Raw genomic sequence first — 288,358 nt, 5'->3', positions numbered from 1 at the left:
TGCTTCAATCTGTTGTGTACTAATCTGTTTCAACAATCAACCTCCGTTTTTCACTAGTGCCAAATAGTTTTGAGGATATTTGTAGTATGGTTTGAGATATAATTCTGCTAGGAACCCTTTTTCTCCCATTATTTTCCTTGATTTATTGTTCCTCTAGATGAATTTGACTATCTTTTTTAGCTCTATAAAGTAATTTTTTGTTAGCTTGACAAAACAATGAATGTCAATTAATTTAGATAATTCTGTCATTTTATGGCCTAACTTAAGCTGTGTGACCTTGGGCAAGTCACTTAACCCTAATTGTCTCACATCCAGGTCCTCTCCAGTCAACCTATTCCATAACTGGCCACTTGGCCCAGCTGACTGGAGAAAAAAGTGAGTCTGAAGAATCAGCAGAGCACCTTCTTACTGAAATCCAATTGCTGTGCTTGTCATGGCATCACCTCCCTAAGGTCAGGGTCTTCTTCAAGAATGAAGGACAAACATCAGATTTAGATCAATATATTCTGTCCTATTAAATTTTAATATTACTTAGTATCCTTTTAGTGTTTGTAACTGAAATGTTTAGATGTGTGTACTTAAATAATAGAATGGTTTGACATCTTCTTCTCCAGCTCTTCTCCAGCAAATGAAGCAACTGAGGCAAACATGGTTAAGTGACTTACCCAGGGTCATATAAAAAGGTCTGAGATTGGATTTGAACTCAGGTCTCTTTGACTTTAGGCCCAGCATTCTCTCCTCTGTAACATTATACATCCTATTTTTTTAACTTTTAGCAAAGGAATTTATTTAGAACAGCAATTACAAAACATGTCCCTCCTTTCTCACCCCAAGACTTTGAGGCAAATTTTTCTACATGTTCACAAAGAGAACCAGAAAAGAAGACTTAAGGCTAATGTATAATGATAGTGAAGAGCATGTGTGGCCAAATGACAGACTCACCACCACTGTTTTCCTTTCATTTCTAACCAAATTGTTTTCTAGTTCATGAGATCACATATCTTGAAAATGCTTTCTTCCTCACATGGCTATCTTTCTGCATCACTTTTGTCTAGGGATACCCTTTCTTCATTAGCTTAGGTATCTCTCTATTCTTGGTTAGATGCATTGTCTCCTACACATCCAGTCTCTTGGATTACTTAGTGAATGAGGAGAGTGGAACATTCCCCTCTGGGCTCACTATACTTCTCTATTGTTATCTTCTAATGGAGTCCCTTCCAGTTTCCTAAGTTTTGCTTGCTTCATTGACAGTAGAGCAATTCTTTTGCTCTTTAAAGTCCCATATAATATGCTCACCTAGTTTGATTAAGATAAAGAACTAATCCTTTCCTGATTTAATCAATAAGATCAACACCTCAAAAGAGATAACACATATTTAAGTATTCATGGTACATCCCATAGTTTTACACATATATGCCAGAAACATATTCATAAATGTAAGACAATACTAAACATTTTCATTTGTCAGTTCTTTTTCTGAAGTTGGTTAGCATTTTCCTTCAAAAATCCAAATCTTTCCTTGCTTTTCTAAATCAGCCTGCTCATCATTGTCATAGTATTATTGCCTCACAATCATCTACCACAATTTGTTTAGCTATTCTATCATCTAAACTAATAGATGTAAGAAGGTATCTCAAAGTTGTTTTAATTTGTATTTCTCTAATCAACAAGTTAGAGCATTTTTCATACAAATAACATTTCGTCTTAATTTCTTCCTCTTTTAACCATTTAATCAATTGGAAAATGATTCATATTCTATATTTAACAAAGTTATATCTGAGACCATTATGTGAGAGATAGTCTATGAAAGTTTTACCCCACTTTTCTGCTTTCCTTCTAATCTTGGCTACATTGATTTTATTAGTACAAGAACTTTTTAATTTAATCAAACTTAACAATTTTATATCTCATAATGCTCTCTATCTTTTGTTTCTTCATATATTATTATCCTATCCCTGAGTCTGATAAGATGTTTTCCATGTTCTTCTAATTTTCTTGATTCCTCCTCTCTCTCTCTCTCTCTCTCTCTCTCTCTCTCTCTCTCTCTATATATATATATATATATATATATATATATATATATATATATATATATATATATGAAATCTCAAATATCCATTTTGACCTCATTTTGGTCTATGCTCAATTTCTGCCAGCCTCCTTTCCAGCTTTCCTCATAATTTTTACTAAATTATTTACATCCTTAAAACTACAAATCTTTACATTTGTAAAACTCAAGTTTACTATAGTCTTACTGACTGTGTTCTTATATTTCTTGTCTTGTGGAGTTGTTGGTTTTTATTTGGTCCATTCTAATTGATGTTTACATTCATTGGGTAGAAAAAATGATCCACTGTGGTTTCTTTTAAATTCATGATCATGGTTTTTGTGCTCTTCCTCAGTATTGATTAAAGTAGTTATAGGAGAAAGTTAGACTTTTTATTCCATTGCTGCTGATCTCCTAAGTTATTTCCTCATAGACATCATTCTTATAATGAAACTCACAGAAAACAAAATTATAACATTTACTATTTTTTTAAATTAGCAAAGGATTCCCAAATCTTTACTTCTAGGCCTAATTATTTTCCTCAGTTTTAGTCCACCTTACCAATTGTCTATTGGTGTACTACTGAATATCTCAGCAGTATTTCAAATTCAATGTGTCCCAATCAGAATTCATTATTTCCAAGTCAGCTAACATTTCTGTGCCTCAGATTCCTAATTTGTAAAAATGAGGGATTAGGCATGAGATCTTGTTCTATGATCCTATAAATTTCTAAATATACATTCTCCGAAATTCTCTATTTCCATGAAGAGAATTAACACCATCCTAGTGATTTAACTTCAAAACTGTAAAGTTATCCTAGATTTTCTTTTCCTTCCCTAACAACATCCAGTCAGTTACTAAATTCTGTGAACTCTGCCTCAAGTTCATCTTTTTTTTTTTGCACTTCAGGTCCAGGGTACATAACATCTTGACTAAACTTTCATAATAGCTTCTGAATTGATTTCCATGATTCCTTTTTCTCCTCTTCATTAATCTTTTCTCTAAGTTCAAAATAATTTTCTTCGGGTCCAGGCTTATCTCTTTGCCCTCTTTGCCTCCATCTAAGCTAAAAAAATTCAGGCTGGGTAGATTTTAACAAATCTAACTACTTTTATAGTTCTATTTTCTATTAATACTCTATATTGTTAGCAAACTAAATTACCACTTCTTCCCTAACTCTTAAAACATCAAATCTCTTATCTCTGTGCCTTCTTACAAGCCTCCTCCATGAGTGTAATGAATTTCTTCTAAAATCCCATCTTCAGCTTCCCTCCAGCTTCAGCCCAATTACCACTTTCTCCAGGAAACTTGCTCTGATTCCTCCACTTAAAAGTGTGTTTTTTTTAAATTTACCTTGTACTTATTTTTTTGAGTAGAAGCTAACACTGTTTCCTCTGACAGAATGTAAATGACTTAATCTTGGTGCTTTTCAGATAAGAGACAATTAATAAATATCCTTTAATTAAATTAATGTTAATATTATTTGAAACATTTCTTTGAAGTTTTGGACCACATGTCTTTCAATTATCCAAGGAATGGAATTCATTTGGGTGGATAAGTATGACCCTATCATTGCTAATTCCTCCTGGCCATCTAACCTTTCATTGGAGCAACTCCAATAGATTCTAATTTTAGTTTCTATTAATGGGAAATCAGACTCCATCTAAGTGTTCTCACATTAACCTTACTTTATGGAGAGTCAAGTAGTTCAGCCAGGAGTAAGTTTTGTTAAAACTTTAAGTGACCTGAATGGAAGTGTCATTTTAACAGTTCTCCACCTCCCTTTACTGTGACATTCCATAAAATATATCATTAGTTTTCAATAATAGGTGATGTTCTTTCCTGTGCTTGCCTCTGACACTCAAGAGAAAGAAATATGACTTGTCTGATACAGTGGATGAGTATAATGTCTGTCTTTTGGATAATGACTAAATCCATTGTTTACATGGCCCATTAGTGTTTACAGCTCTGCCCCTTTCCTTCATGGTCTACAAAACATTTTAGTTTAGATCAAGTTATTCTTTCCCAGCAACCAATTCTCCCTGAATGGATCCCTCCTTAACTTGTGTCATCTGAGATACGTCCTATTTATGTAGTAAATACCAGGACAGAGGTCAGGACACTATCCTGTGTCCACATTCTATTCCTTCTTTTTTTGTTCTAGGAGAAGTATATCCTCTTCAAGTTCAAATAGTAGGTAAGTGTTGCAAAAAATAAATCTGGATAAAAGCTCACATTTTATTACATTCATGCACAGGTTCAGAGGTAGAAAAATGATCAAAAAAATCAGTATTTTATGATTTAAAAGGGATAAAATCATATTCCAATGTTTCCTTTTCAGGGTCACAAAAATTGAATAAACTTAAAGTCACAATCTCATACATCCCCTAAGGAAACAAACTAGTTAAATAGTTCTATAGGCAAAGTAAATCAGGTTACAGATAGATTATACTATATTTAGAGGATACAGAGTGCGCTGATTGCTTAGAGTCAACTTCAGTGTAATCCCTTCAAGTCAAATAATTTAGTAGCTTGGACTCCCTTTTTAGTTTCTTATATAAAGATGTTTGAGGCCCTAAGTAAATGTTCACATACCATGGGATAGGTTTCAGTCAGTTCAATATTCTCCTACTTAAAAGGTAACAACCCCTCAATAAAAATTTATAAAAAGAAATTTAAAATTACAAATTCCCATACATCTTGTTCAATGCCTTCATTTTAATAAAGCTATTTCTTGCTTTGAATATCTCTACTATAGATGTCTTCCTTCTAAAATTCCTGATTGGAATTTGACAAACTCTTCTTCTTCTTCTTCCCTTATTAATTATGGAACAATGTTCTCCAGAGGAAATTAATAAGTAGCCTGTTAAATAAGAGTAAGGAACTTGGTTTATTACTGCCATCATCATGAAGGAAAAGCAATGCTCTATTGCTCTTGGGTCAGTAACAGCAGTCAAGGTATAATGGAAAGAAGCTGGAACTTCTAGTCCCATATATATAAAACATACAGTATGGTTTTAATATCTCTGGGAATTAGTTTGCTCATCTGCCAAATGGGGAGATTAATTAAATTCACCAAGCTTAGTGTATAGGTATACTGGAATGCTTTTTAAATGGTCTCTAAAACCTATTCACATGGAGTTTCTAGTGACCGACCTACTTAGCCCATGAAATTATTTTGAGCATCAAATGTAATAAAGAGATGCAATTTACAAATTAATAGATACATATGTATTTTAGTGCATTCATATAATATTGGATGTCTATATTTGAAAAAATATACAAGCATATAAATTTTAACAGACAAAATTTGACTCCAGATCTTCTAACTCCAAATCTTTCTTCTATGTCACACTGATTCTTCAGTTTGTTGTCTTAAATAAATGTAATCTTGGTTTCCTACTATTGGACTTTTTTTTTACATGAATGTTGTAAAAAGAATCTAATTATTCAAGTGCAATGACAGAACTCTCTTTATGCAAATTTAACCATTAATCAAAGAGCATAACAATCTTCAACTTGACTTGTTTTAATTTCCCTAAACACAATCATTATCTTCACGATCTTTAGTGAAGTATCTTTTGTCTGTTTTTTTTTAAGTATTGTGTGGAATCGTTACCATTAATCACTACTTCATAGAGAAACTCTACCCTCTTGTGGACATTTAGGTTATTGCGGCTGAAGATCACTAAATGTAGGTTGTATTTTTGCAACTATATGCATAAATGGAACTTTTATAGATCTTAGAGGATCTGGAAGGAACTTGCCAAAGTCATTTTGCATAAACACTATTTTAAAAATGAGTAAATGGATGCCCAGAGAAGTTAGATGATTTTCCCAAAGTCCTCTTCAACTATTTGTTTACTTCCAGTTTTGTGGTACTTGAGAGTATTAGTTTCTGGAGGCTAGGTAATCAAAGTATTAAGTAGTAACTGATTGTGTCTTTATTAGAATCAATATACTCGATAGTTTTATGTCTTGAAAAAGACCTTGTGCCTTCTTTCAGATTATATTGGAATTATAATTGAAATACAGTTTGTGCCTAAGTAACTCTTTCCCACAACCCCATTCCCTCAGATTGATATCTACCATCCCTAAAATTCTATCTTTCCTTAAAATGGTTATATAATAGTTTAGAAGAAAATATTATGTTTTATAAAAATGTCTTTATTATAATCAAATATATCTTTCCACCAAAATTTTATTTCTATAGTTAAGGTGTTTCTAGATTATTAAAAGCTATGCCAGAAATACATAAACTCTAACAAGTCCTAACAAGCTGGGATGACTGAGTATAGGTCCACTGATGCATATTAAATGTGTCTGAGAAGTTTGGAGAGTCTCTTTACCTGACTTCTGGTAAACAATTGAATTAATTGTGTTGGTCACAGAAAATAACCTACTAAAGTGCTAAGGGGGTGTGCTCAGTGTGGATAGAACTAGTACCACACCTGATGAAATTGTGGCTGTTTTGATGCAATTGTATTTTAATATTGAACTAAAATTATTAACTTAATAAACAAATTGAGTGCTAGTATACAATTTATGAACATGTTTATTACATGGGATTTTTATCTTTAACTAAATCCATCATATCCAAATCACAGCAATGGTTAGTGGGATGAGTGACTTAGAGGTAGAAAGGACCTTAAAAATCACCAATGTGCCCTGTTTTATAATTTAGGAAACTGAATTCCAAAGAATTAAATGATTTTTCAAGGCTACTTGGATAATTGTCATCTAGAAATGGATGTGTTATGTAGAACTGAAACTAATAACATTTTAAATAGGATTCTACTTGTTTACACTGTTTTGTGAAATAAATGGAGGATACCAAGCAATTTAATGTCATATAGACAGAAAGATTTATTCCTAATATTAATTGGAAATTGAATTAGAGGTCGAAGATAATTTTATGTGATTTCAAGTGTTTACCTACCTTTTCCCTTTTCTTATTTTCTTTCTTTTGAAGGTATCATTATCCTTCTAGTCACCTATGCTTGCAAACTCAGAAATGTCCTCCACTCTTCCTATTTCCCTTAACCAACAAATCTAATCAGTTTTAAAGACTTATTGACTTTGTTGATTCTACTTTCACAAGATTTCATTCTTTTCACTCAAATGGTCACTATTCTAGGACAGGTTCTTATCACCTCTCACTTCAGCTATTATAATATTCTCTTATTTGGTCTCCTTTCCTTATTTCTATGCCTTCCCACCCATCATTCACATGAATGGCAAAGTGATATTTCTAAAACATAAATCATGCTCATATTACTCTTCTGCTTGGTAATCTCCAGTGGCTCCATATTGCCTCAGGGATCAAATACAAATTCCTGTTTGGCAATTTAAAGACTTTCGCACCCTAGCTCCAACCCATCTATCCAGGTTTATTACACATTTAAACCATTTTGTTTTGCATATATGCACACACACACACACACACATACATACAGACACACTATCTCATTTCCCATCCTTATGCCTTAAACTTTTACTACAGTGAACTTTATCCTCCTCTCTGCTATAAGAATTCTTAGCTTTCTTCAGATCTCAGTTCTTTCCACCTATTTATTGATATAATATCCTATTTTATTTTAAGATCCTTGAAGGTAGACCATATTTTTCTTTGTATCTCCCTAATTAGCTAAATCTCCTGATTTAACCAGTTTCTGAAACACAGTACTAACTTAAGTATTTTTTCACATACATACACATACACACACACACACACACACACACACACACACACACACTGCATTGCTTTTTGTTTACTATAGATATTTTGTTTTTACTTTTGAATATGTTTGCCTCTATGAATCAGTTTCTTTGTTGGTTTTGTATCCCTACTACCTAGGGACAGTATTTTCCTATCAGAATTTCACTTCCTCTTATGCCCCAGAAACATTAGCTTTTCTGTCTACCCTCTCCTGAGTCATGTCTTTTTATCCCTGGAGGCTGGGTAGCTAAGCAATATTATCATACATCGATGCCATACAATTATTTTTAGTATTACCAAGTCCATAAAGGAGATATAGATGGACCAATCAATAGACATACATTTATTAATCATATCATTAAGAACAAGTCTGACCTCAGACAAAGAGATCAACTAGTTTATTGGTCTGCTTTTGACAAAACCAAAGGAACCCAACACTCTAATGCTAGACCCTGGGAAATATACTGTGTTCCAGAACTTTCCAGACCCATTCTTATTCATCAAAAGTTACCTGTCCTGTGTATCTTTCCCTCAGGGTCCTATTCCCTCTTTGGTAACAATTAATCCTATTAACTGGTTTGCTAATGTTTAATAGATGTTAATGACATAATATATTACTTTCTTCCAACTAACTCACCTGCATTTTTAAAAGTTCCTACTAGAGACAGTGATTTAAATCAAAGGAATGACTATGATAGATAATTCAAGTTCTTCTGCAGGCCAGTGAAGGAGAAATTTGGAGGCAAGTGGGGCCTAAGTTCCCTTCTAGTCATATCATTGCCTTATCTTTCTCTAACACAGCTGAGACAATGAACACTTGGCTCTCACACAGATATTGTTTTGAAGACAGGGTTAAAGAGGAGCCAAATACAATACTTTCTAGACGTAACATGAGCAATCTAGGTTGTATTTATTTATTTATGGTTTAATAAGGGATTCAAAGTGAGGATGCTACTGTTACAGTTAGTAATAGGAAAGGGAAAAATATAAAGGGGTAGGAAGAATTGGTTGGGAAACTGTGGAAGGTGGAAAGTAGAAAAGGTTGGAAGGAGGAGGCAATGTTGGGGGAAAAAGAGGTGGCATGGTACTGTCAAAAGTGTACTGGTTTGGGGTGAGAATCAGGTTTTCAATCCTTGATCTTCAACTTATTAATTTTGTGATCTTAGACAAGTCACTTAATCTTTATGTGCCTCAGTTTCCAAGATCATTTATAGTTCTAAATTTATATTCCTATGAAAGGAAAAGTCATGTAGTGTCATAGTTTTTCCTTCTCTTCTCCATACTTCAGAATTAATTTGTCTGGGGCACTTTCATTAAATCATTGTCTGCAAAATACACTTCAGAATGATTTTATTTAATCTTCAGAAGAGTATTCTAGATGAAAAAGACTTTTTATGAGGGAAGGAAAAGCCCCAGGTGAGTAGTGCTGTCTAGAATCCAAAGATATTATAGGCAGTATATAAGCTGGGGAGGGTAACCTGGAGAAATCAGAGCATCTGGATCTACACCTCACCATGGGATTAAGACAGTGCTCTATGGAAGTGACCTAAACTGTGAACCTAATCTCTAATGGTGGTGATAAAGATGATGATGATGATGATGATGATGATGATGATGATGATGATGATGATGATGTTTGTCCTTCATTTTTGAAGAACATGACATGAGGGGAGATGATGCCATGGCAAACACATGAATTGGATTTGAGTGAAGGGATGCTGTGCTAAATCATCAGCCTCTTTCTCTTGCAGAGCCATCTGGGTTTAGTGATCAGATATAAATCAAGACAACTGCAGATGGCCCTGGATGCAAAGCAATAAGGGTTAAATGACTTTGCCAAGGTCACACAACTAGTGAGTGGTAAGTATCTGAGGCTAGATTCAAACTCCTGTCTTCCTCACTCCATGGCTAGTGCTTTATCTACTGCACCATCTAGTTGCCTACTCCCAAAGACTGATATTGGTAAAAGGGGTAAGGGTGGGAAAGAGGATTATGGATTATGCCTGCCACTTATTGGAGGAATAAATTTGTATGTTTGTGATTATATTTTAAAGTAAATATTAATTTTTAGAGCTTATATTTTTGCAAACACTTATAAATATTAATTTACAAAAGCTAAAGTAAAAAAGAATAAAGAAATGAATGGAAAAGGCTTTCATTAATAGCTTATTATTTTCAATGCCAGGTGATAAACACTCAAAATACAAAATAGAAGAAAACACAATGACAAGCTGTTGGCAACCTGAAGATGCTTATCTCCTTTTGGTCAGAGGGGCCTGAGAACAACTCCTACAGTGGGTAGCAGCATTAGGCTGCCAGGAAGGAGATATTGAAGAGGCACTGAAAACAAACTGTCTACAGTATAACTTTGTCCAGTGCTTGTCTTGTGGATAGATTTCTTTGTGGTTTTGCTTCATAACAGGAGATTTGCTAAAATGATTTGTTAGTTGTTTTCCCAAACCACATTTTTCTCAGAAGTGACTGGAAGGTAATTCCAAGGAGAGGAGTAGGAAGTATATTTGTGTATCTTTAGAGGGGTGCTTTGGAAAATGCGAATACAGTCTTTATCATGTATAGGGAGATGCTGGAGTGGGGGTAATGGTGGAAAAGGACAATATCTCTCTCTACCCCACCTTCTCTTATTTCTCCCTTAACTCATAAGCTGCTGCCGATCTCTGCTCGCTCCCTAGCCCTTGGGTCCATTTGGGTCTGGACAGAACACTCTGGACCTGCTTTAGCTTAGATCTAGTAGTCTGGCAGCCAGGTGCTGTCTCACTCCTCTTCCATCCCGTCCGCGTCCTTCTGCTGCTGGGAGACCACCTCCTAGAGGTTACCTAAGTGCGGACTTTCTGCATTATAGGTGAGTGTGGGGCCACAAGGCTCGTTTTTCCTGTTCCTCAGCTACCTCTGGAGAAACCCACGCATAACCTCCCCCCTCCACAAAACACCCCCCCACACACACACCCCAGAAGGAAGAGGCAAGGCACCCTATGGCAGCGAGCTTTGTCCACTTTCTCCACAGTTCTCTAGCTGGACACTAGTCCCCATGCCTGCCAGGGAGAGGGCGGGGCTGGGGCTGAAGGAGGAAAGGCGAATTAAGGGCTAGGAGAAAGGACGGCTGTTGGAGAAATTGGAGACGAATTCCAGAGAAATAGAGCATAACAGTGGGACTTTCTCAAGCTGTTCCCCACCCCCACCCTCCACCTGCCTTCTCTGCATATGGCTGCAACCTGATCATCTGGTTTCCCCAGACTGGGATCAGACCACCCTGGATTTAGTGGGGATGTGCAAAGGCAGGGGGTAATATGGGAGAGCAGTTCAGGTGGAGTGTTCAGACCGTGGTACACTCCAGCCCGACAAGACTCCAGGTGAAAAGGAGACCTTCCAGGAACTTAAGAAAAAAAGCAAGGATCTCCTAAAAAAAAAGACCATGCTGGAAAAATCATGGAACAGAAAGACTAGATTTTCTAGCTTCTGTGCATTTGATAGTCTCGGAAGAAAAAACACAGCTGGCTCAGTGTCTGTCCACTGGGTCCAATTACTTTTACTTGCTTTGTTCTTGGGGTGGGAGTGGAGAAACAGAATGGGAATTACTGTGCTTTCAAGGGAGAAAAGGGACCTTGAGAGATCATTTTAGTTCAATCAGACTTTACTCAATCATCACTATCAAATATTACCTCAAGAAATGGCCCTTTACAACACCCAGACTCTCAAAACCTTTTTCCAGTTAGGAGATCCAGAGGGCTAACCCAAATCCTAATTCTATTTCTTTGTATACTTTGCTGAGAGCCAACTCAAAGAAAAGCTCTTTATTATTGTAAGGTAGTCCCTGCCATTTTTTCTCCCTTTCTCTCTCCCCATATTTATGATATGCATGTATATGTATGTATATGGACACATACTACATGTATATACAGATACATGGGTATACAGAAAATGTTAAATTTGAGTAAGAAACACTGAACACTGAAAAGAGACTTCTCCAGAAACAGTTCTGAGCGTGGTTGCAAAGAAAACAGCTTCTCAGATAAAAGGGATTTATTAAAAGTGATTTTGAAACAGTGGGTGGTATTTGGTATGAGTCTTAAAGACATGAATTTGAATCTGCCATGAATTAGCTGTATAACTATGGGTGAGTGGTTTCATTTTTGATGTGCCTCAGTTTCCTCATGCATAAAATGGGAATACCTAGTTGCCAAATTGTCATGAGGACCAAGTGAGATAACATTTTAAGGGTTTTAAAAACCTTTAAGTTCTAGCTATTATTGCTGTAATGATGATGATCAAGTGTCTTGTTTCCTGGAACCTTATTTACATACAGCTGTTGTGCTGTAAAACCCTGATTATGCAGACTTTTTGGTAACCAGGGGACAATTGCACATTGCCTATATGCAGTGTGTGTGGCAGACATGAGAATTTTGGCTTTGCACCATTAGGTAGAGATGAATCAATTCATACCAAGAGATCCTGCTTTGAGACAGGAATCAGTGATGAGAGTCAAAAGCAGAAGGCAAAAGAAGAGTATAGTAGAAACAAAGAATCAAAGCTGAGAAGAAACAGAACAAAGAATGAATACAAAAGTCGCTGCCTCTATTCAAAACTAGCCTCAACCAACCAAGCAGAGGAAGAAAGGCTTCCTATTACAGTTGCTGCTGGGATTTAGTCTGATTGGAGGAAAGCTCTGTTGTTCAAAAGAACTAATTGCAGAAAAGAATCCTCTACTATTTGAAGAGTTAGCAGGGAAAAGGAAACACTAGGTTGCCTTGCTCTTTACTACAACTTAGAGTTAAAAGGCTAGAACCCCCTAGAATGTTTGCATTGAGCACTGGTAAGGCAAAGACATGAAGAGTTCTATAGATTTCAGACTTAAGGGAAATGTTTTACTGAGAGAGCTCACAACTGATCTCACAGAGCCAAGGAAGCCAGCCCAAATTGCTCTTCAGACACAAAGCTTAGGGTCTTTTCTTAGAACTGCTTTGGTTGCTGAAAGTAGAAGCCAGCAGAAAAGTGGCTATGCTCAACAGGAGAACAGAAAGGCTCAGAAACGGAGTGTACTCCAGAAATGGAGTATACTCTTTCAGCAAGCAATGTGTGATGCAGTCTATTCCCTGTAGAGATCAAGAGTTTCAAAGCCAGTAGTCTAAAGTTTACAGTTGCCACAGAATATGGCTTTCTATACTCATGAACCTCCCTGCTAGGTTTCTGTGTTGTACTTCCTCTCTTCAGTGACACTATGTGTGTTTTTGAAAGTGTGGTCTAGATTTATGGGTGCATGTTATGATTATTCTTCCTTTCATATTTCATATTATTTTGAAGTTCTGTCCCTCATGATTTCTTATAGAACAAGTGTTCCATCACATTTATATACCACAATTTGTTTAGCCATCCCCCAATTGCTGGGTATCCCTTCAATTTTTTTTTAGGTTTTTACAAGGCAAATGAAGTTAAGTGGCTTGCCCAAGGCCACACAGCTAGGTAATTATTAAGTGTCTGAGACCGGATTTGAACCCAGGTACTCCTGACTCCAAGGCCAATGCTTTATCCACTACACCACTAGCCACCCCCCATCCCTTCAATTTTCAATTCTTTGCCACTACAAAAAGGCAGCATGCTCATTTTAAATAATGGTTTAGCAGACAGAAGTGGCTAAAGCAAAGGCATTTACTAGGATGGTGTAAGGAGAATAGTAGCTTCAAAATATTCCTTTTAAAAATCTGTTGCATGGTCCTTCCTTCAAAAATACAAAATGTTATAACTGAGAGGAATGGAAATAATTTAGAATACCCTGATACTGAGGTATACATGTTTCCAAGGCAACTGACACCTCTACTACTAAAGGGCATTGGGGTCCTTTCTCTTCTTGTAGTATATACTCTACTTTCATCTGGGTTGCTCATCTGGCCTCTCTGAATCTGCTCCCCTCCATAAATTATATATCTCCCTTCTTCCAATTGTTGCTCACTAGTAGAAGCACCAATAAAATAAAATAAAATCACACTTCATTCTTTCAGTCTCCTTTTGTCTTATCTTTAGGACCTGTAAGTTTAGATTTTTAAAGGCCACCAGCAGTATGGTCAGACTTGGATCAGTAATTGGTAAGCTGTCCTTTTCAGTTTCATCAAGGAAATTTCTTCACATAAGGGATAACAATGTAGATCTCTCTTTGCCTTTCATTTAATACACTACCTCTTACTTCTGTCTGCCTCTTTGATTAAATCAGCTTGGCTGAGTATGAAACTCATCTCCATCATAATGAGAAGATACTACAAGAAAAAGTTGCTGTGATACCAGACATGGAAGGCAGGGGAGTTTTACTGCTGTTCATATGTCAAGCCATGTCTTTTGGAATAATTGAATTTTAGGAACAGAATAAAACTAGCAAAAGTAACATTGATGTAATATAAGAAATTACATTGAATTTGAAGACATAAGACTTAGATTTTAGTCCTTACTGTGTCACTTTTATCAGTTTAACCAAGTCACTTAACTTTTCATAGTTTTAGTTTCTTCATCTGTAAAGTGATGTGGTTGGACTAGATGACTCCTGCATGTAATTTCTAGCTTGAAGTCTTTGATTCTATCTAGAGGCAGAGCTCTATTTTGTTTTTACAGTGTTTTTTTAAAATCTCATTTCTTTCCTCACTGGATCTACCCATGAGGGATTTATTCCACTTCTAGGAAAAGTTGTCATAGGGATCTTTATTTAGACCAGTCTGGACAGAAGATGAGGAAGGTTAATTGACCTGATTGCTTTTCATGTGGAAAGTGTGGGCAGTGATCTCACAATCCAGAGAGGTGGTATAGAATTCCCTGTAGTAGTCTTGCAGTCTGGCATTACTACTTGCAGCAACCTCCTAGAAAGCTTATTGGTTGGAAACAATGGTGTCAAAATGTTTTCCATCCAATTCTTTTAGGTAGTGAGGGTCAAAATTATCACCAGAACAACTTTCCTGATAACTTTAGTCATTTGTACTCTCTTCTTCAGATTAACTCTTACTTACATGCTTGTTAATATGGAGTTCTTTCTATCCCCAGTGGCGAGCACAGTGCTTCATACATAGTAGTTGTTTAGCTGAAGTTGAACTGAGAGATAAATGACTCACTGCCTGAGGTCACACTTTTAATATTTGTCACAGCTAGGACTCATACCTATGAAGTTTGATTCCAGTTCTTTTGCTTTGTCTCCTATACTATATATATATATATATATATATATATATATATAGTATATATATATATATATATATATATATATATATATATATATATATATATATATACACGGCTCTTCTACTATTGTGCTAGAAGTCAGAAAGTTCAATTTTTCCTTCAAATTCTGCCAGTAACAAACAGTACAACAGTATAGTCATGTAGCCTCTCTGAATTTCAACTATAAAATAGCCATAAAAGCAAAGTATCCCAAAAAGTCTTTTTAAGGTATAATAGCTTTAGTAAGTATTAATTATTAAAACTATAAACTATACTAAGACTAACCCACTACAAAGGCTTAAAACTACACCAAGATTTTTGGGACATCTTGTATTATCCCTGTTTTTAACAGTTGAGTTTCAGAGAAATTACATTAGTTACCTCAGATTGTATTCTTTGTATCTGCATTGTATCTCTTATGGAGGTGTTGTTATAAAAGCAAATCCATTGCTATGATTTATGACTTTAAATGAGAAAAGGATTATGCCACATTTTGCCATATTTAATTGATAAAAATATATTGAACTCTGTTGCCCAGTAGTAGGGGGGAAAACATTGTATTTTCTTATACTTTAGTCCTCAAAAGTTTTAGCTAAAATTCTACCTTCTACGAGAATATCACTCCTCCTAAATGTTAGTTTCTTCCTTTTGAGATGAGCTCTAATATTGTACATATATATGCATACATGCATGCATTTTATATATGTACATATGTACATATTATATATAATTTATACATAGTTGTCTGCATGTAGTCTATTAGATTGAGAACTCTGAGAATAGAAACTGCTTTTGCCTTTCTTTGTACCCTCCCTAGCACATAACATAGATGCTTAATAATTTCTCTCATTAACTTGACAGTCTGTATTAGCATTCTGGTATTCCCCTTACCATTTGCTATTCATATGACCTTAGATAAACCATTTAACATCTATAAATCTTACTTTTCTCATCTATAAAATTATGGGGCTGGATTAGATAAGACTATTGGAAAATGGCATAAGGACACAGACACAAAAGTCATGACTTCTGCCTTCAAAACATTAATGTACTAATTGAGTGATTTGCCTTCTTGAAACAGAAAGTAAAAATATACAATTTGGTACCACCCTGTAAAGGTTAAAGGACTCAGGAAATAAGAGTATAGACTGAAGTAGTTAAAGAAGAGTTCTTGGGTTATTTGCAATTTAAGCTGGACCTGGAGGAAAGGCTTATTATTTCTTTAACTGGAGAGAATGAGAGAGGGAATTTCGGAATGGATAACAACAGAAGCAAACCATTTCCCTGATTCCTATATGTTACTCTAGGGCCTCTAAATACCTTCATTTGCCTCAGGAGTCAACTTAGTAGACCTTAGGACTTTGATCCCTGATTCCTCAATCAGATAATGGTTCAAAGGCTTTAAAAGCAAGCATCGTGGATTCAACAAAAGAATTGGTTTAGAGATCTAGAAGCAATAGCAAAATCATGGTTAGGTCACTGCTGGCATGATTCCCTGTTTGGAACAATAAAGCCCTTCAGTCATTTATTAACTACTATTGTGGCAGATCTTTTTGATCACTACTTCATGATTATCCCTTGATATAAATAAAAACATTTAGCTAAGTATACATTCAAGTTTTACATTGTCTTTCAAGAACGGAAAACACCAATTGTATTTAGATAATGAAGAAAATCTTTACACCTGCAGCCAGAAGACTCTTGGCTGTTTGTGCTTTATCAAATGGAATCCTACCCCAGTAACAGCGTATATTTTCTGTGTTAACTTCACAATCCAAAATACTTTCATGAGATTCTTTTTTCCTAAAACTAAATATGCTTCAGGGCGGCTAGGTGGCACAGTGGATAGAGCACTGGCCCTGGAATCAGGAGTACCTGAGTTCAAATCTAGCCTCAGACAGTTAATAATTACCTAGCTGTGTGGTCTCTGGTAAGCCACTTAACCCATTGCCTTGCAAAGAAACCTAAAAAAACTAAATATGCATTCTAGAAATTCTCATATTGAAAGAATAACATTAAAAAATTTTCTCAATGCTTTCCTGTGCCCTTATTTAAGTTTCCTTCATTTGTGTACTTTTTCCCTGAAACTTAAGACATCTGAAATTTCTTTCAACTATGGAAATCTTGAGTACAGAAACAGTGATAAGAGATCTTTATAGAACTATGTTTACAGTTATTAAAGCTAAGAATTCTGGTACTGATGACCATTTTGTACTCTGAAGTATTTCCTTTTACGAAGAGATAGATGCTAGTATAAAAATGTTTGTATAAGATAGGCTAAACTAGGGGGCAGCTAGGTGGTGCAGTGGATAAAGCACTGGCCCTGGAGTCAGGAGTACCTGGGTTCAAATCTGGTCTCATACACTTAATAATTACCTAGCTGTGTGGCCTTGGGCAAGCTACTTAACCCCATTGCCTTGCAAAAAAAAAAAAAAGAGGCTAAACTGCACTAAGCCATTTGGGACACCCTTTCTCCTTTGCCTAAACCATAGCTAAAAGATACAACAAGGCAATAATGTATTACAAATATATATATATATATATATATATATATATATATATATATAATGGTATCTAGACAAAGAAATGTACAACCATTTAAAAATTATTTAGTTGAATAGTGAAAGGGAAGAATAATCAATAGTCAGCTTGTAGGCTATCAATGACTATATAATGTTAGAAAAAAAAGCAAGAAAGTCCTCTAGCATGTTGGTTGGATTCTATGTGTCAAATTTTAAGGGAGGTCATGATCTCACATCACATAAGATAGGAATCAGCAAGTAGATGAACTGCCTCATTAGTTGTTCACATTAATAAGATTATAACAGATCTGTTAAAATACATACTGTGTATATATTCTCTCTGTATATATCTCCTCTCTCTCTCTCTCTCTCTCTCTATATATATATATATATATATATATATATATATAATATGTGTGTAATTGTTTTTTTTATATTCTCTATTCATATATACATATATGATATTTTTATAGATAGGCAGTCAAGTGTTTTGTTACTATTTTTTAGTCATTTCTCAATCACATGAGACTGTGATTCCATTTGGCATTTTCTTGGCAGAGATTATAAACTGGCTTGCCATTTTCTTCTCCAGCTAAACTGAGGCAAATAGGAATAAGTGACTTACCCAGAGTCACATGGTTGAAGCCAGACTTGAACTTAGGAAGATGAGTCCTCCTGACTTCAGGTCAGGTACTCTATCCACTGTGCCACTTAGCTCCCCACTAAGTGCCCACTTTATTTCATATACTGTGACACAACTCTCATATCCTGTTAACCCCCCAAAAAACTTTCTTTGAAATCTGGTGTGGTCCTATACCAGGGGTCCCTTACCCTCTCTGATCATTGACAGGTTGTTTCTGATATCTGTCTCCCAAAAGAAGCTTTGTTTTTCCCTTGATCAGTACTGAAACCTTCATTAACTTTTGTGAAGTGGGCAACTGAATTTGTTAAGATCTATTCCTTAGGTGCTCCACAGATTTTTTACCCTGAGAACATTCCATCTTCTGTAGACATTCACTCTTATTTTAACTTTCTTAATTAGTCATCTGATCATATAATTTATTAGAATTTGACCAATCACAGGATCATAATTTGAAAGGTAAAATAGATAACATCAAACTGCTACAATGTAAATAATGATGGTAGAAATAGTGATTACATTGCATACAGCCAACAAGGCTTGATACAACAGTGACATGGATCATTCTACTTCATTCAACAGGTCTCCTAAAACAATGAACCAGATACAAATTTTCACTTCTCCAGAAAGGATCATTTGCTTGGTTGATATTATGAAAGGGCTAAGGACTTATAGAGAATTGTCATTACCAAAAATCACATGAACTTTAGTCTTCTGCTGTCAAGGACCCAATCTAGTTAGTTCTCTAAATTAGTGAAGTCATAGATTAGTAGTTCACAAATGAGTTGGCCCCTATATATGCCAGTTGTGGTCCCAAGAAAAACTGCTTGAATGAGATTTTTAACCCTACCTCATATCATCATTGTTCTCCCTCTTTCCAGGCCCACACTTTTTGTAATGCTGTGGTCACTCAAACTCTAGTCACTTTCTATTCTAGAAGAAAATATAAACTATTTTATCTTTAAAGTCCTTTCCCATCTTTTGCCACTCAATCTTAATATTTCCTTTCATGTTCCTTGCATGAGAGTAAGTTAAAATGGCCTTCTTGCCATTCTTTGTGTGTGGCAAACCCTCTTTTATATCTCCGCCTTTGCAGTAAATGTCTTCTGTGTATGAAATACATACTTTCCTCACATTTACCTTTTATAATAGTTTCCCTCAAGATTCAGTTCATTTGCTACTTTTAAATGACTTTATTTTACCTTCTGACTTCCTAATTCACGTGTATCTCTTTATATAATTATGTAATACCAGCTTCAATAGTGTCTCCCACTGAAAATATCAATATTGTTGCTGCATCTTTTAAGAGTGAATCAAATCCTGAGAAGTAGGCAGAGTTTTGTCATGACTGGAGACAGATTGCAATGTAGAAAGGAAGAAGAGAACTTTCCTAAGAGACTAAATTTAACTCTTGTTAAAACAAAACATTATGCCAAGTTTTTGCTGAATATTCTTGGGAGACTTTGGTTGCTATCCTTAAAGAATTGAATGATGAGATTGTGTTTCCAGAATTCAAGTCAGTAGTAATTAGCAATATTTAGAAGTACCTCTTCCTGTGATCTCTCACAGCCAATACCTTGTAAGTAATTATTTTTGTCTTTGTTTTATTATTTCTTACTCTGCTAATAAATTTTGTAACCAAAGCCTTAATATTTAGGTGTTCAGGGAATTTTATATATGGAGAGAAATGAGCCAAAAGCTTATGGGAAAAGAAGTTTCTCCAGAATATCTGATGCATAATATTTAATAAAGCAGATAGGTTCTCAGAGGTAATTGATTAGAGAGAAACTACAGTTTTATTAATTAATGAAATATCAAAACACAGCCCTTGATTGCCTTAGAACTCTGAATGAAAAATGAGGTAATAAGGAAAACAAAAAGTAGAGAGGCATAAAGTTTAGTATTATTGTTTATCAATGTAGAGCCCCATACAGCCCCACCCTTCTCTACAAAGAGCTATACAAGGATCATAGATTCTAAACATTGCCACTATTTTTATACACACTGTCTTCTGTCAAAAATAAAATATTTGAGGGCAGAAATTATTTCATTTTTGACCAACTCTTGGTGACCCCTTTCTGGGATTTTCTTAGTAAAATATAGTGGAGTGGTTTGCCATTTTCTGCTCCAGTTCATTTTGCAGATGGGAAAACTCAGATTAAACAAAGTTAAGTCATTTGCCCAGGGCAAAATAGCTTAACTATCTGAATCCACACTTGAATTTAGGAAGAAGAATCTTCCTAACTACAAAACAGGCATTCTATTCACCCATGCCACTTAGTTGCCCCAGTGATCCATTACTAAATGCAAAGAAAAACTCAAAAAGAAAATACTCAAAAGTTTATTTTAGGCACAAAAGTTATTAAGGCATAGTTTTCATTGGATAGGTAACATCTATATTATTCTTTAGTTAAAAATAACTGATGATATTTTTGTTAAAGCAAATAAGCAATGGGTAAATATTTCATATTACTGTGAGGATATGACATATATAGACTGGAGGTCACCTAGATAGTCTTGATGACATTCTGAGTAATCTGACTTGCTACAATAGGTTCTATGAATTTCCCCATCTTATAAGGGAATTTGCGTTCATAGAAAATTTTTGGTCCAACTGAGTGTATAATATAACTTTAGAAAGTTAATTAACTATAACTAAAAATTACAGTTTTAATTAATTAACTAGGCATGGGATCTTACCATTTAGGGCACCCTTACCCCAATATCTCATACTATATGTTATGTTATATGGTAAAGGCAAGAATTGGTTCAGTTCTTTTTCTGCCTATTACTGAATGAACTAGGATAATTTTGATCTCTGTATTCTCATTAGAATAAAGCTTTTGTAAGATTTTTAAAGATTTAAAAAAAAATTTCATTCAAGTAAACTTTTTTCTTCTTTTCACATGTAGGACAATACCAGTTGTGCCTGGACAAATGATTTGTCTCCCAAGTTGAACAAAAAATTAAACTGATTTGCCTCAAATTTGTTCTCTATTCCTATCTCTCCTTATGTTATAGTTCATCACTCTAGCCTCATTCCTAGTTGCACAATATTTTTGTTCCATCTAGAATTACTATTTTTCCATTCAGAAATAAATTCCCCTTTGACCATCCACATTTTTCACTTTTCCACATTGCTCAGAAATTATCTTCTCTATGAAACCTTCTCAGATATTTCACAGAACAATGTTCACTGTAATTACTCTAGTTATTTGTTAGTAAAAAAGTATAAACAAGTATAAACTTCTTTCTCTGGTAACAGTTTTATGTCTATGTTTATACATAAGTGTATGCTTATATTTAGAATACAAACATTAATACATTTGTGATTATGTTAATATGAAGAAATCTTTCCATAAATGTTAATCTTTGTAGGAAAATCTTAGGTAGCTGTCCTAGACACATGTAAGTTTGAATTTAAATTTAATATTTAATTTTATTATTTTTATACATCTAAAACAGGTATTTTCAAACATATGGTTAAAATCAGCCAAGATTCTGCCTTTGAATTTCCAGTACATACATATTATAGATGCTTAAAATGCTTATTTATTGACAGATATGATTATAACTTTATCAATAATCTGGTAAATATAAATATCAAGCAAATCATAAAATAGAAGACAGAAACTCACTAAGTTCAGAAAAGATGCCTTGAGGAAAGTTCAAACTGAAGAAGCATTTCATATTATTAGCAAGATTTTCTAAGTGTTTCTATTTTCTGATTATGTAATATAAATGACATTGAATTGTGGAACATTAAAAAAAAAGCAGCCTTGACGAGATCTGTAGTCATTTGAAAAAGATAGGACCAAACATTTATTTTTGGCAAAACAAAAGTAGATTACAAAAACACATTACCTAGATCAGAGGTCTCCACATTTTTTGAGCCTGTATTCCATTAGTGAAAAATTTCTGAGCATCTATTTCTATAAGTATTTTTGCTTATTCATAAATTATGTACTACTGTTCTAATAATTATATAATTACAGAAAAACAAACATTTTAAAAGAATGAGATAAATATGAAATAGAAATTGATCTTAGAATCAAATGGGGAGCTACTGGAATTTATTGAGGAGGGGAATGATGTGGCTAGATCTGTGCTTGAGGAAAAATTTGATTAGCTCAATAGAGTGGATGGTCATGTGGGCAGTTGTTTGTTCTTCATTCTTTTTTTTTTTGGCAAGGCAATGAGTTTAAGTGACTTGCCCAAGGTCACACAGCTAGGTAATCATTAAGAGTCAAAGGTCAGATTTGAACTCAGGTCCTCCTGACTCCAGGGTCAGTTCTATTCACTGCACCACCTAGCTGCCCCTTGTTCTGTATTCTTTTTTTTTTAAGTTTTTTGCAAGGCAAATGGGGTTAAGTGGCTTGCCCAAGGCCACACAGCTAGGTAACTATTAAGTGTCTGAGACCAGATTTGAGCCCAGGTACTCCTGACTCCAGGGCCGGTGCTTAGTATACCACCTAGCCGCCCCTGTTCTGTATTCTTGATAAGGATAATGTATGAGTAATAAGAAGAGGACATACATAAGATACGTCATTGAAGTAGAAATGAAAAAGATTTGTTAATTTATTGTTTTGTGGATAAAGGAGAATGTCAAGTCAAAAAAAAAATACTGAGATTGTGGGTAGTGCCCTCACCAAAAAAGGGTCAATTTTTTGAGGGGATGATAATAAAATGAAATTTGTGAGGTGGTCACATTTATTAGTTCTTGCTTAGCCTTACATGTAATGTAAAATGAAGAAGTGACCTGGATATTAGAGGATGAGTATGTTGTTCAGAGATTAGGGTGGGGATTTTCCCCTATCACAACTGCTCAGCTGCTTAGGTTATAATTACCTTGATGAGACTATGTGGAGCTCAAAAAAAGGGAGTTGTAAGCAGGCATAGTCAAATAGGGGGTAAATTGTTGAGTTCAATGATGAGAGTAAGTATGATTAAATTAGCTTTCACAGGGAGGGTTGGCTGTTATCTATCTTCCTACCCTCCTACTGGTTTATCACATACCCTTTGGGACAGTGGCCTGTAACATGATTGATTACTTAGTTAAGCAGTTCATTGTGATTATTGCCATTTTATAGCATTAATGATTTAGAATTAGAAGAAGCTTTAAAGGTCATGTAGTCTAACCCCCTTATTTTTCCAGTGAAGAACTGGTTGAATGGTTGAAGTGGTTGAATGTCTTGTTCATGGTCACACAGGTAGAGAATAGCAAAGCCAGGATCTGAATTAAAGTTCTTTAACTCTTCTGATTTCAAACCCAGTTTTCCTTCTATTCAGTTCATCTTGTACATCATTATACATGTATAGTAGACAGGGCCCAGAACAAAATAGGAAGAGAAAACGAACAGGGTTTCATTTGGAAAACTGTGCTGCACTTTTAATGATCACAAGCTAACTTCTAGTAGAAAAGTATATCTTTTCAACACCAATATTATGAGTGATTCTTTAGGAATACAACCCATAAAATATCATGATCCCGGAAAAATAAAAATTGCAGATAATACTAGGCATTGATGACCTTTAACTAAAAATATCCAGATTAGATATTATTTCTGACCTAGTCATTGAGTTTGTTTATACCATTTCTACTATTTATGTTGGAACTTTAATGACCAAATTTGTCCATACAGTTTCCCAAGTAACTAAAATTTAGGCAATCCATTTATGTATGCATGCTTTATTTATATTTTTGTATATATTCTGACCTTTTTATGTATCTCATCATTAGAAATATAAAACTAGCTAATCTGGTGACTTTTTTTTTCTGAACGTCTCACATCTGGAGTTTCCTTTTCCAAGTAAAAATGCATACTGTTGCAAGACCACTAAATAGCCATTTTGAACGTATCTATTCAAAAGCCTAGAGTAGTCCCCATTATCCATGGAATCAAGTTCTGACACTGTCTTTCAAGCTCTCCATGCTTATTTCTATACTTGGAATGTCATCAGAAATACAAATCAAAACCACAAAATTTCAGAGTTGAAGGGGCTAAAGCAATTCAAATAGTTTAACCCTACTTGGAAACAAAATCCCCACTAGAACAGATATAACCAAATAGGCTCTTTCACTTTTCTTTTTACATTTATGTTAATCTAACTTATTTTTCAGAGTCCATGTTGAGTTCTACTTTCATTGGTAAATCTAGACTACACTAGTTGTTCCTTTCTTGTTTCTTAAGCCTCTCTCAGTTATAGCTTTCCAAAGTTGGAAAAGACAAAGACCAGATCTGAATTTACTTAAATATTCAATTGATTCCTTACAGTTTCTTATAATAGCTACTGGGAACAAGTTTATGGAACAAATCCAACTTTAGTCCCCTTTCCCCATAGTATTCTTCACTTACATTACTAATAATGTTATAGCACTGGTTTGCTTTATAAAATACCAGATTACTGTGTTAATTCATTTCTCTGTGTTTTATGCAATATATATTCTACTAATTAACCAATTTCTTAACAAGTACCAAATTGTTTTGATGATTATTGCTTTGTAGAACAGTTTGAGACAAGATACTGCTAAGTTTCTTTCTTGCCTGTTTTCATTATTTCCTTTTTGTTTATCCATTTGAATTTATTATTTTTCCAGCTCCATAAAGCAATCATTTCTATGGCACTAAACAAGTAAAATGACTGTCTTAGACTGCTCTGAATAACTAATATTTTTTTCTAATTATTTGATTCTTTTTATTTGTGCATCAGCTTATCTTAAAACATTTTTCTTAAGATGGTTGTTTTATTGCTCTATATCAATTGTTCCTCTTTTTAAATTTTGCTCAAATTTCCTCCTCAGAGCTTGACAGAGCAACCATCTTGTAATTGTCATTTTCCTAGTACCACTACTATAAAGACTGATATATTTATCAAAAAAATAAAGCTTTCATTTTCCTTTATTCACTCCTGAAGGCACAATCTCCTTTCTCCCCAAAGATAAGGACTTACCACCCTACATATTACTTGTTTCAAGGTAGAGTATGATTCTTCACCCCGCCCCCACATGCCCCTTTACCTAAGGGGAATTATTGTAACTACTAAATATTTGAAGTATTTTATAGGCAGGAATATTGGCAACTCACCAAGTCTCCCCTATTCTTCCCAAATCCATTAAATAATGAATAAGTTCTAATTCTTTTTTGACCATTCCTATTGTCATTTGTAGTCAGGAATAACACAAAGGAAACCTGGACCTATATAAATACTTTGAGTTCTACAAAACTTTGAAAAGGAATGATAAGGAATAAGATTTCTGCATACATACTACTTGAAAGAGCCCTCTCCTTGATGCATTTCAAACATATGGCCTTCTAACCCCAATTCCTTTGTGTAGGCATAGTCTGAATCTAGCTTCCCCAGAGGATAAATCTTTGAGTTATTAAACATTATCCTCCTTTCCTGATATAGAAAAGACTCACTCTAACCTTTTAAGCACATGTTCTATTTTCTTATCCCTAACTAGGTCCTTGTGCCAATCAACATTATAATGTGTTATGATACTGTATTGTGAATTGTTTATCAAAGCTAGGCTGTTATTTTTATCAAAGCTAGAGCTCCACTGAAGGGTGCTCTACTTCAGATATGTAGAGGGAAGGATCATATAACCTTATATCCCCTTCACTACTTTAATTCTTACTAATTTTCTTTTATCTAAGTGCCCTCATTTTCCTCTTCTTGACATGTTCTGTTTTCATTCTTTGGACAAGCTCATAAAAATGTCTTTCTTCACTGCTTAGGGCAGATTGAATCATGTATGGAAAAAGTCAGTCTTTTGCAGAATCTCAGTGGTAAAGATCCCACTCTTGAATGAGTAGTATGACACTTAGTTTCAAGTGGAGTTCAAGATGGTTTCTATCGACATCCTAATAATGCCAAGGTCACAAAGTGTGTTATTGGAGAAGAGAGTGGTTAGCAAAGTAATTTGCCTTGTCTGATAGTCAAGGGGAAATGATTTCCTTAAATGCTAAAAGAACCATGTTTATTTACCCTGCAGTGGGATTTTAAGCTCATGCAGAGGTTTGGAGTAGTGGTGAGCAGTTGTCCTATTTGTACAGAACTCAAAATGATGAAAGTAATCTGAGCTTATTTTTCAGTTCTAAATTATTTTAGTCCTAAAAGGGTTTTGAAACATAATGTCCTAACAGAGATAACTGTTTCTGGCCTAATTGAAATGCAGTCCTAGAAGTAGTAGGCTGGACTGGTTTCTGAAAGCTTCTTTCTAAAGCAACCCAATGATTAATATGAAATCATTTTTCCCCTTTCCTCATTAAAAAAAATGGTTCCCTGTTACATTTCAGATTTTTTAAAAACAATTTGTTTTAGTTATAAATTTTTTACTTCTTAGTTTACTTAGTTTTGAGCAATGAATATCTGCTAAGAAAATATCAGAATATCTAGAATTTAAATGCCTTTAAATATCTAAGGTTACTAGGATAACCTGTAGCATATCATCTATTTAAGAATACCCTAATATCCAGCAACAGTTAATGTTCTCCTTAAAGTCCCTTAAATTGACAATTACTCATTTTTGATATTTGATCAAATAAATGAAATATCTTATTCTTATAATAGAGAATTTTTATGAATATATTTTAGGTTGTGTCCTTTCAGAATTATTCATTACAGTTGGATTAAGAATGAAAGAATATAGGGGGCAGCTAGGTGGTACAGTGGATAGAATATGGCCCTGAAGTCATGAGGACATGAGTTCAAATTTGACCTCAGAGATTTAATAATTACTTAGCTGTGACCTGGGGCAAGTAAATTAAGCCCATAGTCTTGCAAAAAACAAATAAAACAAACAAAAAAAGAATGAGAGATTATGAATGATACCACCTCTATCAAAAAATTGTTTTGATTCAGGTACACATCTTTGGGCCTATTTTCCATAATCTGTAAAACAAAAATAACAATATTTAAATAACTGAAACATATTACCCATTTATTTTATGTTAGGTTTCATAATTGTCTCTTCCATGGGCACTATCCTATATCATGAAAGTGATTCTGACCAGGGGAGCTGCCTACTTGTCTGGGATGTTGCAGTCAGGGTCTATTGGAGCCAGTTCAAAGTGGAGAACAGATTATTAAATTTTAATTTATGAGAATTTGTATCTCACAAATAACAAACACTACAAATTTGGATGAGTTATTATTTTGTTGATTGTCTAGACTTAAGAAACAATGTTAGATATATTTCAGGTATTCAATAATGCTTAAAAGATTTACAAAAAGTGGAAACATACAGAGGCTTAAGTGAGTTTCCTTAACAACACTAACCTAATCTCCTAAAAGTGATGAAAATAATTGCATTAAACTAAACAAAATGATTATTGGGTATTTCCCTTTAATTGTTTCCTAAGTCAAATGGATTGATCAGATTGTTATGGCTATGTACTATACACTATGGACTATAGATATAAAGATTAAAAAAAAACTTGTGAAGATCTAAGGACTTTTTTTTGCTAGGCAGGCATTTTTGTTTTGACTTGAAATTACAAAAAGAAAAAAATGGATAATTTTTTTATTCTAGAATTTCCCATTTTCCCCTGGCCTTCAAATCTCTAAATATAATAATACAATTGTTTTAAGACAGCTAACATATTAAGAATGCATTTTTATATTCCTAAAATATAAAAATGCATTAGAAACTCTAAAAGATGACCAAAAATTATTGGATGTGTTTAAATTCCTAAATTTTATTCCTAGAATTTTTTTTATTTTTGGTTCTTAGTAAGAGATATAAAGCAGAAAGGAAGACAATCCCTTAGTTATAGACTTCTGTTTTTATGAATGTTTTTTTCACATAAAGCAGAAAACTTGCTTCCTAAAAGGACATTAGGAACTTCCCCATTTTAGACCAGAACCCATGCTTAACTCATACTCACTTAAGTTACTGAAGATTAATTAATGATTACCCAGACCCTGGTGATGATTTTGCCTGGAGCCTTCTAAGAATATTCCTGAGGAGCTGGGGTATCTAATGCTATTGTTCATAAGCCTCTATCTGGTATATTTTCCTCAATATCATTCTTCAGTTAATCTCTTTTTAATACTATTTGATACTCCTTAACAGCAATTAGCTTTTTACAAGGGGATACTTACTGAAAAGGCATAGCAAGTAAGAATTTAAGTAATATGTCCAATATCTGAATTATACTCTCTTTTACCACCTTGCTCCCTGGGTAAGAGTGCCCTCAAACTTATATTGCTACAAAATATTCCCATCCCAAGTACAATTCTGAGTGTGGCATAGCTAGTGGACAAGTCACTTTTTTGTTTATAGGACACAGACTTGCCAGGGTTGATTTTCTTGTAAGTGGTACTCAAGAATATAATTCTCAGGATAAGTCCATCAACATCCTTGGCTACTGAAACTACCTGCATACTCTTGTTATGGATTCCAGGTGGTGGACCTCTGACAACCTCAATATTTAGAAAATCACAAACTGATAAAACTGATCCAATTTTTCTCAGAAACACTTAAATCACTTAAGATCAGGAGAAATGAAATACTATCACTTCCATCACAGCTCCTTTATAATGAACTTTAAAGTTTGCAAAACATTTGTCTCATTTAATCCTCCCAACAATTCTGGGAGTTATTATTACCTCCATTTTGCAGATAAAGAATCTGAAGCTAGAAGAGATTCAGTAACTTGCCCAGGGTCACATAGCTAGTATGAAGAAAAATTTGAACTAAGGTCTTACTGACTTCAAGTCTAGAGTTCGATACATTGTCATCTAGCCAACCCCACGAAGTTGGAAATAACAGTTGTGCAAGGTATGCATGGTTGGGTAGATAAAGCATTTGGTAATAGGCAGCAATCATTTTTATTTCCTCTGCTTTACCCCTTCCCAAACTCATAAGATTCTAACACATTTGCCTTACTTGCCATAATGAAAGAGACTTCACCTGTTCCAGGCATTTATTAACACACACTTCTAGATCAGAAAAAAGTTTAAAAGTTTCTATTACCATACAAAAAGCAGAAAGAAAAGTCAGAGAATTCCTTTCCATGGTGTTGATGGCTGCTCGAGCAAGTTTGGATTAGGTCAGTTATGACTAAAAAACCTAAGCTCTGGTGACCCTCGAACTGAAGGCTTTCCACAGAACTCTGATTTGATTACTGTGTTATTCGTGGCCTCACTTGTTAATAGTTCCCGACCTTCTTGACTGGGGTTACATCCTGCCCAAGTTAGAATTACATCAATTTATTTTATTCTGTATGCTAATTTTGTGATTTTTCTGTTATAAAGAACTGCTTGATACCACCAATAAACAGCTCTGCTAGTTGTCCTGCTAGCATTCCCACCTGAGTGTATGCGTTTCTTTTCTCTCCCCTGCTGAATGAATCCCCTGGTGGACAGGGGAACTTATATTTGGCGCCCAATGTGGGACAGGTGCAGGGGGCTTGAAGCTGTATGGAGGCTGAAATAGTTTTTCAGGAGAAGAAAACCCCCTGGTGCTGCTGTGAACAATTCTGGGATTAAGGTAGGGGAAGGCTTAAAAATAAGATGATCTGCAGGCTTTTTACTTTCTTTTTTCCAAACAAATGGGTATAATAGGGAAGGAATGTTTTATAGAATTAAAAAAAAAGCCAGAGCAGGACATAAATATTTTGAAGAAACTGGCTAAAGGGCATAGAAATTATCAAAAAAACAAACACAGCAAAACAAATACGTTTTACAGACTGTTTATGATGTTCTCCATGGTTCCCAAGAAAGGAGAATTGAGCTTAAAAGGTACTTTGAATATACATGATTGGGGAACAGTATGTGAACAGATAAATGAATATTAATATGATAAAATGCTGTTGACTTTGTCTCTTACCTACTTCTTCACTGTGATTCTGCCAGAATGTTTTCCCCTTCCTTTTCCCTCTCCACGGCTTGTCCATTTTACAATTCTGGCTCTTATCTTTTGACATTGAAGTTTAGCAGAAAGAATATTTTTAGAAAAAGGACTAGCCAGAGAGAGAGAATTACTTCATAAAGATTTGTATAAACAAGTATTAAAAAGGAAATTTTTTTGGTTTTAAAAGAATCAGGAAAGAGATGGTGTATATTCCAAATATGTTATATATAGAAATCATAAAAAGAAATGTTATTTTTAAAAGTTTTGCAGAAGTAAATTCTAAAATGACAAGAGAGTCAGGTTAATTCTAAAGTATATAATTTGGGTACTAAGTAATATCAAAAATAAATAAATAAAAGCAATAAAGGGAAACTAAATAATCATTTACCAGAATGATATTGTAACATTATAGCTTCAGGAATTTATCAATATAGATTCTGATAATGTCAGTTATTACAGAAAATTATGGATCAAGTGAGGGTTTGAAAACAGCAGATTCCACCCCCCCCCAAAAGATTTAGGACTATCCCCTTAAAAAAGAAGTTATTTGATTTACCCTATTTGAAGAAGGGAGACAGGGGTTATTCCAATTAGGCTGAGAGATTTTTGAGTGAATGTTTGCCTTCTCAAAAGTTATACTTGTTATAATCCAGACAGTTTCAGCCAGGTGTGGTGTCATGCACCTGTAGTCCTAGCTACTCAGGAGGCTGAGGCTGGAGGATCACTTGAGCCCAGGAGTTTTGGGCTGCTGTGTGTTATGCTGATTGGGTGTCCACACTTAGTTCAGCATCAATACAATGACCCCCTGGGAATGGGGTATTATAAGGTTGCCTAAGGAGGGGTGATTCCACGATCATGAAAGTGGCTGGTCCAATTGAAATGGTAATAATAATTAATTGATTACAGTCAGGTACAAGGTTTAGAGGCTACTCAATGTGTAAGTGATCATTTATTCTATTGCTTTACAGGGATACCAAAATACATAAAAACAGATAATGGCCCTGGATGTACTTCTATGGCATTTAAACAATTCTGTCTATATTACAATGTAAAACATATTACAGGCATTCCTTATAATCCCATGGGTCAAGCCTATAGCTGAGAGGAAGAATAGGTTGTTAAAAATATTCCCACATAAACAGAAATGGGGGACTGTGGGGGAGCAGATACTGAGCATGCCTAAATAAAACTTTGTATTCTCTAATTATTTGACTTTGGATGATAAGAATAAAACTGGCTGAAAAACACTTTGGTTACAAAACTACCATAGATAACACAATGTTATAATAGTACTGATAGAGTAATTTGGAAGGATAGAAAAGATGGACATTGGAAAGGACTTGATTTGTTACTAACCTGGGCTCGAGGGTACACTTTTGTTTTGTCCACAGATGGAGAAACTGTCTAGATGCCAGAAAGAAACATCAGACCAGATGATCAAGTAATACCAAAACTGAATAACTTATATTTAATAAATTGAAAAAGGAAAGCATAAGAGAAGGAAGGACAGACCAGCAAAAGGAAAGCATAAACATGGACTTAAAGGAAAACTTGTGATGCTTATATTATATTAATCATGAACAATTTGGGGACTGCTAAAGGAACTGAATATTGGACTTATATTCAAAACTATACTATGGAGAGAAAAGTATGACTGAAGTTGTTTTGATAGGGAAGCTGAAAATTATTTGGGATATAACAAAGTTACTACTGGAAATATAAAAGAAGAGATACTGAGAAGTTAGGTATAATTTTTCTGGCTTAAACAATATCACCCCCATATAGAGGAATTTATGATCATTACTGAGAAAAAAGGGGAAATAATATTAACTGTTTAAATTGCATTATTTGAGCATGTGTATGTAAATAAGTGATAAATAAGGAAAAGATAGAAGCAAAATATACTCAATAATTCTCAGAAAATGTTACTAGAGCATTAAGGCTCAGAAGAAGCTTTTATGAAAATCTTTATCATTTGATTAATGCATTACAAACCTGTGTAATGAACAATTTGTGTTAGGGAAGAAAATACAGATTTGAGCAAGAAATTGTGTGATTGGTTGTCTTCTCCACCTGTAACTGGTACACAGTTACATGCTATTATTTCTGTTTTCAGATTTGTTGTAATTATGATATTGATCATCTGTTGTTTGCCTTTCATTTTATAAACTATCTTTGCTCCAAGTAAGAGTGTGGGTTTCACGTTCAAGATGTTTAAAATCAAAGGATGGTATAAATCCAGTGCTGATCATGTTTTTGGTGAATTAATTCAATGACAGGTGAACCTCCCATCTGGAAGGTTTAAGAGCTATATTAGTTGTTTTGTGGTTGGAGTTATCATGCTTGTATCTTTCATAGCTTCTTCCGTATCACTTCCTATGTCTGTATCTAATGTACAAAATGTAAATTTGGGCTTCCAAAAACAATAAGATATTGATAAGCAGTTTGTGCAAATATTAGAGGTTTGAAGAAGACAATAGTTTCTATAGGAGATGAATTAGATATGGTACAGTTTAGACAGATACTTACTTAGTTGTGAATATGGCCACAAGTGAATTTGTATGACCAGCTGGGAATATAATGATACTCAATGGGAATGGAAAAAAGTTAGGAATCATCTTAATGGATTATTTGGGAATTCTACTGTGTCTTTTGGTATTGATGATTCATATAAATTGGCTAAAGACATCCAGGAAGCCTCCCAGGGAGACTTGATTCCTGAAAAGACAGCTGCTAAGATAATTAAATGGTTTCATCATCCCAACCTCTTTGGGCATTGGACACAGAGTATTATACAATTGTATCTCATATTGATTCTTTTGATGTATCTACTTTGCTGTTTTCCAAGTTTAATCAAAATATTTTTAAACCAAAGCTACTATTTATGCTACCTATAGAATTCAGTATCATATAACCCAGGTTGAGCATCAGGTTGGGCAATTGTGAGCCTCTTGTGTAAATAGAAAAGGGGGAAGTGTTGATGGCCATTTGATTGAGTTTATGTTAGAAGGTCAGTTATGACCAAAAAACCTAAGCTCTGGTGACCCTCAATTTGAAGGCTTTCCATAGAACTCTGATTTGATAACAAAGCTGCATCATCATTCATGGCCTCACTTGTTCATAGCCCTGTTTTTGAACTTCTTGACCTGGGTTACAACCTGCCAGGTTACATCCTGCCCAAGTTAGAGTTACATCATTGCTTTCATTCTGTATGCTAATTTTGTGGTTTTTATGATATAAAGAACTGTTTAATAATGGCAATAAATGGCTCTTCTAGTTGTCCTGTTAGCATCCCCACCCAAGTGTCTACATGTTTCTGAATCCTCTGGTGGATAGGGGAACTCGACACCGTGCTTTGATACAAGAAGGATAAGTGCCTCTCTGTCATGTTCTTCTGGAATTAGGTTCACCTGGAATTGTTAGAATCAGAGAACCTTGTTGTGGCTCCCAGGGCTTCATTTGTTAGTGGTATCACCAGACGTCCTTGACCTCCCAAGTAGAAAGACAAGCATAGACTCCAAGTCCTCTAGCAACCCGCTTTACCAATGCCCCCTTTTCCTCCCTCTGAGGCACAGCAATAAAGCTATACTATACTCTGAGCAAGTGTTTTACACTTCATCTTGTCTGTTTCCTTATCTGTAAAATGGTGATAATATTATAGCATGTTTCAAAGGATTGTTGTGAGGACCAACTAAGATACTTATAAAGTATTCAAACATAATTCCTGGCACATATAGTGGTTCCTTTACCCCCTTCATCCTCCTATGAAAAGGAATGAAGCCATCTCTGGGGAAATTTTTCTGGTGAAAATTTTCTTAGGCTGGAATAAGTTATCAGTGAGAGTGATAAGAAAATGTACAGAACTGATAAAACCTTGGAGTTGAGTGTAAATACTTTGAATTGTGCAGATTGAAATTAGGAATCCTGCTGTATTTTAATGTGGAGTTGGTAGCTAAGGGAGGGCATAAGCAACCAAAAAAACCCACCAAGAATGAAGATGCCATAAAAGTATGGCAATTAGGTGCTTTTCTAAGACATATTCCATAAAAAAGACATCTAGAATCTAAGGTGATAGTACATTTAATTTCTGCTTTACCTTGTTAATCCATTCAGTCTGCTGATAGTGGTGAATATTTTCATCAGTTTCATGAAAAGGAAAGGTACTTTGAATTTACTACAGAAACAGAGTAGGAAAAAAATGATCTCATTTCTAGTGCTACTGAAAGGTATTGATTGGGAAGTACTCTTACCTATATCTGATAGATGAGGTCTCTAACTCACAAATCATAAGGCAGTGCCATCTTTTTGCTATGATGCCACACTCCATCCTTTATCTCCAAAGGGGCACTCTAGCATCCTTCCTTAGAGTCCTGAACGCCTGATATGTGGGAGTTCATGATATCTAGGCTCCTTCAGACCCATCATGATGTACTTCACTTCTCTTTCTCCCTTTCAGTCCTGTGCAATTCTATTCTCTCCTCTAACTCTTCCAATGGGAGTAATAATATAATCAACCCTACCCTATGCTTGCATCTGTGGTTATACACAATCATTTTTTGTGATGACATAAACCCCAAAATGTCTCTTTATGACTACTACTCCATTATATGTTATCTTTCCTCATTACAATGAAAGCTCCTTGAGAACAGGATATAGCTTGTTTTTTATATTCAAACCCCTGGAGCTTAGCATAGTATTTGATAAATAAGAATTTAATATTTTTTAATCATTCCATTGGATTATGGACAGGTACAAGAGATTATCCCTTTAGCTAGATAGTAATTGAAAGTATGCCCAACATTGGGTAATGGCCAAACAATTTGTGGTATAAGAATGTAATGGAATACTATTATACTGTATGAAATGATAAGCAGGCAGATTTCAGAAAAGCCTGGAAAGATTTACATGAACTGATATAAAGTAAACTGAGTAGATCCAGAACCCTGGAGTACATCACAATAGCATCAATGCACCATGATCAACTTTGAATGTCTTAGTTATTCTCAGCAATATATTTATCCAAGGCAATTCCAAAGGATCCATGAGAAACAATGCTGTATATAGCATAGTCTGAATGAATATCAAAGCATACTATTTTCATTTTCTTTATTTTTGTGTGTTTTTTCCTTTTGTTTTGTTCTTTCACAACATTATTACTTTGGAAATATTTTTTACATGGTTACACATATTACCTATCAAATTGATTACAAATTGCTTACCATCTTAGGGAAGAGGAAAATTTAGAACTCAAAAAAAAACTTAAAAATAAATGTTAAAGTTGTAATTGGAAAAATAAAATGCTACTGAAATAAATATTAGCCATCAATTTCTTCACTATAATTTTTATTGTATGGAAAGTAACAAATTTGTTCTATTTTGGTTTCATAGGACAACACAAGAAGCAATGGATAGAACTTGTATCTAAGCAAATTTAGGCTTATTTTGAGAGAAAAAACTTCCTAAACTTGTAGGTCCTATTCAAGTGTGAAACAGAGGGGTTCCACTATACTTACATGGAGGAAGAAGACAATTTTTGGGTAGACCATAAAAAGAATTCTTGGACAAGCTAAGAATTGGGTTAAATGGTCTCTGAAGTGCATCATAAGTCTATTCTATTTCCAACAACCTCACATTTATATAGTAATAATTAGGATTTACAGTGTTTTCCTCTTTATAGAAAAGAACAGAAGAAAGAGGTGGTGTAAATACTAATTCCATACTTTAGTAAAGGGAAGTTTCTGAGACTAAGCAATTTGTCCACAGACACACAGGTAGGACTCATTATGAAGAATTTTCTTTGTTATTAAAGGCAAAGAGTTACAGTTAATTAGAAGCCAGAAGTTTGGAAACACTTTTGAGTATTAAGAAAATAAAGCATGACTCACCTTTGCATGCCACCCATACTTGCAACAAGACTTAGCTTACAATAAGCTTTGTGCGATAGACCAAATTATTTTTTCCACTGCTCCAGTTATTAGTTTAAAAATGATTATACAACTACTATGTATCATATTTGGGAAAATGAATCTAAATCCAACAGGGCCTTCAGGGCTTATCTAGTCTAATTCTCATTTAAAGAATTGAACTAGATAAACTGAGGTCCACGTTTAGTGACTTGCTCAAGGTCACATAGGAAGTAAGTGTTGACAGCAAATTTTTAAACCATGGTTTCCTGACTCCAGAATCGACACTTTTTCTAGTATTTTGGAAAGCAAATAGGATATAGTATCAGAGGACTTGGGTTCAAATGCTAATACAAATACTTGGGTTCAAGTAATAATTTGCAGCACTGATGAAATCTATGATATTGAGTGATGCTCTGAGATTCAATTTTCTCTTCTCTAAAATGAAGAGAATAATAACAACTAACATTTTTATAGCTTTTATATGTGTCAGGCAACTTACAATTATTTCATTTGATCCTCACAACAACCCTAAGAAGTAGTTACTGTATCCTCATTTTACAGATGAGTAAACTGAGGCGAACAGAGGTTACATGGTTTGTCTAGGGTCACAGCTAGCAAGTATCTGAGGCTGGTTTTGAACTCTAAATTTCTTTCCATATCTAAACCCTCTTTAATTATAAATACAGTATTCCTTCCTATTTGGGTAATTTCCCAGTTATTTCTAATCTCACCTTTCTAGTATTTTAAACCCTTGTTCATCGCATTAGCAAAAAAAAAAAAAAAACAGAGATGATTTTTCTTATTAAACTAACTTAAATTTAAGTAGTTCTCAAATCTTTTCCATTTGGTCTGTTTTAGGTTTCCCCCTTCTGTCTTCCAGGCATTTATGACAATTATTTCTTTGACTTCTCCTTATTTTAGCCAACAGTAAGACATATACTGTGCTTTTTCAACCAGGTGGGTCTCATATGATTTCCTAGGTTAACCCCTGCACTATGTGGGTCACCAGGTCAAAATACCCAAATCCATTGTTGCAATGACTTTATTGTACTTTACCCTGGGAATGAATTTACCTAAACTCTCCCCTCTCCCTCCTTTCCCATTTGCTTGTTTAGTTTATTTAGCATTGTGTGAACTTAGTTACTTATTTCTAGCCTGTTTGCTGTTTGTAAAGCAAAGTGTTCAACTTTCCTGATAACAGAAAACAGTAATTTAAGATTACTGAAGCAATTTATAACAAGAGAAAATTTTTCATGTTCTTTTTGCATTATATGTGTGTATAGAGTATGTATTTGAGTATACACACAGACACACATTTATTTTTGTGTACATTTATGTATATATGGAGAGAAAAGGGGAAAGAGAGACACAGACACAAAGTCAGAGACACAGACACAGAGAGAAGGGGTTAGAGGTAGGGTGAAGCAGAGGGGTAGAAGGAAAGGAGAAGAAGTAAGAGAGAGGGAAGAGAAAAAGAAAGAGATGATTTATCCTAATTTGGGGAAGGCTAGTCTTTTATTTATGGAGAAGGTGGTGATTATTATGCCATTGTGACATCATAGGATACAGATTTAAAACTGAGAAGCTGCCATGTGCTTTTCCAAAAAATTCCCACAGACACACTTTTCCTTTAGATTTTATTAATTTTGAGTTTTACAATTCTTGCTTCCCCATTCTTGCTTCCCTCCCCCCCACCCCCGACAGAAGGCATTCTGTTAGTCTTTACGTTGTTTCCATGGTATACATTTGATCTCAGTTGAATGTGATAAGAGAAAAATCATATTCTTAAGGAAGAAAAATAAAGTATAAGAGATCACTAAGTTACATAATAAGAAAACAGCTTTTTTTTTTGAAGGTAATAGTCTTTGTTCAAACTCCACAATTCTTTCTCTGGATACAAATATATTCTCCATTGCAGAGAGCCCCAAATTGTCCCTGGTTGTTGGACCGAAGGAATGAGCAAGTCCATTAAGGTTGATTATTGCCCCTATGTTGCTGTTGGGGTGTACAATGTTCTTCTGGTTCTGCTGATCTCACTCAGCATTAGTTCATGCAAATCTTTCCAGGCTTCCCTGAATTCCCATCCCTCCTGGTTTCTAATAAGACAATAGTGTTCCATGACACACATATCCCACAGCTTGTTAAGCCACTCCCCAAATGAAGGACATTTGCTTGATTTCCAATTCTTTGCCACCACAAACAGGGCTGCTATGAATATTTTTGTACAAGTGATGTTTTTACCCTTTAATCTCTTCAGGGTTTAGACCAGTAGTGGTATTGCTGGATCAAAGGGTATGCACATTTTTGCTGCCCTTTGGGCATAATTCCAGATTGCTCTCTGGAAAGGTTGGATGAGTTCACAGCTCCACCAATAATGTATTAGTGTTACAGATTTCCCACATCCCTTGCAACATTGATCATTGTCCTTTCTGGTTCTATTGGCCAGTCTGAGAGGTGTGAGGTAGTATCTCAGAGATGCTTTAACTTGCATTTCTCTAATAAGTAATGATTTAGAACAATTTTTCATATGACTGGATCATTTTTGATTTCCTCATCTGTAAATTGCCTTTGCATATCCTTTGACCATTTGTCAACTGGGGAATGTTTTTTTAAAAAAAATTTTGACTCAGTTCTCTGTATATTTTAGAAATGTGTCATTTGTCAGAAATACTAGTTGTAAAAATTTTTTCCCAATTTACTACATTTCTTTTGATCTTGGTTACAGTGGTTTTGTCTGTGCAAAAGCTTTTTAATTTAATGTAATCAAAATCATCTAGTTTGTTTTTAGTGATGTTCTCCATCTCTTCCTTGGTCATAAACTGCTTCCCTTCCCATAGACCTGGCAGGTAAACTACTCCTTGATCTTCTAGTTTGCCTATAATATTGCTTTTTATGTCTAAATCCTGTATCCATTTTGATCTTATCTTGGTATAGGGTGTGGGGTGTTGGTCTAATCTAAGTTTCTTCCATATTAACTTACAATTTTCCCAACAGTTTTTATTGAAGAGAGTGTGTTTATCCCAAAAGCTTGGACTCTGGGTTTATCAAACAACAGATTACTATAATCATTTCCTACTATTGCACCTAGTCTATTCCACTGAGCTACTACTCTGTTTCTTAGCCAATACCAGACAGTTTTGATGACTGATGCTTTTTCATTTAATTTTAGATCTGGTAAGACTAAACCACCTTCTTTTGCATACTTTTTCACTGAATCCTTGGAAATTCTTGACTTCTTATTTCTCCATATGAATTTACTTACAGCTTTTTCTAACTCATTAAAGTAATTTTTTGGAATTTTGATTGGTAGGGCACTAAACAGAATTTAATTTTGGTAGAATTGTCATTTTTATTATGCTAGCTCGGCCTATCCCTGAGCAGTTGATGTTTGCCCAGTTATTTAAACCCAGACATACTTTTAAGTTTAATTTTCTTTAACATTTTCTCCATCACCTTCTTAAATCTAGACAAACAGCAAAATAAATCCAGCCCTCAAATATCTGAAATGTAATTGCTCACACCAAAACTTTTACAAAAGCTTTAAAATTAGTTTTAGCTCCAAACAAATGACTTGCCCAATGTCATTACAGCTAATAAGTGGAAGGACCAGGATTTGATCTTCAGTCGCCATAACCAGAAATCTTCTCACTTAAATACTTCATAGTCTTGAAAAAAAGAACTTTGGGAGCCATAAAGTTCTCTGTTATTCTGTTGATGTAAGACTTTTTGCTTTACATTTTTATCTAGTGCCTATCCTAACTCCTTTGTGCCATAATGGATGATGTTTATGTGCTATGATTGAAAAAATAAAACCAGTCCCCCAGTGACTAACTTGGTGTTTTCTTTTCAAAACCAAGATCTATTACATCCACAAATCAATCTCAATCTCTCTCTCTCTCTCTCTCTCTCTCTCACACACACACACAAAGAGAGTTGCATAGCTTATAAACTGAAACCATTCTAGCTTGTTAAGACCTTCCAAAGTTTGTCTTCTCACCATCACTCTGGCTTTAAAGTCACTTTCTGTACTATCCAATCTTGACCTTCTGGTTAAATTCAACTGTTGCCTTATCTTCTACTCCTGTATCCCTTGACCCTTTGACTTATCATTGCTTCTGTCTAACTCTAACTCTAAATTACTCCTACTATCTGCCCTCCATGCTCCTACCCACTTACTATTGAGTGTGGCTGAAGAAATATCCCTATAGAGCCTGATTTATTTAACTACCAATTTATTTATTTCACTACCAATTAATTTCAAAGGGGCTCTTATTTCAGCATTTTCATCCTCCTTAACTGAAGACTCTAATTATGGGAAAGATTGAAGACAAAGTATAAGGGGATGGCAGAGAATGAGATGGATTGATAGTGTTATGGAAGCAACTAACATGAGTTTGGACAAATTTCATGAGCAATTGGAGTATAGAGGGATCTGGTGTGCTGTGGTATATGGGGGGTCATGAAGAGTTGGACACAAGAAGTCAACAATAAATTGATTGTCACACTTTGCATGAAACTTCTCTTTTTATACTTCTCCCCAACCTCTCAGGATAATACTTTAAATCATAATGAGAAAATAAAGGCCATTCTTATGAGTACCCTATTCTCTTTCATTTTCTATCTCAATACCCCTTGTGATACTATTCTCCCTTTTTCTCTTCATTTTAATTTTTATTGTAATGGTGACTCAACAAGGTCAATTTCTCAATATATTTCCTTTGAGTCTGTTCTTTCATAATTCCTCTAGTATAGTTTACCCATAATCTCTGTTTTCTTTGATCTTTTCTTACATGTTGACTGATTTTCCACTGTCTTACAATCCCCAAAGGTTTTCACCATTATGAAAATAATTCATATGATCCTGCCACCTTCCTCAAGCTCTTGTCCTTTATCTTACCTCCCATTTCACAGTCCAACTCCTAGAAAAAAATATTGTCCATATTTCTTGCTTCCATTTTCACCCCCTCATTTCTTAACCATTTGTAATCTGTCTTCTTACCTTGCTTAACTGAAACTGTTCTCTCAATATTTACTAGTCATCTCTTAAGTGACAAATTAAAAAGTTTTTTCTCAAACTGCTCAAATATCCTTCTTGAACTTTGCAGCATGACACTGGACCCCTATCTACTGATGGTTCACTTCAAATTATTTTGTATTTATTTTGAATATACTTACATGTATGGATGTTGCCTGTACACACATGCCTATATGTGTGTATGAAAAATCCTTTACTAGATTTGATGGCAGGTATTATTTCATTTTGGTCTTTATGTGTCTGTTTCTCAGGGAGAGAAATCTAGGATAAGGTAATAAACAGTGTTGAATACTAAAGAAAAGTCAAGAAGGACAAGAGTTAAGAAAAAATCACATTTGGCAATTAAAAGATCATTTATAACTTTGGATGATGAGGTTGGAATCCTAATTGCAGAAGATTTAGAAGAGTTTAAGAAAAGAAAAAATTGAAGGAACTAAAATACCTCAGTCAATTCAATCAATGTTTCAGAACAGAACTATGTGATAACACTAAGGACCTAATTTTCAACAGGTTTTTCAAGTATAAGACAGGAAGATAAAATTGAATATCATGCCTATTTATCCTACAACATATCATTTCAGTCAGTTCACTATTTCTAAACAAACCTTCTTGGGTTGTTGTGAGTAGGAGCCAAACGAAATTTCTATACAACATACTCTGTACCTAGAGATTAAACTTTATTTTAAAAATAATTAAACCTATCAATCTGAAGAGTGTTATTGCCATCCCTGAATCCTATCTATAAATAATAGGAACTTCATTGACTCTAGAACTGAAATTAGGAAGAAATTGGGGGGGGGGTCAAAATCAGTTTATTAAAACAAGTTAAACAGACATCTTTATTATGCTAAGAATTGTTGTTGGGTTTTTTTTTTTAATTTTTAACTGGCCAGTATAATTTCAGACGCAAGTTTACTTGGTTTATACACAGGCAACCTAATTTACATACTGATTGTTGAGTTTTGATGAGACAAGGTATTAAATTTTTATCATCATACAGCATGATTCATCTGTTATGCCTTGGTTAGTGAATTGCTTATTTTGTTTTGAAATGAGAATTTAATTATTGGAATCACTTGCATAGAAAAAAAACTTCAGGTGTATTAGTTTCATCACCTCAGAAATTCTACCATTAGCTGTTCTCATGCTTATTAATGTAAGTTTGAGTGAGAATTTATTAAGAAATAATTTCTACTAACCAATTGTTGATATGTTATAATTATGCTCAGTTAAGCTACTAGAGGTCATTTTGCAAAACAGAAATGGTACCAATCTTTAGCGATTTTTATTGTATCTTGCTTTTCAGCCATTTTTCAGTCAGGATTGATTCTTTGCAACCCCATTTGAATTTTTTGTAGCAAAAGATACTGGAGTGGTTTGCTGTTTCTTTCTTCAGCTCATTTTACAAATGAAGAAACTGAAGCGAACAAGGTTAAGTGACTTGTCCAGGGTTACATAGCTAGAAACTGAGGGCAGATTTTAACTTGCAAAGTTGAATCTTCCTTATTATAAAGCTGGCACTCTATCCACTGTGCCACCTAACTGTTCATTTTTTATGATATGACCTCCCCAAATTCCTGGGCACTAGTGAACAAACAAAAGTATGTCATTATACCATTAGTTGAGTTTATTCAGTACTAGAAGACATCCTCTCTGAATAGTGGCATTCCTATATAATTTTGGAAAGGCCTATATTTTGGATAGTGACTAAGATCTTTTGTTCACCAACAGTTCACTAAAATGTTTTTCAAAAGAAAGTAATGAGATATTGTTAAAGCTGGCAATTGACCTCTAAGCCCAGGTTCTAATGGATAACTGTGGTAAAACTGTGGTTAAAAAACAAACCCAGAAACATAAAAAAAAATTTAATGAATAGGAAGTTCAGTACAAGTGGCCAAGTTAAAGTGTTTAGTCACCTTCAGCATGCCCTTTGCTTTGGTTTCAAATAGATGTTCCTGTCTATGTAATAATTTAGGGTCTCACAAAAGAGGTGAACTAACCAGTAATAGTAAAAGAATATGACTTTACTATAGGAATATTTAAATTCATATAATGGAAGTTTTAAGATCTAATTTGAGACTAGAAAACAGAAATAGGGGCAGAAAACAGAAATTCAGGGCAAAACACTTTATTTAACAGAATGAAAAAGTTGTCAGACTCAGGTCTCACAGCTATAAATCAAAGACCCCTTGAAAGGCTGTCTACTGTACTTGGGATATTTAGATTAGGGTGAGTCATAATCTGCCCACTTCTGCTCAGTAGGACAATATAGCCTCTTCTTTCCTTCCTTCCCTCTCCTGAATGTATATACTATTGTTTTTGTTTTGGCAAAACAGGTTATTCTATGTTTTACTTCTATCTCATCTGCCTCAATCATTGAATGGGTATTGATTATCACAATCAAACAGAGACCTGTTAAGCACCTTAGTTTAAAAAGGCTAAAGTCTGTCACTCCATTCAGCCATATCTGCCCACTGAACCTAGATGACTCTGGAGGACAAAGATGAGGCTGGTGACTCTATACAGCCTCCCCCATTTATTTCCAATTCACTTGAATGTCATAGCATCACCTCCCTAATGTCATGGTCCTCTCTTTGAGATCAATAACAATAACAGAATCTCCTAAATTCTCTCTTCCTCACTCAGTAACAGTGGTTGAGATCCCAGCAGTAAACTGAAGTCTCACATAGACATATAAGGATTAGCCTCCCATCTTTGATGTATTAAGCAGAGATAACAAGGATTGAATGAAGAGTTCTCTCCCCTTACTCTTATTATCATGAGGGTATGCAAGTTTTTAGAAAAGAACAGATGGAAAGGCTATTACCAGATAGGAAGTTATCAGATAGGAAGTGTTGAGAGATGAGTAGCAGGTCACTTGACTTTTCAGGATCTCAAAGCAGTCTCTAAAACCAAATATTTTTGCACTCCTACATTACCATACCTGTCTCTGTTTCTTAATTAGCCTTAATTACTGAATGGGTGTTGCCTCAGTCAAACTGAGATTTGGGAAAGACCTTACATTAAAAAGATCGAGGTCTCCCACTGCATATGGGGTCATATCCAGTCAGCTCGATCTGTATCTTTCCACTGGATCCAGATGGGAGGGGAAAGTGAGGCTGGTGACCTTGCACAACCTTCCCTCATAAGTCATGGCATCACTTTCCTGGTGTCAGTCCTTTTAGAGAATGAAGGACAAATAACAACAATATCTGTCTCTGAAATTCAATATAATGCAGCACATTTGATTTATAAAGAGAATTCTTTCATTTGTAATCAAACCCTCTTCCAACTAAGTGTTCTCATTGGTGAAAAATTAATATGAATTCAGTAACAATTATTAGTACCTATTATATAGAAGGCAAAACCCACCATATTAAATAAAGAAAATCTAAAGAAAACATTAAAAACATCTCTACCCTTGAGGAGTTTGCAGTTTTCATTTTGGGAAAGGAAATCAGAAAATACTTCATCTTATGTATGCTGAGAAGCAAGGTTACAAAGAAAGTTCCAGGTAAAATAGGTAACAAGTACAAGAACAAAGGAAGCTAGAGAAAAATAAGGTATTTGGAGATTATAATCTGTCTTTTCAACTGACCTGTAGAGATTGTATAAAACCTTAAATTGATTGATAATTAGATTGATAATTCCCAAATTTTTCTTCTAGATGTAATAGTAAATCACTGAAAGTATTTGAAAAAGGTCTCTGTGAAACACTGGAAGAGTACCCTGTAAATTATGGAAACTAAAAAATCATTTTGATGAATGAAATGAATGAATTATGAGTAGATTTACATATGCATTGGTTGAAGAACATGTGAGCCATTTCAACCGCACCTTGCATTTGATCAAACTACATGAAGCCATTATTGCAACCAGGTCACAGTCATTTCTTATTCAGGCAGATAGTGAATATTTGCTCTTTTGTCTGTAATAATAAGAAAAAATAGCTAATATTTTACATATCAATATAAAGTTTGTAAAGTATTATACATGTATTAACCCATGTCAGCCTCATAACAACTCTACAAAGTTAATACTACAGACTACTAATTTTACAGATGAGGAAAATGAGACCCAGAAAAACCAAATGACTTGCCTAAAACCACACAACTAGTATCCATGAAAAGCAAGATTTGAATCTTAAGTTTTCTTGACTCAAAGTCCAGTACTGTATTATACCCAATTGCCTCTCAATAATTATAAATTACGTTTGGGAAACCATTTTGCCTCTAAGTGTATAAACTAATAGAGTCTAAATCAATTATTCTCTCAGACATCTATAACTATTTTCAGTAATGAAAGGACTGATGCCAGCTATGGAAGTCTATTGCTGGGTTTATTTTTTATCAGCTCATCAAATGTTCTACACATCATCTTTCCCTAGGAATTCCTATTCATCTTTTCGAGGATGGGATCTGTAGGTTCTCTAGAACTGAAGTTGTTACTCCAAGTGAGTCATCAGGTATTTAACTAGCAATGAAACTAAAAAAATCAAGGGTCGTTATCTTCACTGTCTTATAGCTCAGATTCATTTGAGAATTCAGTATAACCATTAAAGAAATTCAATCACAAGGAGAGATTCAAATGTCATGAGTACTTCATAACTAGACATTTAATATCTGGACTATATGGAGGAGGTGGAGCCAAGAAGTACAGAGAACTTCCTTAACACCTTTCAAATAGATCTGTAAAATATACCAGACTGAATTAAATTTGTTAAATTTAAGAAAAAAAATTATAGTAGATTATTTTTCTAACCCAAGTCAGAACAAAGAGGCAAAGGTCTATAGACACCGGGGATGAGGGCTGGTCAGGAGTACAACAAGCAAAGCCTTCTCCTAAGAAAGGGAAAAGATGTGCACCAGGACAAGAAGTCTCAGATTCAGGACAGACAGGCAACTTATGTATGAATTGGTAGAAATTATCAGCTCTCTAACTCACTGCCTAATTCTGGGTCATAGATACAAATGTGAACTAAAGAGGATATTTGTGCCCAGGAGTGACATTCCAGGATAAGCAGTTATGAGGTTCTAGACTGATTGCAAAAGTCAAGAAATAGACTTTAAGAACAAACAAATAAACAAAAAAATCCCACCATTTTTTGACAGAGATGCTCAAGTCACAAACCCAGAAAAATAATGCCAAAACATGAAAGAAAAGCACACCTTGGGTAAAAAATCTACTAAAATTTCTAGAAGAGATTAAAGAGTTAAATAGGTTTTTAATGCTTTAATAAAATAAATGAAATGAGAATACTAGAGTTGCTAAAAGCCATAAATCCCCCAAAATATATAAAAAATCTCATTATAATATTTCAAAAAATCTTAAAACTACCCAGATCTCTCAGAACTGGAGGACATAGTAGAAATAGACTTTACCTATTATATTTGGAAGGAAATCTAAAAATGAAAATTCATTGGAACACAACCCAGGTTTCATAACTTGCATGTCAAAAAATGCATAATAAACTAGAAGGGAAATAATTTAAGTAGGGTGAAGCTATAGTCAGGATCACAAACAGGTTGGTAACTACCCCCATAATGGTTGGTTCTTGTCCTTTTTATTGAAGAAGACCAAAATGACCACTATGTTTGAGACAAATCATAGTGTGTCCAAATATGGCTGATCAGACCAATACGAACTCAGAATGCTCCACCACAGGTAGGGCACAAATAGTCTATGTGAACACCTAGGGAGGGTATTCTAAACTTACCAGTGCCACATTTCCATTGAGCTTCTTCAATTCTGCCTTCCTCATAGAAAGCAGTACCCTCAGCAGTGAGGATATGCCATGCTGGGCAGTTCTGTGCCAGTGTCTCCCTTGTCATACAATCAGTTCTAAATTTCTTCAATGAGACCTTCAGGGTATCCAGGTATGGCTTCTTCTGACCCTCTTGAGTGCTTGTCCTGTATGAGTTCAGTTTTTTTTTTTTTGGCAAGCATATGTCTGGCATTCTAACAATAGTTGCACTCTCTGTAGTAATGATGGAATGCTTGGCAGTCAAGTTCGAGAAAGGACTTCAGTGTCTGGTACCATCTCTTGCCAAGTGATCTTCAGAATCTTCCCAAGACAATTTAAATAAAGGCAATTCAGCTTCTTGGCATGATTGTCCAGGTTTTACAGGCATAGAGCAATGATGTCAGCACAATGTCTCTGTAGACCCTCAATTTGGTAGTCAGTAGAAGCTTGGAATATGCTATTTTAGAAGTACTGTTGTACTTATAAGAATGATTAAGGATGGTTTCAGAGAAACTGAAAAGACTTTTTTGAACTGATACAGAATGAAATAAGCATATTGAGAACTATCTATATAATAACAATAATGTTGTAAAGACTAATATTGAAAAATTTAGGAACTCTGATCTGAATAATGACCAATCTTAATTCCATAGGACTAATAATGAGAAATGTTACTTACCTCTTGATAGAGAAGTGAAACTCTCAGAGTGCAAAATGAGACTTTTTTCCCTCCAGGCATGACCAGTTTAGAAATTTCTTTTCTGTGAATTTTTGTAATTGGAGTTTAGTTTTTTTCTTTCTCATTTGAGAAAAGTAGGGGAGAAAAAGCTGATTTTTGGTTATGGTAAATAATTATTTAAAAGATTAAAGAAAAAATAAATCATGGATTTATCTCTTGGATTACAGTAAGCCAGCCAGTAGAATCTCTCCATTTTTATATCAGAGAAAACTTAGGGCTGGGGTCTGTTAACTAGCTTATACAAAATCACAGTTAAATATCTTGGCTAAGATCTGAAATTATATTCTTGACTCCAAATTTAGTGCTCCTTCTACTATATCATGCTTCTTTATGTTGTTTCCATAAATTAATATAGTCTAATTTACTTATTTGAGATTATAAATGCTAGGTAATGTAAATGGTTATATCAAAGATGAAGTCTTTTAAACACAGTGATGGGCACTTAAATTACATCATGATTAGTTAAGGACTACTAACTAAATAGTTCAGAACTATTTCTGATCCTTGGGGTTTGGGAATGTTTTTTTACATATTTTATACATGCCACTGAGAAATCCTCAAAAAGAAACACTTTGCAAATTTTGACTTCAGTTTAAAAGTAATATATTAATTGTGTAGAAAACCAATACTTTAAAAATGTAGAAAACACTAAGTTTGGCAGATTTCAATATCGGGAAAACATTTCCAAATCTGAATTATATGATGAAGTCAGGTATAATTTATACTTTGAAAGAGCTATATGATGTATAGTACATTGATGCATTTATTTTTATTTATTAGACAATGGTTCAATACCATTTTTTTTAATTTCATGTTTTCCAAAATGATTTCTAAGAGCTCTTGCTTGCAGATTTTCAGCAAAACATTAGATGGCAGTGTTCACATGAGTTTAGCAGGGATTCACTGCAGTAATTTTTATTGTATAACCCTATAAATTCCATCATTGTAGATTTTATACAACTCTGACTAGAATATTCCCATTTTTTGCTGAACTCCCCTTGTGACTTTAGATGGAAACAAAGAGGAAAAGTGTTTTATAAGAATATTGTAGCCAAAGGATATCTTGTGACCTATAATCTTGTCCTATATCTTTTTAGAATTCTTTCAGGTACAGTGTTTTTGCAAAAGATATGAGAGTAGGAATTCATTCTAATTAATGTCTATTTTAGGTATGTAAGATTATACAAGATAGAACCAACAAAGGTTTCTGGCAAATCTGAGTTTTCATAGTTCAGTCAAAAGGCATGGAGTTTGTTGGTTAAGAAAATTACATGAATAATCCAGGGGTTTCTTCATGCATCAACCTCTAACAAATTATTCTAGAATCAAGGTACTTTGTTGGTCAGCTTCCACTCAAAACCATAGCTCAGAAGAGTCTCATATATTTACTACAGTAAATCAAACAGAATAGCAAACAGAGGGTCTGGTCTCCCTCTGGCCACATAAGGCACTATTTCTCATATATTAGCTGATCACCCATTAAGACTGCAAATGTGTAGAGAACATGTGTTATCAAGGAACACTTATAATGGACACAAAAGTTATGTATGACCAAAGTACATGGAAGTTTCGAACAATTCACATCTCTGATGTTGAGTTGCCAATATATATACTCATGTTATTTTCTGTTTTTTTTTCTATTGGACATAATATTTTCTCTTTTGGGCATCATTTTGTTATGCTCTGTTCATTGTGTCCCATCTGCTGGGTATCTCTATTGGTCTTATGGTCACTGATTATCTCTCTGTTTACCATCTGCTAAATGAGAGATATTTATCTTCTTCAGGGTTGTTACTCTTTGCTATAATCTTGGTGTTATTTAGTTATTTTTCAGTTGTGTCTGACTCTTCATTGGCCCTAATTGGAGTTTTCTTGGCAAAAATACTGGAATGGTTTGCCATTTCCTTCTTCAGCTCATTTTGCAGATGAGAAAACTGAGGCAAACAAGATTAAGTGACTTACCTAGTGTTACACAGCTAGTGACGCCTGAGAAATCTTTTGGATTTCAGGTTGGCACTCTATTCACTGTAAGCCCTAGCTTCTATTATCTACTGCTGAGAAATAGCCAGTAAGTTTTTCTTTATTAAAGGAAACTTATTTTGCATAGGGTCATGAGACATCATACCCATATCCATCCTGGGAATACAAAGAAGCCCTGGGTTAAGATTTGTCTTTTTTTTTTTGCCTTTCTCCAGTGTTCATTGTTAGATTATAACCCTCAAACCTATTTTGTGGAGTCTTCTTAACAGAAGCCCCCAAAACTTGCTTTGGGACTGGTTGGGATAAGACTCTACCTGATTCCTTTATTGTCATACAAATTAACCTTAGAGCAAAAACAAAAGGGAAAGGGGTTGGTGAAGCTATTTGTCCTTTATTCTAATTTTCTGACTTTATTATATGTGATTTCTAGCTACAAAGTTGGTCATTTTATCTGAATTACATAATTTTTTTTAAAAAGAGTTTATTACCACATTTAAGATGGCATCCTTATGTTGCCAGAGAAATTGGTGTCACCAATGAAGATTGGGAGTTGTACGTGAAAGAATTCACTGCTAGCCCTGGAATTGAAATAGCTTAGAATTTATTTCATAAGCCTGCAAACTTTACAGATTATGCTTCTAAATGGCATAAGGAAAGGGCAAATAACAAAGTTTCAGGCGAAATTGCCTGAGAGTAAGGGAGGAAGGAAAGATGGTCAAAGTTCTCCAGCAGCCTAGGCCAGGAGCACATGGTTCTAGTTTAGAGAGAAAAATAGTATGGTCATCTTGAGAGAGGAGTATGGAAGGGGGAATAAAAAGAACCTTTTCTTCTAGGTCCCTTGCACTTAAATGTATTTCTTTGGACAAGGGTGTTGCATGGGGAGTGGTTTAGCACCTGGCTCCAGGTACTCTCAATAGGAATGCCACTGGGGGTTCTGGTCTTTCCTATTCCAAAGTGTGTGACCTTAAAGTTCAACATGCCATTTTTTTTAGATTTTTCAAGGCAATGGGGTTAAGTGGCTTACCCAAGGCCACACAGCTAGGTAATTATTAAGTGTATGAGGTCGGATTTGAACCCAGGTATTCCTGACTCCAAGGCTGGTGAACATGCCATTTTCTGTGGAAGATGACTGTCATGCCTGTATCCTCAAGCTTGGCCAGAGTAGGAGGGAAAGTACAGATAAAATGTTTTACAGGATTTTAACAGTGCAAAGGATTACAAAATTTGTTTCCAATTACAACATTTCCTATGTCCATTAATTCCTTGGTTCATTTAGATTTGCCCCAACTTGAATAACATTAAATCCCTCTATTAATGTTAATGACTGATTCTTTGGACTTCTTAATCTTTATTCTCACCCTAGTTTTTTGTCATATTTTTAAGAGATAATTTCTTCTGCCCAAACCAGCTTGAAAATTTTAGAACTTGGGAAAAATAAAATGCATTAAACTAGGTGAGTGTTATGCAATTTAGGTAAGGAAAGAGAAATTTCCTTGAAGTCTGCAGAGGTTTCTTTTTCTTTTTTTCAAGATTTTATTTATTTTGAGTTTTACAATTTTTCCCCTAATCTTACTTCCCTCCCCCCAACCCCCCACAGAAAGCAATTTGCCAGTCTTTACATTGTTTCTGTGCTATAGTTGATACAGATTGAATGTGATGAGAGAAATCATATCCTTAAGGAAGAAACAAAGTAAAAGAGATAGCAAGATCAGACAATAAGATATCAGGTTCTTTCCTAAATTAAAAACAATAGTCCTTGGTCTTTGTTTAAACTCCACAGTTCTTTCTCTGGATACAGATGGCATTCTCCATTGCAGACAGCCCCAAATTGTGCCCGATTGTTGCACTGATGGAATGAGTGAGTCCAGCAAGGTTGATCATCACCCCATGTTGCTGTTAGGGTGTACAGTGTTTTTCTAGTTCTGCTCATCTCACTCTGCATCAGTTCATGCAAATCCCTCCAGGTTTCCCTGAATTCCCATCCCTCCTGGTTTCTAATAGAACAATAGTGTTCCATAACATACATATACCACAGTTTGCTAAGCCATTCCCCAATTGAAGGACATTTACTTGATTTCCAATTCTTGCAAAGAGGTTTCTAAGGTAGAGAAATCTTGAGTGGATTCTAGTGAGGAAAATAAAAGTAATAGCCCCTTTGCATTCCCTTCCCCTCCAAAGAAGTTACACTATTATTTTGTTTTACAAATGATGCCTCCACTTGTATAGTTTCTACTCTTCCTATAATTTCTTCTAAATCCTCTGCAACCTGACATCCAGTATTACTCAACTAAAACTACTCTCTCCAAAATTTTCAAGGATCTCTGAACTGCCAAATCAAATGCACAATCTTCATGATCATTATTGATCTCTCTGAACTCTTTTAAACACTATCCCTAGCTCTCTTTTCCTGGATCCTAACTCCTCTATAGGTTTCTATGACATAATTTTCTCCTGTTCTCCTATTACCTATCTAACCATTCCTTCTCAGTCTCCTATGGTGGATTTTTATCTAGGGTAAAGCCCACTAACTATGAGTGTCTATTTCATGTCTGTCTTTGTCCTTTTCTTCTCCCTCTATACTATTTTGCTTTGGGATCATATAAGCACTCATATTTAATTATCTCTAAGCAAATGATTCTCAGATTTTTTTCTTCAGTCCTAATTGATTTTCTAATCTCCATCTCTTTACATTGACAAATGATTTTGGGAGCAACATCACGCCCATTAAGGGAACCATTATTTGTAACAACAAAGGAAAAGGAAAAACTAACCATAAAGATAAGCAAAATTAATGATTTTAGCTAAGGCCAACATCATTTGTTATTCCTTCTCATTTTCCAGAAAGAACAGAAACTTTGCCTACATTAAAATGGGAGAGGGAAATAGCACTTTGATTTGAGCAATTCTTTGTCTTAGTAATGATACAGAATAGATCAGGTGGTTCCATCTTTAATAAAAATAAAATATTGTCTTTTTATAACCTTTATGGTATTAAAACACTTTTACCTAGCAAAATTCATTTGAGTCTCAGAATAAAAACTGAAGAAGCAGAAAAGTTATTCATTCTTCCTAACTTTCAGAAGGGGAAACTAAGATACCCTAAAATTTTTAAGCTGCCTAAGCTTGTAAGTGGTATAGCTAGCTAAACTAAAATTCAAAGTCAGGTCTTTGGGCTCCTAGTCTAGATTCATGGCATAAGACCATGCTGTTTCAACCAAATAAGGATGATTTGAGTCATTTTTGTTCCTTTGAGATATCAGATTCCTATCTGACCAAATTTCCTTTTACATCCTTGGTGTATTAGAAATCTAAAATTAAAAAGTTAAGGGAGGGGCGGCTAGGTGGCGTAGTGGATAAAGCACCGGCTTTGGAGTCAGGAGTACCTGGGTTCAAATCCGGTCTCAGACACTTAATAATTACCTAGCTGTGTGGCCTTGGGCAAGCCACTTAACCCCAATTGCCTTGCAAAAAAAACCTAAAAAAAAAGTTAAGGGAAAAGATCACTCAACAAAATTAGTAATTCCAACTCAAGGATTATAGTTCAAATTTCATAATCTCCCCAGCAGATATAGGAGTCAGAGGAGCCCTTGGGGAGTAATAAAGAATATTTTGGTGTATGGATGTATGGGTTGCCTGGGAACACTAGCAAATTCTTAAGACAGAGGGACTCCTGGTAGTACATTATCCTGCCAGAGATGAGAGTCATTTGTACTTTATAGGGGCATCTGCAGATCATTCAACAGAGTAGCAAGGGCCCTAAACTAGAAAAAAGAATTGTTGACTAGTTCAAACCAGTAAGGTATGATGGCCAGGAGGAAATATGTCCTGGAACAGAAGTTTCTGACATTCAGTAGTAAATTGAGCAAAGACATGTAGTATCTTTGTACTTGTTTTCAGTGATCTCACCTATCAGGGTTGCCAGTTATTTCCCCTTATGGAGAGAATTGCACTGGCTTTTCAGAAAGCAAAAGGCCCAGTTTAGTAAATACAGCTCAATATACATCTCTCTGTTGCCTGAATCAGATCTGCCAACTAGTCACAAGGCAGGAAGATGAAAACGTCTGGTTTGTTGATATTCAGATATATTTCCTCATGCCATGTTTGAAAAGATCTATCCTCTAATGTAAGAGGAGAAATCACATTTGTATCCATATCATCACTATCTTTGATATAATAGAAAAAGGAATAGAAGTACTATTAAAATTCCAAAGATGGAAAGTGCAATTAGACTGAACCAAGTATGTACAGAATCAGAATCAGAGAAAAAAAACTGGAGTGTGTCAAGGTATCTAAGAAAGGAGGCTATGCCAAAACCTATATTTCCAGGTGGATTGCACATTGCTCCTCTACAACTCTTCCTTGCCCCTCTATGTTTTAGTTAAAAGGACCTTCTGGTTGTTGATTGTACATGTTATTCCATGTCATAGCTCTGTGCTTTTTGTACAAGCTATTTCCCAAATTTTGAAGACCTTCCCTTGTCAGCTCTACCTCTTTAAAACTTTACTGTCTTTGAGACTCAGAGCCAGCAATACTTCTTTTAAGAGGTCTTTCCTAATTATCCCAATTGTTAAATGACCTCCTAAATAAGATCTCTTTAAATATCTTGAATTATCTTGCTATGAATATGTTATAGTCCCCTAGTAGAATGTAAACACTTTGAGGTCAGAGGGAATCTAATTTTCTTACTTATATACCCAGATCTTGGCACATAGTGGGTTTTTAATAAATAGGTAGACCCTTTGTGAAGGATATTCTAGAGGATATTGGCAAGAGTTACCATGTGGAAAAGGTTTGGCTACTATCACAGAATCATTGAATTATTCAAGAAGTATTATTATTTCATAGGGAAAGGATGATAAAATATCACTCTACATTTTGTTAAAAACTACTTAATCAACTTGGAAAGAAATATACTATTTAGAACTGGAGTTTAAAGCAGCCAATCTATTTTTGATGATAGATGAATTTTGGAGAATTTTTGACATCTTTTATGCTGCATAAATTATTGATTTGAATTAAACTATCTTTGCAACCTTGAGCCAATTGTTTTGATGAAAAGTCAGATTATTCCTTTTATTTCAAAGTCATGGAACATCTAAATTAAAAGTCTTTGAAAGTGGAGAATGGGTCAAAAAGAGCAATCTTTCACAGCTTGGATTTTCTCAGTAAACTTGTATTGAATTTTTACTACTTGATTATAGGCTTTATTTTGTTACCTCATTTTATATGTACAGATAAGAATATATACTCTGTAACATTCATTTATGACACTCAAATGCAATGCAGTTCAGTTAAAAGCCAACAACTTTTAAATTTTTTTCACAGGACATCTAATCTATTTTCACTTTCACAGAATGAAATTTCCTCTTTGTAATAATAATGATAATGTCAATCAATCTTTTGCTCTTATTGAAAGATATGGTTTAAGGGGGGGCGGAAAGAATTTTCATAGAGTTCACGTTCAATTTGGCCTACATTTCAAAACCAATAAAATACATACAAGAATTTATAAACCAACATTAAAACTATAAGGGCTATTGTATGTTTATTTTCTTTAAAATATTGTAAATTTTATATAGTGTTAGTCTTATTTGCCGAACAGATTGGTTAAGTACTCAAGAAAGATGGAAAAACTCTGGGGGAGGAACTATTAGTACATATTAGCCAACTATTAAGCTCATGAAGCTCAGGCACAGTCTCACATTTGCATTTAGCACTGTGTGTGATACATTTCAGGTGCTTAATACTTATTGATCGATTGATACTAAATTTGCAGGAACATCTTTATACAATATCAACAAATAAGACACTGTCCCCAAAATACTCAACATTTTTTAAAACACAAAATTAGCCTCTGGAGAAAAATAGAAAAAAGGATAATTTTCTTTACATGGTTAGAGAAAGACAAAGTATTTGAAACCTAAAGAAGAAAGTCATGAAATACTAGAAAACTTTAGTCCTTTTATATTTCCTGTGCATTTTAAAATAATTTAAAAAAGGGACAGCCTTATTTTACCTACATACAGTTACAAAATTTACCAAGAGTGTGGGAAAAAACTGATTTTTTCCCCTCCCCACAATAATTCAAAATGAAAACTGTTACTCTCTTTGGTTTGCTGTTATAAGTACTATTTATTCTTTTTCCACAAATCTGTATCAATTCTGTAAATGAAGTAAATTAAAAAAAACAAAAAACAAAACTTTGTTACCATTGTTACTTTAAAAAAAAAGATTGGGCATGTGTTTGTAGATAAAAAATTTCAAACTTGTATCAAGGAATATTACTTGTTCCCCTCTCTCAGCTTTTAAAATGGCAGCAAGGAATATATTCACAACTCAGATCAGAGGACTCAGATATCCCTTAATTTTACCTCAGACTGCCCCTTGCCTATAACTTGTCCTCAGTACTGGATTAAATTCTCACCTCTTCTGGTAACACATTCCACATAATCATTTAATTGCCAAATCTTGCCATTTCTACATTCACAACACATTTTGCATCAGTACTTAGTTCAGGTCCCTATCTTGATAACTTCAATTACTGAAATGGCCTCCCTCCCTCATATCTTCCTACTCTAATCTGGCATCCACATAATTCACAAAATAATTTTCATTAAGAATATATCTCTGATCTATTCTATCCAAACTCAACTGGCTTCTTTTGACCTTTAGAATAAAATATAAAATCCTCCATTTAGCATTTACAGACCTTTATTGGCCACAAGCTACCTTTCCAGCCTCACTGAACAGAAGACTTTAAATTCTTTGATTTCAGTCATTTCTTACCAAGACCTCCCTGGCTTACATCATTCTTTAGCCAGTTTAACCCTTTGATCACAGGAAAATGTAAATACAACTTGTGCTGGCATTGACCTCCATTTCCTTCATTAGAATCCTAATTCTAGCACCTTCTTAGTTCAGATTCATTGTTGGGTTGAAATGACACACCAGTCAAAGTTACTGAATAGTTAACAAATAGGTGTGTTTTGCCCTAAGACAATAAGGATATTCATCAAGGATACAGTGGCACTTAGCTCCTGTAGATGCAGCCTCCCTTATTTTGATATGGAAACACAACTGGTTGGCAGGGTATGATGACTTGTATGATCTTTAGACATCTATCAAATCATGGAGCCCAAAATCCATGTGGAAGCTATGTCAAAGGAGGCAGGAAAAAAATCAGGTCTTAGGGACAGTTTTTGTTTCCTTTTGGGAAAAATTAAACCCTGTTGTTGAGAAGAGGGGAATCGTGGTATTATGCTATCCCTCATATTATTTTAGGAAAGTGATAACAGCTAGAGAGTATTGATTCCAGATGATCTTGAATGATTTGGATATCTTACCCAAGAAATTATGCATGCTTAAGGACACTGGGGAAAAATCCTGGATCTTCATCTCAGGAAAAGTATAATATATTCCTGTAGTGAAGATCAACTAAAACTTCATATCAAAGTAGAAAAGACATTAGACTATGTCTGCTTGACCTATTTAAACAAAGAATCTATGGGTTGCTTTTCATGCAATGGTATTGAGGAGGTAGGTATTCAATGAGAAACTCCAGCATGGAAGTCTGTGTCATTCTTCAAAAGAGACCTTAATAATTTCATCTTAGTGAAGCTACAGGAAGGGAATTCCATTGTCAGGTGTTTTATCGCTTCAGACATGAGCTTTTCTGAGAAAAACTATAAAACTCAAATAGTCCATTAAATGTGCAGTAAACAAAAGGTTAATGTATCCTGTAGGAACCACGAAGGGATGTCTTCAAAGAGATAATGGAAACTGATATTATGAGAGATTATTCCAACTAGAGAAAATGAGTGCTATAGCTGAGGTCATCAGAGAAAAAGGAAAAGTGATCTTCTGTAGTAGCAAGATCTGGAGTTCTCAGTAATGCTAGGGAGTTCCCATTCTACAACCTTATAGGACTTAAGAAAGGAATTATAATTCACTTGAAGAGGTGTATGGTGTTTGTTTGATTATACCTATCAATGAAACTCACTCTGGGCATATTATGGCCAATGTTAGCAACTATGTGATTAGAATCACTATTTTCTATGTCCACTTAAGAGATTTGGGATGGGGGAGTTAGGCTAAAATAAATAGGACTTCTCCACCAGTCAAATTTCTTCGTACAACTCCTTCCAGAGGATATTTTTATCTCAGGGGCAATATGCATAGGAAATAGATATATTACATTCTCTGAAGAGCCTGAAATGATTTTCTAAATGAAGTCAACATATACATTGTTTCTTGATGAAATCTTCATAAAGTAGGACAAAGAAAAATATTTAAAATTATTTTGGAAAACAAAAGAAGGCAAATGATAGACACCTCATACATGTGAACATGTGTGTATTAGATATAATCACCATCTGGAGTCTATTTACTTGACAGATTTGTTACAAGGTTTTTTTTCTTTCTCTTGGTTAATTGGATGAAGGGATGGGTGTAGTGAGATTATATTAATTGAGGAAGAGAATTATAGCATTAAAGAAAAATGGAGAGGCAACTGAAGCTTACAAAAGAGAACAACCAAGAACTGTTTGTCTCCTTTTAAGTAATGGATAAAATTTATATGCTTTAAAAAGTGGTATAAAATGAGATACAATTTAATAGAGAAATTCTGTTTTTTGTGTTTCGTTTCTGAAAATTTTCGCTTTTGTATTAACTTTAGAATAGAAAAATTTAAAATCCAAACAGAAATTTATATTTAATCATAAATGCAAATGAAGAAAACCTATAGTTTATTGATTAGGGGAGTGACTTGGTCATATCTATCCTTAAGGGATAAAAAAACTTTGTTAGCCATGTGGAAAGGATTAGAGATGAGATTTGTGAGAGGGGGAATAATTAGGAGGACATTGCAATAATCTACGAGAGAGGTGATTAGAGACTGAACTAAGTTGGTATCTGTATTTGTAGAGAGGTGAGTTCTGATATAAGAGATGTCATAGAAGGCATTAACAGCAAGAATTGTCAGCTTCTTGGATATGTGGGATAAGGGAGATTTATGAGTTGAGTATAGAAACAAGATTAGAAGCCAAGTAATCTAAAAGAATGGTGGTACTTTTATCAGAAAAAGAGAAGTCTAAGGAAGCACAGGACTGGAGATTGGGAGGGAAAGAGAAATGAGTTCTGTTTTGGACATGTTAGCTTCGTGCATATCCAGCTTGAATGTCTGTAACTTGTGAAGATGGATGTATAGATCTGTGGGTCATCTGGATGAAGATGATAATTAAACCCATGGGAGCCTGATGTTGTCACTAAGTGAGAAAATAGAGAGAAAAGAGAAGAGGAAATGAAGGTTCATACCTTAAAGTTAGGGGGGTATTATATAAATAGTCAGCAAATCAGACTAGGGACCAGTTAGGTATGAGAAAAACCAGGAAAGATGAATGTTACAAAGACCCAGAGAAGAGATAGTATCCAGAGGAAGAGTTTGACTAACAATCTCAAATGATAGATCAACAAGAATGAGACTGACAAAAGACTGTCTTATTTGGTAATGAATATATTGTTGATGGCTTCAGAGGAAAGCCTTTAAAGTTGGGAGTCAGATTACAAAAGGTTGAGGTGTGATTGAAAGGAAAATGAGCACGTTCTAGGAGCTTGGCTCAGAAAGAAGAGAGATACCAAACAATAGCTTGAGGGGATGATTCAGTCTAGTCTTTTTTTTTTTAAAGATAGGAATGAACATTTCTTAATCACTTATTTGTCAGGTGCTGTATAAAGGACTGCAGGTGCAAATATGAGCAAGTTGGACAGTCTGTTTGTCCTTAAGGAGATTATATTGTAAATAGGAGATGGAAAGGGAGGAATTGCAGAGTCTGGGGAAGTGATGTGTTAGTGTAATTCAAGGCAAGATGGGGGAAAGTTCCCCCATCAGACATAGGTAATCTAAGTTTCTTGAGGCTGGGGAGAAGTGATAAAGGTGACTAGAGTGCAAGTACATAGTGAGGAGCTAGCTGGGAGGACTAAGGTATTTTTGGGGGTAGTAGATAAGCAACCAGTAGATAGGGAGAGTAATAGGGGTACATGAAAAGGGGTTGGCCAGGTTGATAAGAGAATTTTCAATTCTGAACTGAACAAAAAGGCATTAACTCTTATTGAAAATTTGCCAAATAACATGTCAATTAACTAGGACTTAATAAATACTATTATCATTTATAACACAGGCTATTACTGTGCTAGGCATACAAAGACAAGAGTGAAACAGTCCTTGTCCTCAAAGATTTTTTTATTCTATTGGGGAAAACAGCATATAAAAGAAAGATACAAAGTGATTTTGAAGAGGAAAGTATAAGGAGGACTTGAGATGAGAAAGAAAGGCTTCATGTAAGATGGTGACTTCTGAATATCATCTTGAAGGGGTCTTGGGATTCCAAGAAATGGAGATAAGTAAGGAGAACTTTCTAGGCATTAGGGACAATCGTAAAGGCTTGGGGATATTTGATGGAGAACTATGTTTGAGGAAGAATAAGAAAATCAATTGAGATGATAAGGTACGTGACGGGGAGTAATGTGCAATAAAGCTATTAAGGTAGTTGGGGCCAGGTTGTGAAGGACTTTAACTACTAAGCAGAAGAGTTTATATTTTATCCTAAAATTGAGAACCACTGGAGTTTGAATAGAGGGAGGGTGTGACATAAATCTTTCCTCCAGGAAAATTACTTTAGCAGATTTGGAGGATAGATTAGAATGGGGAGAGGATGAAATATGGTGATGGCTGTGTGAGCAGAGAAGAGGGGGCAATTGGGAGTGATGTTACAAAGGCAGAATAAACAACATTTAGAAACGCATATGTAGGGTATGAGTAAGGATTCATGGGTGACCATGATATGAAGTCAGATAGACAACTATACAGCAATATATATACACACACATACATTTTGGGGGTAGGTAGAAGAAACACTACTAATAGGCAGGAGTGAGTTGAATTCAGAATTAGATAGAAAATAGGTTTCATTGTCTTTAGGAAAATGAAAAATTTATTTAATGATCTATTTCAGATGCAAAGGCTTATCTGTCTAGCATAAATGGCCTTCAAGTGATGTTGCAGTAATCTAATGCATAACACTGGAATCTCTTTTACATGGGGAGGTATGAACAGGCTATAAAACATTACAAATAAGGAAAGAGAAGAAATGTATAAAATCTTATCAAAGAAATGTATCCACAAAAAATGTGAACATTTTCCACTGGATAATAATTCTGAATAGCCACAGCACCAAATTAATAAGCCTCAACTGTGGTAGGAGTGACATGAGAAGAATTATTGAAGATCTGTGGAAAGTAACTGAAGATTGTATCAATATCTAATATATTGTTGTTGTGAAACATTAGAAAACAAACATATATGACTCAAAGCCAATAAAAATAAAGTCCATAAAATATGTATTAGAAATTCTACATTCTATTCATTAACAATTGAAACAAAATTTTAAAAATAAAGCCCACAGGAAGGAATCAAAGCACCTCAAATAATAAGAACAATTCTACAATAAAAATTTAATGCAGAGGACTGAGAAACAGAAACTAGAGGAAAGAAGGGTCTGCAAATTTTCTCATCATCTATATGGTCATAAGAAGCCCACAATGAAAATTCAGTTTAGATCAAATAAGAAATAAAAAACTTAGACATCATTAATATGAATAGAACAGCTATAACAAAGGAGGAGACTTAAATTTTTATCTTCTTAGAAAAACTGATAAAATAATGAACATTGCATATCTACCTCACAAAAGTGAGATATTTAATACAAATAAAGGTCAATTATAATGTACACTCTTTGTGGGATAGGGTGAGTGTGTGGGGATTCTATGGTCTCTTTTCTGTTAATATGTGAGCTACCATTCCTACATAGGACAAAGCATGTTAGACAATTGAGGGTTTTACCCCTGCCAGTACATATTAAGGTCAGTCTCAGATACTAAAATGAGACAATTGCAGGATGCTGTGGTATAGGCAAGTACTTTGGAGAACTTTGCCAAATATTTTTATTTATGGGTGGAAAATTCCCAGAATTTGAGACAAAGCAGACTTTCTTGTGAATGAAAGCAACATCTATACCTCTATTAAAACTCTAAATTTAAATCATAGTTTAAAGAAGTCTGTTGATGAGTTGACCATGGGAGAATGGAAGATTTGAAGTCAAAGTAGTTAAATCTATGAAAACTCATGAAACTAGAATAAAAATTAAATGAGATTTAAAAGAAAAGATCCTTAGATCAACCTTGTCATGTAATAAACTAAACTGAAAGATAATGAGCTCCACTGGATGCCATTTGGATAAGTTTCAATAGCTTTACAGATAGGACTGACACAGAAAATAAAGGTGCTATAGGTAACTGGGGCTTACCATCTGCCTTGCCAGTGTACCCACCAGATTCTCAGAGCCTTATGCTGGCACTCCACCCTAAGAACCATAGGACTATCCAAATTACCACCTAAGCCCCAAGAATTGCTAACTCTTTCCTATATGCTCTGCATCTGAATACTCTTAAAACTAGGTTTGTGCCATTGGAATGGTAGTTCTAAGATTGTCTCATTTTGTTTGTAACTTTACTGCTTAACATAGTGCTTGTCACATAGCAAGGGCTTAATAGATGCCTTTCATTTACTCATTCAATATAGATTTTAAGCAAATAATTTATAGCCTTTATCATTAAAGTATAAATAAAAGGGGGTGGCTAGGTGGCACAGTGGATAAAGCACCAACCCTGGAATCAGGAGAACCTGGGTTCAAATCCGGTCTCAGACACTTAATAATTACCTAGCTGTGTGGCCTTGGGCAAGCCACTTAACCCCATTTGCTTTACAAAAACCTAAAAAAAGTATAAATAAAAGGAAAAATGTATTAGCTGATTAGGAAAAAAAGGGTTTGCCAAAAAGTTGCAGGAACATATTATCAATTTGTTAATTACTGAGCAAACTGAGCAAAAATGCCATAAAATATATACTGCCTTTATTGATTATCACAAGTTTTTAACTCAATTCTGCACTAATAGCTTATTCAAATTCTAAAAACTATATAACACGTAAATGTAGTGAAAATGCTAAAGTATTTGAGGATCACATTGAAAACTTTTATTTGAAATATGTCAACATAATGACACCAAGAACAACTGATATAATTATATATATATATATATATATATATATATATATATATAGCAGTTTTTAGAGATGTCATTTGAATACATTATAGGAAATAGAAATGAGGGATGGAGGTGGAATAAGTATTTATATAGCATTGCTGTGCTGAGTGCTTTTTCAAATACTATCTCCTTTGATCTTCAACCCTGAAAGGTAGGTAACTATTATTACCTTAATTTTTATAATTGAAGAAACTGAGGCAAACAGAATGAAGTTAAGTGACTTTCCCAGGGTTATGGAGCTAATCAGTACCCAAGGCTGAACTGAATTCAAGTCTTCCTGATTCCAGGCCTAGTTCTGTATCTAATATATCACCAACTGCATCTAAATATATTTCTGTCTAATCATACATTAATTTTTCTAAATAGAACTACATATGGCTTTCAAATTAAAAAACAAAATCAAACTAAAATGCATATTAATTGATAGACATGAATTAACAGTGAACTATATAATTTCCCTAAAAGGCAGCTCTTTCAACTCATGGAATTCTCTATTAATTTCAAAATGTCATTTGGACTCAACAAGTATAAAATTCTTATCATATAACAAGGAATAATAGAGACTTAACATCTTAGATTGAATCCAGAGGTCAAATTAAAGTAATAGACTAAGGTAACATGAATCTCCTATATAGTACATAGAAAATATATCAGGATAGTCTTTTCCTAAATCCATTTTTATTTAAATTTCACTGATTAAGATTTTTTCCTTTTGGTAATAATAATAATCCATGAAATTTCTATGGTGCTTTAAAATTTGCAAAGAACATATGCTTCCTTTAATATTCCACTCAGATTTCACCTTCTATAGGAAACCTTTTCACATCCCCTTAACTGATACACTATCTTCTCTTCTGAGGTTACTTTCTATGCTATATCTGTTAATATAATATCTAGATAATTGTATACATTCTTCATTAGAGTGCAATGTCATTGAGGGCAGGGATGGGTTTGCATTTTATTTATTAATTTGTTTCCCTGGTCCTTTGCACAGGAACTTGTACACAATAAATATTTTTTTAAAAAATGCTTATTGACTTGACTATTCAGTCTCAAAAATTATCAGACAAGAGGAGATAAGACCTATGAAACTCATCTTTTCTAATTTCTTAATCTGTGATTAGGTTTCTAGCAGCTCAAATGGATCCGAATTTGCCAGTTTCCTAAAAAAAAAGATTGAGTCTTCACTGATTCATTTGTTTTATTCATCCTGGCTATATAAGAGGGATCCAAACTTTATCCTTCAAGATCAAAGACTTAGATAATAGAAATAGGCATACAAATATATTTGAAGGCATGAAGGGCAATAACCCAATAACCCAAGCGAATTATATAGAAAATGGATCTTATATTTTCTGAAATAGATTGAAAAGCTGACTGTTAAAAGTAGGTTGACCCAGTGGTCTATGAACCACATCCAAGGTTAAATAAGAGACTGTCTTATAACACTGAATCACAATGCAAGACAACAGCAAAGGGACTTTCCTTAACATTTCCTAAATGGCTCATTTTAACTCCTGTGGTACCATAGGAAGACTGTTTCCTAAAGTTTGTCATCAGCTAGGTGAGGCAGTGAAAAAGTATGTTGGACTTGGAGTCAGGAATACTTGAGGTTGAATCCAGTCTGGCCCTTTTTAGCTTTGATTATAGGTAAATTACTTAATATCTCTCAGCCTCAGTTTCTTGTCTGTAAGATGGGGGGAAAATAGTAGCACCTACTTCCAGGACTGTTTTGAGTATCAATTGGGAACACATGCATAGAGACTGTGTCAACTTTAAAACAATATATTTTTAAATTATTGCTCTATTCACAAAATTGATGATCATGAATATCCTTATTAGCAATATCAAAGAGTTGGTTAATCTTGAGATTATTTTGGGGGGAAAAATCTGAGATCTTTTACTAGGATTGTTTACTGGGACCTGTGACTTTGTCATTCAAGGAAGCTACTGGGGAAAGGGGTTACCCTCCATCATATTCAACTCAGTTTTCAACTTATACTTTTAGATATTCTTTAGACAATGATAGCTTAAATAAATTGTCTGGGGCTTTGTTGTTGTCTTGTTTGACTCTGTGACCCCATGGATCATAACATGCCAGACCTTCTATATTCCATTTTCTCTCAGTCTGTCCAAGTCTACTTTTGTTGTTGCTATGATGCTATCTATCCATTTCATACTCTTTTCTTTTCCTTTAGCCTTCAATATTTCCCAATATCAGGGTTCCCCACTCCACCCCAGGGAATCTTGTCTTCTCATTATATGCCCAAAGTATTTAAGTTTCAGTTTCAGTATTTGATCTGGTGAATAACCTGAATTTCTTTAATTATTGACTTATTTGATCTCCTTGTTTTGCAAAAGACTGTCAAAAGTCTGTTCCAGCACCACAGTTCAAAAGCTTTGATACTGCACCACGGTCATTCCTTATAGTACAACTCTCTCAGCCATACAATACTACTGGAAAAAACCATAGCTTTGCTTTTATGAATTTTTGTCAGCAATATGATGTCTCTGCTTTTTAGTATGCTGTCCAAATTGACCATAGCTTTCCTTCCAAGGAACAAGCATCTTTTAATTTCATGGCTACAGTTACTATCTATAGTGATTTTTGAGTCCAAGAATATAAAATCTGACAATGCTTCCACTTCTTCTCTCTCTATTTTCAAGGAAGAGATAGGACCAATCGCCGAGATCTTAGTTTTAAATTTATTTTCATTGTTTTCCATGATAAGCTTCAGGCCAGTTTTCACAATTTCCTCTTTTACCCTCATCAAGAATTTCTTAATTCCTACATACCATTTTCCATCAGAGCATTATCTTCTGCATTTCTAAGATTGTTGATATTTCTCCCAGTAACAATCTTAATTTTGGTTTTTGATTCATCCAGGCTGGCATTTCACATGATGTATTCTGCATATAAGTTAAATAAGGTAACAACATACCATCTTGTCATATTCCTTTTTCAATCTTAAACCAATCAATTTTTCCATGTTCATTTCTAACTGTTGCCTGGGGTTACACAGCCAATATGTGTCAGAAGTGGAACTTAATTTATTTCCAACTGAGATAGGCTTTCCATCCATTATACATACTAGTATTCTCAATTTTTATTATGCATTCCATCATTAAAAACAATTTGAGCAGGCTTCTGTTGTTTAGTCATATCTGGCTCTATATTACTCTGTAGACCATATTATGGCAATGATATCCAAGGGGTTTTTCCTTAACAATGATACTGGAATGTTTTGCCATTTCTTTTTTCTAGTGGATTAAGGTAAAGGTTAAATGACTTACCCAAGGTCACCCAACTAGTAGTAAATGTCTGAGGCTGGATTTGAACTCAGGTCTTCCTGATTCTAGGCACAGTGTTCCATCCACTGCAAGTTACCAAATCCATTAATATAGTCATTTAATAATTAGAAACATCATAAAATGTATAAAAAAATGAAAGTTAAATAATGATGCGATAAAGAAGAAATATTTGAACTCAATGATTAATAAACTCTTTCCTGGTTAGACCTTTCCATTTGCAATGATTCTGAACCTTCCAGTTATCATTGTTCAAATCTATTTCTTTGTCTTTTACTGCCCAGATTTTTTATTCTTTATTTCCATTCCTCTCAACTCACCCCCTTCCATATCTCATTCTAAAGCTATTCACCCCTTCTATGTTGTACTCTGTTCTCTGGAATGTCCTTTCGGTAGGCAATAAAACTGCTTTCATCTTAAATCTTTTCATTTTTTCCACTCTTTATCTCCAGGTCTCTCAAAAATATATCACTCATATTCATGAACTCTGAAATTTCTTCCTCATTATAATCTAGTGTCATTACCCACTTCTAATCTGCTTTGCAACCTCAGATCTTGTTCTTCATCAGCATCATGATTTGACCTCTCAGTTCTTTCTCAAACCATCAGCCCTCTGATTACTATGCTTCTCTTTCTTTCCCCATTTTGACCCATTGATGAATTAGCTTCATTCTATATAGTCTTCTCTTGAGTTTCTTGCTTTCTAATTGTTTCACCCATCTTGCCATGCCAAGTCTTAGCATTAGATCACTCTAATCATCCACTGGCTTCATACCTATACAACTGCTACTGAACAAAACTGGAGAAAATAATGAAACCATGCTGACTGGATCCCCTACAAATTAATGTTACCCAATTTCAACTGGATCCTGATTGCTACAATGTAATTCTTTTATACTTATTAACCTACGATTTGACTTATCTGCAAATAATTTCATTCTATCTTAAACCTTCCCTGGATGCCCCTCTGCTCAGCCCCTCAGCTAAGAATCATGCCTCATATTTTACTGAAAAAAAAAAAACCTGAAGTCATTTGCTGAGAGCCCCTCTTTTCATGTCACTCACTAGATGCCTTTTGCCTCTATTCCCTTCTCCCTGACCTCATATAATGAGTCTTTCTTCTTTCCAAGACAAACCCTTCTATAAGTGCAAGTAAGCCTCTTCCATTCCTTCTTCTCCAATAGATTGTCCCTTAATCACACTATCTTATCCCTGTTAGTTATTGTCCCACATTTCCTTTTTAGGCTAAGTTCCTTGAGAAAAGCATCTATGATAGGGTTTCTCTTCTTCCTTTCCTCTATTTTTCTTAGCACACTATAAAATTTGGCTTCCAAACTCTTCATTCAACTGAATTTCTCCAATTTTAGTAACATTCTCTTAAGTACAAAAATCTAATGGCCTTTTCTCAAGCAAACTCCCTTTTTCTTGACTTCTCTGCAACCTTTGATACTGTTAATCATGTCACTATCTTTCTCCTGGATATTCACTTCCCATAGCAGTCCATGAAGTCAGTCATCCTGACTTGCCATTGGACTCCAAATGACTCTGGAGGAGCGATTGAGATTGATGACTTTTCACAGTTCTGCTTCACTTCAATCCAAGTCACTTGCAACTCAAGACATTGCCCTCCTGATGTCATTGCCCTCCAGATTTTCATTACATTACTTCTCAGTACTGATAGTAAATAGGGAGATTTAGAAGAAGACTGGGTTTTAGGGAAAGGTAATGTAATAAGATCTGTGATGAATATCACCACTCATTCATGCCTGCTCATCCTAGGAAACTCATTGCCTCAACTAAGACAAAAATGGAGGGGAAACAGATTCTTACCAATCATTACCTAAGTGAAACAGAGCCTGTTCTCCAAAGGCTAATCTTAGGGTAAGGGTTACATAAGCTTTGTATGTGTTAGGGGTAGGGAGAGAAGGCAATTTTCTATTACTCTTATACAACTATGGTGGGTATTCAGGATCAGTTGGGTTATAACTGCCTTGACAGTCAGAACCAGGCTCAAAAGGGGAAAGATTGGGAACTTGCACAACAGGGGAATATTGGAGAAAAGTCCTACAAAATACCTATTGGAGGGAGGGAGGATTGTCTTTCTTTCTAATTTCTGAATCCTTGATTACTCACACCCTGGAATTGATCCAGGCCTTCACTTTGGAGATTGCTGCCCTAAACTATGTTTACTGTGTCATTTCTAGGCTGGTATTATTAAATTAAAACACATTGATATCAACTCCCCAAGAGGATCTCAACTTCCTGTTAATATTATGATTTCAAAAGGCTTAAATAAAATTAAAATATTTTGGTTCTCACAGAAGTGTCATGTTTTTCACACTGTGGAAAAACCTACACTTTCCCCCCTTTTGGAGTGGGCAAAAGAGAAGACTAAAAAGGGGTAGAAACCACCATAATTGTTTATACAGAAATTAAATTAAATCAATGAAGTCATTATAAGTACTTAAGCATCTAAAGCAGGGCTGGGGAACCTTTTTTTTCTGCCAAGGGTCATTTGGTTATTTATGACATCATGTGCATGCCATACAAAATTTTGAACTTGAAAATTAAGCCTGTGATTGCCTTGGCTGGGCCAGCCCAAAGAATTTGATGACCCTGGGTAAGTCACTTAATCTGTTTGCCTCAGTTTCCTCAACTATAAAAGGGGAATAATGCCATTCATTTATCTCATAGGGTTATTGTGAAGATTAGATATTTGTAAAGAACTGGGAGACATTAATATTAAGGTATCACATTAATATATTAATTTATGCTACAACTTTTTCTCCTATATCTATTAAGACACAACTTGCCTAAAAAAGGCAAGCAGTTTTAGCAAACTAAACAGAAAGGTAATCTTCTACCAGCCCCAAGGCATTGACCTGGTCAGATTTCCTCTGTATAACAAAGCCAGCCTCAGCTAGGTCTTTTTCCCAAGATATGTCTCCCTGTTATTGATGCCCTCCATAGAGTTCAGAGCAATGCAGCTCATGAAAGAAAAGCTAGAGAGACCTGGGTGGAAATGACTTCCTTTCCATATACCTTAAGTCTGTTGAGCCTCATGATTAAACCAATGTCTCAGCAGCAGGAGCTGAAGACTTTTAGCCCACCTCCTCATTAAAGGTCTACCAATAGGGATTGATTTTCACTTGTCAGGGGAGTTCCCTTTCAGAAGATATTTAAACTCTAACAGGATCTCCTTTGGCCTTTGGTTATTGAGAGAAGCTACTGATCAGTTTATTAGGTAACTTAATTAATACATTGATTATTAATTATATATAAAACCTCTATTTCTCAGAGTTTTTAATTTGCTATAAGACTTGGTATATGTGCTTCTGCTTTGCCAAGAAAACCCTAAATGGGATCATCTAGAGTCAGACATGACTGAAAAGACTGAGCAAGGGCACAAAATAAATGTCTTGGTTGGGTTCAGATATAATTAGGACACATTTTGTTTAATGTAGGCTATACAGCAGTCCAACCTTCAGAGAACTAGGTATATCAACCCATCCAGAGATAACTGCATTGAACTGCTAAGTTCATAGTGAAGGTTCAAAGTAATTAAAAAATTAATTGGGATAACCTGACTGCTCACCACTGAGGGTAGGGAATTGCGAAGGAAGGGTGCATGGAAATTTTGTAACATAAAAATATAAATGTGCATAAGGATGTAAAAATAAATAAAAATTAATTGGGAATCTTAGAGGTAGTGGAAACCAAGTTGTATAGCAAGGCTAATTTCCCAATTTCTTTAATAATTTCTAAATATTGCCAAATAATCAGAGAAAATTTTAGAGGAGAAAAAAGGGTCACACTTATGGGTATTGAGTTTTTATCTTGACCCAGAAAAAGGAAAAGGATACATACATGGGGGTTGTAAAGCCCCCAAGAAAATCCTTCCTACAGGGATAGGCTAGTGATCTAGGATGTGACAATTCCAAAGGTTTCTTTATCAAAAAGAAATATTATAGACTATTTGGTTATGAAGGATGTGTTTTTAATTTTAATGTAATATTTTATATTATATATCCCCCCCAACTTACCTTCCTCCTAGCTCTTTGCTGCTCAAATCATTTGATATTGTATGTTAGCTATTATTGTCTGGACTAAGTGAGATTCTGGATTATCAGAAAATTTTATCTGTCCCATATACCATGGGGAATTTTAAGTACTGAATTCAGAAGAGTTTCTGTTTCAAAGAGTGCCTTTTTCCCCCCTAATCCTTCATGCTGAATAACCCAAATGTTCATTCAGTACTCCACTTGACTTTGTGCATGAGAACCACTTTAATTCTTAGTGTGACACAAAAGCAATCAGTATTGGTTCTAGTTCCACTTGTTTGTTAATGTACAATTATACATTTACCCTTTACTCACAGTTCTGCTGAGAGAAACTGTATTTCCCTGGAGGTGGGATCAGCCTAGGGAAATAGTTAAGAGGAGTCCTTAAATATGCAGTAAGAGAAATGGTGTCCTCAACATAGAGTAAGAAGATTGTAAAAACTGCAAGAACCACTAATAACAACTTTGACGCTCCCAAATTGTATTCTGACTTATTCAAGATTAAAAATTTAGAAGTATACACAAAACTGAACATGGAATGTTATTTATATATGGTTATATTTTATTTATATATTTATTAGTTATATATAGTTATATAGTTATTTTATTATATTATATATGTATATATAGATCGATAGATACACACACACACATATATATATATATATATAAGATGTACAGGATGCTCTCAATTTCATGGATATTTGGTATTATGTATATCAGGATGTTTACAAAACATATCTTGACAATTCTGTCTTGATCCACTGCAAGTGCAAGGCTGCTGTCTGACTTTGACTTGTGGAGTATGAAACAAGCCTTTTTTTGCCTGCAGTAAAAATCCAGTGAAATAATAGTCAGGGTCAAGATGGGCTAAAGATCAGAGGTCATAAGAGAATGAATGACTAAAAGGCCCCTAAGGTCAAAGGGACAACAGCAATCCCAGAGTCACAGGTCTTCATTTTACATTGCAAAAGACAATGGATCTTTTCTAAATTCTTCTGAAGAATCAAGACACAATCTCATTTAGATTTCCTGAAACATCTCAGCACCCTTTTGCACATAACTTTTGTCTTTTCCTCAGCCTACTTATCAGGGGACATTAAAAGACCTTCATTTAAGTTGATTTAATACATTCCCTAGCTCTTTTATTAATATTCTATATAACAAACCTGAAGAAAAAAGGAACCGATTCATAAATATTTTATTAATAGAAAACAAGCACCTTTTATAAAGATTGAAACCACACCTAAGTATGTTTCCTTTAAGGCCATTTTTTATTCCAAGTCAACAAATCTTTGTTGAACTTGTACAGGTCTAGAAATTTATCTTAATTATAAAAATGACCAGGAGCAATTGTGGTCCTTCTTCTTGACCATGTGGACTAAATCACCTTAGGAAGAGGGGGGGATTGTTAACAGGAAGCAGATTAATGCTGATTATGAGTCTTAGTTAATTTGGAGTAACACAAGTTTACAAGGTTTCATGATGCTTTAGGTGGAATATTGTTCATGCTCTCAGGTTTGAATATTTGTGGGAGCTCCCAAAATACATGGGTAGCTAGAGATATATCTATGTCATGTGAACTAACAAAAAATGCAGAGCCTTACTTTTCAACTCCATTGGTTTCTAACCTTTCATGAGCACTTAATTCCTTACAGAGAAGGAAAGAGTCACGCTATAGAATCCTGTGGCCCATGAAGGGTAATTGGATAACATCTTTTGAAAGATTTACAAGGCTGCTAAGGATTTTGCCAGCTTTAAAACTGACTGATTCAGTGTGAAAAGATCTGAACAATTCTGACCTAAAAGTTTAAAGACAGACTTTTCCTGTGGAAGTATAATTTAGAGCCTGTAATAAAAGTGTATTGGAAAACACCACAATGAAGAATACAGTCATAAATTGTGAAACTTAACATTATGTTAAAAGACGACTTTCTTTTTCAAAAAAAAAATTCCCTGCAAAGAACACCAATTCTCCTCTAGATATTTTAAATTATGTTTCCATGTGGTTTTATGGATGCAAAAAAAAATCCTATAAAATAAGCATTATAAACAAAGAAACACATACTTTTTTCTTTCTCCAGGGAAATTCACCTTTTCTGTTGAAATACAGATGACGCTAAGCTAATTTTTTAAATGACTAAAATAAGGAAAGATCAATTTTAGGTTTTCACAGAAACCAAAGAGGTTACTGATGATAGAAAAAACTAGTGTTCTGAAAAATCATAGGTCAGAAGAGGGTTTCCAATAACCTTGTTGGATCATTACTTTGCATTTTGTAACAAAACACATTAAAAAGTTCACAGAAGAATAGTATGTGGGTAGGTGTAGATACTTAAGATGAGTCAGACTAAATTAATTATTAAGCTTCATTCAGTTAATTAGCCCAAGACATCTATTATTAATATCCTTAGGAATCCTAGGGCCTCACTACTCTGAAGCATCTTAAATAAAAAACAAAAAAAATGCAAATAAACATAATTACATACTGGCCAAATACCTGGCTTTTGGCTTCCCCTTCTCTTTTTCCTCCTTCCCTCCCTTTCCTGTCTTCATCTCTCTCCTCTCTTTCCCCTAAGCTGGCTCCTTGATTAAGAGGAAGTTCAGAAAGGATGGCACTTCCCAAACAATACAACCTTTATGTCATTTTCCTTCTCTGTGTAGGTACTTAAATTTCTATTTGGGCATATTTAGGGAATGATGCCATTTTACCTGATAGTTGGATCACATGTTATTTGTCTTCTGGAGACTCCAAGTAAAAAAAAATAATGGAGTAGTAAGATTTATGACTACTTTTTAAATTTTGCATATATTTATGAAACCAAAAATAACTTTTCTCCTGCATATAAGCTTTTAGAAAACATCACTTCTCCCATACATGGAAAGCCTATATTTAAAATATACATGTAGGCATGAATAAAAAAGATTTGATTAAATACTGAATGATTTCCAGAGTATAAATTAGTAGGCTGCCATCAACAGACATTTGGGAGAAGACATAAGACAAAATTGCTTGGCTTTCAGATTTCTTTCCTCAAGACTTAAGTAATAAGGTGGCTCTGAATTATTCCCCCTCCCTTCTCCTTCTGCTTAAATGTCTGAGTAATTTAACAGGCCACCTGGAAATCCTCCTCATCATGTGGATTAGATACAGTTACCACCATCATTTTAAGTCATCAGAGGCAATAGGAATTCCCCCAGTCTCAGCTTCCAGCTGTGGTAGAATTTCCTGCAGGCTCTTTGTTTTTTAATGTTGGTCCACAAAAGTTCTCTAAGACCTTAGCTTATGATTGAATGGGCAGAATCCCAGAAGGCTCTCACTGGAACGGTCACATTCAGTCAAGCTGTAAATTGTGATTAATACAGAAGTGCCCCCTCCCTACCCAGATGTCTCTGGAGAAGGGCCAAGTAGATAAAAAAAATCAAAATGAAAAATAATCAGTCCAGAAAAAAATCAGTGAAAGGTAGTAGAAAATCATCAGCATCGATACATCAGGAATAGGCCCACCCATCAAACCATATTTCTTCCTTTCCTACTATATTCACAGCATATCATATCCTTTTGTATATATAATCCTAAACGAGCAACAGAGGTATGTGGAACTTCCTGGACTGGCATTGTCACACTCTTGCTAATTGCTATTGCCACCTGAGAGGGGAAAAAACCCCAAAATGACCATTAACCCACAACCTTTTTTCCATGCTGATGACCATAATGGATTAATTTTTGATTATACATTATTTTCATTGAGTTAGTCTTCTGCTCAAAACCCTTCAGTGTTTTCCCCTTATCTATCAGTTAACCATCTACCACAATCTTTCTCTAGACCACCTTCCTAACCTTACTTTTCATGACTTTCCTAGATGAATTTAGCAATATGATTCAAAACATGTGATTACACATTTATTAAAAGTGCAGGATCTTGAACTGGTATCTGGAGATTCAGTGAAAAGCAAAGAAAGTTAAGGAACTTAAAAATCTAATATTTGAAACCTTTACTTCTAACATGTTGACTTATACTCTGCTCCTTAATGTAAATTGGGCTTGTCTGGGCATTTCCAGTTTAGGTAACGTGCAGGTATACTCTTGAGGGGCATTTGGAATATATCCCAGATTGCCTACCAGATAAGTCTGTGTCTCTGGCAGAGATAATTTTTTATAGGTTGGTTGTCTGCTTCTTTAAAACTGGAGTGAGTGAACTATTCACCCTTGTTTCTTCTCTTGTCAATTCATAGCATACATGCTGTGGGTAAATTGAGGTCTTTCTTTAACCTCTGAATGCAGCAGATAAGAGAACAGGAATTTGTATTTACTTATTTGTGTATATTTGTTTTATATCTAGTAGAATAGAAGCCCACTTTAGAAAGGGTTGGTTTCATTTTTGTCTTTGTAACCCCAGAGCCTGCCATAAAATAGGCACCTAAAATGAATTTTTAGATCTTTTATTGTCATTGGAATTTGACATCATTATTTATATTTGTATCATCTACTAGAACATAGTTTTTTTTAGGGTACGTACCATGAGAGATATTTTGTGTCTTCTAGAGAGTCTGGTACAGTTTCCATATTCAGGCACTCTAGTCAGTTAAAAAATATAAATGAGACAGATTTCAAACACTTGCCAGCCATTATGACATACACATGAAAGAATGAAACAATACCTACTTGAAACAAGTTTATATTCTAATAGGGCAAATAAACATATTTAAATATGTAGTATAACTAGAGAATAAAGGTAAATCTATAGAAATTGTTCAATATAAGGTAGCTTAAGTGTTAATTAGAATTTAGGGGGATCAGGAAAATCTTCATATAGAATTGTAACCTTCACTGCGTCTTAAAAGAAAAGAAAAACTCTGAGGCAGAGGTAAGGAAGAAGGACATTGCAGGTGTGTGGGATGACCCAGTGTAAAGGAATAGAGAGGAAGTAGAATAATGTGTGTAAGTAAAAAAGAGAAAGCCGTATTTGTCCGTATTGAAGAGTAGAGATACTATATTATGAGGTTTAAAGATAGATTGTGGCCTGGTTTTTATAAAGGAAAAGGCAAAAGAAGACCCTGGAGTTGGTTCAGTGGGGCAAATCAAATGTTTAGAACTGGCCTTAGGAAAATTTCTTTGTTGGCACCGTGTAGAATTGGAGTAGTGAGAGACTTAGGACAGGAAATCAATTAGGAGTCATATGGAAATATTTGGCAACTGATTGAATGAGTGAGAGAGGGCAAACAGTTAAAGTTATGAACTTAGGAGACAGGAAGGATGGTAGTACCCTTTGAGAAAAATAGGGATATATAAGATAATGGACAATAAAGTCTGTTGATTTGTTCTTCATCTAAGAGGACAGTAAAAATATAACATTTATTGATTTGCCATTATTCCTTACTATTCTTTTACTCAAAACTTTACATGGTAATATAAATTCATATCATCCTTTACCCTGTAGTCTCCATTCAAGTCTCTCATTTCAGAGTTATAGACTAAGAACTGATTCCCCCTGCCCCTTGCAAACCTGTAGGAAGTAATCATTAGGAGGAACTACATATTAAAAACTAGAATTGCTGAGTCCTCTAGGACTCAGACATGTGAAGTGAGATCCAAGTCAGTTGATCATGACCCAAGAAATAAAATCCATTAGTCTTCAATGCCCCAAAACTGGTTTTTCTACTTGCACTAAATTCATCTATTCTCTGTCCATATACTACCACTTTTCAATTGGTTTGATAATTTTTTGAGACAGAAAGGGCTTACTACTTGAAACAGTATCTAGCAAATTCCCAGAAAGGAATCAAAGAATATTAGTTTTGGAAGCAGCCTATCTAGTCCACCCCCCCCCCCCCCCCCCCGTTTTGAAAGATGAGGAAAATAAGACCCACAAAGTGAAGTGATTTGCCCTAGGTCAACACTTACTAAGCAGCAGAGCTAGACAGAGAAATTAAATCCTTTTTCCTCACAGTCCAGTAGATTTTTATTTAAAGAACTATAAAAAATTGCTTAATGTCAGTTAACAATTTAATTACCTCATAGAAGCTTTATTGCAATAAAGATATCACTTGCTTGATAATAAAATGCATTGTTAACCATCACTATCTTACTTCTTTGTTGACACCTGATCCTACTTATCTATTGTTAATCAGGTGGGAAAAGACAAAGGAAGAAGAGAAACGAGGTTAGAAAAGACAATATGGGTGGGGTTATAGTTATCTTCAGAGCTTATAGTGTGAGCCAAAAGTAAGAGAAATCAATTTTGATAGGAGAAAGCGGGTGTTATTTAGATCATTAATTTTATTTTTATTTTCTTATTCAGCTAAATGATTTAACTTTCAATTCAAAATAAGGGTGTTTATAAAACTTCAGTGGTTTTCACTTTGTTGCTTACTATCATTTATTACCGGGATATGAACCCTGGAAGATGGTATCTATTTTACCGTTCCCACAATTATGTCTACCATCTTTTGTCTTGTAGACTTGTAGAGTTTTTAGAGCTAGAAGGGATTGAAGAGATCACTGTTCAACTCTTATTTTAGGATGGGGGAAATCTCTACTCAGAGAGGTGAAGTCAATCAATAAACAAATCTTAATCAAGCTTTTACCATGTTCCAAACAAGAAAAGTATATAGGATGCAAAGAAAAAACATTTCCTGCCTTCAGTCAAGTTACATTCTAATAGTAGAGGCAATATATTGTATATCAGTACCTATACAATAAATATTGCACAGATTGAAAGTAACCTTAGAAGGGATGCTACTAATATCTGGGGGAGCTAAGAAAGGCCTCCAAAAGAAGTGCTACTTCATATGCTAAATCTTAAAGGAAGCTAAGGAGATTCTAAGAGTCCAGTTAAGGAGAACAACTAGGAGCAAGAGATCAGTAGAATGTCTTGACTGAGAAATTGCTGGTAGGCAAATAACTTGATTTTAGAGTGTGTGTGAAGGAGAGTAAAATGCTAAAGAAACCTGAAAAGGTAGGAAGAGACCAGATTAAAAAGAGCTTTCAATGCACTTTACATTTGATACTGTAATTTATTATTTAGGGAGGGGTGGGTTGGATGACCTAATCATATCTATTCTTTAGGAAAATTTATCTGGTAGTTGAGAAGGTAATGAGACCAATTAGAAGACTGCATATATATATATATATATATATATATATATATATATATATATATATATTCAAGAAACAGGGCAATGGATAGAGTGCCAGTCCTGGAGTCAGGAAAACTTATCTTTGAGTATGAATCTTAGACACTTACTAGTTTTGTGACCCTAGATAAGTAAGTCACTTAACCTTGTTTCCATTTTCTCATTTATATAATGAGCTGAGGAAAAAAAATTTAAAAAAAAAACACTATAGTATTTTTTTGCCAACAAATATCTCTAATGGAGTCATGAAGAATTGGACACAATTGAAAAATGATTTAAAAAATTCAAGAGATATTGATATGGAAATATCAATGATGGGCAATTCTGAAGAGAGAGCTGGAGGATGAGGATGGAGAAGAGGTCATTAAATTTGATAAATAATATTACTGGTACCTTTGAAGACATTGGTATTGAAGTTTTGGTCCTTACAATGGAGTGAAGCTGAAAACTAGATTGAAGAGAAAATAGAGCCACTGATTAAGAAAACATTTTCAATGAGTTGGTTGAGGAGAAGAGACATCTAGGACAATAGTCAACATGAAGAGATTAATGAGAGTTTTTTGTCTTGTTTTTCTAATGCATGTTCATTTGCTTCAGGGAAGTACCAAATAGAGAGAGAATAAAGATTCAGAAGAGTGGGGATCTGCTGCAAGATGGGCAGGAGATGGGATCCAGGATAATTGTAAGAACTGTCTGAAAGTGGAAGGGTCATCTCATCAGAGACTGGAGGAAGAAATAATGGGGAATGATATTGAGATAATATAAGGACTCAACATCAAATAATAGTAAAATGAATTAGGGCTTCTAATACCCTGTTCTTGCTTTCTTCTTCACCAAAACAAACTTCAAAGATTCTTCTTATGCTACCTGAATAATCTCAACCTATTCCCCATCTCCCACATATACATGCCTCTATTAGAAAACATGTTTGCCTGCTGTCTCCCATAAAATGGCTTCAAAAGCCAAGCAAAGACATCAAGACTCAACTGCCTAATTAGGAGAAACAAAAGCTACCTTTAGGGAAAGCTATAAGAAATAAAAGATCTCATTAATTAGGTATTAAATTAAAAAAAATACTCCATTCAACCCACCCCATGACAAAGACTAAGAAGTTTTAACTTTATGTAAAATAAGATTAATGGAGCAGATGATGGCAAACACAGCTTTTTTCCCCCCTCAGACTCCTCAAGTACCTAGTAGTGTCTTCAGGGCTCTTTTATTCCAGCTTTATAGCCTTTCATTCCTAACTAACTGATGGAATCAGTCACTTTCTGGCAATTAACAGCAGGAGTTATATATAAGTAGTCAGAGATTCCTTTGAGGAACTCTTAATTGCTAATTGCTGGCTGCTGCCTGGGGACCTCTGCTAGCTGACAATCTGCTTTTAACCCTTGATTTGCTGGGAATTATTTAACTCTGTTTTGCCATCCTTCGCTACCCCCCTAAATGCCCCCCCAAACTAAATAAAGCAAAACACTACCATGAGAACCCTGTAACTATAACATAGTCTGTAGCAGTGGTATAATCCTTCAATCCCCTAAATTACTATACCTTGTGATAATATCGAACATGTGAGTTTTTGCTAATTTCTTTTGTTTCTACAGTCTAAAGAAAAAAATATTTATTTTATACTGAGATTTTTATTTTTGAAAATATTATGCTAATTCAGCCATTCTGAAGGATTAGTCAAGATATTTTAAAAGTATTTTGGTATGTTTGATCTAATAAATATTTCATATAATAAAAAATAAATTTGTTTAGTTATACCTGGAAGATATTGATTTTGCAAACTTGAACAGCAACCATAGGCTATAAGAGGTTAATGACATTTAGAGATTGTGCTATCCAAAGGCATGCAAAATCTTTACCTGCAGTGTTATGAAAATACAGTAACCTTGCTTATTATTATCATTGACTATCTAATTATCTGTGTTTGAATGGTTCATAGTCAATGGGGTGCATTAAATGAGGTCTCTGATGAGAATCTTTATATAGAACAGAAGTATGGTGAGTTCATAATATTATAGTAAACCAGCTGATTTGAAGAGAAAATTAATTTGAAATTGAAAGAAAATAATTCTTATAGCAAAGTCAAGAGAATTCAAGTACTTAAAATAAATTATGGTGGGAGTAATTTACAAAAAAGAAAAGGCTATTTTGAATGGGGAGTGGAATTCAGGGAGGAGAGAGTAATTATCTCCTTTTAAATCTGTATTTAAATTTTACATATTTTAAAAAATTTTTTTGATCTTAGCAGTCTGACAAACAGCCTGTTTTATTAACTTGCAGGACTTCATATTGTGAATTGATTTTTTTATCATTTATTTGAGCTTTGAAAAATCATTGTTTCCAGTCATTAACTCTAGAGGAAGAAGATATAGTTAGCTGCTCTCTCATGACTGGTTAGCTCATTTAGTTATTGCACAAAACTAAAGAGGCCAGGGTCATGAGTTCAAGCCCCAAGTAATCTAAATAGCTTTGCTCTCTTTCTAGATAGGAAGGTACCTTCTGGCAGTTGTGCACAAATGTGTGGTTTTAGTGTTGGGGGAGAATACTGGGTTAGCTCTTAGTTGATCAATTTAATTTTATTAATCAAAAAAAAAATTCCTACAAGTACATCTTATGTTGCTGAAAGAACAGTACTGTTATTTTCATTTATGTCCAACAGTAGATATTAGAAAATTTTTAAAATATAAACTCTCTTATTGAAGTTATGACTAATTCCATCTATGTGGTCATTTTTGCTGTAATAATTGTACCCAGCATATTAACTCACTGAGTTTTTTAGATCCCTCTCTTGAGCATAACTTCCAGGAAATTGGGATCCTTCTTTTTAGAATTACAAAACTACTTAAAGAAAAATCAAAATGGTGTGATGTAGATTCTTCGGATGAAGAAAATAATTTGTTTCATCTTCTTTCTCAGAAAAACTACTTTAAAACTTTCATAATTTAAGAAAAATTTAACATTCTTAGAAATAGAAGAAAAATAAAAGTGTTTTTGGCATGTGAAAAGTGTTATGCTATTACAGCACAGACTTAACAACAGAGACAGTTAAGGCTGACAGGACCTTTAAAATACATGGAAAGGCAGGATTCTGTGAATATAGTCAGCATTTAAAATGAGGTGTTGACAAAATGGTTGAAAGTAAAACCAAGATAAATTAAAAACTTATATTTTCTTTCTTGTTATTTGTTGTTCTTGTTATTTGTAGGGGTTTAAACCTTTATCACAACATTGCAAAACCACTTGGAAGATAGACTGAGAATGAATTTTGTTAGCATGCTATTTTGATTGGATTTTTTAAGTGGCCAAATAAACAGAACATGAAAGAGCTGTATCTTTCAATTTCATTATAGGATCATACATTTATAGTTTAATGAAACCATAGAAGTCATTTTGGAAATTTATAGTTATCAGGAAATTGGGGCTCAGAGAGAATGTAACTTATTTAAGTCCTCAAACATAGTAAGTAACAGTGTAGGGATTTGAACATAGATCCTCTCATTTCAGATACAGTCTTATTAGGACCTCCTAATGCCCCAGAATAGGTGGACCAAGGGTCATTACAGATAGTATTGTGAAAAAAGGCTGTAAAGATCCTTTCTTGAAAACATGTTTTGACAGTGGATAGGGGTAGGAGATTCAGAAGTTATGAGGAAACTGAGTACCTGAAGTAGTACATTGTGAACTTCCTGAAAAAACAATTCTGAAGACAAACTTTGTCTACCACTCAGTTTTATTGAGTCTTGGCCTGTTATGTAGCTCTTAGTCTATAGAATTTGTGGGATACTGCAAAGAGAGGTACAAGTAATTTGTTTAAAAAGAAAAACAAAAGGGGGCAGTTAGGTGGCATAATGGATAAAGCACCAGCCTTGGAGTCAGGAGTACCTGGGTTCAAATCCGGTCTCAGACTCACTTAATAATTACCTAGCTGTGTGGCCTTGGGCAAGCCACTTAACCTCATTTGCCTTGAAAAAAAAAAACCTAAAAAATAAAAAAAAACCCTAAAAAGAAAAAAAAAGCCTAAACATTGATTAATTGGATCCTTTCATTAAGTTAACTGCTTTGCTTTACCAGTATGGTTAATCCAATAGCCCCATCTTCTCATGCCATACTGCAGTGATGGTATATTAAGTATGCTAGGGGCAAAAATCCTACTCTCAGTTCCACATTCTTTTGGTTAGTCTTCCCCCCTCTAAATCCAACTCTATTCATTTCTGTACCTTGTCTTTCTTCCATTTGTCACTGACAGAGCAGATAACTGAACTGATAGCTCTGCACTTAGGCCTACATCTCAATACAAAACATTTGTTCTAGGAAGAAAACAAGATTCTAGGTTTAGGACAAGAATTGTAGACATTTGGCCATGAGGGGATTAGGAGTGCCTTTTCCCTTATTCTAGAGCTGGGTCTTCCAAAGGTGAGATTTTCTTTTCCTAAATTCTGGCAGTCATTACCTAATGTGAACTTATACTTCTAATTTACAATTCCTGAGACTTATCTAGTTTATGAGTTTCCTTGCTAACTGCTGCTATTAAAAGAAGAGTATAAGACCATTACTGTCATAATTGGTAGAGGTTTTTGATGTGCAAAATTGTGTACCTATAAATTTCAAAAAACTGCAAATTGCAATAGAATCTTCCTGGCATGTTCAGCTCTTAGCCACAGCACATTAAGTAGCAATTTCCTTTTGTATTTAATTTCTTTTGAATGTCACAGAGACTATCCTCTGGGTTTTCAGAAGCTTTCAATTTTACAAGTATGTTTGTCTGTGCGCACGCTTGTGTGTGTGTGTGTGTGTGTGTGTGTGTGTGTGTTGCTGATGATTTTATTTTTGAGGTGTTTATAACTCTGCTTTTTGGTCTATTAATGTTGCAGTATTAATTACATATGAGATGGAAACATTAGGTCATTTATCCTTTCACCCTGTGAATGAAAATATATGCTCAAAGGTATATTTTTTTAAAACAATGAAAGGAATGTAATTAAATCGTCCTTTTATGACTGTAAGTCGGGGTTTATTTTCTACTTTTCTACTTGTTCAGAACATAGTTTCATAGGTCATTTAAAACTTTTTCTTTCCTCATCACTAATACTACATTATAGTCATGTTTAGACTATTTACTCTAGGTCTTGGGCCTTGTGAGGTGGTCTTAAAGCATTAGTTCCATCACTATTGCAATTTTTTCCCTCCACCTAAAAGTTTTCTAATTAGCATGAGCTTCCAATCATCAGTCAATGGTACTCTCCGTACCTAAATTGGCAGAATTGATTTGGTATCAGGCCTTGACCATGCCTAAATCTTTTGACTAGGAGACAAAGAAATGAGGGACTGCTTGGAACCTATAGAAATTCTCTTATATACCAAAACTCTGGTGCCCCTTTCTACAGGAAGGCAAGACATCTGGTGGTCTTCCTTCCCCCGCTTATGCTGTTTGGGTCAGGTAATCAATATGAATAAATGTATTTGCTTTACCTACATGCTACCCCAACTATTCTTGCTGCTTCCTATGTATGGGGATTCTCTTTGACAAAACTGACCTCTGCCATTGGTGTAAGACGATTTTCAGGATCCTTTCTCACTCCACTCTTCAACCTCATAAGCAGAATCGGTAGGGATGGTGAAAATGTATGGATGTGACTTCATTGAGGTATTAGAAGATCACTTTCAAAGCACCTGGTGGAATCAGTTATAGATGGCTAAAGAGCTGGGAGAAATGTAAAGACTAGAAGAAAGCGAGAAAGATTGGGGGTAGGGATTGGAAAGGAGTGGTTAATGGGTAAGTATCAAAAAATGTTTTTGAAGTATGAAAAAGGGCATAGGTGAGGTCATGACAGATAGTATTTGATAGCTCAATAGAGAAGGGATTCAATAGAGAATGGAGAAGGTGAATGTGTGGCAATGGAGCTCAGGTGTATCCAGGGTTGAGAGTTTCAATCACAAGGCCTTTTTTGGTCAATCCCCACAAACAATCATTTAATTTTTGATATTCTAAAGGTGGAATCTTTGTTCAATGACACACTCTTTGAAATACAACAACAAAGAGATACAATATTTCAAAATTTATATATGTGGAAAAACATTACAAATCTTTTTAATTTCTATGGAAATACTAAAAATAATTTTAAAAATTTTGTTTGTTCTAAAAAACTCTTTACAAAAACCCTTGGGAAAAAACTCTTTGGAAAGTTGAATGGTAAGTATGCAGGGGAAGGCTTTTCTTAGGGAAATAGATGAAGTAAAATTTAACCAAATTTTACTCTTGTTTTGTCCTGGATATAGACTCTCCACCTGAATAAATTGAACTCCCCTCCAGAGAGAATAGATTTTTTTTTCTTAGAGAAAAAGATGTGGTCTAGAATATTCAACAAGTTGAATGTTAACTTACACTGCATTTTTACACAATCTGATCTTTTTTGTTTTCAAGATTTTATAGATAAGATCTGAAATCTTGGAAGCAGGGAGTCATGCCATGGGGTGGTATGGTGGTGGGAAATATACATGGGACAATGGGAGGGAATATCTGACTATGCCAGTTTGGTCATCTTTTTTCCAAGCTCAAAATGGCTTGCATTTTGATTGAAGTTAAATTCAATTATTTTTTCCCTGCCAAATGAGCCTAAAAACACAGAGCACAGTATAAATATCAATATGTTTTTCTCTAATACAAAGTACTTCCTCTCAACATGCCAGGTAACTAAGTGTTAGAATTATTATAAATCCAATTTTAAATCAAGTTGCATAGAGTTTATTACTGGTTTTGGAGTCAAAGAACCTGTCTTCAAATGCTGTGTTGACACATATGTGTGCTTAAGTCATTATCTGACCTTATTTTCTTCATGTATAACATATAAGAGTTGGAATAGTTCATCTGAAAGATGTCTTCTGGCCCCAAATCTAAATTTTATATATTATTATATAACCAGTAAATGGCAGAATTTGTATTTGAATCCAAATCTTTTGGCCCCAAGTCCATTGTTTTTTCCATAGAGCCACATTGTCTTCATATAAACCATTCCAAAAACTGCATCTTCAAAACATCAAGTGAAAGAGAGAAAAACGATTTTTCTTTTTTATGTTGGTCAATTCAGAATCAATCTTAATATTAGATTTTCCTCTTCCCAAATTTATCTCCTGAATTATCCTTATCTGTTGGTTTTCTATAACTTATACAAGACTGACTATTCAGCCCCAGTCCATCTTCTCACAAAAAAAGTTGTTTTGCTAGTTCTGGAGCAGGAAAAAGTTGAGTTTAGTTGATTGAACTGTGTGAGTGTGTTTATATGATACCCAACAGCTGCTTTGTTCTGGAATGGTGAAGACATAGTGAAATGATTTTAAAATATGCTTACAATTGTTTTTTACTTTGTCATGTATAGCACTAGTGTAACAGTTGTTACCAGCTAGAAAATTCAAACCCTCTCCATCCTAAAAATCATTCCCGTGGAACAAAGACACTTTCTATGTGTTGAAAGGCTTCTGAGTCTTGCAGTTAAGGCAGAATAATAAAAACAGAGATCAGAACAGTTGTTCTGTGGATATATTGCCCAAAGAATGTGGTGGGTGACTACTAAAGGAAATTCAATATTCTTTTTCCCAGTGCATATCTTTTAAAACATACAAATGTGAATTATATAAAACCAAGTGTCTTTTGATTGAACTCTATAAGTGTTTTTTTAAAAGGAAAAATACTAACTTCTTCTTATGAAGTTATTGTCATAGATTCAAAGAATTCTATATCTGGAAGGAAACTTAATAATCATCTGATCTAATTCCTTCATTTTAGAGATGAGAAAACTGAAGCTAAGAGATGAATGGACTTGTCCAAAATCACTTAGGTGGTAACTGACAACTCTAGGGCTCCACTTACTTATTAACAAAGAAATGTTTTTTCCCTTAACTTAATCTCTCTCTCTCTCTCTCTCTCTCTCTCTCTCTCTCTCTCTCTCTCTCTCTCTCTCTCTCTCTCCCTCCCTCCGCCTCTCTCTTTTCTTCTTTCTCTCTCTTTTTTCTTTTAGTAGTATATAATGCCAATTTGATCCATTTGATTTCATTTTTTTAATTTCTAAGTGCCTACTATGTGCCAGGATACCAAGAAGAAAAAAGACATAGTCTTTATGTGTAAGAAGCTTCTAGTCTAATAGTGAAGATTCAGCAATTGCAAAAGTATTCTAGATGATATATTAGGAGCAAAGGAGAAATCCCCAATTGTTGAGAACATTTAAAGAAGGAGACCTTATTTATAGTTGTAGGATGTTTCATGGAGGTAATAAATCCTGAAATGAATTTTAAAATAAATTAATAATCTCAACAGGCAAAAATGAGAAAAGAATATGTTCTAAGTACATGGAAGAGGCTATGTAAATTCACAGAGATGAGGAGGGAAGGATGAAATAAAATATATTTGTCGTTTTGGTGGAGAGGTAAAATAAGTATGAAAAAGTAGGATGAAGTTAGATTCTGTGTGGGATAAAATACCAGATTAAGGAGTTGGTATTTTATCCAAGAGGCAAGAGTAAGCTAAAGCTTTTTGAGCAAGGGCTATATTTAGGCTTATAATTATTTATATTTATTTCTTTAGTTTTATATTTAGGCTTATAATTAGGAAAAAGAATTTAGGCAGCTATGTTTAGGAGTAATTGGAGATCAGAAACACTGTAATTAGCAACACTAAGAGACAAAAAAATTCTTAGGGAGAGATAATGATATCTTGAAGTAGGGTTGGTAGAATTATGAATGAGGATTAGTTGTGCAGTTATAACTGACAAATTGGAAATAAGGAGACAGCAAGATAACAAAGACAGTTTTGGAGCCTTGAGTTAGTTTGTTGTGTTCAATTGTCTGTGACCCCATTTGGGGATTTTCTTGGCAAAGATACTGGAATGTTTTGCCATTTACTCCTCCAACTCATTTTAGATGAATTACTGAGGCAAATAGGGTTAAGTGACTTGGCCAGGATCACACAACTAGTAAGTGTTTGAGGCCAGATTTGAACTAATGAAGATGAATTTTCCTGATCCCAAGCTCTATACACTGGATCACCTAGCTTAGCTGAACTAGAGTGATAGGGAAAAAATAGTACCATTAGTAGAAATGAGACATTAGCTGAAAGAACAGATTTCCTGACATTCACCTGCCTGAATCTAGATATACTGTGAGCATCTATCTGTTCATGCTAAAAGAGCAAACTGAATTCTTTTACTTTTATTTCATTACTAGAGAAATCAAACCACCAAGACACCTCACTGGCAGACCTATGAAAAAAATTTCATTGAGAAGGCTGTGAAATGCTTATGATTAGGCTGGTACTTTATATGCTGAAGCCTAAAAGTCAATTAAATCTTTACAAGGATTAAACATTTGAATACTTGAAACCTTCAATTGATTGGCAAATGAGTTTTCTGTCTTTTTTTTCCCCTGTCAGCTTCATCCTTACTGAAAACGGTTAACACAAATCCCTTTCAAATCTAGAGAAATCTAAGCTGGTTTTAATGGTCTCCTTATTTAAATACTTAATCTAAAACTATTGTTGTTTTTAAATTCATGGAGTAGGTCAGTTGCTAGGTTTACAAACATGTTCTTCACTGCCAAGAGATTGTCAGGAAATCAGAAAAGAAGGTATTAAGATAATTAAGCCAGGCCTGTATTTTCAAAGTGGAGAATTGAGATAGCTATCTGAATAATTACAGGGGTGAAAAAAGCCCCAAACCCTTTTACTTTAATTCACATTTCTAGTAAAACCAATATTCCCCACCCCGCCCCCTAGTATCATTTGGAAAATTACATTTACCCTTGACTTCACTTTGAAGAAAATTTGTATCTTGTATATATATAAATCACAACCAAACCTGAGAGAGATGTGTATTTTGGAAAAGTGATTCTTTTCCAAGATAAAACAGCATCTTCTGTGCTGTCTATTGATTTTTTATTATTTTTCATTTCCTTTTGTTTATCATAGAATTCAAGCAGTTGTAGGTTCTATAAGTTTACAGATTCTATAATTTTGTAGGTTCATTGAGTATACACAATGAATGCTAAACTATTAAATTCTGTTCAAGTGAGAAATGAATAATAGAGTTGAGTTAGCTATGTGGCTTCTCCTAGAGCAGTTCCAAAATGGGGGGGGGGAGTCAAAATTATGATTTCATTAAAATATGTTTGGAAGGGATTTGTGCATTGCCCAAGCTTTACTGTTAGCTGGATGCAACAGAAACAAAGGAGAATTGGTTTTTTTTTTCTGTTCTGCTTTTTTTTGTACTGCATTTCACCTTGCAGAATCATTGCAAAGACATATTGATTGTAATGTATCCAGTGCTATAGCTGCTATACACCTGTAGTGCTTATTGTTAAAGAATTTTGGGGTCTAGAAAACAAAGCAGAGCATTGGAATTATAATTCACCAGTGGGAACATAACTCCTCTAAACTTCTAGAAAATTCATCTTCTTCAAGGGGTTGGAGAGAACACATTTACATGCTCTTCATTTTACAACTGCAGACCCTCCTTAGTGACTGCCAATCTTGCCCCCACTACTGTTCAGAGTAGCAAATATATTCTTTTATGTCATACAAAACTTCCATTAATGCTAACTGATTTACTATCTCAAAGATACATAAAATTAGCCATGTAGCCCCTTGCTGTTTATAACAGCAATCCCCCTATTCTTTTAATAGAGGTTTAAAGTCCTGGGGTTCATGAACTTGATTTGTTAGTAATGTATTATTTGATTATATTTAAATATAATTGCTTTCCTTTGTATTTCCTTTTACGCATTTAGAACCATTATTTGACAAGTGATTCTTATGGTTTACAAAAAACCCTATCACAAGAAAAGTTAAGGACTTCAATAGTTTGTTTTTATGAATTACTGTGGCTGAGAAAAATATTCCTTTTGGATACCTTCTTGAGATAAGGAAGTCTTTCTTTACTTAGTGGATGATCTTTGGATGATAGATGCAATCTATTTCCATGCTTGATTTTTTTCCAGTTTAGGATGGAGAACATGTTTGAATCTTGCTAGCATAGAGATTGAGACCTCAGGACTATCTTTTAGTCCATGAGAGCTCTTAGTATGACTTAGTGCCTATTATGTAAGAATAATAGAAATCTTAAAAAGATACACTACCTGAATAAAATTCAGAAAAGAGGGAAAAAGCTAATATTCTAACTTGCTCACATTTCTTTAATTGCAATATATTTTAAAATAGAATAAAGTCTTTTCATAGACATAGTGGAAAGAGAGTTGGTCTCAGTCAGGAAGTTAGCCAGTTGCATTCAAGTTTTACTTATACCATAAACTGATTGTCATTTAAACTCTTTGTTTCCTGAACTTTCTGGGACTTTATTGTACAACATGTACAAGTCTTACTTGCTAAAGGGAATTCATAATCAGGATTTTCCAACACCAGCGAAATCATAGGTCCTGTTTAAAACAAACAAAAAGTTGAAGCAGATCTGTTGTCAAAACTATTATGAATATAAAGAAAGAACTCCTTTCAGTGTGTTTTCTTCTTAGACCTCTCCAGTCAGGGACTGTGATAGGAAGGAAATATTTTGCTTGGGCTTCTTCTTTATCTCTGAAGGGTCATTTAAAATTCTATCCCCCAAAATGGCTTTATTGACAAAACTGTCCTAAATTGTGGCTCCAAAATCACATTTCCCCCCGACATTTCTTTGATCTAGTGCCATCTAGTGTCTTAACTTTTGTTCCAGAGAAGACTATTATTGAAGGCTGATTCATCTTCACTGAGACAACTTGCAAAGAAGATAACTAGTCTATTTTGTCAAGAGCAAATCACAGAAGCTATCTCATTTCTTCACTGGGGTGAATTAAGTTGTATCACATTTTCATGGCTCAACAGTGAATCCAGGAGAAATATGGAATATGATTTTTAGTTCAATATATTTTAGATCGAGTCCTTCCAAATCCCAGTATATTTTGGCGTATTAACAGGGCTAGATTTGTAGTTAGCTACAGTGGATCATTAACTTTTTGAAGTCTTTGAGTTCCCCGATGCTCTTTACTGGTGTCTGAAATTCCACCATTAATATTTCATTTTTTAAGTGAAGATTTTTCTATTTTTTATATTTAGAGAAGAAACCACATCCAATATTCTTGAAAATGTTCTTCAAGATGATTTATTAGTTTGAGCCAATTTAATGAATTCAGTGTTTTCTAAAGGACAGAAAGAAGAATATTTATAAATTGAATTATATTTTCCTATTAGTTTTCATTACATTTTCAGAGATGTCCCAATAGGAAAAATTTAGCTGTCACAGATTTAAGATCTTATTGAAAATTTTGATGTATATTTTAAAAAGTCCCTCTGGAAGAAGTGACACCTTAAGCTTTTATTCATTTTTAATACCTTATTATGTGGGTTTCAGATTCCTTATCTCAACTATTTCTTGCTGAACTGTTACCACAATTCAGGAAGAAAAAGACAGTTTATTGCAGGAGGCAGAAAAGGAAGACCACAGCTGTGGCCCTAAGGAGGTCTTAGCCTCTTTCTCGTTCTCTGGCTGCTTGTAGGCTGTAAAATAAAAATCAGGTCTTTTAATTGGTTGGTGAAACAAATGGTCAAACTGTGTGGATTTGGAAGAAAGAGGAAAGCAAGAGAGGCATATGAGTCTTCTTTGTGACCGTGCATGTGGCAGATTCTGGGGAGACAGGCTACCTGGATAGTTTCCCTTAAGGGTCTGTGTTTTGTGTTCCTCTGGATTGTGTGTGTTCCATTGAAAGTCTTGCATATTATCTTTTGAGTCCTTCACTGTTGTCCCAAAGACACCTGTGCCCTCTGATCTTGAAGGATCCTGATGAAAGGACGCTGACACAGATTCTACCTGCTAATTACATTTTACTGCTTACTGTTGACTTATACAGTTCAACAGTAAGCCCTTAATATAATTTTTTAAGTATTGTAAGTCTATGATGTATCAGATACTAGGCTAGGTGCTGGGGTTATAAATGTAAAAATTATGAGGGATGAGGAGATTTGGTATCATAAACAGATAAACATACCAAAGACAAGTTTTATCTTCATCACAATTTTGTTTAGAATCAGCTCTGAGTATGACTTCTGTAAAATAGAAACTGATGTGAATAATTCCATTAAGCGGGTAATTTCTTTTTTTTTCTTTGTATAGACTGTTAATAAAGAAATGTTTCACTTCTCTACCCTCGGCAAAGAGTGAGTTCTCATGAGTTCTGGAAAATTTAAGCCCCCCTATAATTAATATGTCATTCTTCTGTGTTATGGTTTGTTTCCTAGAATAAACTCGAGGAATTCAGAGAAACATAGATGATATGTAACATTGGGAAAAACTGATGCAAAGATAAATAAGAATAATCATGAGAACACCATGATTGTAAAAATGAAAATGAAAGCATTACTAAAATAAGTTGAATTTGAAGTAAATGAAAAGCCAATTAAAGTCCAAGAGAAAAGTTAATGAACTATATCTCCCTTCTCATAGCAGAGGAGTAGGTTATTACTTGGACAGAATATTATATTCATTGTCGGATGTGATTACTGTATCAATGATTTGCTCTTCATTTAGTCTCAATGGAAGCTTTGGCACAAAGATGAAAGACTTACATTAAGCTAAAATGTACTGAAAATTATTATTAAAAATCTAATGTGTTTCAGCAAGAAACATTGCTTTCAAAGGCAGTTGATTTGTAGGGGCTCATTTTGAGTAAGCATTCAGCTTCCTAGATAGGAAAGGTCAGGGAATGTTCCTATCCATTTCTTTGAGGTCACCCTGCCTAATAATTTTTATTCCTGTTTCAGATATGATAACGATTAATATATACTAAAGCAAGCTAACAATTATATAATATTATGAAAACTTAGTGAACTTTATATGCATTATCATATTTGAACCTCACATATTTGAACCATGAAAAGTTAAGTATAACAGTTATTATTATAATTATTTTATAGATAAGGAAATTGAAGTGAAGAGCAGTTAAATGACTTGCTCAAGGTCACAAAGTTAATAAGTATCAGAGCAAGAATTCACAAATTCACAGAGGAAAGTTCTTCCTGACATTTATTCCAACTTGCTTCCGGGCTGTGCCTCCTTTCACTTCTGATACCTATCTCTTATTTGGAATAAGGTAAGAAGTAATTTCTAAGTATAGGCTAATTACAGACAATACTATATTACTGGTTTACCCTTAGATTTTCAAGCTCATGCATAATTGTCCTAGTAAGTTATTTGTATTGTCATATTTTCATCATATTTTATGCATTAATTACAACATTATCCCAATCTACCCATTTGCTTTATGAGCTAGATGTAATGTAATAGAGTTTACAGAAAGCAAATGGAGAAACAAGTATTCTCTGTTAATACAGAAATATTGCTTAGGAACATCTGTGCATTTACCATAGTCAGCTGCTCCAGTTACAACAATAATTCTTTTAACAACCTAACACCTGTCTCTTATTCTATGTGAGAGAAATTGTAGCTTCCTTCATTTCCCAATCCCTTTTCTATCATTTACACTGTTTTATTTCTCTGATGCCCATTTACATGGTCTATTACATTAATTCTTTCATTTAATCTTGAGAACCCCTAAAATTATTAGGAAGCTAATTGTGCGGGGATGGGAGGGTTTTTATTCATTACAGCATAACTTAGTTAAATGAAACAGTTTGCCTTGGCTTCTTGCTGACACAAGAGAAAATACAAGGGATTCTCAAGAATAAGAGTTCAATTACTTTCACAGTGCTAATCATCTATCATTATAGGAAAAAAAACCCATGAATTTTATATCCTCAAACCATTGCCCAACACACACAGCAGTAGTAACAGAGGCATTACAAGTTCTTGACACCACTGCCCAATGTAGCATGCAGGTAATAACTGAAGAATAAAGTAATTGGATTTACTTGACTATGTTCTTTATTAACTTAATTACTTGTTATCAATAATGAACTGTGTTCCATAACTTTATGTTCTCTGACATGATTTCCTCAGAATTGACATGTGATACATTTTTCTTGGTCTCTGTAATATTTTGCAATGTTTTTCATTATATATAATGTTGCTCTAAGCAAAACAATTATTTTTTTTCAGTAAAGATAGAATATTAAATTGGCTAACATTTTAAAAAGTGCTTTTCAAGAAATGCTTTATTAACATTCTTTTTAAAAGGCAACCGCTTTTGAAAGAAACCTTCTTACTCTAATAGAACCTCCCTCGTCACAAAGAAGTTCAGTTAACTGAAATGATAAACATGACTCATTTGACATCTGGAATCCATCATCTGTCTGAAGAGAGGCAGGAACTATGCATTTACCATTGCATTATTATAGTCATTGTGCAAACCGTTCTGCTGATTTTGACCTACATCAGTTCATATGTCTTCCCAAATTTGTGTGACTTCTTCATTTTTATAATTTCTTATGGCAGAATAATATTCCTTTATTTTGTATTTTGAAATCTCAGTTGTTCAACACATTTCTTTATCAATAAATACTTTCTAGCTATTTATTTTCATACGCAAAAATACTTATAATTTTTGTTGTTACTTGTTTTTCTTTTTTTAATTAACAGGCATTTGTTTTTCTCATACCTCCCCAACTCACCAGAACCAGAAAATACAAACCCTTGTAATTATTCATAATCAAGCAAAACAAATGCTGTACTGACCATGTTTAAAATTCTTTCAGGATATAGGTAGTATGCTTCATCATCTATCCTCCTATTGTAGTTGGTCATTGTGTTGATTGCTGACCTCATGTCTTTCAAAGCTTTTTCTTCTCAATATTGTTATTATTTAATTATTTTCCTGTTTTTGTTTACTTTACCCTGCATCACATAATAGAGGTTTCTCTAAAATGATACACATTTCTTATGGATCGATAATATTTCATTATATTATATCATAATTCTTTAACCATTCTCTATTCATGGGCACCTCCTTATTTCCCAGTTCTTTTTTATAATAAAAAAAGAGTTCCTTTAAATATTTTTTGCATATGTCTTCTTTCTCTTTATTTGATCTCTTTGGAGCATAGCCTTAGTAGCATTAGATATGAATCATTTTTCTGAATTTTTGGCAATTGTCACAATTTTTCTTCCAGAATGACTGGACCAACTCACAGCACCACAGTAGTGCATTAGAATGCCTTTTCAGTAACTGTCATTTTTTTAATTTTTAAATTAGAAAATTTGGCAGTTTTTGGCATTAACTTTGCCAATCTGATGAACATGAAATAGACACTGAGTTACTTTAATTTATATTTCTCTATTTAAATTTTTGTTTGAATTTTATTTTTTAAGGCAATGGGGTTAAGTGGCTTGCCCAAGGTCACATAGCTAGACAGTTATTAAGTGTCTGAGGCTGTATTTGAACTCAGGTCCTCCTGACTCCTAAGTTGTTGCACTGTCCACTGCACCACCTAGCTGCCCCAATTTATATTTCTTTAATAGTTATTTGAGTAACTTTTGAGTGCTATTTAAAATATATGAAAGAAAGATACCAAAATATTTCAAGAAGGGAAAGATGGTAAAAGATTAGAAAAAAAATCATAGATACTATTAGTTTTCAAAAAAGGTGTTTCACAGGACATCAATAACTTCCAACTCCTACCAACTTTCTCATCTTCATAGAATATCTATGTGAATGATTTATATAGATATCAAGAACATCTTGATAGGGAAAACAGATTTTCACAAACTGCATTCTATATAGTCTACCACAAAAGATTAACTGATGTTGAGAGAATTTGTTTATTATTTTTGATATTAAAATTAATCAAGTTCCTTTCACAAAGTTATGATTAATACATTTTCTTAATGGACTCTTTTAAGCTAATAAATCTATGAAACTGCATATTCATTGATCATTGCTCTTTGATTGTACCCTCCCCTTTGATCTAGTAGAGTTAGGAGCATTACCATAATTTTAGGATATTGATGATTGGACAGAAGGCTATAAATCAGCTAATCCAAACCCTACCTGAGCTATGAATCTCTTTTTATAAATTCCTGACAAGCATTTATGCAGCCTTCAGAATAGCCTTCAGGGAAAGAAATCTCATTAATTTCCAAGGAAGCCTTTTCCAGTTTTGAAAACTTTCATTGTCAGGAAATGTTATTCCTGATAATTAGCTAAAATTTGTCTCTCCATAACTTCTTTCCATTGATCTGAGTTCTAACCTATGGAATAAGACCAATACATCTTCCATATAACTTTTAACATAAGGCAGCAATCTTCCTCTTGAGTCTTCTCTTTAAACCAAACATCTCCAGTTCTTTTAACTGCTATGCACAGCATATAGTGGGTATTTAGTGTTTATTGACTGACTAACGAATTCTACTATGACTTGGTTTCAATTACTCATACCATTTGTTATCTTGCACAGGGTTTGTTCTAGTTTGTTTATGTGCTTTCTGAAATATGGTGCCCAGAGTCAGATGCAATTCTTTAGATATGCCCTTTCATCTGTACACTATGGATCTGCTAATGACATATAAAACCACATTTGTTTTGGTTTCTATAATTTGTAGTCTATCATCTTTTAAGTTCTACTCTCATCTCTTTCATATAGACAGTGAATGTGTAACTCTCAACAGGTAAATGTGACAAAAAAGAATAATATACAATATCTAATAGACTTAGAATGCTAAAAAATTCTACTTTATTCCATTTTTCCTTAAACAATCAGTTTTTGAAGAAAGGAATTGCATCTGAATGAGTATTGTGTTTATTTCATAGCAGGAAAATGGTTACTTCAGTTCCAGAACTAATTATACCACTAAACTGAACTAAAAGGATTTCACCAATGAAAAGCTTTAGAGACAAAAAGTCAATAACCGCTGTTTTGTATTTCTCATGTGTAAAATATGATATATTTATTTTTGGTATTATACATGTTATATCTTTTGGAACCTGAACTTTGCTTCTATTAATGAATTTTCCCTTCCCATGAAGAATCATATGTATATATAAGTATATGTATATGTAGGTGTGTGTGTGTATATATGTTTACTTCAGGAAGGGTGGTCCTGTTTGTAATCCTAGAACACTTGCATAAACAAATGCCATCCATATTTCTGGAGGTTATACTTATGAATATCATATGTTTTTAATGACATAGCTTCTTTTTCCACTACAGAGCAGAATTAATCCTATTTTATGATAGGATCCTTGGTTCTTTGTTTCTTTTCTTGGTATATAAGTTAATAATTTGTAAAAGTTTAGGTTAAAATTTTTTTAATGGAATCCATATTTTTATCCCAGTCTACAATCTCACTAGGGAAGATAGAGCTATGGCCTCATTTGGAGAAGCCTTATTCTCAATAGGAAAGTCCTTCCCAAAAGTTATGGATCCTTTTATCTGCCCCTTAACTAGTCCTAGCCTAGGCTTTTTGTATTGCTAGATTTAAGTGTTTTTTTTTCATCTATTCAATGCATAACGTAATAGAAAACACAATGACCTTATGCAAAAGACCCTAGTTCAAATCACAGCTCTGTTACTTATAAGCTCTGTGATTTATCAACTCTGTGATCCAGAGCAAGCCCATTCACCTTTTTAAAGTTCTGTTTCATCATCTGTAATATGGGAATAATAACATTTGCACAACTCATTTCTGGGATGTGTTCTTAGAAAAAGTCTTTGTAACCATTGTAGGCTAGAGATAATAGGATAACAAGTAAAAACTCTGCAAACCTTAAAGCTGACCAAGTACAAATGCTGACCAGAGATACTGTAACCTGAGATTTCTTCAATGTAGAGAATATCCAACTGGGGAAATATTCTAAAACATTCTTTACATGGGTGAAACTAATAGTGATAAGAAGTTACCCAGGGTCATAAAATGTTAATTCCTTTGTGTAGGTATCATCACAACCAATACATATCACAAGCATGATTTGATCTCAACTCTTTCTTTCTTGGCAGGTAGATGGCACAGTGGATAGAGGGCCAGGCCTGAAGTCAAGAAGACATCTTGAGTTCAAATGTAGCCTCAGCTACCTACTAACTGCACAACCCTGGGCAAATCACTTATCTCTGCCTCAGTTTCCACATCTGTAAAATGAGCTGGAGAAGGAAATGGGCAAATACTCCAGTATCTTTGCCAAGAAAACTTCAAATGGGGTCATGTAGAGTTGGACACAACTGAAAATGACTGGCAACAAAATAGATTTCTTTCTTTGAATCAAGTTCTCTAGTCACTAGTTTACATTATTTCTTTTAACCTTTGAAGTAGAATATAAATGCCAAGATTCATTTTCAAAGACAACATCACACAGTAGAATAGAGTTCTTGATTGTTGTCATATTCAACAATTGTTCTTCCCCCTTATAGTATGTAAAAGAATGAAAGAATCATCCTGGTGTAGGGTACAGACTTTGAAGTTCAGAAGGTATGAGTCTCAGTCCCAGTTCTGACATATATTAGCTGGTGTCCATGAGCATGCATCATGATTGTTCTGGTAGGATTTCAGACCCTGATAGGAGAATTATAATTGGTGTTCTCTTGAGGGAATTTCCCTAGGATACTTAGGGTTGCTCCGAGTATGTATTTGTAAGATGCTTTTGCAAAACTTAAAGGACTAAGCTACTATTGCTTAACTTACCTATCTTTCTTCTTTTCCCTCCTTCCCTCTTCCCCCTGACTCCCCCTTTCTCTCTTTTCCCCCCACTCTATCTCCCCCTCCCCCCATCTTGCTTCTGATCAAGGTTATATATATCCCCTAATGAGATAACAGACCAGAATTTTAATAAAAATTCCTAACAGAATACAATTCCTATCAAATCCATTTCAGAGGAAAAGGGGAAAGGTTAATGGTAATAATTGTCCCAGGTGTACTTATAAATCACAGCATGCATATTTCTGGAAGTCACATGTCACTGCTCTTCCTTTGCCTGGTAGAATGGGGTTTCCATACAGAGAATCCATGCTTATATCCAGACCAAAACAAAATCAACAAAACCCCTTATGTTTAAAATATTCTTTCATGTTAATAGAAAAATTTGTAGTAAAAAATCTATTTAAAATGAACCTCAGACCACAACAAAACAATAATAAAATTCAAGGGAATGAAGATTTTTCTTTATAGCCAGGATTTATAGCCTGGAAAGATCAAACTAGGTTTTATCTCTGTGACTAGGGACAAACTTACAATATTTAAGCTAAAATACTTAAGTATTTGTGTTTATGCAGATATTGGTAGTTTTATAAGAAGCTCATGAGTTTGCTAAGTTACTTCAATATATTTAAAAATTGACTTTATTTTGAACTTAGCAACAAAAAGCAAAACAAAATAAAACAACCCAAGCAGTTTATATAAGAATTTGTAATTTTTGTTTTTGTTTGGTCATTTCGGTCTTATCTGATTCTTTGTCATACCATTTGGGGTTTTCTTGGCAAAATCACTGGAGTAGTTTGCCATTTAGCTCTCTGGCTCATTTTTCTGATGAGGAAACTGAGGCAAACAAGATCAAGTGACTTGCCCAAGATCACACAGCTAGTAAATATCTTAGGCTGGATTTGAACTCAGATTCTCCTGACTCTAGGCCCAAAGCTCTCTTCCACCATCTACACTTCTGTACAGTTTAATTGTTTAAGATTTCATATATATATATATATATATATATATGTACATATATGTATGCATGTGCATATTCATGTATAGCTATGCACACATACCTATATATTATATAGCATGTTGTTAACCCTACAAATATAAAAATCCATTTATATATAATACATATAATAATATAAAGTTTATATAAAATATACATATATAAAATCTATTTATATCTATAAATTTAGTAAAGTAGTAACAGAAGGGTTTCATTTATTTTCAAGGATTTCTTGTTAATCAAATATCAATTTGGGGGGACCAAGAGGAACTAGTTCTGGCTGTCTTCATATGGCTGAATTAGCCTTGTTCTAGATGACAGTCTAGGAATTTTAAAGATATAAAATTTTTGCTCAGTATTTTTTAGTTTCAATAGGCAAGGGCTTATCATGTAAACACAATCTCAATATAACTTGATTTATGTATTGAATTTTTCCTCCTTGAATTGACTCTGATGTAGATTTTTCTTTCTCCTCTATTATATTACATATTGTATTTTGTAACCTGAAAATACTTCATTTGGAAAGGAAGGCCAATTTCCTAGATAATAATAATGAAAATTATTGGTACTTGACTTTTTATTCATTATACCAATTATCCTTTTCAGTATTATTGAGAAATTTCTATTCTTTTTTTTTTTTTGCTACTCTACTAACTGCTGGAGCTTTCACAAAGAAAGGTCCATGCTCTTATTGAAATGATTCACTTCTTTGTTAAGTATTTCACGCAACATTTCTCAACTGTGTGTAATTATCAAAGTGTCTAGTTTAATAAAATGAAATACATTGAAGCTGGCAAACTTATGAGAATAATAGTTCATATTTACATTACACTTTATACTGTATTAACAAAAAAAACACCCTAAAAAACAATTTTTTTTCAAAACAACCTAAGGTAGATATTTCAAGTAATCCATAGACCAATAAATAAGTTAACTAGGAATGGGAACATTTTTTTCAAGTCCAATGCTCTTCTCTTTGTTTGTTGTTGTTTGTCCTCATACTGGAAGTAGATCATGGTATCAGGGAGGGGATGCCTGGACCTGCAAGTGAATTTGATGTAAGTGAGGGAGAGATGTGCAAAGTTACCAGTCTTACTTTGTCCTCCAGAGTCATTTATGTCCAGGATGCAGATGGATTAGAATGATTGGAGATGACCCTGGATGCAGTGGGAGACTTTGGTCTTTAAGCTAAAATCTTTAACAGTTCTTAGTTTGACTGAGCCATTGCCCTTTTCAGTGATTAAGGCAGATAAGAAGAAATGAAACAAAGACTGACCTGTTTTACATAGTAAAAACAAACAAACAAATAAATAAATTTGGGAGGGGAAGACCCTCTGAGTTTCTGGTCAAAACAGAAACATAACTATTTACATTCATTCTGAGCCTGTCAGGGCCCAAACAATGACCAAGTTGGGGTTGGCCTAGAACTGGTGTTGGCCAATCAATGAAAGCCAGGAGTGATTTGGGGCTGGTTTACCCCCAAGATGTCTTACCAGTGAAAGGAAGTAATGAAGAAAGGAGGGAAGTATGAATGGAAGGAAGGAAGGAAGGAAGGAAGGAAGGAAGGAAGGAAGGAAGGAAGGAAGGAAGGAAGGAGGACTAGTGGTGTTGCTTACCTGGATAGAACTGGGGTAGCTCCAACTACTCACAGATTCTGACTTGCCCTAATTAATGACTTGCCCTAAAAATCCCAAATACAGAAGATAGCCTTTCAAAACATCATAGTTTACATTCTCCTACCTGAAAACTGTATTACCCAATGACCTGTGCCTGAAACTGGGATCCTAGACAAAACTTTGTCTCTATTAATTGAAATGTTTTGCCCTGAAACTGTTTTCTGCACCCTCTTTTGTTACCACCCCACCCCCATTTCCTAATTTCAAATTAAGTCTTAAAGCATCCTTTATATGAGTTTAAATGTAATAAAGAACTATTCTTCTATTGTTACTGTTCCATCTTCCTCTTTTGTGAGACCCAAAATGACTATACAGACTGCAATACCTATATGAAACAAAAACAAAGGGCATTCTGAAGGAGACTAAACCCTTTCACTTGGTCATTTGTACTAAACTTTCTACTCATTAAAATTTTTTATGTTTCTGGGTTTGTTTATTTGTTTTTTAAAACTTCACAGTTATCCAGAAGAACCTGGACTTGGAGGCCAATTGCCAGCTTTAGCAATATCTTACTACTTTCTTTTGAAAAACATTTTAATGAGGTATTGCTGAATAAAAGACCTGAGTTACTATCCAAAGCAGAGGCATTTCCAAAGTTATACAAGAATACCACTATTCAACATGACACTTCATCCTTGTACCACATATAATAAACTCTATAAAATAACTGTGGGTTCAGTTTTTTTTTCTCCTGCATTTTTAGTACAGTGTAAGCTCCATCTTGCTGAATTGCTCTTTTATAAAGTTCTTGGTAATGAATCTACTGGAAAGCAGTAACCAGATAAAATGTTGACTGAATCAGTTGTCATAGGTGCTGTCTTAACTTCCTTACCCCTGACCCTCTCATTCTTTTCTATTGTCCTTCCTCTTGCCTTTTCTTACAAACATATCTATTGATTATCGATCAATATTTATGTGCCAGACATTGTGCTTGGGACAATTTCTACCCTCAAGGAGTTTACAATCTAATGGGGGAGGCAATATGCAAACAAACATATAAAATTAAATTATGTTCAGGATAAATCAACAGAGGGAAGCACTAGCATTAAGAAGTGTTGGGGAAGACTTTCTGGGGACTTTAAGGAAGTCTGGGAAGTGAGAAGTTGGAGTGGAGGAGGAAAAGTGTACCAGATATGGGGGACAAGCAAAGAGAGGCAAGGGGGTTGAGCTTCTTTTTCATGGAATAGTAAGGAGGAGGGTGTCACTGGATCAAATAGTATGTATTGGGGAGTCTGAGAAGTATGGAAGTCTTATTATACTCATTTAACAGATGAGGAAACTGAGAAGCAATCATACAATCAGTCAAACAGTGAGGCACTGTGGTAAGTTTTGAGAATTGAATGCTGTGGATAAATTCACTTACATTGGTAGCTGGTATACACATGGATGATGAGGTTGATGTATGCATTGCCAGAGCCAGAATCAGATTGACTATAAGACTGAAGGTCTACCCAGCCGTTATGCTGACCTCATTGTTCCATGCCTGTGAAACCTGGACAGTCTACCATTGCCATGCCAAGAAACAGAATTGATTCCATTTTAATTAATCTTAGGAAGATTCTGGAGATCACCTGGCAAGATATGGTACCAGACACTGAAGACTTACCTTGAGATAGACTGTCAACATTCTAACTCCACTGCAGAAAATACAACTCTAGTGGGTTGAACTTGTTCAAATGCCAATTTTTTTTTTATGAAGAATTCACCCAAGACATGTATTCACACAGTGGTAAGAAAAAGACACTCTCCAGGTCTTTCTTAAGAACTTTGGAATCAATTATGAGACATGGGAGACAGTGGCCCCAGATAACCCAGAATGGCATGCCAGAATCAAAGAAGGCACTCTATGTACCCTGTGAGCAAAGTGGAATTGTAGAAGCACAAATGAAATGAGTAAATGATGATCAAATTATCTTGCCACATTAATCCCCATTTCTGTGGGTTAGGGACAGAAGAGATTCAGAATCTTCCTAGATTGCAATTCTGTGTAAAATGGTCAGTTTTACAAGGAAATAGACCAAAAGAAGTTATTACATTATAAATAACATACTAATACAGTATCCTAATACAGATTCTTTGAAAATTCAATGCTTTTTCCAACAAACAGCTCTGTTTTGGTCAAGAGGAAAAAAAGATTCATTTACTTTGAAGCCAACCTCAATAGCACAATAACAAAGGAACTATTGCAAAGCAATAAAACGAGTTGGTTAAAGAAACATGCATGAGATAATCATGGAAAAAATAAAAGTAAGAAAAATCACAAAACTCATAAACAGAAGAGCAAAGGATTGTACATAGCAAAGACCTAGACCAAAACAAAACAAAATTCATAAACTCAGAAGACAAAGGCCAATTATTCTTTAAAGGTCAAAAAAGGATTGGGAGTCAAGATATCCCAGGAAGAGGCAATTTGAGCTCCTAAGCAGAAGCAAGTTGACTTGTATTTTAAACCAAAGAAGGAAGGTCTGCCTCTGGCTCTTCATTTTGCCTCCCTTGGTGCAGGTGGGCTTGAATTATTTACACAGCAGTCAGAGAGAGGTTAAGTCGCTCAGTCAGGTAGTCTCTTTATCTGCTTGGGAAACTGTTAAAATCAGAAGCCTGGCTATTTTCAAATATTTGCTTTTAAATTATAATGGCACTTAAATGGAAGTTTCTTATATTAAAAAACCTAATTATTTGTCAGTGAGTTATTTTCACACCTTTACTTATCTCTAACACCTACTCTGTAAAACTGACAGTTCTGAAAGTAGAAAAGGATGTTTGAAGACAAATATTCTAAATTACAAGTCGAATATAGATGCAACCTTAACTTTGACTTTAGAAGGTAAAGAATACAAAATGTTATTAAGAAAAGGGATATAAGAGGGACGATAGAGCAGAGTGAGAATAATGGTTAGGGGGCTGTCAGATGAGAATAGGCTAAGAAGATTAGAAACAGCATTTTGGGGATACGATCAAAGAATGTGTTATAGTGAGAAAAGATGAACTTAAAGTTAAGAGATGGGTTCAAATGCTGTCTCTTACTTATTAGCTCTCCTTGCTATTCCTCAAACAGAACACATAGTCTCCTGACTTATAGCACCTTCACTGATTGTCCCCTATGTTTGAAATGTACTCCTTCCTCATTTTAGCCTGCTGGCTTCCCTTCAAATCTCAACTAAAATCCCACCCTTTGTGAGATTTTCCTAGTCTTTCTTAATTCTACCCTCACTTTATCCATCCATATATGTATATATATATATATATATATATATATATGCACCCACACACATACACAAATATATATATATATACACATATATATATATATATATATATATATAGAGAGAGAGAGAGAGAGAGAGAGAGTTTGTACATAGTTTTTATTTATTTATGTTTATATATTCTCTCCCATCATACTATGAGAGCTCCTGAAGAACAGGCACTATCCCCCACCCCTTTTTTTGTTTTCTCCACACTTAGCATAATTCCAGACATGGTGATTTTTCTCTCTTCAAATCTTCTCTCAGGTGTGTCAGGCAAAGACAAGAAGAGTAATATCTTTTTAGATTTCTGTTTTTAAAATTTAGAATATTTTATTTTTAATTTAGAATTTGTTGTTTTTTGTCTTAGTAGAAGGTAGCTAAGTAGAAGAGAAGATAGAAGACTAGATTGGAGTTAGGAAAACCGTTGCATGACCATAGGCAAGGCACTTAACTGCTTTGTATCTGTTTTCTCATCTGTAAAAGGAAGATAAGAATAGTACCTAATACCCAGGGTGATTGAGAGTACCAAATGAAATAATATATTTAAAACACTTTGCAAACTTTAAAGCACTACATAAATGACAGCTATTTAGTATTTTAATCTATTATTATTATTATTATTATCAATATTAATAGCAACTAGATGGCACAATGGATAGAGTCCTGGGGCTAGAAAGAGGAAGGCTCATCTTTCTGATTTCACATTTAGCCTCAGACACTTATTAATTGTATAACACTGGGCAAATCACTTATGTCTCTTTACTTCAGTTCTTCATCTACAAAATGAGCTAGAGAAGGAAATGGGAAAGCACTTTTGTCAAGGAAGTCATGAGGAATCAGGCACAACTGAAATGACTGAACAACGACAAATGAAGTAGAAACTGATTCTGAGAGTCATGAAAATCAGTCTTGTAGACACATATAAGTTTCTTTGATTTGAAAGATAACTTAAAAAATGTATTTAGTCTAAAGCAATAAATGAGAAAACTGAAGAAGAATAAAAGTAAATAATTCACCACTAAATAAATCCTAGGATTAGAAACCTGATTTTCTGAATTTGAATGTTTCTAATGCATGAGTCTCAGATTCCTGTTTTTTGAACACTCAATCCACTGAAATTCTTCAATATCTTTATTTAATCTCTTTTCCACTATGATCTTGGCCAGTTATTCAGATCAATACCATGCTTTCCCCTCATTGGATCTAATCTCACTCAGGTTATTTCTTTAATTCTCTTTTCCCAATATGATTTATATTACCAAGTTTAATCAAATTAAATTTCATAGTGGAAATTATGAGAGTGATTTCCTGGACCCAAGAGAATATTAGTTTGCTAGCATGTAAAAAATTAACATACCTGAATAAAAGTAATTGTCACCTTGAAAATGCATTGCCCAACTCAAATTGATGACAATAATAGGTACCTTTCTTTTCTATTTAGAATTTTTTTTAATTTTACAATATTTCCCCCAATCTCGCCTTCCTTCCCCATCCCCCACAGAAGGCAGTCTGATAATCTTCACATTGTTTCCATGCTACACATTGATCAAAATTGAATGTGTTGAGAGAAAAATCATATCCTTAAGGGAAAAATAAAATACAAGATCTAGTACACTTATGTAATTCATAAGATAACTTTTTTTTAATTAAAGGTGATATTCTTTGGTCTTTGTTTAAACTCCACAATTCTTTCTTTGGATACAGATGGTATTCTCCAACACAGATATCTTAAATTGTTCCTGATTGTTGCACTGATGAAATGAGCAAGTCCATTGAGGCTGATCATCGCCCCCATGTTGCTGTTAGGGTGTACAATGTATTTCTGATTGTGCTCATCTTGTTCAACATCAGTTCATGCAAGTCTTTCCAGGCTTCTCTGAATTCCCATCCCTCCTGGTTTCTAATAGAACAACAGTGTTCCATCACATACATATACCATAGTTTATTAAGCCATTCACCAATTGATGGATATTCACTAGATTTCTAATTCTTTGTCACCACAAACAGAGCTGCTATGAATATTTTTGTACAAGTGATGTCTTTACCCTTTTTCATGATCTCTTCAGGGTATAGATCCAGGAGCAGTATTGCTGGATCAAAGGGTATGTACATTTTTGTTGCCCTTTGGGAGTAGTTCCAAATTTCTCTCCAGAAAGGTTGGATAAGTCCACAGCTCCACCAACAATGTATTAGTTTACCAGATTCCCCACATCCCTTCCAACATTGTTCATTGTCCTTTCTGGTCATATTGGCCAGTCTGAGAGGTGTGAGGTGGTATCTCAAAGATGCTTTAATTTGCATTTCTCTAATCAGTAAAGATTTTGAACAATATTTCATATGACTATGGATGACTTTGATTTCATCATCTTTAAATTGCTTTCCAGAATGGTTGGATTAGTTCATAATTACAGCATCAGTGCATTTTATTTCAATCCACCCACAACCTTAATGTTAATCTTTTTCCCTTTTTTGTCATCTTCTGAGCAAAGAACAATAAAACTGATCATATTTTTGACCCAGCAATATCAACATTAGGCCTATATTCAGAAGAAATCATAAAAAATGGGAAAATACCCACAAGTTCCAAAATATTCATAGAAACTCTTTTTGTGGTGGCAAAGAATTAGAAATTGTGGGGATGCCCATCATTTGAGGAATGACTTAACAAAGTTATGGTAAATGAATGTTATGGAGTACTATTGTTCTATAAGAAACCATGAATGGTCAGACTCTAGAGAAGCATGGAATGAATTATGGGAACTGATGCTGAGTGAAAGGAGCAGACCCAAGATTTCATTGTACATATTATCACCAACATTGTAAGTTGATCAACTATGATGGAAGCAGTTCCTCCTTGCAGTTCAGAGATCAAGGACAGCCCTGAGAGATTTGCTATGGACAATGTCATTCACATCCAGAGGGGAAAAAATATGGAATCTGAATGTATACTATGTTCACTTTTTAAAAACTCCTATGTTGTTCCTTCCTATCTGATGACTTTCTTTTCCATTAGTTATAATTCCTCTTACACAAAATCACTAATATGTAAATATGTTAAACACAACTTTTACCAGGATGTTTGCTGCTGTGGGGAGAGGGGAGGGAAGATACGATGGTAGAAAAATGTGTAACCCATAAATTTGCAAATGGACAAATGATAGCATGTAACTGGAAAAATAGAATAAAAATTCAATTAAAAAATCATTGGAGGGTGGCTAGGTGGCACAGTGGATAGAGCACCAGCCCGGGGGTCTGGAGTACCTCAGTCCAAATCTGGCCTCAGACACTTAATAATTACCTAGCTGTGTGGCCTTGGGCAAGCCACTTAACCCCTTGCCTTGCAAAAACTAAACCAAAAAAAAATCATTGGAGTATCTGAAAATGATAATTTAAAAAAAATCCTGGAAACTGTATTTCAATAAATTACCATATTTCCCCATTTATAAGATGCACCTTTTTTTTTGAAAAATTTGGGGTCTAAAAACTGGGAGCATCTTATATAATGGTTGTAGATATTTTTTATTTGCATTTTCCACTTTTTCGCACTTGAAGTCTTTGAATTGTTACCAGTATATTAAGTTGTGTTTTGCTATGTTCTGCCCAGAAGTGGCTCAGAAAAGATTTTCGTACAGTGCTGAATTCAAGTTCGAAGTGATCTAGTTTGCGAAAGTGAATGGAAATCGTGCTTCTGAAGCATCAGTTTGGTCCTCCTCCAACTGAGAAAAGAATCCACTACGGCAGAAGAAGGCCATGAGAGGCAAGTCAGCAAAATGGCCTGAATTAGAGAGGGAATGGAAGAGATGGATTGAAGAGCAAAGGGTCAGTAGAATTCCTATGTCCACAGAGATGGTTCAGCAGGAGGCAAGAAGAATTTCTGATGAAAAAGAAGTGCCTGATTTCAAAGAACACAATTGGTACTTTAGGTTCATAAAATGGAATGCACTAAGTATGTATCTACACTCCAGACTTGATTCAAAGATGCCTGAAAACTACAAGCAGAAGGGTCTTGAATTTCATGATGAATAGAACTTGATGGATGAATAACTTTATGGAATACATTTTTTTCAAATTTTGAGCCCTCAAATTAAGGTATGTCTTCTACATGGGAGTGTTTTATATCATAGATCATATCACACTGTATACATGAAAACTATTCAGAGGAAACATGACATACATGGGGAAATATGGTATACATGAAAACTATTTAAATTTATTAAAACCAGAAGGTAAAATAAAAATGAAAAGAACCTACCAAACACCTATTGAAATGAGCCCCCAAAGAAAAAGTCAAAGGAATGTCATGTCCAAAATGCAGAATTTACATGTCACATGAAAATACTGTAAGTATTCAAAAAGAGAAAATTCAGGTTCAAAAGAACTAGAGTAAGGATCACACAAGATTTGGCAGCTGTTATGAAAATATGGAGCAAATCTTGGAATACAGTATTCCAAAAGACAAAAGATAAAATTTATAACCAAGGATAACATCCATCCAAGCTTAAAAAAAATTAAATTTCTGGTCACTTGCAAAATTTTGTTTTCTTTCATTTTTAATTATTAAACTTGATCAATTTTATTTTTAATTTTTCCTGCTAGAGATCTGTATATTCTTTGGACTGGTGCTTTTTCTTCTGTGTTTGGAAGTTCTGAGTTGATTCTGTTCATTATTTCTTGCATTATGGTGTTCAGGCTTTTTGTTTTGTCATATTCTTCTGGGAAACCTATGATTCTTAAATTGTCTCTGCATCCATTCTTTGAGGTCACAGTATTTTGCTTCTGTAGAGATCATATGTTCTCTTTAATGATACTGCTTTTTTGCTTCATTTCTTCCAGATTGTCCTTCCCTTCTGTGCAATTGTAATCACAAAGTTATTTTCTCTTTCGTTTCTCTAGAGCTGGGGCAGTAAATTTCTGGGCAAGCTGTATAAAGAGCTGGCAATCATTTGGCCTGGTACTGACAAGATAACAGCAGCCATAACTCAAAACTGAATAAATCTAGGATCTTTTCAGAGATGAATTAATTAAATGTTTGACCAAATACACAAGACTAATTTTTCAGTTGAGAATTTTGTAAGGCTTGTGAATAATGTTAGAAATATACAAATGGTCCTTGGCAGAAAAAAAGGTTCCCCATCCCTGCTCTAGAGAGATTTGTCAGTAGGAATTCAAGTTTTCCTATTCTGCCAATTTCTGCTATGAAGGTCATAAATTTTGCTTTCACGGTTCTTATTTCTCTCTTAAACCATTGTTGGATGCATGCTCCCTTGGAAATCCATAGTGTCCTTTTCTTCATTACATGTTGATTGTTGATTTGTTTTCCTTTGTCTTAAAATATTTATTCAGAGGTGTTTGGCTTCATTGATATGTTCTGGACCTCATCTTTTTCTATCTTCCCTATTGATTTATCTGATTGTGTTCAGAGATTTGAACTGAGTTTTATTCCTCCTGAGATCTTTTTTAGGCTTTTTTCCTTATATTCCCCTATTACTAACTTTCTGATTCTTTTCCCTATGATGGTGAATCCCCTGAGAGCTGTACCTTAAAGTTGTTTCAGACTTCTCCCATACTGGAGAATTATTATTGTTTTAACCTCATTTCCTGCCTTAAGAGACTTCGGGGATTGGGGGGGCGGGGACACAGCTGACTAGAAGTCATTCACTTTTTCTTCAGATCTGATAGATATCCTCTCCTTCCCTTGCCTTCTCCAACCCCATTTATTTTATTCTTAATTCTCTGGCTGAGTGTTCATTGCTTATATAATTTCTTATACTTCCAACTGCTGAGAAGGGATAAGGGGAGTTGAATTTTGTTGCTTGTTTCTATGGTGTTATGATAAGTACGGGGACAGAGTTTGCTGCAGTAGCAGCAAGTAAAATTTTGGAGTGGGTCCCAAATCCCAAATCCCAAACCCAAAGCTCAGAGGCTGATGGGGGAGTGGTACTAAGTAAGTGCTGGGGAATAGGGATTAGCCTTTTCTGGGAGTTATTACTAAAAAGTTACTTCATTGGATTTAATGGCTTTGCTTATGGAGATAGCTGTAATTACTTTAATTCAAGTGCATGATTCCTTCAGTGGGGGAAATCTGAGAGTTCCAGATGACTGGAGATGAAGTCATGTTTCCCATGTTCTTGGTTATATAAATCTGTCAAAATGGATAGTGGAATAAAAGACTTTCAAGCTGCAATAAATCTCATGTATATCAATATGGACACTCCTAGGAGTGTGAGGAGTAAGCATCAATTGATCCTTACCAATAAAATGGACAGGGAAGAGTTAAACACACACATATATTTGGAGTGCAAATACAATAAACAACAAAGAAACAAAACAAAGATAGGGAGGAGGTGAAGAAGGAAATTAATGGAGGAAATTAATTCTGGAGAGTCAAAGCTTATCTCCAATAAGAGGGATTCCAGCCTTCCCTAAGCAGCCCATTGCACTTTTGATCAGCAATACCCATTTTTCCTTATACCTAGCCTAAATCTGTCTCCTTAACTTCTACCATTAGTTCTCCCCAGAATCAGATTTTTTTAAAGTCCTGTAAAATATAAAGAAAATGATCACCTCTCTTTAAGTCTTCTCTAAGCTAAATATCCCCAGTTCCTAAGGTGGTCCTTGTGTGGCATGATCTCAGAGGGTATAAAAAAAAGAAAAGAACTGGTTTAGATTGCCTCTTAGACAATTGGATGATGTCGGAATAAATTGTATATGAATGTAATGGAATATTATTCTATTACCTTAAATGTTACAAAAGAGATTATTTCAAAGAAAACTGGGTTTATGAGCTGATACAGAACTAGAAATTCAATGGCTATAGTATTGTCAGTAAAAACAACTTTCACTTGGATGAATTGATGCTGAGTGAAGTGAGCAGAACCAAGAGATTGTACACATTAACTCTGTCATTGTGAGATGTACAACTATGATAGATGCAGTTCCTCTCACAAGTTCAGAGATCATGGACAATCCTGAGAGATTTGCTATTGGCAATGCCATCCACATCTAGAGGAAAAAAAAATATGGAGTCAGGGTCCAGAGAAAGGTATATTATATTATTTTATATTTTCCTTTCTTTCTTTTCTTTCCCTTTAGTTCTAATTCTTCTTTCATACCTTGACTAACATGGAAATATGTTAAACACAATTGTACATTTTTTTTTAGGTTTTTGCAAGGCAAATGAGGTTAAGTGGCTTGCCCAAGGCCACACAGCTAGGTAATTATTAAGTGTCTGAGACCAGATTTGAATCCAGGTACTCCTGACTCCAGGGCTGGTGCTTTATCCACTGCACCACCTAGCCGCCCCACCACAATTGTGCATTTATTAGACTGTTCACTACCATGGGGAAGATGGAGGGAAGGGAGGATGGTAGAAAAATGTGGAACTCATAAATTTGCAAATGAATGAATGAATGTTGAAAAACTACTTTTACATTTAATTGGAAAAACAAAATAAAATTTCAATTAAGAAAAACAAAGCAAAACAACAACTTTAAAACACAATATTGACCAACAGTGCCTCCAGAATACCAATATTACCTTCTAATGAAGTGTAATGGATTCAAGAAGCAAAAACATATATTTTTAAATATAGGCACTCTATAGATTCATTGTGCTTGATTATACTTATTTGTTAAAAATCCCTCATGTCCCTTTTCATAATAATGGTTAAAGATATGTGTGTGTGGGAAGGATATTATAGCATTTTTTAAAATGCCCAAAAGAAAATTCAGAAGGAAGCACAGAGAAATAGACCAGTTTTGAAAGCAATGTGCAGAATTTATATAATTTTAAAAAGCACACATTTGGGAAATGAAAATTTATAGTTTTGAAATCCTTTTTTGGGTGCTTGTGTCTATGGGAATATTCTATTTTTTTACAATAAAAATGGAATAAAAATAAAAAAGCAGTCTTTCATAAAGACATAGTATTTCCTTTATACTTTTCCCTGTTTATACCATATCTGGAATCTTCATGCAGTTCTGGAGAACATCATTTAAAGAGGACCTTAAGGTGGAGAATGTCCACAGCAAGGGGACCAGGATGCTAAAGGACTCTGAGATCATGCCACACAAGGTTCACCTATAGGAAATGAGTACATTTATCTTGGAGAGGTGATGATTTTCTTCATATTTGTCTTTAAAAAAGAACTTACAGATCACCCTATTTGGAGAGATCACTTAGCAAAGCCTTTCAATCCTGAGATTTCTGAGCCTTACCAGCTGGATAACATGACAAAGAATCAGCAGAGTTGATCATACTACTATATGGATTTGTAATTGTAAATTCTTGTTAGAGATCCCAAAAGATTATGTTCATAAAACTGGGACATGGTAGGTGAAAAACAAGTGAATAAACTAGGACCTCATGCTGCTTTCATTAGATCTGAAACCCTATATTCATTTCTATAAATCTATATCCAATTGCAATTTCCATTTAGGTCCAATTTTGTGGACCTAATTCCAGGTCATCTAACAACTCTAAGATTAGGGGCGCATGTATTCTGGTCCAAGATCATATTGAACTCAGGACCCAAGCAATCATGGTGTATTTTAAAAATACTTATTTTTAATGGCATAAGGAGAACAACTTTTTTAGTAGCTTACAATGGTGGCAGGTATTGGAATACAGAGAGAGTAAAAAGCCTGCTTTCAAGGCTCTTATATTCTTAATTGGGGAGACAACATGCAACCAGCTATGTTCAAACAAGTTTTATACAGGATGTAATCAATAGATGGAAGGCATTAACATGAAAGGAGATTAGGAACCCAAGACCCACTGGAAGACCAGTAACTTTTAGTTTTCCTATTATTTGTCAGCTTCTTATTATTTGTCAAGTGGGCTAAGTTTTAGGTGTACATAGATTTTTCTTGATCATCATGGTGAAAGGCAGAGAGCTGGATAAAATACTGAATTGAAAGTGTCAGAAAGTTTATAGTTTTTACTAATTCTCTTTGATCCTGGACAAATCAACCTCCTTGTTTTTCATCTACCTCATATGTAAAATGGGATAATAATATCACTTACTTCACATGGTTGTTGTGAGGATCAAATGAGATGATATACATAAAACATTTTGCAGCCTTAAGTTGCTATATAAATGCCAGCTCTGAGGACCATGGTTCTGTGGTATGATTTAAGTCCTAGAATCCTTTTCTATTAGCCTAAAACAAGTTGTTTTAGTCCTCTGGTGCCTTAACCCTGTCTAGTATGCTTTCCATGACATTTGTCATTTTATTGTGAGTTAAAATTAGTGAGCATATATATGGGTATGTATATATAGTGGAAAGAAGGGGAGAAAGAGGAAAAAGAAAAAAACTATTAAACATCTACAATTTGATCAAAGCTATGCTAAGAGATTTACAAATATTATCTCACTTGATGTGATTTAAAAAAAGTACTCACTGGATTATCTTAGGAGACCTGTGTTCTAGTCTAGGCTTTGCTACTAACTTGTTTTTAGATCAGTGTGGAGTCACTTCATGTTTCTGGTTCTCTGTTTTCTCAACTGTAAAAACAAGGTATGATGACTTTTAGTGTCTCTTGCAGCTCTAAGAGTCCATGAGGCAGCATAATCCCTTACTACTATTCTTGTGGGGGGGAAGAAAAAAAGAGTAATTATTTCCAAGACTTTATTGAACCTCAATTTCTTAAACTTTCTTTTTTCAAACATGTTTAACTTGCTCCTTTTCTGCCAAAAGCAACCTGTTTCCAAGCTTTGCTACTTTGTCTTCATTATCACTACTTTTTTGTTTAGTTCCAGAGTTTATTAGTCAAACTAATAACCATGAATTGTAGTTCATTAATTGAATCTCCATGGCTCTAATAAAAAGGTTCATATTGACTTCTTTAATCACCTTCAGTGGTAGTTAATTTCTTTACAAAGTATACTTGCTTTCTCCCTATCTTTGTATTCATAGTGTTAATGAAAGATTTCTTATTAATAACCAAGAAAGTATAAAATTCTTAATGCTACTATGGCTGTCAAGTTAAGTGTGCATCACTACTAAAGAAGATAATAACAAGTGTTATGTTCTAGCCTATGGGAAACTTTGACAGAGATTCTTCTTCCAGGAATTTGCATTTAGAACTGTCTAATATAGAAATAGATTTGAATCTGCATTTTCTAGAATCTCAAAATTTCTCTCCTTATTTCTCTGTGATTAAATAGTGAGAAAATAAGAGTGTCATTTTAATTTTCCTTCAGAATGGCCATATGTGAGAATTTTTTTTTATTTTCTAATGACCCAGATCTATTGTTCTAAAATATAATTTGAATCTTATACTGGTTCAGGTAAGTAAGAAATTCTTCCCATAACCTACTCAACCTTTTTCAATTGTAGCAAAGAAGAGAAGAAGAGAAGGAAGAAAAGAAAGAAAAGAAGGGGAACCAAACAAATCAAACTCAGTGGAAAAAATTACACTGCTTTTGGTGAAACACAAGTAAATGCTAGAGTAAATAAATTTATAATTTCTATTCAATCTGTTCAATAATGCATTCTACCAAGAAGATTTTAGGCACTGGACAAGGAGCTGGTAATATAAAGATGCAAATAAAGTATTCATTGATCTTAAGGAGTTTACAATTTAGATGAGTTAGGTAATGTACATGTATAGGTACATACAAAATAGAAGATTATTTGGGGAGGAAAAAACTAACAACTATTTTTCTAATAGAAATACTGATGTGATAGCTTGCAGATCAGATCTTTAAACCCTTTAAAATAAGCATTTATTAAACACCTGCTATGTACCAGAGGCTGTAAGTGCTTTACAAATATCTCATTTTATCAACAACTCTGCTCTAAATTAGGAAGCTTTTAAAAAGTTGGGTTAATCTTAGATTTACAGAGCTTAAAATACTCTATAATGAATGAGAATCTACAGAGCTCCCCTGCATTTATCATGGTTTAGCAAATTTTATGATTCTGTACTTAGTTCCCTACACAATGCATGCAACAGCAGGGAGCAACCCCTGGGAGCAGAAATCACAGCTGGGAGCAATTAAGACTGATTAGCTTGTGGCTGAGAAATCGAAATGGAAAGGAGAAACGCTGGGGGGAAAGTGGTAGCTGAGCTCCCAAGGAAGAGGATCCAGCTTTTCAGAGTAGAGTTGAATTCACATAGGAACTGAAGACCAAGAGATATTGTGAATTTCAAATTTTTGACTGCAGGTTTTCTCAACCTATTTTCTGTATAATCACTTTGTGCTGACTCCACTTGACATTTATTAAGTATTGGAAACCTAGGCAAAAGTCCCCATCAATTTTTTCCCATTTCACTACTTTCTCATAATTTTCAGAAGTTTTCCTAACATTTTTCAATTGGTATTGCAAATGAAATGTAAAAGTTTGTATAGATCATTTCAGAACTTCTTTGTGCTTACCCTATAGAAATTGGTTAGGCAGCAGTTTCTGAGAATCAGACAATGCTCATAAATATCTGCTCCCTTAAAAGTCAGGCACACTGTTGTGTATATCATTGGTTTGAATTATTCTTTAGAAAGTTGTAAAATGGCCCAGTTGGAATTCTAAGAAACTAATTCCCAGAAATATTATGCATAATTCCTGAAAATGCTTATCAGGGATGAAGAATTAGTTATTAAGGAACCAGACAAGTACCAGGTGAATATAGGAATATAATTCCGATAGGACATAAAATGACAGTTGAATTAAGACTTTTGACAAGAAAGTTTCTTTTGATTTGTATCTGATTAAAAGAGAAGGAAATAGAGACAGAAATACACTCACACACACACACAGACAGAGAGAGAGAGAGAGAGAGAGACAGAGACAGACAGAGACAGAGACAGACAGAGACAGAGACAGAGACAGAAATAGAGAGACAGAGATACAGAGAAATAGACACAGAATTGGAAAGATATATCATCTGTGTAGGACAGTAGACTAATGGGTCATTAAATAAATTATGAGTTGATTTTCAATAGAAAGTAGATTTTTAATCTGTTCCACTATTTATGCTCTTCAAAAAAATCCTCAATGCTCAATTCTCTTTAGGTTATTTCCAACAACTTTGATGTTTTATATTGTGTTGGAGATCATTGTTGGGATGTTAATTAACTCTTTTGTAGCAAAATTAGAAGGGTAAAAGAAATAAAATCAGTTTCAGGACTCATTTTCCATCAATTATCAGATTTGGTGAACTCTTTAATGAGCAATACAGATCTAAGATTAGATCCTCTTGACCCTCAAATTTTCATGTTAATCTTTTCTTTTTTATTTAACATCTGTACATTTACAGGATGCCACTTTAGCACTGCTAAGAGTCTCATATATCAAAGTGTGTGTGTCAAATGTTAAAACATTCTAAAAATATCACTTTGAAAAGCTAATGTTTCAAAAGAATAGTCAAAAGGAGAAGAGCATCATAATTAGTTATAAAAATGAAATCTGAGATATTGATAAAGCACTCAAATAAAAGGGGACCTGAATTTTATTTCTAGATTTACTAGTTTCTGCATATAATTTCAGCTAAGTCTCTTAATCCTTGTATTTTTCCTCCCTTTACTACTCAATTTTTTTTAGGTTTTTGCAAGGCAAACGGGGTTAAGTGGCTTGCCCAAGACCACACACCTAGGTTATTAAGTGTCTGAGACCAGATTTGAACCCAGGTACTCCTGACTCCAGGGCCGGTGCTTTATCCACTGAGCTACCTAGCTGCCCCCTCAATTTCTAAAATAGAGAATATTTGATATTATATACTTTGAGTCTAGCCATGCATTTAAATAAGGCATTAAAGCTTCCAGTTCCAGTTGTAATCCATTTCTAAAAGTTATATGTAGAAGCCCAGATCTAGTTATCTAGAGCTAGTTTCTCTCTTAAACTGCAGCCCTATATCACAACTCACTAGAGTGTAAATACATGCAATGCACATGCATACATGTGTATATATGTGAGTAAATACACATTTCTATGTGTATATATGTCCACATACACATATATATATAATATATATATGGATATTCAATGAAATCTCAACTTCATTATATATAAAACAGAACTCATCAAATTCCACCAGACTCCATCCATTTTTTGAAATTTCCTATTACTGTCAAAGGTACAACTATCCTTCCAGTCACCTGAGCTTACAACCTTTATGCTGTCCTGAAGTCCCTCAGTTTTACTCATTCTATATAGCTAATTAATTTCCAGTGGTTGGATATAGATTGTCATCTCTATATAACATTTCTCATATATACTTCCTTTCAATTCAGTCACTACCTTGATTCAAATACTCATCACTTATTACTTAGAGTATAGACAAAAGACCTTCCTAATTGCTCTTTCTGCACATGGCTACCAATGTAATTTTTCTAAAGTGAAGATTTGATCACACCACCTTCCCTTCCCTCAGCTCAGTAAACTGAGTGGTGGTTTCCTTTTATTCCAGGATCAAATATAGTCTTCAGTATTTAAAACTCTTTATAACATTGTCCCTTCCTATCTTTCCAGTCAGTTTACACATGATTCCACTTCAAGATAAGCCAACCTGCAATTCTTTATAGAATCTATGTCTCTTCTTTGTACTGATTCTCATTCTGTCATTCATGGAATGCTCTTCATCCTCACCTTTGACTATTAAACTATTAGAGTCTTTGACTTCCTTTAAATATCATCTTCCCTCAAATATCATCTTTTGCAAGAGCTCTTCCCTAGTTCCCTCAGTGACTTGTGCTTTTTTATTCAAGATTACCTTGTATCTCCTTTTATCTTCCCAAAAGAATATAAATAAACTGGCATTGGGGACTGTATCTTTTTTATGTTGAAATCACAATGCCTGGTTCATGGGAGGTGCCTAACAAAAAGTTGTTGAATGGAATGTGTGGAGATTATATCTTTAAAGGAATTCTGAAGGATCTGTTGGACCCTAGAATTAGGCAGCCAAGACACTGCAGCAGACCAAGTAAAAAATTATCAAAAAATGATTTAGTAAATATACAGTTTTCTCAAAGAGTTTAGGTTGAGGTTCCACTCAGTTATGAGCTCACAAACAACTGAGTTTTATGCAGTTCAAAGTAAATGTGCTTCAGTTGTCTTAAGCCCCATTCCTGCTCCCTTAGGATTTGGCAAACAAGATAAGAAAAGCACATTTCAAAGTTAAAATAATTAGCAAAGTATAGGAACACATGTCTCCATTCACATTTTCCAGTGAGTGCAAACTCATCTCCAGTTCCTAATAGAGTAATCTGGAAAAATTCAATTTCTATGACTCCAAAATAGGGAAAAAAGTTTTTGAAAAGAAAGATTGATGAACTCAAAATGTAGGGACAACCACCTGTGTGACTCCACCGAGAAAAACTAGGAAAATATCCTCTGGAAGTCCGAGTATAGAGGAAAGTCTTCTCTTCTAATGTTTCTACTTTGGTCAAAAAATACTTATCAGCTATATTCTCTAAAAGCCTGGACCTCTGCTATCACACCCCAGTCTCATCACCTCTCCATAATTTTATGTATGTATGTATGTATGTATATTTATTTATGTACATAGAATATCATATAACACTTATACTAAAATATGTATTGCAATGATATCTAACATTTACATAGTACCAAACATTGTGCTAAGTGCTTTAAAATTATTTCATTTGATCATCAAATCAGCTTAGAGGTAGGTGCTATCATTATTCCCATTTTTTGCATGAGGGAATTGAGGAAGCCAGTAATTAAATAACTTTCTCAAGGTCACACAGCTAGAAAGTTTCTGAGGCAGGATTTGAACTCAGGTTGTCCTGACTCAAGGCCCAATGTTTTATCCACTGAGCTACCTGTCATTATATATATGGTATTAAATTTACATATAAATTATGATTACTTTATTTACTGCTCTGCTTTTCTTGTTAGTCATTTAGTCATTCCTGACTCTTTGTGATCCCATATGAATGGGTCATTAGAGTGATTTGGCATTTCCTTCTCCAGTAGAGTGAGGCACACAGAAGTGTGCCCAGGGTCTCAAAGCTAATAAGTGTCTGAGGCCATATTTGAACTTGTCTTCCTGACTCCAGAATCAATTTTCTATCTCCTGAGTCACCTGCCTTATGAAAAGTATTATATATTACATATTATATATGACTCTTACATTTAATATTACTATATAATAGGAATATTATATTATTACATAACAAAATATATATTATATAGCTATGACAAAAATATGCATTTTATAATATATATATATTCTTTAGATATTATATATTTATGGATATACATTCTTTCTTGGCTCCAAGGAGTCAGTGAAGGAGAGAGAGACAGAGAGACAGAGAGAGAGAGAAAGGAGAGAGGAAAGGATACAATGCTGACAATGCAGGGACTTGGGAGAACTTCTAGTACTGAAGAACTCTCTCTGAGAGAGAACCTTCCCTATTCCACTCACCAATTTCCAACCTGCCAAAATCACATTCCTTTCTTGTACCAAAGTTCTGATTCCTTCAGCAAGTTCCTGACTCAGGATTTCCAGCTTACTAGAGATTAACATTTTTCTGGCTTCAAGGACAGAAAAATCATCCAGCAAAATCATATACAAGTTGGCCTTACCCTTTCTTTTTTTGAAAGGTCCAAAATTCAGTCCATTCTACAGTTTGCATTTAATGAATCTTTAAACCAAGTCTAGATGCATCAGGTTTTGGGGGTATACCCAGGGTTAATTTTCCCTAGGAGTATTTATTCCTAAGAAATTGTCATATGCTGCAAATCAGGTCTTGGTCTATGGTTTTGTTGGTTGTCTAGTCTTAAAAAGAAATGGAGAAAATGTTAATAATGTCAATAATTCATATTAAACTTAAAAGTGATTTGTTTATACAGATTTGAAGAGCCATTTATTAAGCACCTATTAGAAAACTGATGTAGATAAGGGTTAAGTGATTTGCCATGAATCACACAAATTTGAATTCTAGGCCCAGAGCTCATTGTTAACAAGTCTTTTATTTGGGTTAAATTATTTTTGTTTTTTACACATTTTTCTTTCCATTGCTTTAGGAAATGATTTCAGAGTGAATGTGTGCCCAATTCTTGAAAATTTGAAGAGGTAAAATTATGAGCATTAAATTACAAAAAGAAAAGAATCAAAGATAAAGGAAAAATAGTACATATATATAAAGAATGGGGAAAACTCAAATTAGAAATTTTGTATGGTGCCTGGAGATTAGAATTAGAAGTTCAGTTCTCAGATCTTGTAGTGTAAATATTCTAAGTCACCTTTCCTACAGTACCCTTAATCTAATTCTTATTAATCCTTTTTCAAAAGGGAGCCTTGCATAGACAAGCAGGCAGAGCTCTAGACTGGTAATTAAATGATCTGGTTTCACATCTTGCTTCTGGTACAAGTTGTGTAGCCATGGACAAGTTACTTAACTTCATCTATCAAGTAGAACTAATAACCTTTGCATTGCCTATCTTACTGGGTTATGAACCTTGAAGTGCTATAGAAATTCAAGTATGATTATTCCATTTCTACTGCTGCCATGCTAGAACAACTATACCCCTCCCTCTCCTCACCCCACCTCAATTATGATAATAGTTTCTAGCATTTGCCTTTTTCAATCCTATCCTGATCCATTGCAGCTACATTTGAGATATGGAAGGTTTGAATAGAGGTGGATAAACCAATAATAATAACAATAATAATAGAAATATGATGAGTAGATTTTAAATCATACAGGGAAAGGCTTGAGGATTTTAGGACTTTGTACACTTATTTTGCAGAGGTTAAGGAGGAGGTGTTTAGGACAATGGCTGTATCTGGTTTGTAGTCACAGGGAAAAAAAAAAAACCTAGATCTGAGTAGGTGAGATTCCTTGGGCCCTGAGTGAGGGAAACTCAGGAGGAATATTCTTCAGACCATAGCAATTGGAGGAAGAGGATTGGTACAGCTCTGCAATGGTACTTTTTTGAGTTGCATTCCCAGGTTACAGGAGACTCTAGTCACTCCTCCTGAATGGATGCCTATGACAAGTCATGTGTCTTCAAATGATTTTATTTGTTGTTGTTGTGTGTGTTTTGTGTGTGTGTGTGTGTGTGTGTGTGTGTGTGTGTGTGTGTGTGTTTAGGGGTTTTTTTGCAAGGCAATGGGGTTAAGTGACTTGCTCAAGGCCACACAGCTAGGTAATTATTAAGTGTCTGAAGTTGGATTTGAACTCAGGTACTCAGGTACTCCTGAGTCCACTTTGCCACCTAGCCACCCCTGTTTTTTGTTGTTTTTTTTTTAACAGGGAGAGATAATGGTTTTTCAGGAATGAATAGGATCTCTTATAGGAGTGTTGGAGTGATTTCTCACTTCTGATGTCACAAGTAGTTAGATACCATAAATTGGTGAGAAATACAGATTACTACAGCATTGAGCTGGCATTTTTGGAAGCATAATTTTTTTAAGCATGAAAGATTCCAGACATGACAAAACATCCAAAACCCATGACTGCAGCAACAGTAAAACTAAACCAATCCTGCAGAAACTTTTATTGCTAACATTTAATTCTACTTCATATCACTTCCAGATTAATTTTCTTCCTTCCCAGATCTGATAACATCACTCTTTTGATCAATATCATCCAATAGTTTCATCTTGCCTAGAGAATACAATTCATACTCTAACAGTATGGGGCAGCAGCCTACCTTTTCTAGGTTTCTTTTATACTTCTCTCTGTATATTCTATGCTGTCCATGTTCCATGTTTCCACTAGATATAGATTGTTTCTAACATTCTAGCTCTAAACTTCTGTCCCTATTCCTCAACTTCTGTTAAGACATCCTTAAGGACATAGGTTAAAAATTACCTTTCCCATAAAATCTTCCTTGATTTTCCCTTTTCAGTTCTTATATAACATCTTTTTCCATATGCTTTATATTCTCAGAGTGATTTTGTGTTACAATTATTGGTGTTTGTATTGTATCCTCCTAGGTGCTTATAAACTGCTAGAAGCAGGGGGATCCTCTTACTTTTTAAAATGTGTTTTTATTGAAATTCACATAAAAGGGGTGGCTAGGTGATACAGTGGATAAAGCACTGGCCCTGGAGTCAAGAGTACCTGGGTTCAAATCCAGTCTCAGACACTTAATAATTACCTAGCTGTGTGGTTTTGGGCAAGCCACTTAACCCCATTTGCCTTGCAAAAACCTAAAAAGAAATTGACATAAAAGCAATTTCTGACATTTTTTAAACTTGAGTTCCTTAATTCTCTCTTCTTCCATCCTCCTATCCCTGCTTTGATATAGGTTATACATATGTAGGCATGTATATATTTTCTATTGTATTGTATTATTTTTTCTATCTGCAAAAATTCTCACATTCCCACTCTCCTCCTCAACCTTTTTGAGAACCAAAGACAATTAAAATCTATTATAAACATGTAAAATCATGCAAAACAAAATTTCTACATTTGCCATATCTCAAAACATATTTTCATGTTAGTCATGTTACAAAAGAAAACATAGATTAAAAAAAAAGAAAAAGAAAAGTGAAAAAAAGTTTGTTTAGATCTGCACCAGTTCTTTCTCTGGAGGTGATCAGCATTTTTTCATTCTATGAACTTCGTATTGTTATTACCATAAACAGAGTTTTCCTGGTTCTACGCACTTTATTTTGCATCAATTCATGTAAGTTTTTCTAGGTTCCCACCCCTCCCCTGAAATCATCTTGCTTATCATTTTTTTTGCAAGGCAATGGGGTTAAATGGCTTGCCCAAGGCCACACAGCTAGGTAATTATTAAGTGTCCGAGTCCGGATTTTTGAACTCAGGTCCTCCTGACTCCAGGGCCGGTGCTATATCCATTGCGCCACCTAACTGCCCCTTGCTTATCATTTCTTATAGCATAATAGTATCACATCACAATCATATATCAAAACTTGTCTAGCCATTCTCCAATTAAAGGGCATCCCCTCAATTTTCAATTCTTTGCTACCACAAAAAAGAGTTGCTCTAAATATTTTTGTATATATGGGTCCTTTTCCTTTTCCTTTGATCTGTTCTGGATACAGTGGTATTGCTGGATCAAAGGGTATGTACAATTTTATAGTCCTTTGAATATAGTTCCAAATTGCTTTATAGGATGTTTGGATTAGTTCACAGTCCCATCAGCAATGCTTTAGTGTCTCATTTCCCCATATCCCTTCCAACATTTGTAATTTTCCTTTTTTTAAGATTAGACTACTGGGGCAGCTAGGTGGTACAGGAGATAGAGCACCGGCCCTGGAGTCAGGAGTACCTGAGTTCAAATCTGGCCTTGGACACTTAATACTTACCTAGCTGTGTGGCCTTGGGCAAGCCACTTAACCCCATTTGCCCTGCAAAAACTTAAAATAAATAAATAAAAAGATTAGACTACTGATTCTTTTTTTTTTATTTCTGCTTTCCTTGGCTCCTAGCATCTATCACACTGATCTGTACATAGTAGGCATTAAATTAAATTAAATTATTGAATTATAGTTATTGGTTTAGGTTTTGCATAAAGTATGACTATAAATTAACAGAATTTTAAAAAAACTAAGAAATACACCAGAACTTGTGCATTCAAGTGAGTATAGCTCCCTTCAGCATAATTATTTTAGGAGGATGTTCTGGTAATATGAGGTTGGTGCCTAATGATCAAAACTTCTTGAGACTTTGCCTTCAGAGCCTGAGGCTATTTTGAATTTTCTTAGTACTGGCATATTATGAGGATGGATTTGATTTTTCGAAATAACCAAAAGTCATTTGGAGGAAAGCCTAGTAAATTAGATGGGTGATTAAGCTGAAAAATATAACTTTTTTGTTCCAAAAACTGAAATATTATCTTTAAAGCACTGAGCCTGATTTCAAGTGCCTAGTAAATTGACTCTGAAGCCCATACTGCTGCTATTAATGCTAACACAATCAATATCATCAAAAACATATATAATACTTTAAAATTTACAAAACAGTTTACATGCCCTACCTCAGTCCAAAAGACTTAAAAAAAAAGATTGTTAAAATAAATATATTGCCTCCCCAAGGGCATTTACCCTGAAGGAAAGTACTCATTTGGATATAGAGAATCTAGCATATATTTAAAAAGAGTCTTTAAATTTCATGGGAGCAGAAGCCATGTTATTTTTGCATCTTCTGTCATACCTAATACAGTGCTTTGTACATATTAGGTGGTTAAGAATTGGAGGCTAAATGAATAAATGCATTTTTCTTTGTATCCAGAATTAGTCAAAAAAAGGTAGCAATTTCAAACATATAAGATAAACCACTGGAGTTCCAATGCAATTAGTTTTATTTTACAAAAATTCAAGACAAGAAAGCACAGATATCAATCCATGTTGCTAGTAGGAGGCAGATGCTTATAAAAGGAACCCTAAGGGGAAATGTCAGATTTATCTCTGGTTCAATCATTTCTAGTACCAGGGAAGGAGAAGAGATTGTCAGGAGAATGATTTCCAGGTTGTTAGCAGACTGATTTACCTGTTGAGTCCTCTTTCAAATAAATCTATTCCTTTTAAATTTAGGGGTTTTTTTTCCCCTTCAGTTAACAAGCACTTATTTCCCTTTCCCTACTCCCTCTGTTGAAAAAAAAAGGACCAAAAAAAACCCCTTGTAAAAATGTGTTGCCAAGAAAAAACAATTCTTTCATTGGCTATGTAAAAATTTATAGATCTACATCTTAAATCCATCACCTCTTTATCAGAAAGTGATTAGAATATATAATCATGAGTCCACGTGAATCTCATTTGTTCACTATATTCATCATTTATCTACCTTCCCCTCTTTCCTCATACTCCTTTTGTAAAGAAAAAGAGGATGGTGAGAGGGAAGAAGGGAATAAATATTTTTATAATGCTCATTCTCTCAGACATAGTGCTAAGTACTTTATAAAATATTATCTCATTTGACTATAACAATAGCCCTTTAAAACAGATATTGTTATTATTCCCAGTTTATAGTTGAGGAAACTGAGCAAAAAGAAGTTAAGTGACTTGCCCAAAGTCACACAGTTGGTAAATGTATGAGGCTGGATTTGTAATTCCAGACCCTACTTTCAATCCTTTGCACCAGCTAACTAAGGAGCATCCTTGGCACTATTGCTCTAGATTTGAAGGCATTCTGCTTCTCCTCCCCAGTCTCTCTTTTTCACTTATCAAGAGTACAGTTTTTTGAGGTTTTGTTTTGTTTTTTTCCTTTCTTCCCCTTTAACTTTTTCCTTTGTGGTTAGAATTTGTTTTCTTCAGGATTAATCCATATGGTGCAAGGAATTATGGGCACAGAGAAATATAATTGAAAACAGATTTTTGTAATCTTCTGCACTATTAAAATGTTTAAATCCTCTAAATTTATCTATCTATCTATCTATCTTTAATTTCTGGGGGGCAGAAGCCATGTTATTTTTTTCATCTTCTGTCATCCATAATACAGTGTTTTGGACATATCAGGTGATTAAGAATCTATCAACCTATCTATATTGGGAACAGATTTTTGTGATCTCTGCACTGTTAAAAATGTTTCCTCTTGAACTTTATTTTTATCCTGTTCATGTGCTCACCTGTGGGTTAAGCTTGATTGAACAGAGTTAGAATGTCACCTTAAACTAGGAGATCCTCCTACAGTCACTCCTCTTAAGCAGTCTTTCAATACAAGACCCCCACCACTTCCACCCTCAAAAACAAACAAAAAAATGCAGCCTCTTCCATAGACCCTGAAAGGCCTTTCCCCCTTCTTTTTTCTAATTTATTTATTTTTGAATTTTACAATTTTCCCCTACTTTCACTTCCCTCCCCCACCCCCCAGAGAAGGCAGTCTGATAGTCTTTACACTGTTTCTATGCTACACATTGATCAAAATTGAATGTGTTGAGAGATAAATAATATCCCTGAAGGACTTTTAAAGGGAATCTTGCTCTCTTTTTACCTTGCTCCCTCACTATGCACAAGTTCATCAGCAGCTGGTATGTCTGTTTAAAATACCTGGCCCAAATCCCAGGTGGCCTTTAAAGAGTTCTTAACTACCTCTTGCTTTCTCTCTTTTGTGTTGTAACTACCTTTTTAATAAATCTATGTTTTCCTTTTTCATCTACACTCTGGGATCCAAGAATTGTGAGTTTTTTCACTTAGGACCCAAACTAATCCTCCTACATCATATTCATCTACCTTTCTTCTCCCAGTTTACTTCTATTTCCCTGTTGAATGAAATATATTCATTTACTGTATTCTTCCTTCCTTTGACTAATTGAGATAAAAAAGAGGTTCTGAGTGCTTCTTTCTCCTTGTTTATATAGAATTCTATCCAATGACCCAAATTATGTGAGATAGTTTCCTCCAGTCAGTAAGCTTTTATTTAGCACTTTCTCTTTATCAGTCACTATTTTAAATGATGATGTTTGTCCTTCATTCTTGAAGAAGAACATGACATTGGGGAGGTGATATCATGACAAGTAAATGAATTGAATTTGAGTGAGGAGGTGCTGTGCAAAGTCACCAACTTCACTTTCTCCTCTGGTCATCTGGGTCCAGTGGTCAGGTATAAATCAGGATAACTGTAAATGGCCCTGGACCCAAGGCAATCAGGGTCAAGTGAATTGCCCAAGGACAAATAGCTAGTGACTATCAAATGTCTGAGGCCGGATTTGAACTCTTGTCCTCCTGACTCCGAGGCTAGTGCTCTATCTCCACTGCAACACCTTAGTTTCCCTTTTAAATGATAAAATTTGAGGGATAAAAAAATTAAATAATAAAGGTACAAAGAAAGACAAAACATAAAGAGCAACAAGAACACAAAAATGCCCCCAAAACCTAACAGTCCCTGATCACAAGGAGCTCTCCCACTCTGATTGGGGAGAAACATGTAAATAATTATGCAAAAGCATGGTATATATAAAATAAATTGGAGAAAATTATCAAAGGGAAATAACTAATAATTAAAATAGATCAGGAAAACCCTTTTAGGGCAGCTAAGGGACACAGTATATAGGACTGGGGACCCAGAGTCAGGAAGACTCATCTGAATTCAAATTTAACCTCAGTCACCTACTAGCTGTGGGACTTGGGCAAGTCATTTTAAGCCTATTTGTCTCAATTTTCTCATCTATAAAATGAACTGAAGAAGGAAATGACATACCTCTTCAGTTTCTTTGCCAAGAAAACCCCAAATCAGTACACACGCAGGATTGAAAAATGACTGAACGGGGGTGGCTAGGTGGTACAGTGGATAGAGCACTGGCCTTGGAATCAGGAGTACCTGAGTTCAAATATGGCCTCAGACACTTAATAATTACCTAGCCTTGTGGCCTTGGGCAAGCCACTTAACCCGATTGCCTTGCAAAAACTAAAAGAACAACAACAAAGGTCTCTTAAGGAAGGTGAGGATTTAGCCAGGACCTGAAAGGCTCCATGGAAGCCAGGAGGCAGAATATGGGGAACAACAAATGAAAATGCTCAGAGTGGGGAGATTGAATATCTTGTTCTAGGAACAATGAGAAGATGTGTGACACTGGATCATAGGTGGGAGGAAGACGGTTAAAGTGGGTGATAAAGTGTAAGAAGACTGGATAGGTAGGAAGATTACGAAGGACTTTAAAAGTTAGAGAGTATTTTATATTTGCTATTAGAGATAATAGTAAGCCATTGGAGTTTATCAAATAGGGGAATGAGATGAATAATCCTTCATTTTAAGAGCATCAATTTAGTAACTGGGTGGAGAATGAATTGGAGAAGGGAAAGATCAATCAGGGAAACCAGTAATCTGTTGGCTATTTCAGCAGACTAGTCTTGAGGTGATGAGAACTTCTAGTAATGTTGACATGTCACAGGAGAGAGGGGAGCATATATAAGAGATGTTATAAAGATAAATGACAGGATTTGGCAACATTTTCTTTATGGAAGGTGAGAGAGACTTAGGTATAGAAGCTGACACCTAGGTGTAAGCGTGGCTGACTAGCTGGATCATGGTACTTTAAAAGTCATAGAAAAGTCAGGAAGAGGGGAGAAGGATGGGAAAAGTAAAGATAAGTTTATTTTAGGCATGTTGCATTTAACATGTCTACAGGATATCTAGTATAAGGTATATAATAGATAACCTGGTGGCATAGAAGATTAAGTGCTGAAGAAAGGAAGCTCTAAATTCAAATATGGCCTTAGATATTTATAAGCTGTGTGACCTGGACAAGTCACTTAACTTCTGTTTGCTTCAGTTTCCTCAATTGCAAAATGGTGATAATTGTGAGACTCAAATGAGCTAATATTCCTAAAATGCTTAACATGGCACCTTGTACATAGTAGGAAATATATAAATACTGATGTCTTTCCCTTCCCCTGAGTTGCATTTGGAAGAATGAAGATCAGGAGATAGATTAGGGCTAGACAAGTAGATCTGGGCATTATCTATATAGAAATGATCATTGAACCAATGGGAAAAGATGAGAGCTCCAAAGGAAATAATATAGCAGGAGAAGAGAAACAGAAGACAGAACCTTAGAGTCATTCACAAAGAACAGATATCTGGATGAAGATCTAGGAAAGGAGAATGTAAACGAACAATCAGCTAGAAGGAGAATCAGGAGAAAGCATTGTCACAAAGAACGGTAGAGAAGAGAGTAACAAAGAAAAGAGAGTGATCAACCCTCTTTCAGAGTTTCAAAAACTGAGGATTGATTTGGTAATTAAAAATCATTAGAGAGAGAAGTTTCAGCTGAGTGATGAAATCAGAAGCTAGATACAAAGTTAAGAAGAGAGTAATAGGAAGGGAAATGGAGGTTCTTATTGAAGATGGTCTTCTATCCATCTATTATTTTTTTATTGCTAAAGATTTATTATAGACAATCACAGGGCTAATTATTGTATTACAGATACAGATAAAGACTTTTTTTTCTTAAGATGAGTCAATTCCAAGTCTTTTTTGTTTGTTTTAATGAAAATAATCCATGACTCTATAAGTGTCTCCTGTTAATTGTCAGTATGTATTAATGTGTGGAAAGTTGATTAGAATTTTTATTTTTCACATTTATATGTGCTGGCCCATATATTCCAATCATTTTTGAATTTATTTTCTAAGTGCAAACTTGATAGTATAAGATATTCATTCACTTTGTATTATTCTTAATGTGCTAGACTCTACAAAGTTCCACTGAAGGACAAAGCCTGTATTTATATTCACAATAAAAATAATTCTAATGAAAATCCTTATACTATGGGTCTTTCAGAAAATCAGTGGAAGAAGGGAAATTGTAATTGTCAAGAGTTTTTTTTCCCCTTCACCTATGATACTATATTCAATTTAGAATTTTTGTATTTTCATCTATAAATATTTCTATTGTGACCATAATATTAGGCTCTACAAATATCATTGTTTTAGACCATTAAGAATCAAATAATTCTAAGAAACTTGAAACCTTCAGTGGAAGATTTAGGATTCAAAGAACTAATTGTTCTTCCCCTAAGTGAGTATAGTTCATTTACTAAAATATGTATAGATCTTATTTATAAATTAGACAATTATTATAATTGTGCTTCAGTATTTGTTTCTTTCATCTTCTGTGAATCTGAATTTTCCTGTGACTTCTTTGAATTTAATATGTCAATACTCTCTTTGGACATTTGTTGTTGTTGTTTAGTCATTTTCCAATTATATCTGACTCTCTATGACCCCATTTGGGATTTTCTTGGCAAAGATACTGGAGTTATTTGCCATTTCTTTCTCCAGGTTCCCATAGCTAGCAAGTGTCTGAAGTCAAATTTGAACTCAGGAAGATGTCTTCCTGATTCCAGACCTGGGAGTTCTCTACCCACTATACCACCTAGCTGCCCTAGTATCTAGGTAAACAGATCTTAATAATTGCTTGTTACATAAAGAGCTCTCTCATTTTACTGAGTAGGTAATCCTAATTGTGTCTGTCATAATAATCAAAAATTGTCATATATATTCCGTTGATGTAGTGAATATAACATTCAAATATTCAATTTGGCCAATGGGGAAATTCCATTCAGGCATTTATCCATCACTCACCTCATCACCAGTCATCCCCTCCATAAACCAGGAACCTCATATTATCCAAATTAGAATTCTACAAGGGCAGGTTGATCTGTTTCAACAAATGGAAAAACTGCAATGTTTTAAAGGTTTGAGTGGGAATTGTCACTGTTAAACACTCACTTCTGCAGCTGCTTCATGAAGTGGTTCAGCCTATGATTTCTATATTCTGACTTGTATAGCTTCATCAAAAACTATCATTTGCCTAAATTTGAGATCACTTATCCTTAATGAGGGGGTATCTTTCTTTTGTCATATGAAAGTATAATTTTCTATAAGCTCATATGTATTTTGAGTGCATTCATGTATAACGTGGGGTTCCCTAAATAAATGGTTTTTTTTAAATTTGGAAAGGAAAAAAAAAAAGATGTCTTCATGTCGTCAGGTCCAGCACTATACAATTTAAAGTTTCCAAGAAACTAAAATATTCTTTTTAGAACCTGCATGGGAAGTTAAGGAAAAATTGATGATACATTTTTAAATGGAACAAGAACCTTTTATCCTTTCAAGCTGGAGGTGAATTTGCTGAATACTTGAAGTGAATCTCTAGACTTCCATACAAAGATGAAGTCTATTAAGGACCTTTTCTTGAATAGTATTACATTGCTCAGAAAGAAAGTAGTCATTCACACTTGATCAGGCAATTTTCACAAGAGCAGGTTTCAGTAAGTTTTTTAGTAAATACTTTGGGGATTGTACAAGGTACTCAATTTCTTGTTCTGTGCTAATATAGTGAAGAAGCTTGGAATAATCACGGGTTAGATCAGCCTGATGGACCATCTCATAGTCTGCCATTTCTTTTCAGTTTTTCAAACTCTGAACAAGTAGAATTAGGGACCTTATTCTAGGATTTAAAGCTCGTGTTTGTACTGTTTCTTCATTGTCACTATTACATAAGTCTGTAAAAGCAGCTTCTAAGTCTTCTAGCTGCTGAACCTGATCTTCCACTTAATCTCCACCAAGTCTTCCTCTGTCATCTGGTTTTTAAAAACTATAAAATTTAATAAGGAAAGTGAGGAGACATATGTAATAGGAGTTATCAGGGATAAATCAAATGAGCATATTTTTAGAGCATGGGAGAACATGAATATATTTGTAGACAGCAGGGAAGCAGTTAATAATCAGGGAGGGGTTGAAGATAAATGAGAAAGTAGGAATGATAGAAGGGGCAACATAAAGGAAAACGGAATGAAATTTGAACATTTGTGCATATAGTGGGGTTTACTTTGACAAGAAGAATGATCATCTTCATGTGAGACTTCACTGAAAGAGATGTCAGAAGGCATCTGTGTGATATGAATTGAAGAGGATGAGAAAAGGGAAGAAGATAATATTCTATGAATCATCTCATTTAAAAAAATATGTGAGACAAGATTTTTAGCTGAGAGGGTGAGAAGAGAGAGATTTAAGGAAAGAAAAAGAGGTTGTAAAAAATTGCTCTGGTGTATGAGATAGTAGATTAGGAATTGGTAAAAGGACTGCCTTTCCAGTTTAGGGACCCCACTGAGTTTATATAACATAAATCTATAATGGACAGAGTCAGCATGGTTGCATGGTTTCATGATTTCCTCCAGGTTTTTGAACTGTATGTGAGTGGGAGGTAGCAGATGATAAACAAGGCCAGAGTTTGGCAGGCTAAAATATTAGATGAGATAAAGGGGTAGGGATTTAAGAGAAGAGGATAATCTACAGTTGTACTGGTTTACTAAAGAATCAAGATGGAAGAAGGAGGTGAGCATAGCTGAGGATAGCCTCATAAAAAATTGAGGGATAGAGGGATTGGAGGTCATGGTAAAGATGAAGAACAGGGTTTGGAGTTGAAAGGCAGAAGGTGAAGGAGAATGACAACTGATTATGATCAGATAAAGAAATTTCAGAGGTTTTCTTTTTTGTTGTTGTTGTTTTTGCAAGGGTTAAGTGAATTGCTCAAGGTCATATAGTTAGATGATGATTAAGTGTCTGAGGTCACATTTGAACTCAGGTCCTCCTGACTCCAGGCTTATATTTTGTCTGCTGCAACACCTAGCTGTGCAGAAATTTCAGAGTTTTTGAACATGGCTGTGGAACACTTGAGGGTGATGGTAAAATAAAAAAAAAAATATGACTATCTCTGTATGTAACTTCAGTGGAGTGGAAAAGAGATTTCATGAGAAATCAGTAAGATCAGTAATTGGGATTATAATTATGTTAGAAATAGTGTGAATGTGTAAACTGAATTCCCCTAGTAGGAGAGTAGAATTTGGAGAGGAGAGTATGCCTTTGAACCAGGAACTGAACTCATTGAGGAAGGAAGGATAGTTCCTAGGAGGTCAATTAAAAAACAGCCACTCAAAATGTTGGGGTGATAATTATAGATTGGATGAAGTTCAGTAGAGGAGAGGTTACTGAGTAATGGTTTTAAAGGGAGAATCTGGAAGAAGGGATGGGAAGTAATTTCTTGGGCGGGTTGCTTAAGCTCAGTGTCCTAGGGAAGAAGTATCAAAACATTTCTGACAACACCATGTAGTACAGTCAAATCAGATTAAGATATAATTGGGAAATATGTAATACAATAATAAAAATATAATAAAAATAGATAATATTACCTTTTAAAACTAAGACAATTTGTTATCTACAGGGATCCTTATTTGACTCTATTGCCTTAAACAATTCTTTGCAATTATAAATGTTAGAGAATTTGCCAGTTGTCATTCGAGGATGAAATTAATAACAACAATAAAAAACAACATCTGCACTTCTAGAAGATTTTATCCTTAAATAAATACTTAGCATTGGGACGAGAAAAGGAGGAAAAATATGGGTAGGAAAGAGCACTATTGGAAAGATGCAGGATGTGGATAGTGGCTATATATAGCAGGAGGAGAAAGGGTGTTCAATGATGACTTAGTGGAGAAGTTGATTTTGAACCTTAGTGCTCTCAACTGTAGCTCTTCTTTTCCTCCTCCCCATCCCTATGGGACAAAGCTGAAAATGCTATTTTCCTTAAAAGGATACTGGAAACAAGCCCACCCTTAATACCCATACTAGTACAGAATAGTCACTAGGACTACAATGAAGCAAATCAGGAATAAATGTCATAAGAAAGATAGAAGTCCAGTTCAGATACAACAAATTGTTTCTATGTCTCTGATGTCACAGGTAGGGAAATGTGAAGTAGCAAGGTTGAGAGCATCCTGTGGGATATGAAAAGTTCCAGGGCACAAAAATTCCAGAACAAAAGGGGGTGAGTACAGATACTATACAGAACAAGAGGATGATTCAATCAATCATTTATTATTGCTAAGTGATGGGGATACAAAGTAGTGCAAAAGAAAGACAGTCCCAAAGACAGTCTCAAAGAGTTTATGAATAGGGAAACAGGAAAAGACAACACAAAGGAAATAAAGAGGGGGTAGAGAGAAGGTTTTTGAAGAGGAAGCAGTGTGCATTTTGGAGAAGTCAATCAGAAAAGTTCCAAAATGTAGCCAAATGAGAAATGAAATGTCTGGGACCTCCAACAGAGATAGCTTATAACAAGAAAGTTTAGAGTCTCTTTAAAGAATAAAGTCTCTTTCTCATCCCATTGAAAAAAAAAAAAAGGTCACAACCATCCAGTCACCCTTGTGGGAATATTATTGTTTGTCCTTCATTCTTGAGAAAGACATCAGGAGAATGATGTCTTGACTTTCAAGTGGAATGAATTTAAGTGAGGCAGTTCTGTGCAAAGTCATCAACTTCACTCTCTTCAAGGTCATCTGAGACTAAAGGTATATGAGACACAGCTCAGGATGGTTAGAGATGATCTCAACTGCATAAAGAGATCTTGGTCTTTTTAAGCCAAGGTCTTTTTTTTTTTTTTAAGGATTTTGCAAGGCAAATGGGGTTAAGTGGCTTGCCCAAGGCCACACAGCTAGGTAATTATTAAGTGTCTGAGGTTGTATTTGAACTCAGGTACTCCTGATTCCAGGGCCAGTGCTCTGTCCACTGTACCACCTAGCCCTAAGCTAAGATCTTTAACAGGTCTAAGTTTGTTTTAGGCAGCATTTAGAGATTTAAGGCTAGAAAATAAATGAGGCAAAAGATGATCTCCTTTGCCTATTTAAAAAAAAATCAAATTGGGAGAGAAAGATCCTCAGGATAGGGCGACTAGGTGGCGCAGCGGATAAAGCAAGGGCCCTGGAGTCAGGAGTTCCTGGGTTCAAATCCAGTCTCAGACACTTAATAATTACCTAGCTGTGTGGCCTTGGGCAAGCCACTTAACCCCATTTGCCTTACCAAAAAGAGAGAGAAAGAGAGAGAGAGAGAGAGAGAGAGAGAGAGAGAGAGAGAGAGAGAGAGAGAGAGAGAGAGAGAGAGAGAGATCCTCAGGGTTTCTGGACAGAACAGAAATGATTGCTGAATCTTTAAAACTCAAATAATGACAAAATGAGACTCGGCTTGGGATGTGTTGTTCAAACAGTGAGAGCCAGAATGATTTCAGTTTCAGGAAAGCCTTACAGTCATTCACATGTATTTGCATATTTTAAAGTTACATAATTTCCTTGTACCTTCCCTTCCCACTTCCTTTATCCCCTCAGGGACCAACAGTATGGTGAATATTGTACATACACATTTGTGTTTAACATGTTTACAGATTAGTCATTTTCTGTATGGAGTTATGATTAAGGGAAAAGAAAGAAAGAAAATCATGAGACAGGAAAGAAAAATACAAGAGATAGTTTTAAAAAGTGAACCAAGTGTTCATTTCGATTCTGTAGATTTGTTTTGTTTTGTTTTTCATCCTGTGGAGATAGCATTGTTTAATAGCAAGTCTGGTTGTCCTAACTCTCAGAACTGTTGAGAAGAGCTGCTTCCATCAGGGTTGATCAGTTCATAATGTTGTTAATGTGTACAATATTTTCTTGGTTCTGCTTCTTTCACTCATCATAAGTTCCTATAATTCATTCCATGCTTCTCTAGAGTCTGACCATTCATGGCTTCTTATAGAATAATTGTATGCTATAACATTCAGAAACCAAAACTTGTCAAGTCATTCCCTATAATTGATGGGCATACCCTCAATTTCCAATTCTTTGCCACTACAAAAAGTGATGCTATGAAGATCTTGGAACATGTGGGATTTTCCCCTTTTTTTATGATTTCTTCTAGATATAGGTCTAGTATTGGAATTGCTGGGTCAAGTGAATGATTAGTTTTATCACTCTTTGGGCATAGTTCCATATTGCTCTCCAGAATGATTAGATCAGTTCACAACCCCATCAGCAATGCATTAATGCCAGAGCCATATTTCAAGAAATCATAAGAAACTACATGAGGAAAAAAGAGCTAATTGTTCCAATTTTTAAAATTAACTGTGGGAAATAAGACATCCAAGTAACAGCCGAAACTCCTTTCCCTAAATACTCCCTTCCCCTTTACCTATATTGATGACCCTAGAATTCTTTTTGACTATTTTCTCTGATGCCCACTGTATAATTTTTTTATGTAAATATCTCCCCTCCATAAAGCTTATTTACTTTGCCTCCTCTCTTACTGCTTCTCTCTTGTGTTTTGTCTGTTAGGTGCTCTGGTAGCCCAGCAACTTTTCTCCATGGAAACATCAGCTGTCTCCCATAACTGTGAAAGATCTCAGTAGCTGAAGCTATCATATGTTCTTCTTTCCAAAAAATATGTGACTAAGGGCTTTACCTCAAACTAGTTGCCCTATCCTGCGGATCTTTCTCTCACAATTTGATTTTTTTTTTTTGAATAGGCAAAGGAGATCATCTTTTGCCTCATTTATTTTCTAGCCTTAAATCTCTAAATGCTGCCTAAAACAAACTTAGACCTGTTAAAGATCTTAGCTTAGGGTGGCTAGGTGGTACAGTGGATAGAGCACTGGCCCTGGAGTCAGGAGTACCTGAGTTCAAATACAACCTCAGACACTTAATAATTACCTAGCTGTGTGGCCTTGGGCAAGCCACTTAACCCCATTTGCCTTGCAAAATCCATAAAAAAAAAGATCTTGGCTTAAAAAGACCAAGATCTCTTTGGTTTCCTTGGACTGTTTCTCTGTAGACATAAATGACAGATAAGGGAGATTGACTTCTTTCTTTTTAATTATTTTTTGGATCCCCCAACTCTTCCTAAATCTTCATTAAGATACTCCCTTACCTCAAAAATCAGAGTTCTGGTCTGTCATAGGTTCATGATTAGAAGTGGCAGTAGATTTCTTTCCTCTTCTCCCCTCCTCCCCAAAATCCCAACCAGCAGAACTCTACAATACTCTTTCAAGGTGCCAATGGTAAAGTCTAGAAGGAGGGACATTAGACTACTTTAGTTTTTGAGATTATTATTCAGGATAGATTCTGTAAGTGTATTCTGTGACAATGCCACTCACTCCCTTGTAGCATGAGAATTACCTTCTGTTCTCTGAATTTTACCACTTGTGGGCATATAAAGGTATTATAAAAGACTAGTGACAATGTTAAAAGCTCTAATTATGCAGCATACGAAACCAGTCCCGAGTTTTCACTCTGCACAAAACCTTTCATGTCAGTCAAGGAATAGATTTTTTTAAATGCTACTTTGAATCAATAGAAGTCTCATAACATGGAAATAGATCTGTTTTTTTCCTTTTTCTAGTAGATCTCAGAACCACAAAAAGCTCTATAAAACATCTTATATATCTTAAAAGTTGAAAATTTGTGCTTTCAAATAATATCAATAACTTTTGAATAAAAAAGGACTTGGAGTTAGGAACAGCCAAGTTAAAATACAGCCTCAGATAATTAACTAGCCATGTGTGACCTTGAGCGAGTTGTTTATGCTCTTTTAATATCAATTTCATTATTGGAAAAATGGGAATAGTAATAACACAGTTTGAGGTTAAAATGATGTCATAATTGTAAAATGCTTTGCAAATCTTAGTGTTATGTAAATAAAAGACAACCCCAAAACTTGAATAAATGAAGTTTGCAAGTTTGTTTCTGCTATTACATCCTCTATTGTTTGTCTTTCATTCTCAAAGAGGACCATGACATCACAGAGGTGATGTAATGATATACATGTGAATTGGACTTTCTCCTCTGGAACCCAAAGTCACACAGTTAGTAAGTATCAAGTGTCTTGAGGTAGAATTTGAACTCAGGTTCTCCTGACTAGTTGCTCAATTGCACCCTCCACCTTCTTCATCTCAGATGTCCTCCCAGGAGCCTTCCTTTTACTATCAGAAGGTCTCTGTCCTATGTCCATTTCTCAGAACTTCTCTATGAGTTTGCCTAGTTATTCTGATAAATTAATTCCAAGAGCTTAAAGGCTGGTAATAATATAAGCATCACTTTCTCCTATGTAGCATTTGGCTTTTAACAAAACTGTCAGTGCCTTAAGGGAAATAAGTGGGTGGGAATTTAAGGCAGAATGTCAGGACTAAATAGGGGATATATTCTGGCAGGCAAGAACTTTCCCGGGTCTCCTCAAATTGAATTTATTTCAATTCAATAAACATTTATTAAATATTTACTATGTGTAAGGCATTGTACTAGACCCAGGAGAACCAGAGATGAAAAATGGCACAATCCCCTGGATTAAGGAATTTATAGTTTACTATGGGGAACCTCATAGGCTACCAAATATATATTCTATGAAGTAGAATGTGCTAAGAAAAAGAAAAGATCCAGGGGAAAATGAATGAGAATTTTTTAAAGGAGAAAAAATATCCTCTAAAATGAGAGTGATAGATATGAAATATATGAAAGAATCAACTACAGTTGAGCTAGTCCTTGAAAGAATGCAATGTTTTCAACTGGCAGACAATTATATGGAGTATTTTATACAGCTTCTAATTTCCTAACATTGTTTCTAATAATAAACTCGGTTCCTTACTATTTTGGCATCTCTGTATCCTTATACTTTGAGAAAACATATATATATATATATATATATATATATATATATATATATATATTATATAAAAGTTTTGTTAAGCTACTCTTATTTGTTTATATTGAGGCTATCGGGAAGAAAGCTAAGACATCATTTCAAATCTAAGTTTGTGTGTAGCAAAAATTGAAAATATAAACATACTTACGTTATATATAAATGTTAAGGAGTGATATTGATGGGGGTAGTAGAGTTTCAATTGGATAATATTTTGTTCTTCTTCAGAATAGTGTTCAGACTTGCACATTTCCCTCAGATATTACCCAATAGCTCACTGTAGAGTGGCATAAGGAAAGATGCATAATTTTCAAAAAAAAAAAAAGATCTACACTCCAGATCTGAAATCTGTAATAGAACAGTTCCTATTTTACCTCAAAATATTGTGTTTAAACTTAAAACATAGTTCCTGACTTGTCAACCAATCATGAAATCTAAGGGAAAAAGCCCCCCAAAATTTTGCTCATTCATTTAGAATTAATTTAAAGTTTGACTTTTACATTTTAGTGCCCCAATTCTACCTCTGCTAGAAAGGGTGTTTTTTTCCTAAATTCATTAGAAATTTTCACTTAGAATGAACTGCATTTAAGGCTGATGGGATAAATTTTTTAAAAGATGCTTTTAAAAATGCTCTTTGTAAAACCAACTCCCCTCTCCCCAAACAATTGGTAGCTTTGCTCAAAGCTATCCTTATGGAATAATTATTATCCCTTCTCATTTACAGTATTTGAGATAGTATATGAAAATAACTTTATAAGAAAACAGTCTGTGATAGTCCACAATGCAAAAGCAATGTACTATCTCCAACCTTTTTCTTATCAATATTTTCATATCTTAGCAATAGAATTAATCCATATTTATTTTAGTTGGGATTTGATATGAACCAAATTACACTCTGAACCTAAGGATGAAATGCTCAAAAAGCAAATACTTATGAGGTTAAGCATTGTTGTTTGTTGTTCAGTTGCTTCTGTCATGTCCAATTCTTCCTGATACCATTTTGTTGTTTTCTTGGCAAAGATACCAGCTCATTTTACAGATGAGTTAAGAGAAACAAGGTTAAATGACTTGCCAAGGATTACACAGATAATAAGTGTCTGAGGCCAAATTTGAAGTCAGGAAGATGAGTTTTCCTGACTCCAGGCCTAGTATTCTATCCACTGTACATCGGTGCATATGAATTTACTATATGGTACATAGGTAAGGATTTAATAAATGCTTGTTAATTAAACTATTAAAATAAGAGTAAACTTATAAAAATAATTGTATACTCTACAGAAAGAAAGTTTCCTTTCCTTAAACTAGTACTTTCTAAATTGAGAAATTGGGGGGGGTGAATTAAAAGCAGGAAAACTTCAGTTTATGCAAAACAGGAAAGGTAAGATAATAGGGTAGCACATTTTAAGTTTCTCAAGTTGACATTATTGAAATTCTATCTTAATATATTTTTTCCTGATTAGTGTGAATTGTTTTATCAAGCAAGACAAAATAAAAATGTATGTACTTATGTGATTCAAAAACCTTGCTTATTGAGCAAAAATGTTAAAAATATGTAGATATTAAATTTTTAAAAATGGCAACAAACCTTATATTTACAGTTTTGGTGATAATAATTTACTGCAGAATGACAGAATGTCCTCTAAGTTAATCAATGATTAGAATGGGAGTGCATGTCTATTCAGTGATGTCACAAATAACCACCTTTTTCAGTTGACTTTGATAAATGAAGTAACCAAACCATCATTCTGTTTTCTGCTGTAGACAGAAATTTAATCTGAAAAATCCAAATAAGTCATGAAAAATTGAAATGAAATCTTTCTTGAGTTGTAAAGAATGTGTATTTATTCAAGTTAAATAAAATATGACACCTTTTTGTGGAAAGAAAGATTAAACTGAATCTTCCTGAGTGATGACTTAAATTGTACTTTAAATGATTTTCTTTTAAATCAAATCTAGCCTACTTATCTAGGAAGTAAAATCTGTGTAAAAAAAATTGAATGCCAGTAATCAGGTATTTGGAGTTCTCAATTATTTTAAAGTCAAAGGTCTATTGTAACCCTTGGCCATAAGAGTACAACAGTGCCTCTTTCTTACATACAAGAAAATGTTCCCCAACTCTCCAGCATTCTTTGTTTTCTCCCATCTCCTACAAGGAGCCAGGCTGTTTCCAGTATTTCCCAGGTTTGATCCATCTTGCATGACTTTGCAGATTAATGCTTGGACCTAATGCCTATAACTTCCTTGGACTTATTAAGACCAAACCTGACAGTCAAGGTCTTTAAAAACTTCAGTTTTATGTCACACTATTTTTCCTCACACATGCACCAAGTAAACTGGATTAGTTAGCATTCATCCCTTGAACGAGTCTAATGGTTTCCTAACTCTCACATTTGCTTCAACTATTCTCTGTTGCTGGGATGCCTTGCCCTTTACTTATACCTATACTGGTCTACTTACTATTTCTCAAACAATATATTCCATCCCTCCGTTCTGGGCATTGTCCTCATCTACTTAACTTCCCTGGTTTCCTTCTATTTCCATCTAAAATTCGATCTTCTATGGAAGCTTTTCCCAATAACTCTTTTAATTGAAATCATTTACTATTTTTTCCTGAAAAATAACATATTTGTACTTATTTGTTTCCCTCTTGTTCTCCCATTAGATTGTGAGCTGTTTGAGAGCAGAGACTGTTTTGGGGGTTATTTTTGTATCATCAAAACTTGGCGCAATGCCTGATATTTATTAAATAGGCATTTAATAAAAGGTTATTGACTGATTTCTCTTAAAGGTCCACATTGGTTGCATGCATTTGTATAGTGTTGACTTCAGAATCAGAAATCATTGGTCTGGGAAAATTATGTAAAAGAGGAACTTTACCAGGACTATTTTCAACATGATGTTATATATTAATCATTCTGCCAAAGTTTGTGAAATAACCCATGCTTCAGTGGATGCCTATTGCCTTTAGGAAACAAATCAAACTATTTAAAGCCCTTCAATTTTTCTCCAGGCTTTTTCCTAAGGGATTGATCGATTCTGTATGCAACTTCTTCAAGACTTAAGTCCCCAAACCTGAATGTGTCCATGGTGAGGCTTGGGCTAGGGTCTTCCTAACTCTGAGGCCAATTCTCTAAATTCTATCTTTTCCAGTTAAACTGGCCTTCCAACTATTCCTTCTTCACAGTGTTCCACTCTCCACCTCCATACCTTTGCCCAGCTTGTTTGGCACCTATTCTTAAAATGATTTTCTTACCTCCATCTTTTATGATTCCTAACTTTATTCAAGCTCAGTTCAAGTTTTTCTTCCTGGTTCTCTCAGCTTTTAGATCTTTTCCCAAACATTTTGCATTTATTTGTGAATATAGTGTTCTCCTAGTAGTATGTAAGCAACATGAAGGTAAATACTATCTTTTATATCTGTATCCCTAAATCCAAGTATATAATAAGTATTTCACAAATCAATATTCATTGATAGAAATCCTGAAAGTTAAAATGAAAATGTAGTTGCCATGAAGCTAGGAGAAGTGACTTAAAAAATATATTCTTTCTTTCCCCCAAACCTCAGACTCTTATAATCATTAACAACAAAGAAACAACTAGACATTGTCTCCTCTTACTCTAACTATTGGCACAAATGATGTCAATTATATACACATTACTTCCTGTTGTTAATCACTGCACCAGTTAGTATTCTTTAAATAGCTATTTAGAGTGGGATCCACCCTGTTTCATTTCTGAAACAAGAAAAACTGAAACAGTCCATTAATGGGACAGGAAATTCCCTAATATCCTCAGGATGTGCATAGAAGTCCATCAGAGCTAAATAGAAGAGGAACTAACATCTCACAGAGATGTCTATTTAATAAAAACATATCTCAATTCTAGTGACAAATATCTAATCTTTTTTTTAAAAAACTCAACTACTATGATCCATTTACTCTCATTAAGTGACCCTAGATTTTTTCTTTTGAAACTCCTCCATGATGATGAATTAAATGTAACTTATTAGGTTGGCATCAAGACAATCACTTTATTTATGCATCTTTACAACTTCTAGAGAATGAATCTCAGAAAGGAGAAATCCTAATTTTTTCTTCCAAGATCAAAGGAACTTACTTTCTTCAGTGAATGACTCTTCAAATAAAGGGGGAAACTTTAATTTAGCTCATTAGTAGATTGAAATTTGCAACAGTAGCAACTTGCTATTAGTATTAATTATAGTAATGAAAAGATGAAAATGAATGTTTAAATAATGAGAACATGAATTAAATTTGCAAAAGTAAGGAAATTGCATTTTTATGTCCATTGTGCTTATTAAGTCAAAACCACATATCTATCCTCGAACAATTAATCACCTAATAGGAAAGAAAGGATGTTTTAAAATGTCAATATAATGAAGACTTGCTGAAAAATAACCTGTATAGGATAAAATTGAGTATAACAGAGGTCTATCCTATGTGATTAGTTACCTGAAGTACAGAGCAAAAAATAAACTTTTGGGGGGTGATTATTTTCAGACCTTTTCTCCTATTATCCTCCTACATCCTTCACTTTTCCAGATGCTTTTATTTCCCTAAAATATGACTTGCTCATTTATACTGTTTCCATTAATTGTCATATGGAATGGTATGCCTATCTCTCCCTTCCCCACCCCCCACATATCTGAATTCTTATCATTCAAGCTCTACCTTCTATGGAACTTTCCTGATGGCCCCAAAATATAAATGAGCTTTGTAAGGTCATTGAGGACAGGAATTGGTTTTTTTACTTGTTTGTTTGTTTGTTTTTTGCCAACTCTTTGTATGTGTTCCATAATTGATCTGTTTGGTTGATTAGTTTCATTTACAACTTGCTTTCACAGAATAAGCATCAAGGGTTAGGCATAATATGCTATATGGCATTTCAACTTTCAGTGTGAACTGTTGCAGAACAAGTAAATGTATTCAACCAACTATAGCGATGCAAATAAAAATTTTGAGTAATCAGAGTGAACTAGGAAAAAACAAGCCAGGGTTGTAATTATGACAAATCTAGGAAGTCTTTGTGAAGAAATTGGGTCTTAAAATTATTCTGAAAGAAAGGCAGATATAAGAGTTTGCGATGAGAAAAGCATTTCTGGGAAATTGGAATAAGAGGGAAGTAATGACAAATTTATGTGGCTAGAGAAGAGACTGGGTGTAGTGAAAGAAAACTGATAAATCAATGTTCTTCAAAATTAGGATTAAGAACTAAATTGTTTTGAGGATATTGGGGAGTGTTAGGGGCTCAAAGAATAGGACTGATTTTTATGATAATTTTCTGCTTTTTGCAGAATAAATTGGAACAGGTGAAAACTAAAGTCATGTAGACTTATGAGGAGTATCATAGAGTAGATCTAAGATCATGGACCATAAACCTAAGACTTGGATAGTACTTTGGAATCATTCAATTTAACTTTCTAATCCATTTTACAGTTTATATCTAATCCTCATTTTACAGATGAAGAAAGCTAAGTAACAGAAATTAAATGACAATAAATGAAACAATATGTGCTCAAAAGGGGCCTAATACAGACTAGAAGAAGTGGGTGAGGTAACCAGAGCTTATATAAATAATGCAGATAAATAGAAAATAGTTAATTTGAGAGTAAAGATCTTAGTAGGGAAGGGAATCAGGAAAGGCTTCACCTATCTCAAGGTTTGACTCTAATGTCAGCACCCTCTCTAGTTAGGTTGGATGTTGGGAAGAAATGAGTCATTGAGCATTTAATACATAAGGAGGGTTACTTTGCCCTAATGCAGCAAAGATATTTAATAAGGATATGATGGTGGTGGTTGACTCCCCTTTCAGTTCCACATAGAAATGAATCTGTTTAGCAGGGTAGAGTAGGTTTATTTGAATGAAGCTTCAGAAATTCACCACGTTCTAGCTAAAACTTTTTATGCTCTTATCCTAGGAAACTGGTACCAATCATATCCTAGAGTCAGCTTTGTTCTAGGATTACAATATGTTACCAAGGGGTGTGCAGGGTTGTGGAAGGGGAGGTGGGGAAGACACTGCTCGAGAACTGGGGCCATTCACGTAGGCCTATGAGATACTGGACAGGGCATCTTTGCCTTTTTTAGGGTAAAACCTCCCCATATTGGGCAGTGAGAGGAAAGTGGTGCTTGTTTGGTTGTGTGTTTGTCCTTCATTTTTTTTTAGGTTTTTGCAAGGCAAATGGGGTTAAGTGGCTTGCCCAAGGCCACACAGCTAGGTAATTATTAAGTGTCTGAGGTCGGATTTGAACTCAGGTATTCCTGACTCCAGGGCCAGTGCTCTATCCACTGTACCACCTAGCCGCCCCTTGTCCTTCATTTTTAAGGAGGAATGGCATCATAAATGTCTTTGCTTGCATCGTGAATTCGATTTAAATGAGGCAGAGATGCACAAAGACATCAGCCTCATTTTCCTCCAGAAAAGTCCAGTGACAAGACAAAAATCAAGACAACTGGGTGATCGCCAGGAATGCATTGACTTTAAGTTGAGTCTGGGAAATACTGGTCCAATCACTATTTAGAATGTTGTGCTTGAGATACATTTTAAAAGAAAAGAGGGATTTAATGAGGTAGAAGTGAGAAAGCAAATGTGTGGAGGTAGGAAATGTAATGTCTTGTGTGAGGAAACAGAAAATGCTATTTTGATTGGATTGCAGAATTCAAAAGGGAAGTAAAATCCAATAAGTTTGTAAAGATAGCTTGGGGCAAGGTTTTGAAGTGCTTTAAAAATTATTAGAGGGGGCAGGTAGGTAGCTTGGTGGATAGAACACTGGTCAGAGGACCTGAGTTCAAATATGGTTTCAGACACTATTAAGTGATTATTAAATTACCTAGCTGTGTGATCTTGACAAGTCACATAATCCCATTGCCTTGCAAAAACAAATAAAAAAAAAACCAAACTTATCATAGACGTTTATATTTGATTCTAGAAGATTTGAACACACATCCTCTAAACCAGTATCCTCTCCACAGTGCTTTACTTTCTCCATAATAGTGATGCATTCAATACCTAGATGTCTTATACAAATACTGCAAATAGACAGTACATGTACTATATTAATTTATATGCTGATATGCAATATAATATTACATATAAATTATATATGCAATAATTATTTTTAATGGAGAAATTATATGAGATGTACAACTGTGTTGAATCAATCCTGCATATAGATGAGTTTGTCCCAAAATTAAACAAGAGAATGGGAGTTGGATTAACTGAGGAATTTGAAACTTCTTTTAATAACCTTTAGATTCTCTATCAATGATCCATTTTTTATATCGACTTTCTTCCAGCGTTCTAGTTGAATGTCATAGAACAATAAGTCTCTGAAGAATTAAAAGTGAAGATCACCCAAAGGACATAGAGAATGTCTTATGTATGGTAAGCATAGGCAGTCGGCAATATATTGCACATGTGTATGTGTGTGTGGGTGTGAACACACATATGTAGGGTTTTTTTTTTCAATTTTCTCCCTTTGCTGATCTCCTCCAGCATTATTCTTACTGCCTTTGGGATGATTTTTCTTAATTGGTTCACAGTGTTCTTTTTGGTTATTGGTGTGTAGGCATGTGTGTGTATATGTAAAACACATGTTTTGAAGTTATTCTTCTCAATCTCCACTTGTATTAAAAGGTCAGGTCCCCAGACTTTGGCCACTATTTGTCTACTCAAGGTCTAGGTCTATCCCACAGGAATGAGGTAGGAAAGGTTTTTCTGATCACTCATTAGTTCCCACTAGTCTGCTTCTCCCACTTGCTATTAATTGGTCTTATCAATTAATCAATTATTTGGTTTTTAGAAAGGGACTATTTTACCAAGGTGCCATCATAAATACAGCTGTGAAAAGAAAGGGGGGTCTAGTAGCACCAAATCTTAATCTTTATTAAAAATATACATTAAAATGATTTGGGGCTTGTTAAAATTAAATGAATCATATAATATTAGATATGTAACTTATAGAAGTAAGGGAACCAGCATGGTGTTTCAAACACATCCTAGTTATTCTCCTTCCCTTGGGGAATCTAAGTTCATATGTAGAACACCTAAGTGGGAAAAAAAGTCATTAATACCTTCATAAAATTTTTATTTTTTTTTCTTAGGAGAACAGCTCAAGTTTCTGGAACTAGTAGGAAAAATTCATGACCATATCAAATAACTATTGTCTCTTAAATGGTAATTGTTTTTTGATTTCTTCTCTAAAAGTAATGGTTTTCCTTGTTTTCCCGGTGACATCTTCACAAGAAATGGTCCACCTGGGCCCAAAAAATCCATGCTGTTTGGTGTTTGGTGTTTGTCCTTCATTCTTAAAGAAGACCATGCCATTAGAGGAGATGATGCCATGACAAGCTTATAAATTGGATTTGAATGAGGCGGCCTGTGCTAAGTCACCAGGCAGATGGATACAGTGACTAGATATGATTCAGGAGACCTGGAGATGGCCCTGGATGTGAAGCACTAAGGGTAAAGTGACTTACCCAAGATTACACAGCTAGTAAGTGTCAAATGTCTGAGATCAGATTTGAATTCCGGTCCTCTTGATTTGAAGACCAGTGTTCTATTCAACCTTTTCTCTCTTTTAAACTGTTTGAATAAAACAGGAAGTATTGTAAGTCTTATACTCTCCTTCCCTTCTACCAATTATTGTATTTAAAGATTACTTTGACTATCACAGTGTTTCTGAAATTCCTTCTGGTTCTATGATTTAGGAACAGTATAGATGGGGAAGGGGCAATAGATAGAAGTTATTTGAGAAAAGAAAGAAATGACTCCTCTCCCCAAACAAAACAAAACAAAACAAAACATGGTTTCCTGCCAAAAACACTGACTGTCTCGAAATTCTAATAATTCCCTTTTTATAATTATTTGTTTTGCTATGGGAAGATATTACTTCATTTTTACTAATAGGAGGTGAATAATTAACAAACAATAATTATAACAAAATGATTTATGGTTGGAAAATTTTATTCATATTTATATTGTTGAAGCTTATATGTAATATGTTTCTTTAGCAACAGATGCACTAATCTGGAGAACTGTATTTGGAGTCAGATCTGTCTTTGAATTCTAACTCTACTGTTTATTTCTGGTGTGAATTCTCTAAATCCGTTCCCTTATATGTAAAATGAGGAGATTGCATATACTTTTCAGCCTTTCATTTTAAAAGTTAGGATTTCTTAGGTCTAATTCACTGGCAAAGAGAAATAAGACCTAGCAGTAGATCTGTAAATGTGAGCTATACATGTATTTGTATGAACATTTTTTATGTGCTTTGAAGTCTCTTTGAACCTATTTCTATTACAAATTCATTCCCTGATACAGGTTCTCAATTTGAATTTTGGGCAGCTAGATAGCACAGTGGATAGAATACCTGGCCTGGAGTCAAGACTAATCTTCATGAGTTCAAATCTGATCTCGGACACTTACTTATTTTCTGTGTTACCTTTGGACAAGACAAGTCACTTAATTCTGTTTGCCTCAGTTTTTTCCTTTGTAAAAAGTCAGTGAGGTAAATGGCAAATTACTCCAGTATCTTTGCTAATAAATCTCCAAATGGAGTCATGAAGACTGAGTGAACTGAAAATAGCAAATAACAGAAAAAACTAAAATATATTTCAATGCCCCCAAATTAAGCAAAATGAAAGTTCTAAACCTGCTTTGCTCCCTCTGCTGGTAGATTGGTAGTAATACAAAATTATAAAGTAAGCAAGCAGTGTTTTCTATTTTTTAGCTCTAAAATATTTTAATAAGCAAATCTAATGACATCCAGAAGGCTCAAAAATACAAAAATATGAAATCAGTTGGGAATTTGCATTTCTAAATGTTTATATGAAAAAATATTTTTGGAGAACATGTTAAATCTCTATTGAAGATATAAAACTATGTTTTTTAAGTACTTATGCAAACCTGTATTAAATTATAATGAGTCACCTTTCTTGCTTCTTAGGATTTCACTGCATTAACTCTACAATTGCTGATCCATGACTGTTCAATTTATATCTTGTCTCAGAGACACAACACTGGGGATAAAGTGACTGACTGCCTTGGATAATTTAGCCAGATACATGAAAGTACAAAGATACAGGACTTAAACCCTGGTCATCTTAACTATCATCTGACCTTCTGCCTACTCTGATATGTTGGCTCCTTTTTAGTCAGGGTCAGTGATGGAGAACTTCCTTAAAATATGTTTTGTTTATTTCTGTTCTCATCAAAGATACATATGCATTGAAGATATATGAAAATGTTTAATTCAATACTTTATAGATCTATAATTTTGTCAGTGTGTGCATACCCTTCCATAATTCTGATTGCAACTCTTCTTGCTTTAGGAAATAGGTCCATAAGTTGCTGACTGAAAAATGTTACTTTAATGATCAGTATTCTTTCTTTTTTTTGGCTTTCTTCTACATTTTTTTAAAATGTAAATGTTTTATTTATTTTCCAATTATATATCATTTTTGTAATGTTTTGAATTTTATAATTTCCCCCAACCTCCCATCCCCCCCACCCCAGAAGGCAGTCTAATAATCTTTACACTGTTTAATGGTCAATATTCTGATGACAAAACTTTGGTCTTCTATCTAGGTTTGCCTTCCAAGCTGTCAGTCTGTTGTTAGCTTGCTAATGAAAACCTTTACAGTTTTGTAAGATCTGCTAGAATTTGTGCAAAATCTAGAGTTATTACTGCCTCTTAACAGCTTATTCTAATAAAATTTGCTGAGAAGACACCATCAGCCCATTAACCCTATTAGGTTGATGGAAATAGTAGAGATATTTCAGTTGTAAGTGATTATTTTTTAATGTCTGAAATGAATTAATGTTTATCCCTTCTTCTCCTTTTCCTCCGCACACCCCTGCCAATTAAGAGGCATTTTAGTTCCCTGACTTTTAAGAGACTCTTCTTTTTCTTTTAAAAGACTGTCATTATAATGTGGTATCCTGCATTCAACTACAAGATGTATCCCTCAAACACAGAAATTAGAGTTCAAGGACTGACCTTGTAGCTGACTTGCTATGTGTTTTCTTATTAGTGCCAGTTCTCACTCTTTCACCATCTGCTTCCTTTAGTCCTACCCACATACTTCTGAGCAAAGCTATAGAACAGCCATGAAACCATTCTGACTGTGTCCATTACAAATTTGTATTACATCATTTCAACTGGGTCCTCATTCTGACAAAGGCAGTTCTTTTACATCTCCCTTAATTGACTCACCACAGTGGCTTTTCCAATTTTTTCATTTCTTGGTAGACCTCCTAAAGTTTCTCCTCCCCTCATCAACTCAGCTGAGAACCTTAACTTACGTTTCTTTGAAAATATTGAGTCCATTCATTGAGAACTCACTCTTGTCCCCTTCTCCTCATCTTATCACTCAGGTGACTTCTGTATTTCTCCTATTTCACCTTTGTGAAGTGGCCCTTCTTGACAAGGCATACTCTTTGATATGTGTCCAATTTTATATAGTCTTCTACAATTAATTGCCCTTTTTTATTATCCTCATTCTCTCCCTTACCTTCAGTCTCTCATTGTCTATTGGCTGCTTCTTTACTGTCTACAAACGTGCCCATGTCTCCTTCAAAAAAACCTTACTTGATTTGTTTATCCTTTGTAGCTATCATCTCATATCTCTTCTCCTTTTTATGGCTAAATTCTTTGAAAAGGCCTCTTCAAGGAGTACCATTCTTTCCTCTCATTTTCTTCTTAACTCTCTCCAGAATGACTTCTGACCTCATCATTTAACTGAAACTACTTTCTCTAAAGATAATGAATTGTTGATTTAAGGTCAATTTAATGATCTTTTCTAAATTTCATCCTTTATTTCCCTTTCTTCAATGCTATGGCATTGTCAATAATTTGATGCTCTCTTTTTTGTACGTTTATGTGACTATTTTATCCTTTTTTTCCTACCTTTCTGACTGATATTTCTCAGTCTCCTTTGCCAGATTTGTGACTAGGACTTGTCTGCTAATAGTGTGTTCAGAGTTCTGTCCTTGGCTTTTCTGTTTCTTCCTCTAAACCATTTCATTTGATGATCTCATTACTTTCCTGCATTCAATTTTCATCTCTATGCTGATAATTTTTAAATTAACCTATCTTTTACTAACTTTTCTCCTAACTTCTAGTCATGCATGTTCATTTGCTAATTGAATAGATATAGAAATGGCTGTTCCATAGATATCTTAAACTAAATATTTTCAAAATACAACTCATGATCTTACTGATCCCCAAACTTTTCCTTCTTCCTAACTTCCTTCTTATTATAGAAGGATCCAGGCTTACAATCTAGGTGTCATCCACAATTTCTCACTCTCTTTCACCAACCATATTGCTAAGTCCTGTTGATTTTACTTTTATGACATTGTTCATATATGCTTGCTTCTCTCTTTTGAAATTAATACCATCTAGGTCTAGGACAGCATCATCTTATACCTGGATTAATGCCATACCCTTCTTGTTAGTGTCTCTGACTCAAGTTTCTTTCCAGTCCATCCTCCACTCATCTCTCAGCTTCAGTTTCCTAAACCACAGATCAGATCATGTCACATCCCACCCCCTACCCAATAAATCAATCATCACCAAGATCAAATATAAAATTTTCACTTTACCATTTAAAGTCCTTCATAAGTTGACCTCTTTCTACCTTTTCCATCTTCTTACATCCAGGTTGCTTGAAGGTACTCTGTTGGTCTTCTGGTTTCACAAGCTAGCCCAAGCTGGGTGTTTTCACTGATTATCCTCTCTAGTTGGAAAGCTTTTGTTACTCATTTCTGCCTCTTGGCTTCCCTAGTTTCTTTCAAGAACCAGCTAAAATCATATTATCAACAAGAAGTCTTTCCAGATACCTTACTGCTAATGCTTTCACTTTATTGATTATCTCCAATTTACTCTGTATATAGCTTGTTTGTACATAGCTATTTGCATATACCCCATTAGAAGGTGAGCTCCTTCAGAGTTTGGATTGTCTTTTTCCATTATATAAACCACCCAAGGTTTAAAATAGTTCCTGCTAAAGAGTAGATAATAAGAAATGTTTGTTGACTTTTGGTAATGTCTGCTTCCTAATTATCCCACAAGAAATTGTTAGATTGAATTGAAAAATATCTGCATACTCTCTTGAATTGTAAAACTTTTGAGTAGGGTACTTTTAAATACATAGTCATTCAATCAATTAGCCATAATTTGTACCTGAGTTGAAGCTATACACTGTGCTTCACAAATACTAATTCATTTTGAAATTACCTGTAAAAAGTCTTTTACAGTAGCTAAAGATATATGTAAATATACCACATCAAGAACTTTTAAATTAGAACTGTAAAACCTTATGGATGGATTCAATGCTGAATTTTCAAGAGATTTAAGTATAATGTTATGCCTCTGTGGTTTATTGATGAGGTAATGAAGTTGGGAACTTTTATTTTTTTAATCTCCTGGCCACTGAATCAACTCCTAGAAAGATGTCTTGGGATTTACAGGTCTCAAATTACTCTGGTTCTCATTGATTGACCAACAATAGGTCTCAAACCAAGGCCCCACTGGGTTATTGTTTGGATCCTAATTGACTCAGAATGAATGTTAATAGCAATTGTTTCTGTTTTGTCCAGAAAACCTGAGTGTTTTCTCCCCCCAAATTTGATATCTCACATACACACACACACACACACACACACACACACATACTTTTTGGTACACAAACCATCTTTTGTCTCATTTATTTCCTAGTCTTCAATCAAGAATAGGTATTGCCTCAGACAAACTGGGACCCAATAAAATGACCTTAGCTTAAAAAGGCTAAGCTCTTCCAATGCATCCAAGGCTATCTCCAGTTGTCCTGATTCATATCTGTCCACTAGACCCAGAGAGAAGTTCAGAAGGAGAAAGTGAAACCAGTCACTTTGCACAGCCCTTCCTCATTTAAATCCAAATCACTTGATTGCATGTTATAGCATCACCTCTCTGATGACAAACAGCTACAATCTTATTCTATCAGTTATTGCCAACTAGTTACCTAACCTGTTGATCCCTTCCTGGATGATAAGACTAAGCATACAACAATCTGATTGCCCAGCAGGACTGATGAAGGAAACCAAAATAGGTGTTCTACCTTCTTGGTGACAGAGAAAACCTCCAATTCCCAACCTCTTTAATCTAGTATCCTCAGTGCCTGGCACTAATAGAGACTTCATTGGTGTGGATTAAATTGGATAGTCTTGTGTGTGTGTACTCTGGGTGGTTAAAGATTTAACAACTCTTCAGTTCATTTGAGCTACTCCAAACAATTCAGACCTGACAAATCACTTGATAGATCAATAATTGGTGTTAGCTGTCTAATCACATTAGAGAAATCTGACTCCCACAAACTCTGAAGATATAAAGCAAACTTGAAAAAAAGAATATCTCATCTACTATTTCAGCTCCATTTTGTAAACCTATCAGAAAATTGTCAGTGTATTAGGAGTGAAGAGATTAAGATCTAAAATCAATTCAGCCTTGAACTAGATGTGAGACTGTGGACAGGTAACATCATTGTGGACATCTCTTTCCTCCTCTGTGAAAGTTAGCATTAGAATATGTGCTTTCTAAGGTCTCTTTAAACTTTAAAATTGTATTTTAAGTGACAAAGACATTAGCTTGAGCAAAAAGACAGGTTTCTGTAATAGGCCAAAATAATTGGACCTGGTTAAATTTGAAAGGGTAAGTTAGGTCAGTAAAATAACTTGCTTTTCAAACAAATGTATTTTGTAGGCTTACCTTTTTTAATTTTTTTCTTAACATACTTTCTCTTTTTTTCCTTAGGCAACTTTAATCCTCTTGCCTGCTGGGGATATTCCATTAGTTTGAATAATCAATGGACTGGAATTTTCACTTTCTCATTTCAGAAGTCTTTCTTAAATTCATTTACCCTATAAATAACTTTGACTTTTCATGCTAAACTGTACTATTTGTTTCCTTTGGAAGTAAATTTATCAAGGAATGAATTTAGTTTATTGCTATATTATATTTGAACCTAAAACTTTGTTTCACAAAGTTAGGGGGTAAAAGTATTTCAAACTCAGTAGACAAAAGCAACCCCTCCCCCTCCCCCTGCCAAAAAGAAAACATAAAACCCAAACCACAAACCAAAAAAACCCTTTTACAAAATTATGTGTAAAGAGGATTATTCAGGCATAATAAATATATGATAATTCTATTCATTAAGAAACATCAAGCAGGTGGAAAAAAGATAGTTTTGCTGTCTCAAAATGGGAAACAGAAAATTTTTTTAAATAAAATTAAGAGTATCCAGTCATCCTTTTTTTAAATTTACTTTTTAAAAATTTATTTATACATTACTAAAATAATCTTATTGTAAGAATAAACATAATCCTCCCTCCCCCCACAAAAATAAAAAATCTCACAAGAAATCAAGGGAAAGAAAGAGAAGAAAAAAAATGTGCTTCAGTCTGTGTTCCAATATATCAGCTCTGTCTCATGGTAGATCACAATCTTTATCATAAGTCCATCAGAGAAGTTACTTCCACAGTTGATGTCACTGATTGTAATTCCATCCATCCATTTCTCCCCAATACCAATTATGATATTTTCTCTGTCCTTTCACTTTGTTCCTCATCAAAAGTGTGCTATCGGACAGTCCAGTGGCACAGAAGACAGAGCACTGGTCCTGGGACCAGGAGACCCCAAACCAATATCCCACCCCAGAGATCCAGCACCCACCCATTCCTGTGGTCCCTGGCAGGCCATCCAATCCCGCCTCCTTGCAAAAAGTAAAAAAAGAAAATGTATTATACTCTGACTATCCTCCCTCATGATCTACCCTCTCCTCTATTCCCTACCTCTCCCCCTCCCTTCCCCCATCCCCTTTCTCCCTTCCCCTTTTCCTTTTTCTTCTAGATTTCTATGCCCTATTATACATATGTATATATGTATATATATATACATGCACACACACACACACACACACACATATATATATATATATATATATATGTTGTTTCCTTTCTGAAACATTTCCAATGAGAATGAAGGCTCTGTCAATCCCCCTCACCTTTTCCTGTTGAGGGCCAGCTCCTGGGAGTGATTTACACAGATCCTTGGTGACCTTTTCCATCAGACATATGTATATATGCTTGCTCATTAAATGGATTTGGTGGCTCTCTAGTGAATCCTGACCTGGGACAATCTGTGGCTCTGAAGGTGGTTGTAAAAGACTTTTCTGATAAACAAGTATGCATATTTCTAAGAATAAATATTATAATTTACCCAGGAAATTGTGAAACTGGGTCTCCTTTAACTGGTCATTCCTGAGATAAGTTTTTGTTATAAAAATTCTGAGTTTCCAAAAATAAATTAGTAGATTTTGTATCACTACCTTGCGTGTGTTTCTTTCTGCTCAACCTGACTTCTCATTCAATGTTTGGATGCACACTGGAGCTATTGCGGGTGATATTCTCCCCTTCCATATTATTGCTAAAGCTATTTCTTGACTCTTCTACTTGAAAAATATCTTAGCCTATTCTATCTCTCCTTTCTCTTTCTCCTAGTGCATTTACTTTTCACTCCATTTTTACAGTGTATTATACCTTCAAATTTGGCTCTCTCCTGTGTCTTGACTATAAAAGCTCCTTCTAACTGCTTTAATAAATTAGAAGGTTCATATGAGTATTATCAGTATCATCCTCCCATGCAGGAATAAATCCCTCATAATTTACCCTTTTCATCCACCCTCTCTATGTTTCACCTGAGTCCTGTACTTGAAAATCAAACTTTCTGTTCAGCTCTGGTCATTTCAACAGGTACATTTGAAATTGCCTGGTTACATTGAAAGTCCATCTTTTCCCCTAGAAGAGGAAGTTCAGTTTTACTGAGTAGCTGATTCTCGGTTGTATTCCAAGCTTTTTTTGCCTTCTGGAATATCATATTCCAAGCCCTACAAGCCCTTAATGTGGATGCTGCTAAGTCTTGGCTAATCCTGACTGTAACGCCACAATATTTGAATTGTTTAATTCTGGCTGCTTGTAATATTTTCTCTTTGACTTGGGAGTTCTGGAACTTGGCTATGATATTCCTAGAGGACTTTTGGGGATCCCTTTCAGGAGGAGATCAGTGAATTCTCTCAATTTCTATTTTGCCCTCTGCTTCTAGGATATCAGGACAATTTTCCTGTAGAAATTCTTTAAAATGAAGTCAAGGAGGGGTGGCTAGGTGGCGCAGTGGATAAAGCACCGGTCCTGGAGTCAGGAGTGCCTGGGTTCAAATCTGGTCTCAGACACTTAATAATTACCTGGCTGTGTGGCCTTGGGCAAGCCACTTAACCACATTTGCCTTGCAAAAACCTAAAAAAAATGAAGTCAAGGCTCTTTTCTTGGTCATGACTTTCAGGTAGCCCAATAATTTTTAAATTGTTTCTTCTAGATCTGTTTTCCAGATCAGTTTTTTTTCAATGAGATATTTCACATTTTTTTCTAGTTTTTCATTCTTTTGATAGTTTCATTGTGTCTTGATTCCTTGCAAAGTCATCAACTTCCTTTAGCTCCATTCTACATTTCAAGGATTTTTTTTCTTCAGAGAGCTTTCTTATCTCCTTTTCTATCTGGCCAGTTCTGATATTTAAGGTATTTTTCTCCTCATTAACTTTTTGTATTGTTTTATCCATTTGACCTAAAGTGGTTTATAATATTTTATTTTCTTCAGCATTTCTTTGAATGTCCTTGACTAAGGTGTTGACTTGGTTTTCATGTTTTTACTGCATCTCCCTCATTTCTCTTCCAATTTTTCCTCTACTTCCCTCATTTGGCTTTCTTTTTTGAGCTCTGAAATAGCCTGAAACCAACTTCTATATTTCTTGGAGAATTTAGATGCAGAAGCTTAGACTTTCTTGGCTTCTGAGAATGTGTTTTGGTTCTCCATGGAAGCAAACTAATGTCAGGTTCATTTTTTTTCTGTTTACTCATTTCCCCACCTGTACCCTGGTTTCAGGGTACTTCTTGAGATTTGAGTGTTATTGGGACATCCCTGCAAGGACTTCTGTTCCTTCAAGATCTTATGGGAGGCTCTGTCTGCTCTCCTGCCTCTGCTCTGGTCTATGGATAGCAATAGGGGGGCCCAGACTGTGACCAAGGTTTGAATATGGACAAAGCACAAGAGTCCTGTCACAGGGCCAGAGGAGAGACCTCAACAGTCTCCCCCCACCCCCCTTACCTTCCATGGACTGAGCACTCTGGGAGCATACCAGACAGCTCCTGGGCAGCTCTGTGAGCCTCCTTCCATTTCCTGGGATCTGGGCTGGGCTGAGGGCCAAGTTGTGCTGGTGGCTGCTGGCTCCTACTCACTTGGCAGAGGTTTCCCCCATGATCTTCCAAGTTATCCTTGGTGTTCCCTGAGTTGCCAGGTCAGTAAATTGCTTCTGCTGCCAGGCTCCATGGGACGCAGGCGCTTAGGTGCCCAGTGGGCTGTTCTGGGAAGATTGGAGCTCCTTCAGGGCACAAAGTGGGGGAACAGCGGGGGACCTCTGCCAGAACCAGCATGTGGAGCCCAGCCCTTAGGGCACACAGCGAACAGCTTGGTCTTTTGGCAGCCCAGACCAGGAAACTGAAGCAGGCAGAGCGGGTAAGCAGGGGCCCCCAGGGCATGAGCCCATTGAGCTGAGGGAGGGATGTGAAGAGAGAGAGACTGCAGAGCTCTGTCCTCTGCCCCTGGAACAGGACTCTGGGGCTCTGACCACATTCAGATTCTGATCGCAGTCTAGGCCCCCCCATAGAACAACAGGGCCCCCCCACCTCAGCCCTGTGGCAGAGGGGGGTGCTTATGGTCAATCACAGACCAGGAGGGAGGACAGAGCCTCACATACTGAGACCCTTGTGGGAGTGTCCCAAAAGCTCAGGAAGCACCTCAAAACAGGCACAGGCTGGGAAAATGAGCAAGCAAAGAAACAAGAGGAAGACCATTGAGAAATATTTTGCAAATGAGCCCAAGAAGGATCAAAACACTTAGTCTGAAGATGAGTAAGCACAAGCTCCTGCATCTAAAGACTCCAAGAAAAACAGAAATTGGGCTCAGGCTATGACAGAACTCAAAAAAGACTTTGAAAATCAAATGAGGGAGTTGGAAGAAAAACTGGGAAAAGAAAGGAGAGAGATGTAGGAAAAACATGAAAATGAAGTCACAGCAGCTTAGTCAAGGAAATCCAAAAAAATGCTGAAGAAAATAGCATGCTAAAAACCACCTTAGGTCAAATGGATAAAAACAGTTCAAAAAGTTATTGAGGAGAAGAATGCTTTAAAAAGCAAAATTGGCCAGATGGAAAAAGAGATAAGAAAACTCTCTGAGGAGAACAAATCCTTCAGACAAAGAATAGAATTCAGGGACATTGATGAATTTACCAGAAATCAGGAATCAATACTTCAAAACCAAAAAAATGAAAAAAAGAAGAAAATGTGAAATATCTCATTGAAAAAACAACTGATATGGGAAACAGACTTAGGAAAGATAATTTAAAAATTATTGGAATACCTGAAAGTCATGATCAGGAAAAGAGCCTTGACATCATTTTCAGAGAATTACTACAGGAAAATTGCCCTGATATTCTAGAAGCAGAGGGCAAAATAGAAATGGAGAGAATCCACCGATCCCCCCGAGAAAGAGATCCCAAAAAACCAACCCCCAGGAATATTATAGCCAAGTTCTAGAACTCCCAAGTCAAAGAGAAATATTACAAGCAGCCAGAAGGACACAGTTCAAATATCTTGGAGCTGCAGTCAGGATCACACAGGACTTAGCAGCAACTGCATTCGAAGGTTGTAGGGCTTGGAATACAATATACCGGAAGGCAAAAGAGCTTAGAATGCAGCCAAGAATGAACTACCCAGCAAGGCTGAATGTCCTCTTCCAGGGAAAAAGTTGGACTTTCAATGAACCAGGGGAATTTCAAAGGTTCCTTTTGGAATGGCCAGAGCTGAACAGAAGGTTTGATCTTCAGATACAGGACTCAGGTGAAGCATGGAGATTGGAGGAGAGGGGGGAAATATGAGGGACTTAATGAGGATGAACTGCATGTATAGAAAAAATGATACTGATAATATTCATATGAACCATCTCAGTTAATAGAGCAGGTAGAGGGAGCTTTTATAGTTGAAGCACAGGAGAAAGCTGAATTCGAAGATAAAATATGGTGTAAAAATGGAGTCAATAGGAAAAAAAAGGGAAATGGAATGGGAGAAAGAAAAAGGAGAGGGGGAATTAGTCCAAGATATTTCACATAATAAGATTGTTTTTATTACAATGAGCTATTGCAATGGTATGGAAGGGGGGAAGGCCAGGGGGAATGAGGGAACCTTTGCTCTCATCAGAGATGGCTAGGAGAGGAAACAGCAAATATACTCAATGGGGTATACACAACTGGAGTAAGAAGGAGGGGGGAGCAGGGGGGAAGGGGTGGGAATGTGAATAAAGGAGGAGAGGCTGGACCATGGGGGGAGAGTGGTCACATATAACACATTTTCTTTTTTACTTCTTGCAAAGGGCTGGGATTGGAAAGCCTGTCCAGGACCATAGGGACAGGTGGATTCTGGGCCTAAGGGGTGGTAGGGGGGCTCAGGGCCTCTTGGCCCCAGGACCAGGGATCTGTCTGCTGCACCACTCAGCTACCCTACAGCAGAGTCAGAGTGAAAGGAGAGAGAAAATATAGTACATGGTAGTGGAGAAATAAGAAAAGAGGGAGTTGTGATCAGCAATGGCAACGTTGGAAAAATATGGAAGTAACTTTTGTGATGGACTTATCATAAAGAATGTGATCCACCCATGACAGAGTTGTTGGTGTTGGAACAAAGACTGAAGCACATTTTTTGTTATTATTATTTGGGGGAGGGTGCAGGGCAAGTGGGGCTGGGTGGCCTGCCTGGGGCTACATAGCAGGGTGATCTTTGGGTGTCTGGGGCCAGATTCGGACCCAGGTGCTCCTGGCTCAAGGGCCAATGCTCTGTCTGCCACCCAGCCACCTCTACTATTATTACTATTTTATTTTATTTTGGGTCTTTTATTTTTCTTCTTTTTGGTTTTTGCAGGGCAGTGGGGATTGGGTGGCTTGCATGTCACATGGCTGGGTGATTATTGGGCTTACAAGGCTGGATATGGACTCGGGCGCTCGTGGCTCCAGGGCTGGTGCTTCGTCCATTGTGCCACCTGGCCATACCTACAATTATTACTATTATTTTTTTAATTTTAATTTTTTTCTCTCCCCTTTGCTTTTTTCTTCCAAGCAAGTCTATCTATATTCATGGGGGGAGGGGTATTTTGTTTACTTGTAAACAAGAATATTTTATTAATGTAAAAAAACCATTTGTACAAAATGAGAATAAAAAAATAAATTTTAAAAAAAGATGTCTAAAACAGAACATCATTTCTTACTTGGTTGATTTCCAGGACTCCATCATTATCTCCAGAATCTCATCTTCCAGAAAGAGCCCCATTGCCCCTGGGCCTCTCCTTCCTTCTGATTGGACAGGGTGGAATGTGGACACTGGAGCATTCGTCCCAGACCCTCTTAGGCTGCCTCAGACAGTCATAATTTCCCACAGCTGGACTTCATGACGCCTCCCCCCAGTACTCATTTGGTTTTTTGCTTTGTCCCTTATCTCCAGTGTTTTACACAGTACACACACACACACACACACACACACACACACACACACACACAATTATATAATATATATGTACATATGTATATTATATAATGGTATTTAATAAATATTTGTTAGTTTTAATTGGAGTAAGTCATATATGTATTATTCTGCTTTTCTCTATTAGAATGTAAATCTAAACAATTGAGCTGTGCCAATCTAAACTTTGCTTAATTATTAGCTGTAAGTGTATGTGTCTTTTAGAAAGAAGTTAGGTGTGGTATTTCAGGAGAATGACTGAGGTGCTAAATTGTTCTTTTATGAACTACTAAGACTAGATATACATGCTTGTATCCTTGCAGATTTCTTTTGATAGTTCTGTCATTCGTAACAGTGTGATTACTTCCTCTATCTGGGAGAGTGTCCAACCTCTTCATAGCTTCTTATCCTGTGTAAATTTTGTCCATGTTTTTTATAATTTCTCCACCGGATATCTATCCAATGGAACAGGGATCTTACTTTTCCTCTTTTAGTATTTTTATGGTATTAATATATCCCATGGCTTGTCTATATGCTGCTTCTCAACCTTGCCACATGACTAGGACACCTCCTTTTCTAATCATTCATTTTTTCTAATGTTGTTTTAAATGATAGTCATTATTGGTAATGTACTTATGCCTGCATTATGCATTTCTATTTCAATTTAACTCATCTGTAATATTATTCTGTAATCACTGTGTTCCACTATGCTTAACCATTTGACATTCTCTGGAAACTGTTGGTGTTAAAAAGATGGAGAGGATTGAAAATGTTTTATAATTTCCCAAATGCAGCCCAATTCATTTTCTTCTTCCTACTCAAATTTAGGCTTCGATCATTATCTATTCATCTGTAAGATTTCTCTAATATACTGATTTTGATGGAATCATTTCACAAACTGACTATTCAATGACATCATAATCTGAGCAGTACATATTTTTTATCCATTTAAGGTTGTTGTTATTGTTTCTCATCAATGTAAATTTCCCCAAATGGGTCTTAGAATATTTCTGGGCTCTCCACTGATAGAAAATAAACATTTTCTATGGAAACAAATCCCTTATGCATGACATTGCTTGTGAACCTGTGAACACTATTATTGAAAAAATAAATGCATGTTTAATATCTTCCTTGATTTTAGTACTCAGTGGATCTTTGAATAAAGTAATTCCTGTAGTATGTCAAGGATTCTCATAGTATGATTTTTGACTACACATGAGAAAAATCTTATCTGAGAAAATTCTTTAAGGTTGCATTTTATTCCATTGAGTTCAACAGTTTCTTAAAATCAAACAACACAGTGGGATCTACTATTCTTTACTTCTTAGGTAGTTGTGTGACTGTAGGAGTTTGTTCACTATAGAAACTTGCTTGTAAAAAAGCTTTTCTTTTTCTTTCGCAATCTGTCTGTCTGTGGTCTAGGGTACCCTTTATGTGAAGATTGTTTGGCCTCAAATGCATTTCATAGAGATGAGAAAATAGATATGTAGTTCAATAGTTGATGATATCTTACCTTTTTTTCTTTAGATAAAATAGAAAATATGGTCTCTATTTTTTATGTCTGTAGTATTACCCTCCTTTTGCTAGCTTGAGCCCTTGATTATTTTTAAAAATTTAATTAATTTATTTTTTGTGGTATTCCAAATTGTCTCTTTCCCTTTCTCCACACTAAAGAAGGCTACTATTTGACACACATACATATACAAATACAAATATAACCATACTACATTTATCAGTTCTTTCTTTGGAGATGGATATTCTTTCACAGGGTTTTTTTTTTGAAGGGGCAAAGGAGTTAAGTGACTTGCCCAAGGTCACCAGCTAGTAAGTATCAAGTATCTGGGGCTGTATTTGAACATAGACTCCAGGGTTGGTGCTCTTTCCTCTATACCACATAACTGCCCCTCTTCTCAGCTTCTTTGTATTTGATTTGAGCATTTATAATACTTAGAATTAGTCATTTACAGTAATTCTTTGAATAATATTGGCATTGTCTATTATGTTCTCTTGGTTCTGCTCATTTTACTCCTCATTTCATGCAAATCTTTTCATGTTTTTCTAAAAATCAACTTGCTCATCATTTCTTACAGCACAGTAATATTTCATCACAATTGTATACCACAACTTGTTTAGCCATTCCTCAACTGATTGTCATCCCTTTATTTTCCAGTTCTTTGTCATTGAGTCCTTGCTAATTTTAAAATTGTGTCATCACAACCTCCCCACCCCCTGTCTTTTTTTACTGTGTATATTTAGGGAGACCCAGTTGCTCTTCTCAGCTTTATCTTCTTGAAGGCCCAATGACAGTTCTTTACATATATCCTTGGGGACAGAAGTTCAAAACTTGTTCTTTCACTCCTATTGCTTATATACTAACTCTTAATAATCTAAAGACAGTTAAACTTCGGAATGGAGGACCTGTGTTGGAATTGAAAAACAACATAATCTTCTTAAGAACAAACCTGTTTTTCCTTTTTGTTTTTATAGCCTAACTATCCAGCATAGAGCCTTGCCCTTAAGAAGGAATTCATAAATATTTATGGAGTTGCTCAATTTAATTCAACAATTGGAAATAAGAAATAGCCCATCTTATTTTAACACTTTAAAAATCAAAACAATTTGATAATTTTCACTAATTCTTTCCAATGCTTAGATATGTAAAACAACTGCTAATTTCTATCATGTATTTTTTTACAAAAAGGCATTGACATCCGACTAATAACAACAGAAAAATCTTTTTTTCTCCAACTTCATTTGAAAAGGAGAAAAAGAAGACAAAAATGACAAGTATTTCCAAGCAGAATATATCCTTGAAGCTTGTTTTTAACCACCTACTGTAGAAGATGAAGCATCTAAATGTTATCAGCACATTTTCTGCAATGTGATAAAAAAGCCTGCTATGTAATCATTTCCCTTCCAACAAGGAGAGAAAACTCATAAATTATTATTTCTACCAAGTGCCTAAATTTCATTAGACTCTAGTGCTTAAAGTTGGGAAAAGGTGGGAGGTGGAATAAAGTGAAATTATCAAGTTATTTTTTAAAAGACAATTTCCTCTAGAAATTCATCATGCTGGAATGAAAACCAATGAATTGGTATACTGCTTCGTTTTTGTCTCTTATATTTAGTGTGATTTTAAACATGTACAAAAGCCAACTTGATCATAAATATTTCACTTATTTAAAATACCCAACAATAGCATAATTCTTAAAGGATTTTCTGCAATATATCTACATATTTATCTAGAGATGTCTATACATATCTTCACTACAGTGAGGATTTTTTCTTACCTGAGAGGAATGATCTATTATTAAACGATTAACATTTTAGAAAAGATTAAGGGATTAATCCATTATCATCTATTGTCAGGACAACAAAGCCCTAAAGGATTACAACAATAGGATAAATCAGTTTTGATGAAGGGAAGGAAGAAATAGTGGTACAACTAAGAAAAACCTTATACATTAAGGATAGTATGTAAAAAAGACAATTGTCATTTTTCTTCATTTTGTCGATGTTGACTCTAAGAATAAAGAGAATACATCCCTCAATATGTTCTTACTTCTGAGGTATTTGCTTCTTAAGAATAAACACTAACTACAAGGAACTAAATTTTCTCTTCTGATAAAATTCTTTTTTTATTTATAATTTTTTTTAGGTTTTTGCAAGGCAAATTTGGTTAAGTGGCTTGCCCAAGGCCACACAGCTAGGTAATTATGAAGTGTCTGAGGTCTGATTTGAACTCAGATGCTCCTGTTTCCAGGGTTTGTTCTCTATCCACTGTACCACCTAGATGCCCCTCTGATAAAGTTCTTAAAAAAAACTGTTTATACTTCCTATTTGTCTTCTGGTTTTATTAATTATCACTTAGTGGCATAAAACCCATATATATATATACCACACACATATATCTGTTCACTGGCTTCATCAGAAGCTCAAACTACTTCAGAAAACTTTTAAATAAGACATTGGAAAACTTTTCTAAACTTTATTTACTTAGAGTATTATAGCTTTGATACTGTGCCTGTTATTGAAATCTTGTTTGTAGTCTTACTGCTGAGATCTTTTGACTTGTATACCAATTGGATATTCTTAAGAGACTAGTTACTAATCCAACATTTTAGTTGTACTAGTAAGTATTCAGACAAAATACAATATAGTAAAAATATGCTACCTTCACAATGGTTTAATGATAGCTTTAGTATACTTTAATAACATTGATCCACATAGCAGAGAATGAAAGTTAATGCTTCAGTCCCAATATCTTTGGAAAATTTGCTTCTTTCAATTACCTCAAAAGGTAGTATGGTTCTGAGGGCAAGTACATGATACTATGAGTCCAGAGATTTGCTTAGGGAATACCAGACTTGATTGATCTTTGATCAGTCTAAGTCAGGGGGACTTTCAGAAAGTGGACTGGTGTTAATTTTAGGACTAATTTTAGGTAGATTCCATTCGATTTTTGGACTTCCAAATAGATTTGAACACTCATGTTGTACCTCAGATTTTACAAAATTACAAAAAATATCCACACAATGAAGAAATTAATATCAGCATGCAATTAGCAAACAGTTTTGTAAAGACTTGCATTAGTTTATAGTGATCAAGTTTTTCTTGTACTCTTTAGATGTTTTCATATTTAACACTATTTGGTGTTTGTAAATATTTCAAGAATTTGGTAAAAAAAAATGTACACTAAACCAGAAATATTTTAAAAATGCTACCAGTTTCCCTTGGGTCTTACATGAAGAAATTAACCAGCGTCCCCAGGGTAATTCTGAGGAGAACCAAATTTCTCTGCATTTCTCTATTTCAGGGTTGAATCAGACTTAAATTCATTATCAGCACAAGGAGGAATATATATTAATTGACCCTTTAGACTTATAACATTTTCTTCTCCCTTACTCATATTAATTTGGTTGAGATTTCACAGTAGCATCATTGTCCCTGCTACTCGCTTAGAGGGCTTGACTCCTACTGTATTTATTGTGACTAAGCATTTGGCTAATTCAGAAGATGAGCAATTTTTTCTTTCTGTATCCTTTTCCTCCTTAATTGAGTTTCCTCCTTCATTACTCAGCCTGGGGCTTTCAATTTCCTTTTTTCTCTTCTTTCCTTCCTCTATAAAAACTTATTCTCAGGAAATGATCTGATCAATTTAGTCACATGAAGACAATTTATTGTTCCTCCGCTTCCAGGGATATTTGAATTATAAGACAAAGGGATATATCATTAATGAAAGAATTTCAAGTTTCAAAAAGCCAACATGAAATAATTTTTGAGGGGTGGACACCATAAATTATCCTGCATAAGTAGCTTCCTCATTCATTTATTTAAGACTAAGGAGTAACTTACTCTTCAAATAAGAAGACCAGATCTGTTAATAATTTATGTGGTAAAATTAAAAACCTTTTTAATGTAGAGAATTGATCATATATTTTTATTAAATTTCATATTTTAGTTTTTCCAAATTTATGTAAAAACAATTTTTAGTCTATTTTTTTAATTGAGTTTCAAATTTTTTTCTCTCCTTGCTCCTTTTTCACCTTTCTTTGAGGAGGCAAACAATTTGATGTAGATTATACACAGGTGTCATGCAAAATATATTTCCATATTAGCCATATTGTGAAAGAAAACACAGACTATAAAAAGAAAAGAAATTTAAATTCAGACTTCATCACTTCTTTTCCTGGAAGTGGATGACTTTTTTCATCAGAATTCCTTTGAAATTCCTTTGGCTCATTGTATTGGTGGGAATAACTAGGTTATTCACATTTAATTATTGCATAATATTTTTCTTACTGTATACAAAGTTCTCCTGATTCTGTTCACTTTAGTTTGCATCAGTTCATCTAAGTCTTCCCAGGTTTTTCTAAAACCATCCTCCTTGTCATTTCTTGTTGCATAATAGTATTCCATCATATAGCACAATTTGGGCTTCTCCTCAATTTTCTATTGTCAATACAAAAAGATCTGCTAAAATTTTTTTCTACATATAGGTCCTTTTCCTTTTTTTAAATCTATTTGGGATACAGAGCTAATAGTAGTATTACTGGGTCAGAGAGTATCCTCAGTTTTTTATCCCTTTGGCATATACTCCAAATTGCTCTCCTCTCCAGAATATTTAAATCAGTTCACAATTCCACCAATAATGCATCAGTGTCCCAATTTTCTCACACCCCCTCCAGAATTTATTATTTTCCTTTTCCTTCATCAATAGTTGTGAAGTGGTAACTCAGAGTTGTTTTAATTTGAATTTTTTAATTAATAGTGATTAAAAGCATTTTTTCAAATTATTCTAGATGGCTTAGATTTTTATTTCTGAAAACTGCTTGTTCATATCCTAGGACATTTATCAATTAGGGAATGACTCACATTCTTTTTAAAAATTTATTTATTTAAGGCAATGGAGTTAAGTGACTTGCCCAAGGTCATATAGCTAGGTAATTATTAAGTGTCTGAGGCTGGATTTGAACTAAGGTCCTCCTGACTCCAGGGCTCACACTCTATCCACTGTACCACCTAGCTGCCCTGACTCACATTCTTATAAACTTGATTCAGTAATATATTTATTTGAGAAATAAGGCCTTTATCAGAGAAACTTGCTAGTTTTCTACTTTCCTTCTAATCTTGGCTACATTGGTATCATTGTGCAAAAATCTTTTTAATGTAGTCAAAATGATCTGTTATGCTCCCTGTGATTTTTCTGTATCTCTTATTTGGTCATAAACACGTCCCTAATCAGTAGATCAGATAGATAAATTTTTCATGCTCCCCTAGTTTCCTTATACTATCACCCTTTATGTCTAATTATACCTAATTATGTCTAATATACCATTATCTTGGTAACTGGTATGAAATGTTGATCTTTACCTAATTTTAGCCAATTTGCCTTGCAGTTTTCTCAGTAGTTATTGTTAAATAGTGTGTTCTTGCTCCAAAAGTTTGCAAATTTGGATTTATCGAACACTAGACTAATATGGTTATTTGCTGCTATGTATTGTGTATATATCTAGAAAACATAACATATTGATGATGCTTTATATATTTATTAAGTTTTGGTCATCCAACCATTAGGGACCTCTTTTAGTTGAGCTTGCCCTCTTTGTCATGGTGGCATCATGGCATCACTTTGCCAATTGGACATGCTTAATTGAAGCCCTTCAGTTAGAGACCACTTGAAGAATATTCTTATTTTCTGAATTATGAAGATTAAATTCACACGGGCAGTACCAATTGTTTTCTTAAGATTTTTTTTGATGTTCTCCTTGTCACAATATCTTCCTTCTTCTCACCAGTCCCTTTTAGTTTTAGATACAGAGCATTCTGGATAGCCTGTTTAATAGATTTCAAAGCAGCCAGAGGTTAAGGAATCTTTAAAGTACTGATGGACTGAACTTTGCTTCTCAGCCCAATCTGGTGCTTTTGGGGGTAAGGACTCCAAATATAGTACAGTTACTATAATTTTTGCAATGATGTGGAAGTCTTCTAGTTCACATTCAGTAACAACTTTCCAAATGGGACCAGTGTGACATCACCCCGAGGAAGAAAATTGCAAAATATAGTCATTTTATGTATTCTGCTTTATTTGTCAGTGTAACTATATTAGTAGGGTACAGAACTAAAAGAAATTCAGCTTGAGAAATAGGTAATAATCTAGGACAGGAGGTCAAGTATTGAGAAAGCGATCCCAGGTTCAGAGGGACCTAGTATAGGTTTGGTCCTCATAATACAGAAGTAAATTGACTATAATAGGGTGTATTACCCAAAATATCTGGTTAATACACACTTCATGGGAGTAGGGAAGTAGCCAACAAAGGAAAGGATAGGAGGGAGGGAGGGAGGGGGAGAGAGAGAGAGAGAGAGAGAGAGAGAGAGAGAGAGAGAGAGAGAGAGAGAGAGAGAGAGAGAGGAGGCAGACAACGGATAGAGGGAGACAGAGAGCTAGAGATAAGAGTGTTAAGGAGGCAGAAAGAGAATGACAGCAAGCATTTTTTTTCCCCATTCAGGTCATAAATATTTCAAGAATATAGATTAGGCAAGCACTTATTGCCTGAAAATCATCAAATTCAGAGGTAGGAAAGGAGTTACTTTTGTACTCAGATAAGGAAAAATCTTTTCTTGTTAGAAGATTTGGAGGCAGAAAACAGGTTCCTAGATCATAGCCAGAGGTCAAGAAAAGGTATTTTATACAATGACTGATTTGAAGGTCTGTAGGGAAAACTATTTGGACCAAGTCATTGAACTGCTGCACCATATAATTGAAGACCAGGAAAATAAATTCCATAGCTTTAATGCAGTTTAGAGTTGTCAAGTTCATGAAAGACTAAAACTATTATGAAGGTTTAAGTCAGGTGGAAGGAAATGAACCAGGAGGTAATCCTAGCAGAGGAGGATGGATATCCAACAGTTGGTGCTTAGGATCAGTATTAAACTATTAGAATCTTCCAAGTTTCATTATGTCATCCTTTCCATCAATTACTCTCTGACCTTCTTTTTCCATTTTATCTTTATCCTTGGTGTTTTATAGTAATTTAAATTCAAGTAGCTAGACAGGAACAAACTACTCTGCAGGCTAGTGACAGAAATTCTAGTTTAAAAAAAAAGGAATGGAAAGACAATAGTGTGTGTGCAACTCATAGGTCAAGGAGCTAGACAAAGATTTCTGGTAAAGTTCTAGAACATATTATTGAAGGGCAGGTGACTTTGTGAGCACTTAGAGGTAGTGTTGTATTATAGCTAGAGCACTGGACTTGGAATCAGGAAAATGGTTTTATATTTTACCTCAGACACTTAGTAGCTGTTTAATAGAATGACTTAGTTACCCACTTTGAGCCTCATTTGTAAAATGAGATAGTTGAACTTGATACTCTTTTTAGTATCTTTCTGGTAACTTTAATGAAGCATTTCACAAAATTTCTCATGATACTCTTATAGTCAAAATGGAGAGATGTAGGCTAGATGATAGCACAGTTCAGGAAATTTATTACTGGTTAAATGCTTGAATCCAAAAAGTCAAGATCCATTTGATGGATCAGATCTCTCGTAGGGTCATAGTGATAGACCTTTGGACCTGTGCTATTCGTCATTTCCATCAATGACTGGGTTAAAGATACTGTAATCAAAGTCACAGATGAGACAAAATTGAGAAGCCTAGATAGTTGGGCCTTGAAGTCAAAAGCAACTCAACAGGGGAGGAAGATGGGTAGAATCTAAGAAGATAAAGTTCAACAGGAATAAATATAAAGTTCTACACTTGGATTTTAAAAATTTGCCTGCCTGTGTCCATAGCTGAATAATAGCTTACATAAAAAAATCAGGGGTTTGTTCCAAGGTCAAATATATGTCAATAATATGATGTAGCAGCTAGAAAAACTAAGACAATTTTAGGATGCACTAAGAGAAGTATATAGGGCACCTAGGCAGTACCATGGATAGACCACTAGACCAAGAGTCAAGAAGACCTGAGTTCAAATTTAGCCTCACACTTGTAAACTATTTGACCCTGAGAGAGTCACTTAATCTTGTTTGCTAGTTTTCTGATCTGTAAAATGAGCTGGGGAAGGAAATGACAAAACCATTCCAGTATCTTTGGAAAGAAAACCCCAAGTCACAAAGAGTCTGAGATGACTTAAAAAAAAAGTCTAAACAACAATAAACGAGTTATAATTTCCAGAATGAAGGAAGTTATGTTATGGTATAATATAGTGCATAAATGTCAGTAATGCTAATAATTAATAATATAAAATATAGTTAGTAATACTAGTTAGATCACATCTGAAATGTTTTTTGAGTTCTGTGTACCACATATTAGGAGGAACAATGATAAACTAGAATGCATTTAGAGGAGTTCAATCAGTTTGGTGAAGAGACCTGAAACAATTCTATACAACATTAGAAGGCATTGGAAATGGTTAGCTTGAAGAAAAAATATATTTGGGGCAGCTAGGTGGTGCAGTGGATAGAGCACCTGCCCTGGTTCCAGGAAGACCTGAGTTCAAAGTCGACCTCAGACTCTTAATAAATACCTAGCTGTGTGACCTTGGGAAAGTCAGTTAATCCCACTGCCTTGCAAAAAATAAAAAAAAAAAAAAAAAGAGAAAAAAGATAATAGAAATATAATTTCTGTTTTTAGGTATACCAAGGATTACTTGTTAGAAGTATTGTGACTTTTCTTCTTTCTGATTGGCCTCAAAGTATAAAACTAAGAAAAAAAATAGAATTTTCAAAGGAGTAGGTTTTGGAGCAATGGATGGGAAACTCTTCCTCACAATTAGAGTCATAAAAAATTTAGAATGGATGGCCTGGAAGGTAATGGATTTCTCTTTCTTGTAAGCCATTGACCTGGAGTTGAATGACTACTTATTAATGACACTGTTGTCAGAAATTCTATTCAAATATCAGTTGAACTAGGTGATGCAATTTTTATTCCATCTTAGAGATTTTGTGATTTCTTTTTAAAACCTCAAGGAAGTTGTTATTGAGGAGTAGAGGAAAGCAATTAAAATGTTCCTTCCTCTACAGGAGGTCTCATGTTTAGGAAATTTCTAAAAGCTAGGAAAATATCTGAGCAACAGTTTTGATTTTGATTTTATTTACTTTGAATTTTACAATTTTCCCCCGAATCTTGCTCCCCCCTCCCCACAGAAAGTAGGCTATTAGTCTTTACATTGTTTCCATGGTTGAGCAAGGGTTTTGTTGGAAGACATTGTCCCTACCTTCACGGAGCAAACAATTTAATGATTTTTATAATAATAATTTGTTTTTTGTATAATTGGAAAAGATAGTGAAACTTAATAGAAAAATAAGATTACGTTAAAAGATTTGCATTTGGTAACTGATATGACATTTATCTATTTGGTCAAAAGCAAATTACTTAATTTTTTTGACATTAGTTTTCTTATCTCTAAAATGTGAATAATTATACTACCCACGTCACAGGGTTATTATGAAGATATATAATATTTTATAATATTTTATAAATATACAAACACATTCATAATGATAAATAATAAAATAAACAATATATAAATTTTATGAATATATTAAATAAACATGAGCTATTGATATTTTTGGTTTTGCTTCCTATCAGTGTTTTATTTCTTTTTTTAGGTTTTTTTTTTTTGCAAGGCAAATGGGGTTAAGTGGCTTGCCCAAGGCCACACAGCTAGGTAATTATTAAGTGTCTGAGACCGGAATTGAACCCAGGTACTCCTGACTCCAGGGCCGGTGCTTTATCCACTATGCCACCTAGCCACCCCCAGTGTTTTATTTCTTTAGGGAGTTTCCTTCATCAAGTTGTAGCATTAGAGAAAGCTCTATTTTAAGATAAAATATCAGGAAAAAACAGGCAACATTTATTATCTCTTCTCATAACTAAAGACTTTAAGACTCAAACAAATCTGAAAGATCTTCTTTAATATTCAGAATATACTAAACTAGCACAGATAAGTTAAATTCCATATCCAATATGGCATTTTATAAATACACTCATTATGTTAGGATAAACTCCATTTAGAGCAAGTGTGCTATGCCACTGAAGCATAGCTAGTTTTCTCAGGGTTATAAAGTGAACCTTCTTATAAAGACAAGAAAAACAGTATAGTTAATAAAGAGTTTGCTGTCTAGAAAGGCAAAAGGCAATGACCTGTATAACTAAATATAAAGTGGTTAGTCAAATTTTGCATTCAAAGGAGCAGAGTTTGTCATGTGAAAAGATATTTAAATTGTAGAGAGTTAGCACACGATTAACAAAACACTCAAAATATAATTTTAAATGGCATATGCTTTCTTTCTTGGAAAGCTGCTCTTAATTTTTAATTAATACTATGAAACATCCTTGAGAGAATTCATAATGAATCCTTAAAACTTTAAATGTTGCCTTGGTATCCATGTAATGTGAGAATGGCAAATTTAGAATGAATCCTTAATAAATTGCCTTTCCTTGCATTTTTAATCAAAACTTTTCTTTTGAAAGCATATTATTTCTCAACATTAAAGTTAACACCACACACCTCATTCAACAGTTAGTTCTTCCTTAATGAATTAGTTCTTGTATAAATGCAGCTTAAAAAAAGGACTTGAGCATAAACTACCAGAGTTTGAATTTTAAACACCTAAGGTAAAAATTTCATTTATAATTTTTCTGAAGGAGACTGAGAAAATGACTGTGGTTCTTTTAAGGGAGAATTCTCCTTCTGGATTTTTCTATCTTCTTGCTTGTAGTTATGATCTCCAGATGACCCCACCTTGGGATCAGCTCTTCTATTAGTGATCTTCTCATTCTCTCTGCCACTTGATGAGATGTCTCAACTATCTCATTTTAATCATGGCTATACTTGCTCTCCAGACTTCAACACATCCTTGCTAGGTGCCTTGCTCCTTAGGATGCCTCTGCCTTCAAACCTTCCCCCTTGCCAGCTCTCAAGAATGTAAATTCCTTGAAGGTGGGGACTGTCTTGTTTGTTGGAATTTGTACAACATTTAACACAGTGCTTGTTCTAGAATAAGGCCTTAATAAAAAATTTTATCTATCTATCTATCATCTATCATTGTATCTATCTATTTGTAGGAAAATCCTATTAGCATCATACAAATGCTACTATTGTTTCTACTAATAGCTAACTTTTTTATGGTACTTTAAAATTTGCAGAGAGTATTAATGTTTAGGAACCACTTTACATAATAGTATTTAATTTGAACTCTATAATAACTGTGTAAAGAAAGTGTTATTATTATTCCCACTTTACAAATAAGGAAATTGAAATTGAGAGAGGTTGAGACTTATTTAGGGTCACTATCATTGTGCAGTTAGAAGTACTAAAAGATTAGATAAGTAGTCAAAGTTGCAAGATTAATGTGTGATGGGAATTAAATGTAGATTCCTTCTCTAGTGTCTAATCCCTGGACCTAACTAATTCTAAAAATTCTAAAGTACCTTTTGTTATATTCTATTTTTGGAAGTCAATATTGAGGCAGGGTTGTCTTTGGGAAGTTTTCTTTTTTCCCTCAAGTCTCTTCTCCAATATTCCTTCTTTTTATGAAAATCCTACTAAGTAACATTGTTCTCTTCTTCTGTGAACATCTTACCAATTAAGACTGTTCTCTACAAATTTCCCTAATACCCACTGGATTTCTCTTTTTCCTTCCATCACTCTCCCTCTTTCCCTTCATTAGAATGTTAGCTTCTTGAGAAGAGCAACAGTCATTTACAATTTTTATAGCCTTAGTACTTAGCATAGTACCTTGGACAAAGAACAGAATTAATAAATGTTTTTCAATTAGAATGATGATTTGTCAGGTTCAGGACCTGTCAATAGTTTTAACATTGCATATCAATTAGGAGCTAGATAATTCTCTCAATTCAGAAGTTGGAACAATATGGAAGGACCAATAATTGACATGAATTTTGAAAAATAGTCATTTTGGAGGGCATAGGCTCAAGAAAATCATGGTGAAAATCATTCTAATTGCATGATCTCTAGGATAAAATCAGTCCTAATAACCAGTCTGGGTAGCAATGATGCACTGCTTCATCCTAAAGGAAAGAAGTAGTCTTAACAATCAGCTAGTAAATTGGGCATCAAGCATAATAACTAAAGAGCATAGATTTCTAGTCAACACCCTCTGTGATGTTGAAAATTTACAAAGCAGTAGATTTTAGTTCAACATAGGGAAAAACTTTCTCCTAATAATTAGACTTATCCATGCAGTGAGGTACCTTGGGAAGTTGGTGCCTTGCCCAGAGTGTACTAGTTTGTGTATATATATATATATATATATATATATATATATATATATATAGAGAGAGAGAGAGAGAGAGAGAGAGAGAGAGAGAGAGAGAGAGAGAGAAAGATATATGTATCAAAGGCAGAACTTTTACTCGGGTCTTACTGGTTTTATTCAATATAAAGCTGGTACATCACTGAATAATTACAAGCTAATCTCCAGGGAGTGATAGAATACTGCCAATTGAGGGATCTGAAAAGGCTTCATGTAGAAGATGGCAAATAAGTGAGACTTGAATGGAATTAGGGATTTTAAGAGACCAAATTCGTAAGAAATTGGGCAAAGGGGAGAAGTCAGAAAGCAAAATGTCATGAAGGAATAAAATAAGGAATAAAAATTAGTCCATATTGCTGGAAATATCAAATATAAAATAGAGAGTAAAATTAGACCAGAAAGATAAATTGGAGCCAGATTGAAAACAAAGTTTTAAATGTCAGTAAACTTATTGGTACATAAATTGTGTTTTTCCTTAGTTTAAAAAACTTTCTTAGTATAAAAAAAGAAAAAGTAAAAAGAATAAAGAATAGGTGTTCAAATTTTAAGAATAATGAACTTGATAGCAAGTGTTCAATCCTGTTCTTATGTCTGCTTAGGAATGTATTAACATAAACATAATATATAAACATAAACATCCTATCAAGATGCAATGTGTCTGAGAAAATTAGACAAAGAATATAAAATAGATTTTATTGAGGTGCATTAATCATGGGTTAAAGAACGTCAAGCCTCAGTGCAATTGTAACATTGGTGTTTGGTGGAATGTAATTTTATGCAGGGAATTCTTTAAGATATTTTCCATAGGGGCGGCTAGGTGGTGCAGTGGATAGAGCACAGGCCTTGGAGTCAGGAGTACCTGGGTTCAAATCCGGCCTCAGACACTTAATAATAATTACCTGGCTATGTGGCCTTGGGCAAGCCACTTAACCCCATTTGCCTTGCAAAAACATTAAAAAAAAGATATTTTCCATAGTCTGACTATAAGAATGATAGACAAGTGACGCATTTGGCTTCAAGTAGTGATAAATCTGTAGAAGCTCTCTTTGAGGACTTTAAAAAAAGTTATCATTGTGTAATTAGAAGTACTGAAAAATTAGATACGTAGTCAAAGTTGCATGATAAATGTGTGATGGGAATCAAATGTAGATTCCTTCTCTAGTGTCTAATCCCTGGACCTAATTAATTCTTTTGTTATATTCTATTCTTGGAAGTCAATCAGTATCTTTCCCTAACTATAACATCTGATTAGATGAAAGTACCTCTCTCAAGAACTTTTTCTTCTACCCTAGCTAAAAATGTTTATAGATATTTCTTAATTCTGCCATTGGGAACATTGTTTTGACATGAAGTTTAATTCTTCTCTGCTTTAGGATCAGACTTTCTATTTTGGATTTTATCTTTCCTTGTTTTGTTATTTGTTGTTATTGTTAGTCGTTATTTTTGTCAGTAGACATTTATTAAGCCTCTATTATGTGTCAACACTGAATTAGGAGCAAAATATATAAATAAGAAAAAGAAAAAAGTCTCTACCCTCAAGGAGTTTACAATCTAATGGGGAAAGACAACATACAAAAGAAAGCTGAAGTGGAGAGGGGTGGGAGAGGACACTTAGCTCTGAGGAATGATATTCTTGGAGTTGGAAACCAAGCAAAGTAACTGTTGGTTTTCCCAATGAGGAAAAGAATAGGTAGGGGATCATTCAATAAAGTGGGATCTCAACCTTGGGTAATCACTTACCTCTATACTTCAGTTTCTTTATCTATTAAAGAAGGAATAAATAAAGTAGGATAAATTAAATCCTACCTGTGAGGATAAAATGAGATTATGTGTAAGTATTTTTGAATAACAAAAACTCTGTAAAAATGTAATGAGATGCTCATAGGGATTAGAATATGATATTCCAGAAGGCAAAAGATCTTGGTTTACAACTGAGAATCAACTACCCAGCAAAACTGAACATCCTCTTTCAGGGGAAAAGATGGACTTTCAATGAAACAGGGGACTTTCAAACTTTCCTATTGAAACAACCAGAGCTGAACAGAAAGTTTGATCTCCAAGTACAGGACTTGGATGAACTATAGAGGGAGTCGAAGAGAAGGACTAACTATGAGGAACTTAATGATACTGAACTCTTTGAATTCCTGTATGGGAAGAAGATGTTGATAACTCATATGAACTTTCTCATTTATAAGATCTGTTAGAAGGAGCATATATAGATAGAACATAGGAAGGAGCAGAATATAATGGTATAATATAGTAAAAAGATGGAGTCAATGGGTGATAAAAGGGAAATACTGAGAGGAAGGAAAAGGAGTTGAAGAAGAAACTAAGAAATTTCACATAAGAGTCAAGAAAAAGCTTTTTCAATGGAGTGGAAAGGGGGAAGGCAAGGGGGAATGAGTGAGCCTTCATTCTCATCTGAAATGGCTCAGGGAGGAAATAACATACACACTTAATAGGGTGAGGAAATCTATCTTACCCTAGAGAAAAATGAGAAGAAAGGGATGGGATAAGGGGGAATGGGGGGAGGGAAGGGAGGGAATAGTTGATAGAAGAGAGGGAAGATCGGGGGGAGAGGCTGCTCAGATTCAACATATTTTTGGACAGGGCCAGGATGAAAGGAAAGAGAAAATAGAATAAATGAGAATGGGAAGAAAAAGAGTGGAGGTACAGCTAGTAATAGCAACTATGGGAAAAATATTGAAGCAACTTTTCTGTGGACTTATGATAAAGAAAGCAACCCACCCCAGAGACAGAACCATTGAAATTTGAACACAGACTGAAGTACAATTTTTTTTCTTTCTCTATTCTTGAGGTTTCTCATCTTCTTGGTGGGGGGGAGTTTATGTTTAATCTTACGTTTACTCTTATAACACATTCAATTTACATCATTGTATGACATGGAAACAATGTCAGCTTTCTGCTGAGGGGAGGGAAGGGAGGATGGGGGAAATATTGAAGAATTCAGAGCATTGCAAAAAATGATAGATACATATTACTATTATATATAATTGGAAAACAAATAAAATGTTAAAATCTTAAAAAATAAGAATTAAAAATTTAAAAAGAAACAAATTTCACCTTTTGAAAAAAATATAATGGGATGATACTTATAAAAAGTGAGCAGGATATATAGTAGCAAGAGTGCCAGACCTAGATCTTGAACAAATCAATTCACCTTCCTGCAAACACAATAGAAAGAGAAATAATCTGCAAATGTTGATTCCAAACTGTTAAATTTACTAGTATTCTAGAATGGGAGCACTTAGGTTTAATTTAGACCATACTCATCCAATTTTGCAAATGGAGAAATCAAGACATAGAAAGATTAAGTGACCTGCCCAAGGTAGTTAAGGTTACAAATAGCAAAACTGGTTTTCTGATTCTGTGCTCAATATTCATTTCAAAACAGTAGGTCATGAGATTGATCTCTGTTCAAGGACAGAACTCTGTAGAATTCAATAGCCATATTTTACTGATGGTATTAACAACAATCTGGAACTATAAGGAATGGCCTGATGACAAAGATGAAGAAGAAAGGAATAAAGTTATCTTTTCACTCTTTGTCTTTCCTCTTTTGTTCAGACTTTTCTCCTCCTTTGAACACTTTCTTTTTCCTGTTTCTCCACCCTGTATAAAGATTCATTTAGACTAAGATGTTAAGATTTAACACAGTGGTTTTTGCATATTTAAAAGGGAACTGCAGGGAGAGTAAAACAAAGGACTGAATCATTAATGATGGATTTTCTGGCATCCAGAATATTTCTTTTGGAAGTAGGTGAAGAACTTTAGAACCTCTCAACTAATGCTATGTAGAACTACACAAGGCTAGTTTTAGAAATATATTTTTAAAAAAGGTTCAATTCATGTAGAGCTAATTGTTATTTTGCCTTTTAATATAGTAAATTATTAGAAATGTAATGATACTCTTCTTCCAGTAGATGGCAGAATTATACTATATACTTTGGATTTGGGGAGAGTATATTTTAAGTCTGAGCAAATGATATTAACCTATTTTTAAAATCTGCCTTTCTTGTGTTTGGGACATTGTGAATGTAAAGTAAATTGTAGCATTCCATCAGAAAGAGTTCCAATTCAAGCAGCTTTCACTGCTACAGTGCAAAAGAGAGAAAAATAGCATGTTAAAAAGAAGGTACAAGAGACAGAATTGAGTTATGCCTACAGTTCTAACCTGGCAGTCAAGTCAATCTTTTTTTTTCTTTCTAAATAAATCATAGAAAATACAATATGGAAATTTTTTTAAATTAAACTAAAGACATATGGCATTTGTAATTATAACTCATGAATATCAGTAATTTAGACAGTAGAGCTCAGTTATGGGAGTTAAAAACAGCCAAAAGATGCTACAATAAAAGCAATTTATATTCAGTACTGTTTTTCAGTTTTGCTGTACTAGTGTTTTTCAAAGAACGTAAATTCTATGACACCTACTGTAACCCAGAAAGCACATTACCTTGAGAATTCCTCCCTCATTCTTGAACAAATGTGTCCTTGCTAACACTACAACTCTGTTGAACTAACCAAGGACATTGTGCAGTAAATGATTGTTACTACTAAGAATCAAGGATAATGAAATCAGTATTCAAGAAAGAATGCTCATATTTAGACAGAAGCTAGATAATTTTGCAGATATCTTTATAGAATGACCTACTGGTCAAAGTTTTGCAAAATGAATTCTAATTTATCTTTTCTTTCTAGTGTTATAAAACACCAGCTTGGTGTAATGTGCCCACAATGTAAGAAATATAAGAAATCTTTGATGACTCTAGCACCTTACTTAAGGTGAGTTCTATCAACTCTGCAAATATAGTAGCCAGAATATGTTTTCCCATTTTCTCCCTTTTGTAGATATATGGAATATCAACTAGCTGTAGGCAGAAATGTTATAATTCACTGGCAAGTATTGTTTTCAAAAATCAGACAAAGGATAAATTTGCCCAAAATTTTCTTCCAGTTGAGTCTCTAAGTGTTGAAAAATAAAAGAAAACCCAAGCTGGGTCAAACCAGTACTCCATTTTGTCCAATATTCTATCTCTCTGAGGTATCTATGAGATTGCCCTATCAGTTTAAAGATTAGACTTTATTTGTCTATCTCATTCAAATTTAGCTAAACTGTACTTGAAATTATTCATATTTTTTAACCTCTTTTATGACTAAGTTCCATTTATTTACTATGTGCTAACTAATGTAGTACTTTAGCTTGGTGGTAGCCTAAAACTACCTTTGTCCAAGTTTCAAGGATGGTGTATGGTTCAAATAGTTTAGAATTTTATAAAGTTCACGGTGCCACCATTTATACCCTTCATGATTTTGTAGTCCTCACCATATTGCTTCTCAGCTCTCATTTCTCCAGACCAGTGAACTCATTTGTCCAGTTTGTCCTCATACCCAAGTCTTTTCATCCATCTCCTTGATTATTTTAGTTTCTTTTCCTGACTGAACAGTCTCCAATTCCATTATGTTCTTTTTTTTTCTTTATAGTAACCAGAACTCTCCACCCTATTCCACAAATATATGAATCTTGGTTTTGATTCTTTTAAAAAAAGAAGAAAATATTTTCTGTTCTGTTCCTGATGATACTTAAAATTTTATTACTATTTGGGCCATATCTACTTTTAGGTTTCATCTTTGCATCATCATTTCATATCATTCTTTGATCTGGTTCATAAGCTTTTATGTTGTTGATAGCTCCAAATTTATCATAATGTTTGTATGTCTTGGATTATTTTTCCTTCAATTTATTACCTCTCATTTACCTACAGGAAAACCCATTTGTCATTTTTTGGTCTATTCTTTTTTTCAGAATTTCCTTGCAGTTTTACCCTTTAATTTGGTATTTTTTATTTAGAAGTAGTTAGGGTCATCTATTGGATTGGATACAATACAAATGGGTGCTTACTATTATTTAAATAATTGTATTTTGTGGATTCTGAAGGTATAGTGATTATTCATTTTTTTCATATTTAAAAAATGCTAATGACCCATGCCAACAAATATTTCTGTAGTATACTATTATTCTATCTTTTCTTTTCAACAAATATTCCTTTATTTTTAAGTTAATATATCATCTAAATTTGTAAGATACATTAAATGATATAAGGGCAAAGTATTTAGCACAGAGCAATATTAAGTGCCTATATAAATGTTAGCTATTTTAATAATTATTAATATTAGGCATAAAATTAAATTATTTTTATCATAATTTTCCATAATTAGAATAACTTAGCTAAGCTCAATCCACTTTGAATTTACCTTTGCACCTGGAAGATACATTACATATTTTGAATTTTGAGATCACCATAGTATGGTAGAAGGACTATGGGATGTGGACTTTCTTTAATCCAGTAAGCAAACATAAATACGATTAAACAAAAAGCCAAAGCAATGCAATGGATGATCTTGAGTATTATATAACACTAAGTTTCTTTGTGTCTTGGTAACCCAACCCCCATGTCCATTTCATCCCATATAATTGTTTTGTACTTGGAAAACATTCTGGAATAGACCTCATTTTCATGGCAGCTCTTAAGAGTACTCTGCTTCTCTAGTTCCAAATCACTCATAGAGATTCTGAGGTATTTCTACTAGAATCTGACATTAATAAGAATGAATATAATTTAGCACAACACACTCCATTTGGTATTCTAATAACAGTTGTGTGATGAAAACCAGTTCAAACTTTACAGTTTTGATTGTAGGAACTCATAATTCACCTGAAGTTTAGAAAATTATAGGTTTGCCAAACCATTAGCCTTTTAATTTATATATATATATATATATATATATATATATATATATATATATATATATATATACACACACATATATATGTTTAAGGCAATGGGGTTAAATGACTTACCTAAGGTCACACAGCCAGGCCATTATTAAGTGTCTGAGGTCAAATTTGAATTCAGGTCCTCCTGACTCCAGGGCCAGTGCTCTTTACACTGCACCACCTAGCTACCCATCGTTAGCCTTATAAAAACAACAACAACCCCAAAACCTATACCTGATACAGAATATTTTTTTAAAAATAGCAAATTCATTAGGGTCTTACTTTTAAAATAAATCATTCAGTCTTTTAAAATTATCAGAAAAACTTTAAAATGTGAAAATAATTTCACATTACTTACAATTATTAATGTAATTGCATAAGTAAAATCCTTTTGCCTATTTTAAGATTTGTTGTTTTTTGTTATTGAATAATTTTTGGTCATGTCCAACTATTTGTGACCACATTTGAGGCATTCTTGGAAAAGATACTGTAGTGTTTAATGATTTCCTTTTCCAAGTCATTTTACAGATGGGGAAATAGAAATAAATAGGGTTAAGTGACTTGCCAGGGTCACACATCTATTAAGTGACTGAGATCAGATTTGAGTTCAAGTAGATGAGTTTTCCTGACTCCAGATCTGGCACTCTTTCTGCTTTGCCACCTAGATGTCCACAGTTTTGAAAACTTCTGACTAAAACATAATCAAAATATATATTTTTATACTAACACAGTTGGATGTCTATCATATACATTTTTTCTCAAAGAAACTATATATTCATATGTATATAGTTTCTTGAAGAAAGCTGTCTAATCCTATTACATTTTCAAAATTTGCTATTCCATTTAATTAGAAAACTTTCACAATTCATTTTTTTTCTTATTACTCTGTCTTATTCTTCCCTTAAGAAGATATCAACACTATATTAAAATTTTACCATAAATACAGATCAAAATTATAAATTTTTTTATACTTGGATCCTATTATAGTAACTCAGAGATGATCCAGTATCAACCTAATAAGTAGTAGATTTATTATAATACTTATAAAACTTTTGTATTTATAGAAATTTGCTAGAAAAGGAAAAAGGAGAGACATAGGTTAAAATGTTAAGATTGTTTCCTTAAGGGCACAGACTGACAGGACTTATAACAGGAGGAAAAAACTGATTCCAGGCACAAGTTATATCTGATAGCTACTCATGTAGAAAACCCTCTACATTATTTGAGGATATTAAAAGTCCGACTCAGTATTAACCAGATGGGGAAATTTACCAATTAAAAAGGAAATGGAACAATTGAGAAACCGAAGAAAAAGGGTACTTTACCTTAGATCACATCAAAATCATCCCTTTAACTTTTCCCAGGGACAGACAACTATGTGGGGCAGTTCTCACTTAGTAGCACATGCCATTTTATACAATTGGTTCCAAAAATTCAAACAACCATCCTTATAATTAAAACTCAAAACAATATTAATTTATAGTCCCAAGGATTTTTTTCATCTCAAACAGCAAAATTTAACTAATCATAGCATAGAGTTTGAATATTATTAATTTTCTAATGTTTCTCTAACAGTTACATTTCATTTATCCTTCACTTATAAATTAAAACTGAGCATATTTTGGGATTTCAGACATGCAGTGAATATTTGATAATTGATTCAAATTTGTGTACTGAAGTTATATTTTTAAACTATCATACATTTTCAAAATTGTTATGTGAAAGTCAAAAATTTTAAATGGGAACTCACTGTTTATTATTCTAAACATATATACTTTATTTTTTATAATAAAGAATGGGAAAAGGGATCCTAGTTTTTCAGTTCTAGGTTTTTAAATATCAATATTTTAGATTTTGCAATATATGGTCAGTTGGGCTGATGAGATCTTATGATTTTGTCTGAATATAAAGTCTCAAGGGATCTAACAGATACCTTTAAAGACCTATGCAATTTCCTCTAAGACAGTAAATTATATTTTTATGTTTTTAAACAAAATATATCCCATTAAATACTTAAGTTTTCAAATATTTATTTTTCATCTAATTCTTTTAATAATTCGCCATCTAACTGGATCCCACTTTTTAGAAGTTTGCTTTTCTTTTTTTTTCAGTTTTTGCAAGGCAAAGGGATTGAATGACTTGCCCAACTCAGGTCCTTTTGACTGCAGTTTTGTTGCTCTATCTACTGCACCATCTAGCTGCCCCCCTCCAAATTCTTTTTCTAATGGCATTTCTAATACAAAGGTTTCTGAAATTTTCTGATATAAAAATTTTAGAAACACAGTAATAAATACCATGTATTTAAAATATGAAACAAAGCTTATCACCAATCAAATGATGTAAATTCAGTCTAAGACATTTTCAGTTTATTTTACATACATACACAACCCAATATAGAATAATTCAACATGGAGCAACCATGTTTAATGAAAAGAAATGTAACTGCTCTGCTCTTGACCACTCTATCCAGTATAGCGTCATTAGATTATATAATCAAAAAAGCAATAACAATAGCAATAGTTAACATTTCTATAGTGCTTACCATATGCCAGGCACTGATCTTCACAAAGATGTTGGGAGATGAGTATTGATCCTATCCCATTTACAAATGACTCCTGGCTAAGTTGGCAAGATCTGCAATGGGTGAAATCTGAAATAATTGAGGAAACAAAGGCTCAAGCCTCTGAGTTTATCAAATTATTAAACAATGCAAGGCAATTGCATAAGAAATCATGACTAGTCCTCCTCAACTTGGCATTGGACCCTCAATCTAGTAGGACACAGATTTTTATGTATTGACAGAAAGCAATGAACAGGATATAAATCAGGAAACAACACTGGTTACTTTTATTTTTTGAGACTTAGGGTGGATTTTCCAGATGTGAAACAGGATGTCACTCACTTCTTATAATTAGCAAGCAATTGGAATTTAGAGGAAAATGCTTTAAATGAAATGTTCAATATAGAGCCAGTTTGGTTCACACAATTCCTACAGTTATCTCAATAACTACAAGTAAAACCTCAAACAAAAGTATGACTTGTTCATAAAATCAACTAGAATTCCTTGAAGAAAAAGATTTTTAAAAAAATGATATTATCAATGAAATAACTTAAGAAAAAAATTTGAAAAAAAGAAAGGTTAGGTTTAGAGGAATGACTTAAAAGGAGAACTAAAAGTTTAAGACTAAAAATAGAGAAGGTGATCTGAGCAGAAGATTCCCCTGAAAAATGGAGTAAAAAAAAAACCCTTAATGATTATGGCAACAGAAATCTTAAAGTAAAATCAGAAGACTCAAAAGGTACAAGGAAAAAATAAATGTTTTATTTAAAAAGGACATTACTTTATGTTCCATTGTTCAAAAAACAAGTCATCTGGAAAAGTGTTTAAAGAGAGAAAATCTAATCATTAGACTACTTGAATACTATGACCAAAAAGCCAAATCCAAAACAAGAACCAGGATACAATATTTTAAGAAATCATGAATGAAAACTTCCCAGGTCTATTAGAAATAGGAGTGAAAATGGAAAGAGAAAGAATGCACTAATCTCCTCCTGAAATAAATCCCCAAATGAAAATTCCCACAAATATCATAAAATTTATTTTGAGCAATATGGTAGAGATTAAAGAGAAGTGGTCATAAAAGTCCAAGTCTGTCACTAACTCTGACACAAACAAGCTGTGTGCCCATGGGCAAGTTAGGACTTCACCTTCCTTATCTATAAAATGAGAGAGTTGGACCTAGATGACCTCTGAAGTTTCTTATAGCAATAAAATTCTTGGATATTGTTGATACACACAGAGAACTTTCTGCATTTCATGTTATTCTGTTCTCATCTCCCCAAATTCTAGAATAACTTTCTGTAAGTATATATATTTTTATTATATAAATATTTTACAATTACATACGTTTATACATTTTTTTTTTACAATTACATACGTGGTTGTTTCTACCAGTCATTTTTTTTGCAAGGTTGTGAGTTTTGTAATTTTTTTCCTCCCTCCTTCCCTTCCCTCCCCCACCAAGAGGCAATCTGATATAATCTGTATATTTACATCCATGATAAGCATAGATCAAAATTGAATGAGTTGTGAGAAAAGAAACAAATCCAAAAGGAAGAAAGCATTAGATATAGCAAAATTATGTAACACATAAAACAACTTTTAAAAACTGAAGATAATAAACTTTGGTCTTCATTTCAACTCCACAATTCCTTTTCTGAATGACGCAGGTATTCTCCATCACAGATTCCCTAAAATTGTCCCTGATTATTGCACTGATGGGAAGAGCAAGTCCATCATGGGCTGATCATCACCTTATGTTGATGTTAGTGTGTATAATATTCTTCTACTTCTTTTCATCTCAACAGCATCAATTCTTGCAAATCTTTCCAGGCTTTTCCTGTTCCTCAGAATTTCTTATAGAACAAGTGTCTCACCACATCTACATGCCACACTTTTTTTCAGCCATTACTCAATTGATAGGCATACCCTCAATTTCCAACTTTTTACCACCACAAAAAGAGCTGCTATGAATACTTTTGTATATGTGGAAATTTTGCCTGTTTTCTTTTTAAATTTTTTATTATGTAAATATTTTGTTTCCCAATTATATACAATAGTAGTTTCTACCTATCATTTTTGCAAGGTTTTGAATTTTAAATATTTTTCCCTCCTGTCCCACAGAAGTCAATCTGATAATCTTTATATTGTTTCCATGCTATGCATCGATCAAAATAGAATGTGTTGAGAGAACAAACATATCCTTGAGGAAAAAAATAAAATATTAGAGATAACAAAGGAACTTTTACATTTTTTCATGATCTCTTCAGGATATAGACCCAGTAGTGGTATGTACAGTGTTATTGACCTTTGAGCATAATTCCAAATTGCTCTCCAGAAAAGTTGGATCAGTCCACAACTCCACCAATAATGCATTAGTGTCCCAGATTTCCCACATCCCCTCCAACATTGATCATTATCCTTTTTAATCATATTGGCCAATCTCCTCAGAGTTATTATTAGCATATTTCTGAACACCAACAGGCTTTGATAATAAATTCAAAATGATGCAGGTTGACAAAATTAGATTGGAAAGATTCTCAATATTTTCTTCATTGAAAAATATTCCTAATTCTGCAGACTTGGGAAAAGGTTGGGGAGGGGGAAAAAAGGCATTAAGTAGAGTATGACTAAATCCAAGAAAGAGACTATAGAGTCTATAAACTCTACATACATTTTCCTAGCTATTATCAAAACAGAATTGTCCTCTTTAGAGTTTCTTAAATCTGCAGGTTCTGCTCTAGCTTCAGAGGGCATTCACAGTTATTTGAATAAAGGACACTGAGAAAGGCTTCCTAAATAAAAATCTCTCATGTCTTTTTCTGTTCTCTAAGATCATGCCATTAGAAATTCAATCCAAAGATGGTGACAAGAAGGGATGGAGTCTTAGGCTCTCTCTAATAAAGCTTTGAAACTAAGGATTCTAACTAAACTTTCGAGAGACAGAACCCACAAAGGGACCCAGAGAGGCAGTTCTCCTACTCAAGGTAACCTGGAAAAGAGCAGAAAGGGTCCACTTCCTAGGGTTGGAGGGGCAGCCTGCCAGAGGGGATTGATGAATTTACCAGAAATCAGGAATCAATACTTCAAAACAAAAAGAAATGAAAAATTAGAAGAAAATGTGAAATATCTCATTGAAAAAACAACTGATATGGAAAACAGATTTAGGAAAAATAATTTAAAAATTATTGGAATACCTGAAAGTCATGATCAGGAAAAGAGCCTTGACATCATTTTCAAAGAATTACTACAGGAAAATTGCCCTGATATTCTAGAAGCAGAGGGCAAAATAGAAATGGAGAGAATCCACCAATCCCCCAGAGAAAGAGATCCCCAAAAAACAACCCCTAGGAATATTATAGCCAAGTTCCAGAACTCCCAAAGTCAAAGAGAAAATATTACAAGCAGCCAGAAGGACACAGTTCAAATATCATGGAACTGCAGTCAGGATCACACAGGACTTAGCAGCACCTACATTGGAAGCTCGTAGGGCTTGGAATATAATATACCGGAAGGCAAAAGAGCTTAGAATGCAGCCAAGAATGAACTACCCAGCAAGGCTGAATGTCCTCTTACAGGGAAAAAGATGGACTTTCAATGAACCAGGGGAATTTCAAATATTCCTTTTGGAATGGCCAGAGCTGAACAGAAGGTTTGATGTTCAGATACAGGACTCAGGTGAAGCATGGAAATTGGAGGAGAGGGGGAAAACATGAGAGACTTAATGATGATGAACTGCATGTATTCCTGCATAGAAAAATGACACTGATAATACTCATATGAACCTTCTCAATTAACAGAGCGGGTAGAAGGAGCTTTTATAGTTGAAGCATAGGAGAAAGCTGAATTTGAAGATAAAATATGGTGTAAAAAGGGAGTCAATAAAAAAATGGAAGTTTAATGGGAGAAAGAAAAAGGAGAGGGGGAATAGGCCAAGATATTTCATATAAGTTTTTTTTTTAATTACAATGAGCTATTGCAATGATATGGAAGGGGGGAAGGCCAGGGGGAAGGAGGGAACCTTTGCTCTCATCAGAGATGGCTAGGAGAGGAAACAGCATATATACTCAATGGGGTATAGGCATCTGGAGTAAGAAGGAGGGGGGAGCAGGGGGAAAGGGTGGGGATATGAATAAAGTAGGAAAGGATGGACCATGGGGGGGGAGAGTGGTCAGATATAACACATTTTCTTTTTTACTTCTTGCAAGGGGCTGGGATTGGAAGGCCTGCCCAGGACCACAGGGCCAGGTGGATTCTGGGCCTAAGGGGTGGTAAGGGGGCTCAGGGCTTCTTGGCCCCAGGACCAGGGATCTGTGTCTGCTGTGCCACTCAGCTACCCTACAGCAGAGTCAGAGTGAAAGGAGAGAGAAAATATAGTACATGGTAGTGGAGAAATAAGAAAGGAGGGAGTTGCGATAAGCAATGGCAATGTTGGAAAAATATGGAAGTAACTTTTGTGATGGACTTATCATAAAGAATGTGATCCACCAGTGACAGAGTTGTTGGTGTTGGAACAAAGACTGAAGCACATTTATTATTATTATTATTATTTGGGTGAGGGTAGAGGGCAAATGGGGTTGGATGGCCTTCCTGGGGCCACATAGCAGGGTGATCTTTGCGTGTCTGAGGCCGGATTTGGACCCAGGTGCTCCTGGCTCAGGGGCCAATGTTCTGTCTGCCACCCAGCCACCCCTACTATTATTACTATTTTATTTTATTTTGAGTCTTTTTTTCCCCCTTCTTTTTGGTTTTTGCAGGGCAGTGGGGATTGGGTGACTTGCATGTCACACGGCTGGGTGATTGTTGGGTCTACGGGGCTGGATGTCGGCTAGGGTGCTCGTGGCTCCAGGGCTGGTGCTTCATCCATTGTGCCACCTGGCCATACCTACAATTATTACTATTATTTTTTTTAATTTTAATTTTTTTCTCTCCCCTTTACTTTATTGCTCAAGCAAGTCTATATTCATGAGGGGGAGGGGGTATTTTGTTTACTCTTAAACAAGAATATTTTGTTAATGTATAAAAAAAATTTGTACAAAATGAGAATAAAAAAATAAAATTAAAAAAAAAGAAATTCAATCCACTGAATTTTTGCTTTCTTCATATATTTTCTTTTGAACTGAAAATATTCCCAGGCGTCTAAGGATTGACAATAGGGGTTGGAAGTTCAAGAGAAAACTTGGTAATTAATGACTTAGTGTAAATTAGTTCAATATATTGCTTTCTTCCCTGACAGTGAGAACCCAAGTCTCATAGAACTATTGAACCTTTTTATAGAAGAAGGTACTAAATGGGAGAGAGGAAAGCTTAGAAAGAAGTTGACAGAAACTTCACTTATTTACCAATTTTTCCTTGAGTCTTTCTGGTAGAGGCCTAAATTTCCTGTTCTCTTTGGAGATCCTGAAATAGTATCAATAAAATATAAAAAGAAGTAGAGATTTAGTCAAAATTGGTTATTTTAGTGATCTACATGGATCCATACATCCAAATAACTCCCATTTTAATTACCTGAACAAGCAAAATAAGTGAAAGATTTAGTAATTATTAGTTTGTTTCCCTAGACATCAAATCTAAAACCCTCCACTGAGGTAGAGATATTAACTTTTGAACAGTAATCTTGATTGCTTCCCCACAATGACCAATTTTACCAGATTAACATTTTTTTTCCTCATGCTATCAGGTAAATTGTGGTTTTGGGGGCTTTATCTTTGTATGTTTTGACAGCCATTTAAAAATGTAGATACATTTTTAGTTGATCCATATCTTTTTATGAATGTTTTCAAACTCAGTATATTACAATTAAGTGTGAATGAAAAGCCTTTCATTTTAAAAGACTAATTTTCTGAGCTACTTTTAGCAGTATCAGCTGCATGATTATTTTATAGAATGAAGGAGTGGGGTTAAGCTTTTGAAGATAACTATTGTTACCACAAACTGACTATCTGAATATCTTCTAAGCATTTAACTTTGAATTGTCAGAGGAGAAAATATATTTCTTTGGGAATTTCACAATGCTGAGTGAAACACTGGAGAAGAGATTCAAATAATTTAGAGGTTTCAGCTAGATGTCAGTGTCTATTTAAAATTAGTCAAAGACTAGCTCAGTAACAAAGAACAATGATTTCAAAAAGACAATTTTTTGGAAAACTAAGTCTAGATACAGGGTTAAAATTTTATCTTTGTGTGATTCTTTTAATCCTATTCCATTTTTCATTCTGGTATTACTGTATATTATCTTACTCCTGGAAAGGTAGTTAAAGACAATTCATTTTCTCAAGTCATAATCCAAACTTTCTTTCTTTTCCTCTAGAGTCAAGGGTCCTTAGTAAACTGAAATAGTTAATGTAGCTTTCAAAAGAGTCAATTTGAGTTCAAAGAAGCATGTAGTTTATGGACTTTGGATGATTCTATCAACATTTATTATGCATAGAACACTCCAGAAGATATAAAAAAATGTGGAGAAAAATATACTTATTACCCTTTCTTTTCTATTTTTTATGTGTGAATAAATTTAAGTAGCAAGAGATAAAATGACTTCCTGAAAATTCAGCTAGGATAGAACAGGGATCAACAACACCAAAACCTACTTTGGTAATATCATTTCTTTTTTACATGGAAATATAATACTCAGTAGAAAACTGGATTTAAAAAAGGTATCAAGTCTGCCATTTGGTGTCAAATAGACCAAAATACATCTTAAGCAAATATTACAAAGAAATAATGAGTTTGGTCCAGTATTAAACAGAAAGAAGATGAATTAGATTGCCTTTGGGAAAATATAATTCTTTAATGATTTCTCCTTAAAAAGAAAGTCCATCTTTTTAATAAAAATGTTTTTCTAGTTTTTTAAAATGAAAACTACAGTCTCCAAAGAACTACAATTAAAAATCAACTAATTTTAATGGAGAGGTATATAGAGGCTACAAGTTAAAGCTCATCACTGCAAATAAGAGATGGCAAAGGAGAAGCAGAGCAAAGGGTTTCTTCAAAGAAATAAGTTAGGGAAAAAAGAAACTAAGAGAGTGAAAAATAGTCATTAGACACTGAATGTTTCATTTGTATTCTTAGAATGTCAAGAGAAAGCAAGCAATTTGCCTTATATACCCATTGTGGTGAATTTAAGGGAGAAAAAGATCAGTTGTTGCATTGGATGGCTGGTAATGGATGATCCTTGGCCTTTTTTTTTTTTTGATGTTTGTCCTTCGTTTTCAAGAAAGACCACATCAAGGAGGTGATGCCATGAAAAATCCGTGAATTGGATTTGAGTGAGGGGGTGCTGTGCTAAATCACCAGCCTCACTTTCTGGGTCCAATTGCCTTCTGGGTCCAATGGTCAGATATTAATCAAGATGACTGGAAATGACCCTGGATGTGAGGCAGTTGCAAGGTCACACATCTAGTGAGTGTCAAGTGCCTGAGGCTGGATTCAAACTCCTGTCCTAGCTGCCCGATCTTTGTTCTAAATTGTTGGGGGAGGAGTATGGGAATACATAACTTCATTTATGGGATCAAAGATTTGTTTCAGTACTTGAGTACTGAGCATTCTGGTTTTAACTTGAATTCTTATAAATAATTTTGCATGCTGGCAGAGTCGTATAAAAGAAAATTATTTTCTATTTAATACTCCAACAGATAATTCCTGAAAAGTAATCAGTCCTTGTATTCAAAATATAGCAATACATCTTAAGTCAGTTGCTACCTTTCTATTTCTAAGGTACTTATTACTATAGGATATGAACTATCCATTAAAAGAGAAATGTATAAGTAGTGACAGTGACTTAAGTATACTATATAGTATACCAGCCTATAAATGTTGCTTTCAGTTGTGAGCAACAGCCCACAGGAGAAAAAAAGTGATAGTTTTTGTCTTCAGAACATTCTTTACCTAAAACTTTATATTATTTTAAAATATATTCTCATTTATCTTCAAATTTCACCTTCAGTCCTCTTGTGTGTTATGTAACAAATATTTCATCATCCATTTGATTGCTCCAGTAATTATCACCTTGCTCTCATGCATCTTCAATTTTTCTCTCTTCACTAGTTCCTTCCCATTTGCCTGGAACCACATTTGTACTCATTCAAAAATAAATAAATAAACAAACAAACAAACAAACAAATAAATAAATAAACAAATAAATAAAAGGCATTTCCTATTCCTTCCATACCATTCAATCATTCAAGTAGAACTTACAATCAAACTTTTAAAAAATATTGTCGACCTCCAACTTTTTAATCTGATTTCTCTCCCTAACTCCGTTGAAATTAGTTTATCAAAGGTTACCAATTCTCTTCTAATCACTAATTACTGACTTTTTTTTTTTACCCTAGTATTTTAACCTTTGTGACTACTCCTTGGCACTGTTAATCACCTTCTCCTTCTAGATTGAATATTTTTCTTTTTTACACACTACATTCCACTGGTTGTCTTATCTCCTTAATCACTCCTTATATATTCCTTCATGGACTATTCATCCTCTTCATGACCACTTACAAAGGGAATTTGATTCAGTAGACATTTGTTGCCTAAGGTTCTATTCTTTGCCCTGTTCTCTTTTCTCTTCTTTGGCAATGTCATTTATTCCTTTTTTTTTTTTTTAGGTTTTTGCAAGGCAAACGGGGTTAAGTGGCTTGCCCAAGGCCACACAGGTAATTATTAAGTGTCTGAGACTGGATTTGAACTCAGGTACTCCTGACTCCAAGGCCAGTGCCTTATCCACTATGCCACCTAGCTGCCCCAATGTCATTTATTCTTGATGTTTCAACTATTTACCTCTACACAAGATGTTACCAAGTCTGTCCTTTCTTCTAATATATTGATTCAAATTTTCAGCAACCTAAATTGGAGAATTAATTCTTTTCTACCTCTGCCTCCAACCTCTTGATTTAGTTATTTGTTTTAATATCATCACATTCATCCATGTCCAAATCCCTGGTTCTAAATTCTCTATTTCACTTTTCACACCCCATTAGATAGTAGATCTAGGCAATCCTTCCACTTGATGCTTCTTGGATTTGTTCCATTGTCTCTGTTACCATTCTTACCATCTTAGTAAGTTGTTTTACTTTCATTTATGGGAATTATTAGATTCATCACTGTCTTTCATAAGTAACTTTTCTACCTTCTTTCCTTTGCTTATGTTGTTAAGTATCTTTGGAATATTTTTACTCTCCTCTTTTTGCTTGTCGACTTAAAGTATCAACTGCCATCTCTTCTGCAAAACTTTTCCTTATTTTCCCCAGTAGTTAATGACTGATTTCCCTATCAGCTTTTAGGTAGTTTGTAATTCTCTTAAAAATTATCATATGTTAAGTATTAGGTCATAATATAGAGATTAGAGCATTAGCTCTGTTGTCAGAAAAGGTGATCTAAAAACTGAGCTCTATGGCTTACTATATTTGTAATATTAATCAAATTATTTTTGAAGCCTTAATTTCATCATCTGTAAAAATATTGTCTAGATAGTTTCATTGAACTCTATATTTGGTTTTAATTTTTGTATATTGTTTCATTTCTTCCACTATATTATCAGGCCATAACACCAGAGGATATGTCTTATCTAAGTTTTGTATGATCTTTATTGCCTAATACATACAGAAATGCTTCATAAATATATGTTGAATTGGAGAGTCAAATAGTAGTTAATATAAGCAAAATATAAAATAAAACAGACAGTATAATTAAATTCTAAAAATTTCATGCTCAGCTCTAATACTTCCTAGTCAAGTAACTATTGGTAAATGGGCATACTAATATGTTTACCACCTACTTTATAGAATTATTTTTAAATTTAATTTTATTTTGCCAATTACATACAAAGATAATTTTCAACATTTAACCATTTACAAGTTTATGAGTTCTGCATTTTTTCTACCATCCTCCCTCCTCCCCATAGCAGTGAACAGTCTAGTAAAAGTTGTACATGTAAAATTATATTTAACATATTTTCATATTAGTTCTGTGATGAAAGAGGAATTAGAACTAAGGTGGGGGAGAAAACTACAAGTAAGAAAGAAAAAGCACAAAAGAAGTTTTAAAAAAAGTGAATATAATATGCTTTGCTCTGCATTCAGACTCCATAGTTTCATAGTTTTCTCTCTGGATGTGTGTGGATGGTGTTTTCCATAACAGGTCTCTTAGGATTATCCTTGGTCACTGAACTGTTGAGAGGAGCTACATTCATCATAGTTGATCATCTCACAATGTTTTTCTTAATGTGAATCATAGAATGGCTTTAAGGAAAATTCCTTGCACATTTTAAAGTGTCATGTAAATGTGAAGTGGCTTTACACTTGTTTGGCTCTGCATAACATTTATTTGACCCTAAACCACCAAATGAATATATATATATATATATATATATATATATATATGTATACACACACACACACACACACACATGCATGGACGCATGCCTGTGTGCATCATCTGCTGAATTGAATTAGCATTCAATGCATGCAGGTGATATGTTCTCGTCTGTAAAATAAGAAGAGCTTGTTAAGGCTAACTTGAAAATTAAGTGTGAAAGAAAACTCTGAGGACAAAGATGTTGAAATTCTTCCTGTCATAATAACTAATTTGTGTTACTCTGGTTTTACCTAATGGAGCTACACTTAGAACAACTCTTTGCCACCCTCAAACATGGTCAGCTGCTTGGTTGACTTTCCTAGGTCCTTAAGGAATCCAAACCTCTTTCTCTATAAAAACTACCCTGCCTGTCTCATTCCTTTAGAATTTGTCCTCTTTGAAATATTAGCCTCATAATCTGTAATGGAGTAGCATTGAAGAATTGACTCAATATTCTGCAGGATTTTTTTGGATTTAGCCAAAGCAACTTTTTATGACTTGCAGCCAGAAGGAATGAATTTGAATATGGCCATGTTCTTTCAAAATAAGCATTGCTCAATAATTTCTAGTTTTACATTTGTATTTACAACTGTATTTAGAAGACAAAACAAAAATTAAGATACACTGTCCCTCTCTCTGTGAAGGGTTAGTAGATAGATGAAGGTATATTTGGCAGGCCACTGTAACTGAGCTGTGATTGGAATATTCTTGAAACAAACACTACAAGCCAAGCAGGAGTTCTCTATTGTTTTGCTTAGAGACAGTATATTTTACTATACGAAAGAAAATTTCTTTGACTAGTGGTTTCTTTGGGAAAACAATACAATGACTAACAATAGGCCTTTGCAATAATGTGATGTTCTCCAGAAGCACAAAAATCATAACAGACTTGGAGCCCTGTTGCCACAATATTAATAGGTATAAAAGAGACCTTTCTCCTACAAATGCTCATGTATTTTAACAAAGGCTGTTTGGTAAATTAAGCCTTTGCTCAAATTCATGAGTGAAGGGACAATCTATTGTTGAGCTATTTTAGGTCAGTAAAAAGACCTAAACATTTGTGTTGTTCTCATATACCACAAGATAACCTTTCAACTTCCATAAATGATGGACTTTGCTTCCATCCTCTTGGTTCTGAAATTCTATAACATTCTTCTTCTGTGGTTCAAAGAAAGATGTGAGATTTGTAGTATATATCTGGTGGTAGATTAGAATTCCCATTTCTTATTTCAGTCCTGGAATGTATTAATAAATTCCTTCAGAAATTTTCTGAAAAAAAATGTAAAAGGATGACATCCTATGAAATAAACAAAAGCACTTTCTTATCTTTGAAGAATTGATGTTAGAAAATTCAAAGAGATTTGAAGTGATCTTGAATTTGTGCTTATATATGCAGACTGTGGTCACTTCTCATTGCCAGGGGAGAGTCAAATGTCCAAGTCATTTGAATGAAATAGGTGAATCATATATGTACATAGAAAGCTATCATCTATTTGTACAATAAGACTTTGATTAACAATCTATTCTTAAGAAATGATTTGTAAATACAGATTAGACTTTCTTTTCCTCTTTATTTATCCAAAGTTAACCAGTTCCTCACAGCCTACCTCAAATTCTGATTTCTTTAATTTTACTCCATAATTCCAGTTTCTAGACATTTTCCTCTTCTTTAAACTCATAAGATCATAGGATTATATATTTAGAACTGCAAAGCACAGAGAGAGAACATCTCATCCAGCCTATTCATTTTACAGATGAGGAAACCAAGGCTCAGATAAGAAAGTCAGAAAGATACAAACCCTGAGTCTGATTTCAAATTCATTCCTTCATCTGTTTGTACATTGTCATTCAACATTCAATGTTCACCTATTATGGACCAATTATGCACAAATCATTACGTGTAATTTTTTCTTATTGTCTGTATCATTCATTTTGACATATTTTCCCTATGTAATCTGATTTTTATCTGTAATTATGTTTTGTATCCCTAATGAGACTGTGTAGTAGACTCTTTGAGGGATGAAACCAAGTGCACACAGAAAGATGCCATCAGTTATATGATTCTCTTGTAGCTAGACATTGCCCAGAACAAGACTTTACATAATAGGCTCTCAATAAATATTTGTTGAAGTTAATGAATGAACTGAATTCACTGTGGGTTGTGTACAGACATGGCTTATTACAAGGCTGAGGGAAAAGGAGCTATTGCAGCAGCTTCCTGTACCATTCTTCATTTGAAACACTATCATCTGCCTCTCAGTTTATAGAGATTTTTCTAATCTGATAAAGAAAGTGTCTTTATAAGAAGCAAAGTATCCTTTGCTGAACCCCACTACCTTTTTCCCTTTAGTAATTCGTAAAACCTGTAATCTCTTTTGAACAAGACTATTTTAGTTTATTTTTAGAAAGGATTTACTATTATGTTGTTGTGGCCAGGTCTCATACTGCTAAGGATAACAGTGCTTCTTCAAATTAAAGTAGAGGCAACCACAAGTGTATCATGTTGTTCTGAAATATTATACTAAATATTTGAACTGAACTTTTGAAAATCAATAAGGGCCACAGTATAGAAAGCAATCTGGCTGATTTTTATAGGCTTAACAAAGGCTGTTTGGTAAATTAAGCCTATATGTGAACAACAAATAATACTAATTTATTGTTTGTTAAATCCTTTCTGAATTGCTCATTTCCATTAGGAAAAAAGGAATCAAATTGCTTGATAGTTTCATAAACTATTACTTTAGAGAGTATATTTATATGTGTATATATAATATATATTTCAGCATATATATTTCTGCTGGATATTCATCATTATGGTTATTAAAAGCAAAAGTTGAGTTTGAGGCATAAATGGAAGTCCTCTCTTTACTGGACCCTTTCTTTCCTTGAGATTCCTAAGCTATAAATCAGGTTTTATGTTCAAATTGTTGAATGGATCATAAAACACATTTGCTCTCTACATTTATTCTATAGTCTATATTTCCCATGTCTTATTTCCTAAATATCTATATCCCAGTGAAGGGGAAATGATTTATTGTTGAAAATGGAAGAAATAATAGTGAACAAAGTCAGTTCCTGGTCTAAGTAAGAGAAGTCTGTCCTTTACTTCTCTTTTTTTTTTATCATCTTCCTATTTGGTATTCCTTCGATTCTTTTAGTTTTCAATTTTCATGATGCCATTGTCTGTTGGTTATCATTATGATACTTCAGTGTCCTCAGACAGTTTCTATATTACCAACCAAGAACTTCTATTAAAATTTATATAATTCTCTCTTCTATTCATATGCCTTTATACTCATTATTTCACACATATTCAGTGTATTCTTCCCCCATCTATGACATCCACTCTATTTTAAGACCTAGGTCAACTTTCACCTCTTCCATAGCTTTAATCTCTTTCATGATGTCTTCTTAGATTCCTTCAGCTAACTGGAATTTATTCTTCACTCCTTGAGTCTTTCTGTTTGACCTCTCCTATGTACTTAATCAATTAATATTTTTATTAGCTATTTTTATACATTCATCAGTCCTGGATTAGAAGTTCTTTGTTGGTAGAGACTGTTATTTTTCATCTTTACATACCCAGAGCCTACAAGGTACCTTGTAAATAATAGTTAATGTTGAATATGCTGAAACTCATTTCCTGAGGACCCCTATTTCATGCAATGCAAATTAATGATTTAATCCTTACTCTTGTACAGTAATTGAAGTATCATCTCTCCAAGTTGATAGTTACAGTTCATAAGAAATATATGTGTTTAAATGAAGAAATTAAAGTTATATACTCATATAAAAAATGTTCCAAATCATTATTGGTTAAAGAAATGCAAATTAAAATAACAATGGGGTATCACCTTACACCTATCAGATTTGCCAAAGGAAAATGATCAATGTTGGAGAGATTAGGGGAGGATTGGGACATTGATGCATTGCTGGCAGAATTGTGAACAGATCCAACCATTCTGGAGAGCAATATGGAACCATGCTCAAAGAGCAATAAAATTGTTCATACCCTTTGACCCAGCAATTCCAATTCTTGGTCTATATCCAGAAGAAATTATAAAAAATGGGAAAAGTCCTACATGTTCCAAAATATCCATAGCAGCTCTTTTTGTAGTGGCAAAGAATTGGAAAATCAATTGGGAAATGGTTATATAAGTTGTGATACAAAAATACTATGGAATATTATTGTTCTAGAAGGAACCATAAATGATCAGATTCTAGAGAAACATGGAATGATTTACATAATCTGATACTGAGCAAAGGGAACAGAACCAACAGAACAATGTACACATTAACAATAACATAGTGAGATGATCAACCTTGATGGAAGCAGCTCCTCTCAGCAGTTCAGAGAGCTAGGACAACTGTATTAGACCAGCTATGGACTATATTATTCCCATCCAAAGGAAGAAAAACAAAACAAAACAAAATAAAAAACCCTTCACAATCTGATGGACACTTTATAAAAATTATCTCTTATGGATCTCTTTCCTGTAATCCTAATTCCTCATATTGAGAATGACTAATCAGTAAAACATGTTTATCCAAAATATGTATGTACAATGCTAATGTGACTGTTTGATGCTGAAGGGAGAATGGGAAGGGAGGGTGGAAGGAAATTTTGTAACTTAAAAATATACATGTGCATATGAATGAAAATAAATTAATTTTAAAAAATAAATAATACAAATGTTGAATTATTTCATATAGTAGTTATATTTTTGATCATAGGATATTTTCCTACTTACCTAGATTCTCTAGCACCTTTTTTTTTATTTTAGAAAACCTATAGGTTTTCATTCCATCAAGTAGAATTGTTAAAAGAGATATTCAAATTACATATTTTATACTCCTGTTCCTCTTGTTTTTCTTTCTGTTAATTTTTTTTATTACCCATTTTTTGTCCTCTATTTTTGTTTCTCAGACCTCACATTTATTAGATCTGGAATTTAAACCCAATTCTCCATGTCTAGCACTCATTTAATTATGTGATAGAGGAATCCAACTTAGGTCTTTCATAACAAAAGATAAAATCATTTTATTGGGTTCCTTTGCACATACCAGATATGAAGGACTAATGGAACAACAAAACAAGTGATATAAACTATGGCCAATAAGAGTCAAAAGAGAACCACCCATACTAACTATTCTCTGATTAAAACTGAAATCCTGAATCTCCACTGGAATAAGAATGTTCCTGAACAGATAGAAGGTAGTTATGAATCACCAAGACTGAGGGTTCAGTTTACCAAGACAAATGGATTGAACATGGAGAAAACTTGAATGATAAATTGAAAATACATGAGGGTCAGTGATGTGGCAGTGACAGCACTCATTCTCTGATGGCTTTGATTGACAGCTTGTCCTTACTATTATATTTGATGCCGAAGGATACAGCTCTTAACCCAGAATATCTGGTCATGTCAAAATCCCATTCTCTGACTTTTTGGTTTCCTGTCTGTAGAAAGGATAATTACTCCCCAGATTGCAAGGTGACCCTAAGTGGACTGGATATGCCCAACTTTTGAAGTATTTTAGACTGGGAAGTGCAATAGAGGCTGTTATGTATTTGGAATAGTTGCATCCCAATATGATTACTGATTACTAGCTTATCAATGCCTTCCTTAAAATAAGGACCCCAGAACCATACATGTTATATGTTAACTAGAACAGCATATCATACCAATATCATTCTAGACAACATTTTATTGTTAACATAAACCTAAGAGGTGGCCTTAGTATTTCTCTAAGTTTACAGAGTTTGATTCAGTGACAATGCATGGATTATCATTGTGAAAATGAATCTAATTTTACCAAAAATGATTGTCTGTTCCTCCTATGGTCAGGAGGTACAAATGAGAGAAGAGAAAATGTTGAAACAGGAAAAAAAACTGATTTAGACTGAGGAGTAGAATCATTTTCTAAACAAGTCAAAGTAATTATTAGTGGATTTATGTCAACCCAAAAGAGTATGGTATCCTAGGGATTTGTTCTTACTCTATTCTGTTCAGAACGTAGATAAAGGCATAGTGGATATACTTAACAAATTTTCTGATCACATAAACCTGGGAAAGATAGTTAATACATTAAATGCCAAAAATCAAGTTCCCCAAAGATGAAGGTGATCTAGGGTGATGGACCAAGTATAATAAGATGAATATGAATAGGAGTAATCATAAAAGCCTTCATCTTAAGTTTTAAAAAAAAATTGTAGCATACAATGGGATAGTTATGGCAGAAAGCAGTTGGGATGAAAAAGATCCAGGATTTGAGAGGTCAAATGCTAAAGCAAAAGCTCTAAGAACTATAAAAATCCTGGTGCAAATCATATTTTTATAACTGATCATATGCTAAATTTTACAGAAATCTATTTAAAAATTCAGAAGTTATGACTATTTGAAAATGTTTGTTAGCTTTTTTGAGTGGTAGCCAAAAAGCCCCTAATCACTGTTACATGAAAATGCCATATGTATATGTAGGTTCAAGAACTCATCTTTAATTTATTGTCCTGGATTAGTTTTTTTGGGCACTGAATGGTTAAGTGGCTTGCTCATTGTCACAAATATGATACAAATGGGTGAACATCAAGACTTGAATTCACTAAGGCCACCTCTTAGGTTATGTTAACAGTAAAATGTTTTCTAGAATGATATTGGTATGATATGCTGTTCTAGTTAACATATAACATGCATGGTTCTTGGGTCCTCATTTTAAGGAAGGCATTGATAAACTAGTAAATATTCAGAAGAAAACCAGATGAAAGACCTGGAAAAATTGCCCTATCAATCAACAAGTATTGAATGCTTCCTATATGCCAGACACGGTGCTACATAATATCTACACATATGAATATAAGTATATACAAAAAACAAAAACATGCATATGTACATAATTCACATGCATATGTAAATATGTAGACTATAAGATAAAGTAATTGCTTATATTTAGCTTAGAAAACACATGATAACTATATTTTAGTATTTGAAAGGCTGTCATAGCGAAGATGATTAGGTTGATCAATTTGCTTGCCCAGAGGACAGAACTAGAAGATGATTGGCAGAAATTGTAGAGGAAGATTTCACTTGAAATGATGAGAAAATTTCTAAATTATTGGAACTATTCAGAAGTTAAGTAATCCTGGGTTATTTATTCCTGCAAATCTTCAATTAGTTTTGGATAACTACTTACTACAACCTTTGTAGAAAATATTCTTGTTCAAATTTGGATTACATTTCATTGCTTTCCAAGATCAAAGGATCATAGATTCTACAGCAGAGGTCATTTAGACCAACAGCCTCATTTAAAAAATGAGGGAATTGGAGTCTAGAGAGGTTATGTGACTTCATTTAGATCACATAGCTAATTAGGAGAGAATGAGGACACGAATACAAGTCCTCTGGCTCCAAATACAACCTTCTCCCATTGTAACACATCTCTTCTCCACTCTTAGATACTTTAATTTTTAGATCAATAACCCGGGATATTTGTCATCAAAGAGAAGGGTCAGAAGAAAGAAGCAGTTACTTGAAGTGCCAGCAGAATCAAAACCAAAAATCAAAATCGTCTGAGGAATCCCATGAGAGATTAGCTATAGGCTGAGCTGCAATAATTTGTTATTGAAGAAAAGAACTGTGTTGGTTTGGACAAAGAATTCTCTACTTGACTTTACTTAAATTTTCAGTGGACACATATGTTTCTATTCCCTATGCAACCAGTTTCTATATTCTTCTGAATTTCCTTCAGTTGGGAAGTCCCAACTGCTGCTACCTTTTGTTCTTTGTAGTAATCATAGACCCTAAACAATAGTAAACACTATACTACTTTTCAAAAGCTAATTTAAGTGATTTTTGGATTGTCTATTTATTTGGATTAAGATGAACCTTTGTTCCCCTACATTAGTCTAAATTATCACTTTAATTATGCATGTGTGTTCTATAATTTCTTTATATGTGCATATGTGCTAGACATGTAAATACATATTGTATATTTATTTGTGATATGTGCATATATATATATATAGAGAGAGAGAGATAGATGTGCACCCATACCACACACACACACACACACACACACACACACACACACACCCAGCTGGTTATGAGAGTGTGATCCCACAGATTGAGCATACATTATAGCCAGTCAGGACCATATGGTTCCTTGTTATAGCAAAAGAATATGGCTTTCCTATTTATGTCATCCATTTCTCTGCACAGCACCATCATTATACACTTGTGAGTGATCAAAATGCACTTACCTCTGAAATGTATATGGTTTGATGTCAGACTGTATTGGTTTACTGTTTTTATTTTCTGTCTCTAATTTAAATGTCTATTCAGAACTGTTGTCTGCTTTCGATGGTAAACTGCAAAGATGTAGGGACAATATTTATGGAACTACCTTAAGGCATTGCCTTTGAGCATTTACAAATGCTTTTTTTTGATAGTGATGGTGTTGACATAAAAATATACAATAATGTGTAACTTGGCTTTTTCTTTGTGGTTTATTCATTTGTAAAAGTTTCAGATGATAGCCAGTGCTTTATTATGAGGACTATTAACAAGTGTTACCTATGTCAAAATATAAAGAGGTAATTACTTTTGGGAAAGAGATCTTACCTAAGTAATTCCTGAGGAGTGTATGCCACTTCCAGTTGTACTCAAATTGCATGCCAATGCCACTGAGAACACTCCTTGCAGTCATAAATGCATAACGTTCATCTTAATGAAGCCCCAATCACCTTTGGCTGTCATAGTCTTTTAAACATTTCCTAGGCCTGCGACTATGGTTCCATTAATTAATATGGATAGCTTCAAGAGCCAAAAATAGATATCATCTTATTCAGGGATTTCAAGACCTGTCCATGACATTCTACTAAGTTTGCTATTGGAGCCATAAAACTGCACAGTTTTTTCACTAGCCTTTGTTTATACTGATGAGAGGAAAATTTCTGATATTATGCTACTTAATTGGACAAATCCTTGCAAATTATTATATTTTTTGTCTTGACTTAAGAGAAATGTAAAAAACAGAAACTGGTTAGGGAGAATTGTTAATTGAATGGGAAGAAGGAGATTGCATCAGGGATTAATAGAAGGACTAAAATTATTTCAAGATCATAACTGTGTATGATTTAAAAAATTAGTTTCATCCATTCATTTAAATTTCTTAGAATGTCATGGAAGGCACACTAGAAGATGATTTTGGGAGTGGAGAGTCTTCTGTCTTAGACTTGAGAACAAGCTCTGTGGTCATGAGTCAGGCAATTTATCTCTTTGAATTTCATTTTCTTTATTTGTACAATGAATGGAATAGATATGACAGTCTTTTTCAGTTCTAGCATCTATTGATGCTACAACTTCACACATGGCTGATGTTGCACAGAATTACAGATTATGAGTTGGAAAAGACCTCAGTGGCCATTTACAAAAATCCATACCTGACCAAGAATCTTTTATATAAACCCAATGCGTGATTATTCATTCTTCACTTGAAGTCTTCCAGTGAAAGATAATCCACTCTCTCTTGAGCCAGTCCATTCCTCTTTTAGACAGCTCTGAATCTCAGGAAGTTTTTCCTTATATCCAGCCTAAAACAGACTGTCTGCAACTTCCATCCTATTCTGCCAGTACTGCCTTTTGGGGCCAAGCAAAAGCAATTTAATCTGTTTTCCAGATGACAGCCCTTCAAATACTTGAAGACAACTATTGATGCAGGACTATTAGATCAGCCTCTTCTTGCAGAAGGAGAGGGGGAGCATACAGATAGAGAAAGCTATAATGAATATCCATGAGTTCAGTCCCTGACTCCAAAGGAACCCTTCTGTTTAGCTTTGTCTACTTACCCTAGAATAGGAGTTCTCAACAAATTGTTGTTTGTGCCATGGATCCATTTGGTAGTCTGGTGAATTCTATACACTTGTTTTTGGCATAATTTTTTGGGGGAGTTTTGCAAGGCAAATGGGGTTAAGTGGCTTGCCCAAGGCCACACGGCTAGGTAATTATTAAGTGTTTGAGGTCAGATTTGAACCCAGGTACTCCTGACTCCAAGGCCGATGCTCTATCCACTGAGCCACCTAGCTGCCCCAGGCATAATGTTTTTAATGCATAACATCAAACTCATAAAATAAAATTATAAAGGAAATCAATTTTATTGAAATAAAGTTCTCTAAATATTTTTTTAAGAATCACAGACTTTAGATTAAGATGTCCTGCTCCTGATGGTAATTTAAAAGAGACACTAGATACCCTTGTCTACTTGTATACTAGTATAAAACTCCTAGTATTTCTGAGTCAATGTCAAATTTCTGAGAGTAGCTACATTTATGCACATCTTCTTTTCCCTGGACCAAATGGAAGTGAAGAGGCAATGAATGTTAATGAAGTAGGAATATTAATTTATTCTTTTAAGAGCATACATGTAACTTTTATTATTAAACAAATTGTATATATGTACATATATAACAAATAATGTACATAAATATGCACATATTCACATACAAATACAGATTATATCATTATTTATATAATATATTATTCTACTTATTTAATTCTATATATAGGTAGCTATTATTGTTTCTCTTTTTCTTGAAATGCTTAGACATCTTAATCCAGTATCATGCATTGCACTATTATGCATCCCTAGTACCTATAACTGATCCAAATATAATGTGATATTCAGTCTTTTTACTATTCTAAATCTTTCACTTATAGACAGGGTCTAATTTGTTGTTTTCCTAGAATGTGGTGGCCCAAACTGAAAACATTACAGAATTATTCTGACCAGGAAAGAGTGTAATGGAACCCAGATTTCCTTTGTTCTGAATACTTTGTCACCTGAGATAGCATTATTTTATTTTAATTTTTGGTTACTGTGTTATACTAGTGACTCATATTGAATTTGCAGTCCCCTGTACCCTTTGGATATTTCACAGAGATCAACTTCCTACTCACCACATCTCTCCCCTCCTTGCATTGGTTAAGTAGTTTTTTTTAAACCCATATGTAACATTTTATACTTCTCCATATTAAAATTAATTTATTTCAGTTGTTTCATTGGTTTAGCTTTCAGAAATCTTTCTAGATTTTGACTTTTGTTATGCAGTATGTTAATTATCCCCTATCTCATCTTCATGCCATTGCAAAATGAGGCAAGCACACACTTTCTTAGTTACTATACAAACTACTGATTAACGTTGCATAGGATATGACTAAATAGGGATCCATGGTCCATTCCACATGAGCTCTTGCTCCAAGCTGACATTGACTGATCCATATATAATCTTTTGGTCCTACCATTCAACTTCAAATCCATTCAAATTTGCTCTCACCTACTGCATATCTTTTAATATTTTCCACAAAGACAGCACAAAAAAGTTTGTAAAATGATTGGCTGTGAAATCATTAGCATTTCCTTAATCTACCAAGACAGCAATCTTGTCAGAAAGAAAAATTACTTCATTTTGACATGACTTGTTCTTGATGAAGATATGCTTATTTTTGATACTGCATCCCTTTTTAAGTGTTCCCAAATCACCTATTCTCATAATACATTCTAAAATTTTGCAAAATACAGGACTGAAGCTCATCAACATACAATGTTCAGATTCAGCTTTCAGAATTTGTTTAAAAAACCAGGTCATTTGTTCTTCTCCAATCCTTAGCACTTGTCCTGTTCTACAGAATCTTTAAAGATCACTTTAAAGATCAATCTCATGTGTGAATTTTCCCTTAGATTTACATACTTCCTGAGGAGATCTAGATGTTCTCTACTTCTGAATTTTCACTCCATCCCTGAAGGCACTGTGGTATGGTGAATATTGGGGGGATAGAGAGCAATATCAGAATTAGAAAGACTTGGGTTCAAGTTCTGCCTATGACAGTGAACTTGTCACCATGAGAAAGTTGCAATCTCTTAGTGTTTTAGATAGCTCTTTCTCCAAGACTATTAAATGCAGAGAAGATGATCTGCATTTTTAGAGGGAATTTCATCATTTAGATCTTTCCTTCAACAATGAAATCACAGTTCATTCCCTGTCCCCTTCCAATGCCTGATCAACATATTTATTTAAGTTTTCCTAGTCCACTGACCATTATTCTTGGAAAAGAGAAGCAAAATAAAATTTAATAAGCATTTTATCATTCATTATAATCACCTTATATGTATTGGATAGAGTTTCTCCCTGATTATACCTTCCTCTTTTTCCCAATATAGCTAAAATTTCCCTTAATTTTAGAATTCATAACCAGTCTTTATTCATCCTAAACTTTAGCAATCCTGGTATTATTCTTGTGGAGCCAGGAAAAATACAAATCCTTGCTTCTGTCTTCTCTAAAATCTAAACTGATAAGTTCCTGATAAGTAGCAACATCTGTCTTTTTTGGAAACTTCCACTTTCTGCTTCATTCAAATTCCCTTTGCTTATTAACAATTTACCTAGAAAATATTTGCCTAGATTTAATAGAACACTTCATATTCCAAATTGGAAATTATGGACATTTTCCATTGTGATAGCTAGTAGATTGTTGTTTAGTAGTATGTGTCATATTACCCAGAATTTAATTCTTTAGGCAGCATAAACTAAAAAAATTAAAATCTACTCTCCTTGTGGAAGCCCACACTTTTGAAATCTGCCTCTGATTCTTACATTTCAATGATAAATTTTACTCCTAACTGGGAGTCTACAAAAGAGATGTGACAAATATGTATAGGAAATTCGTATCAGAATGGATTCGTTCAGTAGCAATACTGAACAGCTAACAAATGTCCATTTATTATTTATATATTTATATATTGTCCATTTCTAGTGATTAAAATAATTTCTCTACATATTGCCTCTGAGTTAGGAATAATGTTGCAAATTACAATATGTCTGTTCATATATAAATGTATATAGAGTCAATATCCTTATGTGTTATAGGTAGAATAAAGAAATAGCCAAGTATTGATTGTACAGTTAAAGGTTAATGCTTAATAGTGGTGTCAATTACCTTCATGGTTATTGTACAGTAATATTTTACATTTGTTTGAAACTCCATGATCAATATTCAGCTTTATCAGGATTCATAATTTAGAAATAGTTATAGCTTCCAATATCCTAGCTCCTTTTTTTAAAGCAGATAGAGAAATGCAGTAGGACAGGCTTCATGTGTAATCAGAGTAAATAACTACCTACCTGATGAACATTTTTTTAAAAGACTAAAATATATTTACACTTCTTGATCAAGAATTACTTTTGGGGGTTAAGGAATTTAGATGTTTTCAAGACTACACACAATATTCTGGAATGTTTGAAAATATAATCCTTTCATTTTTATATTAGTCCAACTAATATTAATTGGATATAATTGACAAAGTCTTTCAAGGACAATATTAAAATGTCTGTATTACTGGGAAGGATTAACACATTAACCAGCTTAGAGATTTTGACATAGAAAAGCAAAATTTTGCTGAGAGTAATTTGGTTCAAGAAAAATCCTGAAAATGAGATGCTTCTGAGGGCTTTATCAAATTTCACCACAAGGAACCATGGATAACTATGAGTCTTTAGCATCTAACATAATGACTGGCTCATCATAGGTGATTAATAGATGTTCATTGTCTTATTCATTGATAGATCCTAATTGTTGTAATTAGTTAAGGCAGAATTATAGATCAAATTCTGTTACCATTGTGCTATATTAAGCAAAGCATGAACTAGAGTAGGGCTTCCATTGGAGGTCCATTGCAGGACCTCAAGAGATGGTCAACTAATCACAGAGTGGGGAAATGGGCCACATCCCACCCTTTCTGATGTATCTTGTCTCCAACATGACAACCATCCCATATTCTACTCCTTTACATGACTGTTTTTGGCATAGTATGGGCAGGTACAAATATGTTATGATATACATTATGGAGCTAATGATATTATACTTTCCCTCAAAACCCAACTCTATTCTGAGCTGCCACTGAGGGCACTATTATTACTATTTATTACTATTACTATTACTATTACTATTACTATTACTATTACTATTAATTACCATTACTATTACCATTACCATTACTATTACTATTCAAGTCATTTAGATTTGTGAACTTGATGTTGTTTTTAATTCCTCATTTTTGTTTAACCCCTGCATTCAATTAGTTGCTAAATCTTATCTCCTACATTTCCCTACTCTATTCACAAAGTAATTACCATGCTTCAGGTTGTTATTACTTCTTCCCTGGATCTATTGCAATAATCTCCTTATTGGTTTCTGTGCCTTATCTTTACCACACCAATTATCTTCCATACAGAAGACAATTTTTTTTTTTGTAAAGAACAGTTCTAACCATGTCACTTGGTTTGAATCTTTTGTATTTGTAGGATCAAATAACATTTCATCTATATAGCACAGAGCAATTAGGTGGCAGAGTGGTTAGTGTGCTGGACCTGACCTATTTTTCATGAGTTCAAATTTGGCTTCAGATACTTACTATCTGGGTGACCTTGGGCTAATCACTTAACTTTGTTTAACTCAGTTTCCTTGTATATAAATGATCTAGAGAAGGAAAAGGCAAACTACTCTGATATCTTTGCCAAAAAAAAACCCCAATTCCGAGTCACAGAATTGGACAAGACTAAAATGATGCAACAATAGAATTCTTTTAAAATGTCCATTTTTGTATATGTTTTATAATTCACATAAGTGTTAGTATCAAAGGGCATACCTAATTTACAAATGAATGGCTATGTACTGACATCTAAATATGAATTTTTCCTACTGTAGGATATTTTGTTCAAAAAAAATCATCTGAGAGGTCTGATAAGGATTCGTTACAAATCATACAGTGAACCAAGCCTCAGCAGAGAAGTAGAAATCTGAAGTAATCTTTTAAATCTCAGTGACTATAGAAGGAAGCTTTATTTTAATCTAAAAAATTTAGAGGTATTGAAAGTTTCATATTTCAAGTACTTTAAAATATATATGATGCTGGAGGAATGGCCACTATGTATTTAGTTATAAATTGTAAACTTTTACAAAGGATAAAGAATATTTGTATTATGGTTCCATATAAAATGATTTTGGCTTATCTTCACTGCTAAAATATTATATTATAATTTTTCTAAGAAAGGCCATATATTTCAGATATCTCAAAACAATAAACAATGTAGAAGTGGTATGTGGAGAAGAGGTTAGAAAATATTTTGATTTTTTTATCTTCTTGATTCAAAATCCTTGAGCCTAGAGTATCAAACAGAATACTTGAGTACTTGAGAGAAATTAAACTGCATTTGGGAATAAGTTTGAATATAAGCATTGCCTTACTTGAAAATGGATTATGCTTTAAAAGTCTGTCTGTAAGCCAGTTTTTTGAATCATGTAGTTTTTCCCCATAGAAACATTCCTAAAGACGAATTTCCCATAGCAACTTTTAGTTTAAGTTCTCAGACCAAAAACATTTAATGAGTAATCTCCACCTTTTCAAAAGCAAAGAAGAGAAAACAATATTATTGCCATACAAGTTGCTAAACCAAAGAGGAAAAAATACCCATAACATTGAATAAGAAAGTGTGTTATATAAAGTATCTTGAGAATTGGAGCTTGAGGAAAAGGTTTTTTAAATAATGAGGAAGAAACTGGACTTTTGTGGAATATGCAAAGAGACCTTCTGGGCAGGTTTAAAATCTCTAAAGTTGATGGTACTCTTTCTTTATTATGTTAAATTGAGAGTACAAACTTTCCTATTCCTTGAAACAGAATGACTAGAAATAGCCTTATGATTATCAGGTATGTTTAGAACTATTTTCTGTGTTCAGAAATGGAAGAGAAAGGGAAGAAAGAGAGGGGCCTGGGAGAAGAAAGATGGAGAGAGGTCAGGGAAAATAAAGGAGAGTGGAAGAGTGAGTTTGAGTGTGTGAATGTATGTGTGGGGGGGGGTGGCGGGGGATTTCCTCGAAACAAATTGAAAATTTCTTAGGCTGCTTCTTAGCTATAATAAAGGTTATCAGAGAAATATATGATTGAAAAATACAAGCTGGTTATGCACTGAAAATATAATGAGATGATAGATTTGGAACTGGATCAAATCTTAGAGATTATATAGTCCAAGCCTCTAACTTTACAAATGAACTGAGGTCAAGATCATACAGTAGCACTAAGTAGCAGAGGCAGGCTATAAACGCAGGTCTGCAGATTCCAAATTCAACATTTTTTCTAGTGTGCCATATTGCCTCCCTTTAAACTAGTGGCAGATCTTATGCTCCTTTTTTAAGTCAGATTTTTTCTCAATGTTGGCACATTAGTTGACCTTCTCTGATGCACTTATGGGAGGACATGGAAAAAATTTATATGAATTGGTTGCCCATTGATGAGCAGTAATAGTCACCCTGGAAAGGAACATAAATATCAATGAGATAGAGATACATTTGTGTGATTGAATAAGTAGAAAAACTAAAAGAGAAAAGGGAATAAATGAAATTAATGAAGATATAAATGTGTGTATGTGTCAAATAAACTATATTAGGTGGGCTATAACTAATGAGAAAGATGGAAGAAAAATGGGAAAAACAGAAAGTATAAAATTCTACTCAGGGCCAAGGAAATCAACATGATTTCTTTTAAATCCCTCTCATCTATTGACTTATTCTATGTCTCCTAAATTTTACTCAAATTTATTTTATATTTAAGAAACTTTCATTTGACTTTGGTAACTTCTCAAGTTGCAATTCTCTTTTTTCCCTTTCATAACTAAATACTTAGATATGTCAACAATGTTTATTATATCTATGTACTTTCCTAATATTCACTTGTCAACCCCATGCAATATGGTTTCCAAGCTCATCACTCTAGAGAAACCAATCTCTCCAAGGAGTCAATGATTTTTACCTATAAAAACCAGTACTGTTTTCTTTATTCTCTGACTTCTCTGTAGTTTTTGATTCTGTCAATCACCTCTTCATCTCTTCTCTATCTACTCTTTATTTCTGTGACTCTGTTTAATTTTCATTCTTTTCCTACCTCTAGGATTCCTTGTCTCAGTTTCCTCTCCTGATTCATTACCCTTCTCCTCTTATTGTTGATCCCAAAGACTATCTCTTATTATTTCTTCTCTTTTCGATACTGCCCGTGATCTAACAGGGTCCCCAGGGTCCAAATATAATTTCATTTAGATGACTTTCAAATCTTTATATACAGCTCTAATCTTCTTCCTGAACTCTAGTACCATCTTAGCAACAGTCTGTTAGACATATCTGACTAGTTTTTTCTTATGCATCTCTAACTTAATATTTTGGGAATAAAACTTATTCTTCCTCCCCTCCCCCATGACTTTTCAAGCATTTTTAATGTTCAATGTTTGAAGCTATTTTTGTAGAATAGATATTAATTGTTCAAATGCTTGATAGGATTTATCTATGCATTTGTTTGAACCAAGGCAGTTGTCTTCTTCCTTGTTTTTTCTTTCTTTTCTTCTTGCATTTGTATTTTTTTCTTGTTCTCTTCCTCTCAACTCCTTTTCCTGGCATATTTTTTTCTCTCTTTGACCTCCTAGGGGAATATACTTAACTTTGAACTATACATCTTGAAGTGGAACTATATAACTAGCAAAGAGAATATATAGCTAGTTATTCTTTTTGAATTTATTTGCACATTTATGCAAATTATTTAAAAATATTTTGATACAGAATATATTATTTAATATAATTTTCATATTTAAATATGGAAAGGTCATTAGAGAATCTATTTCTGAGAAACATAAAAATTTCTTAATGTGTGTAGCGATGCCCTTTCTTGCAACTCAGTTGTTATTTTATTATTTTAATTACAGAATTACTTTAGGACTTTTGTGTTTCTCTCTCAGAACTAGATAAATCTAACGGAATTACAAAAAAGAAAAAAGAACACTGGGAAATAGCATGGTACAGTGAGAAAAGTTTTGAATGGGAATCAGATGAGGATCCTAATCCTTCTACTTACTACTTGTGTGGCATGGGTGAGATACTTATCCTCTCTGAATCCCGGTGTAAAATGAATACCTTGTAGTAGAACAGTCTCTGAGTAACATTCCAGATTTAAATATGAAAACTGTACTAAAGAATGCATACATATATGCATCAAATATCATATCATTCATATATCCCTACATATCTGCATCAAATATTTTCAAAAATAAACTAGAAATAGCTTTATTCCCAATGTCAAGAGAGATGAACAGATAAAGTATATGTAACTTTAGACAATAAAGCAATATCAGTATGAAAGGCACACACATTTTCAATGTCAATTCATTAATATCAATTCAATATTGTATAGTAGGAGTCATATTCTTTCCCAAATCATGAGCCCTGGTTTTACTCTTATGATCACTCACTGCTGTTCCTTTATCTAGGTCATGTTTACCACGTCTCTGAAACCAAATATCCTTTTATTGTAAGGAAGATAAAGTCCTGGAAAATATGATCCTTTATCATAAAAAGTGATTTCTTTTTTCTTTTTTTTTCAAGATTTAAATATTTTATTAATTTGTTTTTCTAACCACATGCATTGGTAGTTTTTGCCAATCACATTTTTTGCAAAGGTTTATATTTTTCTCACTCCTGTTCTTCCATCCCCCTCCCCTGATAGAAAGTAATCTAATATAGGTTCTTCATTTATAACCAGGACAAACATAAATCCATATTTATCATGCTGTGAAAGAAGAATCAAATTCAAATGGAAGAAAAAATTAAGAGGAAAAAAAATGGCAATACACAAGACAACTTTTAAAAATTGAAGATAGTAAACTTTGGTCTTCATTTAAACTCCACAGTTTCTTCTCTGGATACGTATGGTATTTTCCATTGCAAGTCTGACTATTGTATTGCTGAAATGAATAAGTCCATCATAATTAATCATCACCCAATCTTGTTTTAGTGTATATAGTATTCTTCTGGTTCTGATCATTTCACTCTGCATCAATTGATACAAGTCTTTCCAGGCTTTTCTGAAATCTCATTCCTCATGATTTCTTATAGATCAATAGTGTTCCATCACATTCATATACCACAATTTGTCCAGCCATTCCCAAATTGATAAACATTCCTTCAATTTCATATTAATTACCACTATGAAAAGAACTGCTGTAAATGTTTTTATTTTGTGGGATTTTTATCCTTTTTCATGATTTCTTTGGGATACAGATCTAGTAGTGGTATTGCTGGATCAAAGGGTATGCAGTTTTATTGCCCTTTGGGAATAATCTCAAATTACTCTCCAGAAAGACTGAATCAATTCCACCATCAATGCATTAGTGTCCCAGTTTTCCCACATCCCTTCGAACATTGATCATTTTCATTAAAAAAGTGTTTCTTATTGTGTTGTTTTCTTTCAGACAAAAAAAAATATAATACCTCTATATCTCCCTATAGACATACCTCTTTCCTATATTATTTCCTCTTTTTTTCACCTTGTAAGTGAGGAGCCAACATTCAAACCATTCTTGTCAAATTATTTTACTTTTAGTTTATTTTTCCACAGAAGTCCCAACCAGTCACTGAAGGGCTAATGAAATTACTGTTCCTTATCTTCTTACCTTTAGATTAATAATGCATTCTGATTTCCTTTCCTTCTTGACTTACTTCTTTGTATTCATCAAACATGCTGCTTGTTATCCCTCTGAAAAACTGATTGAGTATAAGGAAATGGGAGATTGGATTCATGAAGTGCTTATCTTTTTCCTTCCTTTATATTAATTATTTGAGATTCCTTTAAAATTTAACCCTTTAATCTGTTTTTGAAACTTGATTATATCTTTGTTGTTTCTTTTATTCTATAAATATACTTAAAAGCATATAAATATGATAAAAATTATTTACCTGCTTAGTCTTTTCTTAGTGATTATACCCTTATTTACTTTTTTGGTATTTCTCTTTGTGAAATGTCTCATGGTTGAATTCTGTTCACTTCTTTTGTTCATGAATGCATTAACTATATCTTTTGTTGAAAATCAAATATTTTAGTGCTCAGTATTGCAAGGGAAATGTGTTCTGTTCTGCAACTTGAGCTCCATTGGTATTTTGGCATACCCTGTTCCCATCTTTACACTTATTTCTCATTAGTAAACATCTCATTTAAATTGAAATTTTCTGATACCTGAAACCCTTTCTCCTGGTTGTAAAATTTGTCATTGAAATCTTTCATTTTAACCACTAAATGCATTCAACTTTTAGGCATAAAGTTTGTTTCAATAGCAATGTTCTGTGAATTTGATCCATCATTGCTTTATTGTTTATAGTCAAATATTTGGGGAAATTCTCATTTATTATTTCTTGAACAGTGATGTTTAGGTTTTAAAGGTTATATTCTTTGGGAAATATGTGTTCTTTAAATTCTTTAAGTTTCAAATCTTAAATGTTCTTTAAGTTATGTTTGCACATCTTTCACCATTAACCATTTCAAATTGTACAAATTTCATTTGTTCTTGCCAAGTTATTGTTTTTGTTTATTTTCTGCAAAGTTTTCTTCTATTTATTTTTTTGAAACTTCTATTTTGGAAAGATTATCTATCATTTAGATAGCTATTATGTTATCTTCATTAATTTAACTTTGATCTTTATCCTTCTAGCTTCTTTTAAATGTTTCATTTCTTTTTTGAACCACTTTTTTCCCCCATGATTTCTTAGAAGCATTCAGAATTCTCTTCCTTATTTTGAATTTTTAGCTCAATTTTCTTTATGGTATTATTCACTCTATTATGGTATTCAAAAATTTTTAGTACTTTTTCTTTTTTAGTTTTATGTACCCCATCATTGCTTTATCTTCTTGTCTAATTCCTGTATTTATTTCTTGATCTCTTTATTAGCCTTTTCTTTAAATTCTCTCTCCACTGGCTTCCCTCCTGACTCATGTCCATATAGATTTTATGAGTTTTACTGCCCATTTTGCCCACATTGACCTAAAAGTCTGGATATCCTGTCTTCTCAAGTGTTTGGTTGGGGGTGGAGAGTGGAGTATGAGATTCTAGTGTTTCCTTACTCCAGGTAAATTTTATGAGGAAAAACCTGACCCTAGCTAGTTTTCTCTGACTTGGAAAGCATGTCACCTCCAGTTGGATTTATATTGCATCTTCTGTTGCATTCTCTGACCCTCCTTTGTTTAGTTATAATTGATGACAGTATGGTATCTAGGAATGGCTACTTAGGTTTTAGTGATATGTAAACCTTACGTGATTCTTTATACTAACTATGTGAACTGAGACCTTAAAGCAATTTCTGTGATATTACCTTGTATGTTGTTTCTGCCTTCTTCTATTAGATATTAATCTCCTTGTTTTCATGGGAAGGAAGGAGAGTTAGAACACTGAGTTTGGTAATTAATGGGGAGAGTCTGTTTCCTGGAACAGAGATGGAATAAATAGAATTGGCATTCAGTCAACAGGCACTTAGCAGATATCATAGCATGGTGTTTTCATGATCTTGCCAGTCATCACTCTTGGCTCATGATTGCCTCTTTGCCACCTTTTGGCTCTGATTGCTTCATCTTACAACCGCAGTCCAATAAAGTCTCAGAAAATGGAGAGAAGGCAATAGGCATCTGGGAATTGGCATACTGCCAAACTCTACTCTCCTGCATTTCAAAAGATAGAGAATTAACTGGCCAAAATTTCTCTCCCAATTATTTTCTCAAAAAGTTCCAGGAAGCTGAATTTAAAATACATTATGAACTGATAAACTCTATGAAATTTGAATTTTTCATCTCCAGAACAATACTCATTGGTATTATTGCCCAGGAACCAGGGATAAATTGAAGATACTTTAGGTTAGAAATTTTGGTGTTTACAAACAGACAGTGTCTCTTGTTGGTCCAGAAAATGTAGGTTGGGGTAAGGAAGGGAGGTTTGGTGGCCACAGAGTCCTTTCAGACAGGTCTATTCTTTGGAATGGATAGAGAGGCAGTGAACAATCAGTTATTTGTATGTAGGATTTGGATCAGGAATATATAAGGATGAATGCAATATTAATAGGAAGAATGATCTTTATTTTTGTGCTTATGTGTCTTCCTTATTGTGAGGTTCATTCAAGAATGATGGAGCTGGAAAATGGTAGAGACTTACAATTAAAAAAAGAATATGTGGGAACTGAAAAATATTTTCTATTGTCATTAATATGTGATGGCTTTGAAAGAGATAAAAAATTTAATGGCATCATCATCTTTCAATTTGAAAATGGTCTTTGACATGACAACTGAAGTCTGAGCTGAAAGAGGAAATCACTTTACAGGCTCCTTGTAAAACTTTATCCCCATTTTATTCTAATTAAAAATAAAATATTCAAAAATAAAGCTGATATATTTTAAGCTGTTATTATCAAAAATCCTTCAAGATACTATAATAGCCCTTAATAACAAAATGCATTTGAACTCTATATTTAATCAATAGGAAATAATTTTGTACTTTCTTCAGATTTAAAAGGGGGTAAGAGAACATTTAATTTCAAGCTTTTTTTTTAAAGATTACTGGGAAGTGTTATCATTTTTGACATTAAGCACTATGATTAGTCCCAAAATAGTTTTCTTTTAGAAGTGATCTCTCAGTATCTCTGTTAACATTAACATGTAAAAAAGATGAGTGACTAGATTTATTATTAGTAAATGGAAATGCTATTAATGCACACACTTAACATTTCTTGTGCAATCTTATCTATTTTTAAATATTCTTTAACATAATTATATAAAAGCAAATTCAGTCTTAATGTGTCAGATAGTGTTATCATCCTGCAGACAGCACTCCAAGGTTAATAATGTCTGGGAATATAAAGTATTTTTGACTATAAGATTAGACTTCTTATTTGAAAAGGGGCTTTAAATTTCATTTCAAAAGTAGATTTCACGCCCCATGAAATTTAAACTATGACATTTAGAAAACATTCACTTTATTATAATGTAGTGAAAAATTGCAGTGCACAGGACTCTTGTTCTAGCCATCAAAACTGCTTGTCAAAAAGCAAGGGGAGCATTTATTTTCTCAGGTAGAAACTATGGAATCCACTGAAAAATCAATGCCTCCAACTGTTCATCCTGAAGTTAGGCAGAAGTAATTATGACTTCAATTATATTAGAGTCTGCTTTGAAAATAGGACCTAAAATTGTTTTCAGTCATGTTTATGTTTAGCTGACCTTTAGTTGATAAGGTTTCCCTTTCGAGTGGACTTTTTTGGGAAATGTTTCACATTCTGGGGGATAGGGGTAAAAAAAGCTTTGATGACTCTTGTTTTATGTTCTCCGGTGATTAGTTTGGCATCACTAGTTAATCATGTGATCTCAAGGTAGAAACATGTAATGTTTTTAATGTTGATGTTCAGGTTTCATTTAACATCTCACTTTCATTTTCTGACCTACCTGGGAACAGAGCTCAATTTGGTACTCTGCATAGTTCTCTTTTCATTTTTTTCCTTTTGAAACCAAGTCTTTCTGAACAATGCAAAATTTCAAGGAAAGTCTTAGTTAATTTCAAAGAAATTCAATGCATGATGAAATGAACTTTCCAACTTTGAGATAATGCTTATTCTGGCATATAATTGTATTATAATCTTATTTTATTTCTCAGCTTTTTTAATCCAAGTAAAACTAATAATGAGTTACTTATAATACCATTGTTGTTACAAAAATAAACCAATTGCCCTATTTCCTTCACTTTGTTATATATCTAAAAATGTATATATACATTTTCATGTATATATGTAACTACACATACAAATATTTAAATATATGTACACACATTTATATACATAAACATATATAGGGGTGGGTTTATGTGTATACAATAATAATTCTGTTTGTCTAGTTTAGTCATTATGGTAAGAAAGATTGAGAATTATTAATTCACCACTGCATATTTCATACATGTTCTTAAAAATATATATTTTGCATAATTATTATAGATAATATTTACATACTATAAAATAAAGTTTATGCAAAACTGTATGCAGTTTTGCATTTTCTTTAGTTCTTTTTTTCTATTTGGTAAAGCAATAGGGTTCATCTTCCTCTGTAATGTTTTAAAAATATATGTACAGATGACACGATGGTCTACCTAGAGAATCCCAAGAAATCATCCAAAAAACTACTGGAAACAATTAGCAATTTTAGCAAAATGGCAGATTATAAGATAAACCCTCATAAATCCTCAACTTTTCTATATATGTCTAGCAAGATACAGCAGGAAGATCTAGAAAGAGAAATCTAACTCAAAGTAACCTCAGACAATATAAAATACCTGGGAGTCTATTTGCCAAGACAGACTCAGAATCTTTTTGAAAACAATTATAAAACACTTCTCACACAAATTAAATCAGATTTAAATAACTGGGCAAATATCAACTGCTCATGGATAGGTAGAGCTAATATAATAAAAATGACAATTCTACCAAAACTAAACTATCTGTTTAGTGCCCTACCAATCAAAATTCCAAAAAAAAATACTTTAATGCATTAGAAAAAATTGTAAATAAATTCATATGGAGAAATAAAAAGTCAAGAATTGCCAGGAGCTTAATGAAAAAAGTGCTAAAGAAGGTGGCTTAGCCCTACCTGTTCTAAAATTATAAAGCATCACTCATCAAAACTGTTTCATATTGGCTAAGAAATAGAGTGGTGGACCAGTGGAATAGACTAGGAGTAAAAGCAGGAGATGATTACAGTAATCTGCATTTTGATAAACCCAGAGTCCAGCCATTGGGATAAAAATTCCCTCTTTGATAAAAACTGCTGGGATAATTGGAAGTTAGTATGGAAGAAACTTAGATTAGACCAACACTTCACACCCTTTACCAAGATAAAATGCAAATGGTTACAAGGACTTAGACATAAAAAAAACAATACTATAAGCAAATTAGAAGATCAAGGATTAGTTTACCTGTCAGATGTATGGAAAGGGGAGCAGTTTATGACTAAGGAAGAGTTGGAGAACATCACCAAAAACCAATTAGATGATTTCAATTACATTAAATTACAAAGCTTTTGCACAGATAAAACCAATGTAACCAAGATCAAAAGAAATGTAGTAAACTGGGAAACAATCTTTACAACTAATGATTCTGACAAAGGACTCATTTCAAAAATATACAGAGAACTGAGTCATATTTTTAAAACAAAAAGCCATTCCCCAATTGACAAATGGTCAAAGGATATGCAAATGCAATGTATAGATGAGGAGATCAAAGTAATCCATAGCCATATGAAAAAATGCTCTAAATCATTAATCATTAGAGAAATGCAAATTAAAGCTTCTCTGAGGTACCACCTCACACCTCTCAGATTAGCCAATATGACCAGAAAGGATAATGATCATTGTTGGAAGGGTTGTGGGAAATCTGAAACTATTATACTGTTGGTGGAGCTGTGAACTCATCCAACCCTTCTGGAGAGCTATTTGGAACTACGCCAAAGGGCAACAAAAATGTGCATACCCTTTGATCCAGCAATACCACTACTGGGTCTATATCCTGAAGAGATGAAGAAAAAGGGTAAAACCATTACTTGTGCAAAAATATTTATAGCAGCCCTGTTTGTGGTGGCAAAGAATTGGAAATCAAGTAAATGTCCTGCAATTGATGAATGGCTTAGCAAACTGTAGTATATGTATGTCATTGGAATACTATTATTCTATAAGAAACTAGGAGGGATGGGATTTCAGGGAAGCCTGGTGGGATTTGCATGAACTGATGCTGAGTGAGATGAGCAGAACCAGAAAAACACTGTATACCCTAACAGCAACATGGGAGTGATGATCAACCTTGAAGGACTTGCTCATTCCATCAGTGAAACCATCGGGAACAATTTTGGGCTGTCTGCAAAGGAGAGTGCTATCTGTATCCAGATAAGGAGCTGTGGAGTTTGAACAAAGTTCAAGGACTATTCCCTTTAATTTAGAAAAAAACAGATATCTTATTGTCTGATCTTATTACCTCTTAGAATTCTTGTCTCTTCTCTAAGGATATGATTTCTCTCTCATAACACCCAATTTGGATCAAGGTACAACATGGAAACAAAATAAAGACTGACAGATTGCTTTTTGTGGTGTAGAGGAGGGATAAGATTGGGGGGGAAAATTGTAAAACTCAAATAATACCTTTAATAAAAAAATAAAAATAAAAGTATATGTATATATTAGTCTTTCTCATTGCCCTTGAGTTTTTTTCCATTTGGGAAAGAGATCAAATGCCTTGAATGAGACAATTTCTGAGTGTTTTTGTACTTTCAGCCAATCCACCATACACTTATTAAGTACCTTCTATGCATAAAGCATTGATCTAGGTGATAAGGATACAAAGGAAAACTTTTTGATGAAGGTAGGGATTCTTTGAACTGAACATGATATGTGGATATGTGATATAGATCAAAGGAGGGGAGATGTTTATGCAAAGTCTGATAGAATGAAAATTCAATTAGCTTAGAAAGGTAAGTAGGAGTCATATTAGAAAGGAATTTATTTGCTGCATTGCAGAAATTTATTCTTGAGGTAAACAAGGCATCTAAGGAAAGATTTGAACCTAGTTCCCATACTCTAGAGTCTGTGTTCTTCCAATTGCATTTAGCTGCCTTCTCCATGGAACTCTATAGGATCTTGATATTATCCACAAAATACCCCTCCTCTCTCCAAGATCAGTGTCTGAGACTTCAGGAACTCCACATTTTCTACAATTTATGTTTGTTATGTATGAAGCTGTCATGTGCTCCATTTTCTCTTGCATTTTTACTTGAGAACATTCCAATGTGCTTCTGTCCATGCCTTCCCAAGACTGCCATTTTTAGTTCCTGAATGGGGAAGGAAGAGGGAGACCAGTGTAGTGAGAAATTTTTCCCTCTCAGTCCCTTTTGGGACTTTTGTCTTTGCTGTTCTTCAGTCTTTCCACCTACATGCAGCTGGAGCATCCTGCAAAGAAGGCTAACTACCTTATTGACCCTCCCCTGCCTTTATTGGTTCAACACAAAAAATGGCTTATATATGAGGCAATCAGTTCATCCCAAATTGCTGATACTGAGTCACATATTCAAAAGAGAAGTACATGTGCAAATGGCTGTACACAGGCACAGGAGATTCCCTCAATCATCTCAATGGGGTACCATTGCATATGTCGATAACCCCCATAGGAAAATGTAATCTAAGTCCCATACAAAGGCTTACCAACTTCATCAAAAATTAGGTTCCTCTAATCAGTCTCCTAAAGGAGTAAAACCTAAGAGACCTATCTCACATTTTATTACTAAGGGAAAAGTACTTCAGAAGAATTCTGGCATTTAGATTGTAAAGGGACTAAAATAACCAGGTTAGAAGAAATACTTAATTTCTCTTTTCTATTTTTACCCAAAACCAGTTTCAAAACATATGCAAAGATCTTTTACAGATGGAAAAGGTAAATAAATGTAATTTCCTCTGCATTTTCTCACATTTGATCAAATAAAGATCATGGCATTTAAAACAAAGATTTTGACAGTGTTCTCCTGGCTCACCTAAAAAAAATTGTGACTAAAGTTTTCCCATTACTACCTCTAATAATCTAACTTCCTTCTTTAAGAAAAGTTTGAAATCAATTTTATAATTATAATCATTTTACTTAGTTTATATTTTTGGGATCCTATGGAATTCCAAAGCTAGCTTTCCCCTCCTCCCATTTATATTTCTTTATAAGTATTGTTGTTCATGAATTCTTATTGGATTTTTTCCTAATATGGTTAGGATGCTATCTGAAGTACTATTTCTGCTTTGTTGCAAGTTTGTGTCCATGCTGCTGCATTTGTGCATGACATTATATAAATAATTGATTAGTTCCTGGAAAAATGAACACAATTCAAATTATACTCTTGGATATTTTAAATATACTGACCTCTAAGTTAATAGAATTCTAAACTTAAGTCATTCATTATTTAAATTATAAATGTACACTGAAGAAAAAAACTTGCAGAGTAGGATATGGGTAGGTGGGTGGGAGGTGTCCCATGTTTCCATCTTATCCCTATTGGATACCATTTTTCTTGGAGATCACTGAAGTTCTCCAGTCTATGAAGGAAGGGTATGGTCACTAGAAAAGTTCAAAAGTTTTCCCAGTAACTGCTGCTGCACTCTCAACTGGCTCCTTCTTTAACTTTTAAGAATATAATTTACAGATTAAAGCTTTTCTATGGAGGGATCTAAACCCTTCCAGACAGAAGGGTGAAAAGAGACCTGTGGGGAAGTCCCAGCTGGCCAAAGTGAATCAGCAGTAGAGTTTTCAATGGAGGATGAGGAAGAGGCATTTTAGTTGACAATACCAGTAAGGATAGAGAGTTCTGTTGAGATTACAAATTTTTAGCGTCTTCTTTAAAATGGGGTGCTTTGGGGTAGCTAGGTGGCATAGGAGTCCCTGAGTTCAAATACAGCTTCAGACACTTACTAATTACCTAGCTGTGTGGCCTTAGGCTAAGCCACTTAACCCCATTTGCCTTGCAAAACCTAAAAAAATAAAAATAAATAAATAAAATGGGATGCTTTTACAGAGAAGAAGCCCAACTGAATACAAATTTACCTGCTTTATAAGAGGGGTCTCTGTGTGTGTGTGTGTGTGTGTGTGTGTGTGTGTGTGTGTGTGTGTGTGTGTGTGTGTGTGTGTGTGTATGTGAGAGAGAGAGAGAGAGACAGACAGAGAGAGAGAGACAGAGAGTAGAGAAATTGAGGGAGGGAGGAAATATATGTAAGCTATATTTATCAAAGTTTTGGGGAACTTCACTAGGTTTCTTAGTCAAAAAAGTATAATCTGTTGACTCTGTGGAGACTATTTCGCATATTCAACACTTCCATTCCTTGACTCTGAGGGAAGAAAACTGGCTTTAGAAAAGTCTGTGTTTTATAGAATGGTGACTTTCCTACCTTCTTTTTTCCACCTTTTTTTATGAGGGGATAGTTTGATTCTATGATCTCATTGATATGGTTATTGCCTCCAATAATTCAGGTCCTCTTCAGTCATGCCCCCTCATTCTGAATAACTCTTGTGCACATCCCCCCATAAATATATTTTCAACGTGGTGTCCAGCAAATGTAATGGAAACTTTTCACTATTGATATTCTGTGGCTACCAGTGAAGCACTACATTAGTTATCACTATATTTTGCCTGGTGCCCAGCCCTCCTTCTTTTCTAATTATCATCTCTATGATAACATTCTTCTAGTGGCTTCTCTCATATAATTCTTGATTGAAAAGGTGCTTTAGCCTACCCAGAACCACCATGTTTTTCCATTATTCTTCAAGTTATGCTCAATATAAAATTTTCGGTGACTATATTATTTTCTCACTTATAGCCACTTAGTACTACCATAAATTTATTATTAAAAACATGTGAACTTTAGTTTCAGGGTTTATTGAATAGGTTAAACAATTTCCCAGAAGCGTTCTAACCTGCTTCCTTCCTACTGTCCAGTTCTGAGACCAATACATTATCTAGGTTGCATACATACACACACACACACACACACACACGAATGGAACAACTATAGGATGACCATTCAACTACTTTATTGTAGTCTGGACAACAGGATAAATGAGATAACATATGTAAAATATGTTGCAAAATTTAAGTAATTGCTACTTATTATTATTATTATTGATTGTTATAGTTTTTAGACATTTTAAAAGTTTGGTTAAGCCAAATTCTTTTAGAAGATTTTGTGTCTTGTTTTAGGGGAACTGAAGTATTCCAAAGATTAAAATAATCAGTAAATTTTTATCTGCAGATGATAGAAACAATTTTGTCAGCTGATTCTTTGATTATGATCATCATCAAGGAAGGCAAAAAAGGAGATATTATTGCCAAAAATCTTTGCTGCTAATTTGCTTCATTTAGACTTTTTCTTCTAATTCTTACTTAAAACTATTTCCTATATTCTTTAGTATAGATTCATTATCATCTAAGAACCATTTCCTTTATTGGAAAATAACTATCTTTCTTATAATAGCAACCAAGTGAAATATTATTAATTTATTGCAAATTTATTTTATATCTGCCTGCTAGTTTTTTTTTTGTTCATTTTGGGGACAAAGGGTACAGAGTATTTCTTAGTCCTATTGTAATCATTTTTATTCATGAAAGTTTTCAAGAAACCTTGAGCTATAGAATTTTTGACTTGGAAGGGATCTTTAATTATTTTATAACTGAGGAAAATAAAATTCAGAACAGGTATGAATTTGTTTAAGATCAGTCAGGCAGTTAGTGGGAGAAACAAGACTAAATACTAATTCCTAGTTCTGTTCTCTTTTTCTTAAAACTCATTATTTGAGTTTATGTTTGATAATAAAATCTTACTTTTGGGGGTATCAGATTGGCTATCTTCAAAACTGTGCTGAATGTTAGCTCTCTATTGTCCAATTCTACACCCATTTCTCAGCTTAATGTTTTCCCTTCTCCAGGTATAATATTCTTGAATTTGATGTTCCATTCTTGTCAGGAAAACATTTGCTAAACTCTGCTGCTAAAGTATAAATAACATATTAATTCAATTCAGCAATCATTTATTAAGATCTCTCATGTACAAGAAACTATTCTAGGTTGAGGGGATATGACAAAAGAGAAACAGTCTCAAGCAGGTTTAAGAGAGGGTTCTTCAAGGGGTTTTTGAATTATAATAGGGATCAAACTCTTAATTTGAAAGAATGCGATTCTATCATTCACCCTCCAACAGTCTCTTGACCTGACTTACCTGCTGGGAAATGAGAGTTCCATTGTGTTCCCTCCAATCGTTAACTCTACCAATCAGAACCTTTCCTTATCTTTCTTATGCTAGAATCTTCATCTATCAAGGATCTCTAATAGCTGCTACATATTTTTCTTGTTTGCTCATAATTATTTATATGGTGCCTTTACAGTTAGATTTTGCTCATAGTTGTTTTTGTGTGTGTCTTTCTAATTAGATTATGAAGTCCTTAAGAACAGGGCTATCTTTTGTTTTATGCATAGTAAACACTTAGTAAATGTCTGCTGTATCAATTTACCTTGACTACTGGTACACTTTTATTTTTATTTTTTTAGATTTTTTGCAAGGCAAATGGGGTTAAGTGGCTTGCTCAAGGACACACAGCAAGGTAATTATTAAGTGTCTGAGGCCAGATTTGAACCCAGCTACTCCTGACTCCAGGGCTGGTGCTCTATCCACTGTGCCACCTAGCTGCCCCTATTGGTACATTTTTAAAAAACATTATCTATGAGTGGAAAAGGCATTTTGGAAGTCTTGATCTTTCCTTATATATAAGCATCATTCACCTCCTCCTTATGTACGGCCCTTCTAGAATAGGGAGGGCATATTCCTCTAATGATGATCTAATTGACCTCTTGCTGATTGTTCACACTTATGACACTAATTTTCTCAATTTGATCAAAGTTTTATAAAGGATGCAGAGAGATTCCTTTACAATTATCTTTCTTTCATATACCTTTAAAAGAATTGCATCAGATTGAAATCACTGGAAAAAATGTCATTGCTCATGGTTAGGTTGAGTTAATATAATAAAAATGACAATTCTACCCAAATTAAATTACTTATTCAGTGTCATACCAATCAACCAACTAAATAACTATTTTACTGAGCTAGAGGAAAAAAAAGTAAGAAAATTTTCTGGAGCACCACCAGGTCAAGAATAGCAAGGGAACCAATGAAAAAAAGTCCAGAGGAAGGTGGCCTAGCTCTACCAGATCTAAAATAAAATAAAATAAAATAAAGCAACAGTCATCAAAACTGCCTGGTACTGGTTAAGAAATAGAGTAATGTATCAGTGGATAAGGATAGGTGCAAAAGAAACCACAGTAAATAACTACAGTGATCTACTGTTTGACAAACCCAAGCATCAGCTTCTGGGATAAGAACTCACTATTTGACAAATGGTTGGGAAACTGGAAAATAGTGTGGCAAAAACTAGGCATAGACCCACATCTCACACCTTATGCCAGAATAAGTTCAAAATGAGTACAGGATTTAGACATAAAGGGCAATACATAGATAAATTAATAGACCAAGAAATACTATATCTGATATATGGAAAGGGGACAAATTTATGACCAAACAAGAAATAGGATACATAATAAACTGCAAAATGAATGATTTTGACTACATTAAATTAAAACATTTTTGCACTAATAAAATCAATGCTACCAAAATTAGAATGAAAGCAGAAATCTAGGAAACAATTTTTACAACTAGGAGTTCTGAATATTATGGAATAATACTGTCTATAAGAAATCATAAATGTTCTGACCCTAGAGAAGCATGAAATGACTTAAAGGATCTGATCCTGAATGAAGGGAGCAGAACCAAGAAAACAATGTATACATTAATAGCAGCATTGTGAGATGATCAATTGTGATGGAAGCAGCTTCTCTCATCAGTTCAGAGAACTAGGACAACTGTATTAGACTGACTGGACAATGCTATTCCCATGCAGAGGAAAAAAACAAAATAAAAACAAAATAAACTGATCCTTCAGAATTTGATGAACACTTTATAAACATTGTATCTTATGAATCCCTTTCCCTTAATCCTAATTCCTCATCCCCAAAATTACTAATCTATAAACATGTTTATCAAAAATATGTATGTACAATGCTAACCTGGGGATGGGAAGGTAGGGTAACTTGTAACTTTGTAACTTAATATCCATGTACATATGGATGAAAAATAAATAATAATTTTTAAAAAGCAATTACATTTCATTTTTAGGCCTTCCCCCCTTTCTTTAAGATATTATTTTTTGATACAAATGATAGAGGAAGGTTTTAGCTGAAGTAAAAGGATGAGAACTCCCAAAAGATTTTGTTTGAGGTCCCCAGGTAAGGAGAAAGGGAAATATAGTGTTCATGATATAAAATGATTCCTAATGATATGAGGTATAAAAAGGATGGGGGAAAAAACAAAGGAAAGTTAAAGGGAAAGGAAAAATTAGATTAAATAGTGAGTGAAAAAATGGTCCAATTAAGGTGATAAACAAGAAATTTAAAATAAAAGAGTCAACCTGGAAAAAAGGGAATGAAACTCTTTGTTTGCTTTTGAAGATGGACAGGTTTTTCAAGTAGATTTCAAGATATTAATAATTATTTAACTAGCTATTGCCCTACTTCCATCAAACACTGTAGGGCAGGCATGTAATAAGTACTTAATAAATATTTGATGATTCATCAGCTCTTCAATGGATTATTAAAATAACATGCTAACTGGTCTCTGATGCCATTCTCTTCTTTCTCCAATCCTTCCTCTTCTAGCTGTCAAAATTATCTTTCTAAGGCCTAAGTTCAGACCTTTTCCCTGAAAAATCTTCTAAAAAATACTCAAAAGCATTTGTCTTTCCATTGTTTCTCAGGCAAATGGCAGACTCAACATGGCAAATTTGGCTTCAGCTAACCTTTCTAGCTTTAATTCCTACTAAACCCTGTCATAAACTTTACTGAACAACCAAACTGCTTACTGGTCTTGGTTCTAATTTGAAATTCAGTTTCCTGCCTTTGTATTTTTGTAGAAGTTGTTTCCCATTCATGAGAAGTGACACCTCTTCTGCCTTTCAAAATTTAGTATTTCTTTTTTTAATTGTTTTTTGAATTTTACGCTTTTTTACCCCAATCTCACTCCCCCCTCCACAGTTTGTTAGTCTTTACATTGTTTCCATGCTATACACTGATCAAAATTGAATTGTTGAGAGAGAGAAATCATATCCTTAAGGAAAAAATAAAATATAACAGATAGCAAAATTACAAAATAAGATACCTTTTTTTAAAATTAAAGGTAATAGTCTTTGGTCTTTGTTTAAATTTAACAATTCTTTCTTTGGATACAGATGGTATTCTCCATCAAAGATACCCTAAAATTGTCCCTGATTGTTGCACTAATGAATGAGCAAGTCCATTGAAGTTGATCATCACCCCCATGTTACCATTAGGGTGCACAATATTCTTCTGGTTCTGCTCATTTCACTCAGCATCAGTTCATGCAGATCCTTCCAGGCTTCTCTGTATTCCTATCCCTCCTGGTTTCTAATAGAGCAATAGCGATCCAGTACATACATATACCACAGTTTGTTCAGCCATTCCCCTATTGAAGGACATTCATTCAGTTTCCAATTCTTTGCCACCCCAAACAGAACTGCTATGAATATTTTTGTACAAGTGAATGTTTTTACCCTTTTTCATGATCTCTTCTGTGTATAGACCCAGTAGTGGTATTGCTGGATCAAATGGCATGCAGTTTTATTGCCCTTTGGGCATAATTCCAGATTGCTCTCCAGAAAAGTTGGATGAGTTCACAGTTCCACCAATAATACATTAGTGTCTCAGATTTCCCCCATCTCTTCCAACATTGATCATTGTCTTTTCTGGTCATATTGGCCAGTCTGAGAGGTGTGAGGTGGTACCTCAGATATACTTTAATTTGCATTTCTGTAATCAGTAATGAGTTAGAGCAGTTTTTCATATGACTATGGATCGTTTTGATTTCCTCATCTGTAAATTGCCTCTGCATATCCTTTGACCATTTGTCAATTGGGGAATGGCTTATAAATTTGACTTAGTTATCTGTATATTTTAGAAATGAGTCCCTTGTCAGGTATACAAGTTGTAAAAATTGTTTCCCAATTTACTACATTTCTTTTGATCTTGGTTACAGTGGTTTTGTTTGTGCAAAAGCTTTTTAATTTAATGCAATCAAAATTATCTAGTTTGTTTTTAATGTTGTTCTCCATCTCTGCCTTGGTCATAAACTGCTTCCCTTTCCATAGATCTAACAGGTAAACTATTCCTTGATCTCCTAGTTTGTTATGGTATTGTCTTTTATGTCTAAATCCTGTACCCATTTTGGACTTATCCTGGTATATGTGAGATGTTGGTCTAATCCAAGTTAAATGGCAGATTATTATCATCATTTCCTGATATCTGTTTTTCACCTATTTTATATTTCTTTAAGTTTTATTTTAGATATCACCTCCTTTGTGAAATATTCCCTAGTCCTTACAATTCCCAGTGCTATTTTCTAAATTTTATTTGTACTATACTTGTTTGTGCATTTATATGTCTCTTCCAAGCCTAGTAGACTGTTAACTCCTAGAAAGTATATACTTATTAACTTTATCTTTGTCTTTCCAGCTCCTAACAAAATGTGTTGCACATAGTGAGCACTTTACAGATGTTTGTTGAATTGGATTATATAATGCACAATAGTCCACAAACTATATCTCACAACAAACTCATAAAGTATATTGTGCAAGTTTTGTTGTCTTCATTTTACAGAGAGTACAGAAGTCATTAAAGTTAAGTAATTTATTCAAGGTCAGACAGTTAATATGTGTCAGAACTAGAATTTGAACCCAGATCTCCCTGTTCCAAGACCAATTTGTTTTATTATAACACACTAACTTTCACTGTACTGTTTTTTTTACTTGAGAAATAACTTTACAATTATTTTATGTATTGAAAAATTGATTTCTATAGGCATTTTATACATTGCTTCAAGTATAGTAAACATAGTAACTCCTAGAGAGTTGGTTTAAGTTCTTGATTTCATTTCCACAGTCTGGAATGTCATCTCCAAGTTGCTCTAGCCTTAAATACTATTCATCCTTCAAGTACTGCTCAAGTCGCTTCTTCATAAAATATTCTATCCCATAGTGATCCTTTGTTTTCTATTCATTGCTTGTAGCATTAATCTGTCAATTAATCACAGTTCTCTGCACTAGCAGTTGAATTTTTAAGATAGTCATTGTATTGCTATTTAATTTTTTATATGTTTTTGCCAGATTTACCTGCTTAGACTTCTCTTTAAGAATAGTGGTTCTATTCTAAATTTATTTGAATCCCTTACAGTGCCTGGCATAAAATAGACATTCTACAAACATTTATCAACTTGATTTAATTTTCTTGTAACATCTCACCTAGTCCTCTTGCTTCAGTTATAATAAACATTTCTATAGTGCTTTAAGGTTTTTTTAAACTACATATTTTATTATTTATTTGAAAATATAAGACACAGGTATGTGTAAGCCTAATCCTTACTCCACTTATCTATTGTAAAGAAACAACATGGCTGAGGTAGAAAATCTGTATTTTCATCCTTACTATATCTGTGTGAACTTGATAAAGTCCCTTATCTTGTCAGGCTCAATTTATTCATCTTCACAGATAGTATTTCTTTGGATGGTCTATGGGCCCTTGCAGATGTATTATTCTATGATTCAACCATACTGACAAATGAGCTGCTACACACCTTTCCTATTTTTGGCAGCCCGGAGTCGGTTTCATGATGGCATGCTTGTATTGGTGCTGGATAATGGACAATGCTTTCATGCTTTCCCAGTGACCAATGGAGTTGAGCAAGGATGTGTGCTTGCTCCCATGCTTTTTAGCATGATGTTTTAAATGATGCTGTCAAATGCCTTCAACAAGGATGTAACTAGAATTAAGTTAAGCTACCCTCTGATGGTAAACTAACTTGCAAAGGCTTGTAAAAAACCTTGTAAGCCAAGACTAAGATGACTACATTCAATGCATCTTCTGAGGCTGAGATATAACAGAGCATTAATCAATTCTCTGTAGCTTGTGCTAATTGTGGCCTGATAAATAACACACACACACACACACACACACACACACACACACACACACACACAAAAACAAACAAACAAAACATAAGTTCTCCACCTGCCACACCCCACTATCTATATGTCGAACAACTGGTTTCAACAAATGAAGTAATTTTCAATGCTGTCCATAATTTCACTTACCTTGATTGTATACTTTCTAAGTATGTACACATAGATAATGAGGATGACACACATACATAACCAGAGCTAGTTCAGTGTTTGCAAGGCTCCAAAAGAATATGTGAGAGAATAGAGGTAGTAGGCTACCCTACCAAGTGAAAGTCTACAGAATCATTGCACTTACTTCATTTGCTTGTGAAACCCAGGCAGTATATCAGAAGTCAAGTTAGAAAAAATGAATTATTTTCATGTGAATTGTTTTAGGAAGATTATGACAAGATAAGTTAGTGGATACTTATTGTCCTTTCTTGAACTGGACTGCCAAACATTCATACTTTACTCTAGAGATTAGAACTCCAATAGGCTGACCAATAATATTTTTTGAATGTCAAAGGTACCTTTGCCTAAAAGACTATTTTATGGATATTCATTTTATCCTTCACAAAAGTCAAGCCCTCACTTGGGAGGTCAGAAGGAGTGATACAAAGACACTCTCAAAGACTTAGGAATTGATTGTGAGACATGGGAGACACTGGCAAAGAACTGCTTAGGATGGTATATCTGCATCAAGATGGTATGGTGCTCTATGAACAAAGAAGAATTGTTCAAAAACAAAAACATACAAACAAAAAACAAAACCATGAGATGTGCAAATTTAGAGACATACCCACTTAGGCATGCTATTCCTTGACCTTAACATAATGGTGTCATTTCGGTCTTCTTTAAACAAAAAGGACAATCACCAACCAACTTATTCCCAAATGCAAGGTATGGGGAAATTATAATTCTGTCCTCACTCCCATCTCCAGCTTCTCCAGAAATACTTTTGCCAACCAACAATACAATTCTTTCATTTTTATGATGCATCTTTGGAGAGGGAGAAACTGATTTAGAAGGAAATTTCCCAGAGGACATAGGGATTATGCTGCCTATCTCACATCTCATTGAAATCATTATGACATATCTGAGGACTTAATGGGTTCTTATCTCCAAGGGCATCATTTTGGTTTTAGGAATCTTTTCCCCAACTTAATCTTACCCACCATAATTTTTAATGTGAATAGGAAGGTGGGTAAACTCCCTAAATAATGAACAGAAGAAATTCCAGAATTTTAAGAACATAATGTAGATACTTTAAAAAGGGAATCATAAACAATTAAAAAGATCCACTCATCTTTTTTTTTTCTTACAACAAATCTCACCTTCCATTAGAAGTTTTTCCTCAAACCATGTCTATATGAAAGAGTTCCTACTTTAATCAAGCATTAAATGAATCCATGTATTTATAGATATCTATTTATTTAATAATGAATTTTCACTTGTAAATTCCTTTAATTTTTTTAGTTTATTCATTCATTCTCTTAGACAACTGCTCTTTGTTGCCTACTCTTGAAAAATGACTTTCTTTAGACTTGTCATCTTTTCCTCTGCTTATCATTTTGACAAGCTATAAGAGCCTTTAATTTTTCCCCATAAATCAATCCCTCCAATTCTTTTAGCATTTTTATTACTCATCCCTGAATTCTCTATACTTTATGTCATGATAATTGTTAAAACAATATTTTCTTGACATATTTCTTTTTAAAAATCCTACTATTCACAGAAATCATTATATTCCATCAGAATTAACTATACTTTTCTGGAACTATGATAAGAAAATGGGAAAAATTGTCATTTTTATTCATTTCAATAAAATATGGGTTGTCATGTTTCAATTCTATACATACTCTAGAAAGAATTAGTACAAATAAGTATACTTAAAAGCCTTAGGAAAATACTAAGTAGCATGAACCTCTTGAGTTATTAGGTTAAAAACACACTACATAATTGATAATATATGGTTTCAAATTTGACCTTTGGTTAGTTGGTCAGAGAATAATGCCTTCCATTTTAGCTTTCCCAGTTGTCTTCTGCAATCAACCTGCAGAAAAGTTTCAGGTACATAAATTACTTGATGCATATTTGAAGTGAAAATTCTTTTCTTTGACATTCACAACCCAGCCTTAATCCACAATTCCAATCTTATTAAACTTTGATCCCTTTCTCATACAATGTCATGCAACCAAACTGAGCCTGTTGTTCTTTTTATTATAGGCTATTCCTTTGTTCCTTTTTTTCTGAAAATGTCCTCTTTTATCACCTGTACCTTTCAGAATCTTCTTTTTCCTTCAAAACTCAGCTCAAGTATGACTTTCTAAATTGTCCTTCTTGATGGCTCCAAGTTACTGAAACCTATCCACCAGCATCAATTATTTTGAGAGTATTTTATATTATTTTGTTTATATACTGTGTGAACCTGGGGAAGGTATTCAAAGTTTCAGTTTTCCAAGTAACTCTTTAGGAGCAGAAATATTAACAGCAACATTGTATGATGATCAATTATCATTGGCTTACCTCTTCTCAGCAATACAGTGATTAAAGACAATTCCAAAAGACCTGTAATGGAAAATGCCATCTATATCCTGAGAAAGAAGTATGGGATCTGAATGCAGACCAATGCCTATTATTTTCTTTTTAAAAAATTTTTTTTGTTTTTTCTTTCTCATGTTTTTTCCTGTTTCTTCTTTCATAACATGACTAATGTGGAAATATGTTTAACATAATTATACATGTATAGATTCTATTAGATTACTTGCTTGCTGTCTTAGGGAGAAAAAAAGGAAGGAAGAGAGAAAAATTTGGAACTCAAAATCTTATAAAAGTGAATATTAAAAACCAACTTTACATGTAATTGGAAAAAAACAAAACACATACAGTCACAACCATATACAAGAATAGAAAATGCAGATAATGTATTGACCAATTTTGGTAGAGGAAATATTCTCACTCAGGATTTCCCTATACCAGTGAACCCACAAGTAAACATACATTTTATCTCCCATGGTAGAATGTAAGTTCCTTGAGGGAAAGGACTATATTTGTTTTTGTCTTTGTATACTTAGTATCTAGCATACTATCTGACACATAGGAGGTGCCTGATAAATTTTTGTTACTTGGTTGGTTTGGGGCTTAATAGCAATTTGGCAAAATTTGATACAGTACAGAATGGAAAGCAATTCTCTAACTGCTGTAAAACCTTTATTTCTTTATTTGAAAAGTATTAAAAGGTATTACACAAACAAGAAGCCCGGTTGTTGTAGGATTGCCCTTGATAAGAAGCTATTGTTATGTTGAACTTTACTTGAGATGTTGCCACACTGGTTTAGTCTTTGAATAGTGATTAATCACATTAGTATTGCCTGTTACTTTTTCATTTGCTTGCTGTTCCTGTGGTTTCCATGCCTCCTTTCTAGTCATTTTACAAAAAAAAAAAAAAAAAAAAAATATATATATATATATATATATATATATATATAGAGAGAGAGAGAGAGAGAGAGAGAGAGAGAGAGAGAGAGAGAGTGGTGATTGAGATACATACACATTCACATAGGAATGATGAATCCTGATATCCGTGCAGCAAGGAGATGCAATGGATAGAGCACTGAGACTGGAGTAGGAAGACTAGTTCAGACATTTACTAGTTTTGTTACCTAGGCAAGTCATTAAACTATGTTTGCCTCAGTTTCCTTATCTATGAAGTAAGCTGGAGAAGAAAATGGCAAACTACTCTAGTATCTTTGCCAAGAAAACCCCCTACGGGGTTATGAACATACACCCTCCCACCACACACACAATTTAAGGCATAAATTACTTGGTTACCTGATGCATCAGAATGAAGATTGTATTTCTAATCTCAGAAGAATTTTATTCAGGCTCTGCCTTTGGGTGATGTTGTCCAAATCATTTTTTCTCTCAGTTTCTATTTTCTCATCCTTAAAAAAAAAGATAGAATAGTATTTCCATGGCCTATCTCAAGGAATTTTTGTGAAGAAATCACATTGTATGAACTATTATTATGAGGCAGAGTCATGTAATGAATAGGATGCCAATCTGGAGTCAAAGGATTAATGGTCCAGCCCTGACCCCACCTAGTATGTATTATGACCATGGGAAGCTCACTTAATTTCTCTCAGCATCAGATTCCTCAAGAAGGAAGTAAGCAAGCAATTTTAAAATGTACTATATGACTGTACACCTGACATTGTTGTAAATATTTCACATGTATGTCATTTGATCTTCAAAACAAACCTGGGAGGTAGAGATATTAGATATATTATTATTTCATTTTCTTGTTGTGGAAACTGAGGTTGTGACTTGCCCAAGGTCACATAACTAATAAATCTGAGGCTGAATCTGAACTATATCTTCTGGACTCCAGGTCCAGTGCTTTCTCCACTTTAGTAGCTAGCTGTCCTAAGCTATAAAATGGAGATATTGCTTGCACTATGTGCCTCACAAGGTTCTTGTCAGGAAAGCATTGTGTAAGCTTTAAAGATCCATATCAAGGTGATAAATTGAGAGAAAATATTAATCTCTCTTGTAACTTCAAATATGAGGAAATATAACTGGACTTGAACCTTGAAGCCCAAGTAATTAGACATAAAACCAAGCCACTTTGCTTGTAAGTAACCAGAATCCCCTTTCAGGGTATTCAAGAAAGTTCATATATACAATTCTATGGCTAATTCATCCATCCATCTATTTATTTCAATTAATAATAAAGAATAATTTTAAAAATAGAATTTTAAAGTTTGCCAAAGCTTTCTTCACAAAAAGAAGTCCTTGAAAGTAAGTTTTGCAAAGATAATCCCCTCATTTTAAGATGAACAAACTGAATTTGAAAGAGATGAATTGCTCAAATTATGCAACCATGGGATGTCAGAACCAGGATCTAGATTCAGGTATGGTATTTTTCCTTTCTCTCTATCAATCTATATTCAAAAATCATTTGAGATTATAAATGTCATTAGTTGGGTAATTGAATTTGAGAAATATTTTTTCTTGAATGCCTTTTCTAAGGATTATAAGGGCAATATAATGGCTTATATATAGCAAACAGGCTGAATAATATTTCTTGAGTAAATTTGTGACTAAATAAATGAATATAATAAATGAGTGAAAAGAAAAACTTTAAAAAAGTTTATTATGTGTCAGGGATCAGATTAAACTTGAGATAATACTACAAATGTGAGACAATCCCTATCCTTAAGGAACTTGCATTCCTTTAGAAGAAATAAAATATTTAAAAGAGTAAACTCCCCAAGAAAGGGAGTTATGGTCTGGGAAATTACAAAGATGGTGAGTGGAATATTGGGAAAATTCATTAATGCAATCAGAGACAATATTAGTGTTGATTTAATTACCATTCTCAGAAGAAGAAGTAGAAATCATAGACAGGTATTCTCAGATGGTGAAAGATTGAAAGATAACTAGGGTAAAAATGAGAATGAAAGTTTCTAGGAAGTATAGAGATTTACCATCTTTCAGACATGTCCTTTAATGAGGTTTATGAGGTAAAGAACAACAGCAGCAAGTAGGGCAAGGTAGAAAATGGGCAGCTTTTGTCTTAATTAAATTGAAGGTAATACAATAACTCAATATCCCTGGGAGAGTCGGTAGAGAGAATATAAGAGGGGAAAGAAATGGGGTGTGGCAGGGGAAGAAGTGTAACAATTGTGTACTTGGAAAATTTCATCAGCCATAGTCTCAGCCATTTTATTTTTATTTCTAGAAAAACATCAGAGTAGACTATTGTGTCATCTTGCCCCTCCTGCTGAGTGTACCAAGGAAGCTGTATATGAATACTTATTTTATCCACTCAGTAAAGGCAAAATTAAATGATGCTCCCTAGAAAATATCTTGTATATGAGAAAAACTGGCAAAGTGGATATTGTGGACATTGAATTAGGTGAGATCTTGATCAAAATAATATTCACTTTAATGCACAACATTCACTGGCATAGGGCTCACTACAGTCACAGTTCACATTTAATTCATAAATTCATAGAATGTGAGAGACAGAAAGGAAATGAGATCATCCAATCCATCACCATTATTTGATAGATTGGGAAAAAACCCACAAAAATCTATTCCTTTCTTTGGGATTTAATGCTGTTGTTTGTCTTTTGTTCTAGAAGATGACTAAGACATTGGGGATGTGATGACATGACATGCAAGTGAAGTGGATTTAAGTGAGGAGGGATTGTGCAAAGTAACCAGTCTCACTTTCTCCTCCAAAGCCATCTGGGTCCAGTGGCCAGATTTGTATTAAGATACCTAGAGATGGCCTTGGATTCCTTGGAAGATCTTGGCATTTTTAAACTAGGTTCTTTAATAGGACTCAGTTTGACTAAGGCAGTGATTAAGGCTAGATAAGAAAGAAATGAGGCAGAAAATGATCTCTTTAACCTAGTCCCCCCCCAAAAAAAAATCATTAAAGGAGGGGGAAGTCTTTCAAGCTTTCTCGCTAATATATTCAATCTTAGCCAATCAGGATCCAAACAATGACTAAATAAGGCTTGGTCTAGGACCTATTGTTGACCAATCAATAAGAGCTAGGGTGATTTGAGGCCTGTATACCCCAAAATATCTTGCCAGGTTGGATGTGGTACCCTATGGGGACAGAAAGAAAGAAGAGGAGAGGAGAGGAGAAAAGAGGGGGAGGGAGGGATGGGGAGAGGCATTAGTTGTTGGGACTTAATAGACCCTCATAATATCAAATAAAAGTCATGATATATTATATCTCTTTTTATGTTATAAAAGACAAGTCAAGCATAAGTCAATCATAAAAATATTCTCTGAAGTTAAGAGAGAGTGATAACCATAAATAGTAGAAATCTGGCTAAATTATCCTTTCATTGGTAAGCATAGATAAGATTGTAGGAAAGTGCACATTTCATTTAAAATATTGCTCAGACTTACTGACATCCCATAGGGAGTATCCAGGTAGAAATGTTCAGTAGACAGTTGGTGATAAAGGACTTGAGGATTTGAGCTTAGTATATACATATATATATATATATATATATATATATATATATATATATATATATATATATATTTGAATCATTTACAAAGAAATGACATTTGAACTCATGGCTGTTGATGAGATCACCAAGGGGGTAGTTTAGAGGAAAGATATCTAGGCAAAAGGGGTATTGATAATGACACAACAAAGAGACTAATAATGAATTTGATATGTAGGAAGACAACCAGAAAAGAATAAAAACCTTTGGAAGAAAAAGTGGTGAGAAAGAAGAATTACTAAATAGTTGTGGAACTGTCAAGAAGTTCTGGACTGAGTAAAGGTCATTGGATTTAGTGGTTAGGAGATCATTAGCAATCTTAGAGAGGGCAGTTTCAGTAGTTGTTAGGCTTGAAGCCAAATAGCAAATACTACATCTGAAACATTAGCATTGATTGTTTATCTGGTTTCATCACTATAGCTGTTTGGAGCTTCATCCTGTTTAACTCTATCTTCTTTGCCATTCCCAGAGTGCTTGGGGCATGGACATATGCCAGGGCTGTATCATCATTATTTCTGGGATTCCCCATGGATTTCCATTTGTAAGTCTATGCCATAAAGTCTAATCACCTAGTCAATAACCTTATTATATTGGTGTTACTAATTGGCATAGAAAGGCAGTGATGAACTTGTCCTCCAGGAACTTGCTTCAGATTAGTTAAGAATTAACTCACAGAAAGCAACACTGTGTGTGTGTGTGTGTGTGTGTGTGTGTGTGTGTGTGTGTGTGTGTGTGTGTGTGTGTTTAACATTAATATATATTATAAAAGAATTAGGACTATTTAATTCCTGTTTTGCTTTCCTTTTCTCAGATAAGAAGGGAGAAATAGATCACACCAAACTAAACTAATTTCCTTTTTTGACAGGGTTAATAGACTATTAGATCAGACCACTGATGTAGATAAAAATTTACCTACATTTAGTGTCTCTGGTAAAAAGACACATTGTATAACTTTGACCGGTGTGAATTGGCCTTTAAGATTTAGCTCTGCACCTTTTTAACTGATCAGGTGCTGTTACCATTCATTCTTAGGAAACTTGTGAAGTAGCTGTATCAAGCTGAGCAGCACTGCTAATGGAGGAGGGAAACTGTGAGGGAATTGTCTAAGATACAAATTTGAGTCCCTAGTAATCCATAAATATAGGCAGAATAATAGGGATAATAAATTCCTGATGTTTATTAATCAAAACAAGATCATAGGGCAGAATAAAAAAGATCATTGTTGAGAAACAAAAATGTAATTCAGACATTCTGACTTATGTTATGTTAGGAGATGTCTGGTCAAGATTTCAGGGTAGAATTTAGTAATGATCAAGGAATGATGAACCTATTATGAGGGAGACACATGATTTAGCAGGCCTAATATATCTGATTGTATAGTTTAGTTATAGTTAGGATCAGTGACCCTAGGGAGGGTCTCATTTTTGACTGAGGAGAAAATCTAAAGTCTGGCAGAGAATTTGGAGGACAGTCCTAAATGATGCAACTGGAAGCCAGTCGGAAGTTCCAATCACTCAAACAGCAAGGGTATTGAGTAAGGCGTTAGCTTTCTATTAGTTGTGAGGGAGAGAATCACTGGATTTGGCATTGCAGGCAGAATCTATTTAGTCTACACTGAAACCTATACAGGAATTGGAAAAACGAATGCATTTGCAATGAGCTGAGAAACCTTGACTAAAAGGGCAGAACTCACCAGAAATTAGGAGGGAAGTGTAAGAGTTCTAAGGGACTCCTCTGTTATAGTTATACTTTTAGTGGAAATATTTTGTGATCTTGGGGAGAGAAAAAATAGAGTGACACTGCCAATAAGATAAAGGGCCTAGAAAATTTATTAATAATGAGCTTCTTGTATTCATTCTGTATGACAGATGTTGATGCCCAAGTTGCCATTGTATTTATGATGACTTTTTACTTATTCTCCTCATGAACACTTTGAGTAGAGATGGCCAAGGGTCCTTTGAAGTATGAAATATTTCTTGTTGCGTTTGGGCTCAAAATGTAATCAATTCTGGCAACTCACGGAATAATAGAACTGCAGTATCTCAAAGGTAACTGACAGTAGAGACCCTCTAGGATAACCTGTTCATGTACCAGAATCATCTCTACAACATCCCTTATAAGTCTTCATCTAGCTTTTTTTTTGAAGACCTTCAGTGAGGAGAATCATTAATCCCTAAGGCAACTATTTCACTTTTGGATCACTCTTATTTCTAGGAAATTTTTTCTTAATCAAACCCAAGTTTGTCATTTATTGAAAAAAAGTGAAATGGGCATTCACTTATGATTACAAAGAGTATCTTTCAGGAACAATAACAAATGTCATTTTAAAATATCAGTGTGGTACAATAGATAGGAGATTTTCACTGGCACCTAGAAGACCTGGATGTAAGGCTTTATTTTATATAGTAACAGGCCTTTCTATGTGACTGAAAAAGTGACTAAATTTCTCAATGTCCTCAGCCAACTCTATAAAATTATAAATTACAGATCAGTTGCTAAGCAACATTGCCATTTTGGGAGGAATTTTCCATCCTGGAAGTCAGAGCATAGATGATATTTTGGAAGTTACAAATCAATTAAAGAAAGCTGTTATCACTTATCCTAGAAAAATACTTACATCTCCATCTTACCACAATTTTGAGAGTTATTGAGGTAAAAGACAACTATCCTTGTGTGTGAATAAGGCAGAGAAGATACAAAGGTTAATGAAACTTAAGGAAGCTGATTAACTGTGACAAGGGTCATCTACAATGAAAATCAAAGTACCTGAATATAATAGCAGTAGTGTGGTTGATGAGAAGATTATAGACCAAGTACTGAGGCTACTGTGAGGTCAATGGCAATAATTAGGGCAGGGTTATTTTGCAGGATGTCATGGATTTCAAAGATAGAAAAGTCAGTGAGTAGTGAGATTCTGGAAGCTGCAAAAGATAAGGAAGGTTTGTACTTTTATTTATCTATATGTCTTCCTATCTATCATCTATTTCTCTATCTCTCTATTATTATTATTATTATATTATACACATACATATATATGAGAGAGAGAGTACAGTTTAATATTTAATACAAGAGGCTCAGTCACCAGACAACTGGTATTTTTTGGTCACAGAAAGACAGGAAACTGTCTACTAAACTGTTAAGTGGGTTGCAATTTGCCTTAACAAAGGTAGTGCCCATATAGCTAAAACTCTTTTCTTGTTCATTGGATTGTGTGTGTGTGTTTGTGTGTGTGTGTGTGTGTGTGTGTGTGTGTGTGTTCAAAGAGTACAGACTTTGGACATATTATAAATGCAAGAAAGGTAAATTGCTTTACTTTGAGTTCCTGAAGTAAGAAAATCACTTATTTGGATATAGTGATAGGCCAAGGTTCAATTCTATGCCTCTCTCATTTACTTTTCCATGTTCAAACTAGTTTACAAGATATGAATAGCTAACATCTTTCTGTTTTTTAAAAAATAAAGCCAAATCTGTCTCCTATTGCTCTTTTCCATGACGGTAGATTAAAATCAGTCTTTGTGTTAGATGTGCTCATTCTCCATTTTATTCTAAGGTTACTACTCTATTGCCTTTATATTTCACTGGGCACAGCTAGATTTATAACCTATTGATTAGGGTGATGCAATGGAAAGTACAGCCAAAGCAAAATGTAAAGGGAAAGAAAGAAGAAAGATCTTGCTTTGTGATGAGAATAAATACGATCTTTTTTGGTACAGGAAAAGAAAAGTTAGTACTAGGAGTATAAAATGATCTTTCACTTAAACACCTCCTTTTTATTTTATTTTTAAATTAACTTAAGCTTCTCTTATTTTTTGTGTTGGTATCAAAGCTTTGGGTGGTGTTCTCTTTAAGATGGACTTTATGAGGGAGCAGAATTGGGGGCTGCCACATAGTGAAAGTGGTAAGAATTAGCCCAAGTATCTTCCTACTACTTAAAAGGATTGCTGAATTTTTTGCCATTTTAATTTATTATTTTGGTTCTTACATGTTCATTATTGTAAGGAACTACTAATTGAGGAAACTCCTACCAAGACAGGTCAGTGCCATCTTTGTAACTTATGACATCATGCTTGTGGTGCTATTGGTGCACCATGAGAATGAAGGATAAACAACAACCTAGGGCTCTGAGTAATAAAGTCCTTTGCTCAGGGTCACATAGCCAGCAAGAGTCAGAAGCATTACTGGAATCCAGGGTTTTCTGGCTTTTAGCTCTCTATTCACTGTGCCAGGTTTCCTATCATATAACTATCCTTAGGAATTATATAATCAAGAGATCCTTTGATAACTGGCAAGGAGAAAGGGTTCGAATCTTAGATACCAGAAAGCAGAGAGGTCCTGAAAGAAGAGTTTAGGAATCACTAAAGGCAAACTTGGTCTATATAATATTTTTTGCTTAGAATTGCTAATTTTCCTTCTCCAGGTTTCCAAGCACAGTTATACTCTCACTAAGTGATTCTTTTGTGGGTGGGCATTGCTTGACCAGAAATCTAGATTTGGAGAATACCCCTGGGGAAGGACTCCTCATTAAGGAGTCATACCAAAACAAGTTTTCTCAATGGAAAATATTATGTTTTCTCCAAAAGAGAGATCAGAGTTTTTTCTGTTCTCTCAAGATGAGGGGAATGTGTAACTATTTATAGAAATATTTGTTAACAGCATAGGAGGGAAGAATTTGGTCTTAGTACCACACTGAAATTACATTTATCTAAGAGGGACTTTGAAAACTTTAAACTTTTATCTGTTTCTTGGAGTAATACCATAAATGTATCTTGCAATACACCACTCAACAGAGTGAAATGTTTATAAGGAAAAAGAAAAATGTTTTTCCTAAGCTTAATTCAGTTTGTGTGCTAGGTTAGTATGTGAGAAGGAATGAGTTAGGATATGGTAGACAAGCCAAAACAATTTACATAAAACATTACAGAAAGTGCCCAGGAAGAGAACCATTAAAAAAATTCTCAAGGAATGTGGCCAAGGTAAGTGGCAGCAGCAGATATTGATTATATAGATCTGACATGGATTGGTTTAAGTAGTCATTCTGAAAATTGCATCAGATTTTTCTTATTGAACTGATGTTTCTGAGATTGTGCCAAATGTATTATTTCTTCCCCACCTCCACCAGGCTTTACCCTTTCAGACTTAATATATTTCAGCTATTCATAATGTTGGCCACAAACCAAGCCCTGCTCAATGCAAAAAACAAACAAACCCTGAATTGATTAGTTGTTACATCATAGAGAGTAACATCTTCAGATTTCTGAAAAAGGAATGTTTTCTCTGCACATATTCACATAACACAATTTTGTAACATGAATGTGGAAGATGGAGTTATTTATTAGTTTACCATATGCTAGTACTGTGTTAAGACCTGAACACAAGCAAACATTCAAACAAGCTAAAGTTATAGTTTATTCTCTCAAGGAACTTGTCTTTTGATGTGTGGAATAACATGTTCTAGCTGAAAGGTGAAGGCATTAGTAAGTAGGAAAACCAGAAAGACCTCAGATAGATGCCGATATTTGAACTGAATTTTGAAGTGGAAACTAGGAGGCAGAGGTGAAGGCTCAGAAAAGTCCTGGGAAAAGAGTCAATGCAAAGATATAAAGATGGGTGATGGAATGTTATATCTGATGAACTACAAAGAGGTAAGTATAGATTTTAAAGTGCAAGGAATATGTGAAATCAGATGTCAGAAGGCTGGGCATCTAGGGTCCCAGTTTTGAAAACTTTAAATGCCAAATATGGTTTTTTTTATTTGATTCTGGAGATAATAGGGACCCATTTTAGGTCCTTTAGTGGAGGCTGGGAAGTTTGGAGGGACTGAAAGATAGTCAGACTTGAACTTTAGAAAAAAATCACCTTCTCTTTGAAGTGCAGGATGGATTGGAGAGGAGTGAGGAAAAGAATCAATTGATGAGTATTGGAAGAGACAAGAAAACTACTGGATGTATTAAAAGTGAAGCCAAATGGGGATCCTATACATACAAATGGCAGGTGTTTATTTTTAACGGGTAATGAGAGATTGTAAGGGTTACTGGGTGATATACTAAGAGTAGAGTATAGAAATAAGTAGTGTGGAATAATGGGGGGGGACACTTGAGGATCTGAATTCAATTTTTGGCTCTAGAATTTATTAATGTTGTGCCAAGGGGCTCATCACTTAGCCTCTCTTGCTTGATATTTCTTATTTGGAATAGGAAAAGACTAGTGTTTTATTTTCCTTTCATTTCTAAATTCTCTGAACCTATTAGGTTAAGGAAATGTTTACTTTAATGAACCCAACTGCAGTTCTCCTTCTTCAATGATTCCTTTCCCATCTCTTCTAATACTTATTAAATTTTCAGTCCTTCAGACCTATTGTGTACTTACTTTCTATATCACTTAGTCATATTCTTTTATTGTACATGTACAATCTCCCAGAGTAGACTATGACTTTTATTAGTAAGGAACATTTATCACAACCTTTTATTTTTGAGTCCTCTATAATTGTGGTGTCAAACTCAAATAGAAACAAAGATACTAAGCTGTACATAAGGATCCCTGCTGCAGCATATTAATGCAGAAAAAACACATTAACTGTTTTCAATTATTTTGATAAATATTTCCCAGTTAACAATTCAGGCAAAACTCAGGAATACTATGTGACATCTCTTGCTCTACAGAACAAATACCATGCTAGGAACATAAACAATAGAACACTTGAATAAATCTATTAGGAAATTTTCTGGTGAGCCACTTCCAAGAGTTCAGAAAAACTTTGAACACAGAACACTAGAAATGGAAGCAATATTAATGGTCATTTAGTCCAACTCCCTAGTTTATGGATGAGTAAATAAGTCTAGGATAGCCAAATTATTTGGAACAGTTTTATCTGACCATTAAGTAAATGACACATTCTCTATCCACAAGAAGCTTTTGAAACTTTATTTTGCAGGCTGCGATGACAAGTTGAAATAACAAGGTCAAACAGTTAGGAAATCTTATAACTAGAACCCAAATCTCCTGGCCCCAGGCTAATACACTTTCCATTCTACATTTGAACTCTTTTCTAGGAGAAACCCTAAAATAACCTTTTTTGGCAATAATTCCTAACCCTAAGAATCTTAACCCTGTAGAAACTTCATAATCTTGTTTGATGCACTTACAAATACAACATGCCTTCTAATTAAATGCTTCTTGGTAGAAATTCATTCTCATATTTGGCAAGTCATTCCTTAAAACAGGTTCCAAAAATGAGAGCCAGTGCTGACTATTCAATTCTCTTACAGATTGAAGTAGGTAATCATTGACAGTACTGGCAGTTGAATTAAATGAGGAGACAGGAAAGGAAAGGAAGAGAGAAGGGAAGAAGCATTTTCATAGTCCCTTTTGCTTGCCAGACTTTGTACTGTTTTACAAATATTATCTCATTAAATCCATACCATGACCCTGCAATGTAGGTGCTGATATTATCTTTGCTCTAGAGCTGAGAAACTGAGTCAAAAGAATGTTAAGTGATTTGTACAGGATCACACAATTAGTAGGTGTCTGAGGCTTTGATTTGATTCCAAGTCTTTCTGTCTCTAGGTCTAGATGTGCCACTTAGCATTTTTCTTTTTCTTTTAATTTTATTTTTTTAAACTGGGTCCCTATATTTGTACAAAACTTGACATTTTAAGTGCCTCAGTCTCTGTCAGACCTGATGCTGCTACTGATCAGAACAAGAGTTTTTTTTTTTTCCTCCCTCCATTTCCAAACTAGTCTCATTGGCCTTTCTTAGATAGACTGGTGACTCCCTGCAAGCCAGGGCTCGCCATATGGGTGGCAGATTTATTGCGGATAAGAACAATACTGCCATGTTCAATGTATCTAACAGCCTCAGCCTCCTTGGTAGCAGGCATTATTCATGTGTGCCACCATATCTCACTGATTTTTCCATTAAAATATTTTAAATATAGTGTGATCATAACTAAAGAATGTGGTACAAATTTTCATGTTCTTCTTGCATAGCAAACTACCACTAATTGGGGGTAGTTATTAGGCATAGTGGAGAAAGTGCCTGCCCTGGAGTCAGGAGGATCTGGGTTCAAATCTGGTCTCTTACTAGCAATCTTACAGTCACTTTCTAGCTTTGAGACCCTGGGTGACACTTAAACCTGTTTGCCTCAGTTTCTTGATCTGTAAAATGAACTCACAAAAAAAATGGCAAACCACTCCAATATCTTTGCCAGATGGGATCACAAAAAGTCTGAAATAACTGAATAGCAAACAATAACCACTAATTAGTTGAGCTTTAAGTTGGTTAAATTACCATTAAGCCCATGCTTTTTCTGCCCCAAATGTATTAAGTTGAATATATTTATTATGGGAAAAGCCAAGTCTTTCAATGATGATTCATTATTTACTTTTTAAACAAGCTTAAGTGAATTAAATTCAGTTATGTCTCACCTGGCACTAATTCAGAAACACTGAACAAATGGAGTGAGTGTTAAGTAGCTAGTTAATGATGTAATATATGGACATATGTAGGTCAAATTTGCTCAGTATTACCTCTAATCCAGACAACATTAATATTCTATTCAATTCTTCAGGATAATTTCTCTAGAATTTCCTGTGATGAGACTCTAGCTACTGTTTTTGTTATTTTTATTTATTTTTTATTTTTGTTCCACCAATTTGATTTTATGTATTGAATCTCACAATTAGTTTCAATTTCTGAAGACATGGAAGATTAATTGTTTTTACAGTTATCAAAAAGCAATTTCCAAGGCAATCAATTTAAGTAAACCCTTAAACCATCTAACAGGCTTCAGATTTTATTTTCTGCATCATTGTGTTAATATTCCAGCTCACAAAACAGGAGCATTAAAAAAAAAGATAAGCAAATCATGGAATACAGTATGTGATTTTCTCCATTACATAGATTCCAAGAAAAAATTTATTCAAAAAGTGATTCAAATCAGAGAAATAAGAAATTCAGAATCAGGTCTTATAGTCATTTCATCTCTTTGTATTTATGTCTCCTGAAAGTGATGAACTTCAGTTCTACAACTTATTTTATTTATGTATACCAGGTAAACCGAGGTCCAAGAAAGGACAACTAATTTTGTGGTAAGATAGAGAGATTTTGTGCTGATCAGAATAAAATGAAAAGTTTGAATTTTTATTATTGTTATTAAAAGATACATATATGCAAAATAAAGATTGAGGTGTGAACCAGAAGAGTGGAAGTTGATAGCATGACCCTCTTCCCATACTATTTTCCCTCATTTCATTAGCATGCCAAAGAGCATCTCTAGAGTAAATTGGGTCATGTGGTCTTGGTCTTCATATAACTTTGTGGGTTTCTTTTCTTTTCTTTTTTTGGCTGAGTCCCCTAAATGCTTTAAGAGACTCAAGATCTCAATCATGATATAAATCAGTTTAAAGGAATTTAACCCCCAACTAAAGAGCTATTTATTATCATAAATTTCAGATAAGCATCGATCAATCAGCAAGCATTTATTAAATTTATATTTCTGCCTTCAAGGACATTAGAGCTAATGATAAAGTGAATGTTTACATATATAAATACATACAAAGATATAGATACAAAATAAACATAAGTTAGTTTTTTGAGGTAGGGCACTTGAAATCGGACAATGTCTGGGAAGGTTTTTGTGGAAGCTGGTGTTTGAACTAAATTGTAAAGGAAAGCAGAGATTTCAAGATACTGAGTTTGGTAGGCAGTGCATATCAGAGAGCCCTTGCAAAGACATGGACATTAGCAAAAGACCAATATAACCAGACAATAATGTACATGCAAAAGAGTAATAATATGAATACTGGAAACAAAAGAAGAAGATAACTTTAAAGAACAAGTAAATGAGATGATATTTAATCTCAGAGGTAATAAGAAGTCATTGAAATTTAATGAAAGGGGCTAGAGGAGAGTGACAGGACTGGCCCTGAGCTTACAAGTATCACTAGTGGCTGTGTAAAGGAGGATTTGTACTGGGGAGAGCCTTGAAGCAGGCAGATTAATTTACATGCATATTCAATAGTCCAGAGAAGAGTATTGAGGGCTGGACCAGAATGGTAATTCAGCAAACAAGAAGGTAATACATATGAGAAATTAGAAGTTGGTAGAAACAAGAACATTTGGCAATGGATGAGGCATGTGGGGTGAGTGAGAATGTGGAACTGAGGTTGAGGTTGTGAACCTGAAAGAATTTTGAACTTGTAATAAAAAAAATACCTTTGGAATAGAAGCAGATTATGGATACAAGATAATGTGTTTTCTTTAGAACAAATTAAATTTGAGAAGTCTCTTTTTTTATTTTTTTTTATTTTTTTAGTTTTTGCAAGGCAATGGGGTTAAGTGGCTTGCCCAAGGCCACACAGCTAGGTAATTATTAAGTGTCTGAGGCCAGATTTGAACCCAGGTACTCCTGACTCCAGGGCCAGTGTTCTATCCACTGTGCCACCTAGCCGAGCCACCAGAGAAGTCTCTTGAATATTCATCTCTAAGGTTAATAGATCATGTTGTAGAACTGAAATTCAAGAAGGAAACTGGACAGGATGTATAGCTCTGGTGATTATTTCCATAGAGGTGATAGGTGAACCTTTAAGAGAGGATAAGATAGGGGTGGCTAGGTGGCACAGTGGATAAAGCACAGGCCCTGGAGTCAGGAGTACCTGGGTTCAAATCTGGTCTCAGACACTTAATTACCTAGCTGTGTGGCCTTGGGCAAGCCACTTAACCCCATTTGCCTTGCAAAAAAAAAACAACCCTAAAAAAAAAGAGGATAAGATTAAGAATGTAGGGAGAAAAAAGCAATAGGGTTCAAGGAAGAATTTGGTGGATATATACCCACAGAAGGAGCAATCTGAGGGGTAGGAGGGGTAGACCAACTTGGTTTTATGAAAACTGAAAGAAAAGTTTTAGGAGGAAGAGGTTAACAGTATCAAATACTGCAGAAAGGTAAAGAAGGATAAGAACTTATTAACAGACTCCAGAAAAGAGATTATTGTTAATTCAGACACATTTAATTAAAAGAAAGGATTTAATCTTATCCTGGGGTATTCTCCTAGTTTTATCTAGTTGTTTTTGGTGATTCACTATAAAAAGACTATAATCAGGGGTGGCTAGGTGGCTCAATGGATAGAGCACTGGCCCTGGAGTCAGGAGTACCTGAGTTCAAATCCGGCCTCAGACACTTACTAATTACCTAGCTGTGTGGCCTTGGGCAAGCCACTTAACCCCATTGCCTTGTCAAAAAAAAAACCCTTAAAAAAAAGGGGCTATAATCTTTCTTTCATGGAAAGATTTTCTCAGAAGAGCTAAATAGCTAAAGTCCACCAACTCTTAGAACCAGTGAATATTCCCAAGAATCAATGTGATGGAAATATGACCTCAGGATGCAAAGATGATATGCATAGCAAAGAGTAACAGAGAGCATTGGAATCATGTCTTCAGATGAGATAAGCAACTCTGCAGTATAAGGGACTATAAGTTGCTCTGGTCAAGTATATGTCTTAGCTATGTGTGTGTGTATATGTTTTTTTTATTTTTATTTTTTAGTGTATTAATTTTTCATTTACATTTTTTATTTATTTGCACATTACTAAACTAGTCTTGTTGTAAGAGTAAACATAATCCTAAAATATGGAAAGCTTAATGAATTTTCATGTTTCAATTTTAGTATATCTGCTGTCGAAGCCAGCACTATGTATATATTTTCTACAAATATTCTGGCATCAAGGATTTGTGGTACATGCCTCTACATGTTTGCCGGAATCTTGTCTCCTCTCTGTGTTTGTCTTTCCCACTAATGATGAGTGAAGTGGTTTCTTTATTTGCTATAGTCTGTGAACTCATAATGTGCCTGCTCTTGTTGGAGGATAAAAGTTAAAAAAAATTTTTTTAAAAGTAAGAAAGTCAAAAAAATCGGGAGTTTGATGAGTTAAAGTTTTGAGTAGATATAGAGTCAAAAAAAAGTGTTAAACCTGGTTTGGTTTTTCTAGAGGTTCATGTATGAGGCATTATAATGGTGACTTTTTCTTTGGAATCAATAACTATGTCATTTTCCCCTGTATATTATGCATTTTATGTATATGCATATATTTATACAACTATTTACCTATATCTATCTATCATCTTTCTCTCTCTATTTCTGTTAGTGAATGCTACTTTATTTGTACATCTCATACCTTTTGATAATTATCTGTGTTCCCTTGACAGACCTCAAGGTTCAACTTTAAGAGGTTGATTTGAATTAAAAAAAAACTTTTGTTTTGAAAATTTTAGTAGTTTCATAGTTGACCTATGAAATTGAGAAGCTGCATAGAATAAAAAAAGATATTTTCCACTTAAAGCTTTTTTACAGCAAATTTAAGTGGCGTAGTTTGCTGTGGTAGAAGAAAGATCAATTAGAAAAAATTTTGAAGATAATTTGAAGGTAGTCTTTTCTAAGGCAAGTATTGATGATGAGATGAGAATACAAATGCCCATGGAAAAATAAGGTCAGTCTTTCTAGATATTTAATATTGGGGGCACATATTTGTCTCTTGGATTAATTTATTCCTGTAAGATAATGTAGGGAGCAGCTACATTATCAAAAGACACACTTTTAAAATAGCAAAAAGTGTTATATTATGTAGTTATATAGTTATAATATATAGTACATTCTCCTCAAAGCATTTTAACCTTTTACTATTGACCCAAACTAGAAATCTGATTAATAATGAGTACTTTGTTAGACATTGGCTGGTTCAGGGAATTTACCTTGATTTGTATTTATAAATCAGACTGTGTCTTTGCTTAGTTTATTTAACTGCCTATTCTTTTGGGGCTCTCAGCAGATCAAAGCAATGTTTATTGAATTTGAAAAAGTGATTCATTGTGTTTTATTTACTCTGTTGTTCCCAAGGCCAATTAAGATTCTTAGGTACCTTTATTTGAAAAAGTCATTAAATAAAGAAAACAAATATTATTTTGATGGAATTTGGTAGATTTCTAAAGTTCAAATTATTTGTATCTGTACATTTTGGAAATTCCCACAGAGATTATTTTAATCTTTTTTAAGCATGAAAACTTTTTTTTCTTTCAGCAAATATTTTCTTCATATAATCTTTTCATTTTTAAATTTAGCAGATCAACTGCTTAAGATTTTTCATTGCCCACAACACTTTGATTTCTAGGCTTTTCAAAAGGTGTTCTCCATATAGAAAGTCAAGAGTATTAAATTAAGGAACCACTCAGTGAAGGTATTGGACCAGAATTTTTATTAAGGTGACTGAATTAGGCCTTATAAGGCAGTTAAAAATGGTTCTATTTTTCCAAAAAATTCCAATTTATCCCCACTGGAATGATTTTGTTATAAAAGTTATTGAAATAGAGCAAGTTATTGATACAGTATAGGCTAAATGATTAGAACTAATATGCACACAGCATGTCTGTATATTTTATGTAATCTCTACATGTATCAATAATGGTACTTTTTTGCCATTTATCAATTTGAAATGTTGTATAAATAATCACATAATCAAATTTACAAAATATATCTCTTTTATTTAGTAAAATCATTTCTTCTTTTTTTCTTATTTCCTTCTTCCCTTCTGCTTTTCAAATAGTCCCTATTACAAATTAGAATTGTTATAATACCAATGTTTAATGTTAGCATTTAAAATTTTTTCTTAGGTCTGATTATTTGTATTCAGGACATATCAACTCTTTTCTACTCCTTTGGTCAATAGTTCTAATACATAGCTATTGAAACAAAATAGTTAAATAATGAATGACTGATGCCCTTCAGTAGCAGTCCAATGAGAATAGAACTACTCCTTTATGGCAGTATTATGGTGTGTGGGGGAAGAGAGAAGTTAGATTGGAGTTTTGAGGAAGAAGGTTGGACTTTCAGTGTTTGTTGAAGTTAACTTAGTTGTATAGGTACATCCATAAAGGATTTTGGCTAGGAAAGCAAGACATGTTGAAAGATCAAAATGTAGTTACAGAGAGAGTTCAAAAGTTGTGTAACTAAACCCCAAAGTTATTTGCTTCTTCAAACTTTCATATGGGAAGTTTCCATGGTCTACTTTGCTGAAGAAATAAGAACTTTAATTAGGAAAAAAAAGACGTTTTGAAGTTTATTTGAAAATATTTGACTTATTAAGAAATTCAGACATTGAATTGAAGGAGGATATATTTGGAAAAAATTAGAGGAAAAATTGGAGAAGGGAGAAATAAGAGAAGTGTTCAATCTACACAAAGAAAAATGATTGAGGAGAGAAACTGAAGAAGGAAGAGAACAAAGACTCACAAAAGAAAGAAGTTGTTATGGCAAAGTAAATAAAAATAAGGAAAACAAATTAGCAAGATAAGAAATCTATTTTATCCCCTCTCCCCAAGACTTGTCAGAATAGATAACTACTAAATCACATCTGGTGATTCATCTATTCACAAAATATAGTACATTTCTGCCTTAATATGACTTGCCTAATAGCCATGAGTGATGCTCCCATTAAACATCCCTGCTGTTAGAACATTTAAACACAGGGTGAACTTCTGTTTTGCTTTAGAAAGCATTTGTTCAAAAGGAGGATGTCTTTAGAATAATCCTTTTCACAATGTTATGTCTGGTGTTACCACTACAAACATGGTCAACTGCTCTGTTTCAGTTTAGCTTCTGACTTCCTTTAAATGGAAGTCTGATTTTCCCAGATGTAGTTTATGCAGAAATGTGATAAGAATGCTATAAATTCTGCCTTAGATTGGCATCAGTTGATCCTTGTCATATATTCCCTGCTCTCTTGAGCTGACTCTGTTAAATCTTTTTTACATCATTCAACTACTACTTTGAGATAGTTTCTGTAAAAGTTTTGTTCTAATTACCATATATCACTAATGGTTCACTAGGAAATCTTGAAGCTAAAAAAAAATTCTTAGGGAACTTCAAGGAATAAAGTACAGTATGTATTGGTAAGAAGATGAAAAAGGTTTGAATTTTTAAAATGATTATTTTTAGTTTCTATTTTGATATCTAGGTTGTCCAGTGGATGGAATACTGGGCCTAAAAATAAGGAAAATTAGGTTTAAAATGTGACCTTAAGCATACCTATGTAACTCTGGGGAAGTCACTTAAACTCTGTCTTGTTTCCTCATCTGTAAAGTGGGAAAATAACAATGCCTACCCTCTTAAGACTGTTGGAAGAATAAAATAAGATAATATTTGTAAAAGACCTGTAGCCTTTAAAGTTCTATGTATTAATATTAAAAAATATCAAAAAGACATGCTGTATAGCTTTGAAACCCTTGTCCTAGCCTTTAAATTTTTTCCCTGCATATTTATATAAATCTCTTGCAGGGTCTACTGCAATCCAAATTAAGTTTCCAAATTATTTGAGATTTCATAGTGCCAAAATATTCATTCTCATTTTATTCTAGGGACCTAATATTGAGGTCTTTCAGTTTTCATTGTCTTTTTATATGCATATTTTGAGGAAGTCTGAACTACCATTTTTATCACTGGAAATGTAAGTTAACTAATACATATATATACAGAATAGAGTAATTTATTTTCTTGCAATCTTTGTGGTTAACACAAAAGTCTCTGAGATCCTGTAATATCTATACTGAGTTAGCACTTGCTGTCGAATGATTTATAGATGAAGCACTGCAAGCTAAAAATCTGAATGAAGTTAATAAAAAAATAATGGTAAAATATCAATAATAACAGCTCATATTTATATTATACTTTAAATGATGTAAAATGATTGTATAATCATTTTATTTGACCTCTTAATAGTTCAGATCATTGTAATTGAATGGAGAATATTCAGATCTCATTGTTAATACATTTTATCAAAATTAGTAGTATAACCTGTTATGCTGACTTTTCTGTTGTCCTATATTAAAAGAAAACTATTAAAAGCTCATCTACCAATTGACATTTGTTTGTACAGTAACAGTGATGGTAATGAGGCAGATTAAATGCATGTTAGCAAGCTAATACACTTAAGACTACTATGCCATTTGCTTCACAAGATCCACTGTTCAACTTATCCAGGTCTTTAAAGATTGACACGTGTATATTGCAGAGAAAGGTAAATAACCTCTGAGGCTGAGGATATTTCTACAGAGTATTAAGTGCACTGGAGGGCATAAAAGTTAATAACTCTTATCTACTAATGCAGAAATGTGAATTAAATGTTGTTTAATGCTCTGCTCATCTACCAAGGAAACTTTCTATTCTTGTCAAGCTTTCATCCCTTGTGAATAACTACTAGATTAGGAAAATTATTATAATTTTACACATTTTTATGTACTTAGCTTTAAAAATAGGTTGCAAAATCTTTACTGACCTTTCAACTTCCAAATAGCAAATAGCTGTCTCATCTTCAACTAAAAACAAAACAAAGCAAACAAATGATTGAAAGGGGAAAAATAAAGGTTAAATGAAATAACAAAGTATAAAAATTTGAATTTTATGAATTATGTTCTATTGTTACAAGTTTCTTAAGAAATGTATTTAATGTGAATAATTTGGCATAATGAATTTCTTTTTTTAATGAATTTATTTTAAATGCACAAGCATATTTTCAAGCTACAAAATATCCTTCCACCCTTCCTTCCCAACCCCCCACCCCTCAGTGGCAAATAGTCAGATTAGCATTGTACATGCATATTTTTGATAAATATGTTTGTGTATTAGTCATTTTCAGTATGAAGAATTAGGTTTAAGGGAAAGAGATTCATAAGAGACATTTTTTATAAAGTGCTCATCAGATTCTGAAGGGTTGGTTTTTCCTTTTCTTTTTTGTTTTGTTTTGGTTTGTTTTTCTTCCTCTGGAGGGGGATAACATTGTCCATAGCCTGTCTAATACTGTTGTCTTAGCTTTCTGTACTGCAGAGAGGAGCTGCTTCCATTAAGGATGACCATCTCACAATGTTGCTGTTGTCTACATTGTTCTCTTGGTTATGCTTCCTTCACTACATCAGATCCTGTAAATCATTCCAGGCTTCTCTAGAGTCTGACCATTTATCATTTCTTATAGAACAATAATATTCCATAGTATTCATGTACCATAACATGTTTAACCATTCCCCAGTTTATGGGCATCCCCTCAATTTCCAATTCTTCGCCACTACAAAAATAGCTGCTATGACTATTTTGGAACATGTAGGATTTTTTTTTAGGTTTTTTTTTTTTTGCAAGGCAAACGGGGTTAAGTGGCTTGCCCAAGGCTACACAGCTAGGTAATTATTAAGTGTCTGAGACCAGATTTGAACCCAGGTACTCCTGACTCCAGGGCCCGTGCTTTATCCACTATGCCACCTAGCCGCCCCGAACATGTAGGATTTTTTCCATTTTTTAATAATTTCTTCTGAATATAGACCTAGAATTGGAATTGCTGGGTCAGAGGATATGGACAGTTTTATTGCTTTTTGGGCATAGTTCCATATTGCTCTCCAGAATGGCTGGATCTATTTACAACTCCACCAGCAATGGATCAATGTCCCAGTCCTTCCAAAGCCTCTCCAACATTGATCATTTCCCCTTTTTCCTCATCTTGGCCAATCTGATAGGTGTGAGGTGATACCCCATAGTTGTTTCAATTTGCATTTCTCTAATCAGTAATGATTTGGAACATTTTTTTTCATATGATTATATATAACCTTAATATCTTCATTTGAAAACTGTCTATTCTTATCCTTTGACCATTTATCAATTGGGAAATAACTGGTAACCTTAAAAAGTTGATGCAATTCTCTCTATATTTTAGAAATGAGTCATTTATCATAATTGTTTGTTGTGAAGATTGTAATTTCTGTTGCTTTTATAATATTTGGATTTATACAAAGATAGAATTATTAATGATACAAAAAGTTTTGCCCAATTAATGAAAATAAGGTATTGTCACTTCAATTCAAGAACCTGTAATATCACTGGGCTGTTTCCTCCACTTAACAAATATGATTATTTTTTAATTCTAACAGCATTCTGGGTAGTTAATGTTATTATTATCCCCATTTTACCAAGGAGGCAATGAGTTTTTGTTGCTAAATAAATAAAAATAAAACAAAACATTTTTTGATTGTAAAAATTTTCATAATATATGGTTTACAACTCCGATTTTGCCTTTTGAGGAATCTAAGGGCTCAGATTTGAAGTCTTTTTAGGTTGATAGGATGTGCTAAAATTTTTATTCTGGGAGCAGCTAGGTGGCGTAGTGGATAAAGCACGGGCCCTGGAGTCAGGAGTACCTGGGTTCAAATCCGGTCTCAGACACTTAATAATTACCTAGCTGTGTAGCCTTGGGCAAGCCACTTAACCCCATTTGCCTTGCAAAAAAAAAAACCTAAAAAAGTTTTTATTCTGATAAAATATCCACTGAAAATATGCCACAATGAGACTTCATACTAGAATTTTGGTGGAGATAGATAGCTAGAAAGAAAGGAAGGAAGGAAGGAAGGAAGGAAGGAAGGAAGGAAGGAAGGAAGGAAGGAAGGAGGGAGGGAAGGAGGAAGAGAGAACGAGAGGGAGATAGACAAAGAGAAATATAGATAGATAGATGATAGATGGATGGATGATAGATAGATAGACAGATAGATAGATAGATAGATAGATAGATAGATAGATAGATAGATGATAGATAGAGATTGATGTTTATGTCTTTCTTTTGGTCTAGAAGACCATGATATCAGGAAAGTGATATCCTATTATGAAAGTGAATTGAATTTGAGGAAATGAATGTTGTGCAAAATCACCAGCCTCATTATCTCCAGATCCATCTGTGCCCTGTAATCAGATATGGATCAAGTTGACCTGGATAAAAGTGGTATACCTGGACCTTATGCATGTGGGTCCTTCCCTTATCAGTGAGACACCACTGGGCAAAGAGCTGGTATATGATTTTTTGGCAACAAACTGGCAACAACTTAACTGTTGATAATCTAATTGTCAATATACATTATACTCCCCCTGAACCCAAAGACTTTGGTTTCCCTGAAGTTTCCCGGCCGGTCAAGGGAATAATGCTGCCAGATTGCTGGTTGGCATAGCATAATGGTGTTTTGTGGTTCACAAAACATTTTGTATATACTACATCACTAAATATAATCCTCATGACCACAATCAGATAAAAAGAGCAGGGATTATTATTCCAGTTTTAAAGATGAGGATTCAGATATACCAAGATCATATAGCTCAGAGATGTTAGAACTATAATTCAGATCTTAGGGTCTGTATTCTCTAAATGCAGTGGTTTTTCCTTAATCCATTTTACTGGTTGTCTGGGAGAAAGCCATTTCTTTGTCTTTCTCCTGCTCAATTTTCTCCTTGGTTCAATTATATCTATGCAAATATTTCCCAGATTTAAATATCTGTCCTTAACCTCTTTTTCTGACCTCATCACCTAGGGCTTCTTGGATATCTCGAATCAGATAACAAATAGACATCTCCAATTTAATATGTTCAAAATTGAACATCTCTCTCCCCCCAAAACCTTCTCTCATCCAACTCTCTTCTTACTGTTGCAGGCTCAACTTTGCTCCCAGTTACCAAGACTTGCAAAATTAGTCATTAGCACTTAATCCACATAGCCAATCTGTTGTCAAATCTTGTTTCCACCCTCAGTACATCTCTCATGTCCATACCTTTCCCTCCACTCAAACAGTCACTATCCTTGTCTAGGATTTCATCACCTCTTACATGAGTATTACAATGACAGTCTAATTGGTTGCCTGCATCAAGACTCTCCCCAATTCTAATCTATCAATTCTCTCTAATCTATCTTCCTCTCAGCTGCCAAAATGTTTTTCCCAAAACAGGTCTGATTCTGTCACTCTCCTACTTAATAAACTTCAGTGGCACCCTATTACCTTCACAATTGAGTACGCAGTACTGTGCTTGCCATTTAAAGCCTTACCTATTTTTCCAGCATTTATATTGTGCTTTATGGTTTGCAAAGCATTTTTATAAGTATTGTTTTATCTTCAGAAGTCTAAGAGGTAAGTGCTCTAATTATCCTCATTTTAATAAATCATTTTTATAAATGAGGGAATCTGGACAGAGATTAAGTAATTTCCCAGGGTCACACAAGTTGCAGAATTTGCAAGTATCCAAGGCTACATTTGAACTTGCTCTATTCCCTAGTCCAGATTATCTCTGGCCTTTGATTCCTTGAAGGATTAGGCTCCTAAAGTCCACTTGCTATTCCTCACACATGGTCCCTATATCCATGCTTCTCCCCTTTCACCTCTACTTCCTGACTTTCTCTGAGACTTGGTTCACAACTTACAATTTTCAGAAGGGCCTTTATGTGTGGGCAATCATCCTTCCTGGTCCCTCCCTTCAAGATTACTTTCCAGTTAAACTCTTTGCACTGGATACACATAAATTTTAGACTCTTGTCTCCTCCAATAGAATGTAAGCTCCTGGAGAAGAGGAGTTATATTGCCTTTCTTTGTATCCCTAGCACACAGCCCAAGATCTAGCACATAGTCCAGACTTAATAGATGATTGTTGATTAAATGACTAACTAGAAAATGTCTCATGAATTAGAGGAGGCTGGCAGTCATCACTATGTTCTTTTTTTTCCCTTTTTTTTTTTTTAGTTCATAGGGGAATTAGCATAGAGAGCAAGCAGGAGAATAGTCTTTTTTTTAAGTATTGGGGGAAATGAATAGCTATTGATTAGAAAGAAATTAGCTTAGTATCTGAAGCTAATTAATTAAGAGTTTTCTCTTGAGAGTTTTTCTCTACATATAATAATGCCCTAGCTAGAGTAGACAGTGTTAACACAAAGACAGAATATGAATAAAAGAAGAAATCCTAGAAAACATAGCAGAGTATGAATAGCATCAGAGGTAACAGTTTTTAAAGTCACAAGAGAGAATAATGTAACTAAATTGTGTTGAATGCCAGAACTGTTAATTATTTAGAACTCAAGAATGGTTAAAAGATTTAAAAGTTATTTCTAAAGTATATGGTTTATTAATTGCTCAAATTCTGATGCTGTTTTGTTTTGTCTTGTTGTGTTTGACCCTTTGTTCCCTGTGTAGTTTTGTGTGGTTTTATCATTTCTCCTTATTCTGAATAAATCTTTTTTTTTCCTGATCTTGATTTTATAGCAAGTAGATGCGTCAAGCTTCTTTTTCCTCAAGGATTTAATTTTGCTCCTCTCCTTTCTCTTTTAAAAAAAAATTAGCAATTTTTATCTAAAATTTCGGGTTTCAAATTCTATCTCTTCTTCCTTCCCTATCGTTTCCCTTTCCCTAAGATGATAAACAATAAGATATAGGCACAATTATGTACAATTATGTAAAACATTTCCATATCAGTCATTTTGTATAACAAGACTCAAATAAAAAAATTGGAAAGAAAAAATAGCATTTCAGTTTATATTCAATCAATATCACTTCTTTCTCTGGAGGTGCATAATATATTTCATCATCAGTCCTTTGGAGTTGTCTAGGATCATTGTCTTGCTGAGAATAGTTAAGTCATTCAAAATTCTGCATCAAACTTTATTACTGTTACTAAGTACAATGTTTTCTTGGTTCTGTTCACACTCTTCAACAGTTCATAAAAGTCTTTTTAGGTTTTTCGGAAATCATTCTGTTTCTCATTTCTTATGGCACTATAATATTCCATACCACAATTTGTTTAGCCATTTTCCAATTGATGGACATCTGTTTGATTTCCCATACTTGCTACCATAAAAAGAGCTGTTATAAATATTTTTGTACAAGTAGGTCATTTTCTCTTTGCTTAGATGTCTTTGGCCATAGACCTAGCAGTGGTATTGTTGGATTAAAGGGTATGCACAGATTTGCAGCTCTTTGGTTGTAGTTCCAAATTGTTCTACAGAATGGTGGAATCAGTTTACAACTCCACCAACAGTGCATTTAGTGTCCTTGTTCTTTCACACTCCCTCCAATATCTAACATTTTCTTTTTTTTTTGTCATCTGATAGGTGTGAGATAGTATCTTAGAGTTTTTAATTTGCATTTCTCTAATCAATAATGATTTAGAAAACATTTTATAAGATTGTGGATAGCTTCGATTTTTTTGTCTGAAAATTGCCTGTTCATATCCTTTGTCCATTTATCAAATGGGGAATGACTTGTATTTGTTTTTTGTTTTTGTTTTTGCAAGACAGTGGGGTTAAGTGACTTGCCCAAGTACACAGCTAGATAATAATTAAGTGTCTGTTGCTGAATTTGAACTCAGGTCCTTCTGACTCCAGGGTTGTTGCTCTATCACTGTGCTACCTAGCTGCCCCATGACTTATATTTATATAAATTTGATTTAATTCTTTATATATTTGAGAAATGAGGCCTTTATCAAAGATCATTATTGCAAATTCCCCCCAGTTTTCTATTTTCCTTTTAATTTTGATTGCATTGATTTTATTTGTCCAAAAACTTTTAAATTTTATATAATTAAAATTATCTAGAGTTTGTAATTTCTTCTTTGGCTCTAAATTCTTCCCTTATCCATAAATCTAACAGTTAAGCTATTCTATGTTCTCTTAATTTTCATAAACCATCACTCTTTATGTGTAAATCATACCTTATTTTGGTATATGAGATGTTGGTCTATAGCTAATTTCTGTCATACTGTTTTCTAGTTTTCCAAGCAGTTTTTGTTAAATAATGAGTTTTATTCCAAAAGCTTGGATTTGGGGGTTTATCATATAATAGATTACTTTAGTCATTTACTATAATGTAATTTGTTCCTAATTCTATTTCAGTGATCTATTACTCTATTTCTTAGCCTTTTCCATATTTTTTTAATGACTATTGCTTTATAGTATAGTTTGAGTTCTGGTACAGTTAAACCACCTTCTTTCCTATTTTTTCTTTGATATCCTTGATCATTTCTACCAGATGAATTTTGCTGTTATGTTTTTTATTTCTGTGAAATAATTTTTGAATCTTTGGATTGTTAATGAAAAAATAGATTATTTTAGGTAGAATTGTCATTTTTATTATATTGGATTGATCTATCCATGAACAGTTGACATTTTTACAATTGTTTTGTACTTTATTTAAGTAAATCTATTTCTTGGGCATGTCTTAGCAGGGAGACATTCAAGTATTTTATATTGTCTACAATTATTTTAAATAGGATTTTTCTTTTTCTTGCTGCTGGATTTTGGAGGTAATATATAGAAATGCTGATGATTTATGCAGGACTTTTTTTTATCCTGCTATTTTTCTTAAAGTTGTTCATCATTTCAATTTCAATTTATCTAGTTGATTCTTTAGAATTTTCTAAGTATGATATATCAGCTGCAAAGACTGATATTTTTTGTTTCCTCATTGCTTATTCTAATTCCTTTAATTGCTTTTTCTTTTCTTTTTGCTATAGCTAAAATTTCTAGAACAATATCAAACAATATAAATACAAATGGGTATCCTTGCTTCACCTTTGATTGTATTGAGAAGGATTCCAGCTTATCCCCATTATAGATGTTTGCTGTTGGTTTTTAATAAATCTTACTTATCATTTTAAGCTATCCCCTTTCTCTTAAAACAAAGTTTTTTTAAAAAAAGGGAATCAAGAGCATCCCACATGAACTTTTTGTCTGCCTTTTTCTATACCTAGAATTTTTCTTTGTCTTCACTCATCTTTTCTTCCCTTTGGTCTTAATCAATGATGTTTTTCTCTTTGGGAAGGTTAACTGATCAAATTATATCATTGATGCCACTCCTTCCTAAATCCAGGAGTCACTTAGTTTATTGTTCATCCCCTCTTTCTCTCTTCTCTATTTACTGGCTCCACCAAACATACATTGTTCTTCTTATCATAAAAGCACCTTTCTTTTGACTCTATTATCCTATTTAACCAGGTTGAACAAACCATTCCCCTCAAATATCCCTAGTTTCTTATATAATAAAATATAAGCTCCATAACATAAAATGTAGGCTCTTTATTATCTATCTCTAATCTACTTTTCCAACTTTGTCTCCCATTCAAATATGCTACTTTTCAATCAAAATTGACCACTAGCTATCTTCTACCACCTTCCTGCAGTATTTCAGATTTGTTGATTATCATCCCTTTAGCACAATTTTCCTATAGAAATCCTTTCCTTCTTTTAAACCCTAACTCGTGTCCCTTCCTGAAACCTTTTTTGATTCCAGCTGAAAACATTCTCTTTCTGTTATTTTTTTCAAAGACTTCTTTGTCATTTAACATTATGATTTGCAGCATGTTTATTTGTATATATTACTTATTCCTCCTAAGAATGGTTAAAAGGCAATTGAACAATCATTGAGGGCAAAGTCTGCTTTATACCTTTATATTCCTTATGCCAAGCATAACCTCAGTGGATTTAAAGATGGATTGATTTCTAAAAGATCACCTAGTCTCAGTTAATTACACAAATAAGGACATTGAAACTGCCTAGGTAAAGGGATTAACTTAAAGTGACCCGAATAGTAACTAACTGAGCATGGAGTTGAATTCAGGTTGTTTAAAATAAATCTTTGACCTACTAGGAATTGTTTAATAAATATTTGTTGTATCCAATTCATTTAATCTCTATTGATTTTTTTTTTTGGTACCAGAGTATTTTTATACGAGATGGAAAACCTGTCTGTGTTCAAAGCTATGGTTAATGTCTCAGTTGAGTAAACTATATCTGGAAAGACATTAATTCACCTGAAAGGTGTATTGGCAAAATGGAAATGAATCTAAAGGCAAAATAAGAGAATTCTGCCTTCTATTGGTTGAAACAGCTAAGACTAGGCAGAGTGAAAGATCATGGAAAAAATTTAAAAAATTAAGATCTAATTCCAATTTGAACTCATTTTCCTTAATTTCAGGTCAAGTAATCAATACATTATGTGCATCTAGTTGATCAATTTCAAACAAGTACTATTAGTTGGGTAGATCAGGAGTGGCCAATATAGTAAGGATTCCAGGATATGGAACTTAGGATTAATTTTTTTGTCCAGATTATGCAAAAGAAAAAATGGGAAATAAAACACAAAACATTGGGCATAGCTAGCAAACCATTTTGGCCTAAACATGAGTTCTTGAAGGCCAATAATATAAACTAAGACTGAAAAGGTAGAATGGAGCCATAATGGGAAAGTCTTTGAAGTCAGACTGAGAAATTTGTTTTATCCTAGAGGCAATAAGGAGTCCTTGAATATTCTGGAACAGAATGACATAGATAAAACTGTTCTTTTGACAATTATAAGGAGTATGAGAGACTTGAAAGAGGGAGACTAATTGGGAGGATAATGAGATAATACTGAGGAGAGATGATTAGAACCTGAATAAGGGTCACAGATTAATGAATGGAGAGGAGTTAGAAATAAAGAGATGCAGAGGAATGAGAATAGTCATTGAAGTGAGCAAATCTGAGTTTGTGTGGATAAAATGACCATAAAAGAAATTTGGAGGAGTACTAGGCTTAAGGTTAAACTGATGAGCTATCTTTTGGACATTTAGAGGTAGAAATATACTATATGTAAGAGTTGATATAAAAATCCATTTAGAAGAGAGATTATGTTTTGATATGTTGATTGGAGAATCAATTGCAGGAAGATTAATCTATAAACATTTTTAAGTACCTATTAAGGGTCAGGCACTGTGTTAGAAGAAAGGCAAAAGGCAGTCCCTACCTTCAAGAAGCTCTCACCTCAATAGGGAAGGCAAGATGTAAACAACTATGTATGAGTAAACTGTTATGAAGGTTAAATTGGAAATAATCAACAAAGAAAAAGCATCTTCAAGCAGTGAGATTTTTATCTCGACATGAGAATACAGAAAAGTTAAGAGACAGGGCTTCCCGCATGAAATTCAGCCAGTAAAAATGCCTTTATTTGGGAGATGAGGTGTCTTGCTTAAGGTATAGCAAAGAAGTTCGTTTTAATGGATTGAAGTGTTACAGGGAGGCAATGGTGTAAGGTGTAAGAAGACAAAAAAAAAACAAGGGAGGTGTGTGTGACAGACTATGAAATGTTTGGAACACCAAAGGATTTTATACTTGATTCTGGATGTCTCAGGGAGGCACATCAATTTATTGAGTTTTATGGGGGTGACATGGCTAGACTTGTATTTTGGAAAAGCATTTTATGAGTTAAGCATGGATTGAGTGGAGAGAGGCAAGTCAGACCAACTAGCAGATTACTATAATAGTCCAGGACTCAGTTTGTTATTGTTGTTGTTGTTAATATGCTATTGATGCTGAAGATGTTTGTCCTGCTTTTTCAAGGAAGAACAGTTTCTTGACTTGCACATGAATTGAATTTAAGTGAAATCCTGTTCCACAAAGCTCCCAATTGGCCTCAGGTGGTGTCCAGGGTGTTGTCATTATCAGTGGAGAGAAAGGAGAGTATGCCAGAAATGTTAGGCAGATAAAAATCTACTTTAGCCACAAAGAAGATAATTAAATATTTGGTAATTGAAGAGATCTTCAAGAAAGTGTTTGTAGGGGTGGCTAGGTGGAGCTGTGGATAGAGCACCTGCCCTGGAGTCAGGAGTTCAAATTTGACCTCAGACTAATGACTGCCTAGCTGTGTGACCCTGAGCAAATCACTTAATCCCATTGCCTTGCAAAACAAAAAACCCAAAACAAACAAACAAAAAGAAAGTGTTTGTAGAGGTAGGGTAAAAAAGAAGCCTCCAGACACTCATGATTAAGGAGCAGGGGATTTATCAACAAAAGATACTTAGGAAAGGTCAGATAGCTAGGAGGAAGTATTTTGTAATCCATCAAAGAGAGAAGTACCAGAGAAACAGAGAGACCAACTGAAGACAAGCTGATGAAAGTATCAAAAGGTACAAAAAAGGATTTAGAAAAGCAAAGGATTGAGATCTGCTATATCAATTTAGCTCTGAGTTGGAAGTCAAATTGCAAGTAGTTGAAAAATGACTAGGAGGTTTGGGCATTGAAGCAAAAATTGTAGATAACATTTTTCAGGAGAGAGCAAATGATAACTTGAGGGAAGAGTAGGATCAAGTGACATTTTAAAGAGAGAAGAGACCTTGATATTTTTGGACAGATCAGGCAAGGAACCTTTGCACAAGGATAGAATAGGCTAGGGTAGGTTGAGAGAGACAGAAAGATAGAAGACAGAGGAGACAGAGCATCTGATTCTGACAATAAGAAAACATAAAAGAAAGGGACATACTTTTGGAAGTTTTGAGACAGACTGAGATCTGAATTTGTGATCAATTTCTTGAAGATTTGGATTCTTATAATGAAGTCAGTCTCTCAAATAAGTACTATCTCTACAGCTTACAAGGAGGAAGATGTTCTTTATTACAACTAGTTTTTAAAAATCCAGGAGTAACTTTGTTGATTACTTTTTTTTTTTAAGTTTTTGCAAGGCAATGGGGTTAAGTGGCTTGCCCAAGGCCATACAGCTAGGTAATTATTAAGTGTCTGAGGCTGGATTTGAACTCAGGTACTCCTGACTCCAGGGCCAGCACTCTATCCATGGTGCCACCTAGCTGCCCCTGTTGATTACTATTAAACAGAAAAACTCACATTTATTTAATTTTTCTTCCTTTTTTAAAAAGAAGCTATGACTAATTTTTTTAAAAAATTTATTTAAGGCAATGGGGTTAAGTGAATCTCTGAGGCTGGATTTGAACTCAAGTCCTTCTGACTCCATGACTGGTGCTTTATCCACTGCACTTCCAAGCTGCCCCAAACCTTTCACATTTAACCATTTTTTTTCTTAGTTCTAAGGGAAATCATTAACACATGTGTTTTAACAAGAAAATATCCTCATTCAAATAAGTTTACTTTTATTGATAATTTCCCTGATGTGAAATAAAATTAAAATGAGAAAAAAGGATTAAAAAAAGTTTTTTCTCTTCTTTGCTGGTAAGAACAGCAATTATCAAATTACAAAAAGAGTTCTTTTACTATTTATCTTTACTGAGAGACTTAATAAAACCCTTTTTCTTAAAGTTATTTTTATTTTTTCTAAGAATTGCCTTTTCTATTTGGATAGAAATGTCATACCTTCTGTGAATAACATCTGGGTGCTAAACTCTTTTTTAGGGTTCAACTCTTAATTTTAGACAGCCTATTGTCTATTCTGTTTGATTCTATGCATATGGACTTTTATTTTTTATATTGGACATGTAGTGACATTCTTCATTTTTTTATGGGTAATATCAGTGTGGATAGAAACCTTGACAGTCTGCATTTGAACAGTAAAGAATGAGTGATTGACATTATCTAAGTGTTGGCATTTCATTTATTGTGGGAAAAAGTATTACATTAGATGTCTTAGAAAATGTATTGTCATCCCAAGTGCCAACACTGGAATGCTACTTGATGAAGAGTCCTTGTAGAAGTAGAAGGGAAAATAAAAGATTTCATTATTTCCTAGTAATTCTATGTCACATATATTCCTTTTCTTTTCCCTCCTACACAACACTGGCCTAGTCAGCTTCAGAAATGATTTTGCAAATCATCTTAGAAGGTCTACATAGATCATCTTGTATAATAACTTGTGACTGTACAGAAGGGTTCAAATATGTCATTCATCTTTTGATAATTAATGAACCCATCCTTAAAGTATTTTTTTTAAATAAAAGATATTCTGTACCTTCAGTTGGTGAAGTGAATACTAATTACAGTTCAATCCCCCCCCCCCCATCTTAACCATTTTTTTTGTTCAATTAAAATTCCTGGCTTTCAATTCTTGCCTTAAGTAATTCTGAAGGTTAAGTTTCCAATACCAGTTGTCTTCCTTCTCCTCTGACTCTCACACTTTATCATCATTTAAATGACTACTACTTTTGTTTTTCACTACTTATTCTTTGCCTTAAACTAATCTCTCTCTTTTAATCTTTTGTATTTTGGATGCTATTTCTCATATGCTTTTACTCCAACATAATCATTTCATTTTATTTAATTTCTATTCATATCATTGACAATTATAATCATACAGTAGCCATGCATTTTATGCAAGTTATAAACTGTGCCAATGGTTCCTTAGCTACTAAAAATATGACAATTTCTTTTTCTTCTCAATTTTCATACTTCTTGATTTAGCTACATCTTTTTAAACTGTCTAAAGTCCCTTCCTCCTGGGTAGTCTCTTGTCTATGAGTTCTCTACCCCTAGTGGAGTAATAAGAATTAGAGAGGCAAGAATTTCAGTGATAAATAAATTGTGAAATGTATGACATATGGCAAGAAGGAAAATCTTATTGAGTACAGTGACTATTTTACAGTTGAAAAAATTTAGGAAAAGAAATGTACTACAGTCATTTAGAACTTTGGTAAAATCATCAACTACAAATCAACACTAACTAAATTACAGGGTTCCCTCAGAATAAATATTTTTAAAGAGACATACTTTATGGATTATAATGAGGAAGGCTGTCCAGTCACATATCAATTGAAAATATACTTTGATCTCCTCCATAGCTGAGCAATTCTTCATGGCTACAATTAGCAGAAAATTGCAGTTATACAGAGAAAAGCATGATTTACTTGAATATTGATTAAGGGGGTTGGTAATATACTATGATTTTTGATGCAAAATGCTTTTTGATGGTTATATTTAGCAAAAAACAATGGTCACCCTAAAAAGTCTTTTTATTTCAGGCTTGGCATTTTATAACGTGGAAAGAAGGCAATAAGAGTAACATAAATGAAATCACATTTTAATGTAGTTTCATATTCCTGCTCCTGGATAACAAGTTGATAAGAAATTTGCATATAAAGGCTATCCAGGCATCTTCTCACTTTAATCAATGCCAGGGACCAGGTAAGAATTTTATGCATAGTTAGAAATGACAGAATTTTGACTTCAAGGAAATTGAAAATAAGATGGGTTTATAACTTTTCCATATGGTTAGACTTTCCTGAAGGCATGGAGATGAAGAAAATATCTTCAAAAGTCCCTGAAGACATGGAGATGGATAAGATTTCTCCTCTAGATTATGAAGATAGCAATTGGACTGGATTGACTTTTGAGGCCCCTCCCATCTCTTCCACTCTATTGTAAACTCTTGAAGAAGGGTAGAATCTGAGCATGTGTGTTTGTGTATCTCTTTGTGTGTATGTGTATATGGTTGTTATAAAAAGGGACTACACTTTTTTACCAAGTTATACTTAGGCTTATTGGTAAAGAACTGATAAAACATTAGGCTGAAAGTATATAACTACTCTTAGACAAAAATCTCATGTCAATCAGGAGGACAAACTTTAGATTTATATCAACTACTCAAAGAGATTGACTTGAGAAAGATAAAGATGCAAATTTCAAAATAAAGGTCATGGCAACCAATATATTGCATAAACTTGTACAAGCTCTTTCCAAGAAAACCTTTTTTTGAGAAATTATCTATGAATTATAGGCAAAGAAAATGGGACAAAATTTCTTACAACATTTTTATTTAGTTTTGAGTTCCAAATTCTATACTTTTCTCCCTGCCTGCCCTAACTTCTCTTTGAGATGATAGGCAATCAGATATAGGCAATACATGTGTTAGACTCTCTCCAGTTGTCCTGACTCATATCCGGTCATTGAATACAATTAACTGGAGAAGTGAGGCTGCTGACTTTGCTTAGCTATCCTTCACTTAAATCCTATTCACTTGCATATCATGGCATCCCTTACCATATGTCATGATATTCTTTGAGAAGGAAGGACAAATAATAATCTACATGAGAAGTAGAAATTTTTTTCAGTCTTTTTTTTTTGTTTGATGGAATCTTGTAGTCTCATGTATTCATTGGTTCCTATTTGTTCAATTCTAATTTTTAGAGTTTTATTTTCTTCATTTGCTTTTTGTTTTTCTTTTTTTAAAGATGTTGAATTCTCTGGTCAATTTTTCATAATTTTCCTGCATGACTCTCATTTCTTTTTTCGATTTTCCTTTTTCCTCTCTTCCTTGCTTTTTAAATTCTTTTTTGAGCTCTTCGATGAGGTTTTGTCCAATTCATAGACTATTTCGATACTTCCTTGTGAGTGATTTTTCACTGCTTTCTTTTTCAGACATGATAATGTTATCATAATTGTTTATAAAGTAGTTTTCTATAGTGAGTGCTCTTTTAATTTTTTTGCTCATCTTTGTTGATTTAGCTCCCTTCCAGGGGTACAGGGAGTATGGATCCAAGTTTTTTTTTTTCTGGGTCTGGGGTCTGATCCCTGGCTTGTTGTTGACCAAGATGTTATCTATGCAGTCCAGGCCTTGCCTTTGTAGAGGTTTGTTTCCTCCTTTATGTCCAGGTTCTGACTTAGCAATGGATTGTTCGTGACCCATTACTGTCTTTTACCCCAGTGTTCTCAGGGTTCAGACTTTGTTTGGGGCTGGAGTCCTCCCTGCTGGCTTGTTATCTAGCTGCCAGGACCTCTGCTGTTGTCAAGCTGTTGGGACTCTCACTATGGCAAAGAGCCTCCTGCTGACTTTTCCGCTCTCCCACCTCCTGGACTTTTCTTCCCCTTCCCCGCCAAAGAGAGACCTTTAATGAAGATCCTCCATGATGTCTGCAGTTGAAAACTTCTTTGAATCTTCTCTTTCTTGGTGGGATCTGTAGCTTCAATGTCAGAGTAGGAGCTTCATGTATTTTTGGTAGGGAAAGGCTCTGGGAGCTTGTTAGCTTCATGACACCATCTTGACTCCAACCTGGAAGTTCTCTCTCTCTCTCTCTCTCTCTCTCTCTCTCTCTCTCTCTCTCTCTCTCTCTCTCTCTCTCTCTCCTCTCTCCCTCTCTCTCTCCCCACTGTCTCTTTCTCTCTCTCATTTTCTCTTTTTTCTGTCTCTTCTTTCCTTTCCATTACTTATGTCCACATAGGATATCATATACTTACCTTGCTCTAGACAAAGGAACAAACATTTTGATCATTGAAATCTCTAAAGATATCTTGGAATTTACCAGCTAGATTTCTTTGGACTATATTTTAAGTCCAAATCACTCTAGTTCTTATTGATTGGCCAACAATATTTCCCAGATCAAGCTCCATTTGTTCATTGTTTGGACCCTGATTGACTCAGGGTGAATGTGAATAATTGTTTTTGTTTTTCTCAGAAACCCTGAGGGTATTCTTCTCCCAAATTGATTTTTTTACTTTCTTTTCTTATTTGACTAACTGAAACAGATCATTTGTGACTTTCTTTCTTACTTGTCTGAGTTAACTGTAACCTGGAAAAGACCTAAGATTAAAAAGGCCCAGATCTCCCACTGAATTCAGGACCATCTTCAGTCATCCTGATCCAAATTTGACCACTGGATCCAGATGGCTCCAGAAGAGAAAGCGAGCCTGATAACTTTGCATAGTGCTCGGGTCACTTAAATCCAATTCACTTGCATGTCATGGCACCACATCCCTGATGTCATGGTGCTCTTTGAGGACAAAGGACAAACAATAACCATATGTGCAATTATAATTTTAATTTTAATTTAATTTTTAATTTTAATCATTTGGTATAAGAAGACTCAACAAAATAAAAGAAAAAATGAAAAAACAACATGCTTTCAACTTTGCTCAAATTCTTTCTCTGGAGTTGAATTAATATGTTTCATCATTAGTTCTTAGGATTGCCTTAGATTAGTGGATTGCTGAGAATAGCCAAATCATTCACAGTTCTTCATCAGATGTTTCTGATATTGTGTATAATGTTCTCCTGGTTCTACTCACTTCACTCAGACTTTCCAGGTTGTTCTGAAATCCAACTAGTGATCATTTCTTAAAGTACAGTAATATTCTACCACAGCATGTTCAGCCATTCCCAAATTAATGGGGATTCTTTCAGTTTCTAATTCTTTGTTACCATAAGGCCCTTTTCCCATTGTTTGAATGTCTTTGATCCATTGACTAGCTGTCTAACTAGAGAGTTAGATCAAAGACATAGTTTTATGGCTGTTTGGGCACGGTTCTAAATTGCTCTTCATAATGGTTAGATCAGTTCACAATTCCACCAACAGTGCATTAGTGTATCAGTTTTTCCACATCCCCTCCAACATTCAACATTTTCCTTTTTTTTTGTCATATTAGCCAATCTGAGAAGTATGAGGTGGTATCCCAGAGATGCTTTAATTTTTATTTCATTTTTCATATAACTATTGTTTTGGTATTTTTTTGGTCTGAAAACTACCAGTTCGTATCATGTGAACATTTGTTAATTGGGGAATGAATTGTATTTTTTTATAAATTTGACTTAATACTCTACATATTAGGGAAATGGGACCTCTTTCAACTATCATTGTTGCAAAATTTCCCCCAGTTTTCTATTTTCATTGTAATTTTGTTTGCATTGGTTTTATTTGTCCAAATACTTTAAAATTTTATAAAATTGAAATGATCTATTTTATATTTCATAATGTATTCTATATCCTTTTTTGGTCCTAAATTCTTTCCTTAGCCATAAATCTAACTGATAAATAATTCCTTGCTCTTTTAATTTGCTTATGAGTATCACCCTTTCTTTTTATAGGTTTTTGTTTTTTTGCAAGGCAAATGGAGTTAAGTGGCTTGCCCAAGGCCACACAGCTAGGTAATTATTAAGTGTCTGAGACCCGATTTGACCCCAGGTACTCCTGACTCCAGGGCTGGTGCTTTATCCACTTCACCACCTAGCCACCGGTATCACCCGGTATCACCCTTTATGTGTAAATTATATGCTCATTTTGACTTTAACTTGTAAGGTTATAAAATCTTGGTCTATAGTTAGCTTCTGCCATACCGTTTTCCAATTTTTCTAAGCAGTTTTTGCCAAATAATGAATTTTTGTTCCAAAAGCTTGGATCTTTAGGTTTATCATATAGTCGATTACCATGATCATTTAATATAATGCAATTTTTTAATTTCACTGATCCACCACTCTATTTCTTAGCCATTACCGTATTGTTTTGATAAGTACAGTTTGAGATCTAGTATAGTTAGACCACTTTCCTATTTTTTAAATTTCTATGATATTCTTGAGCTTTAGTGCTTTCAGATAATTTTTTGTTACTTTTTTAGCTCTCTAAAATATTTTTGGGGTAATTTGATTGATATGTCACTGAAGGGACATACTTGAGGGAGAGTTGTAATTTTTATTATATTGACTCGACCCCTACACATGAGTAATTAATATTTTTTCCATTGTTTAGGTCTAACTTTCTTTGTGTGAAAAGAGTTTTTTAGTTGTATTCATCTAATTCCTGGGCTTGTCTTGGCAGGTAGACTCCCAAGTTTTTTATTTATATTATATTATCTTTATTATATATTTATATTATATATTTATTATAATATATTTATATTATATATTTTAAGTGAATTTTTCTTTCAATCTCTTGCTGCTGGACTTGGTTGGTAATATATAGAAATACTGATGACTTATGTGGGTTTATTTTTTATCCTGAAATTCTGTTAAAGTTTCGAGTCCTTAATTCTCTGGAATTTTCTAAATATAACATCATATCTGCAGAGTGATAGTTTTGTTTCCTCATTACCTATTCTAATTCCTTTAATTGCATTTTCTTTTCTTATTGTTATAGACAACAATATTAGCAATATAAAATTACAATATAAAATTATAATTAAATAGTATAATATTAAACAATATAAGTTTGAATGGACTTCCTTGCTTCACCTTTGATTATATTGGGAAGGCTTCCAGCTTATTCCCATTATAGATGTTTGCTGATGGTTTTTGATATAGATTACTTATCATTTTAAGGTTAGTTCCATTTATTCCTAAAATCTCTGTGTTTTTAATAGGAAAGGGTTTGTGCAGTAATTTTTATATTTCTCTTCTGAATCTATCTTCTAGGTGTTGTTTTTTCAGTGAAAAAATTTACATTTTCTTCTATTTATTTACCTTTTTTTTTTTAGGCTTTTGCAAGGCAAATGGGGTTAAGTGGCTTGCCCAAGGTCACACAGCTAGGTAATATTAAGTGTCTGATACCGAATTTGAACTCAGGTACTCCTGACTCCAGGGCTGGTACTCTATCCGCTGTGCCACCTAGCTGCCCCTATTTATTTACTTTTAAAATTTTATTTTATCATATCTTGATTTTTCATGGAGTCATTATCTTCCACTTGTTCAATTTTAGTTTTTAGGGAATTATTTTTAGCAGTGAGTTTTTGTCCTTCCTTTTTCATTTGACATTCCATTTTCAATGGAGTTGAAATTTTTTGTATATTTTTTCCCATGCTATCAAGTGTGTTATAATGATTCTTTTAAATTACTCTCATTTCTTTTCCCAATTTTTCTTCTACTTTTCTAATATGCTTTTAAAAATTCTTTTTTATATTCTTTCAAGAACTCTTTTTGGGACTGAAACCAAATTGAATTTTCTTTGAGGCTTCATATATATATATATATATATATATATATATATATATATCCATTTTCATATTATTGTTCTCTGCTAATTTTATGCCTTGATCCTCCCTGTCACCATTGTAATTTTCTATAGTCAAGTTCTTTTTTGTCCCCTCCCTCATCTTTCTGTCTTTTTTTGTAATTTGGTGTTTTTAATATGAGATTTGGGGTCTTGCACTATCTCAATCTTTTGATGCTGGGTCTCAGGGTCTTACTACTGGTTTTCATTAGAAGGTGATTTTCCTTTTTTGACTTGAACTGGAGGATAGAGGCTTTCTTGTTGATCTCCCCTGGGTGTGGAAATTAGCTACTTGCCTGCCCTAGGGATAAATGATTACTACTGGATTGCTATGGTAACAGTCTTTCTGGTGACTGGCCCTAGAGGAGGGATCTTGTTGCTGGTCTGCTCTAGGGTGAGGTCCTTCTGCTGGGTTGCTATGGAAACAGGGTCTCTCTGCTGGCAGGTCCCAGGGAAAGGGTCTCATTGTTGGCCATCCCAGGAGTAGGCTTCACACAAGGTCTTACTGATGGCTTGTCAGGGTGGGTTCACTGGGGTGGGGTCCACTTCCCTAAGAAGCTGCTGGTTTTCAGAAGGGCAGGGCCTTGCTCATGGATTATCTCAGTCTTGGAGCATTACTGTGAGCAGTACTACTTTGAGGCTGGCTGCTACTGCTGCTGGGGTTGGGGTTCTTGAACCTCATTTCCCTCCTACCCCCATGAGACATTCCTTTCTTTTTATGATGCTAAACACCTTCCTGGCTTCAAGTTCAATCCTGAGGTGGTAGGAGGGCTTCAGAGGGTTCCTTTCTCTGTTATCTTGGCACTGGAATTGGGCACAAAAATTTAATATAACTATTATAGAAGGTAGTTGAGGAAGTTAGAGAAGTATTCAATGGATTCCTTTTCTGATTCCCTGTCAAATGTCTATTTGACAAATGCCATCAGTGTAAAAAATCCCAAATATCTGTGGTATTACAGAAGAGCCCAACTTTTTTAGTTGGCTAAAATTATCATGTCAGAGACCAAGATAGATAAAGGAACTACTAAAAAATATTTTGCAAACAAGCTCATCTTTACTGTTTGAATGGAATTATTTCACATGAAAAGAATTATCTATATTAAAATAAGACCTATATGACTTAATAGTTCTTTCTGACTTTTGCTATCCTTGCATTTTTGAGCTATGGAATCCCATTGTCCAAACTTCAGCATTCAGAAAAGTTAGAAATACAAAGACAGTTGACAATATGAGGATGGGAGAATCTTTTAAAGTCTTGTCTAAGTAGAGAGGTAGGATAGCTAAATGGTGCAGTGTATAGGAAATGTTCCCTGTAGGGCTATTCAGTGGAATAATGGATAGAAACCTGGGCTTGGTATCAAAAAGACTTATTTTCATGAATTTAAATAATAACCATTCACTTAACTGATTCTGGTAAACTGGTCAAGTCACTTAACCTCACTTGCCTCAGTTTCCTCAATTATAAAATAAGCTAGAGAAGGAATGGTAAACCACTCTAGTATCTTTGTCAGGAAAACTCCAAAAAGGGTCATAAATATTCAGACAAGACTGAACAGATAGTATCTAAAGTAGAGAGGAAATAAAGGAGTTTCTGCTGATCCCAACCCAAGGTCCGAATCTGGATTTAAGTCCAGAATGTTTTAGCTAATCACAATCTTAAAACCACCATGGCATAAAATTTGTGCGTGTGTGCATGGGAGGGGGTGCGAAGGGGAAGGAGGGATGATGGAAGACCCTGAATATTCATCAGAAGGATGAAACAATACCCCAAAACATATAATCAAATGAATCTCAGATTCTACTACTGTGATCTCCAACATTGCTCTGTGGACCTTAAATCTTATAAGGTGCTATTGGAGTGTTGGTGTAAAGCAGTATTGTCAAACTCAAATAGAAATGAATCTCTGTGGGTCACATAATAACTTAGAAAACCATGTATTAACATTACCAAGGTTATATCTTTTTATTTGTTTTATTAAGTATTTCCCAATTACATTCTAAACTCATTCAATATACATTCTAGAGCTCAGAAGAAAACATACCTTGCTTCTGGAAGTATTTTAGGAGACTATAGTAACAATCTTCTGATTTCTCACTTCTCAACTGAGACTTGGTTGGTTGTACCTACACAAGTCCTAAATATTATGAGAATAAATAGATTATAATTTGGAGCTGTCTTTTTACCTTTATGGCATGGCAAAATTCTTTAACTATCCATTCAAAAGCATTTTCTACAATGGTGGGGATTAGTCAGGCCTGGCTGACCATCTCTCAAACCTTTAGTCAAACTTATAAAGATAGGAAAAAAGTATTTGAGGAAAGGATCTGGAAAAGTTACTACATCAAAGGCTATAAAAGGTATAGATAGAACTTAATTTAGTGAAATGGACTGTATAATACCAGCAGTCTTCTCCCCTAACATTTTCTAAGAACAGTAAGGTTTGTCAAGGTATACATTTGAAGTTCTTAACTTCTATATTATGAGCCTGACTCTTTGATATATGGGAATAAGGATTAATAACTAGAATGGGATTAAAGGCCTAATAGTCCTTATGTTTACCTTGTCCCTTTTTTTACTTTACCAAAATTATATCAGATGAGCTCTACTCATGCTATAATTAAGGGTTCTGTGCCTTACTACATATAACTTTCACAGAAAAGTCTAAAAAAAGCATAGAAGAATAATATTGGAAAAATAGTTTCTTCATCTAATGGTTAAAAATGAATCCCCTAGGAAAAATATGTGAATTTTAGATAAAGGGAGAGAGAAAAATTAATTTGAATAAAAGACAAATATCCAGAATATAAAATAATTTGTAGCAGGAGAGAGTATTCTGAAGGAAATAACATTTATAATAATGCTAAATACTTCTGGAGAAACTGTTCTAGGCTATTATTAACTAACAAATATTTATTAAAGACTCTATCATACTAGATACATGCTAGGGTCTAAAAATACAGTGGCAAATATGAAATAGTCCCTACTTTCTATGAGGAGAGACATTTAACTATATACACCCACATATGCAAAAATATATATATATATATATATACATAGATACAACATGTTATATATTATATATGCATATAATTCTTATGTATATGTGCTCACATATTTATATATACAAATACAGATATATTATATAAATCAATATAATATTTTGATGAATACACTAGCAACTGAGAAGATTAGGAAAGATCTTATATAGAATGTGGTTAAGGAAACTAGGAGTTCTATGGGTAGAGATGAGGAAGGGGTACATTCCAGGCAACTGGAACAGCACGGAGATAAGGAAGTGGAAAATTGTGAGGAATTGCAAAAAGGTCAATCTGGCAGGAACAGAGAGGGTAGATGAAAGAGAATAATATATGATAAGCTTTAAAATATAAGTTGGAATGAGGGTGTTGTATAAAGGTTCAGTAGAAATTTCAGATGCAGGGTTAACCTCAAGAATATCAGAAGAAGAGGAAATGACTTTAGGAAATTTAGATGGGCTAACCTGAGGGTATCTTTGCTATTCAGAATGAATTTTGTGTATAGAAGTCAATGGAAACCCCATATTTTATGAAAGGGAAGCCTTTTCCTATAGTGACAGGAGAGAAATGAAAGCTTCCTATTATAATAGCATATAGAGAAAGCAGAAAGAAAATAAATTTATTTACAAGTTGTTGTGCTTATGATCTCCATTGTTTATTCCTATACATAGAAAGGGCTATATTTCAACTTCAATTGTGAGGCTGGATTTTTAACATAAAATTAATTTATTAGGAAGAAACTCTCATATAGAATTCTTTATCACTCTGCCCTTTTTCAAATTCCTAACTTTTGTTTTTTGTTCCACTGGATTTTTCTGATGAATTGTATTTGGATAGATCTGGTGCTCCTCCTCTAACTCTTTCAGTGGCTTTTTTTGCTTCCTTTGCCCTCTAAAAAGAAGTGTACTCCAGGATTTGAAACTCATTTCCTTTATATTTTTTCTGTATGTAATTTCCCTTGGAAATCTATTTACTTCCATTGGCATTAATAATTATTTCTATGCAAATAACTTCCAGATGAATATATCCAGTTCTAGTCACCTCTAGTTCTAAATTTCCAACTGTCTTCTGCCTATCTCTTCCATGATATCCTGAGAGTCTCAAAAAGATTCAAAATTCATTATTATCTTCCTCCAAAATCAAGATATTGTCTGCAACTTGTCTATTTTTGTTAATGGCATCAACATTCTCTTTTTCAAAGCTCAAAACTTTGGAGTAACCCTTTAACTCTTTTTCCTTCTCTCCTCCTCAACTTCCTTTTTACAAATCTTTTTTTTATTGATACTTTTTGTGTTTTTAACATTTCATTAGTCTCTTAATTAATTCTAACCTTTATGGAACAGCTATCTTTTATTTAAAAAAAAGTCTCAGAAGGGGTAGGAGGTGGGATTATCATTTTCCAACAGTTGTCTGGTTCCATCTTATTTTCAATTAATCATGAATCCCCATTGATATCACTTTCAAAATATGGCCTGGATTCATCTAATTCTTTTCTATCTCTACTGTCACCACTCTCTTTAAATTCTCTACTGTCACCATCCTCTTAAAAGACTATGCTCTTTTCTGCCTGGACAATTGCAACAGACTCCTTACTGGGATATTAAATTCTAGTCTGTCCCAATTCCAATTCATTTTATATACTGCTACCAGATTAATTTTCCAGCAGCAGAACTTGCTGGTCATTTCATTCCCCAGGTTAAAATATTTCAACAGCTTCCCTTTGAGTTAAACTCATAGTTTAACATTCAAAACCCTTCACAATTTGGCCACAACTTTCCTCTTATATCTCTTCTATTGTGTTCTCTATGATCCAACCAACATAGACTACTCATTATTTCACAAACATGCCTATCTCTTACCTTTTGATCATACTATTTTCTTCATCTGGAATTTTTACTTCCCTTGAATCACCTTTCAGAATTCTATTCATCTTTCAAGGCTAAACTCAAATACTACTTGTTCCATAAAATATTCCTTGAGTTCACTAGCTGAATGTGATTTCTCCCTTCCTTAAACTCTGTTTAAATCTCTTACAGCTTTAATTATTCATTTCATTCAAAAATCTATGACATTTGATCACTCTTGCCTCTATAATTTTCTCTTCTCTCTGAGTTTTAGAGATACCACTCAGTCCTGGTACTTATCCACCTATCTGATGATGTCTTCTTTTCTGTCTCATTTGCTGAATCCTCTTCCATAACTGACAGTGTCTAACCACAAATGTCCCTCAGGGTTCACTCCCTGACCCTCTTCTCTTCTCTCTTTATACTATTTCACTTAGTGATCTCATTAGTTCCCATGAATTTGATTACCATGAATTTAATTGCTAGCCTCCATCTTGCCTCCATCTGTGTTTCATGTGTCTTGAACTGAATGTTCTTAATCTCAAAAGTGTCCAGAACAGTACTGGTTATCTTTCTGCCTAAACTCCACCCCTCCTATCTTCCATATTACTGTATAAGACACTATCCACCCAGTCTCTCAGACTAATAATCTGGAAGGAACCTGGATTTTTCACTATCTCTAATCTCCCCATGTCCAATCTGTTGCCTGTCAAGTTTGCCTTTGCAGTATCTCTTGAATATTCCCTCTTCTCTTTGATACTGCTACTCAGACTAGTGGGTAGCTAGGTGGTACAGAGGACGGAACATTGACCTTGGAGTCAGGATAAAGAGAGTTCGAATCCAGCCTCAGACATTTGCAACTTACTAGCTGTGTGATCTTGGGCAAGTCATTTAACCCTGATTGCCTCTCATTCATGGCCATCTCCAGCCATCCTGACTCATATCTGGCCACTGAATCTAGATGGCTCTGGAGGAGAAAGTGAGGCTGGTGACTTAGCCCAGCTCCCTCCTCACTCAAATCCAATTCATGTGCTTGTCATGGCATCACATCCATGATCTTCTTCAAGAATGAAGGACAAAATCATCATCTAGATTCTGGCCCAGGCTTTCATCTCCTTGTGCTTGGACTCTTGTAATAGTGTGTTAATTAGTCTGCCTGCCTCTAATTTCTCTCCATTCCAATCTATACTCCATTCAGTTACTAAAGTGATTTTTACTGAAGTACAGATCTGACCATACCACTTCCCTGTGTTCAATAAACTCCAGTTTCAGGATCAAATACAAAATGCACTGTTTGACATCCAAAACCTGTCTAGGCTACCCCAACTCTAAGTCATCCTTTATACTGTTACCAGATTAATTTTCTAGTAGCTGAATTTTTGGTCATATCATCCCCTTGTTAAAATCCTTCAATAACTTCCCTTTGAGTTAAACCCATCTGACCTTCTTTTACTATTTTGTGCAGAGTAGACATTCAATGGATATTTATTGAAATTTAGAAAGAATTTTTTAGTAAGTTATTGTCAGGAGACAATAGGGAGGAACTTAAGTCTAAAGACCTTCTTACAGTATACAATATTGATTACTTTTTACAACAGCATAGTAGGAGATGAGTTGGTATATGATATGGATGACAGTAGGTATGATACTGTAAAAATAAACATCAGTCTACTGGAATGAAAACAGCATGAGGTACAAGGAAGACTATAACAGTAGTCTTAACAGTCAGAAATGCAATTTTGCCTGCTGTGTTTCCTGTCTGCTTCTATATGTCTAACATATTAGACAAATTAATATTTAATTCAGTTCCACATTAGCCTTGTCAAATAGTAGTGCAGATCATAAACACCTGTGCTATCACAAATTGTCTGAGTTTGACAGAGTAACGGAGTCTTGCCTTTCTCTGGATCCCTGTGGTGCTAATTCAAGCTCAAAATTCCAGTCACCTTCAAAAGAAGCTTTATGTGGTAGCCATCACTGCACCATAAGTCAAAGTGACCTAGGGACAGAAATGAGATAATAAGCCTTGATTTAAAGTACACTTGAAAATAATAATGCAGCAAGATCTCAGCTAACATTAAGATACAGATACTAACTTCTAGCATTCACTTAGCCAAATCTCTATTAAGGAGCATAGATTCAAAGCATAGAGGTTGGTTAAATATTCTCTCTTTTAAAAATGATGTAACAACCAATAAAAAATTGTTGATTAAAACAGAGCTGTGCTAGGTGCTGAAGACACAAAGGCAAAAGTTAATGAACATTTAAGTTTTAGGCATGCTGTTGAATTTTGGGAATACAAAGAAAGACAAAAGAAAGATGCTGCTCTTAAGGAAAGGAAAGGGAATAATCAATTTCATAGCACTTACTATGTTCCAGGATCTTTGTAAATATTAACTCATTTGAATCTCATCCAAACCTTACTAAATAGATAGCATTATTATCCTCATTTTATAGATGAGGAAACTGAGGAAGATAGAGATTAAGTGGCTTGCCAAAACATACACATCTTATAGGAATTTATAATCATAATTGAACTTAGACCTTCCTCATTCTAGGGCCAGAGTTATAGGCAGTGCTCCACTTAGTTGTCTCTTAACTACTTTGTTTTTAGTCCAGCTGGAGGTGGGGTTGGGTAGGCAGTGAAGGTATATACTTGGCAGCAAATACAAAATATATACCAAGTAATCTTCTTATATAATGCATATATCAAGCTAGTCTCCTTCTAGAAGATGATTTAATCATTATTGTGAATTACATTTATCTACCAGAGGGAAGAATATTTAATCCACCCCATTTCCAAAATTTACTTCATCTTCATTTTGACCTTGTGGATAGTTTATACTTTTTTAAAATTCAGTTCAAGTACCACATGAAGCAACAAGGTGGTATACTGGATAAAGCCCTGGACCTGGAGTTAAGTATTCCCTTTTTGACATCTATAAAAAGTGCAGAAATTTAGGCACTTAGTGGGAGAAGAGAGACAGTTCTGGATTATAGAGCACTATTAAAAGAAACTGGATGTAGTTATAATGCTATATGAGGTAATATGAAGGTTTTGTGCACATTGGCATGAGGTAGCAATTTATGGAAAATCATGGAAAAAGAGAAAGTGAGAGGACACCAGATATGAACTTCACCACTTAAAATTTTGCAAAAGAGTAGCCTAAACTTACATCATACCTATAAAAGTTCTGATAAGTACCATCTAATCTTAATTTGGTCAAAGGGAAATAGCTTCATTGATTTCAAAGCAGATATAATTATACCTTCTTCCAATTCATACTATTTGGAATAGATGCCTTTTTGGTTAGTGGTTCCCATTCTTTTCCTCTGTCTGTATGATTACTTCCTTATTCTCCCTCATAAATTCAAGAGGCTATGTAGTGGTATCTAACCTCAAATGAGAAAAAGTTATTAATAAATTATCTATTTGAGATCTATCTATATAAGTATATATCCACATACATATATGCATACATTTCAATATCAACATGTTCAAGACAAAGTTTATCTTTGACCCCTTCCCCAAGTCCTTCCCTTTCTCAACTTCCCTATTTGGATTCAGTAAAAACCATCTTACCATTGACACAGACTTGTAATTCAAAATGGTTCTTTACTTTGTACTCTTTCCTTACTCACTATATTCAAGTAAGTGCCGAGTTTTGTTGATTCTACCTCCACAATATTTTTAGTCTATTCACAGGCAACCACCTCAATTCAAGTCCTTGTAATCTCTCATCTGGACTATTGTGATAGCCTTCTAATTGGTCATCCTAAATCAAGTCTCTTCCCTTCTAAATAGATTCTCTGAACAGATGCAGCTCTACCCCATCTTTCCAGGCTTATTTTATATTATTCCTCTTCTCATACACTATAATCTAGCCAATTTGTCCTCTTTGCTTCCCATCATCTACAAAAAAATTGGTTTCCCTTCACTATAATTTTGAGCAAACTATAAGTCACCCTCATATTTGGTATACTATCTCCTTATCTCCACCTCTTAGGATCATTCATTTCTTTCCAAGCTTCCTCAGATGATCTGCCCTATATAATAACTGTCTTCATCCACCAACTTCCAACTTGGCAAGACCTGTTTGTAGCATAACTTTCATGAATCCAGAACCATATCTACATTAGGAAGAAGCATGAAAAGAGGACTTTAGTGAGGAACTAATTCTTGAATTATTTGTAATGGGTTGAATTAGCTAGCATCCCCAGATACCCATTATGCTTAATTAGAAGAAAGTCAGAAGTTATCCTGATGTTCACATAGATTGGCATCATTATCTTCATGAAATTATTCTTATGACTGTTCAAGTAGGAAACCCCAGTGGTGGTAATATGAGTTAAAATTCCAAACTAATCAGATTTAATGAATGTATTTGTGATTTCAGGGAAGATAAGGCTTATATATAATGCTGATTTTTTTGCCTCTTCCCAAACCTGTCCTTTCAGGTTTTTTGGATGTTTTTTTCATTGCTATGTGCTTACTTCAGGAGTCATTATTAAGGTAAATGGTGATTTCTGTGTTTCCATTAAGTGCTACTAGTCAAATAATAATTCACTTAATGAAATATTTTCTGTCAGAAGCAATGGATTTTGAAAACATAGCAATATAATGTTTAAATGAATGGAAGCTGAAGAACTAAATAGGAAAATTATAATACATATTCTAAAAGAAAACTTTTTTTCCAAACACTTTTCAGTTGTATCTGACTTTTTGTGATGCCATTTTGGATTTTTTTAAAATACCACAGTGGTTTCTCATTTCTTTCTCTGTTCATTTTATAGATGAGGAACAAATAGATGAGAATTAAGTGACTAAGTCAGTATCACATGGGTAGTAAAGGTCTGAGGTCAAATTTGAATCAATAAATATAAATCTTCCTGACTCCAAGTCTGGTATGCTATCCACTGAACTACCTAGTTTGCATTTCTTTTTAAAAGAATCCACCTAAAACACAAGATAATGGCAGAACATTATAAAAGTATAATAATGATTCATTTTAGATCATAGATTATAGGTTAAAGTACTCTTCATTCATTTAATCCTTGCAGCAACACTGTGAGGTAGATATTGCAGTAAGGAAGGTATCATAATCCCCATTTTACTGATAAGGAACCTGAGAGTAGGAGTATTTAAATTATTCTAGGTTTAAATAGCAGCAAAAGATAAAACTGGAATTTGAACCCCAGTTTCTGCTCATTCCATTGTAAAACAATTATTATACTAAAAATTGTTTAGATCTCAAGAGATCTTATATTAGTTTTCTACCTTCTAGTGGAATAACATCTAATTTATACATGTCTAAATAATTTTCTATTTAAGATTTTTTTCCAAGGGAAATTGTGATAAGTAACTGTACTAATGTTTAGCAAAAGTTGCTTCCCAAATATTCTTCATTCATTCAATTACATTAAACACATTTGCTTTTTAAAAAATAAAGTATGCAGAAACAAACAGAAAACAGAAATTAGAAATTATCTTCCTAATAATGTTTTATATACTTCATATTGAAAGAATTAAAGTATTAGCCATTGCGTTTGTTATATATTTCATATAACATAGTGATAGTTTCTTCTGCATTCACTTTATTAGGAAATTTCAAAAAATGGAAATTGAGAATTTGGTTCTTTATGGTACACAATAACATATGGATTACATGATATGAAAAGAAGGAGTTTCTATAATCTCCTTTGAGTAGAAGGACAATTTATTATTTAATCAAGCTATCAATCAAACAAAGATGCATTAAGTGTCTACAATAAGCTAAACCTATAGTTCAAAAAGAACTATATATATAATATATATAAAGTTCTGTATATAAATATATACATATATATATATGTATATAGTTAAATGAAGCAATACTTGGTCTTAAGGAATTTACATTCTTCAGTGTAATTTTTTAAAGGAAGGTCTTAGCAGCCAGAGGCTCAAGAAATACTAGCAGAGAAGTTGGTACAAATGGATGAACTGTGAAACAAATTATAAACTCTAAGACAGAGGTTTAGATACACACACAGCTCACAAAACTCCTGAGTGCAGGCACCCTCAGAGAAATTTATATGTGGTTTAGTGCCCCTTACTATTTCTATTTGAATTTGATAACACTTTTTGAAGATATGGAAAGATGGTGGTGAGAAGGGAGTGCTTTCCATGGATAGAGGATATCTTGTGTATGTGACTAGGAAATGGAGTCCTTGTAGCTATGGAACAGCAAGAAGACTGGGACATTGTGTAATAAAAGTGAAAGAATAGTTTAGAATTGCATTACAAAGTTTTTAAAATGCCAAAAAGAGGAATTTGTACTGAGAACATGAAGCAGAAAAATGATAACTATACACATTAAGAAACAAACTATTTAATAGAAGTTCAAAGGTTCACATGCAATATATTCTTTGTATATTAGAATGGACAGGGGAAATAAGGAAATAAGTATTTATATTTTGTTTGTCATATACCAGGTACTGTTCTAATTTCTCTCTGTCTCTGTCTCTCCCAAATAAATAGTCTCATTTGATCCTCACATCAATACTGTGATGTAGGTGCATATTCATCTTTATTGATTATTATTAAATTTCTTATTAGAAAAAGAATAATCTCAATAGTTTTCAAAATAGATGCTATTTATCTCATTTCTGTATCCAGTCATCTTGCCACACATTTCTCTTCAAAGACAATGCTAACTCAGTAACTTGAGTAATCCTTTCTGGCCAATTTTCTGATCACTTTTGGAGGTTTAAATTATATCTTCTCATATGTTTTTCCATTGAGTGCTATCTACTGTGATCTTATTCAAGTGCAATTATACTAAAATCTTATGACTAATGACTTGGAGCTAAAAATCTTGAATTGAATTTGGTTGATTATTCAGACAACATGGTATATTGGAAAGACAATTGGATTTCAAATTAGAAAAGACCTGGCTTGCAATACCACGTTTGAGCCTTAGTATTTATTCTTCATTTCTTGAATGAGGATGAGGTTAAATACAGTACCTACTTCACCATTAACATAGTATATGTGTAGGCTAGACTGGAAAAGTTCACATGAAATTGAGCATATGTGTGCTTTTTTTCCATGGGGACATATGCTCCCACTTCTTGCTAAAAGGACTTGGAAGTGACATGAGTTCTTCGTGGACGTGTATGACTTGGGGCTGTGCCAGATAAATTTGGTGACTGAGACAAGAAAACTTACCCATTCAGTAAGTTAAAGGATCAAGGAGAAAGAGCTTCTGTTCTCTTTGTTTTGAATCCTACCTTGTTTGGAATACAATTCTTCCTTGAGCTGGGGTGCTGGACATGACATCCTACATATATAAAGGGTTCTTTAAATCTTAAAGGTTTCTCACTACAGAAATACTCAAAATAATATGTATACTAATTTATAATACTTTTGTGAGGGGGAAAAACACTTTTCAACTCATATTGTTAACTCAAAATAAAAATGTGAGTCACTACTACTACTACTACTACTACTACTACTACTACTACTACTACTACTACTACTATTATAAAACATTTAAGTCGTGTGCTTATACTTAGTTGGAAAGAGAGAACTATCAAAGAAAAAGGCTGGACAAATCAATATTGGATCAGAATTTACCATTTCTCTCTGAAGAAAAGATCTTTAATATATGTAATCTTGACTCATCCCTATTTACAAGGGAGAAGAAAAATGTCATTCAATTCCACTTGTGAATGTGCAGAATGTTATTGTAGTCCAAGTGATGAGTGAGATGAACTCTGAGGTCATGTTCAGCAATTTATTGTGAACCAAAAAAGTCTGTCTCAATGTCCTGCCATGGGTTGAAGGATAAGAGGAAAAGGATTTCCTATTAGAACTCTCCCTTTCATGGTGATACATGAATACCCTTGTGCAGCTTTATTTCTGAAAGGTAGTGATGATTTTTTTTTCCTTAGAAGATACAGTGAATTATTTCCTATGTTACTTTGTTGCTCTTATCTTCCTAAAATTGGAGGTTTTCTTCTTTCTATTCAGAGGGTTCTAAAGATGATTCCAGGTACTCTTTTCAGCTCAAGTAACCAGGAAGCAAATCTTGTTTTGTGCTGTAAGGTAGGTTCAGTTAGCTAGTCTGTCATTTTCTTTTTGCTGTAAAGAAGAAATGCCTTTCTTTTTAAAAATTTTCTCTGTCAATTTCTGTCTCTTTATTATTGTTTGCAAATTGTTGGCTTTGTATTTAAGAGGTAACACTAGGGAAAAGCTAAAAAGGAAGTGATTGTTCTTTATCCTCCTCCTTCCTGTCCTTGCATACCCATCTAGAGTCTCAGTCCTTGACCTCCCAGCTGTTTCAGTGAGGATAAACTATTCTGAAGTGAAGAGAGACACGAAGGTATCTCTTTGTATCTTTTTAAAGATACTTTGACTTGAGAAGAATTGTGGGAGCTTCAGAGAATGAATGACTCTCCTACATTCATACATTGTCTCCATGACTACAGAACTATGGTCCTAATAGACTTCACAGACCATATTTCCATGCTAAACATAGGCAAGGACAGAGGACAAGAAGAATGGGAAATGATGAGGGAGATTTACTTGTTTTCTTTTATCCAGTTTTTAAGCAGTGCAATGGGGATCTTATGGAAGAGGTTCTGTGAACTCCCTGAGAACAGAGTCTGTCCTTTAGCTGTCTTTGAATCTCCAGAGCTTAGTATAAAATGCCTAATCCAAAATAGGTACTTAAAATAAGCCTATTGGTTGACTGACACTGGGAAAATCTGGTCCAAGATATGGCTTCCATACTAAGAGGCTGAGTTTCTTAATGTTAAGGAATTAGTTCTCCAGGGTTCAAAACTATAAAGAAACATATAAACACTGTGAAGTATTTTGTGCATTGGGAATGTGCAGTATCCAAATCTGTTTTATAGAGAATGGTAGTTCACCAAAGCAACAAAGTCAAATTTAGGTGACTTTTTCACCATAAGCATCTTCCATAGTCTATGGCCCTTATGTTCTACTTAGATTGTACCCAGTCACTTAGAGGAATATTCCTTCTGATTTTTGCCTGATGCATTCTCTTCTATCATATCAAATGATGACCTTCCAGAATGCCTTTTCTGATTTCCTCTAATTATTAATGATCTTCCCTCAAAGATCATAAATATTATCCCCAATATTCTAATTATATAACATTATGTTAGGACATTATATATTTTTCTTTCCCCAGGATCCTACCTATTCAACGCTAAATTATCTGAGGAAAAGAAATGCATTTTATTTAGTCTCACTGTCTATCTCCCATTACAAGGGCCTTTTAACAGTGACTTAATAAATATTTGTCTTAACAAATCACAATAACAATTCTTGGATAGTTTATCTACCAAAGTGTACTTTTTCCTGACCATAGAGAAGAACCTACCTAGAATTTAGATAATCCTAGTACCTGTAGATAATCCCAGTATGCAAAGAGGAAGAAATATCAGTGATCATCTAGTCTAACTATCTCAGTTGTATAAATGCCTTTCTTCATTCCAAACAAAGCTTTTTTTTTCTGAATGTTCAATTTGTTTCTTTATCGGTATTACTCGCAAATCTTTCTTCCTTTGTATTATTATTTAATCTCTTGCTAAAAGACTTTGAAAACTCTCCTGCTGTACTACCTTTTTAGGACTTTTTTCCCTTACATGCCCTCATGAACTTATTCTCCAGTTAGGAAATGAATTTGGGATACTTACTGCTCAGAAATCAGTAATAGATACTCTGAGATTTGGAAAAGGTTAGCGTTTCCCATACTTACTCACAATTTGGGATAATAAACAAAATGGAATAGTTCTGGCAATACTCCATCAACAAAAGGATACCTAGACATACCTGATACACAACTACCCATGTAGTATTTTGGGGGCATAAGATAATAATATTATTTTAATGGCAGCTAAATCAGATGATGGCAGCTAAGGCAAATCATTTCATTCACAAGAGAGGGCATAGGAAGTGATCAGAGAGAATGATCATTTCTTCATGCAACCCTTTGCTCCAAGAACAAAAAGAATAACACTCAGTTTTAGGAAAAAAAAATAATTTGAAATTTGGCATTATTTCATTTTTAATAAGTTTACATATTAGAAAATGATTTATTTCAGGAAACATGGTATGATATTAGAAAGAACAGTGGTTCTGAAGTCAGAAAATTTGACATATACTTCCAGTGTGAACTTGTACCAGTAAACTAAACTCCTTGGGCCTCAGTTTCCTCATTGAGAGGACTGGATTGAGATTTTTTAACAGGTAATGTGGGGGCAGAGCCAAGATGGCAACAAGAAAGGATCCTGTCTTAGGTGCTCTCTGACAAAACTCATAAGCTAAGGACTCTAACTAAATTTTCTAGAGACAGAACCCACAGAAGGACCCAGTGAGGCAGTTCTCCTACGCAAGGTAACCTGGAAAAGAGCAGAAAGGCTCTGCTCTCTGGGGTCTGAGGGGCAGCCCACTAGAGGGGTGTCCCACCAGAGCAAAAGAACTTCAGCCTCCCGGAGGCAGCCCCAGGGTGCTGGGAGCCGCGGCTCACAGCAGCGGGGGAGTCTCCTGAGATACACCCCGGGAAGCACCAGACACAAATTGGGGGAACAGTGGGGCACCTCTGCCAGAGAGAGCACCTGAAGCCCAGCCCTCAGGGCACACAGAGAGCAACATGGCCAGCACAGCTGAGTTCCAGGAATAGAAGCAGGCAGAGCCTGTAAGCAGGAGCCCCCAGGGTATGAGCCCATTGAACCTAGGGAGGAGTGTGAAGAGAGAGAGACTGCAGAGCTCTGTCCTCTGCTCCTGGAACAGGACTCTGGGGCTCTGACCACATTCAGATCCTGATCACAGTCTAGGCCTCCCTATAGAACAGCAGGGACCCCTCCACCTCAGCCCTGTGGCAGAGGGGGGCACATATGGTCATTCACAGACCAGGAGGGAGGACAGAGCCTCACACACTGAGACCCTTGTGGGAGTGTCCCAAAAGCTCAGGAAGCACCCCCAAAACAGGCTTAGGCTGGGAAAATGAGCAAGCAGAGAAAAAAGAGGAACACCATTGAGAAATATTTTGCATATGAGCCCAAGAAGGATCAAAATACTCAGTCTGAAGATGAGGAAGCACAAGCTCCTGCATCTAAAGACTCCAAGAAAAACAGAAATTGGGCTCAGGCTATGACAGAGCTCAAAAAAGACTTTGAAAATCAAATGAGGGAGTTAGAAGAAAAACTGGGAAAAGAGATTTTTGAACAAACTTTGAAATTGCCTTCTATTATACCTGACTTGTGCAAGTCCTTGAGAGCAGAAATAATGTTAGGTTTATATGTCCTCCAAAAGAGCTTATCCATGACTCTTAACACATGATAGGCACATGATTACATGTTTTAAGATATTGATAAGCACTATTTTTTCTAATTTTTCATACTGGTTCTACTTTGTTTTTGGTGACCTTCATTAATGTTTGAGATATTCACTTGTGGAATCAATATTTTCACACAATTCATAAACCTCAGAGTCATATGAATTGATACTGAATTTTTGAAGGTTATGACAGCAAAAGCATAAGCTCTATAAAGTTCTACCAACATGTAACACTTTCAATTATGATTTGAGTGACAGGCTGTAATTGCTTTCCAAGGCACTAAGTGTAAAAATTCAGATCACTAGAAAGTTGGTCACTAGGTGCTAGATATCTTGGTCATAGAGAAAACCCCCAAAACACAACCAACTCAGTAATGTGTAGCTCCTTTCTACTTCTGTAATATGCACAAAGCAGAAAACAAAACAAAAAACAGACCAAGGTAGAGTGTTGCAGTGAGTATATAACTTTGAAATCATTTACAATCTTCTTTATCAAAGAACCAATGTATCAATTCCAAACTGGAAAGACTGGGCCAATCTTGTTGCCATTCTCACTGCTAGTGACAGAAGACATGAGGATGCCACAGATAAATGAAAGGATGGCTCACAAATTATCATCTGTTAGTGAAGGTGCTTTCATCAGGCAGCAACAAACTACATTTCACAAGACCTTTGTACATTAAACCTTGCAGTGCATAAAATGAGTACAAAGCAGGAAAGAATCATGAAAATAATTGAAGGTAATAGACTAAGCTATTGTAGAGGATGAAAAAGAGAATACAATCCTATAATACAATTTTATGACTAAGTCTATGAACTTTGAAAGGTGGTATTTACAAAAATTGGCAAGGGGAGTTTAGCCCCCCAAATTAAATATATTAAAAATGAGTGAAATATACTAGAAAATAGCATTTGGAATCACAAAATAAATGAAAAAAGGACATAGAAGTTTATTTATTATCTTTGATATATTTATTTGCCTTCCAATTTTTTCCTCAAGTGCTTTCATTTCATTTAAAAAAAGAAGTTTCACTTCTTATTCATTTTGATGCAGTCCTTATTTTGCCTATCATTCTCTTGAAGTTATGAAGTTAGATTTGTACTAATTTTTGATACTGATCAATGTCTTTGAATTATTCTCTTCAGCTGTAGCTCCTAAATTTGAGCTTTGTGCCAGAGTCTGGCTTTATCTCTGCTGTACTCCTGTGTTGGGTAGTCTGCCCTACTTGGAATCATTCTGACATCCCTAGGTTTTTCTGCTGTTCTGTGGGAGTTCAGTCCCCCTGCATCTTTATTACTCCAGATGTCTTTGGTCTCAGGGTCTCCTGAGTCTAGTTTCTGTAGATCTGAGAATTGTGGCACCAAACTTGTAAATACTTATTGGGCACTACCTGTTGCTGCCTCCTATCCTGAGTCTTTCTAACCACCCTGGTGCTTTCTCAGAAGAACCATCCCCTTTTGCTGCCCCGGACACATAGTTTTGCAGTGTATATATGCATCCCATAGAAGGTTTTTCTTAAAGACCCTCTTTTCGTATTGCTTATGGGTTTCTGACTGATTTTTTTTATATGATGTTGGAGTGGGAGAAGTGATGTTTTTTCTCATGGG

Source organism: Macrotis lagotis, chromosome 6 (assembly GCF_037893015.1).
Source record: "Macrotis lagotis isolate mMagLag1 chromosome 6, bilby.v1.9.chrom.fasta, whole genome shotgun sequence".
Taxonomy (NCBI): Eukaryota; Metazoa; Chordata; class Mammalia; order Peramelemorphia; family Peramelidae; genus Macrotis; species Macrotis lagotis.
The sequence above is the reverse complement of the archived record's forward strand: the minus strand, read 5'-3'. Positions refer to the sequence as shown.